This window comes from Anabrus simplex, chromosome 1 (assembly GCF_040414725.1).
Source record: "Anabrus simplex isolate iqAnaSimp1 chromosome 1, ASM4041472v1, whole genome shotgun sequence".
Lineage (NCBI taxonomy): Eukaryota > Metazoa > Arthropoda > Insecta > Orthoptera > Tettigoniidae > Anabrus > Anabrus simplex.
This window is the reverse complement of record NC_090265.1, coordinates 395163842-395414623: the sequence shown is the minus strand read 5'-3', so window position 1 is coordinate 395414623 and position 250782 is coordinate 395163842. Positions and strand designations below refer to the sequence as shown.

Below are 250782 nucleotides of genomic sequence, written 5' to 3'. Positions count from 1 at the left end.
AGACTCTTGGTCGTGGGATACAACTGGGGAGAATGACCAGTACCTCGCGCAGGCGTCCTCACCTGCTATGCTGAACAGGGGCCTTGTGGAGGGATGGGAAGATCGGATGGGATAGGCAAGGAAGAGGGAAGGAAGCGGCCGTGGCCTTAAGTTAGGTACCATCCCGGCATTCGCCTGGAGGAGAAGTGGGAAACCACGGAAAACCACTTCCAGGATGGCTGAGGTGGGAATCGAACCCACCTCTACTCAGTTGACCTCCCGAGGCTGAGTGGACCCCGTTCCAGCCCTCGTACCACTTTTCAAATTTCGTGGCAGAGCCAGGAATCGAACCCGGACCTCCGGGGGTGGCAGCTAATCACGCTAACCACTACACCACAGAGGCGTTGTTATCTATATAATGTACTATATGTTTCCTCTAAATAAAACACAAGATTGAGTTAGTTCAAAAATACACGGTTCAGGTTTTATTGCTGTCATAGCGAAATCCTCGTTTCCCTAAAATTTGATGTGAGCGAAAGAATATCGGTTAAACATAAAATAAATAAATAAATTAATTAATTAATTAAAACGATTAAAAATAAAATAAATAATTAATGAAAGCAGGTATAAAAATTCATCTACGAATACGCCTACGTTAAAAATGTCAGATCTGTGCGTACCGTATCGCACACATGCACACAGACAAACAGTTCTGGATATTACAGGACCGACTTTGTCTCTTCGTGTCGGGTACCGTAAATGGCTTCTTACACCATGGACTTAAAATGGCTCCTGACTTTTATCTTACAGACTCTGCCTAGCGACAGTGAATCTGTGCATTTAATCCTGATGATAACACGAGGGATTTTCATATCCAAGCACAATTTTTCCGCTGGTTTTTCGTTCATAACTCACCAACGAAAGCAAAATTTTAAAACTCGGCTTCTAGGTGTGTTTGGACCTCCTTTCATCAACTTATGCTAAAAATTTCAGATCACTGCGTGCCATACATTTGGCTGGGCATCGCAGGCACATACACACACAAACACTTCCTTTTCTTATTATACCCAGTAGTATTTTATATTACCTAGGTATTTGGTAATAATAATAATGTTATTTGTTTTACGTCCCACTAACTACTCTTTTACGGTTTTCGGAGACGCCGAGGTGCCGAAATTTTGTCCCGCAGGAGTTCTTTTACGTGCCAGTAAATCTACCGACACGAGACTGACGTATTTGGGCACCTTCAAATACCACCGGACTGAGCCAGGATCGAACCTGGCAAGTTGGGGTCAGAAGGCCAGCGCCTCAATCATCTGAGCCACTCAGCCCGGCCCTAGGTATTTGGTAATTAAGTGTAAGACAGGGACAGGTGTCCCTAACTTCACCAGGTAAGGTAAGGTAAGGGTTATTCTGCCCGAAGGCAGGTCCGAACCTCCGCAGAGGTGTTTCTGAGCCGGAGTTTACGTGCGGTAGAGTGGCCAGTTCCTTTCCGCTTCTCCATTCCCTTACCTCCACCAACAGCGCGTGGCAACCCATCCAACTCCTGACCACGCCCAATGTTGCTTAACCGGAGATCTCACGGGATCCGGTGTTTCAACACGGCTACCATATATCTATCTATCTATCGGTCTCTCGCATTCCGGAATTCAAGTGTATGACTACGCCATCTGTGCTAAATTAACACCTTGCTCAGTGTCAGAGGGTTCCATGGTGATCAAAAGGCCTCCTCCGAGCAAAATGTCAGCCATCTGGCGTCTCATAAGGCTGATAGATACTGAGAGGATGTTAAAAATTAGTATTTAAAAAAACACATTATCCGAGCTGTCCACCTCAAAAATGTACTGGAGCCCAACACAGGCTTCCTGAAATTAGTTCTTAATTTTAAGGTATTTTCAGGAATTTGAATTAAAAACAAAGAATTATAACTGAAATTCAACATATATTTTCTAGGACATAAAAAAACACATTTCCATTAACACTATACATTCTTAACTGCTGTACAAATGGTCAAAAACTTATATCTATAGAACTGTATCACAAAAGTAAGCTTGTATTTTGAAGTACCTGACATACTTGATGGATCTTTATTTTAACATAGGATGCTAACGTCGTCTGATGAGATGCACCAACACTTAACCTAATGTATACATCAGAAATAAAGGTATTCATTGTTTAGCTCATTATCTTCTGAATGTGTGCTTGTACGCATAAAATCTGGCCCACATTCGTAGATCACAATAGTGTTTTTCTCTTCCGTAAGGTTTCTGCGTATATCTAGCTAACACTTGACTCCACCCAGCCCTTACTACTTCTTTCTAAGACTGTATTGAAATAAATAGAAAGAAACAAAAATAAACCAATGGACGAAGTTATATTGGATATGAAAGGAAGAATGGTTTGAAAGTAGCCTCCGTTATTGACATTTTCTATGATTGGAGTAAATAAGGAGAGATGGGCCAGCGCAATGTAATGTGATTAGAGATTCGGCATTGTACAGCGAGGGGTGAGTGTTACCCTCCCCTGATCTTTTGAGGAGAAGGTAAGTAACTTGTCAATCATGTCGCAAGGTGCATGCAATAGAGGAAAGGAGATTGGGTCGGCTGTTAGACATTTCAGTGACAACCTAAATCGCCGTCCGATATGGGATAGATTTTCTGGACGGAAGGGTACACTTCCTTATCACTTACCTGTCAGTTTGTCTGCTTCTGGCTGAGAAATGGTGACATTCTCTAAGAGAAATTGTTTCATGAAATACTCAGTCCCGGAACTGGAGGAATTAACCAGACATAGCTAAAATTCCCGATCAATTATTGAATCGAAACCTGAACCCTCTGAAACCAAGTCCAAAATCCCGAACATGCAGCAAAGAAGCGGTACATTATTATTAAGTAAATATTGGAATGGCAATAATTTATCTATCTATCTATCTATCTATCTATCTATCTATCTATCTATCTATCTATCTATCTATCTATCTATCTATCTATCTATCTATCTATCTATTCTGTCTTTCATTCACAGCGATATTGAGAAAACGAGAACATTCCATCATCTGAAACTAATACCAGTTATAGGTTGTTAGGTCTTTTTTACATGAAAATTACACTGCACCTCTCACGACCACCACTTTTGTACATTTTAAAATACAAATACTTTTTTGGCGAAGGGATTGTCTCATATTTGCCATGACGACGTCCGCAGCTTTGTGTTCGAACTACGTACATCCTGATTTCTGTTGCCTTAAACAGATATATTGAAGAAACGGGAACGTTTGAGAGCCTGGAATCGGTACAAGATATAGGTTACAAGAACTGTACAATGCTGATCATCAAATCTTTAATTGCTTAGTGAAATATACGTACTTTTACTCAAGTGAATGAATCGTTTTTATTTCATTATTTTCCATCCTGGCGCATGAAAGCTCATTATCTCCATCGACAACACACGAGATATAAATGCCTGGCGCGGAGTTTGAGGAATGACCATCTCAGAAATGGACATCCTACGGGAACTCCAAGCAGCAGGCGTTTCGAATCCACAACGCCAACGACCCCACGTACATGGTGCGGCTACAACTTCCCACCGCAGAAGATGTTCAACACCTGATTAGCACCGGCGCGGCGCCCGCATCTACAGACAGCACTACAGAGTTGAGCATTCTCGCTCTCCACCCGTCCCACCCCCTCAAGTCGTTTGTCCACCCGCTCACCAAACTAGCTTCTTCCTACCAACCCTTCCGACACTCGACCTACTTCGCCTTCTAACCACCTACATCTCCAATATCACAGCAATCCTCCACATTCTTACTTTGCAAACCTATCCTGGAACTCTCTGCTAACCTACACACCGAAACCACAATTTGAACTTGCACTGTATATAAATCTGTAACGATATCTCAATAAAAAGGACAGAACGGACTACACCCCTTAGCCAAGAGGCCACATCTTCACATCTCCTTAATAATATCTTCTCCTTCACCCATCTCCCAGCTCCATCAAATCTTCACAACCCCGTCACCCCTCATTGTCAGAGACAGGGCGTTACCCTCTAGGTGGCCCGCCCCTTCCATTTGGAAAGGGGAATGATAACATCCCCCTTGGTCCTAGGTCCTTGAGGAATGACATCCTAGAAAATGTTGATCGTTGTGGGTATTTATATGGTAGATTCGGTTAAGATGGAACTTCGTGTGCTTGGTTCTTTCTCGATAAAATGCCCATCATTCAACGAGGTGAGATTATAATTTTGTTGCACGTAAGTTAATAGCATCAACATCATCTATTGATATCAGTCTGAACCAAGTCCTGCTGCCTGCCCTGGTGTCTTCGCATTACAGACAGCGATATTAGCAAATGTTAATAATTCAAAATTCAATATACAGAGTGGCCCGCTTAAAACCTTCACCTCAAATATATCTGGAACAACAAGAGAGATTTAAAATGACTTTTATGGGCATGACGGCAGAGAAGGAACTAATTACAATAAATAATATGAGCCAGCCAAAAACGTAAGAAAAATTGATATTCAACGTAAACTTGTGTTTTAATGGACATCCTGTATTATTTCTTGCGCAAGCGTTAACATGAAAAATCACATAAAGAATGGCATTTCTTTCATTGCAATAGGTCAGTTACATCCCGAGGTATTGCAACGTGAAGTTGACGCTTGAGATAAACGAAATGCTCAGCAGTTGCACGTCCCAAAATTCAAGTGCGAACCTCACGTTCCTCTTAATCGCAATGTGATTGACGTACTACGATGCGACAAGCGCTGTACTTAATGTTATTTGCACTGTTATCAAGACGGCTTGAAACAATACCGATTTCCATTCACTCACAATGGAAAGTAAAGAAAGGGTTCACTCGTTCGTGTTCTATTGATCTCTACTACCGTACAGAACCAGAACAGACATAACGGTAACGAAAATGATTATCACCAGTCGGGGTATTACATAATCAATGGCTGACCAACGATCTAGCTGAGGGAGAAAATACTGGTTGACTGTACGTAGTTGTACGTCCGTCCCCTGCGAACCATGTGACCTTGCCGCGGTGGGGAGGCTTGCGTGTCACAATGAAGCAGACAGCCGAGCCGTAGGTGCAACCATATCGGATGGGTATCCGTTGAGAAACCAGACTAAGGAATGGTTCATCGAAATGGGGGGTAGCAGCCTTTCGGTAGTTGTAAGGGCGGCAGTCTACATGATTGACTGATACGGCCTTGTAATAATACTCAACATGGCTTAGCTGTGTTGACACTGCTACACGTCTGAAAGCAACGGGAAACTACAGCCGTAACTACCTCCCGAGGACATGCAGCTCTCTCTGTATGAATGACGTACTGATGATGGCTTCCTCCCGGGTAAAATATTCCGGAGGTAAACTAGTCCCCCATTCGAATCTCCGGCTGGGGACTACTCGAAAGGGGGTAATCATCAGGAAGATGGATACTGACATTTTGCGAGTCGGAGCGTGGAATGTTAGAAGTGTGAATCGTTGTGGTAGGTTAGAGAATCTGAAAAGGGAGGTGGATAGACTAAAATTAGATGTAGTTCGTATAAGTGAAGTACGTTGGCAGGAAGAACAGGAATGTTGGTCAGGCGACTACTGAATTATCAACACAAAATCAAACAGGGGAAATGCAGGAATTGGTTTAATAATGAATAAGAAAATAGGGCAGCGAGTAAGCTACTACGACCAGCATAGTGAAAGAATTGTCGTCAAGATAGACACCAAACCAATACCCACCACAACAGTGCAGGTCTATATGCCTACTAGTTCAGCGGATGATGAGGAAATCGAAAGAATATATGAAGAGATAGAAGATTTAATACAATATGTAAAAGGTGACGAGAATCTAATTGTGATGGGAGACTGGAATGCAGTGGTAGGCCAAGGAAGAGAAGGTAATACAGTAGGAAAATTTGGATTGGGTCAAAGGAAGAATAGAGGAAGTCGGCTGGTTGAATTCTGCACTGATGATAATTTAGTCCTTGCCAATACTTGGTTCAAACACCACAAACGACGGATTTATACGTGGACGAGACCTGGAGACACTGGAAGGTATCAAATAGACTTCATTATGATTAGGCAGAGATTCAGAAATCAAGTGTTGGATTGCAAAACTTTCCCAGGAGCAGACGTGGACTCTGACCACAACTTGTTGGTCATGAAATGCCATCTGAAGCTGAAGAAAGGAAATAATGCAAAACGATGAGATATAGACAAGTTGAAAGAAAAGAGTGTGAGGGATTGTTTCAAGGAACATGTTGCAAAAGGGCTAAATGAAAAGGCTGAAGGAAACACAATAGAGGAAGAGTGGATAGTCATGAAAAATGAAGTCAGTAGGGCTGCTGAAGAAATGTTAAGAAGGAAGAAAAGATCGGAAAAGAATCAGTGGATAACTCAGGAGATACTAGACCTGATTGATGAACGAAAAGAAAAGAATGCTAGAAATGAAGAGGGCAGAAAAGAATACAGGCGATTAAAGAATCAAGTGGATAGAAAGTGCAAGGTAGCTAAAGAAGAATGGCTGAAGGAGAAGTGCAAATATGTCGAAGGTTGTATGGTCCTGGGAAAGGTAGATGCTGCACACAGGAAAATCAAGGAAACCTTTGGAGAAAGGAAATCTAGGTGTATGAATATTAAGACCTCAGACGGAAAGCCACTTCTAGGGAAAGAAGACAAAGCAGAAAGATGGCAGGAGCATATCCAACAGTTGTATCAAGGTAAAGGTGTATATAATTCGGTTCTGGAACATGAAGAGGCTGTTGATGCTGATGAAATGGGAGACCCAATTTTGAGGTCAGAGTTTGAGAGAGCTGTGAGTGACCTAAATATAAACAAGGCACCTGGAATTGATGACATTCCCTCTGAATTACTGACTGCCTTAGGAGAAACCAGCATGGCAAAGTTATTCTATTTAGTGTGTAAGATGTATGAGATAGGAGAAGTCCCATCCGATTTTCGGCAGAATATTGTTACACCTATTCCCAAGAAAGCCGGTGCTGACAAGTGTGAAAACTACCACACCACTAGTTTAGTACCTCATGCCGGCAAAATTTTAACACGTATTATTTACAGAAGAATGGAAAAACAAGTTGAAGCTGAGTTGGGAGAAGATCAATTTGGCTTCAGAAGAAATGTAGGAGCACGTGAAGCAATCCTGACTTTACGTCTGATCTTAGAGGATCTAATCAAGAAGGACAGGCTCACGTACATGGCATTCGTAGATCTAGGAAAAGCATTCGATAATGTTGATTGGACCAAGCTATTTAAGATTCTGAAGATTATTGGGATCAGATACCGAGAACGAAGAATTATCTACAATCTGTATAAAAATAAGTCTGCGGTGATAAGAATCGAGGGCTTTAAAAAAGAAGCAGCAATCCAGAAAGGAGTGAGGCAAGGCTGCAATTTATCACCCTCCTTTTCAATGTTTACATAGAACAGGCAGTAAAGGAAATCAAAGAGGAATTTGGAAAGGGAATCACAATCCAAGGAGAGGATATCAAAACCTTGAGATTTGCCGATCATATTGTTATTTTATCTGAAAGTGTAGAAGATCTTGAGAAGCTGCTGAATGGTATGGACGAAGTTTTGGGTAAGGAGTACAAAATGAAACAATATAAGTCCAAAACAAGAGTAATGGAATGCAGTCGAACGAAGGCAGGTGATGCAGGAAACATTAGATTAGGAAATGAAGTCTTAAAGGAAGTAGATGAATATTGTTACTTGGGTAGTAAAATAACTAACGATGGCAGAAGTAAGGAGGACATAAAATGCAGACCAGCACAAGCAAGGAAGAGCTTTCTTAAGAAAAGAAATTTGGTTACTTCAATCGTTGATATAGGAATTAGAAAGATGTTTTTTAAGACTTTCGTGTGGAGCGTGACATTATATAGAAGTGAAACATGGATGATAACTAGCTCAGAAAGAAAGAGAATAGAATCTTTTGAAATGTGGTGTTACAGAAGAATACTGAAGGTGATATGGATAGATCGAATCACGAATGAAGAGATACTGAATCGAATTGGTGAGAGGAGATCGATTTGGCTAAATTTGACGAGAAGAAGAGATAGAATAATAGGACACATCTTAAGACATTCAGGACTTCTTCAGTTGGTTTTTGAAGGAAGTGTAGGTGGTAAGAACGGTAGGGGTAGACCAAAGTATGAATATGACAAGCAGATTAGAGCAGATGTAGGATGCAATAGTTACGTAGAAATGAAAAGGTTAGCACATGATATGGTAGCATGGAGAGCTGCATCAAATCAGTCTATGGACTGATGGCTCAGACAACAACAACAACAGTTGTACGTAAATTACATAATGTTACATAACAAGTACAGGACATGTTACTGAACATTTCTTATTACTACATTACAATTTAAGTTTTTCACATGGCGAAGTGATGACATAAACGTATGTTTGTACAGTAGTACGTACAAAACAAACAAACTTCTCAGAGTGACACACACATGTACGACAGTATGCAGCCAGATTTCTCACAGCAGAAAAACTACAAAGCATGTTCGAAGTGATCGCCATTTACATGGCACTGATCGACTCACTGCTATGAGTGCTTCTGGTGTTATTGCAGCCACGTTTACAAACCATGGGAACGTCAACTTACACAATATGCATTACTGGGCAACGGAAAACCCACATTGGCTTCGTCAGGTAGAACATCAGCGTCAGTGGAGCATCAGCACATCATTGGCCCATATTTCATTGATGGCACTCTTACCGGGCTTAAGTACAGGCAATTCTTGAGACGTACGAGGTGTGTTAAAAAAAAAGACCGAACTTTGTAAATTGCGCGCAAACCGCAACATTGAGCGAGTTGTGACTGTGGCGGCGCCTAGCGACAACTTCTGACAACAGACCGCTGCTTTCCGCATTCCATTGCCTGCATTACCAGTTGAGTTAGAGCCTCTGAAGTGATTGCGTGTGTCACATGTTCGTCGAATTCTATAATGAAACAGCTTGAGGAACAACGCGTGTGCGTGAAGTTCTGCTTCAAAGTTGGGAAAACGTTTGTGGAAACACTAGAGATGAGACGTGGGTGTACGGTTACGATGTCGAAACCAAAAGGCAATCATCACAGTGGGTGGGGAAAGGTTCTCCTCGACCGAAAAAAGCACGAATGAGTCGTTCAAACATCAAGGTGATTCTGATTGTGTTTTTTGATTGGAAAGGCATTGTCCATCACGAGTTTGTACCCCGAGGCCAGACAGTGAACAAAGAACTGTACCAGAATGTTTTAACGCATTTGAGAGTTGCTGTGCGCAGGAAGAGGCCTGAACTGTGGGAAAACAAATCCTGGATGTTGCACCATGACAATGCGCCAGCACATGCCCCATCCGCCCTATTCTCACGACTTGGCTCCAGCAGACTTTTTCTTATTGCCCAAATTGAAAACCACCTTGAAAGGACATCGTTTCCAAGACATTGAAGAGATCAAGGAGAATGCGACGAGGCAACTTCGCGCCATCAAAGAAAGTGCATTCCAGGAAGCATTCCAAAAGTGGAAGAAACGTTGGCAACACGCTGTTGATAGTGTAGGGGACTATTTTGAAGGGGACAGTCTGTGAAATGATGTAAGCTACATAATAAAGTTTTTCTAGCCACAGTTCGGTCTTTTCTTGAACACACCTCGTACCTTACCTGTACTACTGGAAGATCAAACTCTGAATTTGCGTCAAATAATGTGGTATCAGCCCTGCGAATAATGCCCACAGTGGCAAGAAATGGAATAAACCAACAATTCCCAAATCGATGGATAGGATGAGGCAGTCCTGTTCAGAGATTTCTTGCGAGATCGCCGGACCTCACCCCATAAGATATTTTTCTTTGGGAACATGTGAAAAATGTGGTGTATTAGCAGGTTCCAACAACAATGGACAACATGAAAGTCCGTATTACCGCTGCATGTGCTGCAATAACACCAGAAGCGTTGACAGCAGTGAGTCGATCAGTGCCATGTAAATGACGATCACTTCGAACATGCTTTGTAGAGTTTCTGCTGTGAGAAATCTGGCTGCATACCGGCGTACATGTGTGTGTCATTCTGAGAAGTTTGTTTGTTTTGTACGTACTACTGTACAAACATACGTTTATGTCATCATTTCGCCATGTGAAAAACTTAAATTGTAATGTAGTGATTAGAAATGTTCAGTAACATGTGATGTACTTGTTATGTAACATTATGTAATTGACGTACAACTACGTACAGTAAACCAATATTTTCTGCCTCAGCTAGATCGTTGGTCAGCCATTGATTATGTAATACCCCGACTGGTGATAATCATTTTCGTTACCGTTATGTCCATTCCAGTACTGTACGGTAGTAAAGATCAATAGAACACAAACGAGTGAACCCTTTCTTTACTTTCCATTGTGAGTGAATGGAAATCGGTATTGTTTCAAGCCGTCTTGATAACAGTGCAAATAACATTAAGTATAGCGCTTGTCGCATCGTACTCGGTCAATCACATCGCGATTAAAAGGAACGTGAGGTTCGCACTTGAATCTCAGGATGTGCAACTGCTGCGCATTTCGTTTATCTCAAGCGTCAACTACACGTTGCAATACCTCGGGATGTTTGACCTATTGCGATGAAACGAACGCCATTCCTGATGTGATCTGTCATGTTAACAATTGCGCAAGAAATAATACAGGGTGTCCATAAAAAAACGTAAATTTATGTTGACAATCATATTTCCTTACTTTTGTGACTGGCTCATAAGTATTTACTTTAATTAGCTCCTTCCTGTCTTCATACACGTGAAAGTCATTTTTCAATATCTCTTGTTGTTCCAGATATAGAACAAAATATCTCATGATGGTCGCTGGCCTGCTGTGAGGAGAAAAAGATATGTAATAATATAAACTATGTCTTTGTTATGGATTTATTTACAATTTGTTCTTAATCCCACTATTTACATACAGAACGAAACAATGAACAGTGAAAAGAATTTTTCCACGAGAAGAATAAACGCTTATTCTTGCAAACCTACGCTGTTTTACATCTGTCCAATTTCGGTGACCACCCCTTTCCCCTCCCCCCCTCCTTCCCGCCAACTACCCGCTCAAGTTATTTGGGGAATTTTCGATGTTTGGCGGAGGGGTGGGTATTGATCCTTGTCTATTTTTAATTTCATACCTACTAGATGGCTCAATTACCAGCATCTTGGTCTACGGTCCCCGGGACCCTAGGTTTCATATCCCATAGCGTCGAGGGATTTTAATGTTAACAGGTTGATTCTCTTGGTTCGGGGACTGGGTATTTGTGCTGTCCTCAAAATTCCTACAACAAACATACCACTCCACCACACAGGGCACATGCAGCCCTCCGTCGTGAGAGGATCTCCCTTACAAAGGCTGCAACCGGTAGCAACAGCTGCACAATATTATGTATAGAATAACCCACATGGAGTTGACTGGCTCTCTGATTTTGGAACAGAAACCTTGTGATGATACTTACAACCTACACAAACAACTAACTGGTGTCGTGCACTACAGATATAAACCCAACTAATAAGGAATGAACAGTGAGCTGAAACAGAAAGACATTTTATTTTACTGTTTAAACAACCAGTAATACACAGAGCGCATTTTGGCCTTGGCTGACCAACATGACTTCTTCAAAGCCAGATGGCCTGCAAATATCAAAATGTCACGTGTTCAGTGTGACAACATCCACAGGCAGTAACACAGCTACGTTTTCGGCAATGATAAGGTGAGGTAGGGCGAGGACTGGGAAGATAGTGCCAGTGGCTTTAATTAAGGTAAATTCCAACATCGTCATCAAACACAGTATCTTCCAAATACACGCTTAAACTTAACAACCCACACCACATAATTAAGTCGTACACAGAATGATACCTGATACTACCCGTAGGTGACATCCCATGCGGATTCATGTGTAAGTAGACTCTGCTTACGTATGTTTATAAACGTCACCCAGTCTCAAAGCTTATGGCCCGTTGTCTCCTATAGTGGCTTCTCAACAACTAGTAGAGGATAACTGACCACACTACAACATGACCAATGTTTCTGCGTACACGATCTGAACTGTTCAAAAGTATCCGTGCACACTCTGGGCATGTAAGTATAGGCGGTAATAGGGAGAAGAAAATAGGCAAACTGCTTTCTAACTTGGAGTGCTTGTTGGTTACAATATCGGTAAACAATTTCCACCTTTCACATATAGTCCAAGTCAACTCTCGAAGATGTGGTTATGATTGTGATGATATCGTGTGATACCATCGCCCATAAATTCAGCAGTGCAGCTAGCACCATGACGAACACAATGGATGAGGTCAAGGTTCAGATACCCACCCACAAATCGTACATTTCGCCACCGGTGAACACTAAGCGCCGCGTCTGTTGGAGTAAATGTGTGTAATTTGGAGGGATGAAGCATGCAATCAGACTCGGAGGGTTCGAGTGTGGTGAATATAAGGCAAACGATACAAGCCAGCCTGTAAAGTCCTCACAGTGAAATTTGGTAGAGATGGGATGAAAGTGTCGGAGTGTTTCTATGGAAGGGGATGGATACTCTCGCAATACTACAGAACACGTTAAAGGCAGAGGGATATAAGGGCATTTTGACCAGCAATATGTTCTCAACAGTAGAAGATCAGTTCGGCGATGATCACTGTGTGTTTCAACATATTGAAGCTCCCTGCCAAGAAACGGGGTCTTCTTGTAAATAATAAAGTTCCGAAAATGGACTAGCCAGTCCAGAACTTCGACCTGAGTCATATCGACTATCCCCGAGAGGACCTAGAACTGAGAATGCACTCCAGAACCCAATGACACAGCATTTGCTACAAGCCTGCAGGAAGAACTATTGCCCCGGAAACTTTCCGACACCTCGAAGACAATACTTCCTACAGAGGTAGATTTGGAACAAAGACCAAGAGTGGCTCCATCCAGCATTAACGTCCACTACTGGGAAGCATATCCAAGTCAGTTTCGAGTATGTTTCCCGATATTTTTCACCAGATAGTGCATACATGTTCCCAGATACCTGGTTATGGGAAACTTCTTCCTATTTTTTTTTTATTTACTGTAAAACTTTCGATATTCAGTTTTAATATCCTACATATTCCCCATATGCCAGAAGTTCAATTACAGGCATATTCGTTGCACGTGTTTCAATACGGACTCTAGGGTCAGGGTGGCAAGTTCTGCTAACTTGTTTACTGATTTCAAGGACCACATAGGGAAAAAATAAACCACTGTCGGCACCTCAGAACTATCATGACTACAAAAGAGTGCCGATAACATTGCAGACATATTCATTGAGAGGGAGGACACGTTTTCTCTCAAATTAAATGCAATCTCCCCACAAAATAGGGTGTAATTATCTTGTCACAAAATCTTCCTTTTACTTGTCATCTTGTGACTTAAATGCACTTATAATTGAGAATCTGTACCCTCCCCACGTCACATAACATTAGTTCCATAACTGCCTATCCAATACTTCGATAACAATCAATTTCATGAAACTCTAATAAGTCCAAACACGTCCACCATATCCCTGGGAGAACTGTCAGCAGTCAGAGGACGATGTCGATGGACCGAGGTCCAGGGAGTTGTACGACGCCAGAGGCTTGCTTCTTCGCGCTCGGACCACAGAGATGGTCCCTGCAGTCAGCATACCGCCTCCACCAATGAGCATGAGGACGCTCATCCAGGCCTGTAAATCCGGCAGGATCATAACAGTGAAGTAGATGAGGTAGTAGATGTATGGTGGCAGGCTCATTTGGTGCTGAAACAGATATGATATAAGGGATCACTAAAGATCTCTCCGAAAAATCTCTTTGTATAAATTGAATTGACTCTAGAGCAGCTTCAAAACTTGATCGGATTGAGTGCGATATTCATTTTTAAATTGTAAATAACAGATATTGAAACACTTTAACTGCGTTATCGAATGGGATCATATGACTGGAGAGGTAATGTTCTCGTACAATGCTCCACAAATCAAACATATTTGAGTGTATTGTTTCAATTATTAAAATTAAGCAAACTAAAAGTGCATTGATACAAAAATATATAACAAAATCAGTGAAAAGTGGACAAATAATTATTATGTAGCCAATCAACTACACTTTAGAGAGAAAATGGCACTCATCTCATTATAACATTTGCGAATATTTTGTCGGAAGACCACATCCTATAATTGAGAAACTGTTTGTGTATTCGTGAAGGGAATGCTTACGACGAAGTGAATATTGGTACCGGTATCACGTACTGGTAACTATATCATCTAACAGCCAACAGGAACCAAGCAAGTGACAATTTAATTCACTATGCCCAATGTGACATACCGGATGAGTCAGCTGCGCCTGACGTTTCTGCTTTTATACAACCCAACGTGATGGGGTGATGGTCGATTTTCGTTTGCCGTATACCAAGCTACAGTCGCCTTTAAAGCAGTTACTGCGTCATCAATGCACGACTTTTGCAAAAGCACGTATGCGACAGGTACTTAAACAATACCTACATCAAACTGTCATATGATTATGTAAAATGTACGTGCCAATTATAAGCTTTCGATTTGTTATGAAATCATTGCTAAAAGCGATGGCATACTGATAGAAAACGTGTGTGAATTTGTGAAGCGGGGCGTAGTTTTACATCAAGTAAGCCTTGTGATAAACTGGAGGCAACAGTCACCGGGGAGTAGTGGACTAACCGCAGATGTGTTGATGCGTGTTGCATGAGTAGGTGGTTTCGAATCCCACGAGTTATAAATATTTTTATTCACATTTTAAACTTTAAGGATCAAATAAGAGGCCATTCGAGCGACATTCGACCAATATCATGCATGTTGAATGTGTAGTGGCCTGACACTTGGTGTAGCCTAGCAGTCCTGGAAATTCCTTCCCTATATATTCAGCAGATGAGTATATTGACATACCCCTCATCTACGGTGAAGCAAGACAGAACGCACAGTAAGCACAGCGCCTGTGCCAGGAAAGATTTCCACACAGACAACAACCAAACGCAAATACGTTTAGGAGGATGGAGCGACGTTTGCGTGTATCTTCGTCCCTTTGCCGAACAGGTCCTGTTAGAGAGGTACCAGTTCAGTGAAACTGCTGAAATGATTTTGGACATTTTCCGGGAGAATCTTCACACGAGTACCCGGATAGTAGCACATCAGGCCAACATCAGCCAGTCGTCTGTTGTAAGGATATTGCATTCCACGGGGCACGATTTTATAATAATGGTTCAGTGAATCGTCCTAATATGCACTACTGGAGTGTTGAAAATCGCCAATGGGTAAGGCAGGCAGCATTTCAGGCACGATGGGGAGTAAATGTCTGGTGTGGTATACTGGGTGATCATCTAACTGGACCATATTTCTTTGAAGATCATTTGACAGGAGCCCGGTACATACATTTTCTTCAAGACCAACTACCATTGCTGCTAGAGGATATGCCCCTGGGTGAGCGTGTAACCATGTGGTATCAACACAACTGAGCTCCCCCTCACATGATGTTCGCAACTACCTGAATGTTGCACATCCCGGTCGATGGATAGGAAGGGGAGGGCTTGTCACCTGGCCTGCTAGATCGCCCGATATGACGCCACTGGACTTCTTCCTATGGGGCTATTTGAAGGATGTGGCCTAGTGTTCGCTTAGCAACCGGAAAATCCTGAAAGCCTTCGAAACCGGACTACGAAAGCCTGTGAATCCGTAATACCTATAATGCTACAAAGAGCCCGAATGGCAGTTCAACGGCATGCTGAAACGTGCATGACTGCAGAAGGCCATCTATTCGAACACTCACTGCCCTAATAGGCTGTTGCTCAGTCAAGCAAATTCAAACCCCCAACCACTCTATCCTCGCCCAGCCCTGCTTATAAAACATCCACATAAGCAGTCTTAATGGCCTAGAACAGTGCCAAAAATAAATAAATAAATAAATAAATAAATAAATAAATAAATAAATAAATAAATAAATAAATAAATAAATAAATAAGTCCGCCTCTGTGGTGTAGTGGTTAGCGTGATTAGCTGCCACCCCCGAGGCCCGGGTTCGATTCCCGGCTCTGCCACGAAATTTGAAAAGTGGTATGAGGGCTGGAACGGGGTCCACTCAGCCTCGGGAGGTCAACTGAGTAGAGGTGGGTTCGATTCCCACCTCAGCCATCCTGGAAGTGGTTTTCCGTGGTTTCCCAATTCTCCTCCAGGCGAATGCCGGGATGGTACCTAACATAAGGCCACGGCCGCTTCCTTCCCTCTTCCCTGCCTATCCCTTCCAATCTTCCCATCCCTCCACAAGGCCCCTGTTCAGTATAGCAGGTGAGGCCGCCTGGGCGAGGTACTGGTCATACTCCCCAGTTGTATCCCCCGACCAAGAGTCTGAAGCTCCAGGACACTGCCCTTGAGGCGGTAGAGGTGGGATCGCTCGCTAAGTCCGAGGGAAGAACCGAACCTGGAGGGTAAAAGATGATGATGAATAAATAAATAAATTAATTAATTAATTAATTAATTAAATTAATTAATGGTTCATGTTTGTGGGTTACTGTAGTCACGTCCTAGTTCGTGAACCATGGGCAACGGCTGAGTGGCCTAGTAAGTGGTCCTGAGAGTCGGGATACCAGTTGCTATGGAATGGGAGTGGGCATCTCGGACATATTCTGAGTCGTGGCCCTCCTTGTGCTCAGGCGGCCAGGACTACACAATTCACCGGTGGTCCATAACCCGTTAGAGGAGAGATCCTCACTTGGACTATGTGCAAGTAGGGCAGCATCCTGCTTCATGAATTTACCGAGCTCAGAACACTTTAAGCAAGCCTCGGACCTATGGGAGTAATGGAGTCCCACTCCCATTTGACAGGCGAGGGACTCCTTGGAAACAACTTGGCGAACGAAATGGAATTCGATGGGGAGCTATCAATATTAATGGGGCTTATGGAAGAAAGAAGGTAGAACTTGCTGAGTCAGCAAAGAGGATGCATCTGGATGTGCTAGGAGTAAGTGATATTCGGGTAAGGGGAGATAAGGAGGAAGAGATAGGAGATTATAAAGTGTACTTGACGGGTGTTAGAAAGGGAAGGGCAGAGTCTGGGGTAGGGCTCTTTATCAGGAATACCATTGCATGCAACATAGTTTCTGTTAGGCACGTAAATGAGCGAATGATGTGGGTAGATTTGTCAGTGGGAGGAATTAGGACAAGAATTGTGTCCGTGTATTCACCATGTGAGGGTGCAGATGAGGATGAAGTTGACAAGTTTTATGAAGCATTGAGTGACATCGTGGTCAGGGTCAACAGCAAGGATAGAATAGTGCTAATGGGCGATTTCAATGCGCGAGTTGGGAATAGAACTGAAGGATACGAAAGGGTGATTGGTAAATGTGGGGAAGATATGGAAGCTAATGGGAATGGGAAGCGTTTGCTGGACTTCTGTGCTAGTATGGGTTTAGCTGTTACAAATACATTCTTCAAGCATAAGGCTATTCACCGCTACACATGGGAGGCTAGGGGTACCAGATCCATAATAGACTATATCTTAACAGACTTTGAATTCAGGAAATCGTTTAGGAATGTACGAGTTTTTCGGGGATTTTTCGATGATACAGACCATTATCTGATCTGTAGTGAACTAAGTATCTCTAGGCCTAGGGTAGAGAAAGTGAAATCTGTCTGCAAACGAATAAGGGTAGAAAATCTCCAGGATGAGGAAATTAGACAGAAGTACATGGATATGATTAGTGAGAAGTTTCGAACAGTAGACAGTAAGCAGGTTCAGGATATAGAAAGTGAATGGGTGGCATACAGGGATGCTGTAGTAGAAACAGCAAGGGAATGCGTAGGAACAACTGTGTGTAAAGATGGGAAAAGGCGAACATCTTGGTGGAATGATGAAGTGAGAGCAGCTTGTAAACGTAAAAAGAAGGCTTATCAGAAATGGCTCCAAACAAGGGCCGAGGCAGACAGGGATTTGTACGTAGATGAAAGAAACAGAGCGAAACAAATAGTTGTTGAATCCAAAAAGAAGTCATGGGAAGATTTTGGTAATAACCTGGAAAGGCTAGGTCAAGCAGCAGGGAAACCTTTCTGGACAGTAATAAAGAATCTTAGGAAGGGAGGGAAAAAGGAAATGAACAGTGTTTTGAGTAATTCAGGTGAACTCATAACAGATCCCAGGGAATCACTGGAGAGGTGGAGGGAATATTTTGAACATCTTCTCAATGTAAAAGGAAATCATCATGGTGGTGTTACAAACAGTCAAGCTCATGGGGAGGAGGAAAATGATGTTGGTGAAATTATGCTTGAGGAAGTGGAAAGGATAGTAAATAAACTCCATTGTCATAAGGCAGCAGGAATAGATGAAATTAGACCTGAAATGGTGAAGTATAGTGGGAAGGCAGGGATGAAATGGCTTCATAGAGTAGTCAAATTAGCGTGGAGTGTTGGTAAGGTACCTTCAGATTGGACAAAAGCAGTAATTGCACCTATCTATAAGCAAGGGAACAGGAAGGATTGCAACAACTATCGAGGTATCTCATTGATTAGTATACCAGGCAAAGTATTCACAGGCATCTTGGAAGGGAGGGTGCGATCAGTCGTTGAGAGGAAGCTGGATGAAAACCAGTGTGGTTTCAGACCACAGAGAGGCTGTCAGGATCAGATTTTCAGTATGCGCCAGGTAATTGAAAAATGCTACGAGAGGAATAGGCAGTTGTGTTTATGTTTCGTAGATCTAGAGAAAGCATATGACAGGGTACCGAGGGAAAAGATGTTCGCTATACTGGGGGACTATGGAATTAAAGGTAGATTATTAAAATCAATCAAAGGCATTTATGTTGACAATTAGGCTTCAGTGAGAATTGATGGTAGAATGAGTTCTTGGTTCAGGGTACTTACAGGAGTTAGACAAGGCTGTAATCTTTCACCTTTGCTGTTTGTAGTTTACATGGATCATCTGCTGAAAGGTATAAAATGGCAGGGAGGGATTCAGTTAGGTGGAAATGTAGTAAGCAGTTTGGCCTATGCTGACGACTTGGTCTTAATGGCAGACTGTGCCGAAAGCCTGCAGTCTAACATCTTGGAACTTGAAAATAGGTGCAATGAGTATGGTATGAAAATTAGCCTCTCGAAGACTAAATTGATGTCAGTAGGTAAGAAATCCAACAGAATTGAATGTCAGATTGGTGATACAAAGCCAGAACAGGTCGATAATTTCAAGTATTTAGGTTGTGTGTTTTCCCAGGATGGTAATATAGTAAGTGAGATTGAATCAAGGTGTAGTAAAGCTAATGCAGTGAGCTCGCAGTTGCGATCAGCAGTATTCTGTAAGAAGGAAGTCAGCTCCCAGACAAAACTATCTTTACATCGGTCTGTTTTCAGACCAACTTTGCTTTATGGGAGCGAAAGCTGGGTGGACTCAGGATATCTTATTCATAAGTTAGAAGTAACAGACATGAAAGTAGCGAGAATGATTGCTGGTACAAACAGGTGGGAACAATGGCAGGAGGGAACTCGGAATGATGAGATAAAGGCTAATTTAGGAATGAACTCGATGGATGAAGCTGTACGCATAAACCGGCTTCGGTGGTGGGGTCATGTGAGGCGAATGGAGGAGGATAGGTTACCTAGGAGTATAATGGACTCTGTTATGGAGGGTAAGAGAAGTAGAGGGAGACCAAGACGACGATGGTTAGACTCAGTTTCTAACGATTTAAAGATAAGAGGTATAGAACTAAATGAGGCCACAACACTAGTTGCAAATCGAGGATTGTGGCGACGTTTAGTAAATTCTCAGAGGCTTGCAGACTGAACGCTGAAAGGCATAACAGTCTATAATGATAATGTATGTATGTATGTTAAATTAATTAATTAACGCATGACGTGAAATACAAAATGCGAATAAAATTAACAGGTTCGAGTGGGATTCGAACCTACCTACCACACGCAGCTCTATTAACCGCACCGCGATTAACCTATGACACCACAGCGACCCCAGCGAATAGGTTTCTAGAAAGCCTACTAGATCGACTACTACTTCCGCTTCACAAATTCACACACATTTTCTATCAGTATGCCATCGCTTTTAGCGTTCATTTCTTCTTCTTCTTAATCTGTTTTCCCTCCAGGGTCGGATTTTCCCTCAGACTCAGCGCGGGATCCCACCTTTACCGACTCAAGGGCAGTGTCCTGGAGCTTCAGATTCTGGGTTGGGGGATACAACTGGGGAGGATGACCAGTACCTCGCCCAGGCGGCCTCACCTGCTATGCTGAACAGGGGCCTTGTGGAGGGATGGGAAGATTGGATGGGACAGGCAAGGAAGAGGGAAGGAAGCAGCTGTGGCCTTAAGTTAGGTACCATCCCGGCATTTGCCTGGAGGAGAAGTAGGAAACCACGGAAAACCACTTCCAGGATGGCTGAGGTGTGAATCGAACCCACCTCTACTCAGTTGACCTCCCTAGGCTGAGTGAACCCCGTTCCAGCCCTCTTACCTCTTTTCAAATTTTGTGGCAGAGCCGGGAATCGAACCCGCACCTCCGGGGGTGGCAGCTAATCACGCTAACCACTACACCACAGAGGCGGACGCGTTCATTTCATACCCTACTGAAAGCTCATATTTGGCACGTACTTTTTACATAACCGTATGACAGTTTGATGCATTGTGTAAATGCCTGTCGCATACGGTACATGTTTTTGCAAAAGTAATGGTGTAGTGAGTGATTAAAGGCGATTGTTGCTTGGTATACGGCAAAGGAGAATAGACCATAACACCAGTGACGTTCGGTGGGATGCCTACCAGCATAAAACGTCAGGTGCGGCTGACTGGCCCGATATACCTACTTTCGAATATTACACTACAGTGTGTAAAATGGTAAAGATGAATCTACAGAGATCATGCAGCATCAAAGAATTCCAACTTATTTATCTCGTACTTGGATATTTTCATGAGAATCAGTTAGAGCACACCTTTTTAAGAGTGGGAGATTCGGTTGCTATTACGGAGGACACCACTAAGTTCCGTTCACAATGAACATCAAGCGCAAACGCAAAGAAAACATGAAACCCAGCACCAATGTTATTTAATAGAAGCGTTCACAACACAAAGAGCACAAACAAGCGTAAGATGCGCGAAATGTACACCATCACTCCATCACATTGCTTAGGAGCAAACAACATGACGCGCAGAGTGAGTGGCCACTTTCCTTCAAAGTCATCTTTGTTCTTATGACCAAAATCTCCGTGCCACGGAAAGGAAGGAGTCTCCACTAGCAAAAGACGTGAGAGGAATATTTAGATATTAAATACAATAACTTCACCAAACTGCGCTAGATTGAACCATGATTAATGCTGAAATAGTTCAGGGCCATTGTCTCGCATTTCGCACAGATGGTTATGGAAATCCCCTTGTAGTGTTAAATCCTTTCCTGGTTCAATGCATGAACCAACCCTCATCTTCGCCTATGTTTAAATTTCATTGTTTTCAAGTGTACGAAACCGCAAACACAACCGACATACAGTTGAAACGTAATTTGCACTGCTACATCGTAATTTGGGGAGATAGTGGACACGGACCTCACTGCCGGCAGCCCTGAAGATGGTTTTAATTTTTATCTCATTTTCACACCAGGCAAATGCTGGGGATGTACCTTAGTTAAGGCAATGGCTGGTTCCTTCCCACTCCTATCACTTTCCTGTCCCATCGTCGCCATATGACCTCTCTGTGTCGGTGCGACATAAAGCAACTTGTAAACAAACACCGTAATTTTCCCTGCAAGGATCCACTTTGCCTGACTCTTTTGTTTCGATGTTATCTTTTATCGTCACTGTGAATAATTAGTTAAAGATACACGAATCTTTCCTCAAGTTAACTTTAATATTTATTAAGGGGTCTTTTTTCCCACTATTGCGAATTAAGAGCTGGTCGAAGTAAAAAAGAAGAGTATCCTGTAAAGCTAGATCTAATGCGCAATCATTGTAAATGATATCTTGTGTATGTTCTGAATGAAAGAGAGAGATAGAGCTTATTTTATCAAATTTCATACCTTGATATTACTGCTTCAGAATAATAGATTCCCATACTCCATTAAAATTCATTTTATCCCACAAGGGCTCGTGCAGTTCAATACTTTGAGTCTACTTCCACTTGCCAAATCCAATTCACTTAAATTTTTAAAACATAAGTACACTCATGTCCATAAAAACCAGACCATCTTGAAAGACTAGAGATAGGAAATTCATATTCACAGCACATGTGCATTAGTATGTTCTGAAAAAATGATTAGCATTTAAACCATGTCGGCCTTCAGGTTCAAGGTCCACATTGATATCTCCGCGCACCACCACCGACTGGTAAAATGTGCCTGCGTCTCCCGTTGTCGCTATAAACCGAACGTAACTGATCAGTGTGACTTGAGCAGACGTGCAGGATGCCTCGCAGACGTATGCGAGTACCGTACCGTCAAATGAGTGTTCGTACAGCAATGTGTGGTCAAGCATTGTCCTGCTGAAATATGGCGTCTGGGGTGTCGTGCAGAAAGGGTATGGCTACGGGTCACAGGATGTCATTCACGTAGGTCAAACAAATGGAACAAGTTATCAGTACCCATGGAAGGCGCATTATTAGCATGAGAGAACGTGATGCATCCATTCGGGAAAATTGCTGTTCGTGTGGGACGAAGTCTGTCGGCAGTGCAACGGGTGTGTACAGAATGGCCCATAGAGGGCCGCAGAGTACGACGAGATGGGTCTGGTTGAACCACCCAGACCATCGCACGAGAAGATCGACACCTCATCCGAATGGCATTGCAGAACAGATCTGCGTCCTCCTTGGCTCTGGTGCAACTGTGGAACAGTGTAACACATCGTACACTATTAGGAGTGACAATCCGTCGCCGTTTATTACGGTCTGTGTTACCGACGCGTCGTCCACTTCTCCGCCCACCTTTGACTAATGTCCATAAATATGCTAGATTGCAATGATGTATGAAACGACGTCACTGGTGACAGGAATGGCAGCAGATAGTGTTTGCGGACGAATCCAGGTTCTGTTTGTTTGAAAATAATGGCCGCATTTTGGTTTGCCGCAGACATGGCGAGAGGCATCACACTGACTGCATTCGCACAAGACATACAGCGCCAACTCAAGGCCTTATTGTGTTGGGTGCTATTGGGTACAACCACAAATCACAGGTGGCGCGTGCCCAGGGCACTGTGACTAGTTTGACCTACGTGCGACCCGTAGCCATACCTTTTCTGCACGACAACCCAGACACCATATTTCAGCAGGACAATGCACGACCATATGTTGCTGCACGAACACGTGCCTTCTTGTTGTCACAGGATGTCAGACTTGCCCTGGCCGGCCCGATCACCAAACTTGTCGGCTAATGAAAATGTGTGGCGTACGGTGAAACGACGGAGTGTGACCCAATGCCAACCACCAAAGATGAACTATGGAACCAGGTGAATGCAGTATGGGTGGCTATACCCCAGGACACAATTCGAGCTTTATACGTGTCGATGCCATCACGCATGGAACAAGTTATCAGTACCCATTGAAGGACCTGGAGCCTACTAGGCAACAGGACACATGCTGAACCTAGGTGACTGAAATGCTAATCGTTTCTGCAGAACATACTAATGAACATGTCCTGTAAATATTAATTTCATATGTCCAGTTTTTCTTGGTGTTCTATTTTTTATGAACATGAGTGCTCATTGATTTTCATGTTATGAAAACCACAAATGGTGCAATATTGACATATTTTTCTCGACCTAGTAGCTTTTTCGTGGGTGTTACTATTTTGGCAAAACTATCTAAGAGACGGTTACGCAAAGAAACTCATTGTCTACGATATTATAAGATGACAAACTAGTTGAAAATTCTATCTGATAGAAATTTGAGAATCTGCCCTTATTTACAGCTGAATAGCACAACGATTTTACGTCCTAATTCTTATGAAGTAAATAATCCACTTTTAACACTTTTATTCAAATCACCATTAATTCACATCTTTAAGTTTCAACGTGTTCGAAGTTAAATTAACGTCAGGCAGTACTACTTTAAAGAATCTACATTTGATAATTAAGTAGGTTTTTTTTTACAATTTGCTTTTCATCGTACCGACGCAGACAGTCTTATGCCGACGATGGGATAGGAAAGACCTAGGAGTGGGAAGGAAGCGGCCGTGGCCTTAATTAATGTACAGCCCCAGCATTTACCTGGTATGAAAATGGGAAACAACGAAAAACCACCTTCAGGGCTGGTGACAGTGGGGTGATTAAGTGTTCTTGTGAATCACATGAATACAGTGAGCGATATTTCGTCAAATTTTTGTATTCTGAAACATCAAAGAAACGGTGTCGTTCAATCCTGAATTAAATACGCTTGTATACGTTAATGACGATACTGATCCACCCGTTACGGTCACTACTCTAGTGTCCGACTCTTTGGCTTAATGGTCAGCGTATTGGCCTTCGGTTCCCGGCCGGGTCGGGGATTTTAACCTTAAGTGGTTAATTCCAATGGCTCGGGGGCTGGGTGTGTGTGGCGTATTCAACATTAGAAATCATCCTAGGTAGGGCCCTCATCTTCACAGACATGCAGGTCGCCTAACAGGCCGTCTACTAGAAACAAAGACCTGCACCAGGCCTCTCCGGAGGCCATACGCCATTGTGTTTACTACGCTAGTCCTCGTAATTACATTTGACAGGGAAAAAATTGATTTTTTTGATGACAGTCATGACTTATAACCAAGTGTTTTCCAACTATTCCTTCAGGTGGAAATGTTCCTAGATTATCATCAATTAGCAGAAGAATGAGTCTGTACAGATGTGAAAATGTGAAAATGTGTCTTCTATGCAGGTGGAGATATACAATATACAATAACAGTGGAATGTATATGATTATATATTCCACTACTTTTACAGAGATCTTAATGAAAAGTTCAGAAGTAACACAGGATAACCGAATGTCACCGTTATCACCATAATATGATTGACTCACGTATTCCGCCCAAAACATGGGAAGTACCAGGCCGCTGAACTTCTCAATTGACCTGGGAAGACCGGTCAACTTTGTCAGCACCAAGTTTGACTGGCTCCTTGCGCAACTCTCCATTGGCACACCAGTCGTCTGAATCAAAAGACATACAAGAACACTTCAACACAACAACACCAAAACAGACATTGAGTAGAAAAGACAATTTCATTCGACAATGAAGATATTCAAGTATACAGGCAAGTAAAACTTATATTTTTCAGAGTACCTATTGCAGCCATTTCTTGTCGTTGCTCTATCTTATAAGATTAATTCGACATTTATTTTTTGAGCTGAAGCTTCCAGTTTTTGAACTACAGGTAACTGATGTCTCTGATGCCGCGGGGAAACTGGTTAACTCAGGTTAAATAGGGGTACATCAGCCATATTGATAAAGGATATTTCAGTTTATCTAAACGGTAACATGATCGTCGGGTGCTTCTCACCGAGGTGGCCATGGTTCGAATGAAAATGCATTCATTATTTATTTACCATAAACCTCTACAGTATCTATGGAAGACCAGGGAAAGAGGACAAGCCTCCTACACGTAGTCATCAACAATCTTGTTCGGCAACTTGTAGATATAAAATACAGGAAAAGGACACAGTCCAAGTACGCGAAAAACATAATTAATAGTTCATTTCTATCAAGAGCCACGTGAACTTGTGATTATCGAAAGTGTCCCACAAACCTTGTCTATTGTATTCGGTATAACTTAAAAGAAAATTATCTAGGGTTAGGGGAAGTCGAAATTGGATTTGAAATACGTTCTACCCTATGACGGCAGCAAGGGTAACAAAATAATAAGTCGTATTGTGTTAAAGAAAATTTTGTTAAATTTGTACAGAGAGAAACTGGCATCTAATTTTCCCCTTTATGAAATATTCAACCGAAAACAGAACATGAAAGGAACACTCACAGTCTTAACTCCTCTAGAGTAACCTTAAAAATGTATTTAGAATAATAACTTGTATAATATATTTAAACATGATAAAATGCTGGTGGATATGGAATATTGTTAAGAACAAGTTTCTCATTTTCATTCAATATTGCAAACTGTAATTTAACAGCAAATATCGTATCCATCAGATTTTAGAATTGCTGATCCCTAGACTTGTGCAGTGTTGACGAGGTCATGCTGTCCAAGGACCCACATTCCACTCCTCAAAATAAGTAGCAGGTTGAATTAGTACGTAAACTCTACATCTTTCTTCAATGAGTTCCATATAATCAATACGCTCCCTTATACTGTATACTGAGCATATACACAAATATTCATATACTTGTATCTTTATGCTGGGGCCGGTGATCATGATGATTTATCCCTCAGAGCAGCAATAATCAACACCATCATTTTCTTATCTTGAATAAAAGTTTGTTGTACAAATTGATCGTTAAATTAAAAGTTTTCTTAAAAGTTAAATTAAAAGTTTAGCACTTGTCATCAACAAGAAAGGTGCGCGGAATGACAGGCAGCCGGACAGCAGGTAGGTATAATGAGTTGCATAGCTTCAGGTAAACACCAATATGAAGCGTCTCCATGATATTCTGTAGCTGATAACTAGAGCTCGGATTTTTAGGTGGTAATAGGTTAGAATGCAAAGTAATCTGCTTCGTAGGAAATGTCATGCAATCCTTTCTTCCATAATGTAGCAAGGGTAACATAAATTACAGGAGTTCTATAGACTGTACCCCTAATGTCTATGCAAATCTCAAACCATAACCTTTGTACAGGGTAGACTATACTTGTTAATCGTTTCAGTAACTTTGCATTCTAACCTATGAGTACCTAAAATTCCGGACTCTACTGATAACCCGTTATTTAACCCCTTAAAACCGCAATGACCACCTAAGTGACCTGCGTCCATCAGTTCGAGAAAACTGCTGCATTAAGGCATCAATGTCATAGTTATTCTGACCCCTGCAGTTACAATTGAACAATACAGCCGAGAAAGGAACTAAAACAGAATTTGCTACCCTTCAGGATAGAAAAAAATGTCTGTATTTCGATGAGTAATTGTTGACGTTTGATATTATATATTGAGATCGGTGATATACACGAAAGTGAGTTAACAAGAACATGTTCCGAAATACATTATAAATATTACAGATGTGCAAAATGTTTAAAATCAGTTCCTTTCGCCAATGAACTCATAACAATTTTAGGGGACGCGAAGAAATTTATAATAATATGAACGTTGCCAACTCGTGATATATATTGTAAGGAATCAGCATCCAGTATTAAATAAATTGTAATTCATAGTCAATGTCTGCATTTTATTCAAAGATTCACAAATTCAAAAATAAGTATCAAACTACATTAAAGGACCACTGAAAATAGAAAGTTACATCTAGATTATTAAAACAGTGTATACGACTGTACTTAATACCTAATTGTAAAGAGGAAGGACCACCGTACCACGCGGGTAACAGTTAGTGCACTTCTGGACACCGGCGTGATTATACGTCATTTGAGGTGTAATTTGACATTTGACATAAATATGTATAGAGAAAAATTGGCATGTAATTGTCATCTTTATGAAGTATTCAATCAAAAACGGAACATGAAAGGAACACTCACAGTCATAACTTCTCTAGTGTAACCTTTAAAATATATTTATAATAATTACTGAAAGTGAGGTTACATGTGCAACATGTTTAAAATCAGTTCCTTTCGCCAATGAACTGCGTTACGGAAGTTAGCGTGACGGACGGAAGTGTAACCCTATCAACTGTGCACATTATGTGGTCACCTGAAATTAGCAGCCGTTGATAGATGGTTTTCGCGAAGGGAATAGTGGTTTCTTTTATCATTAAGTTCTACACGGTGAAAACTCGCACAGTCAATATATGAAGACTGAGGTTCAATAAAGTGCAAAAAAGTATTTCTTTCACAAAACGTCGCAACGTATGGATAGCGAATGACTTCAAAATTATCGGAAACGCACTCGACAGGATAGACGGACTTTTCAGAATTCCAAATGTCCAATATTAATAATGCTGAGAGTAAAAAAGTCTTACTGCGAGCGTCTGAAAGTTAAAGAAACTAAGCGTCATGAGTTGAATTCCTCGTATGTATGACTTGTTACTTCACCTACCAAAGACCATTGTAACTCTGCATATACGAGGGAAGGAAGTTTAATAGTGGCAACAAAATAATACGTATTACTAAGTTTTACTGCCCTTCATGTTAGTCACCAGCATTGTATACAATCCGTTGCCAGCGATGTGGAAGTCGTAGGATAACTTCAGCAGCGCCTGTTGTGCTAATAGTTCGAATGGTGCAGTCTACTGGCTGACGAATCTCTGGAACAGTCCCGAAAAGAATGTCACGAAGTGGTTCCTTCATCTTAGGGATCAATTCAAAGTCACAAAGGCTTACGTATACAGAGTATTGTGGATGGTACAGCAATTCCCAGCCCCATCGAACGAACTAATCAGCCGCTGTATGCGACCGAGCTTTGTCGTGCAAAATGATGGGCTGGTTCTACAGAAAGGGTCGCCGCTTCTTTCCCAAAGCTTGTCATAGGTTGAGTTTCAAAAATAAACAGTAATAATACGCATTGACGGTCTGCTGTGATGGAACGTAATGTGTTAGGATAACACCATCTCAGTCGTATACGAGAATAACCATAACTTTCACTCTGCTGGGGTTCTGACGAACGATCTCCGTGCTGACCCGTAATAACGTCATTCGTTCGATTGGCGTTTCAGTTTTAGCTCATACGATTTGGCCCATGTCTCATCCAGCGTAAAGATGCAGCGATACTTCTTCTTCACTGCCACTAGGACGACCTGGCCGACGCATGTCTACCACATTTTGGCGTCCCTTGTTTAAGGCTTTTACCCACCGTGATACTGTTCTGTAAGGCAAGCAATATAGATTCCTCGCAAGCCTCTTGAAGACCTTGATGACACTGTCGTGCTGTACGACTTCTGGATCATTCAATCCTTATCCATCTCCGTTGTTCCTGCTTCGAAAACATCGTGACAACGCTACCTTATACCGCCAGCTATCACGAGGCTCGATTCCTCTCGCCAGTTTGCATGTGCAAGATGTGGGGAGAGAGAGTCCATGTGCTCTGAGGTAAGGTAGGTATGTAACTAATGTGCGCTAACAGCGACATTATTAGGTTCCGCTCATAGCGTCTATACAGCAGTTTTGCCACTATGAAAGTTCCAACCTTAGTCTCGAAAATATGTTCCAAAGTTAAGAAGTATATGAACAATACAATCTTAAGCCCTCTCTGAGTAGATGCTTTCCGACAATGTCTATTACGCAGTACACATTTCATGTCAATACTCTCCGCTGTGACCCCAGACATAGTACCGTTACACTTCGTTTAGAACGGGTACTCAGTGAGAAATGATACGGATTCTGTTGAGTTAATAAATCGCTCATTTTGGTCCGTAAATGGAATTAACTGTTAACTTGAAAAGTTAGAAATTGGTAAAGAGTTTACTTCTCAGATTTGTAATGTATCTACCGAGAGTTCTGTGCCAATGCACACTATTGATAGCATTTTTCACATACAAATTACTCCATATTTGTTTAAATTTCTCATAATTTTTGGAAGACGTTCAAATTACATGACCTATTATTGATAAGTCATCACACAATGATGGTCCTCCTGTCCGACTCGTTGTCTGAACGGTCAGTGTACTGTCCTTCGGTTCAGAGGGACCCGGATTTGATTCCCGGCCGGGTCGGGGATTTTAACCTTAATTGGTTAATTCCTACGGCACGGAGGCTGGGTGTATATGTTGCCTTCATCATCATTTCATCCTCATCACGACGCGCAAGTCGCCTACGGGTGTCAAATAGAAAGACCTGCACCTGGCGAGCCGAACCCATCCTGGGATATCCCGGCACTAAAAGCCATACGACATTTCATTTCATAGTCCTGCTGACAGCATATGGCTTGTAGTGTACATTTTTAAAAAGAGTGTATACACAAATTTTGAGTACTATTAGTCTATATTTTTATAATATACTGTCCGATTGGTATTGAAGTAAGTTGTAGAAAATTATGACATTTAGATGCTTCCAAAATCAAAGGTGTTTTTACCGTATTGTTTTATTATACAATAATTTAAGAGATTGTGACTGCACAACTTATATTATGTATGGTAAAGAGGAAAGAATTGTAATACATAAAAATGATGACTTGTAATGTTCAACGTCGTTGATAAGCAATGCTGAGGTGTTACATTCCTAGTTCTAAAGGTTAACATCTTGCATGAAAAAGAAATGTCGTTAGATACATTCAGAGAGAAAGAAGGAAAGAACGAAGAAAAGTGGCTTGTCATATCCAAAGAAAGTTTTAGTGAACAAAGTACACTATACAACATGATATATACACAATAACGTTAACAAAGAAGAGTTTTTAGCATGGTAAAGACAGAAATGGAGTTTCATTGTGCCACGGTTAAAAAATACATCTCTTGGCATATATGCTTAAAGTAGGTACCTTATAACTTTGGAACAACACAGATCGTCGCTACTTCGTTTTAACTGACTAAATGAAACCTTCAAGGAGTGATTTCGGTTCATTTTTAACACACCTGATATAGCACTTTCATATTACCATATATTCTGATCCATAAAATTCTGCGGACAAGAAGGATCCATATATCAATTTTCTCAAAACTTAGGTTTCGAGAGCATAAAATATTTATTTATTTATTTATTTATTTATTTATTTATTTATTTATTTATTTATTTATTTATTTATTTATTTATTTATTTATTTATTTATTTATTTATTTATTTATTTATTTATTTATTTATTTATTTATTTATTTATTGTGTTCGCTAGAGTCATCGAAGGAGACGAATACTCTGCATGAGGTAAACTTACCGGCTCCACCTCAGCAAACGAGATGTGCTTACTTCTTTCAGGCTTCATTCCTTCGATGTTGTCGATGAGGCTCGGATCTCCGTACAAGAAATGAGGATTTGAGGCCGCAATTGGAAAACCTGAAATGGAAACATATTTCAAAAAGCATTTTGCTTTAAACTAGTTACTAGAAATACTTCTATTTCTGAAGAGTTAACACATCACACTGGTCCAAATTCTCCGAGTTATTTCTACACTGTAGGACACATTCATCACGCGGAAAGATGAAATATAAGATCAAGTTGTGTATGATTCACCCGACCATCTTCAAACCTTGAACTGAATAATGAAATGTGACCACAAATTTGGCAGGCGCATTTCATACAATCAAATTAGCACACCATTACTTTCGCCTATGGCTCACTTTAGTATTTTAGAAGTGAAGCTTTCACGGTGTGTAGAATTATTTAGTTCCCTTTTCCTGGTTGAACCGTGTTGTTGTTTTCTGTACATTACGTACAGTTTGCCGTCGCTTCGAATATATTGCAGTATTCTTTGTCAGGGCGACTGAAATACCCCTACTGGATCCGATATAATCAGTCTCCCAGACAGCAATCACACTACGAGAGTGGTTCCTGACCTTGATCTTATATATCCTACTCTTTCTGGCTGACGTAAGCCCCCTGGCTCTCTTATGAGAATTCTGGAAAGTATGTGTTACAGCCAGGTAGTGGGACTTGCCCACACTGTTATTTAATTTGTAATTCTTGGATGCCTATATAATACATAGATTAAGACATACTGACCACAACATATACACGCAGGACAAACCTCTAACTAATTAAATAATTTTATAACCTTCTTCTAAATTGATATTGTTCGGGTGTTTCTTGATTTCGATTGCCTCACGGATTTTGCTTTCCAGATTCCAAGGGATAGCTGCTAGGATCTTGGTCTTGTCAAATGATATTCCGTGTCTTGTTTCATAGGAATGCTTGGCTACAGCTGAAATAACTGTGTTTTGGTTCTTGGTGTGACGGATGTGTTCTTTTAGGCGAGTATAGATCAGACGTTTTGTTTCACCGACATAGCACGTTCCGCAGCTACATTCTGTGCCCGTCCCTACACCTAATGGCTCCGGCATGATGTCTACAGGGCGTTAACGGGTTGGAATAAAACAAATGGGCGCTTAACTCGACTAAGCTTAAGGGCATACAGGGTAGGAGACGGGTCATACCTAATTACAATGAGAACACATTCGGGTTAAAGTTTAGATTAATACACGTGGTTTATTAGGCCTTAATGATGATGATGGTAATGACGCATTTATATACAAATGAATTACATGGATTATTATCAATTGTTGTTGTTTGTTATCGACTTTCAGTCGTTTGTGATGGATCCGAGTATTATCTATCGCAGAGCGATCCATTATGACGAGATTCGAACGGGAAAACACTTATCATAGACACTGAGGCTATGTGATATCATTGACCAATAGGATTAACATGCATGCAACGAATCTGAGCAATCCCTATACTAAACACACAGCTATTCCCCAACGAAGTACCACGAAGGAACTCATAAAAATGTGGAACAAACGCCCGGGTTTGAACCGACCCTCACTTGTAAAAATTCACCACCCCGATGGTCAACACCATCGGTAACTCAATTATAATCACAACAAGATACATAAACCCTTAAAGAACACAAATTATATACAGTAAACACGTGAGACATCCAGCCTTCGGTTGAGCATTGGGGTACCAATGCCGCTGTCGGGAACTGAACTGACACCCGTTGGGATGGAAGTGGGACTCTGAAAACCCTAAACTACGTTATACTCAAGTGTGTAATGGCAGTAAACTAACAAGTACTGGTAACAATCGCCGTGTCATTTATTAGCGACTACATCAGTCTGGCGTGTTGAATATTTCATTATTAAGCGATTCTTTCGCCCTCATTCACTTCAACTCAAGGCTCCCTCTTACACGAGCGGACGAGAATACACAAAAAACCGACACTTCTCCTCAGTAGGTCAACTGCCCTCAGCCCCCACACGGCGGGTGGTCATTGGCCTCGGCCTTCACAGGCATAACGCCCTTTCTTAACAAAACACCCCATCTCGGGGATCGTTCACTAATAAACTGAGCCTCATTGTTCCTTAAATAAAATTACATCGGCTCTCAATACTTCACTTCAATTCAACACACACATTCGTTTACAATATCATGATCCCGCGACGCGACACCGGTTCCCATGATACCAATACTTGTTTGATTACCATAACTACAATTTATTATTATTATTATTATTATTATTATTATTATTATTATTATTACTATTATTATTATTATTATTATTATTATTGGGTTCATCATTACACCATCTCCCTACACGACTTACCTGGAAATTAGACCATACTGCGTGATCATAATTAACTTCCTCGTAATGACGGTGTAATTAATCCATATCTAAATTGTGATTTCTGATAAAATCGTCACACGGTAATACAATTATGAATTAAATATTCCTCAATTTGCACTTAAATGGTGATAAGCCTGCCAATTAAAATCGTACACTTCTTATCTAAATATATGTCAGTGGAGGCCTGGGATGTCAGTTCCGAAGTCATATCTCGTAGCTCTGGGTGCTCACGGAATAAAATTACACTATTTACCAGCCATGCAATATCCTCGCTGGACTAACTACAACCTAACTTGAATTACTCTGAATTACTAAAAATTAGTCTCCTGACGCATCAATAATTACAAGTTTTCCCAAATAAAATGATTAAGTCAATCTATTACTGCATGCAAACTTATCGTGTTACCCCTTTATTTACAATTGATTGCTCAGACGTGTTACTAATTAAATAAAGTAAATAGAAGCTACGTGTATCATGGTAGCACATCTACATTACTGAAGTTACAATCTTTAACATTATAGCGTCAGGTAATGATAACTGTTCCCCGCCCAATCTGATTACGTCATATTAATTATGATTTATACTCATCTCCATCTCGATGACCCGTTGTCAGCTCAGGGAGTCCATTGTGGGTTTAGTGCTGACCCATAAGCACCACAGCAGTTACTGGAGGCACCATTCTTCTTTCCAACTGGGAGTCCATTGTTCTAGGTTGACGAAACCGCTGGCAATATTCCTGAGGCACACAACACGTCACTATTTATTCCAAGATTTATTTAGTTACATTCGGTGTGAACGTCCAGCCACGATACCGGACCTCACTCCGCAATCCGCGATTCAGTATCGGATTCCGCGTACCTTTGTCACTACTCGACACAGTAGCGCCGTAGTAATAATAATAATAATATTATTACAAATTATATTTAATGTTCGCGACACGTCTCTGATCTTTAAAGTTTAGACCCTAGCATCACGTCTATCCAATCTCTGCAATATTTACGCACAGTACGCGATTTCACTTGTAAATTAAATTGAAATTTACTCAAACAAAAGATCACTGGAAGCTCGACGACACGTAGCTCCGCCGCCTGTAAGCCACAAATCCCGACTGACGCATCTTCCTTTCTGCAGTAGTTTTTACTAGGGAGCGATACCCCTTCCACTAATTTGCGTATCGCCTATTCCCGGCGTACTCGAGGTAAAATAGTACGATTGGTCGGTGACCAGTATCTAGTTGGTGCGATTGAGACATAACCACTCAATTATCCTTCGGTGAATCTCTTTAAATTAATTAAAATATGTTCTGCTTCCCCCACCACACGGGGTGAAGTCCCGGTCTCGAGGAGCTGTCATGACACTAACCAGATGGCCCCAGTACTTTTCCACGCAGAAACAACACAGTATTCTTTCTCCTGCTGAAAGTTATCACGGAAGAGGACATTAAACACTCTAAATAAATGTCCCAGTAGCATTCATCCCTTTTAAATCGGGAGATGAGCCCCTAATTCGAGTTTTATTAATTTTCTACCTCGTCGGTAATTAAGTTGGCCAGTCCGATTCCAAGATGGCTCCTATATTCCGTTTCGAAAAAGTTAGTTTCCCCTCATTCTGTGAGCCTTGAGGAGGGATGTCTTCTCTCGAGTGATGTCACAGGGAATCCCCATTCATAACCCCTCCCGGGTCTAAGTTGGCTTGGTTTCATCTGCGGGGCCCCCGCTACACAAAGGATAATACTGCGCAGTAAGTCGCAGACAAAGAAATCTCATAAAATAATTTTAAAATACACAATTTATCTATCTCAATGGTATGAATATTAATTAGTTTCGGTATGACCTCTATTAATGATATCAATATTAACCATTTTCAGCGTTCTTTCCCTTTAATAGCATTGCGTGCGTAATTACTGAGATCGATATCAACCCAAGGTCCTTGGATCATGCCCCTGTCGGGTTCATATTCCCCTCTCCCCGAGAAGAAATGGGTACAGGCACTGGACACATTTCGTCGCTAAATATTCAATTGGCAATATCGATTCACAACTGTTTCCAAACCTTTGATTTCTGGCGAAGTTCCTGGTTCTCTCTTTCCAAATAATATGCTATCTGACGCAATGCTTCTCTGTAGTTCTCCAGGTACTGACATTCTGGACATTCTTCATCCCCAAGATCTCTCTGTGAAAACAAATTCTCCAAATAATTGACTTCTTCGGCTTCCTCATTTGGTCCCGACTCTTCATCTGACACGTCACGTCGATCTTCTTCTCCGTCATCCTCATCCTCTTCTTCATCCGTTGCTCCAAGTTCTTCAGCGTTGTCCACGTCTTCTAAGTTGCCTCCGGACGTATGGTACAACTTCAGATTTGCCGCGTTGTAGATGGTTTCGGTCGCGCCGTCCATGCTTTGCACCTTGTACGCGTTGTTGTCGAGGTTCTGGATGACTCGGTAAGGACCGATGTACAGTTCAGCGAACTTGTGGTAGAACTTGTTAGGTGGATCGGATACTGTTGGTCGTTTAACGAGAACAAGTTCCCCTACGCGCAGTGGTCGATGGTACCTCTTGTTACGGAGACGACGTAATCTTCGTTCTGCTTGGGCCTTCAAATGTTTTGCTGTCTCTTGTATGCATAGCTCAACCGATAGTCTAGGATCCTGCGGACATTTTAAGACCTCGTGCCATGGTCTCTTTGGAAAACTGTTGAAATGAATCACTGACGGAATTTGCCCGGTGGATTCGTGGATAGTGCCGTTGATACTTTCTGTGATAACAGGAATCACGTCCACCCAACGCCAATGTTGTCTAGGACAGTAGATACGGCAAAACTTTGCGATTTCTCGCATTATCCGCTCTGCGGGATTCGACTCCGGATGCCTAATTGAACTTAGATGATGTTTGATGTTTAAGTTTTCGATGTCTCGCTTGAAGTTTCCCGATGTGAACTGCGACCCATGATCCGTGAGAACACATTCGGGCTTGCCCATACGTGGTATGATTTTAGTCTTCAACTGATTTATAACGGCTCTAGTATTTGCCTTCTGGATTGGACAGAGAGTGACAAATTTTGAAAACACATCCACGCATACCAAAATGTATTGAAGCCCTCTCTTTCCCTTGGGAAGTGGTCCGTAAAAGTCTAAAGCGAACAGTTCCCGAGGTTTACTTGGCAACAACGGCTTCGGTTTTTGCTTAAGTAGGTATGGATTGGGTTTTACCCGTTGGCAAATGTCGCAAGTAAGGAGTACCTGCTGAACAATTTTCCTCAAATTTTTCCAGATAAAAGTTTCCCGAAGTGTAGCAATCACTTTATCTCTCCCTGCGTGACCTGTAACGTGATGAGCGAGCCAAACTAAATCAACCTGCAACGTCGTTGGAACCACGATCCTGAATTGCGTGTGGTCCTCGTCCACGAATTTATGCAGCATACCATTAAAAAATTGGTACTTCTCGGATCTTTTCTGAAGTTCACGGTATTCATCCGTCCCTGGCTGTATTCTACGTTGGAGGAAATCGATCAACTTCTTCATTTCCGGACATTTCTGCTGTTCTTCACCAATAGTCCGCAGCCTTTCTATGATTTCGCGGTCCCCTTGTTCTATCAACTGTATTTGGTTAACCACGATAGGTTCCGGATCTGGATTTCTACTGAGGGCGTCTGCAATTACATTTGCCTTTCCGGCGCAGTGCTCGACTGTAATGTCGAATTGCTGCACAAACAAGCACCACCGGCTGACTCTCTCGCTTGTTAACGCAGATTTCATCATGAACGTCAGAGCTTTGTGATCCGTTCTCAACACAATTGGGTACCCATAAATGTATTTCTTCCAATGGTTAAGAGCGGTCACGATCGCGAGCATCTCTAGTTCGGTCACGGTGTATTTCAACTCATGCGATCTTAATTTGCGACTCATGAAAGCCAAATAGGTGATCCTCTGTTCGGGTTCGGGCGTCTCTTGATACAGTACTGCCCCGACTCCTATAATCGACGCGTCAGTTTGCACAATAAACTTCTGTGTATAGTCCGGATATCCTAATTTCACACTATGGGCCAACAGATCCTTTGCTTTAGCAAATGCTTCATCGCATGCAAGATCCCATTTCCACCTATTGTTTTTCTTGAGGAGATCTTGTAATGGTGCAACTATACTGGTATAGTTCGGACAATGATCCGCGAAAAAGTTACAAACTCCTAAAAATTGCCTGACATGTTTCACCTTCGTCGGCTTTGGAAAATTTTGAATTGCCTTTAATTTAACAGGATTGGGCATGATTCCTTCTGAGTCGATCACATGACCTAAAAATAGGATACTCCTTTGGCAGAAATTAGACTTGGGTAGGTTTACCTTGAAGTTGTTCCTTTCTAAATCAGCTAATAGTTTGTCAAGTTTCTCCAGGTGCTCTGGCAAAGTTTCAGATGCAATAAGGATGTCATCCACGTACCTCACCGTAAACTGTTTAACTTCGTCACTGAGGTTACGATCTAGTGCCCTAATGAGCGCTGACCCTGCTGTTTTCAATCCAAAGGGTAACCGGTTAAAAACGTAGGTTTGCCCATCAAACAGAAACCCGGTCAAAATTTTGGTGGCTGGGTCAAGTTCCACGTGATGAAAGGATGATGTCAGATCAACTCCACTAAATAATTTCATTCCCCGGAATTTCTTAAGGACCTCTTTTATACACGGGGCCTGGTCATACTCTGGGATTAATCGCTGGTTTATTGCTCGCGCGTCGAGGCAAACCCGCAACGAACCGTTGCCCTTCTCCACCACGACCAAGGGATTCAAAAATGGTGTGGGTGATTTTGATATAATTCCGTTATCCTCCATCTCCTGTATAATTTTCTTCACCCCAGCGTGAAACTTTTCAGGTATCGGATATGGTCTTTGCCGAAATGGTTCCCAATTGTTGACGACTAAGGAATATTTGAAATTTGGAATTTTCCCTGGACGCGACCCAAATACATTTTCGTGTCTCTCTATGACTCTCTGTAATGCGCCTTTGTCTTCCTCCCCTATCTTCGCTTCGTCGATCTTTTCTTGGACTACCTCCGCCAATGAAGGTCCTTCATTCTCCGCTTCCAACTTGAAAATCATCCCTTCAAACTCCTTGATCATCTCGTCCCGATAGGCATCCCAGTTTGGGAAGCAATCTCCTCCTTCTTGTTCCAATTGTTCTATCTCCATGGTCCAAATTTTCTCCTCCCCGTGTTGTCCCTCGAAGTCGTTTAACCTTACATCTCCCTGAATTGAATCGTTCCTGAATCTAATTTCATTCTTGTCCATGTCAATGACCGCTTTGAATTCCCGAAGAAAATCAGCTCCGATGATGATATTATATTCCATTCTAGTCAAAATTATAAATGGATGTGATATGAGGTTGTTCCCAATTTCCAAATCTAGATAGGCCTGGCTATTGCATGTAGTTGTGCGGTCCGGAATTATTCCTCTAACCTTAATATTGGAAATCGGAATGATTGGAATACATTGCTTCGATTCCAGTTCTTTGACTAATACTTTAGATACCACGCTGACGCTCGCGCCTGTGTCTACAAGGCAACGAACCAGCAACTGGTTAACACGGACATAAATGACGGGTAACGCTCTGATTGGTTTTGGACATGCCTGAACGGGATCTTCAACGAGGTCATCGGGCTGAACTATCCATGATGCGATGGTCACGGACGTCCACGGTTCCCCCTTCGCGTCGGTAGTCCTCGAAAATCCGACTATCTCCTCACTCGGTTTTCCTAATTTTTTTTTAGCTGACCTCCGCCTCCACTTGAATATGGTGGTGCGCGGGGATCAAGATTACTGGCACGGTTTGCAGCATTATGTGCCTGTAGTTCGAGGCTCTCTGCCCCTCGACACTCATCCGACTTAGCAAACTGCTGCATCGAATCTTTCCACCGATCGTTTCCGGCCTGGGTATCTTGCAGATCTCTGACGTAACGGCGTGACTCATTCCTTCTGTCGTTGAGGTCACCCCGATAGTATTCTCGCGGTCTGTTGTTCTGTCGACCACGGTTACCCCAGTAGGAATTGGGTGTTCTCTCGTAAGGTCGTCGCCCTCGTGCGCCGCTCTGTCCGTGGTTGTACCTCCCTGACTGATACCATTGACTCCTACCCTGGTCATTTCGACACTTCCATTGGTGGTTTTCCCACTTCGGAGACCTCCAATCCCTATTATTCCTGTTCTGGTTGCCTATCTGAGCATCAGTCTGGGTACTTGTCACCTGAGTACTCCGGTTTACCGACTGATCCCCCTCTCGAACGTTTAACGTGTTGATGGCTTCTACGTTTCTAGCTCGACCGTGCCCGACATGAGATGTCTGATCCAACTGTCTTAACACGTGCTCGGCTTCCACTGCCGTACGGATATTTGCCGCAATCAACATGCGCTGGACGTCAGCTGGGAATTGCTTTGTGATGGCGGTTATTAATTCACTTTCGGTCGGCGGGCTGTCCAGTTCGCGCATCTTCACCAGCTGGGACGTGAAATAATCGCAGAACCTTGTGGGTCCTCCCGAAGCGTACCTCCTCGAGTAAAGCTCTAACCTAAGTCCTTGCTGCGTGTCCAAACCCCAGTATTTTTCCAAAAATAGCTTCTTAAAGCCTTCATAGCTATCAAAACAGTAGCGGAACGCTTTAAACCATTCGAGAGCCTGGTCTTCCAAAAATTTTTCAACTACACGTAACTTCCTATCCGCTGGTACCCGATGATCTGCCATATAATCATCTACCTCGCGGAGGAAACTTTTTGGCGTAGTCCTAGTGCCTGGTTTGAATTTCTTTGGCTTATCATCCGCCGAACGTAAGAGGCTATACATCGGTATTGAATTTTGGCCAAGCAAGGTCGACGTTCTCTCGTCCATCGTCGGTAATTTATACTCTTCATTGCCGGGTAGTTGCTCCTTGAACAGACTGTAGCCCATTTGATGTGATCCGCTACCTAATTCCATTTTCTTCATTCCGGCCGTTTCCATTTTGAAATGTGGTTCATCCCGGATGTCTAATTTCTTCATTCCCTCAATTTCTTCGCGAAGCGCGTTAATTTGTTCTTCGTGAATCTCCAATTTCACCATCATTTTCGAGCCTTTCTCTTCGCTCCATTCGTGGATCTGTTTAGCAGTCTCTCCTACTATTTGTCCTGACACTTCCTTCCGTAACCTGGCAAAAGTTAGTTTCGTATCGGACTGCGCTGCTTGCGATACTGACGTAATCTTTTCGTCTAGGGCCTCAATTACCGCCAAGGCTTTCTCCGTCCTTTCTTCAACGATCCTGATATTTATCTGGTTGTCCTTGACCTGCTCCACTATATCTTCGATCTTCGTGTCGCGGTCATTCGCTTTGGACCTGACCTGTTCCATCTCACCATTCAGCCGATCGATTTCCTCTTTTACATCCACGATTTCGCCATTCACGCGAGTTATGTCTCTCTCGATACCGGCCTCAACCTGACCAAGCCGCTCAACTATTCCCTCGACCTTTATTTCAACAACGGCATTGAGCTGAGAAACCGCGTCTATTTTATCGCTTAGTTCCTTAGCCCCCTTTTCGCATTGTTGTTGAACCTCCTGAATTTTGTTCATTAAACTACTGCATTTCTCCTCAATCATCTTACTAGTCTCGGTTCGGTTTTCTTCCAATTTAACCTCAAAATGTGTTAATTTACCGTCAAAGTTCTCTAGTTGTTCTCTGACCTCCGCGCGCCCCTGTTTGCATTCATTTTCAAGCGTCTTAATATCGTCCTTCACGCTGTCCCTAATTTGCGCGTAGTTCTCTTCCATCCTATTTTCAAGTGTCTTAATATCGTCCTTCATTTCCTCCCGATTCGCCTTTAAATCGTCCTTCACGCTGTCCCTAATCTGCGCACTGTTCTCTTCCATCCTATTTTCGAGTGCCTTAAAGGCGTCCATCAAAGCCCGCATGGCTTCACTATCCATGTCGCTATCCTTTGAGATGACAGGACCCCCCTCGCTAACGTCGGCGTCAACAAACCACAAAAATATATAATTATTATTTATTTTAAAAGAAAGGATTCCTCTATCCAACTTTACGTTCTTCCAGCTTCAAATAATTTTTACTCTAATCATCATTGCAAATTAAGCCTCAAAAACGGCTATCATTGAAGCTGCCTAACCGCCTAACATCATTAAGGTTCATGAAATTTATATAAGAAGGCAACGGGAAATTTCCGAAAATGATTATAATATTAGCCCTCAAATTCAGTTAATAAAGTTGCCGGTTTACCTGTGATTCTAAAATTGGGCTCGATTTTAAATACCAACACATGTGGTATAGTGCCAGTAAATCAACCCATGCCCTCAGCATTGAGGTCCTTCAAACACACAAAGTCATCAGAATCTCAAACTGAACCCATGAAATCAACCTACTGCCACTGGAAAATGAAAAGTAGGCGTGAGGTTACCTCTTCTCATCCATGGTTATACTAACGTACAATATATTTCCTAATAGCAGGTTGTTTGGTGACGAAACACGCACCACTGGCTAATATCCGTGAATAGATATGCACTAAGAGAAAGCCACTATTCACTTCAAACCTCACTTATGGGAAATTCATTTCATTGTTTCCCGGGATTCGAACTAATCCCCTTAAATTTTGGATACGCCCCTGCTTACTCGAATGTCATGGCTCTGCCCATATCATTGGACCATGACTGTGTTCTCATTCATAAAACGATTTAATATTGACATCAAGGTATCACTTATTCAATCATAATGAACTGGGCCTCGCGTGGAAATGTCAGAAGCAGACATGGGTTACCAAAATAATCGTGCCCACTCCTGGAAGCCGCACAAGTATGCCTTGCCTAATACACAACACACCACGCCCCTATCTTTGCATTAATGGTATGCAATAGGTGGGATAATTATGCGCCTATTAAACATCAAAATACGCCTATTAAACCGTAGAATATGTCCCACCTTGGGCCGTATTTATATAGCCAGACATTGGATGTCATTCTATATGGCGCTAAATTTCCTAAATCTGGGTAGCCCTTATTTACGGACATATCGAGCTCCCACAGTTCACTTACGCCCTTTTATCTCGCCCCACTTTGGATGCGCCATCTTAAGTATGTGCCCGTCTCTACACCTAATGGCTCCGGCATGATGTCTACAGGGCGTTAACGGGTTGGAATAAAACAAATGGGCGCTTAACTCGACTAAGCTTAAGGGCATACAGGGTAGGAGACGGGTCATACCTAATTACAATGAGAACACATTCGGGTTAAAGTTTAGATTAATACACGTGGTTTATTAGGCCTTAATGATGATGATGGTAATGACGCATTTATATACAAATGAATTACATGGATTATTATCAATTGTTGTTGTTTGTTATCGACTTTCAGTCGTTTGTGATGGATCCGAGTATTATCTATCGCAGAGCGATCCATTATGACGAGATTCGAACGGGAAAAACACTTATCATAGACACTGAGGCTATGTGATATCATTGACCAATAGGATTAACATGCATGCAACGAATCTGAGCAATCCCTATACTAAACACACAGCTATTCCCCAACGAAGTACCACGAAGGAACTCATAAAAATGTGGAACAAACGCCCGGGTTTGAACCGACCCTCACTTGTAAAAATTCACCACCCCGATGGTCAACACCATCGGTAACTCAATTATAATCACAACAAGATACATAAACCCTTAAAGAACACAAATTATATACAGTAAACACGTGAGACATCCAGCCTTCGGTTGAGCATTGGGGTACCAATGCCGCTGTCGGGAACTGAACTGACACCCGTTGGGATGGAAGTGGGACTCTGAAAACCCTAAACTACGTTATACTCAAGTGTGTAATGGCAGTAAACTAACAAGTACTGGTAACAATCGCCGTGTCATTTATTAGCGACTACATCAGTCTGGCGTGTTGAATATTTCATTATTAAGCGATTCTTTCGCCCTCATTCACTTCAACTCAAGGCTCCCTCTTACACGAGCGGACGAGAATACACAAAAAACCGACACTTCTCCTCAGTAGGTCAACTGCCCTCAGCCCCCACACGGCGGGTGGTCATTGGCCTCGGCCTTCACAGGCATAACGCCCTTTCTTAACAAAACACCCCATCTCGGGGATCGTTCACTAATAAACTGAGCCTCATTGTTCCTTAAATAAAATTACATCGGCTCTCAATACTTCACTTCAATTCAACACACACATTCGTTTACAATATCATGATCCCGCGACGCGACACCGGTTCCTATGATACCAATACTTGTTTGATTACCATAACTACAATTTATTATTATTATTATTATTATTATTATTATTATTATTATTATTACTATTATTATTATTATTATTATTATTGGGTTCATCATTACACCATCTCCCTACACGACTTACCTGGAAATTAGACCATACTGCGTGATCATAATTAACTTCCTCGTAATGACGGTGTAATTAATCCATATCTAAATTGTGATTTCTGATAAAATCGTCACACGGTAATACAATTATGAATTAAATATTCCTCAATTTGCACTTAAATGGTGATAAGCCTGCTAATTAAAATCGTACACTTCTTATCTAAATATATGTCAGTGGAGGCCTGGGATGTCAGTTCCGAAGTCATATCTCGTAGCTCTGGGTGCTCACGGAATAAAATTACACTATTTACCAGCCATGCAATATCCTCGCTGGACTAACTACAACCTAACTTGAATTACTCTGAATTACTAAAAATTAGTCTCCTGACGCATCAATAATTACAAGTTTTCCCAAATAAAATGATTAAGTCAATCTATTACTGCATGCAAACTTATCGTGTTACCCCTTTATTTACAATTGATTGCTCAGACGTGTTACTAATTAAATAAAGTAAATAGAAGCTACGTGTATCATGGTAGCACATCTACATTACTGAAGTTACAATCTTTAACATTATAGCGTCAGGTAATGATAACTGTTCCCCGCCCAATCTGATTACGTCATATTAATTATGATTTATACTCATCTCCATCTCGATGACCCGTTGTCAGCTCAGGGAGTCCATTGTGGGTTTAGTGCTGACCCATAAGCACCACAGCAGTTACTGGAGGCACCATTCTTCTTTCCAACTGGGAGTCCATTGTTCTAGGTTGACGAAACCGCTGGCAATATTCCTGAGGCACACAACACGTCACTATTTATTCCAAGATTTATTTAGTTACATTCGGTGTGAACGTCCAGCCACGATACCGGACCTCACTCCGCAATCCGCGATTCAGTATCGGATTCCGCGTACCTTTGTCACTACTCGACACAGTAGCGCCGTAGTAATAATAATAATAATATTATTACAAATTATATTTAATGTTCGCGACACGTCTCTGATCTTTAAAGTTTAGACCCTAGCATCACGTCTATCCAATCTCTGCAATATTTACGCACAGTACGCGATTTCACTTGTAAATTAAATTGAAATTTACTCAAACAAAAGATCACTGGAAGCTCGACGACACGTAGCTCCGCCGCCTGTAAGCCACAAATCCCGACTGACGCATCTTCCTTTCTGCAGTAGTTTTTACTAGGGAGCGATACCCCTTCCACTAATTTGCGTATCGCCTATTCCCGGCGTACTCGAGGTAAAATAGTACGATTGGTCGGTGACCAGTATCTAGTTGGTGCGATTGAGACATAACCACTCAATTATCCTTCGGTGAATCTCTTTAAATTAATTAAAATATGTTCTGCTTCCCCCACCACACGGGGTGAAGTCCCGGTCTCGAGGAGCTGTCATGACACTAACCAGATGGCCCCAGTACTTTTCCACGCAGAAACAACACAGTATTCTTTCTCCTGCTGAAAGTTATCACGGAAGAGGACATTAAACACTCTAAATAAATGTCCCAGTAGCATTCATCCCTTTTAAATCGGGAGATGAGCCCCTAATTCGAGTTTTATTAATTTTCTACCTCGTCGGTAATTAAGTTGGCCAGTCCGATTCCAAGATGGCTCCTATATTCCGTTTCGAAAAAGTTAGTTTCCCCTCATTCTGTGAGCCTTGAGGAGGGATGTCTTCTCTCGAGTGATGTCACAGGGAATCCCCATTCATAACCCCTCCCGGGTCTAAGTTGGCTTGGTTTCATCTGCGGGGCCCCCGCTACACAAAGGATAATACTGCGCAGTAAGTCGCAGACAAAGAAATCTCATAAAATAATTTTAAAATACACAATTTATCTATCTCAATGGTATGAATATTAATTAGTTTCGGTATGACCTCTATTAATGATATCAATATTAACCATTTTCAGCGTTCTTTCCCTTTAATAGCATTGCGTGCGTAATTACTGAGATCGATATCAACCCAAGGTCCTTGGATCATGCCCCTGTCGGGTTCAATTCAATGTGGTATAATCCAGGAGCCTGTAGCTCTGTTGTGTCTTTTACTTGTGGTAGGTAACGGGCTAGCTTCCGGTGTGGTCCATAGATGGTTTATATGTCGTATTTATTCAGTATCTTGCCGATCCTGTCTGTAGTGTTTCTAATGTATGGAAGTATCGCTGTTGTCGGGCGGGTCAGTTCTTTTTCCCCGTTGTTTTCTTCTACGGTGGCCTTTCCTTGGTTTTCTTCTGATTTTCTAAAGACTCGTCGGATGTTATTGAGCGAGTAGCCATTTCTCCTAAGGGTTCTCTTCTTCGAGGTGTTCTGCGTCTGATATCGCTATGGCCGTGTTAAACAGTGATGTTAGAGTCTGCTCTTGAGATGGGTGGTGATGAGAAGAAACGTGCAAGTATCTGTCTATGCATGTGGGTTTCCTGTTTACTGCGTGACTCATAGTTCCACTAATGTTGCGTTTTACTAGGACGTCCAGGAACTGTAGTTTTCCGTTTACCTCGATTTTGAACTGAATATTTACGTAAATAAAGTTGAGATGGTCGAGAAATAGCTGCAGGTTATTGCTCCCGTAAGGCCAGATCATGAACGTGTCATCCACATAACGGAGTAAATATTTCGGTTTCAGGGTAGATGTGGCTAAGGGTTTCTGTTCTAAGAGTTCCATATACATGTTTACTAGGTTAGTATTGTTTAAATGGCATATGAGGGAATAGCCGCAGTTACATTATAGGCCGGATGTGTGGCGCCATTTCGCTTGCCCAGGTTTAAAGATAGTTCCACGTGTCAAGGTCATCTTATGATGAAATGGAAAGCATTGGAATATTCCATGAGGTGTGATGACAAAAGTCACCAGATTTAAGTTGGCAACATTTTCAGGCAGCGAATCGCAGCAGAGCAGGTTTTGGAATGATGGGGGTAAATTAAAGATGGGTGCCGCATAAATGACTTCTAAAAATATTTAAATCCACCAGGGGATAAGGTGAAAACAAGATTAAACCATTTTGAGAACAATAATTAAAGACGGCGTATTTGCAACAATTTATTGGAATAAATAATCGCAGGCATATGTGACGGGATGTTACATCATTGTTAATGGGGTTCCCCGAGCTTCATATCCAGAATCCGGCGTGCATGGAGAGGACGCGAGCCGCTAAGAACAGACACTCTGCTACGGAAATTTGAACGTGTCGGACGTACGTGTATGTGGTTCACGAGAACCCTAATCTAGAGCATTTCCTATCAAATAACTAGCTGTCGAAGATACTACGGGTCCGATAGACTTTGCATTTAACTCAATAATGACCGAAATTTTTGTAAATTCAAGAAGGTGAGTTTTTACAACATTAACTGAAAATTAGGATCGGAGCGAGATCAAACAAGGACGCATCGCAGTGCCACGTGTAAACTCGCGGAAAGCAGAGACAAAGTGTATATTACAATTGTGAAGAAGTGTATGTGCTAGAATAATTTAACTTTATCTGTGTTTTTTATATGTATTTTAGTGTAGTAGGAAGTGATGAGCGTGTGATTTCATGAAAGCAACAAGAGTGAAGACCATGGGTGTGGAGAATGGTATGGGTTCAGGTTTTGAGGCCGTTAGCATGATGGCTTAAGTACATCATGGGGCCGACCTGAAACCATGAGGCCGTGGAGCTGAGTATGGAGCGTCGCCGAGTCGATAAGTACCCTGATTCATTATCTAGCATGTACATGATTAGCTGTTAACTGTAAATAAATTAATGCATGATTATTTGTTTATTTTCCTTTATAAGTACTGTAGCAAGGATAGTTAGGTTTTTTTTAGGTTTTATTTTATGCTGATGCCTAGGGGGGTGTACATATTGTGATATTAGCGTGTGTTAAAATATGGTCTTCGCGAGTGTGGAAATAATGTGTGTAAATAATGATTTTCCATTACGGGTGTGAAACATGGTTTTTTTTTTTCTTAGTGCGTGATCTTCTAGCAAATATTAGCGTGTGCGTGTGTGAATATTTAATGACGTAGGAGGCATCAGTAAGGATTAGTTAGAGGGAATAGATAGATTAACCTGGCATGTCGCATGAAAAGTTCGTCAAGAAAATTTTCACTGACCCAAGTTTCGAACCCGGACTTGCTGGCACATTACAGTGGGATTTTGGAAAATATATGTCATCAGTAAGTAATGTGCACCGTTAATCAATGAGAAAATTTTGTGCTGAAGGGAATAATTGTCATCCTAAAATGTTTCCGAGAAGTAGTTAGCTAGTGTTGAAATAGGGACCTCTAAGACACAAAATGCCGACCGCAAGAGTCGAACCAATGATTGTGTAGCGCCATATATATATGTAAATACCGGCATAATGATATACGTGCTCCTGATAATGGAGTGAGAAATGTAGAACAATACGTGAAATATGAAATGAATAAAATATATTGAGAGTATTATATAATTAGTAACTGTTCGCACAGGCGCATGCTATTGTGGAGGAACATATGGCTTCATTTAGAGTAGAGAGAGAGAGAATTTAAGTGGGTGCGAACATGTTAGAATGCCGTGTCAATGAAATGAGTCGGACGTGAGATAAGGCAGCAGACCAGGACGGCGCGTTGTGTATTAGAGAGGCTATGGCAGCTGTAGTAAGGTCTTATAAGTAACAAAATATCGCATTCATCCGTAAGAAAAATTCTGTTTGTGGAACTCAGGACAGCACAATTAGATTAAATAATGATAGCTAGACTTCGTGACAGATCATTGCGGCAAGTGTAATGATAGGTCACTGTAATGGTGCCATGTTGAGGGTCGGAGTTCGATGCCCGGCCGAGCCAGTGTATAATGATTTTCCCTGTGACTATTGATTGAAATTATGTTGTGTTTGTTTATGTTATATGTTCTTCAATATGTGGGCAATGCAAATTTTGATTTTGCAGTTGCAATATTTCTTGTGATGTTGAATTCAGTTCACGGTGGTTGTTTATACTTGCGGCAATGAGGTTCATCCCATTGTCTGTAGAATCAGTGTAGGTTAAGATGTATTTAACATTATAGTATAGGGTTTCTTGCTACAGGGTAGGCATAGGTTTTGTGTATGATAAAACAGCTAATTAAGCATATGTGAGATATTTATCATTTTAATGAATCGGTAAATTTAATTTAATTTATTTATGTCAGGGTTACTTTTCGATTTCGTGCGTGCGTTCCATATTATCAGCATTATATGAGGGGAGGATGGTACTGAGAAAGAATAAGTTAGATAGTTTCGGACTCAAATAATAATAGGGACTATTTTATATAAAATTTGTGATGAATAATTTTATGATATATAAAATTTTGGATTGAATTACCAAATCTAACAAACGTAATTGGATAAATTTATGATTTTCAAGGTAACAATTATACCGACATTGATAACTGCGAATTTGTAAATTATAATGAATTTAATGGATTTAATTAATTAAAGGATGAGTTGTGAATTACACGGCGGATGTTGCTTAATGAATTTACACAGCCTCATACATTTCATTTTGAAGAGTGTATTTAAATAAATAATTTGGTATCTAGTAAATGGTAACTACAAGGTTTATCATATGGTGAGGAAATAACTTAAAGGTATGGAGAGCAAATATGAATTTGTTATTCAAAGAATGAACGGAAGAAGTTTTGGTTGTATTAACATTTTAAAAAGGTACTTTGACAAATTAACAAAGGTCATGATGATAGATTATTATAATATTTTATTATTGAAAATTTTGAAATATGGTGGTACCAAAATATGAGTGAAATGGAATTGGATTAAAAATTTTGAAGTACTGAAGTAGAGTTGATGAATAAGATGAAAGGGAATTGTAATAAAGATGAAGTAATGTGTTTAGAAGGATTTGAAATCTATGAGTCATGAGGTTGATATTTTATAGTCGAGGGTGATAGAGGTTGTGAACAATATTTGGTCCGAAGAGTTTATTGTTTGTATAGAAGTATATTGCTTTGCCAAAGTTTAGCTTTTTCAATAAATTTTGCATTCGTAAATGTTCTCATTCGGATTTTATTTAATTATTTTATTTCTTCTCTTTATCCTTCCCGCTTGATTAATTTAAGGTTAGTTTATAATATCTGAAGATATCTCTGAGGGTAGTACCCAGTCAGCGACCCTGGGATGTCTCGAGCCGGCGCCACATTTCAAAGGCAGGAAGGGTAGAGGGTTGAGTTGTCGCCCGTGACGTGGGGCACGATTGTGTGTTTACCCATTAAGTGGAACCAAGTTGATCATGGTGATGATAGAAATTTTGGAAATTTTTTTGGAAAATCCTAAATTTCGGGTTTCACGATTTTTGTTAGATATTTTATGAGTGACATGTAAATGTAGATTATTTTGCGAAACTGAATGAGAACAGATCGTGAGTACCATTGTTATGGACATAGGCTCATGGCAGTCACTTAATAGAAATGCCCAAAAGAATAGAGGGATTGTGTTAAATCCAAACGAGGTTAAAAATGTCTGGTTTATTCTTCAAATAAATTCAGCCAGGGGCAATAGTTAAGAATAATTGTAGATTTTCGTGGAAGGATGAGATGACCTCGGTCTCAAGTTGTGGAAAATGGCAGTAACAAATGTTATGGTGTCAGTTTACGACGATATGGGCCATTGTTTCGGTCATATCCGCCGTAATGCTGAGGGCATGTGTTTGTATACTGGCATGTACTGTATGTGAAGTACTTAATAATCCGAAAGCCCAATAATAGTATCGCGATATTCGGTGGTTCGATGTTAAATTTCTTTGGGGCTGTGTTAATTAGTGGTTTGTGAATTTTTTTCGGGTTTTGCTTTCTTTGTATAGAACTTTGGCAAAATGTAGATGAAATAGGGACAGCTTCTAGATGGCAATGTTTGGCCAAATTTTTGATTGATATTATCCACGTAACGTAAAGTAAAGAAGCTGGAATTAAATTATATGATAATGATTATGGAAATTTGAACTTATTCTTTCTCATATCCACGGCACATGGTTAGAGGGAAGGCCCGTTTTCTCAGTGAGATAATATGGTAGATGTGGAGGTGGTGAAGGGTCTTATGACCGAACTCATGAATGAACTGAGGGAGGACATGAATGAACGATTTAGGGAAGTTAAGGAGAGTGCGAATGAACAATTTCAAGGTGTCAATGAACAATTTAGGGAAGTTAAGGAGAGTGCAAATGAACAATTTCAAGGTGTTAACCAACAATTTCAAGGTGTCAATGAACAATTTAAAGAAGTTAAGGAGAGTGCAAATGAACAATTTAAAGAAGTTAGGGACCAGATGGTCAGTATCAAGGATCAGCTATCGACAGAGATAACTATAGTTAAAGAGGGCTGCGATAGGAATGCTCAAAGATTAGAGAAGCAGATAGAAGAGGTCCGAATGGAAGCAGTTACCCGCAGTGACAAGTTGGAAGAAAAGATAGATCAGGTCGCTTTAACAGTATCGCAAGTAGATGCCAGGTTGTCGGAGAAACTGAGTCAAGTCGAAATAAACGTCGAGGGTCAACAGAAAGCCGTAAATTCGATCAAGGATAAGATGGTTGATATCGAGGAAGCTATTGTATTGACAGACGCCAAAGTTACCAAGTTACAAATAGAAACACATGAATCGTTTGTTAAGACTGCCGAGGGATTCAATGACCGGTTGTTGCAATTGAGAGATAATGTCCATGGAGAAGTTAAGAAGGTAGAAGACCAACTGAAAGAAGAGATGGCTGAAAATAGGAAGGAACTCTTGGAGGAAATAAATGGAGTGCAAGCGGATCTTCGAGCTGAAGGTTGTGAAGTAACGAAGCAAATTAGTGAATGGGCTCATAAATGCCATAAGACGGAAGTGAAGGTGGACATACATGAAGAATTAATGAAAGAAATGAAAGAGGAGATCGGACAAATCAAGGGACTTAAGGAAGATGTCGAGATATTGAAATTACAGGAGACTAAGGGAGAACTGCTCATGCGATCGATGATAAATAAACAAAATGTCTTAGAGCAAGCAGGAAGCCATTCTAGTAGTGTAGGATTGGGAAATGGAGTAGATCAGACCCGTTTACCTGAAACTACCAACCAACCATTTGAAGAACGAACTTCAACGCCACAGATTATGGGACCAATTCCATATTTTGAATTGATGAGATTATCAGAGGGAAAGCCAAGGAAATTCACTGGCGGACCCGAGATAACACCGAAAAGTTTCCTTAGAGAGATGACAGAATATATTCAGGACAATAGAATTCATCCGGATAGACAGTTGAGGATTGTAGAGCGATTTCTAGATGGACAACCATTGATCTGGTTTAAAGCATTCAAATATTGTTTTGACGATTACGAAGGTTTCAAGCGTGCCTTTTTACAAAAATACTGGGGTCAGGAGGTTCAACAAGGACTCAGACTTGAACTGTATTCACGAAAATACCAGAGCACAGTACCCACGAGATACGCAGACTTTTTCAGTGGGCAACTTTTGAAGCTTAGGGAATTAGACTGTCCGCCTCCAGAAGAAGAGTTAATCGCATCAATCGAAAGACAGTTACCTGTGGATGTGCAAAGGACATTGATAGCTGCGAACGTGAAAACAGCTGTAGAGGCCGAAGTATTGTTGAGGCAATTAGATCAAACATCGAACTTGTATCATCCTAGGAATCGGAATATTGAAGCAGTCCATACTATTGACTTGACCAAGGAAGAGAATTCATCAGAGAAGAAGACCCAGGGAACCAACACGTACAACAATAAGAACGATGATAATCAGAACAGAGAGTATCGAGGAGGATACCAGGGAAGAAATTGGAAAGCTCAATCCTTTGGAAGAGGACGAGTCAACGATAGAAGTTATGAGTCAAATTATAATCAGAATTATGGAGGAAACAGAAGACAAGGGTACCGATATAGATATGGAAGGTTTGGAGAGATGAGAAGACCATATCCACCATATAATAGACCAGGTGATGCAAGAGGTCGACCAAGAAGAGAAGAAAATGACAGAATGGATCTTCAAGAACGCAGGAATGAGTCTAGAAGATATGTTGAGGAGTTGGCCACGAAAGGAGTATCGTCAGACCAGTGGAAGAGTGCGATTCAACAAGGGAATCCGAATAGGAGATGTAGAGAAGAGATTGAGGAAAATCATGACATGACACAGAGAGAGGAAGCCAGGGGCTTAGATCCAAATGCTCCGGGTTTTTCCTTGGAAGGAACAGGAGTAAAGAAGAAAACGCATTGTTGGTAGTTGAAGACGATCTTGAAGGACACCCTGAAGAAGATGAAGGAGAAGAAGATGATGGAGAAGACGATGAGATGGAAGATGAAGAAGAAGAAGATGTTATGTTAACCTACGATACTACATACGAGATGCCCAGAGGAGAAATGGATGAAAACGAAAGTTCTGGCGGAGAATGTGCCTGTGAAGAATTAATTGAATTAAGAGGAATGATGGAGAAGGTGGTTACTAAGTTAACAATGAATAATACTCGTCTTAAGGAAGAAAATTTGAGTCTAAAATCTGGATTTGTTAAGTAAATAATGGAAAGACAATGATATATTTGGAAGATGTGTGGTTGGAAAAATCCCTTGTCAGTAATTTTTCCAAAAAGAAAGTGGGGGAAAGATGAGCCCAATTGGCTCATATCATTGTCTTTAAAAATATTAGAAATTAAAAAAATGGCATATGAGGGAATAGCCGCAGTTACATTATAGGCCGGATGTGTGGCGCCATTTCGCTTGCCCAGGTTTAAAGATAGTTCCACGTGTCAAGGTCATCTTATGATGAAATGGAAAGCATTGGAATATTCCATGAGGTGTGATGACAAAAGTCACCAGATTTAAGTTGGCAACATTTTCAGGCAGCGAATCGCAGCAGAGCAGGTTTTGGAATGATGGGGGTAAATTAAAGATGGGTGCCGCATAAATGACTTCTAAAAATATTTAAATCCACCAGGGGATAAGGTGAAAACAAGATTAAACCATTTTGAGAACAATAATTAAAGACGGCGTATTTGCAACAATTTATTGGAATAAATAATCGCAGGCATATGTGACGGGATGTTACATCATTGTTAATGGGGTTCCCCGAGCTTCATATCCAGAATCCGGCGTGCATGGAGAGGACGCGAGCCGCTAAGAACAGACACTCTGCTACGGAAATTTGAACGTGTCGGACGTACGTGTATGTGGTTCACGAGAACCCTAATCTAGAGCATTTCCTATCAAATAACTAGCTGTCGAAGATACTACGGGTCCGATAGACTTTGCATTTAACTCAATAATGACCGAAATTTTTGTAAATTCAAGAAGGTGAGTTTTTACAACATTAACTGAAAATTAGGATCGGAGCGAGATCAAACAAGGACGCATCGCAGTGCCACGTGTAAACTCGCGGAAAGCAGAGACAAAGTGTATATTACAATTGTGAAGAAGTGTATGTGCTAGAATAATTTAACTTTATCTGTGTTTTTTATATGTATTTTAGTGTAGTAGGAAGTGATGAGCGTGTGATTTCATGAAAGCAACAAGAGTGAAGACCATGGGTGTGGAGAATGGTATGGGTTCAGGTTTTGAGGCCGTTAGCATGATGGCTTAAGTACATCATGGGGCCGACCTGAAACCATGAGGCCGTGGAGCTGAGTATGGAGCGTCGCCGAGTCGATAAGTACCCTGATTCATTATCTAGCATGTGCATGATTAGCTGTTAACTGTAAATAAATTAATGCATGATTATTTGTTTATTTTCCTTTATAAGTACTGTAGCAAGGATAGTTAGGTTTTTTTTTTAGGTTTTATTTTATGCTGATGCCTAGGGGGGTGTACATATTGTGATATTAGCGTGTGTTAAAATATGGTCTTCGCGAGTGTGGAAATAATGTGTGTAAATAATGATTTTCCATTACGGGTGTGAAACATGGTTTTTTTTTCTTAGTGCGTGATCTTCTAGCAAATATTAGCGTGTGCGTGTGTGAATATTTAATGACGTAGGAGGCATCAGTAAGGATTAGTTAGAGGGAATAGATAGATTAACCTGGCATGTCGCATGAAAAGTTCGTCAAGAAAATTTTCACTGACCCAAGTTTCGAACCCGGACTTGCTGGCACATTACAGTGGGATTTTGGAAAATATATGTCATCAGTAAGTAATGTGCACCGTTAATCAATGAGAAAATTTTGTGCTGAAGGGAATAATTGTCATCCTAAAATGTTTCCGAGAAGTAGTTAGCTAGTGTTGAAATAGGGACCTCTAAGACACAAAATGCCGACCGCAAGAGTCGAACCAATGATTGTGTAGCGCCATATATATATGTAAATACCGGCATAATGATATACGTGCTCCTGATAATGGAGTGAGAAATGTAGAACAATACGTGAAATATGAAATGAATAAAATATATTGAGAGTATTATATAATTAGTAACTGTTCGCACAGGCGCATGCTATTGTGGAGGAACATATGGCTTCATTTAGAGTAGAGAGAGAGAGAATTTAAGTGGGTGCGAACATGTTAGAATGCCGTGTCAATGAAATGAGTCGGACGTGAGATAAGGCAGCAGACCAGGACGGCGCGTTGTGTATTAGAGAGGCTATGGCAGCTGTAGTAAGGTCTTATAAGTAACAAAATATCGCATTCATCCGTAAGAAAAATTCTGTTTGTGGAACTCAGGACAGCACAATTAGATTAAATAATGATAGCTAGACTTCGTGACAGATCATTGCGGCAAGTGTAATGATAGGTCACTGTAATGGTGCCATGTTGAGGGTCGGAGTTCGATGCCCGGCCGAGCCAGTGTATAATGATTTTCCCTGTGACTATTGATTGAAATTATGTTGTGTTTGTTTATGTTATATGTTCTTCAATATGTGGGCAATGCAAATTTTGATTTTGCAGTTGCAATATTTCTTGTGATGTTGAATTCAGTTCACGGTGGTTGTTTATACTTGCGGCAATGAGGTTCATCCCATTGTCTGTAGAATCAGTGTAGGTTAAGATGTATTTAACATTATAGTATAGGGTTTCTTGCTACAGGGTAGGCATAGGTTTTGTGTATGATAAAACAGCTAATTAAGCATATGTGAGATATTTATCATTTTAATGAATCGGTAAATTTAATTTAATTTATTTATGTCAGGGTTACTTTTCGATTTCGTGCGTGCGTTCCATATTATCAGCATTATATGAGGGGAGGATGGTACTGAGAAAGAATAAGTTAGATAGTTTCGGACTCAAATAATAATAGGGACTATTTTATATAAAATTTGTGATGAATAATTTTATGATATATAAAATTTTGGATTGAATTACCAAATCTAACAAACGTAATTGGATAAATTTATGATTTTCAAGGTAACAATTATACCGACATTGATAACTGCGAATTTGTAAATTATAATGAATTTAATGGATTTAATTAATTAAAGGATGAGTTGTGAATTACACGGCGGATGTTGCTTAATGAATTTACACAGCCTCATACATTTCATTTTGAAGAGTGTATTTAAATAAATAATTTGGTATCTAGTAAATGGTAACTACAAGGTTTATCATATGGTGAGGAAATAACTTAAAGGTATGGAGAGCAAATATGAATTTGTTATTCAAAGAATGAACGGAAGAAGTTTTGGTTGTATTAACATTTTAAAAAGGTACTTTGACAAATTAACAAAGGTCATGATGATAGATTATTATAATATTTTATTATTGAAAATTTTGAAATATGGTGGTACCAAAATATGAGTGGAATGGAATTGGATTAAAAATTTTAAAGTACTGAAGTAGAGTTGATGAATAAGATGAAAGGGAATTGTAATAAAGATGAAGTAATGTGTTTAGAAGGATTTGAAATCTATGAGTCATGAGGTTGATATTTTATAGTCGAGGGTGATAGAGGTTGTGAACAATATTTGGTCCGAAGAGTTTATTGTTTGTATAGAAGTATATTGCTTTGCCAAAGTTTAGCTTTTTCAATAAATTTTGCATTCGTAAATGTTCTCATTCGGATTTTATTTAATTATTTTATTTCTTCTCTTTATCCTTCCCGCTTGATTAATTTAAGGTTAGTTTATAATATCTGAAGATATCTCTGAGGGTAGTACCCAGTCAGCGACCCTGGGATGTCTCGAGCCGGCGCCACATTTCAAAGGCAGGAAGGGTAGAGGGTTGAGTATATAGGTTTCCAAGCATATATTAGTATACGTGACCGAAACTTGTCCCACTAAGTGAAATTGATTACCATTAATCAAATATAAATGATACAGGATAATTTCCAACTTTCTGGCATGAATTGAAAGTGATAATAGTTTGTTTTATGTACAGTATTAACATATTTGGAACGTATATAAAGTATTTGTGCACTTAAGATAATAAAATATGAAGACTCAAATAGGTCCACTGCTGTTCATTCTGTTTGTTAATGATATTGGTTCTGTACTGAATAATTCTAACTTTCAGTTATATGCCGATGACATGAAAATCTACAGGCAGATTACTTAAAACAAGGGTAACGAAAAATTACAACAAGACCTCACAGCAGTGGTTGAATCGGGAAAACACAATTCCTTTCAATTCAATGTTAAGATAACCAATAATCCATTCTTATGAAATGAACAGTATCAGCCTAAAACGAGTTGACGAAAAGGAGGATTTAAGAGTAATATTCGATAGTAAACTTCAGTTCAAGATACACATATTTAACGCCGTAAATAGGGCCTATAGGAACCTAGAATTTCTAATGATAAACACAACCAAATTAAAAAATATCAAACCCATTGTACAGGTATACAATTCACTAGTTAGAGCAGTAATAGAACATGCATCTATAATCTGGAATCCATCATGTAATAAGATATCTGTATTTATGCGTCTCTAAAACTAGTGCAAAATATGTGGCGTATAGTGACATATGAGCAATTTTTGGGATAGAAAAGTTGCATACTAGACTAACATTAACGAGTGTAAAATACCCACATAGAATTATCAAATTCTTCACCAAATAAACCTGTATGCAACGTTTGGAAGTAATAGAAATAATTTAAATTTCTTTATTAAAAGGTCAAACACAATTCACCATATGAATTCAGCATTAAACAGAATATGTCAGTCAATTAATAAATTGCAGAACGTGGATATATTTCACGAGGAGAGTGTCTTCTTAAGATCAGTCAGAAGTGAACTCACACAGAGGGAAAACATGAATTAAATAGAGTATCATATTTGTGTAACATGAATAGTTTAGTCCTTAGATTAATTTAGATGAGCAATGTATATTTTAGAAGAAATGAAAATAATAAATTGAAACACAAACTTACCACTGTCCATAGTTCATAAGTATAGTATTAGGTTCATATGATAACTTTTATTGTAAGTTATGTATAACATTAGAAGTAAGAAATGGAAATGTTCTGTGAGTAGGCAGAAATGCCTGTTGAACAATAAATAAAACTGCCTACACACTTAATAAACGATTTTGTAAAAATCTCCGAAAACTAATAACTCCTTTCCTTTTGCTGACACTGGCCAAATTTTTCATTTTTATATCTGGGTGAACACACATTTATTATAGTCATAATTATGAAAATCAAGGCTCGATATTTTCAAAGTTATTAAAGATTTTTGGTTGGTTGTAGGAAGTTTTGGAATTGCACACTGGAATGAGAGAGTTTTGAAAATGACGTTATCGTTGAGATTAGAGTAATATCATGATTATGTACATCCTGGTAAGCAGAAATCATAAACATGAAATACTGTTATCATCACCATAAAACTGTAAAATATTACAGTAGCTTCATTTGAGTCTGAATTGCCCTCCATAGAATGATAAATCATTAATATCCCTCCACTCGGACCCAAATTTATCATGGTCTGTTTTTTAATAGCTGGCATAAATGTCTGCATGAAATTTTCGTATATTTCACACAGTCAAATTACCGCAAAAATAAACGCATTGTTTCTTATTACATCCTAGAATATTAGGGAGGGAAAAGAAATAAATTAAAAGTAATCAATACGGGTATTATTTTGTATTATTTATGTCAACTATTCAATTTACACGAATTTTTAAAGCCTTAGGACTCGTACCCTCAGAATGATAAATTATCTGTACCCTTACTTCTAATATTGATCTTTGGTTTGCCTCCATTTTAACGGATCATTCAGTTTCTTTCGTCCTCTAACAAAAGGTGATAGCAATACAGCTTATACAATGTTAGTAAATGTTGAAAACAAGAACTTAAATTGACCTTGTAGGAAAAATTAAAAACAGGATGGAGAGGGTTTTGGAACCAAGGAAAATAGCAGTAATCTTGCTTATGGATAGAAGAAGTTCTAAAAATAATTCAAGTAGGGAAAGAAATAGATTTGGAGCAGAATACATGGTGGAAGGAGAGAGTTCTGAAAAATTACATCATCTTTAAAGCTGAGTCACGCATAGAAAGAGCACGTTTAGCCATGAAAAGGGTTACAGATTCCTTAGAAAAGTTTGTTGAGGGATAGAAATCGCCATTACTTCATTTTTACAGTGGAAAGAAGCAGATTTGAAATTGTAGTCTTGATATTGTGTGATGCTAGTTATTTGTTTATCTTACACTGTGACTCTTGGCTTCTTTATAACAGCTATCGATAATACGAATAAGATGTATCGCCACTGCATTTTCTTTCTTCGTGTGAACGATCTGTATATTAACCTGAATCACAATGTTGCCTACTGCTGTACATTTAACTTAAATTATTGGGTGGAGAATTTTCATGCATGGTCACAAAACTGGAAATGCGTTTTCTAGAATTTTCCCATCAATCTGGCCAGAAACAAATCATATCTAATAGAGTGTGTTCACAATAGTTGGCTCACACCACGCTCTTTCATTAAATATTTTCTCTCCTCTGTCTTGACAAACAACGAACACGTGTATTAACCATAAGGTCTTACCATAATAACAAGGAGACAAGTCGGAAAGCCCGGAAGGTAGCGGCTCACTGTATTCGCCAGCGAAGCAGTCGCCTTCAGGGTCCTCATAGCGGTCATAGATGTCATCCGGCAGCTCAAAGCGAAATGCATCCATGCCCTCCTTGACAACATCACCTGAAAGAACATAATGCTGTTTACTTCCTAATGTGTGGATTATTATATTTGTATCATTACTCAACGTGCAATTCACAAATCATTGTATGAAGTGACATTACTTATAAATTTAGAAAGATACTACTTAAGTTTATCTGTAATTAAACTTTTCCCATTGACTGTGATTCTGAAACAAATCCCTGACATCAATTCTACGAACTTTGTGTTGTTATTTATTCATGATATTCGGATTATCAACTTCACAAATAAATGTAACTAACAAGGAAACCCTTCCATCCGTAAGTCTCCGATCTGATTGAGAGTTGGTGGAATGACTTCAGTAGGAATGCTTTATTCAGCCATATAAAAATTAGATGCCCAGCCATGTATTTAGAACCTGTTGTGGGGTGTCATACAGTAATTACCGAGCTCGATAGCTGCAGTCGCTTAAGTGCGGCCAGTATCCAGTATTCGGGAGATAGTAGGTTCGAACCCCACTGTCGGCAGCCCTAAAAATGGTTTTCCGTGGTTTCCCATTTTCACACCAGGCAAATGCTGGGGCTGTACCTTAATTAAGGCCACGGCCGCTTCCTTCCCACTCCTAGCCCTTTCCTGCCTCATCGTCGCCGTAAGACCTATCTGTGTCGGTGCGACGTAAAACAACTAGCAAAAAAAAATTTTAAAATCATACAGTAAGTTGCTCATTTAAGCGCCGCATAGACAGGCGTAAGTGGCGGGAAGTAGGTAGAGGAGGGGCGGCCGGCCAGTCGATGTGTCACGCTCTCACTCTTTCTCTCTCGCACACGCATTACTTCCCCGCGAAAACAGGAAGTATTCTTCAATATCTTAAACAAAGCGGTTTTGAAAAAGTCACCGAATGCAAAACCTTAAACTTGAAACAAAGCCTTTACAATGGCGGTTCATTTCATGTACCTAGAACGAATATTCAGCCCTACTTCTGACAAAAGTACATGAAATATCACCCCCTTTCGGATCCGGTAAGAGCGAAGTGAAATGCCTGCTATGGAATGTAGAAGGTCTGAAATCTCTGATGAAAACTCCTGAGATATATCTAATGGATTAAAACCTAATAATTCTGACTGAGACATTTCTTCCTGAACCTATCGGCTATGGATATCAGTGGCTACTATGCAGTTCGTACGTTAGTTGAAGGAGGACAGGACAGGCATGCAATGGCAATTAGATGCAACAAATTTTCTGCAATGGGCAAAGATATGATATATTTCAATTACGAATTCACTATAATAGAACAGGACCTGAAAGTTTTACACGCTTCACAGAATGGCGCCTTGCTCAACATATTGGAGAATATTTACATGCCCATTTTACGATTTGAATGAGTTCAATGACACTACTAATAGCATACTAAACAAAATCATCCCGTTAATTTCAGATATTTCAAGAAGAGTAAGATCGATACTTCGCAAGTCAACCCCATTCATGATGCAACCCGACTGACACCTTCCCCTATCCTCTCCCATTCCAATAATGGCAATTCAAAAGCTGACTACAGTAGTACTCAAACCGTCACATATTCATAACCGTTGGCGACTAGTCCAGCGACGCCAACTTCTGACTGAGTTCCCAATCTGCATTGTTAAAGTAAAATTCTCCGACATCTGCATTTATTCTAACTCTCAGATATTTTACATCTTTCAGACGTTCATCTGCTTTCAAAACTCACCCGTTTGAACAATTTGATCCATACTGTCATAACACTACAAGATAGAAAAGTATCCAGCTCCTTTTTCCAATACCATACATCATCCAAGTCAAGAACCTGTTTGTCAAGTCAACAACACGTTGACCACATCATAATAAATATCTAGACTTCTCAACATCTCAGTTTTGAGATTTTCACTTCTATTTCAAGGATTCAATCAACTAAAGACTATGTTTTTTAAACGTAATATGCCCTTCAAATCCAGTGAACCACAGTGTTTTAAAAACAGGGCTTTCTCTTCATCAAGACGCACTAATTTTCAAGGATTTCCCAAGATGTGCATTGTTTTAATATGTTTTAGCCCCATTCCATTGAACAACACACATTCTTTCAAACCACATGAAAATGCATACCTCCATTTATGTTAATTAATCTAAAATACAACAGAAGATTCATGCACTATCACCAAATTTATGTGCACTGTTTTAACATTCCATTCTTTTTCTAAGATACATTAGTTTTAAGAATTCCTATGAAGGATACATTATTTTAATGTGCATTGATTTTATTCCACTTTGTTTTCAGCAGACATTAATCACAAGGATCCTCGTGAATCATATGTTTTAATGTATATTATAGGAATGGCTTTTAGTTTATAAGAAAATGATTTATCTTTATCATTGCTTGTCAGCTGATGATGGCTTTAAACAAGCCTAAACTTGTACTGACCAATTCTAACTCATCACGAGTAAAACATGATACTGTATAGGCTATTGGGCTTATGCCGTGTCAAGAAAATAAGGTGAAATTCTTTACGTTTCGCTGAGTACTTTGCTATGGGGCATCAGAAGAAAATCTCGACTGTCCACGAGGAAGGCTTCTTAAACAATGAACTTTTGAAATTTAGATGTTATAATAGAAGTAGAAATGGTACGTTCATTCGTCACCAGATGGCTCCCCAGACGCGGCACAGCGCTAGCATTCGAAGCGCTTCGAACTATGCTTTTTAAATGTAATATGCTCTTCAAATCCAGCGAATCACAGTGTTTTAAAAACAGGGCATTCTCTTCATCAAGAAGGACTAATTTTCAAGGATTTTCCAAGATGTGCATTGTTTTAATATGTGATAGACCCATTCCATTGAACAACACACATTCTTTCAAACCACTTCGAACGCGAGTGAACGTACCATTTCTACTTCTGTTATAACGTCTAAATTTCTAACATTTATTGTTTAAGAAGCCTTTCTCGTGGACAGTCGACATTTTCTTCTGATGACGCAGAGCACAGTTCTCTGCGGAACGTAAAGAATTTCACTTTATTTTCTTGACACGGCATAAGCCAAAAAGCCTATACAGTACCATGTCTATAAGTACGGGCCGTGAAAGCATCAATGACAACGAGTAAAACATGTATTTATTAGGTTGAAGTCGGACTGAGTGGCTCAGGAGGCGCAGGCCCTCTGACCCCGGCTTGGCAGGTTCGATCCTGGCTCATTCCGGTGATAATTGAAGGTGCTCAAATACATCAGCCTCGTGTCGGTAGATTTACTGGCACGTAAAAGTATTCCTGGGGGACTAAATTCCGGCACCGCGGCGTCTCCAAAAGCGGTAAAAGTAGTTAGTGGAACGTAAAACCAATAACATTTTTATTATTATTAGGTTAATCTTAATTAACGAACTATTTTGTAACTGATAACTATCAATAAGGGTCAAAATGAAATTTGTAACGATTAACAATAATGCCTCTTCAGCCAAGTGCAGTTGTATTTTGAATATGTAATAACGAGTCCATTTCATCGGTAATGTGAAAATCTCGTGGTGGCTTGCATGTGTAGGAAGTGCATAGGTACCGCTTAGCAAATAATAATTTAAATAAATGTTTTGAGACCGGAAAGTTCAATGACTTACCCACGTAGTAGATTGGAGTGATGCGGCAGATGGTCTTGCGAAAGTAGAGCAGCGAGTCGTTGCGTGTCAGAAACTGAGGATAACTGACACCCTCAGTGGCTCCTTGAACGGCGTCACAGCGCTCATCTGACCAGTAACCGAAACGAGGGCTGCCGTGGAAGCGATCCATGTTGAAGAAGCGACGTCCATTCTGAGGGCCTATGTATACGGTCACCTCATCCCGAAAATCGCTATATATCTGTTGAAACAAATGAAGAAAATCGGTATTCTAAGTTATTTCACACAAGTCACTCATCTTCAACAACTAGAAGTATTTTCCTTGTGTAGTTCTATGTTATCTACCAAGTCACAGGTTATAAACACCAAGGAGAAAGAACCGATTAATGGGAAAGAAAAAATCCAACTTACAACTTACCAATCCAACTTCAAAATGCCGGTGCACAGACCACTATACCAAAAGTCACCAGATGTAATTTTAGAGGAGAGATAATTGTTTTGTCATGAATAATTTGTATATATACATAGTGCTACTGTTATGTTTAATCCTTCAAGTACGTTGTGAACCTGACCAGAACCGCAGTGTTGTCTGTTCAAACCGAAAGAAACGGAAAGTTTTCCAGAGAAGATTTGTTCTTAAAACGAGCTTTCACTCCAAATAGAAACTTCGCAATAACAAATTTTAAATATTGGAAAGAAAGAATTATATAATAAAAATCTTCCGGGCTCTTACGCCGTGGTCCACTCCTCTCGCTTCTTCCAGACATTTCGACTACTGCTGCGGTAGTCATCTTCTGTGGCGTCGTGTAGATACGCTCTCCTGTATCCCGCCAGTTGCCAGCAGTAGTCGAAACGTCTGGAAGAAGCGAGAAGAGTGGACCACGGCATAATAGCCCGGAAGATATTTACGTATTATATTGACACCGGCCATGAAAGCCTTCGTACTTTAAAGAACGAATTGTCTAGAACCCTAATTTCTTTTTTAAGCTGCTCCGAAAACAGCATTTAATTCAATTCTTCGGAAACAGAAAATGAGTATTATTAACTAATAACTATTGGTATAGTTTCCTACACACAGACACAGATCTCAAATAAGCATCAGTACATTTCAGGTCCAAAGTGTTAACTTTATAGGCTGTGGTTAAGATCAATCCGGTGTATGGTTCTTCAAAGAGTTGGAACATTTGTAACTTTTGTTATTAACAATAATAAAAATATCTGAACAAATAAAACTCAAAAAATTATATAATAGAAATATATTAAATTAATAAAAATAATTAATGGAAATGTCCGTAGTATGGGCTCCAGAGTTCACCAGAATGGAACCTTCGAATTTATATAGAGCATGATAAATCTTTCTGTGTACATTAAGCTGCGTACTGGTACATCTGCTTCAGGCCTTACCTAACCTTCTGAAAACGACTAAATAGGTAGGAACTACTAGGTTCATTAATAACTCCACTGGTTCGAAAATAACTAACTCTATTATACACTGACTGATAGAGCAAATGCAACACCAAGAAGGAGTGGTCAGAACTTTATGCCAATTGCAGGGTAGACTGACGTCACTGAGGTATGCTCATGATGTGAAATGCGCCGCTGTGCTGCGCACGTAGCGAACGATAAATGGGACACGGCGTTGGCGAATGGCCCACTTCGTACCGTGATTTCTCAGCCGACAGTCATTGTAGAACGTGTTGTCGTGTGCCACAGGACACGTGTATAGCTAAGAATGCCAGGCCGCCGTCAACGGAGGCATTTCCAGCAGACAGACGACTTTACGAGGGGTATGGTGATCGGGCTGAGAAGGGCAGGTTGGTCGCTTCGTCAAATCGCAGCCGATACCCATAGGGATGTGTCCACGGTGCAGCGCCTGTGGCGAAGATGGTTGGCGCAGGGACATGTGGCACGTGCGAGGGGTCTAGGCGCAGCCCGAGTGACGTCAGCACGCGAGGATCGGCGCATCCGCCGCCAAGCGGTGGCAGCCCCGCACGCCACGTCAACCGCCATTCTTCAGCATGTGCAAGACACCCTGGCTGTTCCAATATCGACCAGAACAATTTCCCGTCGATTGGTTGAAGGAGGCCTGCACTCCCGGCGTCCGCTCAGAAGACTACAATTGACTCCACAGCATAGACGTGCACGCCTGGCATGGTGCCGGGCTAGAGCGACATGGATGAGGGAATGGCGGAACGTCGTGTTCTCCGATGAGTCACGCTTCTGTTCTGTCAGTGATAGTCACCGCAGACGAGTGTGGCGTCGGCGTGGAGAAAGGTCAAATCCGACAGTAACTGTGGAGCGCCCTATCGCTAGACAACGCGGCATCATGGTTTGGGGCGCTATTGCGTATGATTCCACGTCACCTCTAGTGCGTATTCAAGGCACGTTAAATGCCCACCGCTACGTGCAGCATGTGCTGCGGCCGGTGGCACTCCCGTACCTTCAGGGGCTGCCCAATGCTCTGTTTCAGCAGGATAATGCCCGCCCACACACTGCTCGCATCTCCCAATAGGCTCTACGAGGTGTACAGATGCTTTCGTGGCCAGCGTACTCTCCGGATCTCTCACCAATCGAACACGTGTGGGATCTCATTGGACGCCGTTTGCAAACTCTGCCCCAGCCTCGTACGGACGACCAACTGTGGCAAATGGTTGACAGAGAATGGAGAACCATCCCTCAGGACACCATCCGCACTCTTATTGACTCTGTACTTCGACGTGTTTCTGCGTGCATCGCCGCTCGCGGTGGTCCTACATCCTACTGAGTCGATGCCGTGCGCATTGTGTAACCTGCATATCGGTTTGAAATAAACATCAATTATTCTTCCGTGCAGTCTCTGTTTTTTCCCCAACTTTCATCCCTTTCGAACTACTCCTCCTTGGTGTTGCATTGTCACTGTCAGTCAGTGTAAATAACATCCATGCATGAGCATCGCATTACACACAAAAATGTACATAAAATATACTCACAAACTACTGCTGGAAGACTCTATATTTACAACAACAACAACAACAACAAACAGTGGGAAGACGAAAGCGAGGACCAAGACGCCATTTGCAGTTGGTCCGTTGAACAATGCACATATATGTAGATAAGTACCCTTCACTGTCTCTGTCTATCAACACGACTGGTAGATTTTCATAATTGGCATTTATTATCTCACACAGATACTGTACCCTTATACTGTAATACTGTGTTCACTGACTCTAAACCTTGGTTTAAAGATACATTCACTTGAACAACACACGCTTATCGCTCTAAAACGTAAATCCAGGAAAGTCTGAGATATACCACCTCCCATATAATACAATACCTAGTGCCTAAGCACTCCACAGTTTGTAGGTCAACCACGTTCCACAAACACAATAACAGCCACTTTCCACAAATGTTTTAAGTCCAGTCCCGTATATTGTGTTTAGAAGTTCATTCCCGTGCAATGTTGTGAAGTTTCACTCCCGTATCGTGTGTGTCTTCTCGCCGTTTGATCAGCTCTCACATGATACGTCGAGATTTATCCTCGCCAGCCTATCATGAGTAGGTCCTCTTGTCAAGACCACGCCCTGAAGCTCCCCGTATCACAAGGCAATCACAAGATCAACGGACTCTGGGGTGTTTCACATGAGTCATCGGAACTTTACGACTACAACAACAGGTCCACCCCGTCAGACTCTGGGCTATACCCATGATTCATCGCTATTTTCCAAGTTAGCAATGTTTTCCCAACCGTTGTACAAAAATATTACTCATACTACCTATGGAGAACTTCCAGCTTACAATCTTAAGAACAAACGTACAAATGAAATAATATAATAATAATAATAATAATAATAATAATAATAATAATAATAATAATAATAATATTGATAATAATATCTCTCACTTCTAAATACAGTGCGAGGGTGTGATAAATGTAATATCACACAGTTTCATCACCCCGTGATTAAAACGTTCTATTGGAGGCCTTGGATTGTCAAAGTGATGGGTGCCAGTCAGATGGCCTGCAGTTTTTGGAGTAGCATCTGACCAACGTGACGATATCCTCAGCCGTATTACTTGGCTTTTGTGATTTGATCAGCTACCTGTTGTATTTGACAGCTCCTCAGTCTCACGAGATTCAGTGAACACCCTATTCAAGCCCACAGGTTAAAGGCATTGGCCGGAATTCGAACCGCGACCTCCACCTAGACCAGGCGGCTGTTCTCTTTTTATTACCTCGCACCGACACAGATAGGTCTTATGACGATGGCAGAGTAGGAAGGAGCTAGGAGTGGGAAAGAAGCGACTGTGGCCTTAATCAAGCTTCATCCCGAGCATTTTCCTGTTATGAAAATGGGAAACCACGGAAAACCATCTTCACGACTGCCGACAGTGGGGTTCGAACCCATTATCTCTAGAATGCAAACTGACAGCCACGCGACCCAAATAACGTAGCCACTTGCTCGGGGGTGGCATTTTTATCATCCTTCTTTGCAAATAACGAACTAAAAGTGAATAACTTGGCTTTAGAGGATAACTTCTTTAAAACCGTCGTAGTCTTGGACAAATTAATTGAAAATTTGACCACATCGGGACTCGAACCCAAATCTCTCGCTTTAGCACTAGTATGAATAAGTAAAGTCTGTTTGAGGATGTAAAATATTCGTAACAATAGAAAAAGTAATCAAAATGAGCATTTCAAATATTTTGAGGATATTATAGCGGCACATTGAGATTTGACATGTATTTCTAGCAGTGGAATAAAAAGGCATGCTAGATTCCGTCATTCTCAGCTATGAACAGATGTTAGTACAGGGTGCGACTACCTGAGTTGCAATGCTGAAATCGTAGAGGCTTGGAGGCATTAAGACCCTAGATCCCTTCCTAAGAAACTGCGGCCCATTTCCCTTTTCTGTCATTCGAAAAGGAATTTCTTCACGTCACAGACTGCAAGTCAGCTAAGCTGTACTGTACTTCGCATACCGGGCGGGGTGGCTCGTCTATGACCAATCACGTCGGGCGTGCCGTGTAAACAGTCCAGTTGGAATGAAACTATCGTTTACGTACGTACAACATGGAAATATTCATACCTCGAAATTCAACACAATTTATTGTGCAATGTCAGTTGTGTTGTACATTTCTGAAATAAAATAACCCGCTAATGGCACTGATAAGTTACTGGTAAAATTAACCAATTTCTAATGCTGAAGATAGCGCCTATTCTGTTAAGATTTGAGGAGACAAATTTTCAGAATTGAAGAGTTGCTGAGAAGAGCGATGTGATTTTAATAATTTGTAGAAAACTTAATTTTAGACTTTAAAAAATACAATATTCTTAAGTACGTTACTAATTTTAATGGTTCATATTGTACCCCGTGATTCTGCCCTTTAACAGATTTCCGAATAATCGTTATTTATTGCCAAAATAATCCAAGAACAAAATAGAAATACAGGGATTGTTCAATCCCTTTTGAGAAAATACACAATATTTCACTTATGAATCTATTACGATGACAATTTGCTTTTTGCATTATTTTCACGGAATGCATATATATATATTAATATACTAGCAAGATACCCGTGTTCGCTACGGTATTATATTGAAATTTATAATTAGATGCTTAACCTTTTATATATAATCCACCAAAATTCGCGATCTGACTCGTTTTCTGAGAGATTACGGCAAAGTTCCTCCCATTTTTCAATCTTTCTTTCCAGCAATCCTTTCGTACTTCCCGGGTTAGGTCCAGGTATTCCACCCGGTCAGTTTGGTCCCTAAATCTTTGCCATCTTTCCTATAAGCATTTTTAATATGGATCAACTCCTTGAGGAGATCCGGCGTGGTGTCGTCTTGGGTGCCTTGGCGGTACTGAACCCATGGCCGGACTGCATTCGTAGTCATTACCCGCCCAGGACACATTTCCAGCGCGGTCCGCACATTTTGACGACGGTCCGAGATATTATTATTATTATTATTATTATTATTATTATTATTATTATTATTATTATTATTATTATTGTTGTTGTTGTTGTTGTTGTTCTGGACCACACAGCAAGATGCAAGACCGCTACTTGGCGGTAAATTACATCTGCTGCCATTGTCATTGCTGAAAATGTGACCAGCACCATTGTCGCGCGGTTAGGCAAGTCCGCGGAATTTCTGGCGATGCGAATGACATACTTCCGTGCGTTACTGACGTTATTATAGATGTGAACAATTCCTATCGTTTATTTCAAATGTGTTTAAATTTTTATTTATATGCCAGGAGAATCTACTGTAATATAAGAACATTCTCCAAAGGAAAAGTTGGGTCTTGAAAACGAACCCAGGAAATATTAAAAATGACCGGTTTATGATCAGAATAAGTACATTGAAAATCCACAGCCTGTTTCCAGTCATTCGGCCGGGTCAGGAAAGGAATTAATAAAGCCCCCATCTAGCAGCGAAGATAGGAATTGTGCCGGCTGCCGAGGCCGGTCGCACTCCTCTGCGGCAATGATTAATGAATGACAAATGAAATGAAATGATATTGGAGAGTGTTGCCGGATTGAATGATGACAGGGAAGACCGGAGTAGCCGGAGAAAAACCTGTCCCGCCTCCGCTTTGTCCAGTACATATCTCACATGGAGTGACCGGGATTTGAACCACGGAACCCAGCGGTGAGAGCCGGCGCGCTGCCGCGTGAGCCATGGACGCTCCTTATAAGTGCATTATGAACGGTAAAATCAATTGGTCTGAACTCTTTTTTCACCCCACCGCCGTTGATTTACCCGCCCCCCAAAGGAGGCGCGTTTCTTTTTGTTTAAAGGAGATTCCAAATACCAATGTTCACGTCAGTTACATTCAGTTTTGAGATATAAGAATCCCCATAAACATAATTACCTGTTTTTCACTTCCTTTGACACTACCCCCATCTTAAGTGAATTTTCCGGCAAAAATACTTGTTTTCTTAAAGTAAAGGATATTCTAAATGCCAATTATCACGACTCTAACATCTTCAGTTTTTGAGATATGTGTCCTCGTGGAAGGAGTTTAACTCCTTTTCACTCCCGCCCCCCAAGATGATTCTCCCAACCCCCTAAAAATACGCGTTTTTCTTTGTTTTTAAAGGAGATCCAAATACCAATTTTCACGTCTGTAACAACTTTAGTTTTTATTAGATGTAAGTATCCTCATACAATTAATTCAATTCATTTTTCAATTCTTTCACCCCCACCCCCCCCCCCTTCATTGGATTTTCCCACAATACGTGTTTCTTTACTTTTAAAGCAAATTCCAAATATCAATTTTTACGTCTGTAACATTTTACGTTTCTGAGATATACTGCAGATATAAATTTTCTAAAAATTAACCCCAAATTGTCACTCCTGTTTAACCCCCATTAATTGGATTTTCCTAAAACAAAAAGTACGTGCTTCTTTATTTTTAAAGGAGATCCCACATACCAATTATCAGGTCTGTAATATATTCAGTTTATGAGATATAAGTATCCACATTAAAAGCATTCAACCCCTTATTCACCCTTTTCACCCCTCCTATTGGGATTTTCAGAAAACAAACAAAAATACACGTTCCTTTATTTTCAAAGGAGATTCTAAATATCAATTTTTACATCTGTAAACTTTTAAAGTTTTGAGATATAGATACACTCATTCCCACCCCCACCCCCCTTTTCACCCCCCCCCCCCACTATTTGGATTTCCAGAAACAAAAAGTACATGTTCCTTTTTTTAAAGGAGATCCCAAGTACCAATTTTTAGGTCTGTAATATCTTCAGTTTCTAAGATATAAGTATACTCATTAAAGGCATTCAACCATTTTTCACCCCTTTTCACTCCTCCTACTAGGATTTTCCGACAACAAAAAATACGTGTTTTTTTATTTTTAAACGATATTCCAAATACCAATTTTTACATCTGTAAATTTTTAAAATTACGAGATATAGACACACTCATTTTAAAAATTCACCCCCTTTTTCACCCTCACATTAATTGGATATATATAGCTAAGGAGATTTCGAATAAATATGTCAACATTCTTATTATTCAATAAATAAATATAATTCAAATAGTATTGAAAGCATTTTTTTTCTGTCCTTAAAATAATTCTATACTCCGTAAACATGCAGGGTGTAAAAATAAGGTACGGCTAAAAGTTCATGACACATTCCTCACACGTGGAAGAAGGAAATATGTTATAAGGGCATAGGTTCGGAACCGCTTTCCCTGGCCTTCATGCTCCCCGGATCTAAACCCACCAGACTTTCATTCGTGGGGAGTTTGAAAACTCTTTGTGTATCGAACCGCGGTACAAACAAATCAATCGATCACTACTGATCTGCATTTAGGGCAAGTCGCCCAGGTGGCATATTCCCTATCTGTTGTTTTCCTAGTCTTTTCTTAAATGATCGCAAAGAAATTGGAAAATTATTGAACATTTCCCTTGGTAAGTTATTCCAATGCCTAACTCTCCTTCTCATAAACGAATAATTGCCCCCAATTTGTCCTCTTGAATTCCAACTTTATCTTCATATTGTGATCTTTCCTACCTTTAAAAACACCACTCAAATTTATTTGTCTACTGATCTCCTCCCACGCCATCTCTCCACTGACAGCTCGGAACATACCACTTAATCGAGCAGCTCGTCTCCTTTCTCCCAAGTCTTCCCAGCCCAAACTTTGCAACATTTTTGTAACGCTACTCTTTTGTCGGAAATCACCCAGAACAAATCGAGCTGCTTTTCTTTGGAGTTTTTCCAGTTCTTGAATCAAGTAATCCTGGTGAGGGTCCCATACACTGGAAACATACTCTAGTTGGGGTATTACCAGAGACTTATGTGCCCTCTCCTTTACATCCTTACTACAACCCCTAAATACCCTCATAACCATATGCAGAGATCTGTACCCTTTATTAACAATCATTTTTATGTGATTACCCCAATGAAGATCTTTTCTTATATTAACACCTAGGTACTTACAATGATCCCCAAAAGGAACCCCATCAACACAGTAACTAAACTGAGAGAATTTTTCCTATTTGTGAAACTCACAGGACTTTTAACCCCGTTTATCATCATACCATTGCCCACCGTCCATCTCACAACACTATCGAGGTCACCCTGCAGCCGCTCACAATCTTGTAACTTATTTATTACTCTGTACAAAATAACATCATCTGCAAACAGCCTTATCTCTGATTCCACTTCTTTACACATATCATTGATACATATAAGAAAATATAAAGGTCCAAAAATACTGCCTTGAGGAATTCCTCTCTTAATTATTACAGGGTCAGATAAAGCTTCGCCTACTCTAATTCTCTGAGTCCTATTTTCTAGAAATATAGCCACCCATTCAGTCAATCTTTTTATAGTCCAATTGCACTCAGTTTTTCCAGTAGTCTCCCATGACCTACCCGATCAAATGCCTTATATAGGTCAATCGCAATACAATCCATTTCGCCTCCTGAATCCAGGATATCTGCTATAACTTGCTGAAATCCTACAAGCTGAGCTTCAGTGGAATAACCTTTCCTGAACCCAAACTGCCTTTTTTCAAACCAGTTATTAATTTCGCAAACATGTCTCATATAATCAGAAAGAATACTTTCCCAAAGCTTACATGCAACACATGTCAAACTGACTGGCCTGTAATTTTCAGCTTTATGTCTATCACCCTTTCCTTTATAGACAGGGGCGACTATAGAAACTCTCCATTAATTTGGTATAGCTCCTTCAACCAAACAATAATCAAATAAGTATTTCAGATATGGTACTATATCCCAACCCATTGCCCTTAGTATATCCCCAGAAATCCTATCGATTCCAGCTGCTTTTCTAGTTTTCAAATTTTGTATCTTACTGTAAATGTCATTGTTATCATAGGTAAATTTTAATACTACTTTAGTATTACTCACATACCCTACCTGCACATTATCCTTGTAACCAACAATCTTTACATACTGCTGACTGAATACTTCTGCCTTTTGAATATCCTCGCATACACACTCCCCTTGTTCATTAATGATTCCTGGAATGTCCTTCTTTGAACCTGTTTCTGCCTTAAAGTACCTATACATATCCTTCCACTTTTCACTAAAATTTGTATGACCACCAATTATGCTTGCCATCATGTTATCCTTAGCTGACTTCCTTGCTAGATTCAATTTCCTAGTGCATCCTACGGGTCAGGGAGACCACAGTATTTTTCCCAAGTAGTCAGTTACATATCTCAGGGTATTCATGCCTCCAGAAAAATGGTTAATTTTTCTATGTTTTGGTTTTACGTGCGTTCAAAGAGAAAATAATGACATCACATGCGGTCCAGCACTACGTAATTCAACGCTCAATAGTGGATTTGCGTACGCAAACTTCAGTCAACCTTTCGACAAACACATCTGTTTAACGAGAATCTTACTCACTAAGTATAACTACAGACTATCATTACAAATGAAAACTCATTCCATTCTATAAAAAAAATCAATCAAGAAACACATTTATTAAATTATCAAGACTTGCGAAAGAAATGGTTAATATTAAATATTGCTCATGATCTTCCAATTGTCAACCTAATAAATAAATATTCTAAGTCAGCGCTGGCTTATTCCTAAACTAAGTTTTCATATCTTAACATTCTGGGTCGCGTATTCCTGAAATGAATTGTTGCTTTGTTTCATCTTCCTATGAAAATTTTACATCTGGTCATTTAAGTATACAGTATATCATAGTCTTCTGATCATGGTCAAAATTCGGTATATCAGTAAATTATTCCATCACTCACGGTGATAATTATACCCCTCATCAAAAATACAATCATTACATTGTTCAAATTATCGTGGAAATGAACTGAATATGCATAAAGTGTTCTGAATACTAATATCAGTGACCTAAGTTACATTGAAAATTATCTGAGTTCGTTGGTGTAGACTATAGTGAAGAAAATGAAATATTGAATGACGCACTAAGCTTCTCGGTCCAATTGCCACTTAAGTATGGCTCCTAGCTAAATATTCGCTCTAATAATATTTCAGATTAACAAAGCATCGATTATATCCTACGTAAATCTCAAATAATTTCCCTACTCTAGCTATATAATTTCTTATGTAACGTATTCCAGTTCAATATGCACGTAGCCAATAAGCATTTTTTTAAATATATGGATGTGCAAGTGCCTACATTAAGATATTTCAACACTACGTTACCATACTAGTTACATCCTAATTTGATCTTCCACGCCATTAACATTCATTCAGAATACGACACAGTCATGCATTCATATATCCATCACCGGTTGTTATAATAGTCAAACCACTTTCACACTTCATTAAAATATGCGTAATTTTATTGTCCATACCTTGCAATAGTTCCTCCCTGGGGCATACTTAAATTCCGTAGTCGCTTTATTTGTGCTTCTATATCGCACATTATATATATATATATATATACGTTTTACTTCCTGTTAATCTGCGCAATAATATATTTCAAGTATCATATCTACTTCACTATTTCATTACTAACCTTCGTTTCAACCCATATTTAATTCATTTAACATCTATAATTATCGCGTTTAACCTCCAATATTAATTAAACACAACGATACATATCACTCCAATAGCGCAGAATTCGTTCCTCAAAACGCATGTTGTCTTACAATTTAACATATAACCCCAAATTCAGTATCTATTTTTTTCAATATCGTAACACAGCAAAGAGTATGGTAATTTTACTTAACCAATTCAAACATGCATCCCTCTGTGACGTAAACTGGGTTTGACTGGTATTACATCATTCATGGATCTCTCCAACTAACCGGGATTCTATGAAACATATGTTACACTACGTCGCACTTTTAAATCGTATTCTTACTTCCTTGGATGAGATGATATAGTAAATATGTTATCAATCTGTCATGAGATATCGTCTTAAATATTTCACACTGCACTTTCTTGTATTCACTGCACACTTAATTATCTCACGTTTAGGTTATTCAGATCTATTGCATATACTGGTAATACTCTACATAAGAAATTATACTACTTAATACTATTACTTAGCTCGCCATTCAATATCTCGGGCCTTAGTTGCTCTTCGGTCTGGTCACAGGCCTTGGATTGAGAACTATGCAGGTTCTTCATCACTGGTATCTCGGGTAGAGTGACCTCCTCCACACGGGTCGGGTGGTTTTAGCTGCCAGGATGACATCTCCCTCCAGGTTGGTCTATGCCGATTTAGCAAGCCATTATCTGTTCAGGAACACAGTAGACAATATCCATCGATACTGGAAAATGTGAACTCATCATGGTTCTGCGAAGTATATATATATATTTTTATAATGATTGCCTCTTTATTTAGGCTATCGTTGCTATTATTTCCACTTAATATAGCTCAGTTTCAAACTCTCGCGACTCAATCAACTTCTTGTTTCCGAACGATTTTGCGTCTAAGTGTTTTGACGACCTTTTCGAAATTTCTGGATCTTATTTCTTCTTTACTGTATTTCAACGTTTATCTCTTCGTAGTCTCTTTATTTCTCTGTTATAATATAGTGGATCTTTACCATTCCTTACCAAATTTAAAGGTACAAACCTATTTTCACATTCCTCAACAATTGCTTTAAACCCATCCCAGAGTATCTTTACATTTTATTTACCATTTTCCAGCGATCATAGTTACTTTTTAAAAACTCCCTCATGCCTGTTTTATCAGTCATATGGTACTGCCTAATAGTCCTAATTTAATTTTTAACTACGACAAAAACAGCTTCGTGATCACTAATACCATCTATTACTTCGGTTTCTCTATAGAGCTCATCTGGTTTTATCAGCACCACATCCAAAATATTCTTCCATCTAGTTGGTTCCATCACTTTCTGAATCAGGTGCCCTTCCCATATTAACTTATTTGCCATTTGTTGTTCATGCTTCCTGTCGTTCGCATTACCTTCCCAATTGACATTTGGTAAATTGAGATCACCTGCTACAATCACGTTCCTTTCCTTATCGTTTCCCACATAGCTGATTATCTTATCAAATAATTCTGAATCAGCGTCAGCGCTACCCTTTCCCGGTCTGTACACTCCAAAGACATCAAGTTGCCTATTATCTTTAGAGATGGGCCTAATACCCAGAATTTCATGTTTTTCATCCTTAACTTTTACGTAGCTTACAAATTCTTCTTTCACCACAGTGAAAGAAGTCCCCCTCCTACCATTCCTATCCTATCTCTACGATACACACTCCAGTTCCGTGAGAATATTTCTGCATCCATTATATCACTTCTCAGCCATGATTCAACTCCTATTACATTATCTGGTAAGTATATATATATATATATATTAAATTACTTAATTCGATTCCTTTGTTTACAATGGTTCTATAATTGAGCACTAACATTCTTATGTCATCCCTACTTGATTTCCAGTTCCATGTTCGCTTAACACCGCTCCCTAGGCCACCCCGTTTCCCTGAATGTACCTGCCTACAAACCCTTCTAAACAAGTTTCATAACTTTCAACGTATTAGGTCGTGTTACGTACATGTAGTACGTGTTGAAGAGATGTTAAGTACAGAACAAAAATGGCCAGCCGGACACCAGTGGGATCCGAATCCACAACCTCCCGATTTCGCATCGGTTGCTCTACCAATTGAGCTATGGTGGTCCAGGCCATCCTTGTTCTGTTTGAAAGGATCTGAGCTACAGGTCTGGCACTGCTGCTAGCACACTGTAGAGTGCGTTTAAGTCGCCCGTTGTGGGGCATGTCAATGAATATTGAATTTTCACGACCGCTGGCCATTTTTGTTCTGTACTTAACATCTCTTCAACACGTACTACATGTACGTAACACGACCTAATACGTTGAAAGTCTGTTTCGATTACAATGCGGTCGTGAAAATTCAATATTTAAGTTTCCTAACTTATATGTACCACTGCGGTTTCAGTGAAGGCCATCTGAGCGCAGATCCCTGTCCCCTACCCACCCATTAGGATCTAGAAATCTCGTTCCCAGTTTCCAACATACCCACTCCATAATCTCGTTTAAATTCCCAATCACCTTCCTGTCAGTATGACTCCTACACAGTATTCCATTGATAACAATCTCCACTTCCTTAAACTTCACGCGTGCTGCATTTACCAGACCCCACACATCCCCAAATATGTTGGTACTTATACCTGCTTGCCTTGTTAGTACCAACGTGAGACACTACCACCTTCTCCTTTCCCTCTTCCTTCTCTTCTCCTTTCCTCAACATCTGCCTCAACCTAATTCCTGGATAACACTCTACCCTGGTTCTCTTTTCTCCAAACACTTTCCCCACGTGTCTAACGATGGAATCCTCCATGACCAGAGCCTCAACCCTACCCACCACATTTGATCCCTTCCCCTCCTGGTCAGCCCTATCTTCTCTCACTGCTACAGAAGCTACTTCCTCCTCCCTTTTATCCCTCCCATGACCCTGTTCCAACTGTATTTTCCTTTCCAATACACTACATTTCCCTTTCCTACCTTTTCCCTTCCTCCTACTTCCACACATATCAGCAACAGTTCCCTGTTCCTCATCTTCCCTCGGTTGTTCTACCTGCAGTGTCTAGTACCGATTTCTCACAGACACCTGTCATGAATTCTGATCCTGAACAGAGCCCTTAGCCTGCAGTCTCCTTCCCCTTAAAACATTAGACCACCTGTCTTCTACAATTCCCCAATTTCCTTCCCATCCCTCCTTTACACCTACTGTATCCTGTACATTATTTGAGGGAGGCCTACTTTCCTTCCTGTCTTCTGAGAGAATCCAAATTATCTCCCTCAAACTCTCCAACTCCTCCCTCATACTCCTTAATGCCTGGCCACACCCACAGTTCCTACACTTCCACTGCGTAGCCATTATTTACGGAATAATGGGAAGAAAAGGAAAAATAAAAAACTTATTCTGTGTAAATAAAAATGAAAGGAAAGAAATATTGCCTATAAAAATTAAACGAAAGAAACATTGTCTAGGACAGTTCACAAAGATCACATAACAACAAGGTAATTAATATAAGCTACTACTATACTACAATACTACTTAGTTGTACGAATTTTTTTTCTACAAAACCCTAACAGAATGAAAATTGCTGTTAATTACTTAAAACCGAAAGTAATACACAAGAATTAGGTCTATACAATTCTAAACTGCAGTTAAGTCTACACTAATTACTGCAACAGAATTAAAGTAAAAGAGTTAATACAGATACAACGGATACTACAGATACTGCAGATACTATACTGCACAAATATTTCACAGTAATAGAATAAACACACTAATTTATAATAAGATACCTACTATAATACACTACAATGATTTTAAACTACGTTCAGACGTATCCTAATTATAATACAACAGGTTATTACTAATCACAAACTGAAATGGAAATTACAATTAAAGTTTGAAATTCGCATGACTACTTAAAATAATAGAATAAGCACTCTAATTTCTAATAAGTCACTACAATACACTACAACAGTTTTTAAACTACGTTCAGACGTATCCTAATTACAATAGGTTATTATTAAACACAAATAGAAGTGAAAATTGCAATTAGGCCTAACGTTCGAAATTCGCAAGAACTACCGTACTCAAGGATTACCAACAAAGTTAAACGCGTAGACAGAAGATTCTTTCTTTAGTATTAATTTATCCTACTATGCTCTAATAGAAATAAAACCTTGCGTTTGGTTAAATGCTTAAATATCGAAAGGAATGCCTTACACAAAGGAAAACTCGAATATAGCAGGCAAGATACTATCTAATATACCTTATCTTCACTACAATTCTCAACTGAAATGTGGTTATGTGATAATTACAGCTGGTGGATTACTATTATTTTCCCTACTGCACGGGACGGAGAATAAAAGTGTCCTTAATTAGGCCTACTGAAAAATACGAGGTTGTCTACAATAATTTCTCAAAAATATTTCTGTCAAACCTACTACTCCTACTACTCCAGGGACTTGAATTGCAATTACTGGGATATATGTTTATTATTATTGGCAAACCGCTCATAAATACTGAAAGATCGAAGGAGCGAAATATAAATAACGGATACTTTAACTACCTACTCAGAACTACCAATAATTATAATACAAGATCAGCTGATTTTTATTTATATTTACTTGACAACACTATTTTATACACCCTTTGTTCACGGCTTAGCCAACAATGCAACAATTGAATATGAAGACCGACAATAATCAATAACAATACAACGACTGTTAACTATTACCGTGTAATCTCTTTAACTTCTTTTTATCCGGCTCCATGGCTAAATGGTTAGCGTGCTGACCTTTGGTCACAGGGGTCCCGGGTTCGATTCCCGGCAGGGTCGGGAATTTTAACCTTAATTGGTTAATTTCGCTGGCACGGGGGCTGGGTGTATGTGCCGTCTTCAGCATCATTTCATCCTCATCACGACGCGCAGGTCGCCCACCGGCGTCAAATCAAAAGACCTCGGACACTCACGGCACTAAAAGCCATACGCCATTTCATTTCAACTTCTTTTTAAATGGAAGTTTACAGGCATATCGTGTGTTTTAATGTAGTAAATTATTATCTTCGCGATAGTTTGAACGGATATCTATACGAAATGCCGGAGAAGTTTCAGCGTAAGTTACGATACTATTCCTTATGATAATCTGCCTTTGTAAGTATTATACCAACGAACCTACAGATATTTACAAATATTCCTAAACCTAAATTCGAAACAAGGTACACCTAGCTAGCCTACTTAACCTAGAAAACGTAATTTACTGAAGACCAACTGAATTACTTGTTATAAAATTTAAATAAATATCACTACTCCCAATTTCTACCAAAAAGCACTAAACACCACTATATAAATAGAACTAAATGAATCACAAATACAGAAAATTAAGCTATTTCAATAGGTTTTAACTACTTTATCAGTACAACAATGCGAGAGCTCTCTTAACAGCCAACCGTTCTCAAGCGCATCCAACAATGCAATGCAGATGAAGACACTCTTTATGCCCGTACTCTGGAAGGCTGTTAAACTATACACAGTACTCCAGGGACACATCAGCGCATCCGCGATTCAATGCGAAGGTTTGGTTCATGTCTCAATGCTAACGGAGAGCATTTTGAACATTTCATGTCGTATACTGGTTCGTTTTGTCTCTGCACGCTTCATGTGACTAACACACTATGTACAGTTGTAAAAAATGAGTTATAACATGGAAATAAAACATTTCCAGACCCATGTCCATCTATATATATGAGATCAAGATGGCGGCTGGAGGAGACACGCGCAAGCTTAGTGCTGCTGCAGTTTGTGTTGTTTGTGTGGTAATAATCAGAGTTGTTGCGCTTTACTGTTCTCTGCACGGGTCTATTCGAGTTAAGGAATCGCTGTGTGCAAGTGAAAAAGTGAGTTCTCCTTTTGCATGGCTACTAGCAGAGAGAAACTACTACATTCCAGCGTTCTCTCTGACTGGATGCGCCATTTTCCAGACTTATAGGCGCCTCCCTACTAGCTCGGAGCCGAACAAGCCTAGGCCTGGTCGCTCAGCGATTAGGGGCTTGCTTTGCCTCCTACTACTGGCTGGAGATGTCCACTTAAACCCCGGTCCCACCACTTGTGAAATGAAAACAGACATAAACATCTATTGTCAGAATGTGCAAAGCCTAAACAATAAGTTGTCTGATTGTGAACTATCCCTGCCAGACTTAAGAGAAGTTGACGTGATCGGACTTACTGAAACATGGCTCTCTTGGGCTAGTGACAGTGAACTACCACTCAATGCTAATTACAGCATATTCCGTCGTGATCGCGCTACTCTAGGTGGTGGAGTGTTGCTAGCAGTGAACAGTGCTTTACCATGTAAACGAAGGACAGATCTCGAACGGAACTGTGAGTTAGTGTGGGTGGAGCTACTCTTTCCTCGACGCCCTGTACTTGTGGGATGTTACTACAGACCACCAAACAGCCAATTCAGTGACCTTGAGCAGTGCCTGGACTCAGTCATTGCAGCTCTCCCTCATGGTGAAGTAATTTTAATGGGCGACTTTAACTTGTCTATAAAGTGGTCTTCTCCAACTACCGGACTGTCAGCTAACAACTGTGACACATACTTTATAGACAGTTTTATTAATGGCCTCGGACTGAAACAGTTTAATATGTACCCAACCCGTGGACCCAACACCCTGGACTTCATACTCTCCTCATTAGAACTTAAAACAATAACCCCAGGCAGAAACCTTTTCCTGTGCGACCACCAGTCCCTCGATGCTACATTCCTCCTTCCACACCCCTCCTCAAAGCCTCACAGCAGGACATCCTACCGCCCTACCTACATCTGGCGCCGTGCCGACTGGCCTGCAATGTGTCGTGCCCTGGAATGCCTTCCCTGGAGTCTGCTCGAAATAGCTGATATCGAATCGGCTCTTGACCTGCTGTACGACTGGCTGCAAGCTGCAATTAAAGACTTCGTACCTGCACAACGGGATACTACTAGCAAACATCAACACTGGATATCACAAGAGACCAGACTGATATTATTTAATAAGAAGAGAGCTTGGCGCCTGTGGAAAGACTTCCATAACCCACACACTCACAATACCTTCGTTAAAATCCGCCGCCACGCGAGGTTTATGGTCAGAAGAGACTACAAAACACACGTAGACACTGTCACTGAAAACGTCCGCAGCAATCCCAAGCGCTACTGGAGTCTCATCAACACACGGAGAAGGACGGAGCGGATTCCTGTCAGCGTGAACCACAACGATACAACAGCAGATGGCGCCGATCGCAATGAACTGTTCAACAGGTATTTCTTCTCAAACTTCTCCCCTCCCTTACAAAACCAACCGCTCCCTCCCGTTGGTACAGCTTCAAACAGAACCCTATCAAGCATAACTACCACACCAAGTGAAGTTCATAACCTTCTTCAAACTCTTCGTACCAACAAAGCTCCGGTGCCGACACTATAGGTCCTCTTTTCCTAAAAAATACTGCCAGCACTCTTTGCGTCCCTCTCTCTAAATTATTTAACAGATGTTTTGCCGCGGGCTATTTTCCTATTACCTGGAAACAGGCAAATATTGTTCCACTTCTCAAATCAGGCAACAAATTTGATGTTTCATCTTACCTACCAATCTCTATTCTCCCCACACTATCCTTTATCTTTGAAAAAATTATACACCAGCGTCTCCTCGCATTCATTTTGCCGTATATCTCAACCAAGCAGCATGGTTTTCTACCAGGTGGCTCTTGTCTAACAAACCTGGCCACTCTGCATAGCTTTGCATCACACGCCATTGCAGCTAAATCACAGCTGGATATCTGCTACGTAGACATTTCGAAAGCTTTCGATTCTGTTGACCATACTCTGTTGCTCCATAAACTCTCCGAACGATTTAATATACATGGCAGTCTACTGACCCTTTTTGCTGGCTTCCTACATAACCGTTGGCAGAGAGTGGTAATATCAGGCACTTCATCCTCATGGTTACCAGTCACCTCCGGTGTCCCACAAGGCAGTACTCTTGGCCCCTTGCTGTTTTCTTTGTTTATGGACGATCTGCCGTCCGAACTCAACGAAACAGCGAATACCCTACTCTTTGCTGATGACTGCAAGATATTTAGGGAGATCAGGAATCCAGCAGATGCAGCTCTGCTACAGTCATCGCTTAATGCCCTCTCGAACTGGTGCCGTACTTGGAAACTTATCCCCAATCCACAAAAATGCAGCCACATGACGATAACACTGCGTAAATCTCCTCTACCGACATCATATTACCTACTCGACAAGCCCATCACCGTGGTTACGCAACAGCGTGACCTAGGTGTAATATTCGATACAAAATTACAATTTAAGACCCATATAGAAACATATACAACCAAGGCTATGAAATTACTTGGCATTCTCTATCGCTTCACAGAAATTTCTGACCCCGTTGCTCTTCGCCACTTCTTCCTCACGATCGTTCAACCTCTCTTAAACTACTGCTCTCCGATTTGGACAACAGCCGCCCCCTCCAATACCAAGCAGTTAGACAGAGCAGTGCCAAGATCAGAAATCTGTCTACGCAGCAGATATTAATGGCAATTAATGTGTCACCGCTGCACATCAGGCGACAGGTAGCTGACCTGAGTTTCCTCCACGAGATCTTAAATGGACATTACCGCTCGGAACATCTTGTTTCTCTCTTCTCTCTCCGCGTTCCTTCCCGCTCCACCAGAACCAAAGACCTTCTCCACATTCCCCACACTCAGCACTCAATACTTCAACGATCTTTCCTAATCCGCCTCCCAACACTCTTAAACAATATTAATAGGAGACAAGAGCTTGATATATCATCAAATAAAAGTGTATTCGAGAGGTGTGTAAATAATATCTTAAAGATAAGTTGATGTGAAGGGATTATACCGCCATCTTGACCCACGACGACTTGGCTATGAACATGGACATTCTCATGGTTTTCGATTTGGACAGTTATTAGTAGGATGTGTACCTGATCTTGTTATATTTTGTTATGTTTGTTATATTTTATTATGAAAGTTTAAGTTTATTAAATAGTCTGTTGACAGTGCAAGTGAAATTTGCTCAGTGTAGCTGTATCTTGTGCTTCGTGAATAAATAAATAAATAAATAAATAAATAAATAAATAAATAAATAAATAAATAAATAATAGTTTTGTCTCTACATTGCTTAGAATTTAAAAAGGATGGTTCCCTGTATCAGTCGTGTCCACAGTAACAAGTACAGTAAATGCACTTTTTAATTTTCCGTTATGTCTGTCTGTCTGTCTGTCTGTCTGTCTGTCTGTCTGTCTGTCTGTCTGTCTGTCTGTCTGTCTGTCTGTCTGTCTGTCTGTCTGTCTGTCTGTCTGTCTGTCTGTCTGTCTGTCCTTACACGCATCACGAGAAAACGGCTGAAGAGAATTTAAAGAAAATCGGTATGCTGAGTCGGGAAATAAGTCACTACTATCTAGGCCATTTGATTCACGCTGAGTGAAATCGTACTTTAGGGTAAGTCTGATAATTAATTCCCAAATATTTATGTTATTAGTGGTCGTATCTTAATGAAAATTGGTATGCAAAGTCGGGATAATAAGTCGATACAATCTAGGCCATAAATAATTGTAGTCACGCTAAGTGAAATGGTAGTTTACGGGAAGGCCTAAAATTTAATTCTCAAATATTTATCTTAGAGATGAAGCTTCCAAGGTGTGAAGAATTATTTAGTTTATTTTCCGGGTTGAGCCGTGTTGTTGTTGTCTGTACATCATGTGCAGTTTGAATCTTGGTCGTATCTTAATTAAAGTCGGTAGGAAAAAGTCGGGGAATAAGTCGCTAAAATTTAGACTAAATAATTGTATTCACGCTGAGAAAGACTGTAGTTTAGAGGAAGGCCTAAATTTAATTATCAAATATTTATGTTATCAGCAGTTCTATCTTAATGAAAATCTGTATGAGAATTTGGGGAAAAATCGCTATAATCTAGGGCATAAATAATTTTATTCATGCTTGGTGAAATGGTAGTTGAAGGGAAGGCCTAAAATTTAATTCTCAAACATTTATGTTATTAGTGGTCGTATCGATAAATACTGCATAACTAAAGTTATATAGTATTGAATTTCCGATCATTTATGTCTTATACATTGTTACCGTACCGGCTATAATCACAGAGATATTCGTGAATTTGGTTTTTTGTTACTAAGTCCTTATCAACGCCGAGTCACGAGAAGATGGGTAAACAGAATTTAATGAAAATCGGTATGTAATGTCGGAGAATAAGGGAGTACAGTCTACGCTTTAAATAAGTTGATAAGAGCCCTAATATCACGGAGTCGAAAGAAAACTAAATGTGATGGCCTACGATATAGAAAGCTCATAAAATTGATCAACAATAACATTACATTGACCATTGTTTTTTGTGATGTGCTTTGTGTTTTCTGTTGCCGATAGATAGGATTACTGCTATGTACCGAATATTTTTTTTAAATTTGCTTCACGTCTCACCGACACAGATAGGTCTTATGGCGACGATGGGAGAGGAAAGGGCTAGGGGTGTGAAGGAAGCAATTTTGTGAGATGGGCAGCGGAGGGCGGGCATCAACACTCATTGAGGAGCCATCTTGACAGACCTTCAGTCTTCATATGAGAAGTGTGGATGTTTTTATCTCTTTATGGTGCATGAGAAACCGCGGAATACCATCTTCAGGGTTGCCGACAGTGGGGTTCGAATCTACTATCTCCCGGATGCAAGCTCACAGCTGCGCGCCCCTAACCACACAGCCAACTCGCCCAGCAATTGGCGGGAAGTAGCTGGGGAGTTAGATAACTTTCTTCTTTAACATGCCATTCCTCTGCTTCATAAATTTTCTGATAATACCGGTACGCAACACACTGGTTCATCATAGCATTCGAACTATTCAATCGCTACTCTGAGGCACTGATTGGAATGATGGCAGAGAAGTGTTCACACCGCAGTCTGCGGCGTGGTCATTCCAGATCTGGAACTTTGGACTGTTAGATTGGCACCGGGGTACTGATCGTTAAAAGTGAGAAAATGTGCGGTTTCTCATTTGATCGAGTATTTTATATGATAACATTGCTTTTAAACGGTGCATTCCTACTGATGGTTTTGTAAATACCTATGTTGACTTCAGTTAGGAAAACCACAAAGCCAGTCTTCCTGAGAATCCCGTAACGAAGCAAAGGTACAACAGCTAGTAGGCCTATATAGTAATTTAGGGATATCTCGACACGCTAAGCAAAAACCTGTAATTTTGATAATGCTTTATTTGCAAAATAGTTCAATTTTTACCTGGTGAATTTGTAGACAGTTAGAGTATGTTTTCTATTATTTATGGCCAAAAATAAAACGTCATATCATTGTAAATTAGAAAATAAATAAACGATGCAAAAATGTCCACTTCTCCCGCACTTAGGGAGAACCTGACACTAGGTAGGACCTCGGAAGAGTTACACAGCTATTGTACACAGTGGGCACATATAAACTGTTCGTCGTTTCCATTTTCTACACACATCTCGTGGAACCATTTCCTGCATTCCCCACTACACTGGACCCATGCCTCATTTCGGTTGTCGTCATAGAAGTAGCCATCACATACTGCGCAGTAATTCTCAGAGCAATTAAGACTGCTTGAGGAACTAGCTTCCCCACTACCAACACGCCGAGTTCTCGTTGTTTTGTTTAGATTTGAGGGATTCTGTTCATTTCCGCGTTTCCTCTTCCTTAACTTTTGTCGGTAATCCTGAGAAGTCACCATGGCGGATTCTTGCACTCTTCTTCCTCTTCCTTTTCCAGATAGGAGTCTTAATATCGGAACAGGAGATAACTCCTGGACTGAGCAACTCGGAGGTGTAAATGCAGGTGAGGCTTCATGTTCCTGTGATAATGTAGGACTACTGGCCTTAGTTTCGACAGCAATATCTTCTCCAACATGTACGTGATTTGAACCATTTTCGTCTTGCACAAGGTCGTATTCAAAAAAGTCTTCTTCGAGGATATCGGGATTGTACGGATAAATGACAGTGTCGAGATCTCCCACGCTTGTCATGTCGACATCTCCCCGAGTTACATTGGCAGGCAAGAGGTGGCAGCACTTACCACGCTGAATGATTGGCGATTTGGAAATGACATGGCCGCTTCTCCAAAACGTGCTTTGTGCGCCTAACCTCAAACATTGCCTTAAAAATATCGCATATCTACGTATTTCGTTCTACAACCTACTCATTATCTTATAGTACGTAACTTTTACATCATATGTCACTTACATACTCACCTTCAACTATTCAGATGTCTTGTATTTATAGTGATAATCGTCTGCTACCAGGATCACCATGAGCACAACACCCTACGGCTCCAATACATGTAGTTACTAGTTCGACCTGTAGAGTACTGTGGTTACCAGGGGCGCTAAGCTTAAAAGTGTCGAGTTCTCCCTCATGTCGGGATCTCCCTAAGTTACCTTAACATATTTTCTTCTTCTACGCGTCAGAAATGTGTTCTGAAAGTTCAGACGTACCTTATTTATAAACTCTGTATATGCAGCAGCACAAATCATGACCAAGGTGATTCAAATCAGAGAAAGCACAGCAATGTAGTATTATCATTATAAATATAGGAGGAGCGTGACGAATACCCTGTTCAGAATACCCATGTTCGACACTGGTACGAGGAATGGAGCCAGTTTCCGTGCTGTGTGCAGGAGCGGGTCTGTGTAATTCCAGAAGTAGTTGTAGACGGTGATGTTGGTGAATGGCTTGGAATCCAGTCTTCGTAACAGGAACTTGAAACCGATCTTCGCAAAGAACGGTGAGTTTTCCAGGTAAGATGAGATGCCCTGAAAAAATATTAAAAGGTTAGTTAGCCTTTGTGAATAACAAATCGCAAACTCAGTGTAAGATAATATGTTAGTAAGATATGTTTTTTAAGTTTTCAGAGGATTATTCCTTTACCAGTGGCCTTTTACCCCAAACAGCAACTAAACTGCTTGTTCAGACGCATGCCTTTTATTATAAAAATTAAGACTAGTAATTCAGAACTTTCAAGTGTATCTTAAATTCAATCGGAACACAGTGATACGACGTTCAATATTGACTTGAGGCTATTACATCTTATAAACATCTGTTTATGCCTTTGCATGTAGTGTTTACAGTGCGCTATGCCTTCTGGTATGGATTAGAATAAAATTGTTACTTTCATTGACCTGTCTCAGTCTTCCTTGGCTTTGACAATATGAAAGTGGCTGAGGTATGAGTGACGCTAGTAATGCCATTCCTTATGCAGCCAGTCCCTGCTCTGAATGGTGTGAAAATGTCACTCATAGGGTCGGTTGGTGCAGGCATTTCAGTGGGCTTGGGAGACTGATGTGCAATAGCAAATTCTGGCACGGTGAGGAAAGCAACGGGAAACTACCTCACTCATTTCCCTAGTACGCCTCTTCAGTGACACCTAGGCCATCTATGACAGCTAATGGTGAACCTGTTGAGGATCCAACCAGCTTTCGGGCTGAATACCCAACATACATACATACATACATACATACATACATACATACATACATACATACATACATACATACATACATACATACATACAAAAACATCTGTTTACTCAGCTTTGCTATTTCTCTCGTAGCTCCCCCTTAAGTCAGTGTTAGGGTATAATCCGACAGATTCCAAAATCACGGGTCGAACCAGGCAGACGAGGTTCTATATTTAATAAGTACACTGCTGTTCATTCGACACTCCATGTCCTAAAATTTCGCTGGTGAGAGACTTTGCGTTTAATTTTAAAATTAACTAAAACTCATCAATAGGTAGCCCTAGCCCAATTGTATTCCGGTTCTCTGACATATGGTAGTGTAAACGGAACGTCGTAACTTGCACGCAGACTGCTTAGTCTGCGTCAAATCAAAATGTCTGCACATGATAGTTGAGACATTATTAAATTAAACTGATTCTGCAGTCTCCAACGTCTCACACCTTAATGGGTCATCAATTATTGGCACGATGAGCACATCTGATGCATGTTTGATCATATTCAATCTTCTTCAGGAATATGAAACCTAGAAGATGTAGTTCATTCCAATGCAACCTATCCGAAGAATGACTCCTTTAATAACATATTCGGTGATAATAATACACGATTTAGCCCCTGTCTTCAAGAGTAACATAGACATTGCTCCACATGCTGTACGCCCCTGTGGTACAGTATAAGAGGAATGATAGCATAAACATTGTGATCATCATTTTAAACACATATAGACATGATATGGGATTTGGAGCTTATGCCGTGTCAAGAAAACAAGGTTTTACCTTTCCCAGAGAACTTCGCTCCGCCTCTTCAGAAGAAAATGAAGACATCTACAATAATGAGGGTTTGAATTTAAGAATGTCTGAACGTTGGAGCTGTAGTGGTACGCTCTTTTGTCACCAGGTGGCTCGCTGTATACCTGCACAGCGCTCCAAGCGGGAGCTGATGTTAACAATAAGCTCCAATTAAGGTGTTCATCACACCGTGTGGGCGTGAAGAGTAACAGATAGGACATCAGACGAATAGGGACGAATGTAGTAGAAGAAATAAATAGAAACTAATAAAATAAAATGCAACGAAAAATACCAGGGTAGAATAGAACAGAGCTGAAGAATGGAAAGAAAGTGCGTGGAGAAAACCAGGGGGTGATAATAATGTGGGACGGTGTGGGAGAATGGAGGGGGGGGGGGGGGCAAAACCGGCGTACACACGTTATGAAAGTATGACACTTGAAATGAACCATCTGGTGATGACGGACGTGCGAATTTGGAAAACACCGAAACGAAATAATAATAATAATAATAATAATAGAGAAAGAAGAGGGAGGAGAACTACCTATTGTACGTAAATCCTTAATGGCTGGCAACCACATATCACTTCAATGATAGCCAGTGTCCCTGTTGAAATTGTTAGGATTTTTACGTATTTCCACAGCTTCCCGTACAATTCTAAATGTTAAAATTTAGACACAACTTGGTTTATAAAAATGCACCTTGGGCGTCTCCTGGATGACGACTCCAAGATTTAACTTTCCAACTTTAATAATAAATACACCACTATCAAACAAATAGTTCAGCATAAGCTCGGAATCACATAGCTCTATCAATTTTAATTTTATTCATGTCCTATCTTTTTCAAAATGGCGAATATTGACTTCGTTGATTATAGTGGACGTGTTTAAAGAGTACGTAAAAGGAGACACTTCATACCAACCAGAGAAGAAAATGGGTGTACGATTCTCCCGATAATGAAGTTATCGATAAATGAAAAGGGAGGCCGCGGAGATTTGTTTCGGAAGTGAGATTTGTGGAGCAGGTGAGGTGCGTGTGGCCGTGGCCTATAATAGAAATTGTCCCGGCATTCGCCTTAGTACGGGAGAATGGAAAACCACGGAAAACATTCTCAAGGCAACCGACAGTGGGACCAGCCCCTCCAACTCCAAAATGTAGAGCTGAAAGGCTAGCCAAAGCTAGCCAAGCTGTTAATTTGAAGCGCTAGAAAGAAACAAGCATTATTTAAAAAACAGGGAAGAAAAGGACGGAGTAAGTCCCAAAAATCTCACAAATTCAATAAATATAAGAATAATCACAATATTCTTTCTTAGATTTCGGTGGTTTGGCATTACAATCTCGTGTGGACTGCAGCATTTTATTTACAAACGGTTGTATATGCGTCATTGAAGGGTTAGTTTTCGTATTTTCAGCAATAATGCCATCTAACGGAGATGAGTGGCAGCATAAGTGACAAAGCACATCACAACTAACAACAATATTCGGTCAGCGTATTCTTATTTTTATACGTTCTCATTTTGTTTTCTATCCATGGGTTATCAGGGATTTTATCTCCCCCCTCCCCCCACCCTCATCATCCCAACTCGTTTTCATGATTATTTTTCCACTGATTCTTGGAACGATAGTTCTTTGAGTTTCTCTTTTCATTTCGATAGTAATCTTCACTATCTTCCTCATGGGCAGGGACCAATAACGACAAGGATTTGTGGATCAGTCACGACAACAAACATCACCAGCCTCATTTAATTCGTTACCATGAATAATTAACATTTCCACGTCAACAATGCTCACCATTGATAGACTTAGTACTAAATATGTAAATGCGTACAATGTATCCTTTGTTATAGCTCGTATGGTGAAAACTTATCACAAATAAAGGGTTGCAAATTACATTTTCTATTACCATTATGTACACTGTGCAGATAGAAATAAATACTGCGTTTCAAGAAATTCAGGTAAGCCATTTTTCCTTGATATCATGACAAACAGCGAAATAAACAGAGCAACATTGAACTGAACCTATTTTTAATTTTTCTATAGCAATTCCGAGATAAATATAAAGGATGCACACAAAATGATTATTTATTTATGTAGGTATCTGCATTATTAGACTTTAACGCAGGCTATGGAGATTAGATTTCCGAATTACAAAGAGACAATTTATTATGTCAATAAAGCTGTTGCATTATTATTTTTATTAATATAATAAGAATAAGTTTGTCGATATTTCGTTCTGAAGCAGTTGGAACTAGATCAATTTATTCAAACTCTCATGTATCCTAATTTCCATTCCAATGATCAAATATAGAAATCTTGAGATATGGAGAAAAATTCTGTCGTAACTAGTCACTCAAATCGATTACATGAAATATATTAAATGGAAATGTTTTTTTTAAAAACCTCTTAAGAATTTGAATGTAAAGTGATGCTCTCTTTTTTTCCAAAGTTGCAATTGAACATTCTTGCAGCAATGTAGCTAATTTTGCTGATGCTTGTTGTTTTAGGGGCCTAACATCGAAGGTCATCGGCCCCGCAGCTAATTTTAGGATACTCTCAAAGATAGGTGATTGTATTTAACGATTTCAGTCGGTCAATACAGCACTAATTTAATAGAAAGACTGTTATACCTATCATTTCTGTATTCAAATAATTCAATAATACACCCACGTTCAAAAAACAGAACACTTTGAAAGACTAGAGACAGGAAGTTCGTATTCACAAGACACGTTCATTAATATGTTCTGCAGAAACAATTAGCAGTTCAGTCACCTAGGTTCAGCATGTGTCCTCATCTTATATGAATTGTATTGTTTCTGGAATGCTGACGTTCAATTAGGTAACGGAAATTCAATTATGACTACCAATGCAGGGGCACCACGAGCAGGAATCAGCTACCAAGGAAGCACGTAAATTAGCAGCTTATTGGTCACACCACATTTAATTAATTTTTATTTATGTATAGCTTAAATCACATCAGAAATGATTAATGATTATAGTACCAGATTTGTTATTGCCCTATATAATTGTAAGTGTAATGTATGTTTCTGACACGATTAAATAAATAAGCATGTGTCGTGTTGCCTAATAGGCACTGGGTGTTCGATGGCCACTGATAACTTGCTCCATGCGTGATGGCATCGACGCGTACAAGGCGCGAATGGCGTCCTGTGTTATAGCCATCCATGCTGTCTGTATTCACCTGGTTCCACAGTTCACCTTTGGTTATTGGCAATGGGTCACCGCGCCGCACCCATCGTTTCACCATCTCCCACACATTTCCGATTGGCGACAAGTCCAGTGATCGGGCGGACCAGGGCAACAGTCTGACATCCTGTGACGACAAGAAGGTACGTGTTCGTGCAGCAATATGTGGTCGCATATTGTCCTGCTGAAATATGACGTCTGGGGTGTCGTGCAGAAAGGGTAAGGCTACGGGTCGCAGGATGTCATTCACGTAGTTTAAACTGGTCACAGTGCCCTGGACACGCACCAACTGTGATTTGTGGTTGTACCCAATGGCACTACACACCATAAGGCCTTGAGATGGCGCTGTATGTCTTGTGCGAAAGCAGTCAATGTGATGCCTCTCACCCTGTCTGCGGCAAACGAAAATGCGGCCATCATTTTCAAACAAACAGAACCTGAATTCGTCCAAGAAACACTATCTGTTGTCATTCCTGCCCCTAGTGACGTCATACCATACAGCATTGCAGTCTAGCATGTTTATGCACATTAGTATAGGTAGGTGGAGAAGTGGACAACGCGCCGGTAACCTAGACCGTAATAAACGGTGGCGGACTGTCACTCCTGATAGTGTACGATGTGTTACAGTGTTCCTCTGATGCACCAGAGCCGAGGAGGACGCAGATCTGTCCTGCAATGCCATTCGGATGAGGTGTCGATCTTCTCGGGGGTGATCTGGGTGGTAAGACCAGACCCATCTCGTCGTGTTCTATGGCCTTCTGTGAACCATTCTGTACACACCCGTTGCACTGCCGACACACTTCGTCCCACACGAGCAGCAATTTCCCGGATGGATGCATCACGTTCTCTCATGCCAATAATGCGCCCGCTTTCAAACTCACTCATTTGACCGTCCGGTTCTCTCATGCATCTGCGAGGCATCCTGCACGTCTGCTCAAGTCACATTGATCCGTTACCTTCGGTTTATAGTGACAACAAGAGCCGCAGGCACATTTTACCAGTCGGTGGTGGTACGCAGAGATATCGATGTGGACCGTGAACCTGAGGGCCGACATGGTTCAAATGCTAAACATTTTTTTACAACATACTAATGCACATGTCTCGCGAATATGAACTTCCTATCTCGAGTCTTTCAAGATGTTCTGGTTTTATGAACATGAGTGTACTATCTATAATAATAATAATAATAATAATGCCGTGCTGGATATCTGCAGTCGCTTAAGTGCGGCCAGTATTCAGTACTCGCGAGATAGTGGGTTCGAGCCCCACTGTCGGCAGCCCTGAAGATGGTTTTCCGTGGTTTCCCATTTTCACACCAGGCAAATGCCCGGCCTGTACCTTAATTAAGGCCGCGGCCGCTTCCTTCCACTTCCTAGGCCTTTCCTATCCCATCGACGCCATAAAACCTATCTGTGTCGGTGCGACGTAAAGCAAATAGCAAATAAGAAGAAGAACGGGGAGGGTTTGTTCGTGTGTGTGCGATGCTCAACCAACGAGCGGCAACCCACAGTTTTTCATTTAAGTGTCCACCTAGAGAACGGCCAGAGTGTACTTCACAACAGAAAATGCAGCAGAACGGACTCAACCACCTCAAGAAACGACACTTACATCTGTGTTCTGATTTTGCGTCCAAGATCAGTTTGCACGCACACTACTGTACAACCAAGTCTCAAAGTACTACACACGAAACAGCGGAGATTAGATTTGGACACAACGTAGACAAGGTGAAATTGTGCAATAACAAACAGGGATTAAGTCTAGAGATTCCCTGCGACTGCTACTGCGCGAAGTAAGAAGTCCAACACCATTCGACGATTTGAGAACAGTTGACAGAAGAGTCTGAGAAACTTATAAAAATGCTTGCCACCTTAGAGAACTTCTGAATAACGACGATCAATGGAACAAAGCATTTGAAGAAGCAGCTGTGTCCCGATATCTTGAGATTATGCGGAACCTGTTTGCTGTTATCCTGCAGACATGCTCGATGTCAACCCCGGAGCAGTTATGGATGAACCATGTGAGAGCCTATCTAAACTCATACTGCATCAAGCGCGTGTTCAACAGAAGAACACAGATCATAATTACGAATAGGACATCTTCAAAAGAGTTCTCACCTACATTGAGAACAGGATTATCATTGGGAGGATCGGACTTGAAAAAGTTTGAACTTCCTTAAAATCAGACGAAAATGGCCCACAATTAGAAGGAAGCATTTGGCAAAATTACTAAGGAAGCTTTTGGTAGGCGTGATGGAACATTATTCTTAGATGCTCCAGGTGGTACCGGGAAGACATTTCCTGTTAATAATCTTATCGCAAAAGTGCTGAAGAGAAAAGTGCTGTTGTTTCGTACGACATTGCTGCAGCACTCTTCGCAGGAGGGAGGACAGCTCACTGAACCTTCAAGTTACCCTTAAATCTGACAAGTGCGGAGACTCCTACATCCAGTATCTCAAGAAACTCAGGAAAGGCCAAGGTTCCACAAGATTGCAGGTGAATCTACTGGGACGAGAGTACCATGTCCCATAAAGCCGCATACAGGCCACTAGATGTCACCCTGAAAGACCGCAAACGCAACAATGATAGAAAGCGAGGCGTCACTATGGTGTTGGCGGACGGCTTTCGACAGACGCTTTGGGTTATTCCCTGCGGAACCAGAGCGGATGAAATAGAGGCCTGCATCAAATCTTCATTCTTTTGGAATTAAACTGAAAGACTTGGACTGTCAACGAATATGCGAGTTCATCAAAACGGTGATCCCACTGCCCAGCAGTTTTCCGATAATGTCTAGGCTTCGGATGTGATATCGAAAGTTCAAGATGAAAACGTCGGGATGCAAATCATAGAAAGAATTGTTACAAACCACCAGCAGGTAAAAGAGGCGATATTTCCAAAGGTATTTCATTGTTTCACCGATCACACTTGGCTTTGTCAAATAGCGATTCCTACTCCAAGAAATGAACATCAACACGCAACTTTTACAAGAGTTACCCGGTGTCCTTCAAATTTATAAGTCTATCGACACGACATGTAATACAGATGAGACTGTCAACTACACGACAAAGTTTTTGAACAACTTGTAGTCACCTTGAGTACCCTCGCGCATCTTATACCTGAAGATTGTGGCACCAATTATGCTTCTCAGGAAACCGAACCTTCTTTCCCTCTGCAATGGTACACGACTCTCAATCAAGAAACTGATGCCGAATATTATTGAAACCTTCACCATTACTGGACATGCCGCGGGCGAAGTGGTATTCATTCCTCGGATCCAAATCATCCCTTCGTAGTCGTCATTTTAGGGAAATAATTCCCTTAAAAACTCTTGGAAGCATGGTACTTAGTATATATGTACTTTATAGGTACCCAGAAAACATACTAAAACTCCAAAAAACTTGTGCTATGGTCACCATCTTGTAAAAGTGGCTTTCTTCAGCTTTCTTCAGCTTTTTCGCAAAAACAGCATTTCTTATCAAAAAATGTTTCAAGTAAAAGATTATGTGAATAAACAATTGTAATTTGTTTTCGCACCGCTTTTACCATATAACTGACCGTTAAGCCATAAATTTAAGTACGTGTTTTAATTAAAGATATGTTTGTTCCATCAGTCCTATGTTAGCGCCACAATTGTTTGTTGAAATTGTAGCTTTGTATTAATATTTCTGAATAAATGCAATGAGATTTATTTTATTGAGTAGCTATTAAAGTGTTTTCGGGAAGCCATGATTGTGTGCTTTTCTCTGAACGCCTAAGTAAAGGAGAGACTCTACTTGTGAAGAAAGGATATGAATATAAAATATTAGAAATATTAATACAAAGCTTCATACGGAAGCTTTATAATGAAAAATTAGCTTGTTTCTTAAATAATATGGCCTATTACATCGTTTAAATATTATTTATACCTTCTACCAGCCCAGTATCCTAAACATTGAAAGTAATAATATAATTTAATGTAATTCATGCAATTTATGTGAGAACAAAGTCGGTGTTAATAAATGTAATGCTTTTATTATTTTGGTTTTGAACAAATTATTTCAAAAATTCTAGTGGTAGATATAATACTGTAAACGTGGGCGAAGCATCATGTACCTGCTAGTATTCTAATATTAATTAAACAGAGTTAAAAATTTCACTTAAAAGTTATTATTCACACATTTCATAATTTGTAGTTTTAATTGCTGCAGTTCCATATTTTAATTGAATTATTCACAAACAATACCACTGATAATTACTAACGCATTTCTCAGATATGAATATAAATGTGCGAAGAGAGAATTCCACTATGAAAGGAACTCAACTTACCAGTACAGCGAGGTTGGGCAAAATTAAAGTCGCGTTCAGATCCACGTTGGTCAGTTCCGGACGGAATATCGCAGTTCTTGTCGCTGTATACGTCATGGTACTGTTGTCGTTGAACGTCACGTTGTCGTGTTGGAGTTTCTCTCTGGAAACCAGGAAGACATACGTTGTTCAAATATGCATATCTTTAGAATATGTGGCCTCTATTAATTTAAGTTGAATATATTTTACATTTAGAATTATATCGTCCGCCTCTGTGGTGTAGTGGTTAGTGTGATTAGCTGCCACCCCCGGAGGCCCGGGTTCGATTCCCGGTTCTGCCACGAAATTTGAAAAGTGGTACGAGGGCTGGAACGGAGTCCACTCAGCTTCGGGAGGTCAACTGAGTAGAGGTGGGTTCGATTCCCACCTCAACCATCCTGGAAGTGGTTTTCCGTGGTTTCCCACTTCTCCTCCAGGAAAATGCCGGGATGGTACTTAACTTAAGGCCACGACCGCTTCCTTTCCCCTTCCTTGTCTATCCCTTCCAATCTTCCCATCCCCCCGCAAGGCCCTGTTCAGCATGGCAGGTGAGGCCAACTGGGCAAGGTACTGGTCACCCTCCCCAGTTGTATCCCCCGACCCAGAGTCTGAAGCTCCAGGACACTGCCCTTGAGGCGGTAGAGGTGGGATCCCTCGCTGAGTCCGAGGGAAAAACCGACCATGGAGGGTAAGCAGATAAAGAAGAAGAATTATATCACTTCATGCTATATGATCCCTGCTGCGTGGCTGACTGGTTGGCATGCTGGTCTTTAGTCCAAAAGGACTAGGCTTCGGTTCCCAGCCGGATCGGGGATTAGAATCTTCACTGGCTATTTCCTATAGCTCGAGGACTTTATATTTGTGCCGTCTTCGCCCGTGGGTGTCAGTTAGAAAGACCTGCACCAGGAGTCTCTGGAGGCAACACGCTATTATTATTATTATTATTATTATTATTATTATTATTATTATTATTATTATTATTATTATTATTATTATTATTATTATTATTATTATTAACAATATAAAAATATTTATACTTCCTCAAATGACTGACGTTGCCAAACCAACAAAGAATATCATACAATATAAATTTAGTATCTAATCTAATTACAATAGAGAATAAAGAACATTAGTTATACTGATAATGTAGAGAAAACAATAGTCACAAAGAAGCAACAGATAAATTACTTTAATTAATTAAGTAGGTGGAGCGTAAAGGTGATGCCTCAAGATCGATATCAAGCCTTTAAATGTTTCAGTGTTTTGTATTATTATTATTATTATTATTATTATTATTATTATTATTATTATTATTATTATTATTATTATTATGATACGAAAGTCAACTGCGGTCGTTAAATATATGATTTGCCCGAGCAGGGTCCTCGTAAGAAAACTGAGTGCGGGGTAGGAGACACACTGGATCAGAGCAGCTGAACTATTTCAAAAACCTACGCCATGTATTATTCTAACGAGGTGAGATTGTTTCTTTTAAAGAACCTCTTTGAATAACTGAAGATAAACTAGTTCGAACCCTTGGAATAATTAGTGCGTGGGGAAATAATATGGAGTATCATGATAGTTGCGAAAACACTCACTAATTAATATCGACAAAGTTTGGAAGATAACTAGGCCTAATTTAGAGAGAGCAGACAACAATTATACCAGAAAAAAGCATAATACAAGTAATAGGCTCAGCTGCTGTCACATATTCGCCATGCCTCACAGCTTTTGAGGATTACATATTAACTAAAGACAGTGCCAGAAATCGAATCAAAATGTATTGAAATTATTGCAATGGTTTCACAGCACTGATTTATTATACACTCATGAGGAACTGAATGCGAGATAACTGGCCAGTGTGTAGCGCACAGTTTCTCCTTTATGACGGTGATGATGTGGCGTAACGTGACCAAAACAAACCAAACCCCATTGCACTACAGCCCTTGAAGGGCCTTGGCCTACTAAGCGATCGCTGCTCAGCCCGAAGGCCTACAGATTACGAGGTGTCGTGTGGTCAGCACGACGAATCTTCTAGGCCGTTATTCTTGGCTTTCTAGACCGGGGCCGCTATCTCACCGTCAGATAGCTCCTCAATTGTGGCGTGACGTGGCCTCCATAAAAGGCCGGAAGTGTTGGAGAGCCATGTTGATACATGATCACTGCACAGCCTCCAATAACCCACGAAGATTGTTCGCAGCAAGGGCAAGGGCAATCACGTCCCTCTCGACAGTATCCTAGATGTGCTCAATGGGATTGAGATCGGGACTCCCCGAAGGCCTTGCAAGCATCGAACCAGTCAGCCACAATTTGGGAGCGATGGGCTGGAGCATTCTCTTGCTGTAGGTACAGGTCGCCTGCAGAGTGCCGGGGACCTACAAAGTGGTAAACATGAGCTGCCAGCAGGTTACTGTAACGTTCGCCGGCGAGGGGTATTATGAGATTTACCAGGAGTCCCATTTAATCCCACGTGAACAGTCTCCGTAGAAGAATACCATCACCACCGGCCTGAACTGTATACTGCTGGCAAGAGGGATACATTGCCTCATGTGATTGACGACGCACTCGTTCCCGGCCAACTGGTACCCCGACCAATCTGTCCAGGGGCTCTTTTCTTCAGTGCTTCGAGCGTCCAATGGCAGTGTTACTTTGCCCATGTCAGTCGTTGTTCCCTGTGACAAGTCTTAAAAAGAGGTTCCGTCGCGGGATGCTATGGCTGCTCGCACGTTGTTGTTTTTCTTGTTGTTGTTGTTGTTGTTGTTGTTGTTGTACAGCGTTGAACTGACGAGTGATCTGCTGCGCTGTGGCCCGTCTATCCGCTCTTAAGATCCGAGCTAGCCGATGGCGATCCCTGCCATCAATACGGCGTACAGCACGACAGTTGATCCTAGCGCTGGTTTTTTTACCCGAATCCATGTACTCCCGGTACATTCTTGATATGGTGGTCCTTGGAAAGCCTAGTGCCTGCACAACTTCAGAAATAGAATCACCTATACGTCTGGCGCAGACAATTTAGCCGCGATCACATGCGCTGAAGTCTCGTATCTTACCCATCCTGCAGTCAACTGTCACTCACACAGACCGTACGAAGTCTAACGTCCTCACTGTTACACACCTATTACATTTGCCGAGCCGAGCACAGCGCCATTTCCTCAATATAGCAGCCGTCTCTAATTCAATTGCTCATAACGGCATTTTACAAGAAGTAGTAAGTTCGCACAACTAATTATCCTTGTATCGCTCTACTTATAATTCGGCGTTCTATTAGAGAAATTTATACTATTACTGTTAAGAGAGAAAGTTTGTGAGATGGAGGGTAATCTCTGGAAATACTCTCCTCCACCGAGCTCAGTAATTCTTTCAATATTAGACACATTTACTCCCGATTTTTATTAGCTATATATAATCATGCTGGCCCCGCAGTGTAGGGATAGCGTGCCTGCCTCTTACCTGGAGGCCCGAGTTCTATTCCCGGCCAGGTCAGAGATTTATACCTGGATCTGAGGGTTTGTTCGAGGTACACTGCACCTACGTGATTAGAATTGAGGAGCTATCTGACTGTGAGATAGCGAGCCCGGTCTAGAAACCAACAATAACGGCCGAGTGGATTCGTTGTGGTTTCGGGAAAAATAGCGGTCGCTTGGTAAGCCATGGCCCTTCGAGGCTGTTGCGCCATGGGGTTTGGTTTGGCATATGTTATTATGCTAGCTTGCCAGGATAGCAGGTGACTTTTAAAAAAAGTAAAGTAAGTCGGAAACCTTAAAAGAAAATACACTGTCTAATTACTAAATCCTATTAGAGAATCAAGCCCATCACTTGTACGTACAGTTCTACAAGAAAGTTCATGTGCATGTTCTTCCTAATTCTACGAGTTTTCCGAGTTAAAATACTTTCCCGGGTTTTGGCGCACGTGTTATGCGATGAACACCAACATAACGTGTATACTGTAGTCTATCGAAATAAGAGCATGCATGCAGGGTTAATAATTCAATTTCCTACAAAAATTGTCCGTATGTGTTTCCTCCCTAACGCTGTTTTCAAGATAAGTACGCATTTACATTTTAAATAAGAATTTCGGGCATAAGGTAAATCCGGGACAGATGCCGACCCGGTAGAGATGCCGCATACACTGTAGCTAAAGGTTCCCATCGTTACAGCTAGATGGCAATATGTGTGATTTTTCAGTTTCTAAGGAAGAACTACTGTCTGCGAGTGTGACGAAATTTGCTCGTATATTACGCCAATTATAGCCGATATCATGAGGCGAGTACATGTTTCCTCCTGACAAAGTTTTTGCGTGTGTTAATTTATTGTATATTAAGTTGGCTTCAAATGCCTAAATCAGACGTTTTTAGTACAGTAGACGTCAGAAACATAACTGTAGTTGAGAGTAAGCTAATTTTGGGCCATGATAGCCTTGAGGTATGAAAACAGGAGAGTGCGGCGTCTCTCCCTGATAGTTGGCCTTCGGGCTGAGCAGCGGTCGCTGTGCAGGCCAGAGCCATTTCAAGGGTGTTAAGTGCCGTGGGGTTTTATATAACACAGTGAAGAATCCATTGCACATGCACATTTATAGTAAATCGAAATTAAAATATGATTTTAATGTTGTAAATTATCAGATAGATTTTTTTCCATTGAATGATTATATTATGTGGATATAATTGTCTTGTAGTACGTTCTAGTGTTCGGTTATATTAAAGTTGAAGAAATTGGCATAAATTTGATTTTTTCATTAATTATTTTACTCGCGGCATCTCTCCCGAGCAAAGTCGGCATCTATACCGGGATCCAGGGAGAGACGCCGCAGATGCAACAATCCCTTTGTTCACTCCTTTCTCCCATTTACTTTCAATTGCCAATATTTTGTTCATCCCTGATCAAATGTACATGTTTTCAAATTATGCTCGATGAATTTGCAACAATTTTTAAAGTAAATATACCGAGATATAACAAAAGACATAAAAAGTGCGGCAACTCTCCCGGAATTACCCTATGGCCCGGAGGCCGGGCTCGTCGAGTGTGGTACAACCGGTTGGATTGGGCTCGAAATCTTTAATGGTGTTATGTAAGTTGCTCAATCGTTATGTCCTTTTGCTATGTAAGAGAAACTTCGTTACGGTGGGGGACATGGTAAGAGGGGAGAGAGCAAGCCAACAGAAATGTACGTTTGGGAACCTGAAATGATATAAGGCGTGATTAAAATGTTTCCGTTTGAGGGTGTTGCTGCAGCAGACATGCAACGTAGCGCGACTCCAATGCAGAGTGATTAGTGTGGCAGTCGTGTCGTGTCCAGGTGCGTGCGTTCAATGGCGACGTTATTACCAAACGCGTCCAAACAGGACCAATGTGCTATTATTTTGTTCTTGGCTGCCGAAAGACAAACACCGGTGGACCTTTATACGAGAATGAAGACTTTTTTATGGGGCAGCATATCTGTCGAAAACCACCGTTGTGGAATGGTGCACCAAGTTCCGTGCAGGTCGCGTTTCGACACAAGACGTCGGTCAACCTGGGAAGCCAACCTCATCCATTACGGACAACAAGCGGACGGTAGATGAGGCCTACAGTCCTGATCTCTCCCCACGCGATTATCACGCATTCGGTCCCCTCAGAGAGGCCTTAAAGGGTCGACGCTTTCTGTCGGAGGAGGATGTGCAGCAGGACATGGTGTTCTACCACTCGGGGAGCTTCAACCTGGTGTGTCGGTGGGATGACTGCCTCAATCCTCCCGGCATCGCGATTCAGGATTGTACGGCCGTCGAGCGGAAACATTTTTATCGCCCCTTATAATGAAATGACATGAAATGGCGTATGGCTTTTAGTGCCGGGAGTTTCCGAGGACAAGTTCGGCTCGCCAGATGCAGGTCTTTTTTTATTTGACTCCCGTAGGCGACCTGCGCGTCGTGATGTGGATGAAATGATGATGAAAACGACACATACACCCAGCCCCCGAGCCAGTGAAATCAACCAATTATGGTTAAAATTCCTGACCCTGCCGGGAATCGAACCCGGGACCCCTGCGATCAAAAGCCAGCACGCTAACCATTTAGCTATGGAGCCGGACGCCCCTTATAATACACTGGGTAATCTGTTTGAAGTAGAACTCTATGTTCCATGGCTCCGGTTACTGAGACGCTAATTAATGTACCTAAAGGTTGAGGAGGGAAGTGAAACATGACAGAGAGGTTGATCAGAGGTAGGATGTTATTGGGCTGTTTCACTACTGTTACTAACAGAGTTCAAATTTGATTTCTAATTCTGAATTCGACGTCGACAGAGTCGCCGGTATTTTTTGTATGTAATACATTAGTTAGGGTAGGATTGCTGCTACGAGCAACGAGAAACTATCTATTGCTTTTAAAAAGCCAATTTCAATATAACTACAGTACATATCTCTACACGAATAAATCTCTTTGTTTTTCTGGGCAATTAAAATGTGAATGGGTCATCGAGAAGACTAGGAGAATTGATAATAAGAGGGTAAAGACACTGAAGATCAAGAAAGCAGTAGTCAATAATTTTAAGACTAGAGGTGTATAAAAATGGATAACACAGTGTTTAATTGTGAGGTACTTAGTTTGTACACAGAATCTTGTAAACTGAATGCTGAAAGGGAAACTGTAATGAATGAAACAATAAACTAAACTACCTGAAATGTTCCACGTCAAATTTCAAAATGTAAAAATGTAAATATATTATTCTAATTATAGAGAGAGTTATTGTATTAAACCTAGTGAGAAAAAATGCCCACCCTCATCCAACATACATTCGATTGGCTTCCACACAGTAAGCTAACCTGCTCACTTTTTTACGAACTGAATATTTAGCTTTTGTAAACTGAAGACCTCCATGAAATATGGATGTAAGCAACAAATGTTTGAAAAATGATATTTCAGTGGCAATAGGGTGGATCACCACGCCTATATGCAGTGGTGACATCTTATGTCTTACATTTGAACTTCAAACTGGTTTACAGGCAGCAGAACTCTGTCCTCCGTGGTGAAAGGATGGAACATCAGTCGAGATGGTGGGCAGTGCTTGTGTTGATGCAATAGAGCATTTAAATAAAAGCTAAAGACGAAATCATCTCTATATTTTGAAATATTTTCTTGACATTTATATGTCATTGTTGCTACTTTTATTAGTACACTAATATTATTTGCTATTATTTGTCTTCCAAGTGAATGTACATGATTTCTTTTCTGTTACGTACAAATGTAAGACATGCTTGCAGATCATTTTCCATTGCATCACTTTATATTCATACATTATTTTTAAAACTTTATAACAATAACATATTGTTTTTAATAGACGAACTCATTTTTATACTTGCATATGCAATTGGTACAAGTAGTATAATTTTTCTCTCTCCTGAAAAATTACTGATTTGTTGATTACATTCTTACTCCGGGAGGTCTTCATCTGTGTGATGTCAATTTATATTCACTGTTTATTACACGATATTTTACTAGAGAGTATCGGTAGGTTAGACAAACACTCTCTTGAAAGAATGCCAGCAAGCATTAGAACACACTCCTACTTCCAGGATTCTGTAGGATATGTTGCCCAAGTGACATTGCTAAGAGCAAGGAAAATCGCTGTCACTTATATAAAATTATAATTATAATACTTTTATTATTAACAATCGTGATTGGGAAATATCCTGTTGGCAATGGTCACATACAGTAGTGTGATAATAAATTCAAGTTAAACATAATTACCCAACAACAACATCTACAACAACAAGAGTATAACAAGCAATTCCATGGAAAGAACTTATTACAAGAAATATTACTAGTTTAACATTCTAAATCCAGCATCATCATAGTGGCTTTCAAAGATCACTGAGAACTCTTTTGTTTATTGGATTTAAACCTCAAGTCCCTTAAAATTAATTAAATACATAACGTATAACAATAGATATTCCTGATAGATAACACATTAGAATGCATTACAAACCAACAGGCATTCTAAATACTAATATCATTACCCTACGTATGTGAACTATAGTTTTGCAAGGAAACCCAAGCTAATGGGTGAGAATGTTCAAAATTACTACAGACATTGATCAAGCATCGACTCTAACCATATTGGAGGAATTCTACGGATGTTTGCCCTCAGAGATCTCACTTGCAGGTAATTTTTAGTGGCCAGGAAAATAAATCATGTGGCATTTCATCTTTATTTCCCCACATTTGGCATACAGTTAGTCAATTTAGATATTCTATGATAAATTTAGACCATCAAACTAGTAGATAAGTATAAAAAGTTACAAATAGAGGAAGTATTTTGGTGAAATAATTATGCACGTTGTATAAATGCATATTTAATTTGCTTTACTCGAGTATAGTCTAGCTGAAAATTCTAATATCTCTGGGATACGAAACCAAGACCTTTAAATATGTTTTAAGAGGTGAATGTTAAGTTGAATAATGTCTAAGGAACAGGAAAACACAACTGCGTCTGACAGGTCTCCGGGTCTTACCCCGGTGAAGTCAACCTTTTCAACATTACCTAAGTGGAAAATCTATTTCTTGCATGAAATTATTTAATACTTACAAGAATACGAAGGGTCCAATCTCCTCAAACTTGAGTTTCTCGTCTGTTCCGTTGAGGAATTGTGGGCCATTAGTGACATTAAACACGTAGACCCTGAGGAAGACCTCATCTGGGGGAGTCTTCCACCAATCAAAAGGTGGTAGCCCTGGAACCATCTTCAGTCTCTGAGAACAAAACCATCGACTTTAAAAAGTATCACAACTGATCATTTTTGTCTAAATAAAAGTATCCCTTGGTGGAATACTCACTAATACATTCGAAAAGACTCTTCTGATTAGTCTTTAGGTGCAAGAACAGCTGACATTATACCAGTTTATTCACAGTTTTTTTAAAAGTGTTATTCTCCGTTATTTCACAAGACCCTAATCTGTATCGTAAAGTACTTATGCACAAAACCAGGGATCATTAACAGAGATGTTGACTGTCTGGAGCCTATAATTGGACCAGACTCGCCTTTAATTTTCCATTTCCAGGATTGCTCCGTTAAATAATACAGGTATCAGTTTAATCATCCAAATATGAAATAAAACGACACGAATACCTACTATCAATCTGCCAACATAAAGCAAATAATTTAGTGTTAGTTCATATTAACAAACTGGTTAAAAAGACTAAAAGAGCAATGAGCTTTTGCCGAGCTTGCAAAGTGGTACACGTCAACTTCCAAATCTAAATGCATGTGTGTGCCACGAGCTGGGACAGTTTTGGAGTCATTGGTTATGAAGAAATGAGTAACCTTACAATAGGCGCCACAGAGTACGTGGAACAGTGTGACCCAGTAATCTAGCTGAGGGCTAGCATCTCACAAGAGAAGGAACAGGTATGTATTCAACAGGAGAATTCAAAGTATACACACCAAAAACGTTTTTGCTGTCATGGACTAAAGCAACAATAAAAATGCACTTCGTACGAAGGAAATACGCGTAATTTTATGAAACTTATGAAATTTAAATTTATGAAATTAATAGGTTATTAGATAGTTTGATCAATGATATGGCATAATGAAATACTTCTGTCAAGTTATCAGTCTGGAGGCTGTTTGAATCCTCAAGTAGTACTGCCGAAGGCTGTGTAAATGTAAGGAAATCACAAAAACCGATGGTGGTGCTAAAATGAGGAGAGAAGAAGGTTGCAATGCTCTCTTCATTGAGCCAGAAGGTCTAATGCAGCATGATTAACCCTATGAGCAACAGACTCACTAGTCATGCTCTGAATGCCATACCTCAGTACCTTCTGTACTGTCACAGCCATCAATGAAACTTAGAGAAGGCTATATTTTGCTATGTCGTGTGCCATCATTAGATAGCCATGGGGTATTCAAATGGCTTTTTGTTTTGTTTGTTTTTTTAGTTATCAGTCTAGAGAATGATATGATGCAGCTCTCCATGCTATAATATCCCGTGCCAATGTTTTGATTTCTTGTAAATATTATATCCTCTATCTACTCAATTATATACTGTATGTTAAATAAATGTCACCCCTTAGTAACAGGGCTGGTGAATCACTAGCTGTCAAAAAGTAATCTTTCTGCCTGTACAGTTCTCAAAGTATGCACATTTGACGCCGACAGAAGAATCATAGTTGTCTCAGAAACACCGTTCAGCCAATCTGTTCTTCAAATCGATATCTCAAGGCTATTTGAAATAAGCCAGAATGAACTCTAATCCAATCTCATGTAATGGAATTTGTGGACGATAACTTGAATTGCACAAGCGATTGAATAAGTAGGAAATAGTCTCTTTCTTGTCTGATACATCCAGCCACAATATCTATTCCATAAAAAATGCAATTTACCCTTAGTCATATAGGTTAATATGCTTGCATTCACCCTCAAATTTGGAAAATCCGTATTCATATTAGAGGGAAATTGGCCGTTTGGTTCCAATATAGGAACAGACAAACAATCAAACATTTACTATTGCATTCTGTCTTACATGTATTGTTTGCCTTTAGGTTATTATTGAACTTCAAAATGTTATTGACTAATCCTGCGACTTGACTCTATTAAAACGGATTCTAAGTACTTTATGAATTTGGAAATCCAATGCAGCACGGCTGAAATGGATTAACATTTTTAGCCTTTATCCTTGGTTACTTTCTCCAAATTTTACAGATATCAATCGTCTAATTTTAGGTTCTGATAGCGTGCGCGCCCAGAACATTGGAATGTGTAAAGGATGAAAAGTCGGCCCCGTGGTGTAGGGGCCTTCCTCTTACCCGAAGGCCCCGGATTCGATTCCCGGCCAGATCAGGGCTTTTTACCTGGACCTGAGGGCTGGTTCGAGGTCCACTCAGCGTACGTGATTAGAATTGAGGAGCTATCTGACGGTGAGATAGCGGCCCTGGCCTCAAAAGCCAAGAATACGGCCGAGAGGATTCGTCGTGCTGACCACACGACACCTCGCAATCTGCAGGCCTTCGGGTTGAGCAGCGGTCTCTTGGTAGGCCAAGGTCCTTTAAAGACTGTAGTGCCATGGGGTTTGGGGGGTTTTAAAGGATGGAAAGCTACTTCAAGAAAAACAGGTGTAACACGACGGTACGGTTCCATGTGTATTTTCCACTGTGATTGGCGCTTAAACTTAACGTACTACCATTCTTGGTCTGCCAAAAGAATTATTATTATTATTATTATTATTATTATTATTATTATTATTATTATTATTATTATTATTATTATTATTATGTTTATTATTATTATTATTATTATTATTATTATTATTATTATTATTATTATTATTATTATTATTATTATTATTATTATTATTATTATTATTACTTCGAGTATTAGACCATTATGACTCGGCTATAGCATGGAATAATTTATCATTAATAATTTACAGATATAATTAGACAAACACTGTACGTTTGTACACATACACTTAGGCTAGCGCCTGGTTAACGTTTTCACGATTGCCTGTCGTTAATTACTCGGTCTTCGTGCAGGGAAGACGTGTAATGAGAAGAACGCTTACCTAGGAACTTTCTCACAATATGATAAGTACGGTACTCAGGAGAACAGCATATTAAAGCTGTGTATAAGTAAGTGGATTTGGAAGGAATGTTTCTAAAGAATTGTGCAAAATTTTAGGAGTGACATTAGTACATGATAATTTCAAAGGATGATTACAGAGTGAAGTTTTTAGAAGTGTTGCACTTAAATTGCCAGTTCCATGTACTTTGATAAGTTTGTTGCTTTTCTTGTTTGCAGATTCCTATTGTTTGAGCAGGCAGTCTCCACGAGAAATGCAGGCTTCTTAATGTTGTCAAAATATGTGACATCTGGACTGTTGTTTTTGTTGGTGACACTCGTTTTATTATTATTATTTTATTATTTTATTATTATTATTATTATTATTATTATTATTATTATTATTATTATTATTACTATGAAAGACCTGGCCGACGAGCGAGTTGGCCATGCGGTTAGGAGCGCACATCTGTGATCTTGCATCCGGGAGATAGTGGGTTCCAACTGCTGTATCGGCAAACCTGAAGATGGTTTTCCGTGGTTTCCCATTTTCGCACCAAGCAAATGCTGGCTAGGAATGTACCTTACTTAAGGCCATGGCCGTTTCCTTCCTACTCCAAGACCTTTCCTATCCCATCGTCGCCATAAAAGCTATCTGTGTTGGTACGATGTAAAGCAAATTGTAAAAAAATAAAAATAATAAAACATTGAAAGACCCTAAGAAATATGGGCTATGGGCACATGTAATTAGAAAAATTGGAATACTTGATATGTCGTGGTGAAGGAAATAATAAAAGATCTTTGTATGGTAACCTGGCCAATGAAGAAGATCTCAGGAAATGGGGAAGAAATGAATTTTCTGAAAAATGAGAAGAAGGGATAACATTGTAGGGTACTTTTCTTAGTATTCTTATCGATGTTATACAGGAACGGAGCAAGACAAATTGATAATAGGAAGTCCCAGGTTGCAGTGTATGAGGCATATCGTGGAAGATGTAGGACAGGGTTTCCCTAACTTTTAGTGTCCGAGGTCCTCTTAGCATATCGCATCCATGCCCATGGACCCGCTAGCCGCAGAACATTATACTGAATACAGTGAACAAAAAAACATAATTTTGTAATCTCATTATGTTTGATTGTATTCGTATAATTTCGGACTAATATTTACTTTCCTATAAATTTCAATGCAACTTCATTTGCGTAAAAGATATCTTATATATGCATAGAAATATTAAACACTGTGACACTTGGCTAATAACTACAACAGTCTGGATCTGGAAATTCACTTGGTACAGTTGTTGGATCAATGGTAGAGATAGTGCTGTTTCCCAAAGACCAAGCGTTTTACAAGCGTATGGTCACCCAAAACAAATATCAGCATCTACATGTTCCGTTTCTATACTTCGTTTTCATTTGTGTGAGAACAAAGAAAATGCACTCATTAAACGCAGTATTTCCTTTCTCGAAATTGTAGGGTTTAGGAGATGCCATTGACCCAAAAGTCGATCAGAGACGTGGAGTTGTGATACAAGGTCTTCACAAGATACTGCCAACTTGTAAACGCATGCACAGAAATGGTGTCCCGATATAAACAAAGCATGGCGTCCTCCACTTCCTCGCTTAACGCATTGCTGCAGGTAGACAGCCCGGTACAAGACTTGGTTGTGATTAAAATGGCCACAGTGGCGGATGTATAGCAATACATACACTGTGCCTTCAGTACTACCCGTTCACTCCCTTTCCCTCCTTTTCGGTACTGGAGTGGCATTGAACACTGACCTTCACCCCCCCCCTCCTTTTCAGTACTGGAGAGGCCTTCGACAATACTCCTTCCTTCACTCCCTCCCCTAGTTTTCGGTGCTGGAGTGGGGCAGTGTTGATTGTTTATATCGGGACACCATTTCTGTGCATGCGTGTACCATTTATCGGTCAAGAATTGCATGTACAGTATGTAATTTATACAACAGTGAATACATTTGCTACTACATTTTGAATAATGATCCATGAATTGTGTGTGTATAATAAAATTCTCCTCCATAAATACTTGCAACTTACATTATTATTGTGGACCCCTTGGATTATCGTAGCGGCCACCCGGGGATCCACGGACCACAGTTTGGAAATTGATTTAGGATATGGATCATGCTAAGACATGCCGAGACTAGCTGGGAAAAGAGAGGACTGAAAGAGAGCTATTACTGACACACATTTTTCAGATCGAAAATTTTACCCACTGGGGACCTCTTACTTGAAATCACTGGCTAAAGTCCTGGCTGGTCCAAATACTTTTAATCCTTTACTCACAGCTGGAACGGCATTCACTCAATTTCGTGAAGTCAACTTACAAGCTATCTGAGACAGCAGATCCGTCGAGAAACCTAAGGATGTTGTCACGCTAACCACATAATACTCCAGCCTATTAATGAGCTGCATTTACCATGGGATTAATTTGAATTATTATTATTAACAATAATCAGTTTACCAATTTACAAGTTGATTTACGCCGCACCGACACAGATATGTCTTATGGTGACGATGGGACAGGAATAGGTTAGGAGTGGGGAAGGAAATGGCCGCGGCCTTAAGGTACAGCCCCAGCATTTGCCCGATGTGAAAATGGGAAACCACGGAAAACCACTTTCAGGGCTGTCGACAGTGGGGTTCTAACCCACTATCTCCCGAATTCTGGATACTGGCCGCACTTAAGCGACTATAGCTATCGAGCTCGGTAATCCGTTTACCCTCGAGGATTGGTTTTTCCTTGACTTAGCGAGGGATCCCACCTCTATCGCCTCAAGGGCAGTGTTCTTGAGCGTGAGACTTTGGGTCAGGGGTACAACTACGGAGGAGGACCAGTACATCGTCCACGCTGCCACACCTGCTCTGCTGAACAGAGGCCTTATAGCGGGATGGGAAGTTTGGAAGGGATCGGCAGGAAAGAGCGAAGAAAGGGCCGTGGCCTTAAGTTAGGTACAATCCCAGGATTTGCCTTGAGGAGAAGTGGAGAACCACGGAAAGCAACTTCGAGGATGACTGAGGCGGGAATTGAACCCTCTCTGCTCAGCTGACCTCCCGAGGCTGAGTAGACCCCGTTCCAGTCCTCGTACCACTTTTCAAATTTCGTGGCAGAGCCGGGAATCGAACCCCGGCCTCCGGCGGTGACAGCTATAAACACTAACCACTACACCACAGAAATGAACATTAGTATTATTAACAATAACAACAAAAATACCAAACGTAAAATTATGACACGTTATATCCATTACACAGGAGAGGACGTACTCTATATTCGTGTGTTGTGAAAGAGATGACGATGTGTACACAAGTGTCCTACATACTTGTACGCTACCTCTTTACTACTAATGTTGTAAGAGCCTGGCTTGTTGGTACTACCAGTCATCAGTGTAAAATCTTGTGAAACATTGCTTTATTTTATGACTGATGTCAAGGAAGTTGACCTCAAGGAGAAAACTAGAGAACAATATACTCGAAGGACGAAGTATTTGTTCATTTTTGGAGCAGAAAGGTCGGAGAATAACTTCTGTTCTGCGTTACATATTCAGGGGTGCTATCATAGGATGAGTAAGGTGTTCTTACTCACCATCCTCCAAACACAAGCTAACAGCTACACGGGCGCACCGCGCAGCAAACTCACTCGGTCACAGATCCTCTGAGGTATCATTCGCAATCGCCACTTCTTGCTTTCCTATCCCTAGTCGTGCATATCGTAGAGTGATGAACTCGTCAAGCTTATCCCTGACTATACCCATAATACTGAAAGAAGCACTCTGACAGTTAGGGCTGAAGGGAGGAGCATTGCACTGCCTTTACACGGTGTTGCCACATTCCAGCATTCCTCTCTCTTCCCTTCGCTTCCGGCTCACTTGTTCGTTCCTTCAGACCGCTCAGAAGTGGGAGGTTTGGCAACTCCAACTCGAGCCGGCCAGCAGGCTTATCTCCATGGCAACCGCAGTGAGCACGCCCTCGTTTCCATGACAACCATACCTCCTACTCCAGGCAGGCAGTAAATGGACCTCACTCTAAGAACTGCCACAATGCTTCTTTCATTATTACGAGCATAGCTGTAGCACATTCACTTAGCATGTGGATGATGACTCTTTTGACTACCCCTCATATTGCTCCCCAGATTGTGAGGCACATAAGTGGACATGCCTCTCCCTGTTAGCGGCTTGTGGTGACGTACTGGCTTCCTTGCTCTCTGTGGCCCGGTGCAGTTTGCTTTGCATTATTGTGGATCTTCATTTGATATCTCCCTTCCGGTATAAAAGAAAACTCAGTACCATTAACATTCAAGAAAAATACTGACAGGCAAACAAAGCCTTTAAAACGTTGCCGGAACGAACTCCCGAGCAACTCTCTACAGCCTATAGAGCTAGTTACCGGCTCTTGGACCTACATGACTGCCACTGATATTTCCCTTATGTTTTACTGTGCCGGAAAAAGGTATAGAAAAAAATCACCATGAGCTATTCTCATGTGAAACCAACCGTGAGTGATAATTGGAGGTTTATGCTTTAGGCCCCCGTGATGTTGTGTCAGACACAGAAGTATTAAAGTGAACTCGACACAGGACATTACAACGACGTCAGTATTCTTGTCAGAATACAATGTTAACCGACTGGAATGCCACGGTTAAAAGGAATGCTATCATATGAAATGCTCGATCGTTGAAAAACGGCACAGTTTCTCACTTTTTCACGAACAGTATTACGCTGGCGTTCTAGCAGTGTCGTGTTCCAGAGATGGATGGAGTGACTGGCCCACCGAGAGTGGTGAACACTCCTCTGCCATTTTCCCTTAATGGTGCACACTCCTCATTCCTATCGCCGCCTTAGAGCAGGTATCGAATAGCTGGAACGCTATGATGAGCCAGTGTGTCACGTACCAGTAATTATCAGATCATATATTAACACAAAAGAACAAATTATCTAACTCCACAGCTAATATTCAGGCAGGCTGGTCTACTGGGGACGCAGCAGTAATCCCATCTATCCAAGATGAGTGGCAGCAGAAGAGACAACGCACATCACAGCAAATAATAGTCAATGTAATGTTCTTGTTGATCAATATTGTGGGCTTTAGATATTGTAGGCCTTCAGATTTAGTTTTCTTCCGACTGTGATATTAGGACATCCAGTGTAAAGGAACTTCTTTTCTTACCTTTCATGACTTCCTCTTGCCTTATTCTTCAAGCGATAGTTCCATTACGATTTCTTTCTCATTTCAGTTATCTTACTATTTTTCCTTGCCAATATGGGCTGATGACTACGTGGCTTTCACTTTCAGTCAATCACGATACAAACCACCAATAACCAGACGAACTCGATTGAACAATACTTCCATGCTACAAATTATCGGCATTGTAATAGACTAAGCAACAGAAGTCTAAATTCGTAAATATCTATGTTAAAATAGCTGGTTCGGTAAAACTGTATAAGACATACATGCTAACTCCATCAAACCACTAAACCCGCTGCATCTCCTGGCCAGAGAGAGGGCGTTAACTTTCCCTCTGTGCATACATGCCAGGAAATTGTACTCTCTATAACTTTTGTTACATAGTTTTTATCGATTGAACCATTAATAAAATATACGTTTGAGAATTAAATTTTTGGCCTTCCCCTAAAATACTACTTCACTCAGAGTGTACAAAATTATTCATAGCCTAAAGTGCCTCTTTCTTCGATGTTCATTAAATTCTCTTCAAACATTTCCTCGTGATGCGCCTACCTAGATAGAGACAGACAGGCGGACAGAGATGATGGAAAATTACATTGTAGTTCCTTCACACTGTAGACACGGCCGATACAGAAATACCATTCTTTTTTTAATTCTCAACAATGTACTGACAAAACTCTTATTTTATACATATAGATTTTCCCGTAGATATCTCGCCAACTGTACGTCTGTATGTAAGTCGTTACGTCAATGGGTGCATCTTTAGAACATGCAATGTTACGGTATAATTGTGTATCTATTTATTACTGAAACGTTCATGACATTAAGTATAACTTACAGTTACTATGTAGCTAAGATTCCCCGAGTTATTTGACTTAACAAATTCAACACCATAGCAGGCGGTTAAAAATTCAGAGCATAACAAATGTCAACTTCCTCAAATTTGGATAACCAAGGGTCAAACAAAAAAATGAAAAAGTTATACAAATATTCCTATACTGTAGTTCGTGAGCTAAAAAAACAGATCCTTTGACTCGTCTTGCCGCCAATAAGCGGTTAAATCTGTGTAATTATCCAGATATGATAACACAAATAATTCTACAGTACTATTTTGCTATTTGCTTTATGTAGCACCGACACAGATAGGTCTTATGGCGACGATGGGATAGGAAAGGCCTAGGAATGTGAAGGAAGCGGCCGTGGCCTTAATTGCCTGGTGTGCCAGGGCTGCCGACAGTGGGGTTCGAACCCACTATCTCCCGGATGAAATCTTTTTTTTGCTAGGGGCTTTACGTCGCACCGACACAGATAGGTCTTATGGCGACGATGGGATAGGAAAGGTCTAGGAGCTGGAAGGAAGCGGCCGTGGCCTTAATTAAGGTACAGCCCCAGCATTTGCCTGGTGTGAAAATGGGACACCACGGAAAACCATCTTCAGGGCTGCCGATAGTGGGATTCGAACCTACTATCTCCCGGATGCAAGCTCACAGCCGCGCGCCTCTACGCGCACGGCCAACTCGCCCGGTATTCTACAACACAAAATTATGAAGACCATCAGCTCACCGATATAGACCTAAAATGATTTACCATCTTACAAACCCATACAGGTCTTCGGTGACACTAGGGTAGGAAAGGGCTAGAACTGGGAAAATTTCGACCGTGTCCTTAATTAAGGTACAATTGCAGCACTTGTCTGTTGTGAAATGAGAAACGACGGAAAAATATATTCAGGGCTGCCGACAGCAGGATTTGAACCCACCCCTCCGGATGCAAGCTTTGAGCTACATGACCTTGTAATCATCTCCCTCAGTGTTATCGATCCTAATTTTATAACATATGTTTATCAGACGTGACCAGCGTATTAAGTTCACTATGTATAATACAGGAGGAAATATAATATGTGAACAATAGGAATAATTGAAATTACTTGAGTAATTATTGTTTGTTGTAATTCGTAACGCTCTTCGTTTTATTTCTTACGCGTAGAGGTCATTTTGAATTTCTGAATTGTATAGGTATTCATGTAACCGCAATTACATTTATTCTGTATTCAGTGAACCCTGACCCCTAATCACGATGTATGTGTAACGTGTTATGAAGAGATGTTCTCGTGATACGTCAGTGTAAAATATGAGTGAGATTTGCACGGCACTCATCTGAGGCACGAATGTGTCTGATCACGTATGAAGAGATTCTTGGAATTCAGCATGAGAAACTGCGTCCTTCATTACTGACGAGACATTCACTCTAACCTCCTCAGACCCAAGGAAAATATGTAATCTTAATTATTTTTTTTAGATTTCTTTTTTAGTATTCAAGTGAAGAAACTATTAGGAATTCAGGAATACAGGTTTCAATATTTTAGGATGACTTCCTCTTGGGTAATTGCATGTGCCCTACAGGGGATGTTAGGTTTTTATGCAATAAATTCACATAAGACATGTTTTATTTAATTAATTCGTCAGACAATGCTATAGATACTTAAAAATAACGCTAATAATACTGACTGGAACATGCACAACCGGAAAATGAAAAGTGGCGCAGTTTGTCAATAATTGACCACCTGTTCTCAAGACAAAGAGTTCGATCTCGGCCGAGGTTATACCTGCAAATGTATTGCTACGACGTTTAAACATTTAGTGTTTCTCGTCATGCCTGTGCTGCTAATTGTTGCGGGGGCGATCCGAAAATAAGAATACAATATTTTCCGACTATTTACGGAGAGAAGAGAAGACATTGGTGATGAAGAACATAGCGGTCGACACACAGGACAACGCTCGATGTGTCGATGGCATGATTAAAGAGGGCAGGCGATTGATATTGCGTAAGGTAGGTACGAGGTTGGATATTTGCAGGTAAAGGCTTGGCTTCGATAACAGAATATCAATTTCCGTGAGATAGTCATCCTCATGAAGTGTTGGAAGTGTTTAGAAGAGCAATGAGCCCCTTTATATTCACATAATATGCAATATCTACTGGAATTTACAGGCATTATATTCTTATTTTCCGATCCATTCTCATATAATAAAGAAGGTCGAATTCCTCTGGCCCATCTGCAACTAAATCGAAAAAAACAGTTCAGCTCACAATCGTGTAACATCTTCCCGTTCGTCAACAGATAATATTATAAGTGTCCACTGCAGCCAATTTCGTAAGTAATGTCATTGGCATACTGTAAATATATTGTACGACATGCGAAAACACTCATATCTCTACTCTCAAATCTTATCTGTTTAATCTCGGCAGATATCTAAGTGTTAAGCAAGACTAACATTTCTAGTCCCCGAGTTCCTTCCAGAACCTAATCTTTCTCCCAAAGGCATCCAAATTGTGAGCATGGAGTGATGACCATGGGTGCGACTTGAGTTAGGAATTATTTTCTCTTCTGCATGCCAGACTGCCCATTTTCGCCATTCCTATCCAATTCCTCTTGATCATCTCATGTCTTCCGACGCGGTGTAGCTGTAAGTTGTTCTTTTTTTTTTTTTTTTTTTTTGCTAGTTGTTTTACGTCGCACCGACACAGATAGGTCTTATGGCAACGATGGGATAGATAAGGCCTAGGAATTGGAAGGAAGCGGCCGTGGCCTTAATTAAGGTACAGCCCCGGCATTTGCCTGGTGTGAAAATGGGAAACCATGGAAAACCATCTTCAGGGCTGCCGACAGTGGGGCTCGAACCCACTATTTCCCGATTACTGGATACTGGCCGCACTTAAGCGACTGCAGCTATCGAGCTCGGTAGCTGTAAGTTGTAAGCTTGCATTCGGTAGGAGGTGTGTCCCTACCATCAGCAGCCCTGAAGATGGCTTTCCATCGTTACCCATTTTCGCCGGGCTATACCTTTATTAAGGCTAAGACCGCTTTCATCACTGTCGTAGCCCTGCCTTCTCCCACTGTCACCGTAAGGCCTGTCTGAATCGGTGTGACGTAAAACCATCAGCAAAAAAATCTTTCTCCTATGAATAATGTTGGGCTGATAACCCCATAGATCAATATTCACCACTCAGTCAAATTCCCACATACCATAGCACAAATAAAATCAAAAACAGTATAACGAGCATATACTAGTTGTTTATTTTAATTTTATTTTAATGAAAGGTATACTACAGAGAACATGTCTCCAATTGCAGTATACTTGATAACTTTAAAATATAGCAGTACATATACTAAATAATTGTATTAATGATGATGATGATGATGATGATGATGATATTTATATAGGGTTAACTGGCCGAGGCGGTAAAGGCGTGCTCGGTTCGCCCGGAAGGACGTAGGTTCGAGTCCCCGTCAGGAAGTCGTAAAATTTAAGAAACGAGATTTCCACTTTCGGAGGTGCATATGGCCCCGAGGTTCACTCAGCCTACACCAAAAATGAGTACCAGGTTAATTCATGGGGGGAAAAGGCGGCCGGGCGTAGAGCTAACCACTCTACCCCATCACGTGCCGAGGTTAACAATAGTGGAAGCCTTTACCTTCCATTCCTCCAAGGGCCTTCATGGCCTGTACGGGGATGTCTTTGACTTTTACTTTGACATATTGGTCTTATTATCATATAAGCCATGATTTCGAAAACAATAACAATAAATGTAACATTTGTCTAAATTCGTTACAGATTATTATTGCCTTTTTAAGGAATTCTCATTTTGAATGCTTTGAAATGATTATATTTATTTCTTGCTTAACGGTCGCGACGTATCCACACGTTCGCCTACATGCTGGTCTGCTTGGTTCCCGGAAACAGACTGGATGGAATTACAGACAATTACATCATTAGACGACCTCTGTACCCAACAATTAGTCTATTAGTTGCAAAGAATTTCCAGGAAAAATAACTCAACAAATGTATGTTATGTAGCTCTGTTCGTCCCCAGTCAGGTGGACTGCACCTGTAACCCACCTCCGTACTTCAATAATCCGGACACAAGAGAGCTCATGTTGAAACAAAACTCAGAGACTAGCATGAATATTAACGTGTCCTCCAATTTACAAGTTAACACTAAAAAATTCTGGAATATTATCAAAGATAATAATTATGCTAGTTATCAACTATAACTAATCGTCACCGTAATTTGGTAGTCGAAACAGATCAAATCAAATCAAATCAAAATCTCTTTATTTGCAAATGAGGCGTCTACCTCGGTGGCAAATGGTACACTATAATACATTATTGTCAAGCACTAAATTTTAAATTAACAAGAGAAGAAAAAAATTCTAGAATACAATAATATACAATTTATGAAACAATGTTTTTTCTATTAAACAAACAGATCATCCTTAATAAATTTATATTGTTTACAAAATTCTACTTATAATATCTCCTATACTTACAAACATAGTCAACTCATATACAGTATGTGGAATTACTTCAAATAATACTATGCAACTGGTATAAGATTAAAATTTACATTGCATTTATTTACTTTTTTTTTTACCCATTTTGGAACCTAAGTAGCATAACGACCTGCTGCGTCTTAACCAGAGCCCCCTTTTGCCTCCACTTTTCAGAGTTCCTGAAGGGCCTTCACAGCTATCATAGCGGTCCCAGAGCCCTCAAAGTCCCCACTGTACTTCACCCCTACAGGCAGTCCCCTACTTTGGCTGTCCAAACTCCATAGACCAGGGGATAGAATTAATTTTTTTAACACACATTTTTTATTTACAATAGCCTGCACTGGTCGAATGCCCTCTAACATTTCATTTATTTTCCCTGTTGCTGCTTATTCTCTTCTTGAATACCTGTACAGATAACAGACACCCTGTGGGTAGGGATAGTAGAATGCACCCACAGTATCTCCTGCCTGCGGTATGAGGCTTCGGCATCTGAAAGGGACTCCTATCTTGGAGGCTTAGACTGGCAACCACGGGGCTCCTAGCTGAGTCTGGCGTTGCTTCCCCTTGTACCCATCTTCTCAATTTCAGGACATCCCTTGGTCAACTCTTGTTTCTTATGGTCCCAACGGTTTTAAGTTTATGAGCCTTAAAGTGTCCCTCATTTTCACGCCCTTTTGGGCTTCTCATTTTCTTTTTCGAAATGGAGTTCTCTTTTATTGTTTCATCTGAATAGTATGAAGAGAGGATGGTTGCCTAATTGTGCTTTCTCTTAAAACAGTCATCACCACCACCACCCAGAACAGTAGCTTCTTCAGGCAAGCCTCCAATGGAGATGAACTACATGTACCATCGTGGCCAAATACCAGCCCTCCTGCCATTTTTAAATATTTGGCATTACCTGGAATCTAAGCCGAGCCTTCGCGGCCGGTGGCTAATAATGCTGACCGTTGTACTACGGAGGAGGACATAATAATAATAATAATAATAATAATAATAATAATAATAATAATAATAATAATGGTTTTACGTCCGAACAACTACTTTTGCAGCTTATGGACACGCCAAAGTGCCTCCATTTTATCCCGCATGAGCACCTTCAAATATCACCAGGCTCAGCCGGGATCAAACTCATTAGCTTGGGACCAGAAGGCCAGTGCTTTCCCATCTGAGCCAATCAGCCCAACACAATGAATTTAGTTCTAGTTTGAGAGACTCGTGTGATATACACTTGGAGAAAAGTAACACAATTTAAAAAAGAAAATTAAAATCCAATTCTCAGCCATTCTTGGAGCGATTTTTCAGGATTTTCCATTATATTTCCGAAGAACTTTAAGATGGTACCTAATAACCTTGTCCCATTAACTGCAAACAAGTACGAACGCCATGCATCTTGTATATAATGTCCCAAATGGCTTAAATGAGATAACAAAAACAAATGTAACATAATCTTCAAACAAATATGCATACTGTATTTATAGTAAGGAATAATAAATAACACTGAAATGTCATTGAAAGGAATAAAGAACATGGCCGACTGTAAATAACCTTTACATTCACAACATCACATTTATAGCAACGTCATCGCTCACCTCGTTCATGAGGACGTCGAACGGAGTCCAGATGAAGGTTACAATTCCAAAGAACATATTCAGAATCCCACCAACAATCAGGAAAATGACACCTGCAAACAAGAATTACAATCATATTAGTATTGAATATAGATACATTCTTACTTGTAGATCAAGCTAGTTAAATAGCTTTCCCAGAAGTCAATTCAGTCACCATATGAATTGAGTAACTATTAATGGTACTTCCCAGAATGTCACTGAATAACATAGTCAGGCCTAGTTCTGTTCCACGATAGATAAACGTAATTTTTGGTATTGATGCATCAGATCTTTAACTGTATTTGTTTCTAAACAATGATCAGTCTCCTAATGAGCATATTACTATAGTCAAAATCGAATTATGCATTTGAGATTGAGAATCTGTAATTTCAAAAGAACACACGTTTTGCGTAGCACCATGAACTCCAAAGACTGAAAGTTCAAAAATAGCACTATATTTCACGTTCTATGACAAGGGTCCGATTATCTTTCATTACCGTCTTTTTTCAAAGTACTTAATAAAGTTGCGGTCTGGAACCAATAGACATAGTTTAATATTCAAGGAATTAGGATTATATAAACCATAATACTCTCAAACTCAAGAAGGGTGCAGTTATTCAGCTTAACAGTAATGCCAAAAGTTAGACAAAACACATCTCCTCCACTAAAATGGTACATTATAGAGTTAATAATAATAATAATAATAATAATAATAATAATAATAATAATAATAAAAATAATAATGTTACTGCAAATGGTCAATATCTTTCAAATCTAAGCTAAGAGAGTAATTCGACCTGAAGCTCAATATGCAGCAGAATGTCTCTCAATGAATAAGAAAGATCTGGCAGAACAACTAGAAGCCAATGAAAGGAAGATTCTAAGGGAGATCTTGGCCCAGTAAATGAAAATGGATAATATAGGAGAAGGTGCAATCATGAACTATATCTGCATATGGAGAAAATAATAGGAATAGAAAGAGGATTTCTTTCTATGGTCAAAAGCAAAGCAAAGTCACCTCCGTGCAGGCCATCAAGACCCTTGGAAGAGTGGAAGGTAAAGGCTTCCACTATTGTAAACCTCGGCACGTGATAGGGTACAGTGATTAGCTTTACGCCCGGACGCCTTTGCCCCCAGGAATTAACCTGGTACTCATTTTTTATGTATGCTGAGTGAACCTCAGGGCTATATGCAGTTCCGGAAGTGTAAATCTCGTTTCTACCGACACGAGTCTGACTTAATTGGGTACCTTCAAATACGACCGGATTGAGCCGGAATCGAACCCGCTAACTTGAGCTCAGAAGGCCAGCGCTCTACCGTCTGAGCTACCCAGCCTGGCAGAGCGTTGATAACTAAAGGTTCAAAGTTCACATAATATTATTAATTATTAACCATTCACCCAGGGTGAAAAGTTACTTTTTTGATGTAACAATTTGTTGAAATGAACTCATTTGTTGTAAGCAATTTTCAGTAAGTGTCATGAGTGTTCACTAGTTAAATATGATCTAAATTTGTTCATTCCTGAAAGTGAAGATCCCCAAGTTTATGTTCAATTAAATAGCGTACATAATTTTCGTACCAATTTCAGAAGCCGGGGATATTTGCTTGTACAGACATATTTTCGCGGATATTATTCATAGTTAATGACCGAAGGTACTCTATTGAGCGTCTCTTTCAAAACCTCATCTTCATAGAATAAAATGACCTCCAGTTGTATGGGGGTCTTTCCTGCTATTGAAAACTACTTTCGCTTCGCTAGTGTATTCGCTGATAAAATAAAAATAGGTAATATCTGTGAATTAAGTTAGTAAAATAGAACAGTGAACAAAGCAATTTTTTACTTAAATTTAAGTTTATCTTCATTGTTTGACCCGTCCAGGAGGCGAAGTTGTACGGTTCGGATTTGGCCCAGGAAGCGGCAACTGGCCATTAAAGCTCATGAATTTTCGTTTAGAAATTTTCAACATTTAATATTTGAAGAAGGTTCCTGCAGCCATCGATCTTTGGTCAGAATTAAACAAACTTTTCTCAATTTCAGTAAATGTGAACATGAAGCTTCTCGGCAGACATTCCACCACATTGTAATGATCATATCCCTCGTGACTATATCTTGGAAAGGCGGTCGTGGCTCGAATCCTGGTCAATGTATGCGAGTTTTCTGAAATTATTATGTCCCTGCGGTTTGTACTACACTTAATATTGCAGGTCCCGTGGCAGTGATTACAACATCAACAGGCAAGTAAAAATTACAAGCTTGCCTGCTTCCTTGCTTTCTATCTTTGAGATATATTCCCCATTAAGGCTACAATCCCTGAAATAAATAATTTCATAACATCACCCAAATTCGTATGACACATTCCATATAAACAGCATAATGGTCAATCAAAATTTCATTCTATTGGTCTGTCAATTAGATTCTCACCAAGCTCAATTTTCTACTTTGCCACAGACCTGATACCGGTTAGATGGTATGGAACTATGTTACCAGATCCAAAGAGATAGCATACCTCAGTCTGGTATATTGTAGTAATTACATTCGGATAGAATTTTCGTCTTCAAGAAAGAAGAACTTGTCTGTAGTCCTGGGGATTATAATTCCGTTGTTTTGTCCATAAACATTAATCCACCATTACCATCCATAGCAGACCTTCTTTACTTTCACTCTATGGTCCGAAATGTAAAGGAGAAATTTTAAATTTAGGTTGGCCATTAGAATAACTTGGTAGACTTGTTGTTGTTGTTGTTGTTGTTTTTATGATGTTCCTGCTGTTAAATTTAGCAATTAGGAGCATCATATGTACTTGTTGTTTGCAAATATAAGCTGAAAGTTTTCTAATTATGCCTATACTGTTGGATAAAGAGACTACATAAGGTTGAAAAATCTAACTTGGCTTCTAAATCTTCTCATTTTAGTTTCTTGCCAAGCACAAGTATGTGAGTAGTCCGTTTTTTTCTTCACTGGGTCCAAATTCATCTCCTAAATTTCAGTCTTCAATTTTTTCTCGTTAAATTTATTTGGCACAAAAGTTCGTTCCAGGATACAAGGACAAAAACTGTTATATAGCTAGCGGAGAAAGACTCTCGTTATAAATTGTTCCGGCATTGAGTGGACAGGTTTCAGTTCAACTTGAGCGGTGTGTGAATCTAATGATCCTGTGTGCCTTCTATATACAATAACTGTAATTAAACACCTAATACTCGTGGATCACTGGGATGAGTAGCTCAGATCAGAGTGCTGGCCTTCTGACTTCAGTTGGTGTGTTCGATTCCAGTTCAGTCTGGTGATGTTTGAAGGTGCTCAAATACGTCAGTCTCGTAACGGTAGATAACGAGTATATAAAAGAAATCCTAAGAGACTATTTTTCGGCACTTTAGAGCCTGAAAATCGTTAAGTTGGACGTAAAATAAATACCAATATTATTTATCCTCATGAACTTATATTTAGTAACGAGTGTCCATTCTGCGTCGCGAGTTACAGTTCTCAGAGAGAGATATTCGTGCTCAGCTCTGCAGTCTGCAACGAACTTAAGTTTATACACTGATTTTAAATTACTTGTGTTGCTCTTCTTTAAGACATATTCAACGTAAAAACTCCTAAAAAATTCGAAAAGAAGAGCTATTTATTATCGTCAATAGTCAGATGGTACGCTTATTAACTGCACTTGGTTCTCCCAACGTTCACATAATATAAAATATATATAAAAAATTGTGAGACACATGTCCTAACATCCTTTCCCCCAAAGCGACATATATTTGTATCCCTAAACCACTCCTAACGAAGCTTTCTCGGTAAAAAGAAAGTTGTGAGGGCGGACCCTCATTAACACCGGCCACCGAAAATTGCGGGATTGCCAAAGTTATCTCTTCAAATAATATTTTTTAAATTGTTATCAGTATATGTTTGTGTGTTGTCGGCAATGGCGGAGTCGCTGGAGATGGTGCCGGTGGTGTGGAGAGAGTTTTTGTTGGCTACTGTGATGGCTAATTTCATGGAGTGGAAGACAATTCGAATACTAGACCTTCAAATCATAGAGCATCGGCGATGTCACGGAAAGTAGTTATAGAGAGTGGAATCACTTAAGCAAACTGTAATTAAACGTGGCGACGATTGTTCATCAGAAATATTGATAATGAATTGCAGATGAAACTGATGCAGGTATTTACGCAGTGAAATATTTTCTCTCTGATATAATAAAAATTCACAAACAGATGAATTACTGGAAAGTTGGCAACTCTGTTTAATTTAATTCTTCGCCACCTACTTGGCAAGGGTGTGAATTGAGATAGCTATGGAACGTAGAAAGAGGTTCAGGCATGTCTTTCACTACATACAGAGAGGTAGATCAGCCGTTTAAATTAGTTTATTCAACCCGTAGTTCATAGCCAACCTAATGATATCTGACCATGTTCTTATACAGCATTAGTACACTGACATGTTTGGGTTTAAGCTCGACAACATAGAATCGTTAGCGCCAATGGTAATTCAATAACAGAAACTGTATTGTATGCATAAAGCGATCACACGAACACTTACATCAGGGCCTCTCAAACTCCCAAAATCTCACGCGTGCAAATCGAGGCGCAAGAGCTCCGTGCACTGTGCATCGCTCCCGTTCGGCACGGCTCGGACCAACGCTTCGTCTCTGGGCTACTCGGCTAAGCTCGGCTCAACTCGGCTCAATTCGGCTCGGATTTGGAGCGCTAAGCAGCAAGTGAGGAAGAGGGAGAGAGGGGGAGCGAGCGAGACAGGCGTGGGGAAAGAGAGAGACAGCGCTATTGTTCCAAATCGAGGAGTGGGGGGTCTGCACTCTGGTCAACCAAGCAAAGTCGTCTTTTGCACCGTGCACAGTGCATGCACCAAGCGCATGCACCCTGAGAGGCCCTGACTTACATTATAACAGCAATCATACATTAAACCTATAAAAAAACTCGTGTCCTCATCGCGAGGTGTTGCAGCTCTTTCCAGGCACACCCCGCATTGGAGGTGAGCTGCATGTACCATTTCAACCACGTACCAGCCCTCCTGCCAATCCTTAAATTCCTCGCAGTACCGAGAATCGAACCCGGGCCCCCGAGGACGGCAGCCAATAACACTAACCGTTACACTACGGAGGCGGACATTAAACCTATGAAGAGGTACTTATATAGCCGGCCAACTTCCTACTGATGACTGATTCTCGCCGTATCTAAGGCGGTAAGCACAAGAAACTAGGCCGTGCAGGGGCAAGTTGAATTCCCAGGCAGTACCCCATTCTTAATGTCTATTATGGATACCTACCTCCTTATTTTCAAATAATGAATTCTTACTTGGCCATAAAAAGGTCTGTTTGTATCGAATTTTACGTGGCGCCATTCTTATGAAATCTTGATTTACCCGAAAAGCAGACTGTTGATAAAATTGCAGTATCATTGGTCACTGTGTAATGTCTATTAACAAAATGCTCCCAAAACGCTGAAGTCAAATCGTCGAGCTCCTGATGTACTGCAGATGATAGGGGTGAAATTCATTGTTGCGAATACTCATAAAACAAATGACCGGCTGATGTTTGGAAGGGAAAAGTATTTCTTCATTATGATGTGACGTTATAGGAGCATCTCGAACAGGAGGTTTCCTCTCCAGTGTCCCAGATGCACAAAAAGCTTCCATCAAGATTACAAAATCTATTGGCTTCTCTCAGAAAATCTCTTGTGATACATACGAGGAATGAGTACACTCACGATTATCTATAGATTAATAAGATATCGACGTACTCGTGATTGGAACACATCGCGACTGTAGATTAATAACAACAATTTTGCTTGTTTCCACTGGAAAAGTTACGGAACAAGCTTTGTATCGAGACCATTTTTCGTAAGGATTCATTTTATGCGGCTTAACATAACACCGTGTTATCGTTTCAAAGGAGACGCTCTGCCGTACACAAAGCAGTTAATAAATTCAGAACTATATGCACAGAGTAGGATTAGACCCACGGATCTACCTCTAGATATTCAAGACGACAGGTGACAGGATCACAGAACGCACTACTAATGTATGGGCCTCCACCTCGATATTTAATTCCCATGTCATATACTGATTCTTGTTTCACAGAGTTCATTTAACATTCTGACACAAACTATTAAGTTGGTCTTATTAGCGGTTCATGAATAACAGCATATTTGTGGAATTACCCTTTCATCCTGGCACGAAGTCACTTTTCTTGTGAGAGGTTGAGTCGGTTTCCGTTGCTGGCATATAGATAGCAAGTAGAGCCGCACAGTATTGGCTTTAAGGACACAAATTTTTAGATGGATTGTGCACACTGATGAATTATAAGGGGCTGGTGTGTGTTTGTATGTGTGTGTGAGTCTGTGTATGTGTATGTGTGTCTCTCTCTCTCTCTCTCTCTCTGTCTCTCTCTCTCTCTCTCTGTCTCTCTCTATCTCTCTCTGTGTCTGTGTGTGTCCATATATAAATATATGTAAAATGAAATAGAGAAGAAATCTTGATTCTCTTTACTATAAGGCTTTACCAAACTTGTGATGTGATAAAAGTATTTAAATTTAGTACATATTATACCAAATTCATTCCTCTTTTAGTGCACAAAGTAAGGGGTGGACTCAAGTGCCACATGTTACAGGACCAGCTTTTATAATGCCTGTAATAATGAAGGTTTTTCCCGCTTTTCAACTCTATATCGAATAACATTTTGATCAAATTTATGGAACATTCTATGGATTTTTTTTATATCATTTCTTGCTATTTCAAAATTCCATATAACTTGGAACATTTACGTAATCCGATGACAAAGGAACAATTCCCGAATTTCAGAAAACTATGTTCTTAATAAAAGCCATCACATCGAATTAAATAGACACAACCTGCTTAACAGATTCTCGTTTCAATAATTTTATGTCATTTGTTTTATAAATACCAGAGACATGAATATATTTTCTTCAGAAATTTTTGTTCTTCCACGATACGAAACACATGTCTTAACGATTCTCAATTGGCATTGAGCACTCTAGTCAAATTCACTCCTGCAGTTCTCTATCATTACATAAATTTTAAAATACCATTAAAGTTCTATAATTTCAATAATTTTCATATTTAACAACAGCGTAAAATTTAAAAGCATGTTGGAAAGATGTGACTGTCTATCAGACCGCCGCGGCGTGTTTGAAATAGGCAGCCATTTCAACGAATCAGCGCTGCGGGTTGCCGCCCTTCACTTCAAAGGGGACCAAATCTGGGACATATTTCTTCTGAGTACAGACTGTTCTGGTGCAATCCAACAGTTAAGTAAGTTGTTGGTTTCCTGTTAGGGCTTTTGAAATCATATTCTTGATGCCTGTGTGAGGCTGTTGATAGCATCGGACTCTATGGTTTCATTATTTGTATAATCCAGAAAAATTTAATGTCATTATGCATGTTACTCATAAAACCGGGCATTTAATATTTGTGTACTTAACGCTTTGAGGCCTGAATTTCTTTCCGTGGGTAAAAATGTAACATTCTATCAAATTTAACATCCAAAAAACGACGCAAAATGAAAATTATTCTTGAAAAAATTTACTATCTGTTTGCGCTTATAGTAGCCTCTATTCACATAAACGATGGCCTGAAAGGTATCTTTGTGTAATTTTAACGACTTACGATTTACATAAGGTAAATATTACCCAATATGAGTACCTGCTCTACGACAATAAATAACATTCATTAATTCCAAATATCGGAAGGATGGGGACAGGGTTATCTACTCCATTTCCAGTAATATTTGCGTGCCCTAATAGAGGTCACTATGTTACTAAAATCTGAAACATTTAAGTTATGAATTAGTGCAAGTGCAAGATATTCTAAAAGCTGTAAAAATGAGTTGAAACATTGGACGAACAGACATCTGTACACATTCTAGGGCCTACTGGATACCAGGTTAATACAATTTATAGGTGTTTGCTGAACTACGTATATTTACGTATATTCAGCGTTATATGCCAATACCTAGAACATTCAAAATAGATAAAAGAGGGGAAATACCACTAATATTTACTTATATCGTTCCTATTCGAAAAACAAGACAAGATATTCAGAGTATTATATTGAAGCATTACGCATTACTCTATTCGCACTAATCTCAGCTTTTGTAATATCTTTGTTCTCCTTTTTAGTATGTTGTTGCTTCTTGTAAGGGTCTTACTGTAGCGTACTCACGGGTAAATACCCACTAGGACGATGCCTCCATTCCTGTATGAACATCCGACTAACTCAGGGTTGGGCAGAGAGTGGGTTGGTCGTCAATTGGGTCACGCTAAATGGAGGTATAACTCGAATGAGAAACAATAATATGGGTAGGATGAATTTATTCATAAATATCCCCGAATCATACTACTCGAAAATCAAATAAATCAAATAATAAAATATCATTACAAAAATCTCAAAATAAAAGAAATAACTGGACGTTAACAACGTTAATTGTTCAAAGAAACAAAAGTGAAATAAAGTATCAAGCACAACATTGAATACTTGTATACTTTCAGAAATAATCTTCTTCTGATTGTCCATAGTTCATGATAAATGGAGCATATATACGCATACACTGATACGTAGTTATTTCGAATGGAGTCACCCTTGAAATTATCACAACGATACGGGTTACGAATTTAATTTAGATTGAGATCCATCACAAATTTAAAGGTTAAAAGGAAAAATTACAATATAAGGAAAAGTTACGATGAAAAGAAAAACTAAGACGCAATGGGACATGATATGAATTATGTAAAACTACTAGTGGCATTTCCGTACGCTATATCTACAATGAACAAAATAAGCAAAATATCACATCTATTTACATCGGATAAAGAGAAAATCTTACGTACTACACAGATTCTACGTGAATCGCGGTTCACCACAAAGGATCTAGTGAGAACTAGATTGACCATCAATATAACTCAGCACTCGGGCTGTTCCCCATTAACAACGAGACAAGATATTCAAACAACATGAAACATCATAAAACATCATCCTGTAAGGGAAAAACATATAATTATCCATCAATATCATGTAGAAAGCAATGGGCAACATTGCCTCCTTCTGATGCATTTGCGCACTCAACAGCACGATCATCGGCCATGTATTTCCTGGTGGGCTGTGAGCTGAAAGGAAATGTTGAACTCAACACTGTACTAAGGTTTGGATTCTGTCTCCCAAGATTGTAACACGGAAATACCATCTCATTCGCGCCGTCTAATAAAAACACGGCCAATATATCAGCTTGCAATGCATCTTTTGTCGGCTATACGGAAACGCACGTATAATCATTCCTTCCTAGCATGCTTTTACAAATTAACACACATCAGACTTATTGGTCTGGAATCAATTCCGTCAATTCTGATAATAATATTCTCTCAGAAGACAATTGGCAGGTACATATCCACTGCACATTATTCTTTCACATATCAGGCATGCAATCAGCCTGCATAATCACTTTATAATTTCACATGTTATCTTACTTCTCATATCTATGACGAATCACATCAGCCTTATACATTATGAGACCCGGTTCGTTTCCTGTGCAAATCATTGGGCAAAAACAGATTCCAACCTAAATTCGAAGATCCTATTCTTTCAACGTCGTTATGCAGTTCCTTACGTACAGTTTCTGAAATACCATGCGTCATGCAATTAGCTATAACTATCTCTCTAAATGACCAAAATAAAATGACGTAGAAAGTATTTAACTTTGAACTTGGATGAACTTGTCAATCTAATCCTCCTAGCACTATTATATAAGGAAAATTCGGAAGAAGCTACAATAAGTAATCATGCATAAATTAACAACAAACTAATCCTAACAAATCCCTCATTATCCCAACTATCTAGTCATAAATCAAAATAAAATATAAAAAGAACATTCATTACTCTCTTATCCGTGTATACAATAATATCAAGGTGAAATAAACACATGCCGTCAGGCTTACTTTACGTTAAATAAAATCCCTATTCTAAACTGCACTAGTATTTTAACATAACCCATATAACATTCCATAATTAACACATGCGTCTTATCTTAATTTTGTGACGACTCTTTGGATACATGGCAGCAGCTAACATCTCTGCCATATTAGGGTATTACTCCACGTCGATCACTGCTTCAACACGTAGAAATACACTTCCTTCTTCCATAGGCGAAGTCATCTTCTTGCTGAAAAGTTATTTAACACTGGAACACAGAAGGCTTTGGATGAGTATCTCTTCACCACTCAATTCTGCACGTGCCGAACAACCCTTGGTTACAAACTCAGCCACACACACTGACACATTAATACTGCTAACTTTAGATTTAAGGGTATATATACACAGTTATTGAGAGCGGCAAGCGGTACGGATCGAGAGTTCCTCGCGAACGCGACCGACACGAAAATCTGAGACAATGGCACGTCTCTCCTGCACCTTCTACACTGCGGCTAATTATCACCGTCTATATGTTGATAATGAACTTTGCAATAATATAATCTTCAATTTACTCTGCGTCAGTTACTTTATCCAACTGCACGACTGAAACACTTGTTTGAAACCATATACTGTTACTGATATAACACGTCAGTACTTGCGATCAGATTTACACTTCTGCACTATCCAAGCGGCCTGATCAGAATGACGCTCTCCAGAGCTTGGGGTGCTAAGGAAGCTTCGGTAACGCCGTTTCAACCATGGGGTTCCCGCTTGTCCAGACAAACCACCAATCAGAATGCTTTCCATACGTATTGACACAGTATTAATTACAACACATTAATAAAACACAGTTCAAATAATATCAAATCTCTTCCTATAATTTTTATATCGTATTTCTGATTATATTTCACTTATAGACCTGTGGAAATCCGACAAATGACAGAATTTAACTCAAGCAACTATACACGTTGGTCAACCTGGGATTATGACTTGGCACGATGTAGACTCCATGTTTGACATATCCTCACGTTCTCATTGGCTGAATATTTAGCTTGGTCAGCACTATGTACACGTGCCGATCTGTGCCAACGCTTGGTGACACTAAGCTATTCTCACGGTCCCGAGGAAGTGTTGGGCAATATCCAGCGACTTGATGTCTCCATCAACTTCCTGTCTCAGCTAACTTGGGATTCATTACTTTTCCATATATGACTGATATTTATATGAATAAAATTTATATATTGTGTCACATAATAATCCAAATAACTCTTATGGGCCGGCAGGATACGGCTCATTACGGTACTTTATTTAACAGCCTCGTGTGATTCGAATGTTTGTAATCGTTCGGATGACCTATTTAATTCTAGTAGCTGTACCTCTATGTGTGTGTGTTGTTTAGTAATTAACTGAGAAATGGGAACAAATAAGCTGTGTGATGGAATCTATCCTAACATTTGAAGGGTGTTCCTTTTTTCAGTGGCTTAAAAACCCACTAACTCAGATGATATTTTGGCCACGATAGGATTGAATTGGGAAGGGGGTGGTTGTGGTCAAAATTAATTTGCCTTGTGTAAAAATTGGAAGCCACGAAAAATTGTCTTCAAGGCTTACAGCCACCTCACTCGGTGGCAGCGTTTAAAGGGGATACCACTGGTAATTAATCCGTTCTAGAATGGCGTAGAGTGGGACTTCATTACTGACCATACCTGCTCCAATCTTAAATACGTACCATAACCAGCAAATCGAACCCGAGCCAATCAGGCCAGAAGCTAATTTCCTAATCCCTAAATTCAACTGCCATGTTGCTGTTCATTACACAGGATATCCTAAAACAACTCTCTTGGTTGTTTCACCATTTTACCTTCATCCGAAACTAACAAAAATACAATATATAATTCTCTATTCTTACATCCTGAACTGAATTAAATTAGGATATAAAACTGATGTGCCTCAAATCCAAGGCTCGTTTACACTTGGTAACAAATACCCCAAATTTCTCACTATTCGTTCCAAGAACGAACTTCAAAATGTTAGCTATTAACAGATAGCATCAATATAAACTCATTCTCATTTCACTTATACACGATTAACCTTGCGTATTGCTTTCAAGCAAGGAATGAAAGCCTGGAATTTATTAGTTTTCGTTTCCACACTGACCTTTAAATAATCTTATTACAACACAGTAGTTGATTGAAAAACACCTAGTATAAGACATTGTTGGGTTATCATGAGGGTTTATCACAAAGCAGTGAGTGATCTTGTGTAATTACTGTAATAAGAATTCTAACTAACATTTTATTCTGGTAAATTTTAAATGTGTAAAGTTACTATTTAAGTTTAGAGCAGTAACTCTACCAAAAAAGGAGTTTGAGCTTTTTTAGAACTGGTGTTGTGAAAGTCAACACCAGGGCACTGTCGCAAAAAATTGCTCTGAGAGCACTAGAGCAAAACAAAGCACAAGTCTGCGGGAGAAAAATATTCATCTATTGATGAAACCAGTGACATTGAGGATCGTTACATCGGGAACATTGGAAGTAGATAGGCCTGAAAAATATTTTTGCTCACGACCTACGTTTTGCACTCTGTGAACCATTCAGCAATATGTCGCTTCTTTGGTTAACGGATAGCACTACCGTGGTCTGAGGCTGTAAGACAGACGATGATTTGCTCTTCGTGACTGATGTAGAACCTTACACAGTTAAATCTGCTAAAACATCAAAATATTTTACCTAAGAATGGTGCACGTAACCTACCTAGCTCATGCATTCCACAGAGTAGCCGAAGAAGTGAGAACAAATTTCCCTGAAGTTGACAAGCTTCTGTCGCAAACCAGAGAAGAACCCAGCATTCAGTTACCACCTCAGCCTAGCATCACACGGTGAAGAACGTGAATCGACGCCTGTATTTTATATGGGCAAGGCGCCAAGGCCATTTAGATTGCCCAAGAATTGTTTTTAGATAAACAAACGGAGGGAAACCAGTGTATATCAAGGCCAATTGTGATTCCTCGTCGTCAACTATTATACATCTTCAGAAGAGAGGCATGTCTCTTGAAATAATGATCATTTTAGTCAGAACAGCTGCAGAATAATTTAAATATAATTAATGTATGACGCAGTCTGTTTGCAATTGTGTTTGTGTTAAAGTTATATCATCAACATAAACATAGGTTACACAAACTCGAATAACAAATGTATTGCAAAATTCCATTTAAAATTTATATGTCTTTTTCTAAGTTTCCGGATCATTTTACTGGATTCTTGCCATCATATTATAGATCATTTTTAAACATCTTTAAGTCATCAAAATCCTGGCCTTACTGATCATTTACCCATAATTATAAATCTGATCGAATGGTGCGGCTTATTATCACAGGAATAGCAAAGAGAGGTTAGTTCCCAAGATCAGATGGAGTGAAGATCGTATAACAGAATTCAAGAAATATTTTGATGGGAGATATTTTGAAATTATTAAGATAGGAATGGGATCCGCGATTGAAAATAACCAAGTTGATGACGCAATAATATTAATAGAAAATACTGTACTTATAGTAGAACAGAAGATGTGTTTTTCAAGTGGAAGGAATGCGAAGAAACAGTGGGTGGTTAAATGAATAATGCAGAAAGAAAAAGACTAAAGTAATGAGAACATTAGAAATATATAAGAAAGTAGGAGGCCTGAATCAAGAATTGCATTCTGTAAGGGAAAAAATGTGTAGAGAATTATTGGCTATCACAAAAGATTTGTGGCAACGGAAACAAACTGATAACCTGAATAGAGATTATAAGAATAAAGATATTAAGAAAGTTTGGTACCAAATAAATAAAATCTGTAGCGGAAGGAAAAGCATAAAACAGGTAAACATAAGTCATGGAGAATGGCCCAAATACTTTAAAAATCTCTTAAGTTGTCAGGATAGTTGGAACCTGGATGCGGAAAATGTGGGGATTTTGAGGGGACTGGAGTGCATCCTTCCTAATTTAGATAAAGAAATTTCAGTTGATAAAGTAAAAGAATTTTATTACTGATAGGGCAGAAGGGAAAATCAGGAGGAATTTCAGGTATTAACAATGAGTTCTGGAAGAAAGTATGTAAGAATAACGTTATCCCAGAATGCATAGTGAAAACATTTATCAAGATTTTCGATAGATCGAGATTCCCATAAACATGATAAGAGAGAATCGTTTTCCTTATACTGTACATAATAAACACAGTGGAAGATCAAATCCCAGGAACTATAGAGGGATGACGTTGTTAGATTCACTAAGCTATATACAGTATATACTGCGATACTGGATTAAAGAGAAATGAAATGGACAGAGAGGTGCTCGATTCTGTCGAGACTCCAATCAATTATCAGAAAGGAAATGAGGACAAGTGATAATATAATGGCAGTAAAATAATAATGGATAAATACATGTAGAAGAAAAGAGAGAAGATATACATTGCAGCAATAGATTTATGGAAATCTGTTGATTCCGTGAGTACGCATGCTGTCGTCTACAAGTTCGGATTGATCGGAGTATTAGGGAAATTGATAAAATCAATTGAAAATACGTATTCGTAATTTCAATATTTTATCAAGGTGAAAGAGGCTGTAGTTGGGGCGATACATTCAAAATTGGGTCTCAAACAGGAGTATAAACTGTCACTTAAATTATTTTAATTGTTGAATAATTTTATTTATTCTCCAAGAGAAATATCAGATTACAATTAGTACGTGACCACCTGTCGGCAGATTTGGATTTATCGGCACGTAAATGAGCTCCAGAGGAACAAACTTTCCATCCCGTCGACGTCTGCGTTTTCTGGTCAGATGACCCAGTTAGGAATGTTCCCGAATCACCAGAGAAGATACAGTAATGTTTGTGTCCTTGCGGCAACCTCCGTTCATCAGCATGTTCGACAATCTACAGGACCTTTATAAACAATGTGTGAGACGTGACGGCGCACATTTTGAACAGCAACAATCAACATTGATCTGCATTTAGGGCAGTTGCCCAGGTTACAGATTCCTTATATGATATTTTCCTAAGAGTTAATAATACATCATTTTAATACATAACTTTCACGTTCAAAAATCTATTTTACTAATAATACAACTGTCATAATGACAATTAGTTTTCGCAGGGCACTTCTACACTATTCTGTGTTCGAATATATCATCTTGACATCTATCCGTCCATGTGCTAAGAACCAAGATATTTCAAGCCTAATATTCATAGAAGATATCCTTATATTCATATTAACACACAATAAGATCCAACATAGTATTAATGGGATATAAAAATATTGTAAAGGGTAAAATCTACAATTTAATCTGCATAACTTCAGAGTTATGGCGTCTAAGATGGATGACAAACTTTCAAAGACTGAACAGTCATGGACTGGTAAAACACAGATAGAAGTTGTTAGAAAAGAATAGAACTAGTTAAAAGCGATAATAACCTGTAATTACAGATGGCCAGAACATATAAAGATAAAAAAACTGGAGTAAGTGCTCTGCCTTCTATTTTTGAACAAAAAGTTGCCAAACATTTAATGTAAAGTTCACAAATATATATTTAATTCAGAATTAGATGTAGTGATGAGTAAATTTTCCAAAGTGATAAAATGATTGTCACGCTGCACTGCAGAGAATGGAGGGAGAATGATGGGGAAAGAAACTGAGTAAGCATGGCGGGGCTCTGTATAAGTCTCTATGCCTCACTGACAAGGGAATTGCTTTGGTTCGGCCAGACAAATTACAACGAAACTTGGATGAATAACCAATCAACATATCCTAAATTCAATAGGAATGAACATTTAGCCGCGATAGTGTTATAGTTAAATGCTGCAAAAAATTATTGGAGCAATTAACATGTGACAACGTAGTTTATATCTAAAAAAATATGTTGAAGAAACAAACAAAATTTCATGTCACAACCCCATTTTACTAATATACGTACAGTATACGAAAATATTTGTATATTGCTTTTTACGACTCGCCGACTCGGATAGCTCTCACAGGGCTAAGTCTGGGCAGGAAGCGATCATGGACCTAATTAGGTTACAACAGAAGTATTTGTCTGGTGTTAAAATAAAGAAACCACAAAAAACATCTTCACGGCTGTCCGACTGTAGGGTTCGAAACCACCATCTCCCGAATGTAAGGTGAAAGATGCATGGCCCCGATCGAGCAACAAACTCGTTCGGTTTATATCAAAATATTAGGTTTTAATACGTATGTATCGTTTACAATGGAAACTACAGTATCGTGTTGTATGAAATCTTGATCATCTGTTCTATTAACGTAATCTGTTATTAGCATAAACGAAGAAACTGCTGGTTTCCTATTTTAAATCACTCATTGTCACTTTGGGATACCTGTGTAACAAGCAGCGATGTTCTGACGTCGTAGATGTTCGTCCTACAAAGTTCCCTTACAATCGATGATTTCAATCAATCAATAGTGAATCAATCAATACTGACCTGCATTTAGGGCAGTCGCCCAGGTGGCAGATTCCCTATCTGTTGTTTTCCTAGCCTTTTCCTAAATGATTTCAAAGAAATTGGAAATTTATTAAACGTCTCCCTTGGTAAGTTATTCCAATCCCTAACTCCCCTTCCTATAAATGAATATTTGCCCCAGTTTGTCCTCTTGAATTCCAACTTTATCTTCATATTGTGATCTTTCCTACTTTTATAAACGCCACTCAAACTTATTCGTCTACTAATGTCATTCCACGCCATCTCTCCGCTGACAGCTCGGAACATACCACTTAGTCGAGCAGCTCTTCTTCTTTCTCTCAATTCTTCCCAACCCAAACTTTGCAACATTTTTGTAACGCTACTCTTTTGTCGGAAATCACCCAGTACAAATCGAGCTGCTTTTCTTTGGATTTTTTCCTATTCTTGAATCAGGTAATCCTGGTGGAACCATACTCTAGTTGGGGTCTTACCAGAGACTTATATGCACTCTCCTTTACATCCTTACTACAACCCCTAAACACCCTCATAGCCATGTGCAGAGATCTGTATCCTTTATTTACAATCCCATTTATGTGATTACCCCAATGAAGGTCTTTCCTTGTATTAACACCTAGATACTTACAACGATCCCCAACAGGAACTTTCACCCCATCAACGCAGTAATTCAAACTGAGAGGACTTTTTCTATTTGTGAAACTCACAACCTGACTTTTAACCCCGTTTATCAACATACCATTACCTGCTGTCCATTGCGTTACGCCATGTTCCATTTGAAACTGCGGCAACCAATTACTATCTTTATTACGTAATTCTGGACATACTAAGACTGGAAAGGTCTTAATTAGGGTACATCACCAGCATTTGCCTGGTGGTTCATGCGCCCATGAACGTATGATTTATTGGGAATTCTCACTATTTTCGGTACTTTTCTTCTTGTTTAAATTTAAGTATGATGTTGCGCTTACCTTTAATTATGTTACGTTTAGTTGATTTATAACAAGTTCCCCTTGGCGTGCACTCATGTTACAGGTCATACGAACACTGTTTGCTTATTTCTTCCTTTCGCTTCGCTAACCTACGTCATTTTTTACGTCGCCTCTTGATTGGTTACATTACCTTCACATGACTGCTTGCGTCACCGGTAACTTGTCTCCTTCTGGTACCGAGAATGTGTTCTTCCGCGTGTTTCTATTTTTTCATTGGTTATTTCTGTTTTTTCCTTGCCTTTATTATATTATTAATTGTATGGAAATTATGAATATTCTTTCTGGACTCCTCTTTTTTCATTATTTTGTATTTTTTGGTAAGGTTTCTCATGTACTTTTTAGTAATTATTATTGTTAGTCTTGCAGCACTACTTTTTGTTGAATCTGGAATATTCTGCAGTGCTTCTTAAGGACTGCTACTCAACATGCTCCACTCCACTCTGCTCTGCACTCTGCACTAGACTCCGAACCTGGACTCCGTTCCAAGGCTCGACTTGAGGACTCGGCGTGAGGACTTGGTTCCTCACTTTGCTTCAGGCAGCTCAATAGAATTGCCAATTCTCTGCAATGTCCATGCGGACTATGCACCCAGCCTGCTAGCCTCGCCGCGTGTTTGGAAGCGGCATTTCTCATGACATGTAATCACTTCGCCCTGCTTGGGGCCGTTGACACGGGCTTGCCATCCTGTATAAACAAAACTATGTCAAGCCGAGTACCTTCTACTTCGCACCAGCTGGCCTGTTCAGCCATTCTATTTTGTTAAAATTCACTAATGTCAGCCTGGAGTTAGCATTCTGCTGTACTTTTATGGACACTTTTAATCTACGTTTGTCGGCATGTCTGATCTAGAAGATGGCATTTTCTACTGAGCTGGTTTGCCTAAAAGGATTTGTATTTTACACTGCAGTGTTGGACTATTAATCTGACAGCTCAATGTTAATTTTATCTCCCCGGTGGAGAATTTAATGTTGCAAGTTTGCCTCAAGTTCGTTATTAAATTTCGTGTCCTTTTCAATATATTGTTAAAGCAACCCATGTTTTTTTTCTATTTAGCTTCGTCATTTGATGTTTTTGAATATTCATTTATTACTATGTAAAGTTTCAATACTGGTTTGGCTTGCGCCAGCCTTTCACATTTAATGCAATATTCAGATAATTCTGAATTTTCTCAGTTTCAATTTATAATCACTATCATGTGCACGGCCGGTGGTCAGTTCGGCTCAAGGCTAGGTGTACGTCACTTGAATTTAGTATTTAATCATGGATCAAATTATTCAAATAATTTATTGTTGTTTTTTTCTGAAAGATTATAATAAATGTTGTTGTTGACTGCTGATCCTTTATCTTTCATTCCCGTAAAACTGGGAATTACTCCTTGTTCTTTCCTTACCTTACCACCTGGTGTTAAAATGGTGTTAAATGGCTTTAAAATATTATGTCATCATCAATTAATTTTTGCAGCAATTAAGTATAACACTATCGCTGACCTTGACTTTGCTCATCCGTTTTCTGGTCAGATGACCCTCCTAGGAATGTTCCCGAATCACCAGAGAAGATACAGTAATGTTTGTGTCCTTGCGGCAACTTGCGTTCACATCAGCATGCTCGACAATCTACAGGACCTTTATAAACAATGTGTGAGACGTGACGGCGCACATTTTGAACAACAATCAACAATCAACACTGATCTGCATTTAGGGCAGTCGCCCAGGTGACAGATTCCTTATATCATATTTTTCTTAAATTATTGCATACAATTTGGAAATTTATTGAACATCTCCCTTGGTAAATTATTCCAAACCCTAACTCCCCTTCCTATAAACGAATATTTGCCCCAATTTGTTTTCTAGTCGAGCAGCACGTCTCCTTTTTCCTAAGTCTTCCCAGCCCAAACTTTGCAACATTTCTGTAACGCTACGCTTTTGTCGGAAATCACGCATGATGTACCGACGCAGTTAGATACATGTTGATGTTACAATGACGAATCTGTATGTTCAGAGCTGTTTGTTTTGCCATATACTGTATTTTACGGCAGAATTCATGTTACCATTAAGTTTATGATGTCTTGAGTAATCACCCTCTCAAGATCCGTTGCAATTGGCCTGGTCCAAACCAAACAGTTTCCGTGTGAATTAAACAACAGGATTTATATAACAAGCGATGTATATACATTATATTCGGTGTCTGAGCTTCCTTCTCTTCTAATCATAGACAATATTAAGAAAGGTATTGTATTCAGATAATATGAGGTGCTTAGATATAGAATTATCCTTTCAAAAGAAATTCGGGAGGTAATCTTCTTTCGCAAGAATTTCCTGCGTAGCGTAATCGCATGTCGGATGGTAAAAGCAAATAAGTGGCTTACTTTCCATTCCTTGACCTAAACAAACCGAAGCACAAAGCATAAAAAAGGTAATAGTCAGGAATTACATGCAGACTGAATCGAAATAACACACGTTTGATAGAGTAATGTAAACACCACAGCATGCCTCTAATACCCCGAGGAGTTCGCCCAAGAAGGTGTTCACATACCGTGACAGACCGGATGCTATGTCAGCATTACAAAAGATCTTTATTTCCAGTAAATACGTGCATTATTTCCTTTGAGCTTAGCTTGAAGGTTAAGATCGCAAAATTATTATTATTATTATTATTGTTATTATTATTATTATTATTATTATTATTATTATTATTAGCAGATTTACCCATATGAGAATAGGATGGCACCTATAGGATCAGAGCTCTCTGATCATCAGGAAGACATTATCACATCCATGAGTTAAGGGCGACTAGTCTTCTACAGCCACTTGACCCGCATAGACCCCTGCAGGCTCACCAACAAGATTTTTTTTTTTTTTGCAAGTTGCTTTACGTCGCACCGACACAGATAGGTCTTATGGCGACGATAGGACAGGAAAGGGCTAGAAATAAGAAGGAAGCGTCCGTGGCCTTCATTAAGGTGTGAAAATGGGAAACCACGGAAAACCATCTTCAGGGCTGCCGACAGTGGGGTTCGAACCCACTATCTCCCGAATACTGGATACTGGGCGCACTTAAGCGACTGCAACCATCGAGCTCGATTACCAACGAGATCTTGAACACGACAGGTAGAGGGAAAGCCTCCAAGAACAAATGGATTACCGCAGTGAAATCGGACTTTAAACGATTAGAAATTCCACAAAATTCTACACAATTCTACAAAACACCATAGAGTACCGATCCCATTCCGACGGTTCACTATGCAGGGTGCCATCCCAATGTCCCTCACCAGCAAAAACAACAGGAGGACCACCAGACCGAAGTGGACAGAGGACAGGAACCTGGCACGCAGCCAAAACTAAAAGCTTTCGTGGCCAAGAAGAAACAGCAGAACCATGCAAAGAGTCAAAAACGAGCCCCGCGGTCCTAAGTAGGCCCAAAGGAAAAAGGAAATAAACACAGTTTTACTCGTCGTTAACAGGTTAGATTGTCAACAATTACAGTAGTACTCATCAGGTGGAAGAGAGTTGTAGGCTGTTTCTCTCATCGGCAGGCGCGCCCAGCTTATCAGTTTTAACAATGACGGCAATTGTACAATTCTGGAATACGACAATGACTATAACTTTAGCAACACTGACCCTAGCGCTCTCTCTAATGTCGTCGGAACAATAACTTCGAAATTTTCTGACGCCGAAATAAATGACGAAATTTACATTTGAAAATACGCAAGTCCCTTCATTCCTGACACTCGCAGATAATCAAAGTACCTAAAAGGTGACTTGAAATGTAGACTAAGTGGTAGGTTCCACCGAATCTTGTTCGGAGCAGTGAAGCTTCGATTTCCAAATTTCCATAAGAATGACCAGGAGTCTCTCGGCGTCTGAGTATTTATTAAAAGAATGGATACCGAGCTCGATAGCTGCAGTCGCTTAAGTGCGGCCAGTATCCAGTAATCGGGAGATAGTAGGTTCGAACCCCACTGTCGGCAGCCCTGAAGATAGTTTTCCGTGGTTTCCCATTTTCACACCAGGCAAATGCCCGGGCTGTACCTTAATTAAGGCCACGGCCCCTGCCTTCCACTTCCTAGGCCTTTCCTATCCCATCGTCGCCATAAGACCTATCTGTGTCCCGCCATTTTCCCGTGGCGCAGTCGCGTAACATACCCAATATTCTTACTTCCGCAGGATTCCGTAGCAAAATTAGCACATAAACGTTCCGAAAATTCCTGCCGTCATGAACCCAATATGAATTGCATTATTTCTGGTAGTAAGGTTCGTGGCGTTACTAGCACTAAATTTTGTCTTCTAGTGACCGAAACACTCCTCTGATAAGACAGATCACATTGCGTCTATGTGACCTTTCACAATATTTCTGATGTAAATAAGATTTTACTCTTAAAAGTCCCTTTAATATATTTCTTCTGTTAAATTTTCGGCTTTAAATATGCCGCAAGTGCTTAAATATTTCTGAAAATAATTCACTGAAATTCTCCGACTTCACGGGGTCTCCCGAACGTCGTAGCTAGCTCCACACGTACCAAGGACATGCCAAAAAGTTGGATCAGATATCGATCGGTTTTTCCTGATGCCTTCGGGCTGCGCGAAGTATGAAAAATGACGCGCTCTATTCGACCCTGGAGATAACTGGTTCAATAAAATTAATGGGAATGTCGAAACACTCATGATCTCACTCAATGTGTGTTTATCAAGTTGGCTTCAATATAAACATTTGAGATGGTTTAATCACTAATACTCTGTTGCTAGAACAGCAAGATCTTATATCTACGGTAGGCTGTTCTCGACGACTGTCGCAATGCTCATCACCGTGTAGATCATTAAGCACCATAGTTTTGCCATATATGCCATCTTCGGCAGAAATCCGTCAGAAGAACATTACATACATGAAGGCATGTGATATCACTTGAAAGAATTTTCAATCGTCACAGGTTATTTGAATTTGCCCTGTTAAATGAACAACTTTTAAATGATCCGATCATTCACCTACTGAAACTCAACGAAAAAGACCAAAAAGAGTAAACAATGGTCAAGGTGACAAAGTAAAGATATGCAATTATAGAGAGAAACCACTGAAGCTAAAACGATACGTTTGGAGAAAGATGAACTGGGTAAAATTAAGTCAGTGGAAAGAGGGAGTTATATTCTATGTGCTAGTGGCTTTACGTCGCACCGACACAGATAGGTCTTATGGTGACGATAGGATAGGAAAGGTCTAGGAGTTGGAAGGGAGCGGCCGTGGCCTTAATTAAGCTACAGCCCCAGCATTTGCTTGGTGTGAAAATGGGAAACCACGGACAACCATCTTCAGGGCTGCCGACAGTGGGATTTCAATCAACTAACTCCCGGATGCAAGCTCACAGCCGCGCGCCTCTAACCGCACGGCCAACTCGCCCGGTAGTAATATTATAATTTTGCATACTTCTACGTCTCACATGATACCGGGTTAGTTAATCGTACGGGACGAGTTAGACATGGCCTCCCATTAAACTCTTTCAGCAGTAGATCAGCTACTGCAGAATATAATGAAAAGTGATATCGCTTGGCGGTAGCGGAGACTTCCGACAGTGAAAGTTATTCCTCACAGTCATGGAATAGCTATTGTCCACTCAAGTTTAAAATATTCTACACAACAGCCCAAAATTAATATTTTTACATTGTTGTTGTTTGAGTCATCAGTCCACAGACTGGTTTGATGCAGCTCTCCAAGCCACCCTATCCTGTGCTAACCTTTTCATTTCTACGTAACTACTGCATCCTACATCTGCTCTAATCTGCTTTTCATATTCATACCTTGGTCTACCCCTACCCTTCTTACCACCTACACTTCCTTCAAAAACCAACTAAACAAGTCATGGGTGTCTTAAGATGTGTCCTGTCATTCTCTCCCTTCTTCTCGTCAAATTTAGCCAAATCGATCTCCTCTCGCCAATTCGATTCAGTATCTCTTATTTGTGATTCGATCTATCCATCTCACCTTCAGCATTCTTCTGTAACACCACATTTCAAAAGCTTCTATTCTCTTTCGTTCTGAGCTAGTTATCGTCCATGTTTCACTTCCATACAATGCCACGCTCTACACGAAAGTCTTCAAAAACATATTTCTAATTCCTATATCAATGTCTGAAGTGAGCAAATTTCTTTTCTTAAGAAAGCTCTTCCTTGCTTGTGCTAATCTGCATTTTTAAAAACAGAATATTACAGCAGTAGTCCTAACTCCAGTGAATGGCTCCTAAAACTCGGCAACGGAGAATTAGATCAAAATTATATTACCGAGATTCCATAAAACCAGATTTCAAAAAACATTAAATAATTACATACTATTTCCCATCATCCGTGTGTCTGTTAAGTCATTAGCCCACCAAAGGCTATGTGGTTATAGAGAAACCGAAAAAATCTATGGCGGAGCCAAAATGAGGCTTATTAGGCACTAAGTAATTATGTAGTGAGGTAGTTATCCATTGCTTTTCTCATTGGGACAGAAAGTACACTTTGCCGGGCTCAGTGGCTCAGAAGGTTGAGGCGCCGGCCTTGTGACCCCAACTTGGCAGGTTCGACCCTGGCTTAGTCCGTTGGTAATTTGAAGTTGCTCAAATACGTCAGCCTCGTGTCGGTAAATTTACTGGCACATAAAAGAACTCCTGCGGGACGTAAAGCCATTATTATTATTATTATTATTATTATTATTATTATTATTATTATTATTATTATTATTATTATTATTATTATTATTATTATTATTATTATTATTATTATTATTATTATTATTATTATTATTACAAAGTACTCTTGGATTACGACTAGCCGTATGATTAGTAGCTTTCATAGCATTCCACGTACTAGTCGTGCTCCAAATGTCATTCCTCCGCACCGCCTATATCTAATTTCGTGTATCTTGTATGTGTCGTACAGTACATAGTATCTCTGTCACAATGCTACTGTAATACAAGCTTCTGAATTATTCGGAGACATTATCAGGCTCTTTGGGTCCAGGGTTATAACCCCTGTGGCTATAGACATAAGTCGGCCACGCGTCTCCAGTCTTGAGTCTTGCGCAACGCACCTCGCGCGATGTATGTAAATGAAAGTCTTGTCTGGTCACCGCCAAGTGAAACATGATTCATACCGGAACAACTACTTTCATGGGACAACGGCACAAAAAGTGCCCAGACAGGTAGAGACTGCCTAAGTTATCATAAACTACTAGTAGCCACTTCGTTGTTTAATTCGTCAACAAGTTATCGTTTACAAATTTAAATCTTGTAAAATCCAACACAGTATTTTCCGAAAAGTATTTGAAATCCACGGTTGTCAATAAGTCTTCAGTCTAGTATATAAGAGAGGAGTACGGTTCTAAGCGATTTGAAAAGGTCGTTCATTTCAGTCTTTAGGCGTCGCTGGGTGCAGAGTGGATTTCGGGAGACGGGCCTGGGGCACAGTGCCGGACTTCACGCCTGGCCCCACCCGTCGGCTGCCCTGAGAATGGTTTTCCGTGGTTTTCCATTTTCCTGCACCAAGGCGAATGCCGGGACAGTTCGTAGTATAGGCCACGGCCGCCAACCCCCTCACCTTCTCCGCACATCTCCTTCACCGTAACAAATCTCCCGGCCTGAGAGAAGGTGTCACCGTCTAAGAAAACGTTTAGTAGTAGTAGTAGTAGTAGTAGTAGTAGTAGTAGTAGTAGTAGTAGTAGTAGTAGTAGTAGTAGTAGTAGTAGCCTTTAGGACACAGCGACCTACGGCAGAGTTCAGTGGAGGTCTACTGCACACATCACAACGCCTCACAACACGACGCGGATCTCAGATCTTCGCAGACGAATCTCCTGATATTTTTGACCGGCCGGGTGGCTCCATATCTATACTTCAGCTCCCAGCCGGCTACAAGCAAGCAAAACGGCCGACACCAAAACTTGGAAGTCAATCTCCCCAAATTACCTACCTCTCTATCCATTATGACCACCACCATCACCACGACGACCTCCATCTTCAACTTTACCTACACTCCCGTCACGACTCTTACGTATTCCCATCCTTCGCGTCTTTTTACGACTTCATGTCCCTTGCCTCCATATCCTGACCCGCCCAGTTACTTTCAACGCCCGTCACCCGCAAATACTTCTACTCTCCCTAACCTTCCAACCCCTGCTCAACCTAGTCTTCAGCAGCCCTACGCAGCATCCGCCATCGAAGTAACCGCACCACCGCAGACATCATCACAGCCACCGCCATCTTCACACGCTGCAGACAAAGGACCTGCCACGCCTGTCACCACTTCAGAATGCCGCCGCACCATCACCGATAACAGCACCGTCTTCTCAAGCTATATATAGCTACATACATACATACATACATACATACATACATACATACATACATACACCCAATGGAGCTAGAATATGGAACGCTCTTCCCCATAAGATTAGAGCCATAAAAAGCCTAAGTACCTTTAAATCGTCCTGCCATGAGCATCTCCGATATGTGTGTCGCCAGGTTGAATGGATCTTGTGGTGTGAGTGTGTGTTTAAATGTGCGTTTACTGTGTTTAGGGGCTATGTAGTTTCTAATATTACGAATATTTATTGTGTTTACATCAATTTTTCTCATGTTACTCCAGTTTGTAATGGTAGAGTCTAAGATAAGATCATCATCATCATCATCTGTTTACCCTCCAGGTTCGGTTTTTCCCTCGGACTCAGCGAGGGATCCCACCTCTACCGCCTCAAGGGCAGTGTCCTGGAGCTTCAGACTCTTGGTCTGGGATACAACTGGGGAGAATGACCAGTATCTCGCCCAGGCGGCCTCACCTGCTATGCTGAACAGGGGCCTTGTGGAGGGATGGGAAGATCGGATGGGATAGACAAGGAAGAGGGAAGGAAGCGGCCGTGGCCTGAAGTTAGGTACCATCCCGGCATTCGCCTGGAGGAGAAGTGGGAAACCACGGAAAACCACTTCGAGGATTGCTGAGGTGGGAATCGAACCCACCTCTACTCAGTTGACCTCCCGAGGCTGAGTGGACCCCGTTCCAGCCCTCGTACCACTTTTCAAATTTCGTGGCAGAGCCGGGAATCGAACCCGGACCTCCGGGGGTGGCAGCTAATCACGCTAACCACTACACCACAGAGGCGGCTAAGATAAGATAAAGAATATTTATTTTGCTTAGGTTATTTGTGTCATGATACTTGTAGTTTGTAAGACAGTATTTTTCTTTTGCTGGTGGCTTTACGTCGCACCGACACAGATAGGTCGTCTTACTGCGACGATGGGATAGGAAAGGCCAAGGAGTTGGAAGGAAACGGTCGTGGCCTTAATTATGGTACAGCCCCAGCATTTGCTTGGTGTGAAAATAGTAAACCACGGAAAACCACCTTCAGGGCTGCCGACAGTGGGATTCGAACCCACTATCTCCCGGATGCAAGCTCAAAGCCGCGCGTACCTAACCGAAGATTATAAATATTTGTCTCATATGTACAATGCTAGGGAGCCTCCGTGGCTCAGACGGCAGCGCATCGGCCTCTCACCGCTGGATACCGTGGTTCAAATCCCGGTCATTCCATGTGAGATTTGTGCTGGACAAAGCGGAGGCGGGACAGGTTTTTCCGGGTACTCCGGTTTTCCCTGTCATCTTTCATTCCAGCAACACTCTCCATTCTCATTTCGTAGCATCTATCATTCTTAATATATTACTTTGGGAGTGGCATCCCCATCGTAATAATAGCCTATATATGATTCATTCATTACCTCCCTGACCCGGTCAGTGACTGGAAAACAGGTTGTAGGTTTTCATTCATTTTTTCATGCACAATGGTAAAGAAATGTGGTTAAGTGTAAGAGATTACCATGAATCCTAACATCGCCATATTAATAAAGGCAATAATAATAACATTAATGTCATCTATTGGCATAAAACTGAACCAAGTTCTACTCTATGGTTTGAAGCATTGCGGCTTGGGGCTTAGGACATACTTCAACCGGCCGTACGTCCACAGAAATCCGTCAGGAGAACGTGACGTCCATGAAAGCATGAGGTCCCACCTGAGATGAAATTTCTATCGGTAAAGGTTGCATGTATTTCGTGTGTTAAATCAATAAATTTCAAATGAACTGACCACCCAACGTACTAAAACTCCACGAGGAAGACGAAAAAGAGTAAACAAAGGCAAAAGGAGCAAAGATAAAATATGAAGTTACCGAGACAAAACAACTGAAGCCAAAACGGTGCTTTTGGAGAAAGATGAATCGAGTCAAGTTAAGCCACTGGATAGCGAGAGCCATCGAACATAAGAATGTCAGAAGACGCGGAATAAATAAGAAGACAAGCTAAGTTAATCATGTGGGATGAGTGAGTCCATTATGCTCTTTCCACAGTAGATCAGCTAATTCAGACAGTGTCTGGCAATAATTCCTCACTGTTACAGAATAGTTCTTATCCTGTCAAGTTTTAAACATTCTAACTTATTGCTCAAAATGAGGATTTAACTTCACTGAAGGACTTCTAAAATTCAGAAACGGAGAACTAGGCCAAATAGCATTCGAGATTCAACAAAACCGGACTTCGAAAAAATTGTCTACGAGATTCACGTGGTTGTTCTCTTCATCCAAGTGAGAGTACAATGTTTGCCAAAGCAGCATTTTTTTTTTTTTTTTGCCCAAGAAACAAACAAGTTAACATCATCAACAAAAAGGTTTTGATTACCTTGAAAGATGACCATTATATGACCACAAGGGCGCCCATACCCGGGGGCAAGGTGGGGCCGCGGCCCCCATCTAGCTCTCAGGGAAAGGCTTTTTTTTTTTTTGCTATTTGTTTTACGTCGCTCCGACACAGATAGGTCTTATGGCGACGATGGGATATGAACGGCCTGGGAATGGGAAGGGAGCGGCCGTGGCCTTAATTAAGGTACAGCCCCAGCATTTGCCTGGTGTGAAAATTGGAAACCACGGAAAACCATCTTCAAGGCTGCCGACAGTGGGATTCGAACCCACTATATCCCGGGTGCAAGCTGACAGCTGCGCGCCCCTACGCGCACGGCCAACTCGCCCGGTGGCAAAAATCTAGTGTAGTCACGTGTTTTCCTTTCAAGAAAATGATTTAAAAGTCAGTATTACGTAAAAGCGATAATACCGTCCACCATCGACAGGCAGCGGATACCGTGGGTTATTCTACCGCAGAATACAAATCGCCATTTTTCAAAATATTAAAATTACTACGTACCCCCAGGTCTGCCCCCCCCCCCCTCTAGAAACTGTCATATGGGCGCCCATGCATGACCATGACATTACAATTGATTCCATAGAGTGTGATGATATTAATGAGGTTTTTTAAAGTCGGGTTGTGCAATGGAACGAGTCTGAAGCTAGACGGAAGCTAGATAAAAATATTGTTCATGCAGAAGTTCAGACGGGCTCAGCTTCAGGAAGAAAGTGTTTTATTCAAAGATTAGATTTAGCACATGTGAATCCAGGTATACCATTCGTTCTTAAATAGAGGCGCTTTCCTCTAAATTTAGCCTTCTCTCTCACAGTGAATAAGCCACCGGGACAAACTTACAAGTTGGGATGAATCTCCCCACTCCAGTGATTTGGACAGTTGTAAGTAGCTTTTATCAAGAGTACTGAGATCAATAGACTTCAATGTACAACTCCAAGCTACAACTGCACTCAATATGTTTTGCAAGGTATTACTGTAATATCTGTTTTGATTCCGTTCAAATGCCATACAAAACCCAGAAAGTGTAACTATTACTCATAAGATATATTAATAGTCAATTTAGAATTTCCAATTACATCATATATAGTCATTTCTTATTCTTATTCTTATTCCTCTTCTTCTGCTTCTTCTTCTCCTTAATCTGTTTACCCTCCAGGGTTCGTCTTCCCCTCGGACTCAGCGAAGGATCCCACCTTTACCGATTCAAGGGCAGTGTCCTGGAGCGTGGGACATTGGATCGGGGGATACAACTGGCGAGAATGGCCAGTGCCTCGCCCAGGCGGCCTCACCTGCTATGCTGAACAGCGGCCATGCGGGGGGGGGGATGAGAAGATTGGAATGGATAGACAAGGACGAGGGAAGGAAGCGGCCGTGCAAACTGCGTGTAATGTGGTGGAGGATAGTGTAATGTGTACATTAAAGAGCTAAAGGACCCTAGACAAACAAATTTTGAAAATAACTTCCGGCCTAAATGCAGTTCCGGAAAAGCAGCCTAAAATCTCTTGTTTCTTTAATCGTTTTCATTTTTATTCAAATTCTAGCCAAATTAACTTATTTGCATAACTCTTTTTGTAACGTAACGTATTCCTTGGTTCAATATACTCAGAAATGTCCATACCGAATATAGTTGTAAGTGCATAAGTGAAGAAATGCATTGACTCACATTAACGCTTCTAGCGGTAGAAAAAGGCAAACTGCTAATCTAATCGATCAGATAACGATGATTAAGAAAAGGACTGTAATTTTTAGGAATAAATAAATATTTTTTCTTCCTTTATTGTATTTTATTTACCGAACATTCGTATATCCCTAGGATGTTTTCAACACTAAGTTGCTTGCCTGAAGAGTTAGAACTGCGGATTTTTAGATATATTTGTAATTCTAAAACAGTGAAATCGTTGTGGTATCTAAGATCTGAAATATCCTTTAAAGTCTTTTGGACCGAGCTCGATAGCTGCAGTCGCTTAAGAGCGGTCAGTATCCAGTATTCGAGAGCTAGTAGGTTCGAAACCCACTGTCGGCAGCCCTGAAAATGGTTTTCCGTGGTTTTCCATTTTCACACCAGGCAAATGCTGGGGCTGTACCTTAATTTAGGCCACGGCCGCTTCCTTCCCACTCTTAGACCTTTCCTGTCCCATCGTTGCTATAAGACCTATCCGTGTCGGTGCGACGTAAAGCACCTAGCAAAAAAAAAAATGTTTTGGAAAATAATTGAAGTTTTAGGTCAGTTCCCTATTATGGTACTCGAATCACCGTGCCGCGCGAGAACCAATTAGTATAGCTCCGGACTACGGTGCAGTAGTACGTCAAGTGACGTATCATTTCATTCTTTTTGGTTACTTCTAAAATTGAATGAAAAACCTACAACCTGTTTTCCAGTCATTGACCGGGTCAGGGATGTAATGAATGAAGCAGATATAGGCTGTTAGTACGATGGGGTCGCCACTCCCAAAGTGATTTATTAATGACTGATAGATGCTATGAAATGAGAATGGAGAGTGTTGCTGGAATGAAAGATGACGGGGAAAACCGGAGTACCCGGAGAAAAACCTGTCCCGCCTCCGCTTTGTCCAGCGCAAATCTCACATGGAGCGACCGGGATTTGAACCACGGTATCCAGCGGTGAGAGGCCGACGCGCTGCCGTCTGCGCCACGGAGGCACTTCTAAAAGTATATGGCTAAAACAAATCAAATAGCAAACATTTGAAAAATGAGCTGTGGAGAAGTTCGGAAAATTTTTCTCACGACGTATGGAAAATAAATTGTTTCAAAGTTATGTAAAAGTTTCAGATCACATAGTAGCTTATCGTAATTACAAAAGTTCCGGAATCACCGCCTGGAGGCTTCTCGGAAGCGTACCGAATTTAAAACGGCTGAACATGGTGTGGCGAGCTTCTCTCCACTGGAGTACATCTACCACCCCAGTGATGGAAAATGATTTGAAACTCATGGATGTGGATACCGATCATCCTGATCGGATTACGCTTTTGTCTTCAAGGTGTGTAAAGTTTCGAATTAAGGAACATCATCTATAAAATTTCAAATCGATACTGACTAGAGATATTATTTCGATAATATATCTCACGTGGTACGGATTCTGCGTCAAATCTTGCGGCCGTGAAGCTAACATAGCTCCGTTCGAATTTTTTCAATAATACACGCTAACAAATTGTAATTCTATCTTTCTGCTACTTGTTTAATGTCGCGCTAACACGTCGAAGATTTTCGGTGACAGAAGGATGGGAAAGGTAGTGACCGTGGCCTTAATTAAGGTACAGCCCCAGCATTTCTCTGGTGTGAAAATGGCAAACCACGAATTATCATATTCAGGACTGCCGATGGTGGGATACGAACCCACTATCTCCCGAATGCAAGCTCACAACCACAAGCCCCTAGCCGCATGACCATACACTCGGTAAATTGTTATTCTACTAGGGATTCATTTATGTGCAATATTTACTAAACGATCCTATGAGATGAAATGAATATTCTTTATAAGGTTAAATTTCATTGATATATATATAGTGGTTGCCTGCCTGACGCGGTAATGGCGTGCTCGTCACCCGGAAGGACGTGTATTCGACACCTACCAAAAAGTCGAAAAAATCTAAGAAACGGTATTTCCTCTTCCAAAGGTGCACATGGCCCTCCAGTTCAGTCGCCTACAACAACAAAAGAAAGAGTAAACAGAGTACCAGGTTAATTCCTGGAAGGAAAAGGCGGCCGGGCGTTAAACAAACCACTCTACTCCACAGACTGCCGAAGTTAGGAGTAGTGGAAGCCTTAACTTTCTACCCCTCCAAGGGCCTTCATGGCCTGTGCGGAGATGACTTCCCTTTCCTTTTAAATTTACCTTTACATGCTAAGAGAGAAAGAGATATGTGCGTTATTACTTATTACCCTAGTCTTGGATAAACACCGACCTCGATAGCTGCTATCGCTTAAGTGCGGCCAGTATCTAGTATTCGGGAGATAGTGGGTTCGAACCCCAGTGTCGGCAGCCCTAAAGATTGTTTTCCGTGGTTTCCCATTTTCACACCAAGCAAAAGCTGGGGCTGTACTTTAATTAAGGCCACGGTCGCTTCCTTCCCACTCCTAGCTCTTTCCTATCCCATCGTCGCCATAAGACATATCTGTGTCGGTGGGACGTAAAGCAACTTGCGATTTTAAAAATACCGGGCTGAGTGGCTCAGACGGTTGAGACACTTGCCTTCTGACCCCAGCTTAGCAGGTTCGATCTTGATTCAGTCCGGTCGTATTTGAAGGTGCTCACATACGTCAGCTTCATGTCGGTAGATTTATTGGGACGTAAAGGAACTCCTGCGGGACTAAATTCCGGTACCTTGGCATCTCCGGAAACCGTAAAAGTAGTTAGTTGGACGTAAAGCAAATAACATTATTATTTATTAGGATATGATGAAAAAATTACTCAACTTCAATATTTGAACCAATTTTGAACCTATGTTTCTTACTTCTAAAATGCACACAGCTCACGCCATACAAAACGACCACTGTCGAAATTTAAGCCCCGGAGCTCTTAGTAGCAATCCCTTAAGTCATATAATTTCTCAGTGAGACAAGAGACGAACTGATGCAAAAAATGTATGTATGTATGTATGTATGTATGTATGAATGTATGCTGTTGGATCCTCAACAGATCCATCATCAGCTGTTATATGTAGTATGTAGATAGCGTAAGTTCCTCTGAGGTGATGCACTAGACAACTGAGGAGTAAGGTAGTTTCCCATTGCTTTCCTCACCGTCAAGAAGGTGATGTTACATATCCGTCGGCTAAGCCTACCGAAATGCTCACACCAACCGACTCTATGAGCAACACTTTCACACCATTCATAACAGGGACTGGCTGCATCGGGAATGCTAATACTAACACTGCTCATACCTTAGTCACTTCATATTGTAAAAAACAAGGATGAGACTGAGACAGGAAAATGAACGAGGTACTTGGACAGATGTCAGTCATACGTAATGATACAAAATATATCGACGGGTGTTTCTGTCGGGAGGCGTCGTTGTTGCTGTTTTATTAAAACGAGCTATGGAGTTCATCGTCAGGGAGGTGCGACTGGAGTTGCACGGGATTTTAATTCTTGTGATGATGAGCTTTACAGTTGTATTCACAGTCCGACCTCGAGTATGCGAGTCACGCCATAATATCATACGTGCCCTGACCGGAATAAGAACCGAGGTCACATGGTCAGAAATTAATATCAATGTCCCTGAACTTCAAAGCTCACCGCAGTCCATTAACCTCGTGCATTTTCTCACTGTGAGTGAACTGGGGTAAGCTTTTGGAGAGTGCTCCGCTATTTGAGTAAGGTTTCATACGTCATGGCAGTACCTTGCTGTCGTGGAAATGACAAATACCTAGAGAAAACCGCATCGGAAGCATTCGTCAAAAGTCCTGATGAGCGCGACAAAATCACCCAATCCTGCCTTACAGATCCTTAATAATAATAATAATAATAATAATAATAATAATAATAATAATAATAATAATAATAATAATAATAATAACGAGCACGATAGGTACAGTCACTTAAGTGTTTATTTATTGCTAATTGCTTTACGTCGCACCGACACAGATAGGTCTTATGGCGACGATGGGACAGGAAAGGCCTAGGAATGGGAAGGAAGCGGCCGTGTCCTTAGTTAAGGTACAGCCCCAGCATTTACCTGGTGTGAAAATGGGAAACCACGAGAAACCATCTTCAAGGCTGCCGACAGAGTGCATCTCCCGGATGCGAGTTCACAGCTGTGCGCCCCTAAGCGCACGGCCAACTCACCCTATTCGCTTAAGTGTGAACAGTATCCAGTATACGGTAGATAGTGGTTTCGAACCCCACTATCGGTAGCCCTGAAGAATGGTTTGTGGTTTCCTATTTGAACACCAAGCAAATGCTGGGGCTGCACCTTAATTAAGGAAATGGCAGCTTCCTTCCCATTCTTAGTCCTTTCCTGCCCCATCGTCGCCATAAGACCTATCTGTGTCGGTGAGACGTAAATCAACCTGTGAAAAAAGGAAAAGAAGAAAAAAAAGAATAGTGTAACTTCAATTACCGTGTTGCAGTAGTGCCACATAGGTAGTCTACCTACCAGTTCTGACATACTGTGCTGCTGTCTAGCAACGAAAGCGGAATTCTTCTGGACAGTTCCTATGACTGAGTTAATTTAATATTGTCGGATGACACTGATTGTGCCATCAGAAGCTTCTATCATACCAAGAGCAACGAGATATAGTGCCAAACGTTTTTGACCGTTCTTTCCAAAATCGACCATTCAGCCGGGATCGAACCTGTGATAAAGAGACGATCACACGAACGTGGAGCAACTGTTACGGTAATGATACCTATCTTGGGATGCACAACAATGAAGATAGGTACAAGGTACGCATGACAAACTCCATAGAAAAGTTATACAAAACACTCAGATTCTTGAGCTAGTACAATGGTTCAGTGCGTCTGTAGTACGCTGGGCTATACTCACACTTCTCTCTTTGGAACGGTTTTTGCTCCGCACCATAGCTCGTAAAATGTGACCAGTGATTTACTGGAGTTCACACAGAACGTGTGGTTACTAGTGCATGCAGCGTAACATTGTCATGTTGAAGCTAATTAGGGCTACAGTTCATATTCGTAGGACAGGCCCTTTCCACTCTTCCTATACTCAATAGCATGTACTGGACTTGCCCAAGATTATTTAAACATGTGTGTCCATAATACCAACCCTGCCGAAAGTGAACTCTATAAAACCAAAGTCACACCAGTCAAACGCCGGGGCTGTACCTTACTTAAAGCCACAGCCATTTCTTTCCCACTCCTAGGACTCTCCTATCCCGTCGTCCCCGTAAGACGGTGCGACGTAAATCAAATAGCAAAAAGAAAACACAAAAAAGTCTACTGAACTACTTCAGCGAATATACTTAAACTATCTTCACAAAAATCAATTTTTAAATTGAATTCACTACATTATCTTTGTCGATTATACATATAGACATTAATAAATTGTATGTTAACTTCGGAATTTTATTTTTAAACTATTAATCATGCACCTGACCTGTCAGTATATGGCCGTGCATGCACAAAAACATTTAGCTATTTTTCATTTATAAAATAGGTAGCCAGTAATTGCAACGTAGACAGAATCTAATTCTGACTTGTATATAGCAGAATGTTGAAAACCTATTATTAATGTTTGGTCATTTTTCTAATGTTCATTACTCGTTAAAATAATATATTTTGTAGTGTCTGTTGTAATTGGAACGCAACTTTGTTACAGGCATGTGTAATAAATAAATAAATAAATAAATAAATAAATAAATAAATAAATAAATAAATAAATAAAATCTGAAGGTACGAAGGCTCCTTTCTTAACTTCACAACGAGAAATAATGTGTAACCTTATACTGTATTGACTTTATCATATCGCTCGACACGGTACGAGGTAGGATCCATCAGCTGTCTGACCGCTGTATGGCCTATATGAAGGGGCAGGTTTTTGCTAGCACTTGCGCTGCTTTCAATAAAGTAACTTTCACTCATTATGAAATGTTGTAGTGGTGTAATGTTGTATCGCAGATAGAAATGCTTCACTCTTCTTTTTTTATATATTTTTTAGTCATAAGAAATGCGTTGTGAAAGAGAATTGTTTTTAAAAAGTATAAGAAGAAGAGGAAACTGAGTTCATGGCCACGTCAGTTGATGTGTAATAACAGTTAACAGCCACTCACCAAGCAATCTTTACTAAACCTTTAGTTAAATGGGGAAAGGTAGCTGTACATAGAATGTCGAACAAGATCGACGGAACCTTATTGAAAATATGTAGGATAGTTTTTCAAATGTGTAAAATTCGTTTTCATTTCTATTTGAAACTTTCTCGACTACTCAAGAATTGAATGTAAAACAATGCGTCAAATGGCGTGACTGGAACATCACAGGATAAAAGTAACTGGAAACATGGTGGCATATAAATTAACTGATAAGAATAATGATGGATCTTAGAATCGCCACGGTTAATTCAACCATTATAACCTCCATTTTTGTTCAGTCGAGTCTAAAGCTCCTCTCTGATCTACGGTACCTACCTAAACTGTAACCTGGACACAATCACCCCCTCCCTCGCCTTATGAATGAAAGAACTATCTCGCTTGTTACGAGTTCAGGAGAGGTTTGGTAAAGTAAGTGCCAAGATAACTGACAAGAAATAAATAAAATGAGGTTAATTGAAAATAACAGGCGTCAAATTGATTGATACAGTAGAAGGATGACAATAACTGATCAATTATACGTTAAGAAAATAATTGTCAGAAGCGATATGTTACAGAATGTAAACAATGAGGAACTACCACTGACAGAAATGTGCAGGTTGGTAGCGGCCCGAGAAAATTAAATAAGCTCGATAGCGGCCCAGGGCGGGTACCCTAGCACATCATGGACCACTCCCCTTCTCATCAATTAGCATACAATGTACGGGAGCGGACATTTCACCATCTCTAAAGACGTCACACTAATGAGAAATTAAGAAGCAGCGTGCCCCTTAACTGCTCCGTGAAGACCGACTACGCTTCGGAGAGAAATTTGGCAAGCTTCATTTCCTACTTCTTCTGCCCTAGGAAACCATCAGCATTATAGTTATTACCATAATGATGGGTATCATAGTGGCGACGACGATTATTTTTTAATTTTTTACTTTTTTTTCACAATCTGCTTTACGTCGCATCGACACATATACGTCTTATGGCGACGGTGGGATAGGAAAGGGCTCGGTGTGGGAAGCAAGCGACCGTGGACTTAATTAAGGTACAACCCCAGCCGTTGCCTGGAGTGAACATGGTAAGCCATACAAACCATGTTCAAGGCTGCCAATAGTGTGGTTCAAACCCACTATTTTCCGAATGAAAGCTCATAGTTACGTGACCCAAACCGCACAGCCACTTGCTCGGTTTTACTACTACTACTACTACTACTACTACTACTATTATTATTATTATTATTATTATTATTATTATTATTATTATTATTTATTCTTTTAAACCACCCTTGGATGCTTTAAAAGTGACCATCTAATCAGGTTATTCAACCCCCTCAATTATGTGTCTGTAGCAAGATGTACTCACCGTGTCAAATGAAACAACCGAAATAGGTGTTCAAGGTTCTTCACTCTTAATATTCCCTCCCGATCTATTGTAGCACATCAACATATCTTAGTCCTAACATTTTCCATTCAACTGATTTTCAGGATTCCATGATAAATTCAACTCTCGAACGTTTCTAACCTACCTTGCAGGCCGGCTTGAGTGGCTCAGACGGTTGAGGTGCTTGCTTTCTGACCTCAACTTGGCAGGTTTGATACTGGCTCAGTCCGATGGTATTTGAAGGTGCTGAAATATGACAGCCTCGTGTCGGTAGATTTACTGGCACGTAAAAGATCTCCTGCGGAACTAAGCACTTTGCATCCAAATGAAAGTATCGGTCATACATAGGCTACATGTATTTACACTTTTTACGCATAGATTTAATGTTACGTTGGTATAATTGACTAGACATTGAAGCTGCGTACAAACTGATCTGGCCTATTCAATTTGACTACCTATTTCGCTGGATGTGTTCCATTCTTGGCTGACCATAGTTCCAAGATACTTAACCTGCATTAAGTAATAATAATAATAATAATAATAATAATGGTATTGGTTTACGTGCCACTAACTACTTTTACGATTTTCGGAGGCGCCGTGGTGCCGGAATTTAGTCCCGCAGGAGATATTTTACGTGCCAGTAAATCTACTGACACGAGGCTGTCGTATTTGAGCACCAGCCTGAGCCAGGATGGAACCTGCCAAGTTGAGGTCAGAAAGCCAGCGCCTCAACCATCTGAGCCACTCAGCCGGCCCTGCATTAATTGTTGCTCTTCATGGTTATCTGCTAACGGTCAAAATTATCGTCTCCCTGGCGCTCATCTTGAAACGTTAATGCTGACATATGATGGCTACCAGTGACAGTAGAGAAAAAATATCTTTCACAGGCTGTGAATAATTAACCATGTCATTCGTTTATTCAATTATTATTACTAGTAGTAGTAAATCAAATTTTCTTTCCTTCTTAATCTGTTTACCTTCCAGGATCGGATTTTCCCTCAGACTCAGCGAGGGATCGCACATCTACCGGCTCAAGGGCAATGTCCTGGAGAGTAATACTTTGGGGTCGGAGATACAACTGGGAAGGAGGACCAGTACCTCGCCCAGACGGCCACACCTGTTATTCTGAACAGGGGCCTCGTGGAAGGTACAGGGGCCATAGCCTTATGTTTGGTACAATCCCGGCATTTGCCTGGAAGAGTGAGAAACCACGAAAAACCACTTCGAGGATGGCTGAGGTGGGAATCGAACCCACTTCTACTCAGTTGATCTCCCAAGGCTGAGTGGACCCCGTTCCAACCCTCGTACCGCTTTTCAAATTTCGTGACAAAACTGAGAATCGAACCCAGTCCTCCAGGAGTGATACCTAACCACGCTAACCAGTACACCGCAGAGGCGGACAGTAAATATATTTACAGAGCTCGATAGCTGCAGTCGCTTAAGTGCGGCCAGTATCCAGTAATCGGGAGATAGTGGGTTCGAACCCCACTGTGGGCAGCCCTGAAGATGAAGGCAAATGCTGGGGCTGTACCTTAATTAAGGCCACGGCCGATTCCTTCCCATTCCTAGGCCTTTCCTATCCCATCGTCGCCACAAGACATATCTGTGTCGGTGCGACGTAAAGCAAATAGCAAAAAATAAAAGTAAATATACACTAATTTATATGTGCTCTTGACGGTAATGATGAATACATTAATTTGTACCTATGGCATCACAAGAACACTCTGCATTGTCTTCCCATTCCCAACATCCCGCTCCTAGAATCTCGAGAGGTTTCAGCGTGCCGCCTGTCAAGCAGTTAACCTGGGAATATTGCTCTCTTTCTTCCTCTTTGTTCCCAGAAAATTATGGAAATAAGTTTTTTAATTTATTCTCACCTTCCCATATCTCCGACAGAAAAGTGTTGCCTATACAGTATACCCAGGGTATAGACAAATTAGTACAGATACTATAATAATATCAAGAATCCAAAAGTATGCACACGTAGCACTTAAAGTATTTGAACAAAAACAATAACATAAACCGTTGGTGAGAACTCTTAACGTATCGCAACTTCGTTCAACAATACTGTGCACAGCGAAATACAATACTCAGCTAACTTCGTTACAACGTTCATCTAAATGAGAAGCTTCTATTGTATGCGGGATCCATAGTTGAAATCCTGACCTCAGCACATTCAGTCGTCCATTCTGAATGAAATTTCCCATTTTCTGCAATAAGTTCAGATAAAATCTGCGATGGTACCTTATAGAATTTCCCCAAACGTAAGTGCATATCCACATACACCTTCACTAGCAGCATATACTCCTCTACATTAATATAGACGACCTGCCTTAAAGAGGCCAAACGACGTACCGTAGGTTAAAATGTGGAACAGTGATATAGTCCGAAATACACTCGTTTGCAAGAAAATTTCTCACCATGAAGGAGCCACTTCAGAGGAACATAGTAGGGCACAGGTCCAGGACATGGTAGCAGGGCCTATGCAGAAAACAACGAAATATTGGACCACACCAAGCATTTATTGCAAGGTAACAGTCGGTTGCAGGATGCACTTAGTACGGCGTTGGACTACATGTACCACAGAGACAAGTGGCGATATGGATAGGCATGGGGGCGTACAGACGTGGAATGTTTTTCTCAGGAAGATCCCACCACAGCTGGGGGAATTGATCCTCTAAATTAGCCGTAGTTACCGCTGGTTGAATTTGCCGTCCAGTCTGGTACCAAACCTTCTATGGCGATAGGTTTCGAGACTTTGCTGGCCAAGGAAGCATGTTGTCATCAAGAATGCAGACCAGACATACCCGTCCTGTGTGAGACCGGAAATGGGGGTTTTGAGCTGTACCAAGGAAGAGAGTATACATGGTCGCAGAATTCCCTGGGCGTATCACCATGCCAACATGGTTCCTTCAGTGGGGAGCGATTCACATAGGAAGTGGTACCCCACAACATGACCTCTCTCATTGCGACGGTGTGCTGCTCTACAATGAAACGTGAATCACTGCGCTGGCCAAGACGTCTCCAGAATCAAATTCGATGGTCTTCTGTTTCCATGCAGAATCGTGATTCTTCGCTGAACACCCCTCGTCACCAGTCCACAAGCTTCTTTTGTACCTGTTTCTGTCAGAAGTTCAAATGTGCTCGGTGATGTTCAGGTCATAATGGTAGACGTCGTATCTGACATCGTGACTACAGATTCTGCATTGAAGTTTCTCTGTACGCGCGCAGCGACGCCCGTGGACTGCTTACCACGGAAAACCATCTTCAGGGCTGCCGACAGTGGGGTTCGAACCCACTATCTCCCGGATGCAAGCTCACAGCTGCACGCTCCTAACCGCATGGCCAACTCGCCCGGTAAGTTGGAATTCAAGATGACAAATTGGGGCAAATATTCGTTTATCAGAAGGGGAATAATGTACCAAGGGAATTGTTCAATAGAACTCCAAGTTCTCTAAAATTATTTAAGAAATGACTAGGTAAAGAACTGATAGGCAATCTGCCACTTCGGCGACTGCCCTAAGTGCAAATCAGTGGTGATTGATTGATTGATTGATTGATTGATTGATTGATTGATTGATTGATTGATTGATTGATTGATTGATTGATTGATTGATTGATTGATTGATTGATTGATTGATTGATTGATTGATTGATTGATTGATTGATTGATTGATTGATTGATTGATTGCGGCACGATGCTTAATCCACTCGGTTTCTAGTGGCATGATTTTGGCGTGGTCTCATCCGGCACGGTTGCTTCTGGGACGTAACCGTCGAATGTGCCTTCGGGGCATACTACGTGTTCGGTCAACTCAGGTCTGTGGCTCGCACTGTTACTATGGCCTTATTCGGTGCCTTGCATCTGTGAATGAGGGAGGGATATGTAAATCACCTAGTGGCGCTTCCGTCCAAACAATCAGCATGGAACCCTAATGGGACACATGTCAGTCTGTGACCGTTGTACTCGCGCGATTCATTCGGGGTGCGCAATTTACTTTTACTTATTTTTGCAAATAGTGTACAGATACTATTTCCCCGAGTTTTGAAGTAACCCTTGCGTAGATATATACAGTGAGAATCAAAAGTATTCGGACACTTCAGCATTTTCGATGTAAAAGGTAATATTTCCACTCCTATGTGTAGAAAGTGAAATTCGGCATGCCGGGTGTATTGCTAGTGAGCTTGCTTCCGATAATAAGCGTTGGTTTACCAGTCACTTTTATCTCTCTTATACTAAGTACCAATTGGAGAAGGTGGTCTTTTTTTTTTTTTTTTTTGCTAGTTGTTTTACGTCACACCGACACAGACAGGTCTTATGGCGACGATGGGACAGGAAAGGCCTGGGAATCGGAAGGGAGCAGCTGTGGCCTTAATTAAGGTACAGCGCCATCATTTGCTTTGTGTGAAAATGGGAAACCACGGAAAACCATCTTCAGGGCTGCCGACAGTGGGGTTCGAACCCACTATCTCCCGGATGTAAGTTCACAGCAGCGCGCCTCTAACCGCACACATTTCAGTAGGTGGACAGGAGTGAAATTAACAGCAGAAATAAGGAAACATAGAATGGGTCGCAAAGGTAAGAAGACGACACGGGAAGAAAGAAGAAAGGCTACATAATCAATTAAAATCATTGAATGAGATAAACCAGATTGTTAAAAGACCTCATTCGACTGTTTACGATGTACTAGAGAACGTCGGAAGGGACAAATCCGCCCAAAACAGGCCGAGGACGGGATGACCGCAAATCCTTACACCATACGATAAGCACGTTATTTACGATATATAAAGAAAAATTCCCGTCTCACTTTTCCGAAGATTGCAGCTGAACTACAGAACACTGGTGTCACAGTTTCTGCGAGCACAGTAAGGCGTGTTTGTGATCCTGAAGAGTACCATGGTTGAGTTGGTCGGAAGAAGTTCTGGGTGAATGAAATGAACAGGAAGAAACGACTGTAATTTCCTTTGGAATTTTGGAAAAGGGTGATATGGACTGATGAGAGTATATTCAATGTGCTTGATTCAGATGGAAAGGCGAAGGTATCTAAGAAACCGAACGCCGAACTAGATCCTCAGAACATCATTCCAACTGTTAGCTCGATACGTGAGTGTGGCTACATGAATATACAGTACACGGTGTGGAGGAAGCTTCACATTATTAATGGCGAAATGGATCCCAGAATGTACCTAAACATTCTTAAATAAGAACTACCGACCAGTGTGGAATAAATGGGGATGACTGACGACAAGATACTGATCCCAAGCATATCGCTGGCTGTTGTATAACACTCTCAAACACCTGCACACTCCACCCCAATGCCCTGATATTAATCCCATTCAGCATGTATGGAGTCTTTTGAAGAAGAACATAAGAAAGAGAGAAATTAAAAGCAAAGAATATCTCAAACATGCTCTCCTAACTGAATGGGGACTAGTACCTCCGACAGTAACAGTACGTTACTTGAACTTTACGCAACGCAGACTAAAAGCGTTAATAAAAGCTAAAGGATATCCAACAACGTACTGAAATAACAGTGTTGTAGGATAAAGTGTGTGCTTCATTGACTGGAGCATTCAGTGCCCGAATACTTATTACGTGTAAGGAAGGAACGTTTATTTATTTACATGTTGTTTATAATGTTCTTATTTATGTTTTCTTTACTTTCATCAGTGCTTCGTGAAGGTATTAGTGCGCGATATTTTGTGCGATTGTGTATAATGTCACTCTATGAGTAAACAGCCTAAGACGCTTGCGGTGTTCGAATACTTTTGGTTATTTCTGTAGGGTATTATCCTAGGCCAAGTAGGTCTGGAGGAGATTTAGTATAATCTTTAGAATATAATGTTTTGTTTATGTATTAATCATGGCAACATTCAGGATAATTAGACTAACTACTCCTTATTAATCATCATAGTTCCTTATTGCAAACAAGTTAACCAATTTTACATTTGTAATAAGCCCTACTTGTCATACATTAATTATTTGTAGTTTGTGTTATAACTTTCAGGCTTGTTTTCATTTTCCTAATGTACTCAAATAAAAGGTGTTATTATATTTAAATTAGCGTATATTAAAGATTTCAGTTTAAATTTTTCCTTCGTTATTTTACCTGTAATACTTGTACTGTAAATTGGATTTAATGTACTGTAAATATTACGCAAAGGACTCGTTAGCCTGAGTAGAAAATTGAGGACCAAAGATGGAAAAGGTTGAAAGTGCCGAAATATGAAAAACATGTTTTTGTAATAAGGGGATGTATTAGGCATGCCGTATATGGTGGTAACTTGTGTATGTGCCTGACGTCATTAGTTTAGTTGGTAAGAGATTCGACAGGGAGAGCCACAGTCCAATGTGCCCAACTGAGTTTGGTGGGGAATGATGAATGTGCCAGCATCTCGCGCTGCAATTCTTCTGTGCTGTCCGTTGTGTCAGTGTTCTATCACTCGTGTATTTTCTCATTTCTGAGCCTCTTAATTAAAGAAATGAAATTCATAGAAGCTAAATATTGTTATTTAATTATGTAAAATGAATTGGATGTAGTATACTTACACCTCAAAGGCTGTAGGTAACCATTAATTCCTGGTCTCCTTTGGTAGAGATGGGTGAAACTGCCACTGTGCTCGGGAACACTATTATTGGTGTTTACTCGAACACATGTTTCTGGCACTTTCACCCTTTTCCATCCTTGGTCCTCAATTGAGATCAATAATAAAAATAAACTGTTTTGTGGTCCGTAATATCTTTAGAGAAGAAATGACTATCTAGTGTACCTTCCTTCTACACAGTTTCGAAGACATCAATAAGGTTAACGAAACACTCAGGCGTCTTGTGCTTGTTCTAAAACTGAAATAATATGTTTGTTGATGTTGAGAAATCTCATTTTGCCATTGAAAACGAATTTTAGCCTCCAGTAGGTCGAACTGTTATATGTGAAAAATGACGAATGCAACAGACATCAGAATTATTCATGGCCGTTGCAGCAAGTACGATTTGAACATAAGGTCGAGTGGGTAGGAGATACGTGCTACTAATGAGCCTAGTGTATCTGCTAATGACAGTGAATACACTAAAAACCTTATCATCAGGCCGAGAAGCTTGTTTCTTTTCTCACGTTCTTGAGCCTTCCGGTTCATTAGGACTCACAAGACTTCGTGCTGTAAGCTATTAATTAAAGTCCAAAAGAAGTAATGATTGCGCGTGTTGCAACAGTCACTGTCAATCAATCCGAATATGAACGTTGACAACCTTGTCAGTACTCCCAGCAAAGCCAGGGGCCAATGATCAGACATCCTGAGCTGCAGTTTATTTGCGGTAGGGTGACCAGTTCCTTTCCGCTGCTCCTATAGCCAACAGCTCGGAGGCTACCCATCCGCTCCGTAGTCATTATACATTTGGGTAAACGCCCAGGTATGTACAGTAGCTGCCGGCTTTCTGAGGCATTACGGTATTGCCCATTGACCTGGCTTGATTCAGTCCTTTGCGCCACCCTATCTTAGGCCAATCTCTTGATCACTGCATGACTGTCACATCCTACATCCTTCCTAATCTGTTTGTCTCCCTCAGCGATTTTTATTCCATTCATCTCAATCTAAAACGAACAAGTTCTGCACGTCTCGGAATGTGACCAAAGAATCTATCTGTCCTTCTGCCAAATCATTCTCTTCACACCTACACTGCTCAGTACCTCTTACCCTTCGGGAAGGTCAGGAGATAGAAGACAGTAAAATCAGAGCACGCGAATGTCAAGTGAGAGCAGCTATCAGAGGCACTTGAGCTAATGAAGAGGCTGGCTGTATAGAGGGGTCATGAGAGCCGACTAACAACAGGTTGACCCACTTTTGAGCTAACTGCCGGCCGGCCTTATATTCATATTAGTGCTCCATTCATTTCTGCCACACGCGTCACCTCCCAGGCTAACTCTTAAAAATTCTTTGTCAATTCTACTAATTCAACGACCATTATTTATAGTATTTCCTTTCTCTGTAGTTCGTCTTAGAATTGTCCTAATAAACTCTTTCAAAAAATAGGGGTAGAGTGCTTATCTCCGGATTCCATGTTCTCGGGTTCGTATCTGAGAGCAGAGACAATCTATTCGACACTCCATGTCGTACGATGTCTGAATGCGAAGGATTTCTGCTGGCACATGAGCTATTAATCAGACAAAATTAAGTCAAACTCAGGGGATGGCACAGGAGGAGGGATCAACGTGGGAAAATCTGAGAGATCAATCCAGATGAACTTGGGCAAACACACTACACTATTTCAAGCGGAAGTGATAGCTATCACAACATGTCTCGAAGAAAATCTGAAAATGAACCATAGGAATAAGAACATTTTCACTTTTACGGACAGCCAAGCGACCATTAAGGCACTAGAGGCAGTCCGTATAATATCCAGAATTGTCTGGTATTGCCATTCACTTCTCCTGAAGCTCTCAAAGAACAACATTGTCAAAATAATATGGGTACCAGGACATGCAGGTATAGAAAGAAATGGAAAGGCAGATAAACTGGCCAGGAAAGGGACAGAAACACATTTTGTAGGCCCAGTACCTCTATGCGAGATTTCCTATGGACAAGCCAGACACTACTTAGGTAAATGGGTACAAAAGAAACTCCAGGATGCAGGCTTGCAAAGGAACTGATAAAAGGATCAAACAAGAAACATACTAAAGAACTGTTGAAACTCAGCGGAGAAAACATAAGATGGCTAGTAGGTCTGTTGACAGGACACTGCCATCTGAAAAAACACCTACATAGAATTGGAGTAATAAGAGACAATATATGTAGGAAATGCAATGAAGCAGAGGAATCAGCTGAACACATACTTTTCGAATGTGAGGCGCTGGGTAGAATCAGACTCTCCACTCTAGGACTATCAGGTGAAGAGAGAGAAAAAATCCAAGAAGACCCAATAAGAACAACCTACATCTTTGTGAAGGGAGCAGGTATATCTAGATGGGAATGAAGGAAAAACACGGTAGCAAAAGATCTTAGAGGTCGACGCTAATTAGGAACTAATATTTAGAGGCCCCATGAAGAAAAGAAGAAGAAGAGGAAGTAAAACTCAGCAATAAGCCGCCCGATAGCGTTCCTATTCCTCTGCCATCCACAAGAGTAAAACCTGACATGCAAGCAGCCAAATACATTCAAATCAAAATGAAATTGAGCGTACTGTACTGTAAGGATTATGTTTGTATGACGTATTTACGCACTCCTACACTATAATGTATTTAAGGTTTATTTTCCTTTATACACACGCATAGGAAAATGAACACAACGAACATTGTTCTGGTGCGCGCTGCATATCCATAAGTGACTGCGAGGCGCGACCAAGCCTTAAGGAACATAATGGGTAAGAAGAGCATTGGCAGATAGGGGGTATTGTTTCTTAAGCGACGATATTATTATTATTATTATTATTATTATTATTATTATTATTATTATTATTATTATTATTATTATTATTATTATTATTATTATTATTATTATTATCCTAAAAATATTTAAAATGGCCGTTATTTGCAGCTAACTTATTCTGGTCCACTTACCAAATTTTCTAGTCTGCACTTCAAATCTGGCGGTATCTGTTCGATATTGCTATTGAACTACGAGTTTTTGTAGTTAATAGTAATTATAAGAAGAATTATTCATTTCTTAGCATTTATGCCCTTATCCCAGGTATTTCTGCAGTTGCTCGAGCCATCATGGTTTGTTTCAGATTTAAAGCTGGGGCTTTGAGACTGAATACTCTTCTAGATATCACGATATTATTCAAGTCAATATTCCACCCTAGGGTTCACTAGGAATGAAGACACAATTGCCTCGGTAAAAGACTAATCTTCGTAAAACATGTCTTTAATAATAATAATAATAATAATAATAATAATAATAATAATAATAATAATAATAATAATAATAATAATAATAATAATAATAATAATAATACTCGTACAGGAACTCTACTGGACTGTTGCAGAGACCCGAACTGAGACGGATTTAATGTTATTGGATTGACACATAGTGCACCACTTGAAATGTATGACATGACAAAATTATGATATCGATAGAGAATATTTCTTCCTGCAGTTATATATCTACCTCGACCGAGACTGAACCCGCTACGTTGAGATCATGAGTCAACGAAGCAGTTAACTTTCCATTCATTAGTGAAACTCTCATGCCACAGTTTTTTCTAAATAACTCATCTCATTACTTATTTCTACTTCATTAGACACCTGGGTAGCGCTTGTCGTCTATGTTCTTGTGATTTGAAAATAGATCGCCGGCACTGTTGATGAGCAGCCTTCCTTAAATGCGAGTTACTCGTATCTTGATTTTCTTCCTGTATCTATGAAGTTGCACTAACACACGCAGGTATTCGTCAACGACAGGACACGGAATAGCAGCTCGAACTAGGAGAGTAGCGGTCGTCGCCACAACCTTGGTAGCTATCTGTGTCCAAAAGAGATAACCAAGGAAAACCATCTTCAGGTCTTTCGAATGCAAGCTTACGGCTACACAGGCTATAAAACCCGCACCTCGCAGTCACTCAGTAGATCAGCTGGTAAGTAAAAGTTGTCTGCGTATTGGCCTTCGGTTCAAAGGAACCGGGCTTGATTCACGGCCGCGGCGAAGATTTTAACTACGCAATTCCTCTGGCTCAGGGACTTGATATTTGTATTAATGATCTATGTGGTTCTTTGGAAAGCGATACTCGCAAGCATCTCACATCTCGTTTGCAAAACGGGGCGGAAGATGTCCAGACCCGTCTAGAACAGGTTCCTCGTAAATCGTAACGTTGTTTGTCTCAGGAGACAGGTAATTCCTACACCTCACATCAAATGAGTATCTCCAACTAATCGAAAGTTTCTTTAATGACAGAAAAATTTTACTGACATTATGGCCTCGCAGATCGCCCAACCTCACGCCACCATATTGTTTCTTGTGAGGTTACCTTAAATATCGAGGTTTTTGTAATCGGCTAAGAAAAATTGACGATTTGAAGATGAATATTATCATTAAAATCAACAATATTGGCCCAGAGGTACTGAAGCGAACTGCCAGAAACATACAACAATTGCTTCGGACAGAACGTCATTCTAGCACCTACTTCTCCCACAGACAATGTATATTTAGAAACGTATTACACTTTGTAGCTATCACCAAACAGAAATGAGATAGTATTAAGAACCACTACTAACTGTCACAGAAACACACAATACTGAATACATCCCTCCAAATAGGGTTGGCAAAAGGAAGGATATACCTTCATGAAACTCTATATAAAGTTCCGACCCCAATAAATTGACAAAAGGCCAGGAAGAATGAGATATTCAGGTAAAAGTTTGACTCATACACTTCTGCTGAATGGCATAATTACTGAAGGTAGGATTAGTAAGAAGCAACGGATGAGTGTTCATAGTTATGGTCGGCTCCGTAGTGTTGGGAATGCACTTCAGAAACGATAAAAAAATACGGGTACAAATCCTCAATAATCGAACACATTTATTTTAACACACACACACACACACACCCACTGAAGACATCCTGTGAACAACAACAAAAACACTAAATCCAAAGAAATTCGAATCACACAACACAGTTCAAAATACTCAATATTATACAAGTCTTAGGCTTATTTCTATACCTTCTCCCACCTAAGTTAACGATGGTCAGTCCAACGAAAACTTAAACAGAATCAAAGGTTCAGTTTTAGAGGCTTACGAACCGTCCTTCCAGATCTTTGTTTTATTTTTGCTAGTAGCTTTTCGTCGCACCGACACAGATAGGTTTTATGGCGACGATGGGATAGGAAAGGCCTAGGAGTGGAAGGAAGCGGTCGTGGCCTTAATTAAGATACAGCCCAAGAATTTGCCTGGTGGGGAACTTCCAGATCTTTTGTTTCCACCAGTTCACTGGGAGTATCTTCAGTGATGGTTACGAGATACATGACGCTCCAAATACTACACGACATTGTTGATAGATCTTCGAAATATCCTGACGGTCGATCCTCAGGAATCTCAATAGTGTCCGGTCCCCTTTAGAGATGCTGATCTGCAGGAAATCAGGTTGTCGAAAACCCGCTAGATGGGGCTTCATTCATTCCATCTGACCCAGTCGAATGACTTGGATTTACATGTTGATCTGCAGAGATATAACTATATCGTTCCGTACAATCGCTTAAAGAAAAGAATGAGCACAGGTATCGTTTCTCAGAAACAGTTGTACCTGTAGATACTGTGTTTGTGTGGGTATTCGCAGGGTTTATAGCTACATGGAAGGTGAATTATATTTTGATAACAACATTGATAACATATTAAATTTTAGGTATATACAATTACATGATTAATTTTTGAGCGACTATACATGCACGAATGCATGAGCAGTAGTCCGTCGTCTGCGTTCGCCCCTCGTACACGCACCCCACCCGCCACAAGAGGGGAATGGGAAAAGTACAGGAAGTAGGACTTGATAACGCGACACGAGTATCAACTCCTAGCAATAACCTTTCAAATCACTAAACGACAAGAGATCATGAACAAACATGAAACTCGAACAAATAAACTGAATTGATGGCGTGAGAAAAGAATGCACAATAGTCAGAACTGCAAATAAAGTAATTATCACCAATAGCAATAGTTGCGTGATTTCCACCTTTGTAAAAGCTGGGAAAACCTATAGAATTCACCTTCGGGGCTAAATGGTTAGTGCTATTACCTGTCGCCCTCGGAGGTTCAGGTTCGATTCCCGACAGTATTAGACATTAAGTTTACTTTAAACTAGTTTTAAACGTAGTTTACAGCAATGGTATTCAGAGTGTGGTACGTGTACCACTAGAGATAACCGGGGTTGCCTCAAGGGGTACGCAAATGTATCGCAGCTTCTGACTGTTTACAGTGAGCAGTTCAGAAAAGACTTGAGACTGTTCATTTTCAACACAATCTTATTTTGATTTAGGGTTTTTGTTTACTACTACACAGAGTCCCCATTCCGAACTATTCATTCTAAAACATAGCCTGTCTGTTATGCTATTGCTGCATTGTCCTTTTTATTTTTTGTTCCGAAATCCACTCTATCACTTGTTTTTTTCAGTAGCACTGTATAGGTCCGCTTCGGTGGTGTAGTGCTTAGTGTGATTAGCTGCCACCCCCGGAGGCCAGGGTTCGATTCCAGGCTCTGCCACGAAATTTGAAAAGTGGTACGTGGGCTGGATCGGGGTCCACTCAGACTCGGGAGGTCAACTGAGTAGAGGTGGGTTCGATTCCCACCTCAGCCATCCTGGAAGTGGTTTTCCGTGGTTTCCCACTTCTTCTCCAAGCAAATGCCGGGATGGTACCTAACTTAAGGCCAAGGCCGCTTCCTCCGCTCTTCCTTGTCTACCCCTTCCAATCTTTCCATCCCCCTGCAAGGCCCCTGTTCAGCATAGGAGGTGAGGCCGCCTGAGCGAGGTATTGGTCATTATCCCAGTTGTATCCCCGACCCAATGTCTCACGCTCCAGGACACTGTCCTTGATGCGGTAGAGGTGGGATCCTTCGCTGAGTCTGAGGGAAAAACAGACCTTGGAGGGTAAGCAGATTAAGAAAGAAAGAAAGAAAGAAAGAAAGAAAGAAGGAATGAATGAAAGCAGTATATAGGTGTATATATACAGTAATAGTAATGGTTGCTTTAATAATTATATTCGTATATATATATCATTGTGTCCGACTCGTTGGCTGAACGGTTAGCGTACTGGCCTTCGGTTCAGAGGGTTCCGGGTTCGATTCCCGGCCGGGTCGGGGATTTTAACCTTAATTGGTTAATTCCAATGACACGGGGGCTGGGTGTATGTGTTGTCTTCATCCTCATTTCATCCTCATCACGACGCGCAGGTCGCCTACGGGTGTCAAGTAGAAAGACCTGCACTTGGCGAGCCGAACCCGTCCTGGGATATCCCGGCACTAAAAGCCATACGACATTTCATTTTATATCATTGTTAGGCAATGAAACCTAGTAATTCTACTCACGAGAAAACCACGTTTCTCCATCTGTCTTGTGAAGGCTTGTCGCCTTGCCTGAGAAGAGAAAAGGAGACTCCAAAGGTCGAGAGCTATCGTTAAGCAATGAAAATGCCAGGAGCAGTTGCTGACTGCTCAGTTTAGGGCGTGTTCTGTAAACTTTACTTCCAAGGAGTTCCGAGATTTCTTTCGCCCAGCGACGATATATAAAACATCCTTGTTATTATTGGATAGCAAGGTGGTGTAACGGCTCAGCTGTTTGCCTAAAAGCCCAGCAACCTTCATTTGATTTCTGGGGTTGCTATGGTGGGATTTTCAGTTGAAAATCCCGTGGTGTCAGGAAGGGCATGCCCGGCCGTAACTCTCAGTGCGTGCAGGGACTCTGAGCAAGCGAGATAAGCTACAGATGATGATGATGGTTAATATATTTGGCATCCAGTAACAAAAATTTGTCACCAGGCGAGCTGGCCGTGAGGTTAGGGGCGCGCAGCTGTGAGCTTGCATCCGGGAGATAGTGGGTCGAACCCCACTGTCGGCAGCCCTGAAGATGGTTTTCCGTGGTTTTGCCATTTTTACACCAGGCAAATGCTGGAGCTGTACCTTAATTAAAGCCACGGCCACTTCCTTCGCACTCCTAGCACTTTCCTATCCCTTCGTCGCCATAAGACCTATCTGTGTCGGTGTGACGTAAAGCAACTAGCAAAAACAATAATTTCTCATTTCTGGTATAATCACAATATAGCCTACTCGTACTTCGAGGATACGAAGATAAAACAATTTGATTTTGGGGGTACGCCAATCGAAAAGTTTGACTACAACTGGTTTAAAGTATCGATGCAACCAGCCACACTTGGAACTGTACCTAGAAACTGGAACTTACTTTTATCGTGCAGTGTGCGTAACAGTAATTACAGGTAATGAAGGCCCTTGGGAGAATGGAAGATGAATGCTTTCATTATCCGTAACCTTGGCACTTAATGGGATAATGTGGTTAGCTCTACGACCGGTCGCCATTGCCCGCAGGAATTAACCTGATACTCATTTTTTTTTGTAGGCTGAGTGAACTTGATGGCCATGTGCCCCTCCACGAGAAGAAATCTCATATATAAATGTTTCTACCTCCTGAAAGGGAATCGAATCCACGTCTCAACAGATGAACCGATCACCCCTCTGCAGTCATATCTAAACAGGCTCTTGTATAATTAAATATATTATTAAATTGATTTGGTCCGGGTACACTTGCACTATCTGACCAAGGTTATGTGTTTTAAGTCATTTCAACTGTCATCTATATCGTATCAGAATTTTCCTCTGAAAATGGTGTAAATTTCTTTCAAGGAACGAAATGATCAAAAATATATCTCTCAATAAATTGAACTCAAACTGATAACGATTAATGTATTTGCATCTAACGAATCGGTTTCGAGTGACAATCTGTACGGAATTTGGAGTCGACAGGTATAGGATTAGTGCATCGAAAGATGGATACTGACTAAGGGCCTATGAAAGTACCACGAATGAAATTTAATAATCAGTTCTCTAGAGCAGGGCCTCTCAGACGCCCAAAATCTCACGCGTGCAAACTGAGGCGCAGAGTTCCTGTGCGCAGTACATCCGTCCCGTTAGGCTCGGCTCGGACCAACGCTTCGTCTCTGGGCTACTCGGCTAAGCTCGGCGCAACTCGGCTTGGATTTGGAACGCTTCGGAGCAAGTGAGGAAGAGGGAGACACGCGGAGCCAGCGAGACAGCTCTGGGGAAAGAGAGAGCGCGCTATTGCTCCAAGTCGAGGAGTGGGGGTCTGCACTCTGGTCAACCAAGCGAAGTCGTCTTATGCACCGCGCACAGCGCAATGCACTGGTGCATGCACATTGAGAGGTCCTGCTCTAAAGTATGATAGTACGCAAACTCTTTGATGAATGAGCCTTCTACAAGTCACTTAGTCATTACCATCCATCAATACTTGACATCACAGCCTGCAAGATCACATCGACCATCTGTACTTTAACTCTCCACTCTAATAATGTCTCTCAGTCATGGCCGTTCTTCAGTAATTCACATCACAGCCTGCACGGTTACAAGGTAACATCATGTCGCACATTTTGTATCAATAATTTAGTGTCGCAAATTTTTAGATTATTCCTACCCATAAAACATGCCAGCGATTTTCTGGCGTTGATCTCTTAAAATTAAGTGCTCCTAAATGTGAACCGAATAAAGAGGGATCCGATTCTGAAACCTTCACCACAAGCGATTTAATTTAATGTCATGTGGCTATTTCTAGCCCAGTGCAGCCCTTGTAAGGCGGACCCTCCGATGAGGGTGGGCGGCATCTGCCATGTGTAGGTAACTGCGTGTTATTGTGGTGGAGGATAGTGTTGTGTGTGGTGTATGAGTTGCAGGGATGTTGGGGACAGCACAAACACCCAGCCCCCGAGCCACTGGAATTAACCAATGAAGGTTAAAATCCCCGACCCGGCCGGGAATCAAACCCGGGACCCTCTGAACCGAAGGCCAGTACGCTGACCATTCAGCCAACGAGTCGGACACCACAAGCGATGTGCACCTAACAAACCGCGCAACACAGGTGGCCTGAACCAAGTATTATGCTGGTCAATGACTGTCAATTAAAACTGAACTCCCATCCAAGTATGTTTTCATTATTCCGTTCTACAATCAAAATATAAGGGAATAAAGATAAAATAATATTAAAAGTAACTCTGATATTCAAGGCTGAGATGCCTCTAATAACCAGTGGAGAGGGATTAATTATTAACTGATGGTTTACCAGTCCCTTTTCTTCCATCTACTACAGCAGCAAATACAAACCCAGTTGTCCACACTATCTGATAAACCTTGACCAGATCTTACTAAGATCTGGCAAGGCCGAAGATCGAATATGGAAACTCCTGATGTACACTCAAGAACCATAACGACATGTCCAGGAGGTTTCTCAGAGAGTGCAAATGTTTGTACAGTACCTGCATTAAAATACAAAATTACACAGCTTATAGTGTATTTGGCAAAAAGAGAGACTAAGCTGTTGTTGTCTACTATATTTATGCACCTTTTTTTCAAGATCCAAGTGAAAACCTATCAGACGCTTGTATTTGATCATAATAATGTTGATGTTTATATGGTCCACTGTCCGTCAGTCCAACTAAGGGTCTACTAAACCTTCGAGAAATACAATTAGTGTTCAAATGGCACGCAGTAGTTTACATCCGTGATCGACTGCATTCTGTAAGAATTAAAGCAGCATGTGAACTAATTTCTCCGTTCATCGTTCTTCTTCAGGCCGACTTTACCGCACAGAAGTGACAGCTGCTGGGTACATGGGGATAACATAAATACTGTAAGCTGTAGGTAACAGATGGCCACGTCCGCTTCCTTCCCAGTCCTAGCCCTTGCCTGTCCCATCGTCGACGTAAGACCCATCTGTGTCGGTGTGACGTAAAGCAACTAGCAAAAAAATGAGTACGCGCAAACGAGTTGATCGAGTAATAAACTTCCTGAAAGAAGGCAGATCGCCTAAAGATATGCGTAGTAAAACAGGTGGTAATGGTGATTATTGGTTTAAAGAGTACAACTAGGCAACCATCCTCTATATACCACTAATCAGAAAGAAAAAATGGAAGGGATCGGACACTTCGAAAAATGAACTTATCGGCCAAAGGAAGACAAGGGCCACGAAATTTGAAACGTGGTACGAGGGCTGGATCAGGGTCCACTCAGCCTCGGGAGGTCAACTGAGTAGAGGTGGGTTCGCTTCCCACCTCAGCCATCATGAAAAAAGGTTTTCTGTGGTTTCCCATTACTCCTCCAGGCAAATGCAGGGATTGTACGTAACTTAAGGCCACGGCCGCTTCCTTCTCTCTTCCCTGTCTATCCCTTCCAATCTTCCCATCCCTCCGCAAGGCCCCTGTTCAGCATAGCTGGTGAGGCCGCCTGAGCGAGGTACTGGTCATCCTCCCCAGTTGTATCCCCCACCTCAGAGTCTGAAGCTCCAGGACACTGCCTCCCGAATTGTATCCCCCGCCTCAGAGTCTGAAGCTCCAGGACACTGCCCTTGAGGCGGTAGAGGTGGGATCCCTCGCTGAGCCCGAGGGAAAGCCAATCCTGGAAGGTAAACAGATAAAGAAGATATAATTGTCGCTGGCAAAAGGAACATCGCAACTCATTCGGAGCAAAATACACAGAAGCAGCCCATAACTGAGCGGTGAGCGATGACCGGAGAACTGTTCCTGGCATTTTCATTGCTTACTGATAGCCCAATTATTTGACCATTGGAGTCCTTTGTTCCCTTCTCAGGCAACACGACAAGTCTTCACAAGGCAGATTGAGAAACGCGGTTGTCTAGTGAGTGGAATTACGAGGTTTTCATTGCCTAGCAGCTATATATGTACGAGCATAATTATTACGGTAACAATTACCATTGTGCAATCGGAAAGGAGACTTTGTGTAGTGGTAGACAAAACACTAAATCAAAACAATATTTTACTACAAATGAGCAGGCTCAACTCTTTTCTGAACTGGTCATTGAAAACAGAAGATCAATTCGCGTACCCCTTGAGACGACCCCGCGTATCCCTAGTCGTACGTGTACCACACTTTGAATACCACTGCGATAGACCATAAAAGATGTGAGTGTCCGGCCCCGCGGTGTTGGGGGCAACACGTCCGCCTGTCACCCGGCGGGCCCGAGTTCGATTTCCGGCCGGGTCAGGGGTTTCTAATTATACATGATTAATATCCTTGCGGACTGGGTGCTTGTGTTGTCCTTACATTCAACACTCTACACTTTCGCAATTCCAATTACACGCAGGTTCATATCATATGGTGCAAGTAATGGCAAAAGATCTTTAGAGGTCGACGCCACGAACAAATACCATTTTTTAAGTGAGTGTTTCAAATGTAAACAAAAAATGAAAATGGAAAGAGAGTGGCTGTTGCATAGCTAATGATTCACAAACACTTCTTCCAGGGTCGGTTTTTCCCTCCGATTCAGCGAGGGATCCCACCTCTACCGCCTCAAGGGCAGTGTCCTGGAGCTTCAGACTCTGGGTCTGGGGATACAACGGGGGAGGATGACCAGTACCTCCCTTAGGTGGCCTAACCTGCTATGCTGAACAGGGGTCTTGTGCGGGGATGGGAAGATTGGATGATGATGATGATGATGATGATGATGCTTGTTGTTTAAAGGGGAAGGAAGCGGCCGTGGCCTTAAGCTAGGTAACATCCCGGCATTTGTCTGGAGGAGAAGTGGGAAACCACGGAAAACCACTTCCAGGACCCGTTCCAGTCCTCGTACCACTTCTCAAATTTCGTGGCAGAGCCGGGAATCGAACGCGGGCCTTGGGAGGTGGCAGCCAATCACGCTAACCACTACACCAATTCACAAACACGGAAGTAAGAAATGTTATAGAGCCTTAAAATCTGTTACAGAAGAATGCAAAATAAATTACTCTCTGATTGATGTGTGCTTTGACTTCATGGCAACCGTACCTCTATCGTATATTCCGGTACAAGACGTATATTACACTGACTGACAGAGCAAATGCAACACCAAGAAGGAGTGGTTCGAAAGGGATGAAGGTTGGGGAAAAACAGAGACGGCACGGACGAATAATTGATGTTTATTTCAAACCGATATGCAGGTTACACAATGCGCACGGCATCGACTCAGTAGGATGTAGGACCACCGCGAGCGGCGATGCACGCAGAAACACGTCGAGGTACAGGGTCAATAAGAGTGCGGATGGTGTCCTGAGGGATGGTTCTCCATTCCCTGTCAACCATTTGCCACAGTTGGTCGTCCGTACGAGGCTGGGGCAGAGTTTGCAAACGGCGTCCAATGAGATCCCACACGTGTTCCATTGGTGAGAGATCCGGAGAGTACGCTGGCCACGGAAGCATCTGTACACCTCGTAGAGCCTGTTGGGAGATGCGAGCAGTGTGTGGGCGGGCATTATCCTGCTGAAACAGAGCATTGGGCAGCCCCTGAAGGTACGGGAGTGCCACCGGCCGCAGCACATGCTGCACGTAGCGGTGGGCATTTAACGTGCCTTGAATACGCACTAGAGGTGACGTAGAATCATACGCAATAGCGCCCCAAACCCAATGCCGCGTTGTCTAGCGGTAGGGCGCTCCACAGTTACTGCCGGATTTGACCTTTCTCCACGCCGACGCCACACTCGTTTGCGGTGACTATCACTGACAGAACAGAAGCGTGACTCATCGGAGAACACGATTTCTTCCATTCCCTCATCCAAATCGCTCTAGCCCGGCACCATGCCAGGCGTGCACGTCTATGCTGTGGAGTCAATGGTAGTCTTCTGAGCGGACGCCGGGAGTGCAGGCCTCCTTCAACCAATCGACGGGAAATTGTTCTGGTCGATATTGGAACAGCCAGGGTGTCTTGCACATGCTGAAGAATGGCGGTTGACGTGGCGTGCGGGGCTGCCACCGCTTGGCGGCGGATGCGCCGATCCTCGCGTGCTGACGTCACTCGGGCTGCGCCTGGACCCCTCGCACGTGCCACATGTCCCTGCGCCAACCATCTTCGCCACAGGCGCTGCACTGTGGACACATCCCTATGGGTATCGGCTGCGATTTGACGAAGCGACCAACCTGCCCTTCTCAGCCCGATCACCATACCCCTCGTAAAGTCGTCTGTCTGCTGGAAATGCCTCCGTTGACGGCGGCCTGGCATTCTTAGCTATACACGTGTCCTGTGGCACACGACAACACGTTCTACAATGACTGTCGGCTGAGAAATCACGGTACGAAGTGGGCCATTCGCCAACGCCGTGTCCCATTTATCGTTCGCTACGTGCGCAGCACAGCGGCGCATTTCACATCATGAGCATACCTCAGTGACGTCAGTCTACCCTGCAATTGGCATAAAGTTCTGACCACTCCTTCTTGGTGTTGCATTTGCTCTGTCAGTCAGTGTATTATAGACAGTTAAATGTAATCACTTTTGGTGCACATGATTTAAGAACTGAAATGTGTACTATGAAGGAGTAGAAATAAAGTGGCCAAATGACATATGCTCGTTTCTCAAAAATTATGTCGATAATACTGTGAATGAAACTGTGAAGGGGCTTCATTTATTTTGGTGATAACTGTCCGGGGCAAATTTAAAAACAGTACAGCTGTTAGATTTTAGATGGCATTAACTGAAATAGAGCGATACACAGTGACGAAACAGTACTGTCCTATAAAGTGCGCTCTTTCCTACTTTGTGGCAGGGAATTTGGACTCATTAAGAGAGTTCTTCACAAGGCACATCGAATACACACAGTTGAACAGTACAGCGAACTTATCAGCCAAGTATAATAAAGTCAGCATACTAAAAGTAACACAGAATGATACTATTAGAAACTGGAAAAACTAGCGGCCTTATTTTTACAACATGATGTGCTATTCTCCTCCCTCTTCTTCTTTTTCTTATTTCTTTTCGCCCTCTTTGGGGTACGTTGAATCAATCACTCCTCTGTGTGTTGTTCTTTTCTTAGTGCCCAGTATTTCTTCAATCTTTCTTATCTTCGTTTCCTGTCTTTTTCCGAGGTTAATGTCAATTTGTCTTGGAACTTGCTATTTTCTTCTTTAGTTATTACTTTGGCTGTTCGATCGAATAGTGATTTTTTTTTTGTATTTCTTAATTCTACTAGGTCTTTTTCAGTTTCTTTAAACCAGTTGGGTTTTGCTTTGCGGTTACGGGACAAGTCACAGATTTGTTTGGTTAATCTATTAGAGTTCATTCTGAAAAGATGACCGTAAAATATATCCTTCTTTTCCGCATAGTATCTGAGAGATTTTCAATTTCCTTGTAGAGCGTTTCATTCGTGATGTATGTTATCTTACAGTGTCCTCAAATTTTGGCCCTATGATCTTTCTTAAAATATTCCTTTCTTTTAGCTTTAGTTTCTCCATCTGCTGGTTATAGTGCTTCTGGTTTAATCAAGCAAAGCAAAGTCACCTCCGTACAGGCCATGAAGGCCCTTGGAGGAGTGGAAGGTAAAAGCTTCCACCATTGTTAACCTCGGCACGTGATGGGATAGAGTGGTTAGCTCTACGCTCGGCCGCCTTTTCCCCGAGAAATTAACCTGGTACACATTTCTGGTGTATGCTGAGTGAACCTCAGGGCTATATGCACCTTCATAAGCGGAAATCCCGTTTCTTAAATTTGATGACTTCCTGAAGGGGATTCGAACCCACGTCCTTCCGGGCGAACCGAGCACGCCTTTACCGCCTCGGCCAGGCAGCCCCTTCTGGTTTAATCACTGTTTTATAATGTTTAACTTTGACCCCCATGAAAGGAATTTCTTGCATGTATCTTTTGTTAGTTGGAAGGCCAGTTCAAGTTTATACTTTCTGGATTCCATTGCTCTGCATTCCACAGCATTCCAACTAATCCATTCTCCGAGATATTTGAATTCTTTTTACTATTTAAATCTTTTGTTCTTGGACATTGAGGTATTTATCTTGGTGTTTGTTTTTTGTCGTGATTTTAGTTTTTTCGAAGGAGATGTGAAGACCTGTTTTAGCTGCTTGTTTCTCAAATTCAAGGATTTTCTCCCTTGTTTCCCCCATTGTTTTAGCAAACAAGGTTGTATCAGCTGCATAAGCAATACAACTGCTTTTAAGGTTCTTCTTCTTGCAACCCACTCTAATTTCACTCTTTATATTTTTGCTCCATTGTCTAACTACTTTCTCAAGCGCAGGCGTCATCAAATAGTTGCTCTAGGGAGCTGGTATTACTTGCTCCGCTCTGGACTGCTGATTGTCACGTGACAAGAGAGCAGCGGATAGGCGGGTTGCATACCGTGGCCGTACTGTACTTGCCGCTCGGAAATGTAACCATATAAACAATAGCTATATTAATAATAATAATAATAATAATAATAATAATAATAATAATTTGTAGCATGGATCATATGAGACGAACGGGATACAGATTATACAACAGGACAAGATAATTATTCACTGACAAAGGAATATACAGCATTGTGCAATATGTCCTTAATAAATACATTTTTACGATTAACTGAAGCTTTGGGACACGTACATTTACCCAAAGAAAATACATTTTATGTGATTTGTACACATTTTTTGCACTCTCATTAACATACATTTCAATATTTTTATGGCATTTATGTCTATGTCAACAAATTAAACACAAGAATTGAAACATATCACTGGTGTACTGGTCCTTCACAGGACCTTTGGGCTCGTTTAGATAGTATTGTATCAATGTTTGGTACTATCGTTTTACTGGCAAGTCGCAATGCACATTTCAAGTTTTCATCGGTGAGCCTACTTCTGTGTCTAGATTTACAAATCTTCATTACATCTGTTCACATAAATAAGTTGATCCGAATATACTTAAAACATGTGTATGAAATTTGTGCAATCTAGGAAATCTCTCCCGTGGAAAACGAACATAAAATTCAGTCAAACTGTTTGTGTTTGCAAACTTATCTTTCATCTGAGTATCGCACTGTAGGTCAATCAGATCTATCTGCAGTTCTGGTGTAAAAGTTTGCACATCCGCTGAGAAGGGCGTAGCGAATATCTGCAGATCCTTTTCTAATGCCTGAATATCGTGAAAACCTACTCTCAAATTACTCATATGGTGACATTAAAACCCACTAGGCTTGAACATCATGTGACGCGAGGGAAAGCACTACTGTCACCTCACATGACGCGTATCGTGTCCCAATCTAAACTGTCCAGAAATATGCGCTGTACTTTCGAGCCACTGGCCTTCAGTACGTATTACGTCATGCACTTCCCATACTTCTTCCCCTACTTGCCCGCTAAGCTGCTCTCTTACCTCGAAAGCGGGGAGCAAACTGGCACCGAAGGCATTTTGCTCTCGATTGACGATGCCTGCTCAAGCGCACAGTTAAACAACAACGGTGAGAGACCATCTCCCTGTCGTACTCCCTTTCTTATTTAGAAGGAATCTGATAGTTCACCCATGAGTTTAACTTTCGAAAACATATTTGTAATAGTCGCTATTATGATATTAGTTGCTTTCTTATCCAAATCCATTTCCTCCAGAACTGATAACGGGCATTCTCTATCAATCGAATCATATACCTTTTTGAAATCAATGGAGGAGATAACGTACGTATTTGCCCTTGATTTTTGGTATGCCGTAACTTTTTGAGGTTTAGTATTTGTTCAGAGCATGACCTACCCTTTCTAAAACCTCCCTGGTATTCCCCAAGTTGTGGGTCCAATTGTGGCTCTGCCCTGTTTTAAAGAACGTTTCTGTTTCCTCAATGAAAAAAGAACTATTTTATGTTTCCAAATACTCATAGAATGAATGCACCAGACCAGGTTATGTCTCAATAAGAAATTTTATTTCTGGGCCTCGTGAAGTCACGTTCAGTCTTAGAAAATCGTTAACAAAGACATTGATATTCCTACAAATTCACCATAATCCGAGAAGATTCCCATTTAAAAAGCTTAAGTAGAAGACCTAAGGAAATGCAGAAATTATATCCCAACCTTTTAGAATGAGTCGTTTTATTGGCTCACTGAATACCCTGTTTTGCAAAACGCAAAAGTAATTTATCCTAAACCTAGTTACTTTGTCTCATGTATTTTCTAATATTCTTCATTATAGTCCATAATACAAAATAGAAATTGTAAAATATGTAAAATAATAATACCTAGAGACCGCCTCTGTGGTATAGTGGTTAGCGTGATTAGCTGCCACCCCCGGAGGCCCGGGTTCGATTCCCGGCTCTGCCACGAAATTTGAAAAGTGGTACGAGGGCTGGAACGGGGTCCACTCAGCCTCGGGAGGTCAACTGAGTAGAGGTGGGTTCGATTCCCACCTCAGCCATCCTGGAAGTGGTTTTCCGTGGTTTCCCACTTCTCCTCCAGGCGAATGCCGCTTCCTTCCCTCTTCCTTGCCTATCCCTTCCAATCTTCCCATCCCTCCACAAGGCCCCTGTTCAGCATAGCAGGTGAGGCCGCCTGGGCGAGGTACTGGTCATACTCCCCAGTTGTATCCCCCGACCAAGAGTCTGAAGCTCCAGGACACTGCCCTTGAGGCGGTAGAGGTGGGATCCCTCGCTAAGTCCGAGGGAAAACCGAACCTGGAGGGTAAACAGATGATGATGATGAGGATGATAATACCTAGAACTATACAATATATTTACAGCAATGTAGGCATATATTCTGTACTGTATTAATTCACTTTGCCGACAGTGACAACCTGTAAATTCAGGAAGTTGAAATCAGTGGAGATTACGTACGTCTTTGCCCTTGATATTTGGTATGCCGTAATGTTTTTGAGGTTTAGTATTTGTTCAGAGCATGACCTACCCTTTCTAAAACCTCCCTGGTATTCCCCAAGTTGTATATAAGTAATATATATCTCTCTATCTATCTACCTTTCTACATTATTCTAGGAATGTTATTAGGTTAGTTATTACAAACTATACTCAGTAAACATATTTAAATATAAAACGATGGCATGCCCAATAAATTTAAAACCAGGTCTTGTCAAAATAAATTCATACAAAATCTTGAAGTTGCCCTTAGTGGTTTCACCCATATTTGATAATATTGCCATATTTTTATGATACAAAGTATTACGAATAAACGAAACAAAAAACATGTTTTACAAGTTGCTTTATGTCGCACCGTCACAGAAGATCTTATGGCGACGATGGGATAGGGAAGGGCTAGGAGTGGGAAGGAGGCAGCCGTGGCCTAAATTAAGGTACAGCCCCAGCATTTGCCCGGTGTAAAAATGGGAAACCATGGAAACTATATTCAGGGCTGCCGATAGTGGGGTTCGAACCCACTATCTCCCGGATGCAAGCTCACACCTGCGCGCCCCTATTCGCACGGCCAACTCACGCGGTAAAAAGCTTTCTTTTTGTCCCACCTGTAAAATGTATAAATCTGGAAATGCCACCGTTCTGCAATTAGCTATTTTATGTATGTATGTATGTATGTATGTATGTATGTATGTATGTATGTATGTATGTATGTATGTATGTGTGTATGTATGTATGTATGTATGTATGTATGTATGTATGTATGTATGTATGTATGTATGTATGTATGTATGTATGTATGTATGTATGTATGTATGTATGTATGTATTGAACCCATGAAGCTTATTGGCCAAAGGGTACAGTATATATGTATGTTCCGACCTATGAAGGAAAAATGCAGGACTTCATGTCTGCTTATATTTGACAAACACTCAATCAAAACAAAGGGTAACTTTTAGCCAATCAACGATTTGATACGTTCTCTCTGTTGATAAAGACCTTCTTCATCTTTAGCAACACATGAAATCATATCTCAATCTGCGCGTGTCCGCTACACTACGATCACATTATATCAGTTGTTGAAATCCAAGGCTCTTGGAAGCCTTCATTACTACACCTGCCCTAACATGAGGAGGCTAACCACTTTTTATTTTCAGCAGACTAATGCGATCAATTGAAAAATACAATTATTTGTAGGACATGCTCTATCACTGCAATGATTATTGTTGCCATCAAGGTGACTGTATTTCTGAAGCAAAAAGAATCAAGGATTATTCCCTCAAGAATTCCCACCTCTTGATCGATCATCTTATCTTTAAATAATAATTATCTAGACACATACAGTCGGCAAGCAATCGTCTCACCTGCGGCTCAAGTCAGAAATTCCTAGGTTTACAGTACCCGCCAGGACTTTTTCATCTTTTTATTTGTATGTCGCACTGATACAGATAGGTCTTATGGCGACGATGGGATAGGAAAGGGCTAGGACTGGGAAGGAAGTGGGCGTGGCCTTAATTAAGGCACATCTCCCGCATTTGCCTCAAGTGATAGTGCGGAAACCACGGAAAACCATTTGGTGGTTAACACCAAATAGGGCTGCATGGATTGGGTCTCGTAGCTGTGAGCTTGTATTCGGGAGATAGGGGAGTCGATTGTCAAAATAATCACAAGGTTGAATGTGAAATGTCTGTAAGTTAAGGCTAGATGAAGATACCAGTGCAGTTCTATTTTGAAAAACAAAGTTATTGCTGTTATCTTGTCAGATATTGACACCGAGGGAAAGTCTTACAATTTCGCTTGTGAGTCCTTTGGTAACTTTATTGTGAGTGAAAACAGAATGTCAGTATCTTTAACGGTTCACGAATTACTTGAGGTGGACATCTTAACTGAACAACCTCGTTCATGCAATTAGATTCAAGCGTTAAACCACTGAACTCCTAGCGCAGAACTTTCAGTTCTAGGAGATATTTCGCGGTTTTCTAATGTACCCGTAGTCTTAAACTTTTGACTGGTGCTATACTCACTATGGATTTCAAAATTGAGGAGGCTAAAATATATCTAGTCAAAATGCTGTTGCCGAATTGCAGGAATATTCAACTTGAAACAATTGCGAGTGACCGTAGAATATCCCATAAATTACATTTTGATTTTTGATAATGGTTTATAAAATATACAAATCTCACAATATATTTTCAAATCGGAATCGTTTTGTTTATAAGCCACACAATTATATTTTATCTTTATAATAGTACAGAATATATCGGTTTATCAGGTTTCAATTATCATTACTGAGAGTGATGGCTGCGCTGTGTGTGTCATGTAGCTGTTATCTTGAATTCGTCAGAAGGTGGGCTCGAACACCACTGTCGGTAGCCTTAACATGGTTTTCCGTAGTTTCCCATTCTCATACCAGGCAAATGCTGGTCGTATAATTTAATATAGGCCACGGTCGCTTCCTTTCCAATCCTATCTCTGCCCTATTCCATCGTCATCCTATATCCCCAAGTCATTGCATCGCACAATCAGTATTAAAAGAAATTTCAATTAGTCGAAAAAATGTTTACATCCTTCAATAGCATCAGTGAAAAAGACCTTATTTCAAACGAATAACAAACTAAGTATATTTCAACAGACCCTTATCTTGGATATCGTCCAAACGCAGTTACCTACTTAGGAAATAATAATAATAATTAGCAAATGTACTCGTGCTTCGCTACGGTGATCTACATTGTCTACGGATATCGAAGGAAATTACTGTACATGCAGTGAATAATATTTCCTTAAATTGCAAGGATAGATAAGGAATCTGCTCAACGTACAACACATTTTCGGCTTTGTCCGCTGGACTTAGCCTGCAAAACCGACCGTTCATGATATCTCTCTTATTAAAACACCTGTCGAAAAAATTCACATGAGAAAAATACTTTTAGAAATGGATTTCGTTCAATTTCCAGTCAGGTTGGTTTTGTAAATATTGTGGGAGGGTAAAATCACTGTTTCGGTTCCCTATAAACCCCCAGTCCATTCCGGAAATTTGAAATTGAATGGACCTTAAAATCTGCCTTTGGACAGGTGGATGCTAAATACGAAGTTTGGTTGAAATATCTTCAGTAGTTTTCAAGTTATAAGAAATACGCTTTACGCGCACCCGCTCATAAGTCCGGTGGGACTTGTACCGAAAAACGGTCCGTTAATGATATCTCCCTTATTAATCGTCGGATCGAAATGATGCACATGAGAAAAAACGGTTTAGAAATTGATTTACATTAAGGCAGGTAGATTTCCATTAAATTTGGTTGTGTATATTTTGTGGAAATGCAAAGTCACGGTTTCGGTTTCACATAAACCCCCCCAGTCATTTCAGGGATTTAGAAACAATATTGGCCCTAAAACCTACCCAAGGTCAGGTGGATTCTAAATATGAAGTTTGGTAGAAATATATCCAGTAGTTTGCAAGTTACAGACAGACAAACAGACACCAAAGCTAAAATTTATGCACATGGTCATTATTACACCTGAAGCGGATAACTGTTCGAAATTTCGCCAATATAGTCAATGTACAGACACACGGTCGTTAAGGTTTTATTTATATACATAATAGATAGGCAAGGGCACGTTTGTAAGTCCAGACCTTCATTTCGAGATTTAATGCTCCTAAACGGTACATCATATCAACAAACGGTTTGCACCATCAGACGCCACTTTCATCGCTCTACATGTTTGGTGTTAAAATATTGTCTCGTATCTCACATATTTATGGGTTAGATTGAGTTACGATAATTGAATGAGGTGAAATTTGGGTACATTTTCATCATTTTACATTATTTTTCACATACTTATGTGGAAGCTAGAATAATGAAATTGGGTTCGCATATAGCCATTGGCCGTGTCAATGTGCGCGCCAAATTCGATGACTATCCTTACTATAAGTGTGTCAAACTATGTAATATACGTGTCAAACAACGAACAATCGAGAAATACAGCCAAATCCAACGTATAAGGGAGAGAGAAGAAACAAAACGTCATAGGACCAAAATTGTGAAACACTCCAAATTGAGCGAGATTGTGCCACCCGTTTTGTGAAACGATGTACCGTTTAGCCGCGAAATACCTCGAAACGATGTTCTGCACCGTTATTAAAATTGCCGCCATATTTCGATATTCTTCGGAAATAAATAGTGAAAAATTTAAATATCTTGGAATTTTTCGGTCGTTCAGAGGCTAAAATGTGTAATGTTTCCTAATTTCAATTTTCTAGTTCGTCTGGCAGATTGTGCCGCAATCTTGATTTTCGGCGAGTGTGGTAAAATTTAGGACATTCAGGAAACTATAGCTAAAAATATGCAGATGGTTATTATTCCCCCTTATACAGATAGCTGTACGAACATTTCGCTTAAATAGTCAATACACATACACACGGTCGTTACGATTTTATTATTATTATTATTAATAATAATAATAATAATAATAATAATAATAGTAATAATAATAATATTCTTTTAACGTTTATTCTTCTGCTAATGGTGTTTGGAAACGCCGAATCTTTATTATTCGTTGTGTCTCTAAATATGCTAAACAGTCGTTATTAATCAAGTACTCTTCAGGACAGTTAATGGTGGTGTTCGATTTCGAAATCATGAACATAGGATCACAATATCTCATAAGCAGTTTCTTAGCTGTCGGATGCATTGTCTCGAATTTTGGGTATGCTGATGGTTTTGACTTGACAATTAAAAGCTTTGTGTTTTCCATCTTTGCAATCACTTGTCTAGTTCCAGTTGAATATAATTATCTCTCTGAGGACAGCATTAAACACAATCAACTTCATGTTTACGACGACGATGACAACGATGATGATGATGATGATGATGATAATGATGATGATGATGATGATGATGATGATGATGATGACACAACAATGGAAATAGTACACAGATGAACCTGACCTACATCTGTCTTCACTCTTGCTAATTACTGAGCATTAACCTAACCGAGTCGAATGTTAATGTAATAGTAACCTTCGAACTTCTTACATTCAAATCCTTCGAATAATGTACCGAGAAAGGAGCGGTTGTTTTGTAATAGTAATTGGTGGCTTCCAACTGTGTATTTCCACATCCCATCCACCTACAGTTAACTGCGTACCGAATGAGGATAATAAGATGAATGTCAACATTATTATAATCAAAAAAGTTTATATTCTGTAACAAGTGCGAAACGTGAGGAGCGCAGGTATACGGCAGTTCCTACCACTAACAAGAAACGTTGCTGAACTATATGACAAACTTCGGGATGATGCTTAACACACTGATACGGTCCAACAATTAGCACCTAATACGCTAATTTTAAATACAGACATCATATTCACACAGCGTATCAGGCATACTTTACACATACTACATACGCGAGGCTGTAGGTACACTATGTCCAAATTTCTTAAAAAAGCAACAACAACTATAATAAAAGAGTAGGCATCAGGTATAGAGTTTTTTTTTTGCTAGGGGCTTTACGTCGCACCGACACAGATAGGTCTTATGGCGACGATGGGATAGGAAAGGCCTAGGAGTTGGAAGGAAGCGGCCGTGGCCTTAATTAAGGTACAGTCCCAGCATTTGCCTGGTGTGAAAATGGGAAACCACGGAAAACCATTTTCAGGGCTGCCGATAGTGGGATTCGAACCTACTATCTCCCGGATGCAAGCTCACAGCCGCGCGCCTCTACACGCACGGCCAACTCACCCGGTAGGTATAGAGTTGTCATTGTTTCACCTCTACCAGAGGTATGAAGCTAAAGCTTAACAAAAACATCTACATTCAGCATTATGAGCAAAGGATCTAGTATCTATATATAGAGACAATCAGATCAAGAGTGTTACGCTATACTTGGATAGAAAACCTGCCTATGTAACTGAACACCAGGGAAGCCCGAGAATTCCTGAATGATGATGACGATGATAGTAATAATAATAATAATAACAGTAATAATAATTCTTAGAATCGAAACAATCTTCTGCAACAAGCACGAAGCCCGAGGACTGCAGGTATACCACAATTCTTACCACTAACAAGGATGATGATTCGTCTTCATACTTCGAGATTCCTAACAAACTACTCCCCATGCATTCACCTGAACTAAGTGTAAATTATGTGCGAATCACTCAATGAACAAAATGAATTTTTAACTATTTGGAATGAAACCAAAAACAATTATCTGGTACCTTAACGGTGACGCAAGTGTGATGAACTGATATAACTTGAAAACAATATTCTCTCCCCCATGGGTAAATAATGCAAGTATCGAGCTCTAATTATTATTATTTTAGACTATTATTATTATTATAATGACTTGTAATGTATGGCTATGAAGTGTTTACATCCATGTAGTATTAGTATTTTTTACATAGTTAGGTACGGACGATCATATTATTTGTGAGGTTATGTCATGAAACATGTGCTGTATATACACTATGTGATCAAAAGTATTCGGACACCTGGCTGCACATGACTTACAACTTCGTGGCGCCTTCCATCATTAATGCTGGAATTCAAAATTATTTAATAACAAAATGATTTAGTAGGAAATGTCGACTAGCCCGCTCTAACGTATTGTAGTGGAAGTAACATAAATTCTAGGGGGTTCTAATGGGCCGAACCCTTAATGTTTATGCAAACCTCATAGCACTACCGTCGTGCGGGTAGATTCTACTTATTACTCGCTTCAGTAAGTTTGCATTTTAACCTATTACTGCATAAACATCCTGGCCGTAATCATGACTTTTGAAACTTTCCGAGGTGAGAAATGGACAGCTGGTGCAAAGTTGTCGGTTGAACGCTGTGCTCGACACTGCGGTGTAATGAAAACCTACTGGATCAAATTAAAATTGAATAAACGCCAGAATGTACTGTATAATGAAAATTATTGTGGTCCCTAAGGGACCGATTCGCGAAAATTAATTAATTAAGAAATAATAATGTATTAGGAAATTTTCCATTATACAGGATGTATGGGTAAATTTCTAAAAAAATAAAATGCCTTATATATGGACATCTTGTTTAACAAGTTGAAAAGTATTGTAATTGTCATGGGCCGTCTGGACGGAGGGCTGGACCGGCGTTCGCTTTTTGAGATAACTTAGGAACTGTTTAATATGAGAGGTAGCGCATTGAGTCACGAAATCGAAGCAATGAAGCTGAGGATATTGTCACACTGACCACGTGACACCCAATATCTGCAGACCATCTGGCTGGGCAGATCAATGGTAAACTTCTATCCGTCGCCTATCCTCATTGACGTGCGTGATATACTTACCTCAAAATAAGGCAGCTAAAGTTGAACTGTTCAACTGAGGGTCACGCTGAACTTTTGTAGCTAATCAGGGCACAGTTGTTCTTTTTTTACGTTGCATCGACACAGATAGGTCTTATGGCGACGATGGGATAGGAAAGGGTTCGGAGTGGTAAGGTAGCGGCCATGGCCTTAGTTAAGGTACAGTCTCAGTATTTGCCTGGTGTGAAAATGGAAAACCAAGGGAAACCATCCTCGGGGCCGCCGACAGTGGGCTTCGAATCCACTCCCTCCCTCCTCACAGCTCACAGCTACGCGACCCTAATCGCACGACCAACTCGCTCATTTGGACACACTTATCTATATAAATAAAGTTGTAGGGGGTCCGCTGTCTGTAATTTCTTTTGTTTTGCCAATTTTTCAGATATTTATTCGTTTTAAGTCAACTCAAGACCGAATCGGTGGTTTTTACTTTTCGTGTCTGTCTTTTTGTCTGTTTGTCTGTTCCACCATCAGGTCGAAACGGCTGGATAGATCTCAACCAAACTTCATATTTGGAGTATACTCATCCCGGCGAAGGTTTCGATATGCATGTCATGACTTTTGAAACTTTCCGAGGTGAGAAATGGACAGCTGGTGCAAAGTTGTCGGATGAACGCTGTGAACGGTTTTCCTCCATTTTCTCTTATACTTTTCATTTTTTTGTAAACTCCGTGGACCGTACGTAAAACGTCTCTTCATTATAAACAACTTTCGTAATGTTAATAATTTACCTTACTCTTCACATGACGGAGAAATCTACTATTTTCTGCGGGTATCATGCTCTGCATTGAGTGACCGACAGACCGACAACGAACCTACAGGTTACCATGGTAACGTGTCTGACTGCTTGCCAGCAGGGAAGTAACATATTACCATTTTCCTCATCATGCTTTTAAATTCGTGGTTGTTCATTGGGTAGAAGGTAATAGAGGCGTCAATCGGCCTATCTGCGGGATTTTGGCGGAATTTCGTTTGAGGTTATAACCGTCCTCGAATAGATTAAGTAATAACACCTTTAGTCATCCTCTTATCTGTTTACGTAAGAATCACTGCGCCTAAATTTCTCCTCTGTTACCGCTTTCTTATATCCATAACTCACACCAGCATAATTTATTGAGGGGCATTTGATTTTCCAATACATTCACTTGGCATTTACGTATTTGTCGTTATCCGCCTATCCTCAGTTATAATCCATTTTCTTTTAATTTCAACTTTCTTAACTGTATGCCTATTATTTTCTTCCTTAATTACGCCGTATGTACGCGAGTGCTAGAATCTACTGGATATATTTCCACCAAACTTCATATTTAGAATCCACCTGTCCTTAGGTATGTTTTAGGGCAAATATTGTTTCTAAATCCCTGAACTGACTGGGGGTTTATACGAAACCGAAACCGTGATTTCGCACTCCCACAAAATATACACAACCAAACTTAATGGAAATCTACCTGTCTTAATGTAAATTAATTTCTAAACCTTTCTTCTCATGTACATGATTTTTATACGAGGATTAATAAGGGAGATATCATTAACGGACCGTTTTCCTGTACAAGTCCCATCGGACTTAACTCAAGAGCGGGCGCGTGTAAAGTGTATTCCTTACAACTTGAAAACTACTGAAAATTGTCGAACCAAACTTTATATTTAGCATCCACCTGTCTAAAGGTACGTTTTAAAGGTCAGTAGCATTTCATGTTCCCGGAATGGACTGGCGGTTATAGGGAACCGAAGTGGTGATTTTACTCTTCCACAATATATACAGTACAAGACCAACCTGACTGGAAATCGACTAAACATGATGGAATTCAATCTCTACAACTTTATTTTCATGTGCATTTTTTCGTCAGGAGGATTAATAAGGGAGATATCATGAATGGTCAGTTTTGCAGGTTAAGTCCAGCGGACATAGCCCAAAACGTGTTGTACGTGGAGCAGATTCCTTATCTAAATAAAATCGTAATGACTGTGTGCCTCTACATTGACTATTTTAGCGAATTTTTCGCACAGCTACCCGTTTAAGGGGTAATAATGACCATATGCATATTTTTTGGTTTAGTTTCCTGAAAGTCCTCATTTCTAACTCCTCGCCCAAAATCCATATTGCGGCATAATCTGCCAGACGAAAAAGAAATTGAAATTTGACAAAATGATACGTTTGAGCCTGTAACGGGCGGAAAAATTCCAAGCACTTTAAATTTTTCACTTTTTATCCCCGAATAATATCGAAATATGGAGGCAATTTTAATTATGGTGCAGACCTTCGGGAAGTCCTATCACATAACGGATTGCACAATCTCCGTTCAATTTGGAATGATCTACAACCTTGGTCTTATGGCTTTTTGTCGTATCTGTATCCTTTTTACGTTTGATTTTTCTCTGTTAATCGATGTTAAGTAAATTTGGACTTTTCACATGCATAATTCATACTTTCAATCACTTATAGGAAATATAGAATAATCAAACTCTTCACGAAAATTGGCCCACCCAGTAGCCATATGTGATCCAGATGCTATGTATGTAGCTGTCACATAATTATCCGAAAAGTAATGCAATGTGAGATAATCTTACAAAAAAATTACCCTGTTCAACGTTTCTAACTCAATCTGACCCAAAATTAGATGAGATATCACAGGACCAGCCATTTAGGCCACTAAATCCGGCGTCTTATGGTACAATCCTTTGTCAATATGACGTACGTTTAGCAGCAGTTAATCTGTAAATGAAGGTCTGCAATATTGTAAACACTCATATACACTGACTGACAGTGACAATGCAACACCAAGGAGGAGTGGTTCGAAAGGGATGAAAGTTGGGGAAAAAACAGAGTCGGCACGGAAGAATAATTGATGTTTATTTCAAACCGATATGCAGGTTACACAATGCGCACGGCATCGACTCAGTAGGATGTAGGACCACCGCGAGCGGCGATGCACGCAGAAACACGTCGAGGTACAGAGTCAATAAGAGTGCGGATGGTGTCCTGAGGGATGGTTCTCCATTCTCTGTCAACCATTTGCCACAGCTGGTCGTCCGTACGAGGCTGGGGCAGAGTTTGCAAACGGCGTCCAATGAGATCCCACACGTGTTCGATTGGTGAGAGATCCGGAGAGTACGCTGGCCATGGAAGCATCTGTACACCTCGTAGAGCCTGTTGGGAGATGCGAGCAGTGTGTGGGCGGGCATTATCCTGCTGAAACAAAGCATTGGGCAGCCCCTGAAGGTACGGGAGTGCCACCGGTCGCAGCACATGCTGCACGTAGCGGTGGGCATTTAACGTGCCTTGAATACGCACTAAAGGTGACGTGGAATCATACGCAATAGCGCCCCAAACCATGATGCCGCGTTGTCTAGCGGTAGGGCGCTCCACAGTTACTTTTTACTGCCGGATTTGACCTTTCTCCACGCCGACGCCACACTCGTCTGCGGTGACTATCACTGACAGAACAGAAGCGTGACTCATCGGAGAACACGACGTTCCGCCATTCCCTCATCCAAGTCGCTCTAGCCCGGCACCATGCCAGGCGTGCACGTCTATGCTGTGGAGTCAATGGTAGTCTTGTGAGCGGGCGCCGGGAGTGCAGGCCTCCTTCAACCAATCGACGGGAAATTGTTCTGGTAGATATTGGAACAGCCAGGGTGTCTTGCACATGCTGAAGAATGGCGGTTGACGTGGCGTGCGGGGCTGCCACCGCTTGGCGGCGGATGCGCCGATCCTCGCGTGCTGACGTCACTCGGGCTGCGCCTGGACCCCTCGCACGTGCCACATGTCCCTGCGCCAACCATCTTCGCCACAGGCGCTGCACCGTGGACACATCCCTATGGGTATCGGCTGCGATTTGACGAAGCGACCAACCTGCCCTTATCAGCCCGATCACCATACCCCTCGTAAAGTCGTCTGTCTGCTGGAAATGCCTCCGTTGACGGCGGCCTGGCATTCTTAGCTATACACGTGTCCTGTGGCACACGACAACACGTTCTACAATGACTGTCGGCTGAGAAATCACGGTACGAAGTGGGCCATTCGCCAACGCCGTGTCCCATTTATCGTTCGCTACGTGCCCAGCACAGCGGCGCATTTCACATCATGAGCATACCTCAGTGACGTCAGTCTACCCTGCAATTGGCATAAAGTTCTGACCACTCCTTCTTGGTGTTGCATTTGCTCTGTCAGTCAGTGTACTTTCGTATGTCGATCTATATATATTCACTGATGTCGATTTGTAGCGATTGAGAAAGGGTGTGTCTGCTATTGTAATCAGTGCTCCCCACACCGACTTTGACTGGCAGTAGGAACGGGGTCCTTCTCCAACTCCTGTGTAACTGGCATTAGTAAGGAAGGCCTACCATTGTAATTAATAGTTCACTTCTCGATTTGACTTGCAGAAGGCAAGGGAGAATGCAGTTTTGTTTAAAACTCCCCTCCCCAATTGTGTCTGGCAGTAGGCAAGGGTGCCCGCCATTATAAACAAATATACTTATCTAAAATGTGACTGGCATTAGGTATAGTGGCCTGCTATTTTGATGGAAACTCACCAACTTGATGTGACTAGCAGTAAGCCTGCTGGCAGTTGGAAAAAGGGCCTGACATTATAATGATAACTGCACAACTCAGTTTCGACTGATAATAGGGTAGTTGCCTGCCATTATAATAAAAACTCCTCAACTGTTATCTGTCTCTGGAAGTAGGAAAGGGGGGCTGGCATAGTAACGAAAACTCTCCAAATCGATTGTGACCGCGCAGTAGGCAATGGGGCCTGCAATTATAATATAAACTTCCCAACTCGATTGTAAATGGCAGTAGGCAAGTGAGCCTGCCGTTATCATCAGAAATCCCTAACAAACACTTTACAGTGGAAACAACGTATGGGGACCTCCCCATGCTGTTTCTAAGATAACGCTAGGTGACATGTAATTTTAAAACAATGTTATTTACTGCATGTACAGTATTTACTTCGATATTAGAATACCGTAGCGAAGCACGGGTACGTTTGCTAGTTTCGCACATAATTTTTTATTACCAGGTAAATGCACAGAGAGTATTGTGTTAGGAATCTCGCAGTACCAAGACGAATCAATGTTCTGTTAATTACAGTTATATGCACTACCTTGGTAACAGCGCTACTAATTCCGTATGCTTGAAGGCGGTTTTTACTTTCAGAAACACTAACATCAGTATACACCTACAACACAATAGAGGAACTTAGATAGATCGACGAGCAGTGCGATTCCTGCAATAGATATATTAAGAAAGAAACAAAGAAAAACCACGAATAGAACACTTAGCTCGCTTGCACTAACACCTTGACCTCTGGTTGCAAGCTTGTTGAGCCCTGCGGCTCCAGGAAAAAGTTTATATAATGTAAATGTTCTGATGGTCTTGACAGTTACTAATGAGCATGTATTAATCTGTCCAGTCGGAGTAATGTTATTACGCAAGGAATGAAACTGGAAAAAATTTAAATATAACACGAATTTCTAAGTACTTCTTCGTCACCCATGCTCAATATGTTCTTAGAATTCCTTTGCTGGCGGACCTAGTGGTTACAGTGCACTATGTCTTCTGGTATAGGCTAGAGCAATTTTCATTGATCTGTCTCAACTTTATCCTTGGCTTTGACAAAATGAAAGTGACTGAGGTATGAGTGATGCTAGTAAAGCCATTCCTTCTGCAGCCAGTCAATGCTATGAATGGCGTGAAAATATTGCTCATAGAGTTGGTTGGTGCATGCATTTCAGTGGGCTTGGCAGACTGATATGTAATAACAACTTCTGGCTCAGTGAGGAAAGCAACGGGAAACTACCTCACTCATTTCCCTAGTACGCCTCTTCAGTGATGCCTAGGCCATCTATGACAGCTGATAGCAGAGCTGTTGAGGATCCAACCAGCCTTCGGGCTGAGGACTAAACATACACATACATGTTCTTTGAGAGAACCATTATGTGGTTTCAAACTGAGATACATGTGCTTCTAGCCTAAATAATATTTCGTTAAGACGGAAGCCATACCTTCCAGTGTCGACTCAGGTAAATGTGACTTAAAAGCTTTTCAGTCTGTTATACTACAACATAACTGTAAAAACACACACACATAATTAATCTTTCCTTTCTCATAAACCATTTCCCTCCAGGGTTGCTTTTTCCCTTGGACTCAGCGAGCGATCCCACCTCTACCGCCTCAAGGGCAGTGTCCTAGAACATGAGACTTTGGATCGGGGGATACAACTGGGGAGGACGACCAGTATTCGCCCAGGCTACCTCACTTGCTATACTGAACAGGGGCCTAGTGGAGGTATGGGAAGATTGTAAAAGATAGACAAGGAAGGGGGAAGGAAGCAGGTGTGCCGTAAGTTAGGTGCCATCCGGCACTTGCCTAGAGACAACGTGGGAAACCACGGAAAACTACTTCGAGGATGGCTGTGGAGGGAATCAAAACCCCCTCTACCCAGCTGACCTCCCGAGGCTTAGTGGACCCCGTTCCAGCCCTCGTACCAATTTCAAATTTCGTGGCAGAGCCAGGGGGTGGCAGCTAATCACACTAACAACTACACCACCGAGGCGGTCACATTTTTAAACAAGGGATTAAAATACACTGACTGACAGAGCAAATGCAACACCAAGAAGGAGTGGTTCGAAAGGGATGAAAGTTGGGGAAAAAACAGAGACGGCACGGACGAATAATTGATGTTTATTTCAAAGCGATATGCAGGTTACACAATGCGCACGGCATCGACTCAGTAGGATGTAGGACCATCGCGAGAGGTGATGCACGCAGAAACACGTCGAGGTACAGAGTCAATAAGAGTGCGGATGGTGTCCTGATGGATGGTTCTCCATTCTCTGTCAACCATTTGCCACAGTTGGTCGTCCGTACGAGGCTGGTGCAGAGTTTGCAAACGGCGTCCAATGAGATCCCACACGTGTTCGATTGGTGAGAGATCCGGAGAGTACGCTGGCCACGGAAGCATCTGTACACCTCGTAGAGCCTGTTGGGAGATGCGAGCAGTGTGTGGGCGGGCATTATCCTGCTGAAACAGAGCATTGGGCAGCCCCTGAAGGTACGGGAGTGCCACCGGCCGCAGCACATGCTGCACGTAGCGGTGGGCATTTAACGTGCCTTGAATACGCACTAGAGGTGACGTGGAATCATACGCAATAGCGCCCCAAACCATGATGCCGCGTTGTCTAGCGGTAGGGCGCTCCACAGTTACTTTTTACTGCCGGATTTGACCTTTCTCCACGCCGACGCCACACTCGTCTGCGGTGACTATCACTGACAGAACAGAAGCGTGACTCATCGGAGAACACGACGTTCCGCCATTCCCTACATCCAAGTCGCTCTAGCCCGGCACCATGCCAGGCGTGCACGTCTATGCTGTGGAGTCAATGGTAGTCTTCTGAGCGGACGCCGGGAGTGCAGGCCTCCTTCAACCAATCGACGGGAAATTGTTCTGATCGATATTGGAACAGCCAGGGTGTCTTGCACATGCTGAAGAATGGCGGTTGACGTGGCGTGCGGGGCTGCCACCGCTTGGCGGCGGATGCGCCGATCCTCGCGTGCCGACGTCACTCGGGCTGCGCCTGGACCCCTCGCACGTGCCACATGTCCTTGCGCCAACCATCTTCGCCACAGGCGCTGCACCGTGGACACATCCCTATGGGTATCGGCTGCGATTTGACGAAGCGACCAACCTGCCCTTCTCAGCCCGATCACCATACCCCTCGTAAAGTCGTCTGTCTGCTGGAAATGCCTCCGTTGACGGCGGCCTGGCATTCTTAGCTATACACGTGTCCTGTGGCACACGACAACACGTTCTACAATGACTGTCGGCTGAGAAATCACGGTACGAAGTGGGCCATTCGCCAACGCCGTGTCCCATTTATCGTTCGCTACGTGCGCAGCACAGCGGCGCATTTCACATCATGAGCATACCTCAGTGACTTCAGTCTACCCTGCAATTGGCATAAAGTTCTGACCACTCCTTCTTGGTGTTGCATTTGCTCTGTTGTCAGTGTACATATTATTAAACAAAGAATTACATGTTTCGTACTTACAAGAACATCATCATATTCTATCAAGTCACACCCAAATATTCAGAATTACATTTTTTGTCTGTGTTTAACATTTAGGGACTTAAGTACACCTCGCAGTTAATGCCGGAGTGGAGGAAATACAGGACATGAATATAAGTTATAGAATTTAAGTTCCTAAATATTAAACAGAAATAAAACAAAGCAAAGTCTAAAAAGGAAAGTCATCACCGTACAGGCCATGAAGGCCCTTGGAGGGGTGGAAAGTAAAGGCTTCCACTATCCGTAACCTCGACACTTTGTGGGGTAGAGTGGTTAGCTCTACGCCCGGCCACCTTTGCCCCCAGGAATTAACCTTGTACTCATTTTTGGTGTAGGCTGAGTGAACCTCAGGACCATATGCTCCTCCGGAAGTGCAGATATCGTTTCTTAAATTTTTCTACTTCCTGGCGGGGAAACCGAGCACGCCTTTACCACCTCAGCCAGGCAGCCCCTAAACAGAGATAAATATAATTTCTAAATAGTTGAGTGTGACTTGATAGAATCTGATGATGTTCTTTTAAGAAACATGCCATTCTTTGTTTTATTTTATCCCTTGTTTAATATTACGTCTACCGAGCTCAATAGCCGCTGTCGCCTAAATGCGGCCAGTATCCAGTAATCGGGAGATAGTGGGTTCGAACCGCCCTGAAGATGATTTTCTGTGGTTTCCCATTTTACACCAGGCAAATGCTTGGGCTGTCCCTTAATTAAGGCAACGACCGCTCCTTCCCACTCCTAGGCCTTTCCTGTCCCATCGTCGCCGTAAGACCTATCTGTGACGGTGCGACGTAAAGCCAATAACAAATAATAATAATAATAATAATAATAATAATAATAATAATAATAATAATAATAATAATAATAATAATAATAATAATAATAATAATAATAATAATAATACGTGTTTTCTTACAGGTATGTTGAAGTATAATATTTATATTTAACCTGTGTGTTAAACAGACTGAAGAGCTATTAAGTTACATTTAAATAATATTTTCTTTCCAGTTTTACCATTCTTACGTCAAGCAGACACTATGTTTTCAGATCCAGGTCTTTTATCCAGTCGTAGGTAATACAAATTATAGCAGCTATAACACATGTTCGGGGCTGTATAGCCGTGATGGTGAAGACGTGCTCGCTTCACTTGGAAGGACGTTGGTTCGATACCCCATTCGAAAGTTGAAACATTTAGAAACGGAGGCACATGACCCTGATGCTGACTCAGTCTACACCAAAAAAATTACCAGGTTAATTGTTGGAGGCAAAATCACCCTGACATAGAGGTAACCACTCTGTGCCACTTGTTAGTGGCGAGGTTACGGGTTGTGGAGGCCTTTACCTTCTACTCTTCCAAAGACCTTCATACCGTATACAGTGAAAGGCTTTGGCATAATAACTGTAGTTGTGCTGGTGGTGGTGGTCGTGGTGGTAGTGATGGTGGAAATTGTAATTTTTAGTAGGAAAGAAGAATAAAAGTGTAAGAATACTTGCATACGGGCATCACTGCAGATACAGTAACAAAATTATTGAATGGAGGGTGAGACATACAGTTACTTTCTGAAAAGATCTGCTTCTTCTTTTCTTAATCTGTTTGCCCTCCAGGGTCGGTTTTTCCCTCGGACTCAGCGAGGGATCCCACCTCTACCGCCTCAAGGGCAGTGTTCTGGAGCTTCAGACTCTGGGTCGAGGGATACAACTGGGGAGAATGACCAGTACCTCGCCCAGGTGACCTCGCCTGATATGCTGAACAGGGGCTTGGTGTTGCGACGGGAAGATTGGAAGGCACAGGCAAGGAAGAGGGAAGGAACTGGCCGTGGCCTTAAGTTAGGCACCATCCCGGCATTTGCCTGGAGAAGTGGGTAACCGCGGAAAACCACTTCGAGGACGGCTGAGGTGGAAATCGAACCCACCTCACTCAGTTGACCTCCCGAGACTGAGTCCCAGCCCTCGTACCACTTTTCAAATTTCGTGGCAGAGCCGGGAATCGAACCCGGGCCTCCGGGGATAGCAGCTAATCACACTAACCATTACACCACAGAGGCGGACCCTGAAAAAACTCATAATTAAAAATAGCCCTTAGAATGTCTAGAGAGTTCATGTGGACTAGAGAAAGTACAATTGACTGTTCTACTTTGTACGGAACATGCAGCATATTCACATACAGTTGTTTGTAGTTTTGAAATAAGATGTTGTGTACGTACAAACATGGAACGTGCCTATTATCATAATTACCTTGCCCTCGACTGTACGCATACCAACGTACAAGCTATCTATTAGGGCGAGAGAATGAAAGGTAGGTCCGCCTCTGTGGTGTAGTGATTAGTGTGATTAGCTGCCACCCCCGGAGGCCCGGGTTCGATTCCAGGCTCTGACACGAAATTCGAAAAGTGGTACGAGGGCTGGAACAGGGTCCACTCAGCCTCGGGAGATCACCTGAGTAAAGGTGGATTCGATTCCCACCTCAGCCATCCTGGAAGTGGTTTTACATGGTTTCCCACTTTTCCTCCAGGCAAATGCCGGGATGGTGCATAACTTAAGGCCACGGCCGCTTCCTTCCCTCTTCCTCGTCTATCCCTTCCAATCTTCCCATCCACTCGCAAGGTCCCTGTTCAGCATAGCAGATGTGGCTACCTAGGCGAGGTATTGGTCATCCTCCCCAGTTGTGTCCCCGACCCAGAGTCTGAAGGTCCAGGACACTGCCCTTGAGGCGGTAGAGGTGGGATCCCTCGCTAAGTCTGAGGGATAAACCGAACCTGGAGGGTAAACAGATAAAGAAGAAGAATGAAAGGTAGAGTCAAGACTTTTAAATCGTTTGTCGGTTCTTATTTTTCTGTTGCAAAAAGGTGGAATAATGTGACAGTTCAATCAAAAGGACTTGAGTTCGATTCCCCGTTAAGAAGCCGAGAATTTAAGAACGAGACTAGGCTAATCACTTCTTTACAGGCTGACAGCTCTGAAATGTATTCAGTCTGTTAGCTCAGTCTTGCAGGGGAGGAGGAATGATTAGTTCAGTGGCGTAGCTGCTGGCTCCCCAACCGGAAGGCTGGCGTTCGAATCCCAGTCAATCCTTGATTGAGATTTTCACCTCAAATTCACTTGGCGTCAGGAATGGCTTCCGGCCTTAAATCCCTGGATAAAACCGAATTGAGTCTGGGTGGCTCGAAGAACTCCAGAAATAACTGGGATAAGATGAAGGGGCCAAAAATGACCGAGCATAGAGGTGACCGCTTTATACCCCAACAGTGGAAGCATTTACCTTCCATTTCTTCAAAATCCTCTATGACTAGTGTACAGGTGATTTCTTACAGTGTTTCTAACGTGAAGATATTCGAAAACATTACTGAAGGTGAGAGTGAAATCTATACTTGTCTAAAGGCAGGTTGAGATTAAAAATTTATGGAGAAGAATTGAATTGTTATTTTCGGCTATCAGTAACGAAGTATGATGTTTGTTTTCAATCGACTATCAACATTTTGGTCGACTAAGGATGTCAGTTTCCTTTACAAGGGACTTCGTGACAAGTTGGGGTCTGAAGGCCAGCGCCTCAACCGTCTGAGCCACACAGCCCGGCTTCCTTCGATGAACGTTCAATAACTTCAAAAATGTGTTTTTCTTATCTTATCCTATTTCACCCATTGTCAAATAAGTCAGAGCAAGCCGGGATGGGTATTCAGGAAAGCTAATAAAGCTTAGTACTGAAAAGGTTAATTGATCATCCTACGAAGTTTCCTTCAATACACTATGGCCCATATAAAAGTACAGCAAAAAATGTACCTTTTTACCTACGTAAATATTGTTTTGCGACAGATTTACTATTACCGTTAAGTTTATAATGTCTGAGTTGATCATCCCACCTAGTTTCATTACAGTTGGTCTGGGCCTACCCAAACGGTTCTCTTGTAAGTGGGATAGAGTAGTCAACTCTACGTCCTGCTGCCTTTGTCAACCAAGTACTCATTTTTGCTGTAAGGCAATGTACCTTTCCAGAAGTAGAAATCTCGTTTGTACATTTTTCGACTTTCTCTCAGGGAATAGAACCCATGTCCTTTAGGCTGAACTGAGTACATCTTTACATTCTCGGTTAGGCAGCTCCCAAAGCTGTTTTGATGTCTGTGTAAAAATTTACTATTGGTAAAGATGTTTTGATAAAAGAACTTTTGACCACATCTCATTAAACATCTGCGGTTAGAGAAGGTATCAGTATTCTAGCTCGTGATCGAACCACTCAACTTGTTCTTTCATACTCTCAAGCTATAAATCTCGACATTACCTTGATTCTGATTCTTATAGTACCGCAAATTATACGAGAATACCGAGGTCAAGCACTCCATGTCCTTCACTGGGCCATCTGCTCTACCGACAGCACTTTTCACTTTGGAAATCGTATTTTAACAGAGTACTCTCCATACTTCTATTTAATTCTTGACACATTCGACTGCCATTCTTCAATACTATATGACCGAACGAGTTGACTACGCGGTTAGCGTCACGTAGCTTTTGATCTGGTATTCGGGAGATAGTGGCTTCGAACTCACTAATTGTAGCACTGAAGATTATTTTCCATGGTTTTCCATTTTCACACCAGGCACGTGCCTGGCTGTACCTTAATTAAGGGCACGGTCGCTTTCTGCCCAGTCCCAGCCCTGTCATACCCCACCGTCGCTATATGACCTCCGTGAATCGGTGTGACATGAAAAGAATAAGAAAATGATATTCAATACAATCTGGCAATATTAGTCGTCAGTATGAGTACAACCGGGCGAGTTGGCCGTGCGCGTAGAGGCGCGCGGCTGTGAGCTTGCATCCGGGAGATAGTAGGTTCGAATCCCACTATCGGCAGCCCTGAAAATGGTTTTCCGTGGTTTCCCATTTTCACACCAGGCAAATGCTGGGGCTGTAGCTTAATTAAGGCCACGGCCGCTTCCTTCCAACTCCTAGGCTTTTCCTATCCCATCGTCGCCATAAGACCTATCTGTGTCGGCGCGACGTAAAGCCCCTAGCAAAAAAAAAAAAGTATGAGTACATTTCCCCTCAAACTAAATCTTATCTACAGATTTACTCCTTTCAGTAAATCACCTAAATGCTATACTCATTACATAACAAAAATAAAGATGAAAGGTTAAGGTCGTATCTAATTTGTGAATCTACTTTGAACTTAGAATTAATTTTACTATTTATTCTGAAAAGCCTGACAACCAGCATATAAAAGGAAAACCTTCTGGGGAAATATCTCTCAAAATATATTTTAAATGGAGGTAACTTACTTTTTCTGGATATATCTTTTCGTAATTCGTGATGAAGAATCATTCACGTTCTAAAACACTTGAAACTACTACGATGAATGTATCAAACAACCAATGAACAGACTCTTGTCTCAGGATAGATTTATCCCAATACTGTTCTAAACCAACGTTTAGAATAAATTTTGACGTTTAGACTGCTGTCTTATCTGATAACTAATATTTCAGAGTTGAATATGGCTGATTTTAATACAATATCCCTCAATTACTGTCAGACTAGACTATCGATCCTTGGCACAACCTGTTTAATAAGAACAGTTCATCAGTCAAAGGTAAACCGCTTGTACTGTATAGTTTCTATAAAACTGACCGGCTCCATGGCTAAATGATTAGCGTGCTGGCTTTGAGTCACAGGGTTCCTGAGTTCGATTCCCCGAAGGGTCGAAAATTTTAACCATAATTGGTTAATTCCGCTGGCACGGGGACTAGGTGTATGTGTCGTCTTCATCATCATCTCAACCTCATCCCCAAGTGCAGGTCACCGACAGGCGTCAAATCAAAAGACCTTCATCTGGTGAGCCGAACTCGTCCTCGGACACTCCCGTCACTAAAAGCCATTCGCCACTTTTTTCTATCAAACTGATTCTCATTTGATCCATTTATGCCCGTGAATAAGGCTAGTTAGTTATTTCGCTGAAGATCACGTCTTTAGGAATTGGTCACTTCTGCGAGATAACATTCTGCATTGTAAGCAGTCTATGAATCAGTAGGTTCGAATGCCACTTGTGTCAAAAAGACACATTGAATTGGCTGAAATGGAGTTCGCAAATGCTCATAAAGACAGTCCAGAAACTGTCTGATCTTAAAGCTGTAACAAGCACGATGAACAAACTATTTCCCAACTACACTCAACTCTCGATTTACCGTAATCGGATCAACCACGTTGCGGCTTAACCGCGATATAAAAAACACTAAAATTGCACGAGTGTTAGGAGTTACATTAATACAGAATTGCAAAGGGTCGGGATAATATTGCCAAGTTTTTGAGAAACTTGAGAAGCAAAATAAAGAAAAAGTGTTTCTCGGTACAAAAGCAGAAAACCATCACTGATTATTATCAGAAACAGTAAAGTTTGGCAGTCGGAATATTTTTTTGCCTTATTAGTGTCAACAAAAGGTGCTGTTTGTTTTTTCATTTATTAATTGTGCTAAGTGCTACTTTTACTGCACTGTAATGGGTAAGTTAATAATCAATACAGTAGTATCATTTATTATCATTTTAACTGTACTTTCAGTACACCTGTTCTATTTGTAACTTTTTGTGGGTTAGCCGCAATTTTACTTATCCAGGAAGCCTTAACCCTATATTATCCCGAACCGAGCTCGATAGCTGGAGTCGCTTAAGTGCGGCCAGTATCCAGTATTCGGGAGATAGTAGGTTCGAACCCCACTGTCGGCAGCCCTGAAAATGGTTTTCCGTGGTTTCCCATTTTCACACCAGGCAAACGCTGGGGCTATATCTTAATTAAGGCCACGGCCGCTTCCTTCCCACTTCTAGCCCTTTCCTGTCCCATGGTCGCCATAAGACCTACCTGTGCCTGTGCGACGTAAAGCAACTAGCAAAAAAAAAACCATTATCCCGGTTAATCGAGAATTGAGTGTAGTAGCAATTGCTGGCTGTCTGAATAATCTTGTAAATACGAAGTGGAATGCGATGGGTTTTGTAATCGTCATATTTAACTCGAAACTCACACCTTGAAGACATCCATGGCCGTGGATAATTCGAGGGACCGGTGTCAACTACCCTGGCTCTCTCCAGCAGCAGCCAAACTTGCGACATTCTACCTGTTGACCTTCCATGCTCTCTACACGTGCTCCTTCTTCGGCTCACCTCCACCGCCTCGCTATTTAGATATTCGATTAGCTTCGTGCTATTTTGGCTTTTTCGCTTACTGATACACGTTTATTTCACCGACTTTATCCCTAGAGCGACCAGTGTTTCTGTGCATATCACTAAATCATCTAGATTACAGATGCTAGCGGTATGTACATTTAGTTGTTCTATTTTTACTAGTGGTTTAACGTCGCACTAACACATCGAAAGTTTTCGGTGAAGCAAGTATGTGAAAGGGATAGGATTGGGAAGGTACCAGCGTGACCTTAATTAAGGTACAGCCCCAGCAGTTACCCGATGTGAAAATAGGAAACCATGAAAAACCATTTTCAGGGCTGCCGACGCGATGGTGGAATTCGAACCCAACTCTCCCGTACATTTAGTTTTACAGCCGATGTCATTGAGAAGTCTACACTAGTGTATCTACTGTGCCATGAGGCCAAGATTGCAAGGCTCTGTTCTCTCATTTTCCCTTCTGGACATTCTGAGGAATCTGAATGTCTTCTTATCTCAACAGAACTCTGGGACAACAGTGTAATATTTCCCGTCCTTAATACTTCTCACCTCTCAAGACAATCCATGGTATGGTCTATGTGTCAGCAGAATAGCTTTCCACTTCACTGGCCTGGGTTCAATTCCTAGAAAGATAAATTATTAAATGACATTTGAGGGACGGAAACCGATTTCCTCAGCCCCAAATAACACATTTAAGTAGCCAAATACACTTTTCACGATTTTCCTCGAATTATTTATTTATTTAATTTATTTATTTATTTATTTATTTATTTATTTATTTATTTATTTATTTATTTATTTATTTATTTATTTATTTATTTATAGAATATACTGTACTCCAACAATTAAGTCAGCTCCGTGGTGTAGAGGCTGTACGTCTGCTTCTCACCCGATAACCCAGGGTTCGATTGCCAGCTCGTCCAAGGATTTTAAACTCTGGAGTGAGGGCTGCAACGCGGTTCACTCAGCCCGATGAGGTCAACTGACCAGCTGTCCGATACGAGGGGCAGTGAACTCGGTCAAAAAAACAAGCAATTTGGCTGAGGGTGTTGTCACACTAAACACGTGACACCCCAATATCTGTAGATCATCTGACAATCATCTGAACTGTATGTCGTATGACTTTGTTATTTACCGGTTTAAAAGGAAATTCGATTACTCTCACACTGAGTATGACTTCTTGTTCAAAGCCAAAGTTACTATTTCAATGGAAGACACTTCTAAAAACTTACCTCTTCCTGAATTTTCTTGCCCTTATTTGTCCTCATTCGACCACAACAGTACATATTTTGCGAGACGAAGGGAGTCTTTCATTATCCCACTTTGCATTATATTTATCATTCTTTACTCGATATTCTCACCTTCGCAGGGGTGCAACCCTTCCTCCTTCTCCTATACTGGGTGTTGATAGGGGATGATTATGCCGTTGTTTTCCTCTTTAAACCCACAAAATTACCATGCCATAAGTTGCCAACAAACACGTAGAAAAAACTGTTTGTGTCCAGAGACGGCTTTATAATAGAAGCCCACTAGGCATGTCATTTGGAGGCAAATTTTGGCTAACGCGTTTTTGTTAATACCTACAATAATTGTATTTGAATAAGAAGTTAGATTTAGAATTAGAAGTTATTGCCTTAATTTTTTGCTCTCTCTGAGTAACATATCATCTTTGTAGATTTACTTTTCTAGCATCCAAGACACATATAGTTAATACTTGTCATTGTCAACCCCTTTTCGTGAGACTATTTTGCTTCCGGTTATCGCTACGGTATGTCGGTGTCTCCTTCCTTGTTAACCATATATCTAAAGAGGTACGACTTTTCTGGCATCTACAAGTTGAAAAAGAAAATCATTGTTGTGACTAGTGACTAAGGGTTGCCACACAACAGTTTCATTTCCCAGTGCAATAATGTGAAAGTGTATGTTTCCGTGCGACATTTTCGCATAGGCATCTGCATAGTGTATTCTTACGAATAGTTCATTGTTGTTATTACTACGCTACGATCTGTGAATGTGATTTCCGATAATCTCGTAAATAGAGGCTACGTAATATGAATGAAAAAATTAAACGCCCTAACTTTAGTAGGCAGAATTTCGTAAACTAGGAAAGGAAAACCAAGAACTACGACAGCATTTGGCAATTTTTCTTTTATGAAAGGTGCATGCTAAAATATTGTGTCTAGGGGCGCAGAAATGTAACTTCCGCCACTGTTTGTGCCTGATACATGTAAACGATCAACATCATCGTTCACCGGCAAAGTGTTATGGAAAACACAAAAATAGTCCAGATAAGAATTAAAAATTCAATTTAAATTGGGAATAGATACGATTGTTGAAACGATAGGTAAAGTATACCTTGTTATGGTGGTCCATACATTCTTCCTCAAATGGTGTTTAAAATTCTTAATTCTTCTACTGGTGTTTCCTCCATTAATCAATGTCGGCCACAATGTTGACGAACTTAGCTCGATTTGCTGGTTTCGTTAGTGTGTGAGAATCTATCCTAGACCAGCTCCGCATATTCATCATCCACGACCTCGGCCTCTTCAGCCATCGATTTCACATTGCATTATAAGTTTTAAAAGGTGGCATTTAACAATTCTTAAGTCGTTTTCTTCACCGTAATTGTATTTAAAAGTTCTCGATTCCCTTTCATTTGCTTCAGTATGTCCGTATTGGAGATGTGACCAGTCTAATAAATTCATTTTGCCGTGAGACCTACCTGTGTCGGTGCGATGTAAAGCAATTTATTATATATATATGCACTGCACTGTACGGGAGATCCATGTCAGGAAGGCTTCCCCTTTTCATTATGGCATTGCTTTCTGCAGCATCGATGTTTGAACACCAGAGTTGAGAATTTGTAATATACATAACACTTGAAAAAATTGTATCTCACTTCCTAACTCAGGCTATTACCACACAGAACTTTCTCATCTTTAGACATGAATCTGGATCTAGATATCCAGTAATCAGGTGCAAAGGTACTTCCATACATTCTTCCTGAAATTATGTTTAGAATTCTTAATTTTTCTACTGGATTTTTCTTCCATTATTCAATGTCGGTCACAATCTTGGACAATTTACCTAGATGTTCTGCTGTTTTCGTTAGTGTGTGAGAACCTATCCTAGACAGGCCCTGCATATTCATCAAAAAAGAGCTTTGGGGATATACAACGACACTCAAGCCAAGTGATAAGCGGACACTTGTCCTTGAACAGTAGGTCGGAGGACCTCAAGGAAGTATGCGTGAGTGGCCAAATCCATTGGTGGTACTGGGAATAATCTAACGAATCCTAAGAATTATAACAACGTTGTTTATGATAGTACCGCGGTAATACTACGTTTTCCATTGGCATCCACTTATCGCATTGCTCTAAGTCCTTGAGCAAAACATTCGATAAAGGTGAAGGATATGTGCGGCAATGTGTGATATAATATTTCTCCGACTCATTGGCTGAATGGTCAGCGTTGAAGCCTTCGGTTCAAAGGGTCCCGGGTTTGATTCCCGGCCGCGTCAGGTATTTTAATCGCGTCTGATTAATTCTTCTGGTTCGGGGACTGGGTTTTTGTTTCTGTCCCAATACTTTCGTCAACACATTCAGACAATACACTAGCAACCATTACATAAACACGCAATAGGGATCACATCCTTCCATATAGGGTTGGCGTCAGGAAGGGCATCTGGCCGTAAAACAAGGCTAAATCCATATGTGCTACACATTTCGCACCCGCAACCCCACAGATGTGGGAAAAGTGGTAGTACAAGAAGGAGAATAAGAAGATGTCATGTGATATTTGCAAATAATTCAAGACTTTTGATTCAGAATGTTTGCTTAAGTTAAAAACGTTTTTCTATTTGTCTAAGAAATAGTTTCGACCTCTATTCACTGTACCTATTACACACAAACAATAAAACAACACAAGTTGCTGGGAGTTGTACATGGTCAGCGTGATGACTCCCCTTGCCCAAATTCACCCCCCTCTCATATCACACATCACATCAGTTAACATCACGAATCTGAGCGAACACCTCTTAGCCCTCAGATCAGGATTACAGACCCTGGTCGAGTTGTTGTTGTTGTTGTTGTTGTTGTTGTTGTTGTTGTTGTTGTTGTTTGGGTCATCAGTCCATAGACTGATTTGATGCAGCCATGGCACCCTATCCTGGGATTATATTTGCATTACTGAGTAAAAACTACATCTACTCTAATCTGGTTGTCATATTCATACCTCGGTCTACCTCTACGAAGTAAATATGGGGCCTGTGGTAAGTGGCTGGGACGCCCTACACTATGTGGCTTGTAGAAATACGTAATAGTTTAGTTAATACTCAAACCATTGTAAAGAAGACTATATCTTAATGATGGGAATTGCCTAGCCATGGTGGTAAAAGTTCACAGGGAACGACATCGGCTCGATTCCCCATCAAGGAGTCGAACATTTTCGAAACGAGATTGTTTAATTCCGGAGAGGCACATGGCCATGAGATTCACTCAGCGTACACCGTACATGATACCAAGTTCATTTCGGAAACCAAGACTACCAGGCATAAGCCTAACCACTCTGTGACTATGGACTTCACCTTTCCAGGCAACTGCAAAGCCTGCACGGAGATATACAGTATTTGGCTTGGTTTTATAAATTTTAATAATGTGAATAAACAATATAAATTACTTCTAGGCTGAAAGTGGTAATGATAGCGGTGATGTTGTTGTAGTTGTTTTGAGATATAGAAAACTTGCTGACCGCAATGTTTTGATAAATACTTCAACTTATCCTTTTTACAGGGCTATAATTGCTGAGGGAGATCGTATTCACACGTCAGAAAGCGAGATGATTGTAATAAAAAGGAAGTGAAGTAGAGTTATTACAAAGGTACTACTAGGACAAAAACTGCATTCATAATAAAGATAATTATCATTAAGACATTAATAATCACTCCCATTAGACAGCTGATTCTCAAAGACGTGGTGCAGAATGCATGCTGATGTTCTATTCACGGAATGTAAATGAGCTAATAATGATTGCATTTAACCGACAGTAGTTCGTGCTCTGACTCTCCCAGCTAAACCGGAATGCTGTCTAATCATGCCCAGGCTACGGTCATTGGAGGAGGTCAGAAGGTTTTTGGAGGACAAACTCGTACAGCCAAATCAGTATTGGATCCCTTTAAAAGTAATCTTCCCTGTACAATTTAAAACTGTCAAGTTTAAGCACTTGTATTTCTAAAATCGTTGCTATTAGAAATTTGGATTCCTTAGGGCCGGTTTCATCAACGTGGGTTAAACCTTAACCCCGAGTTACACAGTTTTAACTCTGAGTTTGACTGTTCATTCCGTTTCATCAAGGAGGGTTATTTTTAACTCTAGGTTAAGACCGGAGTTAAGTTAACCCCTCCTTTCACCTGGGTTAAACTATTTATTCGAGGTTAAAAGCAAAATGGCCACCGTAAATTATGCATTTGATGCAGAGTTGCTTAATTCAAATTTGTTAAACGGTGTTCCTAACAGAAATATATATATAAGAAGAAGGAAAGACTTTGAAAATCTATCTGAGGAACAATTTCTGAAGAGATAGACTTCAAAAACCGTCGTCAGTAAATTCGTCGATGAAGTTCGCGAGAGGTTAGAATACACAAACTTGGGCTTGCGAACTAAACTAGAAACTACATTGACCGTAATAGTAGCAAGAGCGGTATTACACAGTATTATTGTGGAGACCCGAGATGAACTTCCCCCACAGGACTTGACTCTGCATCGGTATCTCACAGGAAGGAGAAGGAATAGGAATGTTGGAACTAAGAATGACATCATTCTTCACATTTATAACGACAGCACCGGGCGAGTTGGCCGTGCGCGTAGAGGCGCGCGGCTGTGAGCTTGCATCCGGGAGATAGTAGGTTCGAATCCCACTATCGGCAGCCCTGAAGATGGTTTTCCGTGGTTTCCCATTTTCACACCAGGCAAATGCTGGGGCTGTACCTTAATTAAGGCCACGGCCGCTTCCTTCCAACTCCTAGGCATTTCCTATCCCATCGTCGCCAAAAGACCTATCTGTGTCGGTGCGACGTAAAGCCCCTAGCAAAAAAAAAATAACGACAGCACTACAGTGGCATATAGGAATGCAATTGCACAACACCACTTCAATAGTACAACACCTATGAACATTATACTGTGTACTGCGTAGTGGTTATACAGAAATGCACTTTGAAATTAAACTGTATATTCACTTTCGTGTGTGTTACTGCTGTGAAGGTGTGCCAACTTTCAAAACACAACTTTTGGCACAGAGAAGCTAAAATTTTTATCAAACTGTTTTAGTTGTTTCGTAGATCGCACTGTAACGTGGGCAATATTATTAAATTCCCCTGTTATTCTTTCCCATGCATCCTCCTTTTCTTTTAATTTTATACCGTCAATCTTCTTGCATTCTATAATACTTCGGTACTCGGTGGCTAATTCAATAAGTAATGGTTTTTCTAAAGCAGAAAAATTCGTGCCACTATTTCTCTTCTGCACTTCTTCCATTTTTAGTTCAAGATCACGAAAGAATATCTACCACGGACCTGAGGAAGAAAATGAAATACCACGCAAGAAATGAACAAAAGAACCACGCAAGAAGTGTGTTCATGATTTCTGATTTTTAGTCACTGCCTCCTTGATTATTAGGGCAGCTGTTTCCTGCGAGGGTTAACGCGGTGTTAGTTAACCCTCTGCCGAAATAGCTTGGTGAAACGCGTGACTTGTAAGAATGAGTTCAAATATTAACCCTAAGTTAATAAACCCAGAGTTAGAGTATATTTAACCCACGTTGATGAAACCGGGCCTTAGAGAGCATTCTTTACTGAACTGCGAAATGTTTCTTTTAGTAATATTAACCCTAAGTTAATAAACCCAGAGTTAGAGTATATTTAACCCACGTTGATGAAACCGGGCCTTAGAGAGCATTCTTTACTGAACTGCGAAATGTTTCTTTTAGTAATATTAAAGTTGGCATTTTACTTTAAGTACTGTTTAAGGATATAAATATTATGTAAGTACTTCTAATTCGATAAGTAAGTAAGTAAGTAAGTAAGGATTTTCTATTATTTGGATTCAGTTGCGTCTCATAATAAAATAGTGTCTTGTAACATCTCTTATCTGTTAAGTCTTCGGCCCACAGGCTGGATGGATCTTCAAATAGCGCCGCTTACAGAGAAGCCGTAAAAACCGATGGTGGCAGTCCGAATGTCATTACTCAGCACTGCCCATACCTCAGCAGTTTTCATACTGTCGCAGCCATAAATAAGACTGAGACTTCGGTGGAAGCTACATTTTCTCTGGCTTGTGCCAAGAGAGATGAAAAAATACTGCATCCATCAAGGATTATCAACAGGTAGAATGTCTGTTAACATTTGAGTATAATAAACTGGATAATTCGTAAGATACACAGATACATCACATTAAAAATGTCTAATGAAATGGCGTTTGGCTTTTAGTGCCGGGAGATCCCAGGACGGGTTCGGCTCGCCAGGTGCAGGTCTTTTGATTTGACTCCCGTAAGCGACCTGCGCGTCGTGATGAGGATGAAATTATGATGAAGACAACACATACACCCAGCCCCCATGCCAATGAAATTAACCAATAATGGGTAAAATTCCCGACCCTGTCGGAATCGAACCCGGGACCTCTGTGACCAAAGGCCAGCACGCTAACCATTTAGCCATGGAGCCGGACAATGTCAAATGATAGAAAATGAGATCAATTTAAGAAGAAAACCCTCAATAATAAACCAAATATCCAACTCTAGGCATCCTTACTTGCTACGGCAATGCTAAAAACATAAAATGAGAAGTTTAATAATAATTGTTACCGTGGTTTGGTGGACCAGCAGAGGTTAAGAAGGTGCCGGGATGAATGGGTCTAACTACAAATTCAAAGTTAATTTAAAATTTTAACAAAGATTATATTTTCAGAAGAAGCAACAAAATTATAACAACTTTTCACTTGGTGAAATAACAATTTGGAATTTCAGAATTTTAACACGCTTGGGCTACAAGCCCTAGTATTATAATTTTGAGCTCCTAGCTCAACTTTTACAGGCGAGCACAAATTGTTCAAAGGGCAGAAAGCCCCTAATCCCTGGAGCACTTGCTGCCAACTTCAAATATCGGGCCTCCCAGAGGCACAGTTACCACACTAGAAAAGAGCTGACACGCTCTCAGTTTTTCAAGCCTATTTAAGGCAATACCAGAAACTTACAATTATTTGCCATCAAGGCACAACTTACAAAAAAGAAACAGGGGTATCTTGGACCCAACCTACTGGGCCTTATCAGAAAAGGACAGGTTAAGTAAATGGCCCGAAACACCAAATAGAATGGAGGCGTGTACTTGCACTCCTAAATATGCATTCTTAAAACCTAAAAGACACTAGGCCGATGAAATAGGGCTATTCCCAAACTATGGGGGTGACTCGTATAAGAATAATTTAATACATTACGGAAAGGAAGATAACCAGTTACAAAACGTAGTCACCTCAAACCAATATGAAGGGGAGCTCGAGAAGGTAAATCACTCTCTATCCCTGAATTACAGTTACCGATTTTATGAAATTTTCACATTAGCCGGCAGAATTTACATTTTAGAGAAGTTGGTTACATATTAAAGTTTCGGACCTATCCCTCGGGTTAAACTGCGGAGCTAGCAAGAAATAAAGATGTTAAACGGCCATTACCTTGCTAAATAACTGCTGCCTGCTAAAAGAGGCACCTCCCGCCTCCTGATTCACATACACACACTTAGTTAGAGGTTGATCAAATGGCCAAGAGACGTGAAAATCCGCAGTTTATAAACCCTCGGGGAAGGTTCGAGACCTTTCATGAATAATCAAGCCACACTCTCAATTTTATTGGACCATACAAAATTTACACTCAAAGTCGAAGAAGAAATCCAGGATTGGTCGGAAATTAATTACAAAAATTAGCGATTGGCTGGATTCAAAACTGGCGGAAAGAAAAGATAAATATTGCCAACCCACAAATGAATGAACGAAATTTAGTAAAGAAAAAACTTATGAATACAAAATTTCTTCAAAATAAGTTATTTCACTTCGCACCAGGGTGCATGATCATAGTTTTTGTAGTGACATCTGTTGTAGAAAGTCCAAACTTCTGATAAATGGTAACCAAAACACGTTGAAATTCATACAGTCCTGGAGACTTCATAATCACAAAATTAAGGTAGTGACATCTTCTGAGTAAAAGTTTAAGGAGGTCTAGTTCCAAGTTCACTGTTCCTCCAGTACAGGAGGTTTTATTGGCGCAAGATTTAAATGTGCGGCGTAGAGTTGTACCTCCCGGTACAATAATAATAATAATAATAATAATAATAATAATAATAATAATAATAATAATAATAATAATAATAATAATAATAATAATAATAATAATAATAATTGCTTTCCGTCCCACTAACTACATTTTTACTGTTTTGGGAGACGCCGAGGTGACGGAATTTAGTACCGCAGGAGTTCTTTTACGATCCAGTAAACCTACCGACACAAGGCTGACGTATTTAAGCACCTTGAAATACCACCGGACTGAGCCAGGATCAAACCTCCCAAGTTTGGGTCAGAAGGCCAGTAACCGTCTGAGCCACTCAGCTCGGCAAGTGAGTAGTTTAATGAACAGATATATATATTAACCAGGTGGTTTGGAAATACGGAGGTTTCATAAATATGTACTTCAGAAATGGAGTGAATTTAAGTTGGGATTTTTTAAAGTCATGATTCATGAACAAGTTTCATAACATTTAGTACAGAACTGTATTCAGGGAATTCTTTGATCATTCCATCGGAGACAAGTCTATACATGCCAATGTTTCTCCAACTCCCCTCAACAGAACAGCATTAACAGTTCATTCGAATTCACTCATCCCGGGCCGAAACCAGATAAGTCAATTTTTTCGCCTTTTTATAATATTTCCAGTAACTTGCTCTCTCTATCCTTTGACACAAACAAGATAAGTAATTTCGTCATAATTTTGAAGAAATAGCCACATTTTACTTGCATAAAATTCAAAAATACAAGACTTAAGTGACTGCAGCTATCGAGCTCGGTCATTCAATTTATAATGTACAAGCTATTATTATTATTATTATTATTATTATTATTATTATTATTATTATTATTATTATTATTATTATTATTATTATTATTATTATTATTATTATTATTATTATTATTATTATTATTATTATTATTATTATTATTTGCTTTACGATATAAGGGAAGATCTTCATTGGGGTAATCGCATGAACGGGATCATAAATAAAGGTTACAAATCTCTTCACGTGGTAATGAGGGTATTTAGGGGTCGTAGTAAGGATGTAAAGGAGAAGGCATATAAGACTCCAATTAGAGTATGGTTCCAGTGTAGGCGACCCTCACCAGGATTACTTGATTCTAGAAATGGTAGAATTCTAAAGAAAGGCAGCTCGATTTGTTCTTGGTGATTTCCGATAAAAGAGTAGCGTCATGAAAATATTCCGAAGTTGGGGCTGAGAAGACTTGAAACGAACTGCTCGACTAAGTGGTATGTTCCAAGCTGTCTGTGGATAAATGGCTTGGAATGATATTAGTAGACGAATAAGTTTGAGTGACATGTTTAAAAGTAGGAAAGATGAGATGAAGTCGGAATGCAAAAGGACAAATAAGGGCAAAGGATAGTTTATAGGAAGAAGAGTTAGGGACTGGAATAATTTACCAAGGGAGATGTTTGATGAATTTCCAAAATTCTTTGAGCGCATTTAAGGAAAAACTAGGTAAACGACAAATAGGGAATCTGCCACCTGGGCGACTGCCCTAAATGCAGTTCAGTGGTGATTGATTGATTGATTGATTGATTGATTGATTGATTGATTGATTGATTGATTGATTGATTGATTGATTGATTGATTGATTGATTGATTGATTGATTGATTGATTGATTGATTGATTGATTGATTGATTGATTGATTGATTGATTGATTGATTGATTGATTGATTGATTGATTGATTGATTGATTGATTGATTGATTGATTGATGCGATCTTGGCCTTAATTAAGATACCTACATCTCCAGCATTTGCCGGGTGTGAAAATGCGAAACCACGGGAAACCATCTTCAGGGCTGCCGACAGTGGGATTCGAACCCACTATCTCCCGGATGCAAGCTGATAGCTACGTGACGCAAATCACGCAGCCCCTCGTTCTTTGTTATTATTATTATTATTATTATTATTATTATTATTATTATTATTCTTATTATTATTATTATTATTTAGCCATATTGAACATTGAAGAGGAAGAAGGATACCTTGACATATTTAAACTTACGAATTAGTAACGAAACTCCTTGGTAGCCGACAAACATGATATCTATATAAAGCCCATCATCGGGCCCGTTGTACATTAGCTTCCTCGATGATTAAAGCCGGTCGGGCAACAGGTCGTTAGTCTCTTGCAATGTGAGCGGCCGCTGGGCGAGGGAATTATCAACACTGCAGCTGACTCCACTGCACGGTCAAGGCTGAACTCTCCCTCTTGATGAAGAAACTCTCCAAACGAGATTCATACGACATCACAACTCAGGGACAAGAATTAAGAAACAGCAACAGAAAATAAATCTGCTGTTCTTGGCTTTTAGTGTTTTAATTAGTTTCTCTGTGGAACGTGGTAGCGTAGATGAATGTCGCCATCCGGATCAGTAAATCGCGGGTTCAAACCCAGTAGAGATAGATGTGTTTTTGAAAGCCGAGAAAGGTATATTTGGCACTCCATGTCGTACGACGTCGGTATGTAAAATATGTCTAGCGACACATCTGGTGTTTCTTTCTTTCTTTCTTTCTTTCTTTCTTTCTTTCTTTCTTTCTTTCCGTTTACCGTCCAGGGTTAGTTTTTCCCTCGGACTCAACGAGGTATCCCACATCTATCGCCTCAACGGCAGTGTCATCGAGCGTGAGACATTTGGTCTGGGATACAACTTGGCAAGAGGATCAGTACCACAGAATCCCTTCCAATTTTCCCTCCCCCGCACAAGGCCCCAGTTCAGCATAGCAGGTGAGGCCGCCTGGGCGAGGTAATTTTACGTCGCACCGACACAGATAGGTCTTATAGCGACGGTAAGATAGGAAAGGCCTAGGAGTTAGAAGGAAGCGGACATGGCCTTAATTAAGGTACAGCCCCAGCATTTGCCTGGTCTGAAAATGGGAAACCACGGAAAGCCATCTTCAGGGCTGCCGACAGTGGGATTCGAACCCACTATCTCCCGGATGCAAGCCCACAGCCATTCGCCCCTCACCGCACGGCCAACTCGCCCGGTGGGCGAGATACTTGTCCTCCTTCCCAGATTTATCCCCGACCAAATGTCTTACGCTTTAGGACACTGCCGTTGAGGCGCAGAGGCAGGATCCTTTGCTAAGTCCGAGGGTGAAACCAATCACGGACAGTAAATGGAGAAAGAAAGAAAGAAAGAAAGAAAGAAAGAAAGAAAGAAAGAAAAAAAGAAAGAATAATAGAAACTATAACATGGATTCGTTTTAAACTACTTTCAAAATAAAGCAAGTGTGATGATACAGTGCATGAAAGGTAAGAATACAAGCCACGAAAGCTGCTGGAGGAGTGGAAAGTCGGTACGTAAAATATGTCTAGCGACACATTTGGTCTTTCTTTCTTTCTTTCTTTCTTTCTTTCTTTCTTTCTTTCTTTCTTTCTTTCTTTCCGTTTACCGTCCAGGGTTGGTTTTTCCCTTTGACTCAGGGAGGGATCCCACCTCTACCACCTCAAGGGCAGTGTCCTGGAGCGTGAGACTTTGGGTTGTGGGATACAACGTGGGAGGAGGACCAGTACCTTGCCCAGCCGCCATCACCTGCTATGCGGAACAGGGGCCTTGTGGGAGGATGGGAAGATTGGAAGGGATAGATAAGGAAGAGGGAAGAAGCGGCCGTGGCCTTAAGTACCATTCCGGCATTTGCTTGAAGGAGAAGTGGGAAACCACGGAAAACCATTTCCAGGATGGCTGAGGAGGGAAATGGAATCTACCCCTCTACCCCTCTACTCAGTTGACCTCCCGAGGCTGAATGGACATCGTTCCAGCCCTCGTACCACTTTTCCAATTTCGTGGCAGAGCCGGGAATCGTACCCGAGCCTCCGGGAGTGGCAGCTAATCACACTAACCACTACACCACAGAAGCGTGCGGAGTGGAAAGTATTTTCTTAAATGTATGTTATTGACCTTTGTTTGAACAACATTTGGTTATCATCTATGTACAATGATGTAGGCTACATAATATATATACAAAACTATGAGTTTGCCGCACAATGCACCTATAAAGAATTACAAAATAAAAATAACTTCGTTCATCAAGTACATAGCAAGTAAAATTGTATCTCGATTTTTGGAGGAAAGGGAGAATAAACCATGTACTGGTAACAACGTGATGAACAAAATACCAAATTCTCAACTTCGCAGTCGTCAAGAAATTCACTACTGTAACACTGCTGCAGCGCTAGTCGTGAATGGCACTAGGAGACGTTGCAATTCAAATAAAAAGTGGTATCGAGTTGCGTCATAGAAACTACAGTATATAAAAAGGACATGGTTGAGATCGCCGACCTCCGCAAACTGACATCAACAGCGCAATGAATCCAAAATTCTTATAGGATGAAAATGTGTAGAGTATGAACCATGAATGAACCTTATTACTCATTAGAATGAATGAAACAGTTAGACCTCGCGATCGATGAATCTTAGAAAACCATGGTTTAGAAGGAATGCTGTGTTGCGCCATAGCATAAGCTCATCATCATTTATCGTTTTCATTCCCCACCCAAAGGGTGGGGCGGGCCCCTTAGATCGTAACGCGATCGCTCGGGCCGAGAGAGGTGAAGATAACATAGAGATGGGATAAATGTAAAAGGTGGGTAAGCGATTTGACAGATTGGAGGAGGATGGGCTACGCTGCTGGTAATAAAAAAGGATGGGCATTAGGTATGAAGTTTAAGGAAGATGGGAAAAGTGAAGATGTGAGGATTTATATAGGAGTACAGAGATGAGAGTTGCGAGAGGGGATAAGGTGGTGTAGGGTAGAAGCTATGAGGAAAGGAGAGTCGTGAGTTGTCGTAGATGGTCTAGTATAGGTGGGGGGAATGAGATTTGAAGAAATGGGGTAAGTGGACGGACGTGTACGGTGAAAAGGAGAATGATCGGGCCGGGTGCGACGACGAGATGTGGAGTGAGGATTTCGAGCGTAGGGAAGCGAACGAGCAGGTTCGACAGTATGGCGACGGCAGTAGAGATTGACACTATGGGAGACGAGGTGGTCAACTGCTGCTGCGCTGGTGAGCTGGAGACATATTAGATAGGTGGGGCCATGAGTTTAAAGATGCGAAACGCCCTCCAAATGGGTATGCCATGACGACGAAGTTGATGGTGAACTTCCGCTGGCGAGATAAAGGGGTCAACGCCGCGAACGACGCAACTGAACAGTGCGGGTGTAGTTGATGTCGATAGCGTTGGGCGGTCGGCGGCTGCTCCAGGTGTGGTTGAAGATGGTCGTAACACTGTTGATGGCGGCAACGTAGGTTGACGGGCTGTTGCTGGTGACGCTGTGGATGGCGGCAACGAAGGGTGACTTGCTGCTGCTGGTGCGGCTGAAGATTGTGGTGACATAGTTGATGCCGATAAAGATGGGGTTGGCGTAGACAGGTGGTAGATGCGATGGGGGTCGGGGAGGATTGACGTGGAAAGGAAGGTTGATATAACAAGCGATGGATGGGACGATGTAGTAGTAGTGAGAGAATGGGAAGAGTAAGTGTGATAACAGGACGCTATGGTGGTGGTGACAGTGGTTGTAGGTATGGTGGGCGAAGGTATGAGGACGGCTAACGTCCAACGAGGAGTCGGCCTATATGCTTGTTAGTTCGGCGCGAGCGGATAATAAAGGTGTGTAGCCACCCGGCCGATCAAAAAGAACAGGAGAATCTTCTACGGCGACTTGTGTATAGTCCACTCGAGAGACGTCGATGAGTTGTGCGCATAAGCTCTACCTTTGTGAAGATATGATGTTTTCCATTCCGTAGACCTCATGCGAGAAATTTGTTGTTGAATGGGAGAATGAAGTCCATTCATGGGAGTTGCAGCGCCGAGAACATACCTTCAGATGCACCGCGTTTGGTAAGTACATCAGCCTTTTCATTGTCTAAAATTCCTTTAGAATGCAGTCAACGATGTCGTACAAGCATCGAGCTGCTTTATAATCAATCAATCAATCAATCAATCAATCAATAAATAAATAAATCAATCAATCAATCAATCAATCAATCAATCAATTAATCAATCAATCAATCAATCAATCAATCACCACTGACCTGCATTTAGTGCTGTCACCTATGTGGCAGATTCAGTATTTTTTGTTTACTTAGTATTTTCTTAAAGAGTGGCAAAGAATTTGAAACTCTATTGAATATCTCCGGACCCTCCGTGGCTCAGGAGTGCGCCGGCCTCTCACCACTGAGCTCCGTGGTTCAAATTCTGGTCACTCCATGTGAGATTTGTGCTGGACAAAGCGGAGTTAGGGCAGATTTTTCTCCGGAAACTCCGGTTTTCCCTGTCATCTTTCATTCAAGCAACACTCTCCAGTATCATTTCATTTCATGTGTCAGCCGTAAATCATTGCCCAGAGGAGTGTGACAGGCTTCGGCAGCCGGCACACTTCCTATCTTCACCGCTAGATAGGGGTTTCATTAATTCCATTCCAACTTTATATTTATATTGTGATCTTTCCTACTTTTAAAAACACCACTCAAAAGTTTCGTCTACTAAGGTTATTCTACGCTATCTCTCCACTGATAGCTCGTAACATACCGGTTAGTCAAGCAGCACGTCTCCTTTCACCCAAATTATCCCAGCCGAAACTTTGCATTGTCCTTAAATTTGTTTAATTCTTCTTCTTCTTCTTCTTCTTCTTCTTCTTCTTCTTCTTCTTAATCTGTTTAACCTCCAGGGTCGGTTTTTCCCTCGGACTCAGCGAGGGATTCCACCTCTACCGCCTCAAGGGCATTGTCCTGGAGCTCAGACTCTGGGTTGGGGTTACAATTGGCGAGGATGACCAGTGCCTCGACCAGGCGGCCTCACCTGCTATGCTGAACAGGGGCCTGGGTGAGGGATGGGAAGATTGGAAGGAATAGACAAGGAAGAGGGAAGGAAGCGGCCGTGGCCTAAAGTTAGATACCATCCCGGCATTTGCCTGGAGGGGAAGTGGGAAACCACGGAAAACAACTTCCAGGATAACTGAGGAGGGAATCGACCCACCTCTACTCAGTTGTCCTCCCAAGGCTGAGTGGACCCCGTTCCAGCCCTCGTACCACTTTTCAAATTTCGTGGCAGAGCCGGGAATCGAACCCGGACCTCCGGGGATGGCAGCTAATCACGCTAACCACTACACCACAGAGGCGGACTGTTTCATTATTATAAGCTGCAAACTCCCAAGATAGGCTAACATAATCTATTAAAACAATTGCCGCAATATTGACACATCTCAAAACATTTAGGTGATGGTCTTGGCAAGTGGAATGAAAGAGCAATTTTTAAGTAACATTTTTACTAACCGAACTCCTATCGAGGCATTTAGTACTGCTTGCTCTTTATTCTGTAGATTAATCGTAAGATTTCTTCATTTCACTACTAAAAGAAACTGTGTACTTATTTATCTCAGAACTTGATTTTTTTTTTTTTAGTTGTATCTCTATAGCAGCCCTTGAGCGATATAACCTTCAAACTGATGTACAGAAAGAAAGGAAAACCACCAAACCAATTTACTACTTGTGCAGAATGAATTTCCATTTTAATACGAATTTTCCTGACGGAAGAAATATCTTTGATATTTTGACGTTGTGATGGAAACTCCTGATAGATCATTTTACCAAGTGCCATCGGATGTAGCTCACTTTTACCTATGTTTATTTCTTTCCCATCTACGTAGATGTGATAAGGTCCGGCAGAATCGAGGTGTCCGCCTCTGTGGTGTAGTGTTTAGCGTGATCAGCTGCCACCCCCGGAGGTCCGGGTTCGATTCCCGGCTCTGTCACGAAATTTGAAAAGTGGTACGAGGGCTGGAACGGGGTCCACTCAGCCTCGGGAGGTCAACTGAGTAGAGGTGGGTTCGATTCCTACCTCAGCCATCCTCGAAGTGGTTTTCCGTGGTTTCCCACTTCTCCTCCAGGCAAATGCCGGGATGGTTCCTAACTTAAGGCCACGGCCGCTTTCTTCCCTCTTCCTTGTCTATCCCTTCCAATCTTCCCATCCCTCCACAAAGCCCCTGTTCAGCATAGCAGGTGAGGCCGCCTGGGAGAGGTACTGGACATTCTCCCCAGTTGTATCCCCCGACCCAAAGTCTGACGCTCCAGGACACTGCCCTTGAGGCGGTAGATGTTGGATCCCTCGCTGAGTCCGAGGGAAAAACCGACCCTGGAGGGTAAACAGATTAATAATAATAATAAGAAGAAGAATCGAGGTGATACCGGCTAGTTTTATTATAATCGTGTGCACAAACCCGAAGCTGTGCTCCGTTATTAATAGAGTAAAAGGAAAAATAGTACGTCAGTCGAATTAGAAACACTATGACCTTGACTAGAAGGTGAGCTAGACATTACATCATTATGTGAAAATATATGTTCTGAAACAGTACCTATAGCATTCTCTGGTGTAATTACTTGCTTTTTATCAATGTTACCTCAAGGTTCTTCTAAAGCACATTTGTTTGCCGGCACCGCAGATGAACAACTCGATTACATATTAAAGTCATAGGTAGAAAGTGAATTTAGCACTACCATAGCACTCACAGCTTAGGCAAAGACCGAGCTCGATAGCTGAAGTCGCTAAAGTGCGGCCAGTATCCAGTAATCAGGAGATAGTGGTTTCGAACCCCACTGTCGGTAGCCCTGAAGATGGTTTTATTCGTGGTTTCCCATTTTAACACCAGTCAAATGCTGGGGCTGTACCTTAATTAAGACCACGGCCGCTTCCTTCCCATTCCTAGACCTTTCCTATCCTATCGTCGCTATAAGACCCATCTGTGTCGGTGCGACGTAAAGCAAATAGCAATAGCTTAGGCAAAGGTAACGGGTGGGGTAGGGGGAGGACCACCCTTACCATATAAGACCCCGTCCATAGCACAAAATGGTAATAGGATATCAAAATAGACTATGTCATTACTGTAAACTACGCTATAAATAGTGCAAGTCACTGAAAAAATACGGGTGATGAACACTTAAAACACACAAACACCAAGTTCGTACTGCCGTACACATAGTGCGAGTGAGCCGCACGGCGTGAGCACACGAGCCGAGTGGAAGATAAAGCCTCCCGCAACCACAGTACTAACCGGGATTAACCTGGTACTCATTTGTGGTGTAGGCTGAGTGTGCCCTTGCAGAAGTGCAATTCTCGTTTCTAAATGTTTCGACACCGTTACTCCCTTCTTGTGAACCGAGCATGTTCACAACCTCCCGTGGGCAGCCACTGTCTGGATGTTCTGTGTGTTATGAACATGAGTGTAGGAAATAAGATTTCATGTGTTCATATAGGGCCTAAGAGTATTTAAATACAAGAGTCCTATGTTGGTAGATGTGTTTCGAGCTGTCAGTGGAGATTTGGTGTGGAATGACATAAGTAGATGAGTAAGCTTGACCAGAGCTTTAAAAGTAGGAAATATAATAATATGAAGATAAAGTTGGAATTCAAGAGGACAGATTGGACAAATATTAATTTATAGGACAAGGAGTAAGGCTCCTTTTATAGTTACATGCCACATGCTACACGCCACACGCCAAGCATGTGAATTAACATTGTTTAAATGGGACCATTTTATACTTACCTGCTCGCGTCTCGCGGTCGCTTCCTCCCGCCAGGCATGTGACTGAGGCGGGTCGGGACGAGCAGGTGGCCGCCACGCCTGACATGTCACGCCGCGCGGGTGGGACCAAAACCTTATGGGAATGTTTATAGTTGACGCTTCATGCCGGGCGGTTCAGTACAGTTTGTGGTCTAGTCGAGTGCTAACCAGGACAATGGATGCTGGATTAGATACGGAACTGCTCATTAGCGAATGCAGTGTAGATCGGTATTATGGGATCCAGGTAACGAAGACTAGAAAAATCGAGATCTTCGGAATAAGGCGTGGGAGTAAATCTGCGGCGTTATCACCCCTACGTATGAAGAAAGATTCATATAATGCACACTCTCGAAACCAAAAGGATTCGGGTCAGTTCCAATTGAGTTATGTCCTCCCAAATCAACCTTCTACATCTTTGTCTGATCTAGGTCAATTCCAAATTTACTATAATGATCCACATCAACGCCGGCCATCATATATTTGCCTAGATGAATCTACACATTCTTGGAAATCAGCAAGTTCTGAATAGTTTTAAATGTGAAATGACTAGTCAGCAATATACAAAGGACATGAACTTTACTCAAAGCTAAAGTTACAAACATAATGTTAGAAATAATTTACATTTAGTTTTTTACATGGTATTTTATATAATGTTCTTTGTATTTAATACATCTGTAGATTGTAGTTTCACAGAACCGCTCTATTGGACGAATGGGCAGGAAGTGTTTTCTTGTAATATGGAACTGACATTATATTTTTCCAAATAATTCATCAAATGATTTTGGGGTCATCCTAAAATAATCAAAAACATGTAGCATGTGGCATGTAAGTATAAAAGGAGCCTTAGGGATTGGAATACATTGTCAAGGGAAATGTTCAATAAATTTCAAGTTCTATGAAAATAATTAAGATAAAGCTAGGAAAACGATTGATTGATTGATTGATTGATTGATTGATTGATTGATTGATTGATTGAATGATTGATTGATTGATTGATTGATTGATTGATTGATTGATTGATTGATTGATTGATTGATTGATTGATTGATTGATTGATTGATTGATTGATTGATTGATTGATTGATTGATTGATTGATAGAGTAAAAATCTCATATTCTGTTGCAAAAGAAGCGTTCTTATTGAACATACTTGAAGTTACAGTATACTTTCTGGATATATTCTTGCGTGCCGTAAAAAAATGTACTTCATCTCAGAATACTAAAAGGCAGCAAACCAAGGAAAGATTTGGTTGTACAATATAATGCCAGCACTGCAGCTACAAGTAAGCATCTGATAAAACAAGAGGATTCATTTATTTCGGCGGATTCAGGATCTCATTTAAAACAGCCCTAAGTGTTGGACATCACGTGGTTCATAGATGAGGCGCTTCGTATGTGTTATGGTACGGCAAGTCAATAACTCAATGTAATAGTTGCTAAAACCCTGTATAATAATAATAATAATAATAATAATAATAATAATAATAATAATAATAATAATAATAATAATAATAATAATAATAATAATAATAATAATAACAATAATAATTGCAATGCCAAAGTTACAGCAAACTAATTATTTATCCATTGAAAATGGTTTAGTTCAACTCCTATAAGTTAGTTTCCTCCATAATTTGAGTAGATTGCAATGGAATAGCGAATGTTTGGCAAAGACAGGTGGAAGAAAGGTATTGATACGTTGGTAGTTGTCCGATAATTTTGAAAATACCGGCATTCACCTGACTGATATGTCCACAGCGACCCAAAGAAGCAAATATGATTTACCGTGAAAATTTAATTTAATTTCGTGTGGCTATTTCTAGCCGAGTGCAGCCCTTGTAAGGCAGACCCTCCGATGAGTGTGGGCGGCATCTGCCATGTGTAGGTAACTGCGTGTTATTGTGGTGGAGGATAGTGTTACAGTATGTGTGGTGTGTGAGTTGCAGGGATTGTGGGGACAGCACAAACACACAACCCCAGAGCCATTGGAATTAATTAAGGTTAAAATCCCCGACCCGGCCGGGAATCGAACCCAGGACTCTCTGAACCGACGGCCACTACGCTGATCACTCAGCCAACGAGTCGGACGCCGTGATAATAGTTCATCTCTACATTGTTAAATCCCATTCAGTAACAGCAGAATTCGACGAAGTCGTCAGTGAAATCGATATAAAAAAACTGTCTCAGTTTCTCTGTAACATGTGGCAGTAAACCGAAGCAAGTGAGCAGAACGTTATACGCCTACCGTATAATTACAATCAAATGATGAGCAACGTGTGGATTGGGAACGGAAGGGAACAGAACATAATAGACTACTCTCTTCCCCTAGTTCTGGGTCACCAGAAACCGAGGAATATTAGTTTATTGTAACCCAAATTGTTTTATTACTACGTGGAGCTACCACTCCCGCGAATGGATCAATGATATGCCGAGCGAGTTAGCCGTGAGGTTAGTGTCCGTAGCTGTAAGCTTGCATTCGGGAGGTGGTGGGTGCCTTTTGGTCATTGTCCTAATTAAACACCATACTTCTTCTATGTGCACCAACAGTTCCATGCTTGGAAACTAGTAAATACATTTGTAAATAATTTGAGCTATTATTGTGAAGAAATCGGCCATGGCGTGAATGTTAAAAAATCACCCGGAGATTCGCCAGGAAATGAAGTGGAAAACCTTGAAGAATCATTCCTAGGACGTCTGACTGTGGGATTTTCATCGACATACCTTTACAATTGTTTTACCTGGGTTTGAGGGTACTCTGTTTCCGGGAGTCAACTCTGTCTCAATTTCATGTAAGAGCCAATAATAGAATCCTGAGCAATCGAACGGAAAGCTATAATTCAAACCCCTAGGCCATGATGCGAATGTAGTAGCTAATGCTAGTGTATAAGTTTCGCAGGTACCTATAAATACAATTTTTGTGGGTTTTTATTTTTTATTTTACAAGTTGCTTTACGTCGTATCGCCACAGATAGGTCTTATGGTGACGATGAGGTAAGAAAAGGTAGGGGTGGGAAACAAGCGACGCGTGGCCTTAATCAAGGTACAACTCCAATATTTTCCTGGTTTGAAAAGCGGAAACCACGGAATTTGTGTGTATGCACAGAATTTGTATTTACATGCGAGGTGAATTATGTTTTGATAATAATTAATATAACTGTATTTCTGGCGAAATATGAAGTGAAAGGAACATACAATACCATGTGCTCATTCCTTTCTTTGAACGACGATAAATATATATAACACGTTTCACGTGATGTGGGATATCCCATATATTTTCATCCTAAAGAAGTATTTAATAGCGCTATCGGTCTCCTCTCCCAGCGACACCTGCCTACGCGGTATGTAAATTGTGTAACTGTCAGCAAATAATAGTTTCGAACCCTACAGTCGGCAAACCTAAAGATAATTCTCCGCGGTTTCTCATTTCAGTACAAAGTAAATGCCGAGTCCCTGCCTTAATTAACGCCACGACGGCTTCCTTCCCACTCCTAGCTCAGTGTCATTGAAAACACTTCTAAGCAAAAGCGGCCGCCAGCCAACAGCAAACAATATATTATTATCTGTCTTAGAGAGCCAAATTACTCCATGAAAACGTATTCAGTACATTAATAAATCAAAATAGTCGTCCTCACGCTGTAGGGTAGCGTGTCTGCCTCTTACCCAGAGACCCATTTTGAATCTCGATTAGTCTAACGATTTCAATTCTGGACTGAGGACTAAAACAGAATTCACTCAGGCTCGTGAGACCAACTGAGCATCAGATATGAGAGGCTACGGACCCGGTCACGTACGCTAAGCTAGACAGCTGAGGATGTCCTCACACTGAATACGTGCACTCCAATATCTGCAGGCCACCGGAATGGCTTAATGGGTTGAACGTGCCACTGGTTTTTACTTTGTTTATTACCACTAGGATTATTATTATTATTATTATTATTATTATTATTATTATTATTATTATTATTATTATTATTATTATTATTATTATTATTATTATTACGGTACTTTTCTCTAATCCCTTGGGGTCTGCACTTTAATTGGATTTGATCTACTTGTGAAAATTTGAATTTATAATTCCACCTTTACAATACTGTAATTGTCTTTATTGAAAAGACTACATTAAATTATCTCGTGAAACATGTTTCGTCCCCTTATGGGACATTTTCAGTCACAAATACAAAACATTAAAAATAAGGCGAGGACACGTTGAAATAAGTGAATAAAAAGTCTTTGTATCCTGTGACGCGGCGTGATGGCGTCTTGTCAATCTTCTATGTTAAAATGGTGCGGCGTGAACATGATATGAAGTATGAAGTCCAATTAAAATCGCAGATTAAATTGTTGTTCAAAACAACGAATTTTCAATCATAAAACAACGTGAGTGGCTGTGCGAAAAAAACTATATGCATATTGTACATAAAACAGTGTGGTGGTAATGCCACATTAAAATAGCTATCTTGATTAAGAGGTGGAGTTATACTGATGATGCAAGTTGAACTTGATTATGTGTTGACAATAGGGGCCTCCTTGCCCGTCCTACATCAACCACTCCACCTCAAATGCTAAAGCTAACAAGTTGATACTTTGAAAATACGGGCTCGAATATGAAGTTTATAACGTGCAATGGATTTCATCTAGTTTTACGACCGGATGCCCATCCTGATATCAACCTAATGTGGAACAACATATCCGCTATTGCATGTTTCTGTACTAGCCATAGGTGTGATGTGTTGTGTGTACATGACATGTGCATTAAGGCGAACACAACAACCCAGTCCCCGAGCTAGAATAACGAACGTACTCTGTTAAAATTCCTGACGCGGATGGGAATCGAACACAGGACGCACTGCACCAAAGACAGTATGCGGACCATTCAAGGAGATGGATGTCATGTGGGATATCCTAGATATTTCTCATCCTAAAGAAAAGGTATTTAATAGCGCTATCGGTCTCCTCTCCCAGCGACACCTGCGTACGCGGTATGTAAATTGTGTAACCGTCAGCAAATAATGGTTTCGAACCCTACAGTCCGGTGAGCGTTACCAAAACAAAACCACGTGCGACGACAATGTTCAGTATCTCATTGTAAAGAGTAATGACCAGTGTATCTAACAACAAGAGTCTGACCTCGGTATGACGTCGTCGGGTGTTGCAATAGCGCCACTATCTTAGCGTATTAAATCGACATGACGCGCGGCATACAATTAGTGTAGCTCTAGACTCCAGCGTCGTAGCACGTCATTTGAGGCGTCGTATGATTCATCTCAGTGGTTTCTACATGTATACGGTGAAAAATAAATCAAACAGAACATATTTGAGAAATAAGTGTGAATATTTTTCCTTCGGAATATGTCACGTCACACGGACAGTAAATGGCTTCAGAATGATCAAAAACGCATTCGAGAGGGTAGAGCAGCTTGTCATAATTCCAAAAGGTCTGAAAGCAATTTGGACTTTATGGGGAGCGTCTCAAACTTACAGTGGCCGAGCGTTGTGAGGCGAGTTCTACGCTACAGGTGCCCCAGCACTGCCATAGAGGTAAACAATCATTTGGAACTCGTGGGTGCAGATACTGATCACCCTAGTGATGATGAAAATGTTCCGATGCGCTCATCAAAGATCCCACGACACTTGATGGTACAAATATAGGCTACTATAGTAGGCTACTAATAATAATAATAATAATAATAATAATAATAATAATAATAATAATAATAATAATAATAATAATAATAATAATAATAATAATAATAATAATATAACCGGGCGAGTTGGCCATGCGATTAGAAGCGCGCAGCTGTGAGCTTGCATCCGGGAGACAGTGGGTTAGAATCCCACTGTCGGTAGCTCTGAAGATGGTTTCCCGTGGTTTCCCATTTTCACACCGGGCAAATGCTGGCGCTGTACCTTAATAAGGCTACGGCCGCTTCCTTCCCACTCCTAGGCCTTCCCTCTCCATCGACGCCATAAGACCTATCTGTGTCGGTGCGACGTAAAGCACATAGCAATAATAATAATAATAATAATAATAATAATAATAATAATAATAATAATAATAATAATAATAATAATAATAATAATTCAACGCTTGCGGAATCACTACAGTGAGACAGGCCATTTTACAAGGAGGGTTGGACAATGTCGTGAACGCAGGACAACCCCGCAGGATGACCGATATCTGACCATAATAATAATAATAATAATAATAATAATAATAATAATAATAATAATAATAATAATAATAATAATAATAATAATAATGGTTTTATGTCTAACTAATTATATAGTTTGGGAAAATCCAGGTGTCCTAATTTAGCACTGCCAGACTACCCTTACGTGCCAACAAACCTATCGGCACAAGGTTGGCGTTTCTGAACACCTTCATACACAGTTCAAAAAAAAAAAGTAGTGGAACATGTTTTGTAACGTCTGGTATGTGAACGTTAATTTGGTCGTACAGCATACCTTGAGACCGTAATTACTCAGGGTATGTCAAATCGAAGTTATACTCCATCTGTAGGCGTATTCATACATTAAACTGTCAGGTGACCCCTCAAAACAAAGTGAATAGCGGTGGGTCCGTGTGACGTTGTGAGTTACACAGACTTCTGCGGCCATTTGAGAACGTTGTACGTAAATCAGCACATCCCATGAGATATCTTAACGAGGTTAAGTCACAAGGGCCGTCACTTTGATCCAGAAAGGATGGACTTTTCGTCCTGTTGCTATGGATCTCAATGTCTCTATGTCAGTTATTCAACGCTTGTGGAACCGCTACAGTGAGACAGGCCAGTTCACAAGGAGGATGGACATTGTCGTGGGCGCAGGACAACCCCGCAGGATGACCGATATCTGACCATCTGTGCGTTGCGGCGTCATTCAGCAACTGCCAGAGAACTGCAACAAGACCTCAGGAGAGTCACAGGAGTCAAGGTGTCTGACCGGACAGTAAAGAACAGGTTAAGAGGAGTGTCTTTGCAACCCAGGCGTCCTGTTCGAGTGCCCCGTTTAACGCAGCAGCATCGCGCAGCTCGATTTCTGTTTGCCCGTACCCACGTCAACTGGCAACTTCGCCAATGAAGACCTGTGTTGTTCACAGACGAGTCCAGATTTCCCCTGGCACAGCGTGATGGACGTCAACGTGTATGGAGACGCCGTGGTGAGCAGTACATGCCAAATGCTGTCCAGGAAGGCGGACAATGTTCTGTGATGGTGTGGGGTAGCATCAGTATTGATGGCCGTACGGATCTTGTTGTCGTCCGTGGTAATCTTACCGCTGCGGGGTACATCGAGCAAATACTACTACAGCATGTATTGGTTGCTGCATACGGTGTTGGCTCCAAATTCGTACTCATGCACGACAATGCCAGGGCTCATGTAGCGCGCAACAGCAGGGCTGTCTTGCGAGAACTGGACATTCAAGAAATGGAATGGCCAGCAGTGAGTCCGAACCTTAATCCCATCGAGCATGTGTGGGATAGGCTTGACAGAATTCGTTGGCGTCCTGTTCCACCACAGACTTTCCAAGACCTCGAACAGGCTCTCATTGAAGACTGGGAACTGATACCGCAACGTGACCTCCGTCGACTTATACGGAGCAAGCCACGTAGATGTCGAGCTGTGATAAATGCTCGTGGAGGACATACGCCATACTGAAACTCTCCAACTGTGATAAAAATCCACCCTGGAGGATTGTTATCACTTTGTTTTCGCCCCTATTTGGACATTTCCGTCTGTGTTCTGAAAACGAACGCGAATCCGTCGATGTTCTTTTGTATACTTCAACGGTAAAGAATAAAGGTTTAGTTGGTAATATACCTGGGTGTGAGGTATTGTTTTGTGGAGCATGGCATACGTTCAATAACATATTCCCCTAATTGAGCAGGGATCGAACTGAGCGAATTGAGTTTAGAAGACGAGCACTCTACGGAGCCAATCATTTTGATGTTTGACGTAGAATACTTCCATAGTTTCTGAACCGTACTTGGGCTGGTGAGCGTTGCCAAAACAAAACCACGTGCGACGACAATGTTCAGTATATCATTGTAAAGCAGGGCCTCTCAAACGCCCAAAATCTCACGCGTGCAGATAGAGGCGCAAGAGCTCCGTGCACTGTGCATCGCTGCCGCTCGGCATGGCTCGGATCAACGCTTCGTCTCTGGGCTACTCGGCTAAGTTCGGCTCAACTCGCCTATGCTCGGCTCAAGTCAGCCTGGATTTGGAGCGCTACGGCGCAAGTGGGGCAGAGGGAGACAGGCGGAGCGAGCGAGACAGGCGTGAGGAAAGAGAGAGTAAGCGCTATTGCTCCAAATCGAGGAGTGGGGGTGTGCACTCTGGTCAACCAAGCCAAGTCGTCTCTTGCACCGTGCACAGTTCATGCACCACGCGCATGCACCCTGAGAGGCCCTGTTGTAAAGAGTAATGACCAGTGTATCTAACAACAAGAGTCTGACCTCGGTATGACGTCGTCGGGTGTTGCAATAGCGCCACTATCTTAGCGTATTAAATCGACATGACGCGCGGCATACAATTAATGTAGCTCTGGACTCCAGCGTCGTCGCATGTCATTTGAGGCGTCGTATGATTCATCTCAGTGGTTTCTACATGTATACGGTGAAAAATAAATCAAACAGAAAATATTTGGGAAATAAGTGTGAATATTTTTCCTTCGGAATATGTCACGTCACACGGACAGTAAATGGCTTCAGAATGATCAAAAACACACTCGAGAGGGTAGAGCAGCTTGTCATAATTCCAAAAGGTCTGAAGTCACCAATTTGGACTTTATGGGGAGCGTCTCAAACTTACGTGGCTGACCGTTGTGAAGCGAGTTCTACGCTACAGGTGCCCCAGCACTGCCATAGAGGTAAAAAATTATTTGGAACTCGTGGGTGCAGATACTGATCACCCTAGTGATGATGAAAATGTTCCGATGCGCTCGTCAATGATCCCACGACACTTGATGGTACAAATATAGATTAAACATCCACCGATCATACTGTCGTCGATTCATTTTATATGTATAGTACATTACTTCTCATACCACGGACCCGTTGTATCTCGACAATGTCTAAATGTATTTAAAATTAAGAAATTAAATATCAACAATAAAATTTCAAATCTATACTGCCTAAAACAGAATTTCCACAATACCTATCACGTGATACGTATTCTATGTCGAGAGGTGCGGCCGTGACCCCGACACAGCTCACTTTGATTTTTTATTTTGTTTGCTTGTAAATCAAAATACAGGAACTTCTCAAATTCAATGGCGTATGGCCTCCGAGAGGCTTGGTGCAGGTATTTCAAGTGGACACTCCAACAGGCAACCTGCGCATCTGTGAAGATCGGGCCCTTTCTTCTTCTTCTTCTTCTCCTTCTTCTTCCCACAGTTGTGGGGTCGCGGGTGCGAGCTCTATCTCGCATGTGAATTTGGCCATGTTTTACGGTCGGATGCCCTTCCCGACGCAACCCTATGTTGAGGGATGTATTCATTATTGCGTGTTTCTGTGGTGGTTGGTAGTGAGGTGTGTTGACTGAATATGAAGAGGATAATGTTGGGACAAACATAAATATCTAGTCACCGAGCCAGGAGAATTAATCAGTCCGATTAAAATCCCCGACCCAGCCGGGAATCGAATTCAGGACCCTCTAAACCGAAGGCCAGTACGCTGACCATTCAGCCAAGGAGTCGGATGGCCCGATCATACATGATATTCTAATATTCAATAAGGCAAAAACACCCAGCACGCAAGGCCGAGAAGTTAACCAATTAAGATTAAAATCTCCGACCCAACTGGAAATCGAAGCTAACGATTTAGCCATTCTCAAATTAAAGTGATCTGTAACACTAACGGTCTACCGAGGAATTCAACCTCGTGGCCTTAAGAGTGCTAACCAACAACGCTTCGCAAGAAAGAAAATAGCCCTCACAACCAAGAATATGAGAAGAATTAACACATAAAGAACAGTCCTCAGAGTAACAGTATGTAAATTCTTTAACTCAGTCCCAGATACTTGCCTGGTTAGAATGTTTAAAGTGCACTGTGTCTTTCAGTATGCTTTCTGAACTTATCTTTTATTACACTTCGTCTACTGCGTGTCCACTCCTCTCAGATATTAAAGACGGTAGTAGCTTCTATTTTAACAACTATCCAGGTTTAATAATAAATAATAATGTTATTTTTTACTCCCTACTAATTACTTTTGACGGTTTTCGGAGACGCCCATGTGCCGGAATTTTGTCCCGCACGAGTTCTTTTAACTGCCAGTAAATCTACCGACACGGGACTAACGTATTTCAGTAGTTTCAAATACCACCGGACTGAGTCAGGATCGAACCTGCCAAGTTGGGATCAGAAAGCCAGCGCCTCAACCGTCTGAGCCACTCAGCCCGATTATCCAGGTTTGTCAGTCTATCGAAAATAATGCAAGATTAAGAATACACTTGAAAATATCCAGAAAATAAAACATGTTAATAATAAGAGAATCTATCAGAAAATGCCTAGAAAAAAGAAAAATACCGAGCTAGTGGCTGCACGGTTTGGTGACGTAGCTATCAACTTGCATTCGGGAGATAGTGGGTTCAAACCCCAATGTTGGCAGCCCTGAAAATGGGATTTGAACCCACCATCTTCCGAATGCAAGCTCACAGCTACGTGACCCTAACCGCATGGATTGTGATTATTATTATTATTATTATTATTATTATTATTATTATTATTATTATTATTATTATTATTATTATTATTATTATTATTGGTAGTAGTAGTGGTAGTACTACTACCCCACACCCCCATTTTCACACCAGGTAATTACGGCCAACGCCACTACCTTCCCAACCTTAGCCGTTTCCCATCCTTGCGTCACCTAAAACCTTCCGTGTATTACTGCGACGTTAAACCATGAGCAAATAATAACAATAATAATAATAATAATAATAATAATAATAATAATAATACCGGGCGAGTTGGCCGTGCGCGTAGAGGCGCGCGGCTGTGAGCTTGCATCCGGGAGATAGTAGGTTCGAATCCCACTATCGGCAGCCCTGAAAATGGTTTTCCGTGGTTTCCCATTTTCACACCAGGCAAATGCTGGGGCTGTACCTTAATTAAGGCCACGGGCGCTTCCTTCCAACTCCTAGGCCTTTCCTATCCCATCGTCGCCATAAGACCTATCTGTGTCGGTGCGACGTAAAGCCCCTAGCAAAAAATAATAATAATAATAATAATAATAATAATAATAATAATAACTTATTGACATTGACATTGAAGTTAGTGTCATCCAATGCTCGGTCTTATCATCACTTCTGTTATCTTTATAATGAACACTATCGCCTCCGACTTACACAAACCGATACCCTTGACCCGCAATTCTGCAACATGAATTATTTTCTTTGTCTGCGTTATGTTTAAGTATCTTTGAACTACAAAGTTCGAAGATCACCACCTTATATAAGAGGTGCATACAAGGATTAATGCATCTTATCAGAAGTGGTCAACGACGACATGCTGCTGACCTCTGATCGCCGGATGAACTGGCTGTGCAGATAGGTTCGCACAGCTGTGAGCTTGTATTCGGGAGATAGTGGGTTCAAACCGCTGTCGGCAGCCCTGAAGATGGTTTTCCGTGGTTTCCCGTTTTCATACCAGGCAAATGCTGGGGCTGTGCCTTAATTAAGGCCAGAGCCGCTTCCTTTCCACTCCTAGCCCTTTCCTACCCCATCGTCACCATAAGACCCATCTGTGCCAGTGCGACGCTAAGCAGATTGTAAAAAGAAAGAAAGAAAGAAAGAAAAAATGCTATCTAAAATCAAAGGTTTGTCTAACCATTGTCTAGGTTATTGCACTCTATGGAAGAAACCGAACGTCGACTAGACGTCATGGAGAAAAGGATGTTGAGATGGGAAATTGGCGTCACTACATAAGATCGTATTTCCGGCGATAACAGATCTGACACCTGATGGCCAACAGAAACAACATAAACGCAGTCCGAGAGACCTGTACAGAGACCCACTGGAAGCCGATGCAAAAGCTACTCGTTAGAGCGCCAGATTTTTCTAAAACCTAACCCGGAAAGAGTTATTTATACACCAATTCTGTCCACCAAAAGGTGAACAAGGAGATGGGTGTAACGTAAGCAAATGACACTTTGCATTCTCGTCCAGAGAGAAAACAGGTTCTGTATTTATTACAGGTACTGTAGGCCTAGTTGTAGAGTTGGAACGACGTTTTCGATCATTTAGGTTAATTTCTACTACATTTCATATACAGTAATTAAAATACCAAGTATGTTTATGAGAACTATGTTCGAATTTCAGCCGAAGTAGCTCTCAGCTAAGCTTTAGTACCTCTATAAGTTGGCTTGCAACGTGAAATATCAAGGAACGGGGATTTTACTATCTTAAAACCACGAGACAGAACAATGTAAAATTCGTGTGGTCCTAAATTCGTATTGTTCAGCAAATTTTACTGACTTCAATATGGTAGACTGGAAGACGTGCTAATCTCTATATTCAAATAATTTATTATTGGAAAAATAATCTACACTGACAGCAAATATCATGGGATAGTCCCTAATAGCGTGTGGGGCCTCCTCTGGCCTTGCGAACTGCAGTGAGACGCCGTGGAAGTGAGTCGACAAGTCCCTGGTAGCTCTTTGGACGCAGCTGACACCAAATCATTTGCAGAGCGGCCGCCAATGCTGGTCTGTTCGTGGGTGCAGGATACATGGCACGGAGCCTGAGTTCCAGGACATCCCAGATATGCTCGATAGGGTTCATATCGGGGCTCCTGGGTGGCCATGGCAGTCGTTGGACCTCCGTTGCATGTTCCTGGAACCATTCCCGGGCGACGTGGGAGCGATGTGGCGGCGCGTTATCATCTTGAAACACCGCAGAACCGTCTGGGCGCTGGAAGGATAAAAATGGGTAGAGATAGTCTCCGAGCAGCTCAACATACCGCGTACCATTCAAAATCTCTTCCAGAACAACTAGAGGGCCCATTCCATACCAGGAACATGCACCCCAGACCACAACAGAAACACCAGCGCCCTGGACCACACCTAGGCAGGCGGGATCCATCGCTTCATGTGGTCTGCGCCATACACGGTGCCTCCCATCGGCATTGTGCACTTGAAATCGTGATTCGTCCGACCATATCACGTTACGCCATTGTTCCAGTGTCCATCCCTAGTGACTGGCGACAAATGCGCGTCGTTGTGCCCGATGACGTTGGGTTAACAGTGGCACCCGTGTGCGGCACCGGCTCCCATACCCCATAGAACCCATGTTCCTACGGATTGTCCATTGGGAGACGTGTCTAGCACGGCCTGTGTTGAATTGAGCCGTGATTTCTTGCACGGTTGCCCGTCTGTCACTATTGACAATCCATCTCAGATGTCGACGGTCACGTCCATCGAGGGTGGCTGGACGGCCGGTCGTTCGTCTGTTGTGGACGGTGACACCCGCATTCAGCCATTCATGATACACCCTGGACACGTTTGGTCGCGTGAAGCCGAATTCCCCCACCACTTCCGAAATCGCATTTCCAATCTGTCGGGCACCGATCACCATACGCCGTTCGAACGGTGTCAGCTCACGACGACGTTCCATGTTACACCTGTCACATGCACAGCCATTGCTCACAAGGTCTCCTATACAACTGCCGCTGGCACAGGGGGCGTGTGGTGCGCAGACAACACACCTGCACATCAGTGCTTCGCTATCCCATGACATTTTCACCGTCAGTGTAGTCTATATAAATAAAGTTGTAGGGGATCCGCTGTCTGTAATTTCGTTTGTTTTGCCAATTATTTCAGATATTTATCCGTTTTAGGTCAACTCAAGACCGTATCGGTGGTTTTTATTTTTCGTGTCTGTTTGTTTCACCATCAGGGACTGCCTGGCCGAGGCGGTAAAGGTGTGCTCGGTTCACCCGGAAGGACGTGGGTTCGAATCCCCGCCAGGAAGTCGTAAAATTTAAGAAATGAGATTTCCACTTCCGGAGGTACATATGGCCCTGACGTTCACTCAGCCTACACCAAACATGAGTACCAGATTAATTCCTGGGGGCAAAGGTGGCCGGGCGTAGAGCTAACCGCCCTACCCCATCACGTGCCGAGGTTAACAATGGTGGAAGCCTTTACCTTCCACTCCTCCAAGGGCCTTTGCTTGTTCCACCATCACGGCGAAACGGCTGAATAGATCTCGACCAAACGTCATATTTAGAGTATACTCATCCCGGGAAAGGTTTTGATATGCATTTGATTTTAAAATATTTGAATAGACGGGGTTTATAGAAAAAACAGAACAGTTTTCCTCTATTTTCTCTTATACTATTGATTTTCTGTAAAATCCGTGGATTATAGGTGAAACTTCTCTTCTCTTCTCTTCTCTTCTCTTCTCTTCTCTTCTCTTCTCTTCTCTTCTCTTCTCTTCTCTTCATTATAAACAACTTTTGTTATGTTCAATTTAGCTTACTCTCCAAATGACGGAGAAAATTACCATTTTCTGTGGGTATTGTGCTCTGCATTGAGTGACCGACAGACCGACAACGAATCTACAGGTTACTATGCCAACGTCTCTGACTGCTTGCCAGCAGGGAAGTAACATATTGCCATTTTCGTCATCATTCTTGTAAACTCGTGGCTGTCCCTTGGGTAGAAAGCAAGAGAGACGTCAATCGGCCATTCTGCAGGATATTGGCGGAATACGTTGGAGGTTATAACTAGGGAGCGGATTTTTATGTAATTACATATTCTTTTTGCGTAAGTTTTAACGCACGTTACGAAGTTCATTATTCCTATTGTGCATCCCCAAGTGTAAAAACTGAATCTTATTTCACATAAAAACACATATTTCCACATTTTTTAAATGTAAATACATATTTTAAGAAAATCTATAATAAGCACATAAATCGGCAATATTTGTTGATCAATAAAATTTAAAATGCTTCTGTGTTATAAAGCAATGCTCATATTTTCATTTTACGATTACGGAATTGTTTTTAATAGTGTATTTAACATAATGTATCTGAATGTTTCGGCTATTTATGGACTTCCCTCCATAAGTTCTAAAACTTGCTGGTCACTGGCTACGTCGTTACATTTAGACAGCGATTTGATTTGCTGCACAAGATGTTTCTTTGCATGATATCATTCCAACTCTTTATGAGTCAGCCCTCTCGGGTTTTGTTTATAGAATATCAGTGAAAGGCAATCACGGAGAGATAAGGTGAGGTAATTCCGTTACGACATGGGAGACTCGGAAGAATATTGCCCCACCAATAGGTAGTGGAATTTCATCACTCCTAAGAGTAAGGTTAGCTGTTCGGGTCCATATATCATTTCCGTGGTCGTGTGATTTTGTATGGATTTATAAGGCATATTTCCTTCAGTGTCCGCTGCTATTCTTTTTATTGAAACAGTGATTCACCGTAAATGCGTGTGTCGTAACCTGGAAAATAATGCCAAAAGAGAAGTCGAGTACAAGGTCGCGTCTTCAACAATATGTAGTGGAATTTAAAAGCATTTTCACTACCGATGGAAACGTATTTATTTTGCCAACCGTGTGGTAAAACAGTACGTGCAGATCAACGTTCTCAAGTAATCCAGCATTTGTCTGGAAATAAGCATACTGCGGCTGCTTCGCGTGTGCGTTCGCGACAATTACTAATAGCTGAACCAGCTACTTCAAATGCAGGCCCATCTAAATATTCCCAGTATTATTTAGATGTGTGTAGAGCATTTTTTTTTTGCACCGACATTCCTCTTGGTAAAATAAATATTCCGGGATTGAGAAATTTCCTAACAAATTACATTAATTTTGAGCCTCGAGACGAATCCACATTAAGGAAAAACTATCTCCCAAAATGTTACGAAGAAACTTTACAGAGAATTCGGGCAGTATGTGATAGCGAAAAACTGTGGGTGAGCATTGACGAAACCACTGATTCAAGTGGCAGAAAAGTAGGAAATGTTGTAGTTGGTGTGTTGAAGAATGACAAAACTGCTTGCGAACATTCTTATTTTCTAGCGTGTAAAGAAATCCTTGCTGCAAACCATGTCAGTGTAGCTAGGTTATTCAATGAAGCCATGCACTTACTTTCGCCAAAAGGTATAAAATACGACCATGTATTGCTTTTCCTTACTGACAGTGCAGCTTACATGAAAAAGGCAGCCGAAGGCCTTTCTGTGAGCTTTCCGAAAATGATACACGTAACTTGCGTTGTTCATGCTCTACACAGATTATGTGAAACTGTGCGGGCTCAGTATCCTCAAGTGGATAAATTAGTGTCTAATGGCAAAAAAGTCTTCGTAAAAGCACCCTCAAGAACCAATCTCTTTAAAGAGAAAAACCCGGATCTTGCGCTTCCTCCTCTGTCTATTGTTACGTGGTGGGGTACCTGGCTTAGCGCTGTGGTAGACTACGCAGACAATTTCGAAAGTTTTGCATCCGTTGTGATCGTGCTAGATAAAAACGACGCGTCGTCAATTGAGATTCTTCAAGATATACTAAAAGACAGCTCTTTGAAAAATGATTTGGCGTTTATATCTGCCAATCTAAGCTTCTTGTGTAAAACTATAGACATACTTGAAAAATCCACTAACCTGTTGTCCGAAACAGTGAAAGAAGTGCGCGCTGTTGAAAATAAATTAGATTCACTCCCGGCTTCGCAGGTACACGGACTGTTAAAAGTCAAATATCAAAATTTGTTCAGGAAAAAGAGAGGATTTCAAACAATGTATCAAATTTCTAATGTATTAAAGGGTGCTCATGTTGGCGAAATTGATGGCGTTATCGTTGGTGACATTCCTCTCTTTAACTATGCTCGTCTGACTTCCTGTGATGTGGAGCGATCGTTTTCGCAGTATAAGGCGTCCTTTAGAGATAATCGGCATGCATTTGTGATGGACAATTTGGAGATGACCTTTGTTGTTCACTGCAATTCTGAGACTACTTCTAGCAACTAATATTCCAGCGTGTGATGGGTGAGTACGAACTGGTACTATTTTTTCAAAGATGATAGGTTGCTTTTGCCATATTTAAACAAAACATTACCTTTAAAAAAAGAACCATTCATAATATCTAATCTGGCATATCAAAAATTAATATACCATACAGCACGTTTCCATACACAGACATCATTTTGCCTTAAGGAGCACATTTGGTAGCACCATATTCTAATACAAAACATTATACTTATTTACTTCTTGAGCGCGATTAGTTATGTGATATTTAAAGGAAAATAATTTCAATTTTTATCACATATTTTAAAGTTTTTCAGCACATAAAAAATAAATATTTTTCACATTTTTAGCACATAAAAATCCGCTCCCTAGTTATAACCGTCCTCGAATTGCTTAATTAATCTAACCATAAGTCATCTTCTTATCTGTTTACCTAAGAAACCCTGCGCCTAAATGTATCCTACCGCTTTCTTAAATCTGTAACTCACACATCATAATTTATTGAGAGACATTTGATTTTCCATTACATATAATTGGTATTTACATATTTGTCCTATCCGGTTGTCTTCAGTTATAATCCTATTTTCTATTAATTTCAACTTTCTTAATTGTATTAACTTCTTCCTTAATTACTCCGTATGTATTCGAGTGCTAATGCCGAAACCTGGACACTCTTTTCTTTGAGGAAAAATTCCAAGCTATTCAAATGTATAACTGTTCTATGTGGAGAGATCATCAACTTTGGTCCTATGACTTACTGTAGTGTCCCGATTGTTGATACGTTAGATAGCGCTGCATTTCTCGATTATAATCTAATCTTTCGAACTCGATTGTGATTTGCATTAGAAAAAGGGCCAGCTTTATAATGAAAACTCTCCGTCTCTATTGTGAATGGCAGTTGCCAAAGTGAGCCTGCCGTTATAGTAGAAACTCCCGAACTCGATTGTGATTGGCAGTAGGAAATGTGGCCTGCCATTATCCTCAAAACTTCCCCAATGCCTACCTTACATCGGAAACAACGTATGGCTTCCTCCCTGATTTGTTCCATTTTTTAATTTTTTTTTTCTATTTTGCTTTACGTCGCACCGACACAGATAGGTCTTATGGCGACGATGGGATAGAAAAGACCTAGGAATGGGAAAGAAGCGGCCGTGACATATTAATTAAGGTACAGCCCCAGCATTTGCCTGGTGTGAAAATAGGAAACCACGGAAAACCATCTTCAAGGCTGCCGACAGTGGAATTCTAACCCACTATCTTGGATGCAAGCTCACATCTGCGCACTCCTAACCGCACGGCCAACTCGCCTTTTTTTTCCTAAGATAGCTCTAAGAGGCATGCAATTTAATATAATCTTAATCACTGCCTTTACAGTAATTTACGAAGAAATCCGTATACACTGTAGAATACCGTAGCAAAGCACGGGTAAATTTGCTAGTATGAAATAATACAATATATGGTATCAAACGCACCAATATTTGAAGGCACCACTGTCGGCAGCCCTGAAGATGGTTTTCCGTGGTTTCCCATGTTCACACCAGGCAAATGGTGGTCCTTAATTAAGGACACGGTCGCTTCCTTCCCACTCGTAACCCTTTCCTATCCCATCGTCGGCATAAGACGTCGGTGCGACGTAAAACAAATTGTAAAATTATATATATTTATTTACGAACAGACAGGTTAATCAAAGTTCTTTTTGAAATAAAGTATAGCCGAGAGGATTCTTACCAACGCGGCTGGTGCTTGAATTCGTGTCGGTGCATGTGGGATTTTTGAAGCTTGTGGTCCGAATCCACGTAAAACTGGAGTTCCAGTCGTGCCTATGATTACGATATGAAGTGTCTCTTAAAACTACAAGCTTGCAGCGTTTTATAGATAGTAACTGTTAATTTTATAGCCTGAGTCCTGACACCGGCTCTTTGGCTGAATGGCCAGTGTGCTAGCCTTCGGTTCAGAGGATCCCAGGTTCGATTCCTGGCTGGGTCGGGAATTAATTCGTCTAACTCCAAGATTGGCTGTTTTTCTTAACACACGTCTCTTTATCTTCATAAAATACACCATCCTTCCAACCAGCATAGAAGCATTCAAGAATGGATACTTTCCCCCGCAACGGGTTGGCACCAGAAAGGGCATCCGGCCGTAGAACTGGGCCACTTCTAAATCCGTTAGAGATCCCAATTAAGTGGGAAATAGGTCAGTCGGAAGTCCTGGAAAGTGCATTATCCTAGTTTGAGCCAATGAAGGACAGTTTGTTCGTTAAATCGACACATTTAAATTCAGAGAATAACTCCCTCTGTTTTTCTTTTAATTAATGTATGTCCAGATATTACAAAGAAAAAGATTTCTATTAGTTCTAGATTCGGGGTAAAAGGGAGAAAATAGTCGATCGCTTGCAACTGGAAATATTAGACAGATGCAATAAATGCAATAAAATACTATTATTTCATGTACCGTTAATACTGCCTATAATCGTTACGTATGCGTGCTTTAGACAGTTCTATAGCAATTAAATGGCACACATAAATAGATAATATTTTCGAAAATATTGTTTAGGGAAACACACTTCAGAAAGAGTGTGTATACAATTCAATAAACAATTGGTCCCAATCACTATATGCAAGAATATCTAGAATAAGTTCATGGAAAAGAACTTACCCACTTTTCTCCATGCGCCAAGAGACCCTTCCATTTTCAAACAAAAACGAGTGGTACGCGCTGGTAATGGCAACTGTCTGTCGCAGAGCCGAGATACTACGTCCACCGTGGATAGAACGTTTGTCCAGATAGCAACGGGGAGGAGCTAGGGAGTGACCTTGTGGTTACCAATGTAGAATCAGAACTCGTTATGCTGTTCCTCTTGTATTTTTGTTAAATATGACAAAAAAAGATGACTCCATCGGTTGATATCACTTTAGGGTTGCTTCGATTATTTAGGGCACAGAATGTAACAGTCCGACTTCTTGACTGATTGGTCTGCGTACTGGCCTTCAGTTCGGAGGTTTTCGGGTTCAATTGCTGGCTGAGCTGGTAATTTTAGCTGTCTATGGTTAATTTGTCTGGTTCGAAGACTGCGTGTTTGTGTTCGTCTTGTTGTAATACACTTCTCTCCATCTGCATACAACGCACCACACTACCATCCACCATAGCAACTCGCAATACGTAGGGTTGGCGTCAGGGAGGGCATCCAGCCGTAAAACTAGGCCAAACCTTAAGTGCCGACACCAGTAAATTGGCCAAAAGGTTGGGAAGGAGAAGAAGGAACATGTCATTTAATTTAAAAAGTTGCTTGCAAAGCGAAGAAAATGCTAAATAAAATTGTACTGCAAGAATTGTCCGCCTCTGTGGTGTAGTGGTTAGTGTCATTAGCTGCCACCCCCGGAGGCCCGGGTTCGATTCCCGGCTCTGCCACGAAATTTGAAAACTGGTAAGAGTGCTGGAACGGGGTCCACTCAGCCTCAGGAGGTCAACTGAGTAGAGGGGTGTTCGATTCCCTCCTCAACCATCCTGGAAGTGGTTTTCCGTGGTTTTCCAATTCTCCTCCAGGCAAATGCCGGGATGGTACCTAACTTAAGGCCACGGCCGCTTCCTTCCCTCTTCCTTGTCTATCCCTTGCAAACTTCCCATCCCCCCACAAGGCCCTTGTCCAGCATAGCAGGTGAGGCCACCTGGGCGAGGTACTGGTCATCCTCCTCAGTTGTATCCCCCAAGCCAGGGCCTTGCCCTTGAGGCGGTAGAGGTGGAATCCCTCGCTGAGTCTGAGGGAAAAACCGACCCTGGAGGGTAAACAGATTACGAACGAACTGCGAGAATTTAGAAATAAGGCGTTAGAATGTTGAATAATAGATTTAGAACTTAATATGTAATCAGAAGGCCTGGTGACGTAAGTATTCCTTACTGTGTATACCGAGATTGAATCGGGGAGCCTTCAGGTGCGGTTTTCACTGCTAGGACCAACGCGGTGACTCCGGAAGAGTATTCAATTTGGGTGTTTGGGCAACCTCATAGATCCTCCAGTGGGTGGGGGCGGTAGAATAGCATCCACGGTATCCCCTGCCTGTCATAAGAGGCAACTAAAAGACGATATTACGTCATCTCGACATCACTTAACACCATCATGAATTGGAATAAATTTTTATTTTTCTCATCCCTCTAACCAATTGTACGGTTTTCGGAGACACCAAGATCCCGAAAAATTGTCCCCCAGAAATTGTTTTACAAGCCAGTAGCCTAAATCTACCGACACGAGCCTGGTGGACTCAGCTAGAAAAGAACCCGCCAACTTGCAAAATAAGTACCCCGCAGTCTGAGCCACTCAGCCTGGCACTACTACTCACAAAAGATAGACACTGAAATAGCACTGGTGTCGTTAATAAATTCACCATTCTAAACGTGGAGGGGAGAGGAGTGGGAGGGAAGAGTTATCGACTTCCTACGAACTGTTGTTCTTCTTCCTCACTTTTTCTCCAGTTACTTGGGATCGACATTAGGTGTGGATTACAGTCGGGTGTCCTTCCTGGTGTCAACTTTATGAGGAGAAATGTATTCACTATGGCGATGATGCCCTTGGGAAATGTAACCCCCATTTTCAATAGATAATCTTTCTCAGAGCCGGACGCTTTTGTAAGATGGGCACAAACTTCCATTCCCCGAGCCAAAAGAATTAACTAGATGCGACTAAAATTCCCAGTCCTACTGGGATTCAAATCCACAAATCCTCTAAACCGAGGACGACATCGCTGGCCATTCCGCGACGGAGGTGTTTTGTTGTTGTTGTTGTTGTTGTTGTTGTTGCTGTTGTTACTTTCAATAAGGGCTAAGGGTAAAGCCTTCTTTGGTACCATTCACCGTCTGATGACGGTGCTTGTTTATTTTATATAAGGCAAAAGTTGACCCCATTTACATTAAAAGCGAACAAGGTATGATTGCATAGTTGTAGTCCCCATTAAACGAATAATCACCACCACTACTAAATCATAAGCGAACTCCTCCGATGTAGTAAACCATTCAGGATGATCAAATTTGTATAACGCGGTGATTCTCTATATGTTGTTGAAGAATGAATTCACATAGAATCGTCTTTGTGATAAGTGTAGCGACTCGTTTTTCATCCATTGTTCATGGTACAAGTTAAAATACTGCTGTTTCCTTTTTTTTCTTTTTTTTTCGTTTAGTGACTGCAATGACCTCTTTAAGAAATGTAGCTTATATAGATCATCATTTTGTACAGAGGTACATTTTACCGAGGGAGTTGGCTACATGGCTCGTTTCACGTAACACTGAGTTTGAATTCGAGAGGTGGTGGGTTCGAACCCCATCGTTGACAGCCCTAAAGATGGCTTTCCATGGTTTCCCATGTGAAAGTAATATTATTATAAAACCATCATGTTTGTGGAATGGTCCTTTTAATTTGGCGCGGACGGGGCTTAGTGGCTCAGACTGTTGAAGCGCTGGCCTTCTAGCCTCAACTTGGCAGGTTCGACCCTGGCCTAGTCCGGTTGTATTCGAAGGTGCTCAAATACGTCAGCCTCATGTCGGTAGATTTACTGGCATGTAAAAGAACTCCTGCGAGACTAAATTCCGGCACCTCAGCATCTCCGAAAACTGTAAAAGTAGTTAGTGGAACGTAACGCCAATAAAATTATAATTTATTAACTTGGCACGAAGATAGCAGTTATTCATTTTTCCTGGGCAAGTCTGTCTCGTCTTACGTTGCTGACATTCTGGCAGCAAGCAGAGCGATATCAATCTTAAGGACTATCAGTGTTAGATGGGTTGCGTGTTTCATGAATAATAAGGCGCTGGTGGACCATTTTGTATATTTACATCAATGTAACCAATGCATTGTTTTTTGTTCATCGTTAAGCAAAACGTATTCAATTGTACCTAACTGAATCAGGAATACAAACAGCAGACTTGTAATATTTTCATGCGGGATTGAAATATATATAATAAAACGTAACAGACCGATTCAGTTTCGATCACTGGTGAATTTGGGTGGTCATTTCGGGTATTGCTTTCTATGAGCTTTTCTGTAATAATTCCATGCAAATTCTGAAATTATGCCTTAATTGAAATCTCGAAATATTTTCACTATTACGCACTCGAATTAATCAGTGACACACACTACTACACGTAAAGCAAAGGGACATCGCTAACAACCTCGTCGTACCGGCTTTAACTTGTTGACTTGACAAACGAGCTACTCATGAGTTAGTGTATTACTTAACTGTGAAAGCTGCGTATTGGCATCTCTGCAGCATTTGGGTCATACAGGTTTACTGCAGATCTGTTCTTTTGGAAATTTTTAAAGGTTCACTTGAACATGAGTAGAGCTGATTACCTATCAGGGCGATTCAGCTGTCAATATCTTGCACTTCAATAGTTTGTTTTCTGTTGTTAGTTATCTTCTGAAAAATGTTACTGCTATTTTCATACCATTCATTAGTCTATGAATTTACTTTCAAGCGGAATCTCCAACAGCTGTCAACCCTGTGGTAACATGGAGCATATAGAGCAAGTGGATTTGGGATTAGGTTCACGTAGCTATCAGCTTGCATTTCGGAGTCAGTGGGTTCGAACCCTACTGTCAGCAGTCCTGAAGATGGTTTTCCGTATTTTCTAATTTTTACACCAGGCAAATTCTGGGGCTGCACTTTAATTAAGGCCACGGCCGCTTCCTTCCCACTCCTAGCCCTTTCCTCTCCCATCGTCTCCATAAGACCTATCTGTGTCGGTGCAACGTAAGGCAAATTATTATTTAAAAAATACATGGAGCATTACTTGCTACCAGCTTAACATTCTCCATGAAATTATTGTTTAAAATTGATTTCTGAAATAAATGTTCAAATTAATTTCTCTTTGAAAGCTGTGCAGTGCGTTCTTATACAACGAAATTATTTTTGTAAAACAAGAAGTATGTGGCGAAGAAAAATAAAACATCAGAAAATGAGCGTTATTGTAAATAAGGAATTTTAAGATACATGTTTATCCGAGAATATCCAATACTATTTAACACCTAAGACTTACAAAATACAATAACGGATAAAAATGGTATAGGAATTTACTGGTATTTGTTGTAAAGTATAATTCTTTTCTTTTTTTCTTTGCTATTTGCTTTACGTCGCACCGTCACAGATATGTCTTATGGCGACGATGGGATAGGAAAGGCTTAGGAATGGGAAGGAATCGACGGTGGCTTGAATTAAAGTACAGCCCCGGCATTTGCCTGGTGTGAAAATGGGAAACCACGGAAAATCATTTTCAGGGCTGCCGACAGTGGGGTTCGAACCCACTATCTCCCGATTACTGGATACTGGCCGCACTTAAGCGACTGCAGCTATCGAGCTCGGTAAAGTATAATATATATAATTTTAATGTCCAGACTTCAGTACGCCTCAATTATTTCCCCTGAACACAAAGGGCATCGCTTTTGTTAAGTGTGTTCAAAATTTAAAATTTAATTACAAAACGGATTATTCATATACGGTATATCACTGTAAACCTCTTCCTCTACATCGTAGAACTAAGTCCAATTAGATACATCTTCTTTCTTTCGAAGCTAAATCTGAAATTCAAAACAAATTCCTAATTAACAGAGGTATGAGACAGTGTGACAGAAGCTGCATTTACTTCTTATGACCCTCCATACTTCTCAATGTATATTTTATTTCATGTAAACAATTCAAATCATATTCCTCAATAACCGAACGATTAGCTGCGTGGTTTGCGTCACATAGCTGTCAGCTTGCATTCGGGAGATAGTGGGTTCGAACTCCACTGTCGGCAACCCTGGTTTTTCCGTGGTTTCCCATCTTCACACTAAGCAAAAGCTGGGGCTGTACTTTAAGCAAGGCCACGAACGCTCTCTTCCTACTCCTAGCCCTTTCCTATCCCATCGTCGTCATAATAGCTATCTGTGTCGGTGCGACGTAAAGCCAATTGTAAAAGAAACATCTTCAACAAGGTCCTAAGTACTTTTCAAACTCTTAGATTTTAGCTTTTCCTTATTAGACAACAATAGCACCTTGTATTCTGTTATTGTGATGTGAAATTAGAGTTATCGCTATGTTAACCTTGTTTTTGTATGACTGAAAAGTACAGTATTTTTAAGAATACGTTAGCAAATTTTTTGCAAATACGTAACAATTGCTGTGAACATTCTAATTGGGACTAGTGACCTGTTATGTTCGCAATAAATATATAAAATGCAAGTGGATAGGCAGGAATAACTGCAATATTATTATACACTGCATGTATTTAAAAAATTGGGTTACAGTTAAATAATGGTTTCTCCTCGCTGATCCGATTCTACGTAGCAGTCCCTGTTTCTCATTACAACGTTGTACATTCTCTCATGTACTAAAGCATTCACGCATTTGCTATCTACAGAGATATCACAGTGTACTCAAACTTATTACTAACTGAACCTTGAACAATTGGTACACAGTACGGTAGTTTCTGAGCGTTCTCCTTTACAAATATTTGACATATGTTGTAGTTAACTTACATTTTAAGCCTGTCTTCAGTCTGCTTTGTTTCTTCAGATAACATGCCTCACATACTGCATTTCTAACTCTCTGCTCAACATCCAGAGAATTGCCTTCGGTTTAAATTAAGTCTGTCAAATCTTCATCCCACAGGCTGGCTGGATCCTCAAAAACCCCATCAAACTATGCAGATTTAGGTAATCCGCAGAAACCGATGATGGTACGATAATAAGGTATAAAAGGCATAACGAGAAATGAAGCAGTCTACCAGTGTTTTCCCTCGTGCTATTGCAGCAAGACCGGTCCTATGAGTGGTACCTTTCGTAACACCCAGACGCACTAGTGATGCTCTGAATGTTAGTACTTAGAATCATCCACACCACAGCAGTTAACATACTGCCGCAGGCATGAATGGGACTTCAATGGTCGCTACATTTTGCTGTGCCGATAGACAGATGCAAAAATCCTGCATCTATAGACCAATAGCCACAGGCTACAAAGTTAGGCAAATTGAAGCCTTTCGTGTATTATGATTACTCACGCACGAGATGGAAGATGCGTAGCAATTCTTAACCAGAATTCAGATTATCATTTATTCACTACTAGCAATTGCTTTACTTTCGTATCATACAAAAACTAACCTGCCTGTCAAAGTCCAACCAAGGAATAAGCAAAGCAACAAGGTGAGGAACTTGTTGCTGTTCGGGCGGCGTGATAGCCAATGGCACTGTTGCTGACTTCTCATCAAGGTGGAAGGTGCGAATCCTGGCCGTTATTGCAGAATTTTTGACATGTCGTCTCCCTGTAGTCCTTATTGAGAATGGTTACCCATTAGCACTTTCTGTTAAAACGTCGATCACCACCACCTTGGTTCGGATTCTACGCGAAAGTAGAGTTTTCGTGCCTATGGTCACGATTTCAGCAGTTACGTACAACTTTTTTTTTTTTTTTTTTTTTTTTTTTTGCAAGTTGCTTTACGTCGCACCGACACAGATAGGTCTTATGTCGACGATGGGACAGGGAAGGGCTAGGAGTGGGAAGGA

The 250782-nt window shown here is 41.0% G+C and overlaps 1 protein-coding gene across 2 annotated transcripts; it reads right to left on the bottom strand.

Moving 5' to 3' along the window:
- Positions 1 to 13512: 13512 nt before the first annotated feature.
- On the bottom strand, positions 13513 to 244020 carry LOC136856836 (scavenger receptor class B member 1). 2 transcript variants are annotated; one of them, XM_067135005.2, is made up of 10 exons: positions 243909 to 244020; positions 120266 to 120357; positions 105178 to 105341; positions 96601 to 96742; positions 87409 to 87609; positions 63272 to 63509; positions 59546 to 59698; positions 30879 to 30997; positions 24984 to 25112; positions 13513 to 13761 (listed from the first exon to the last, which is right to left on the bottom strand). In XM_067135005.2, exons 1-10 carry the CDS (start codon positions 243940 to 243942, stop codon positions 13543 to 13545), a joined length of 1491 nt encoding a protein of 496 aa, XP_066991106.2. In that variant the 5' UTR covers positions 243943 to 244020; the 3' UTR covers positions 13513 to 13542. The 2 variants fall into 2 exon arrangements, with proteins under 2 accessions (XP_066991106.2, XP_068081088.1); XM_068224987.1 differs by lacking the exon at positions 243909 to 244020 and adding an exon at positions 132968 to 132995.
- Positions 244021 to 250782: the final 6762 nt, after the last annotated feature.

Bases quoted from the DNA above. Each gene is read 5' to 3' on its own strand.
- LOC136856836 (XM_067135005.2), bottom strand. From the start codon at position 243,942: ATGGAAGGGTCTCTTGGCGCATGGAGAAAAGTGG. The intron at 63,510-87,408 runs GTATTCGTCACG...TTGTTTCAACAG, and splicing joins ACATGGGTATTCTGAACAGG to ATATATAGCGATTTTCGGGA. The intron at 59,699-63,271 runs GTAAGTCATTGA...ATGTTCTTTCAG, and splicing joins CACTCCAATCTACTACGTGG to GTGATGTTGTCAAGGAGGGC.